This window comes from Salmo salar, chromosome ssa13 (genome assembly GCF_905237065.1).
Source record: "Salmo salar chromosome ssa13, Ssal_v3.1, whole genome shotgun sequence".
Lineage (NCBI taxonomy): Eukaryota > Metazoa > Chordata > Actinopteri > Salmoniformes > Salmonidae > Salmo > Salmo salar.
In genome coordinates, this window is record NC_059454.1 from 45,558,273 (window position 1) to 45,846,630 (window position 288,358).

At 41.8% G+C, this 288,358-nt stretch overlaps 5 protein-coding genes across 8 annotated transcripts; 3 read left to right on the forward strand and 2 right to left on the reverse strand.

Annotated features, from left to right (window-relative positions):
- The first annotated feature begins 2,712 nt into the window (after window positions 1-2,712).
- On the forward strand, window positions 2,713-12,191 carry LOC100194660 (Y-box binding protein-2). Of its 4 annotated transcripts, none has more exons than XM_014135540.2 (8): window positions 2,713-3,005; window positions 6,976-7,039; window positions 7,323-7,356; window positions 7,510-7,599; window positions 7,918-8,256; window positions 9,516-9,613; window positions 10,820-11,100; window positions 11,852-12,191. In XM_014135540.2, the coding sequence occupies exons 1-7, from the start codon at window positions 2,897-2,899 to the stop codon at window positions 11,064-11,066; spliced, it is 981 nt and encodes a 326-aa protein (XP_013991015.1). In that variant the 5' UTR covers window positions 2,713-2,896; the 3' UTR covers window positions 11,067-11,100; window positions 11,852-12,191.
- A 15,598-nt stretch (window positions 12,192-27,789) lies between these two features.
- On the reverse strand, window positions 27,790-181,903 carry LOC106566959 (espin). The gene is given in 15 exon segments (XM_045692758.1): window positions 27,790-28,721; window positions 35,107-35,118; window positions 35,475-35,554; window positions 68,791-69,145; window positions 76,698-76,869; window positions 96,873-97,089; window positions 101,106-101,267; window positions 106,584-106,855; window positions 107,653-107,962; window positions 112,062-112,193; window positions 115,190-115,372; window positions 127,799-127,888; window positions 127,890-127,986; window positions 179,797-179,990; window positions 181,889-181,903. Coding segments are annotated over 15 exon segments (2,439 nt in total). The 3' UTR covers window positions 27,790-28,573.
- A 36,468-nt stretch (window positions 181,904-218,371) lies between these two features.
- On the forward strand, window positions 218,372-219,811 carry LOC106567320 (transcription factor HES-2). Its single transcript, XM_014136457.2, has 3 exons — window positions 218,372-218,640; window positions 218,752-218,935; window positions 219,055-219,811. Exons 1-3 carry the CDS (start codon window positions 218,416-218,418, stop codon window positions 219,369-219,371), a joined length of 726 nt encoding a protein of 241 aa, XP_013991932.1. The 5' UTR covers window positions 218,372-218,415; the 3' UTR covers window positions 219,372-219,811.
- Window positions 219,812-233,058: 13,247 nt separating this feature from the next.
- On the forward strand, window positions 233,059-234,455 carry LOC106567319 (transcription factor HES-2). The gene is made up of 3 exons (XM_014136456.2): window positions 233,059-233,195; window positions 233,303-233,398; window positions 233,534-234,455. The coding sequence occupies exons 1-3, from the start codon at window positions 233,100-233,102 to the stop codon at window positions 233,936-233,938; spliced, it is 597 nt and encodes a 198-aa protein (XP_013991931.2). The 5' UTR covers window positions 233,059-233,099; the 3' UTR covers window positions 233,939-234,455.
- Window positions 234,456-270,704: 36,249 nt separating this feature from the next.
- On the reverse strand, window positions 270,705-286,112 carry LOC106566958 (protein RER1). The gene is made up of 7 exons (XM_014135656.2): window positions 285,934-286,112; window positions 282,955-283,040; window positions 282,592-282,696; window positions 281,778-281,874; window positions 273,668-273,746; window positions 272,789-272,924; window positions 270,705-272,592 (listed from the first exon to the last, which is right to left on the reverse strand). The coding sequence occupies exons 2-7, from the start codon at window positions 283,033-283,035 to the stop codon at window positions 272,503-272,505; spliced, it is 588 nt and encodes a 195-aa protein (XP_013991131.1). The 5' UTR covers window positions 283,036-283,040; window positions 285,934-286,112; the 3' UTR covers window positions 270,705-272,502.
- Between the last annotated feature and the right edge of the window lie 2,246 nt (window positions 286,113-288,358).

Consider the following 288,358-nt stretch of genomic DNA (forward strand, 5'->3'; position numbering starts at 1 on the left):
TTCCAGGTTGGTTAAATCAAAACAGGAAGTGGCTGCACCACTCCAGATCCAGGGTTGCCTACCCCTGCCATAGAGGTATTAGTCAGTGCTTATGAACTGAATATTGTATGCGAATTTCAATATATCAATGACACTAACAAAAGGGTTGAATTGTTCAGCAACGTGCAGTAAATGCTAACACGGCTTTGGTGATGAAAAGTACATAATGCATGTCATCTCCCAATCAGACAACTGCATGCTATGACATGGGCCTGGATGGTGACATTTCTTCAAGCTGCCTGCCTGATGACTGTGGCCTTCAGTGGTACCAGAAGCAAGGGCCTTACCTGGAAGTAAAGCCATTCAGTCAACATGTATTGTATGTAACCACTCAAATTCATAAAAACTGCTACGGACACAATTACTGACTTATATTCACTTTACTTGTTCCATTCTTCAATCTTGTCTGAGATATATTTTTTTGTTGAGACCTGTGTGATATACATTAATAAAATGTATTCACCCTTTACATGAGACGTTCATATACTTTAGACCTTTTGAATCATAAGCTCCAAGTGTTGAGTTTAAGTTACCACAGAAATAAGTAAAAGTTAGTGACAAACATGCTATGAAAAAGTTGCTTTGTAATCTAATAAAATTAGTTTATACAAAACTATATTGCATTTGGTCATCCCCAAAATGTGGCCTTTAAGCCTTGATAGTGGCATCCTTCTTCAGGGAACTGTCTGCATATACCTGACAACAGGGTGGCAGGTTTTTTGATGTGCTGCTCTTAAGTTCCATAGTCCAACAGACTCACCTGGGGATAAGGGGATGGACACATTAGTTTTGATAAAAGTGTGGGAGACATTTACAGGGAGGAGAGAGCATGATTTATGGTGTGAGTTCAGTAAATCCAATCCAACAAGTGGCTCTAGATAATATACTATGTCATCACACTGGCGGACTGCCACAGTGAAGGAGGTTTACATGATACATTAGGTACACTATGAGTGTAGCTTACTTCTCTGTAGTCTGAAGAGAACGCAGGTAATTGGTCAGAAGGCTCTGGAGGTCCTTGGCCCATTCTGTCTCTGTAGCAGCTGGAGAGAGATGGATAGAGGTAGTGGGTCAGAAGGCTCTGGAGGTCCTTGGCCCAGTCTGTCTCTGTAGCAGCTGGAGAGAGATGGATAGAGGTAGTGAGTGCTAGAAAGAGAGAGAACCCTAACCCTGACTGGCCCAGGGCCTCCTGCCTAGTACCATGCAATGTAAAACAAAAATATCATGACTTACTGACAGAGTGCTCCATATTCCCGCTGGTAGCAATCCTCAACTTGGATGCAGCGAAATGTCCTGCCTTGTAGTATGGTTGCATCCTTCTCCACCAGGCTCAAAGAAATCAGATGACAAACCTGCAGAGATTAACAAGAAAATGGCACATGTATTTAGGAATCATGTATCAGTATGTCAATTTTCACATTCCTGTCTGTAAATGACAATAGATCTAATTAAAATTATGCATGCCATTGTGTGATAACAGCTATTACAAATTACAGTACATGGCATACATGTGAATTTATAACTTGCTAAGATATTATTTATTTTATGACACCATGTCTCATCTCACTAACAATTGCTAAGGCAAACAGTAAAGTACACTATTGTGGCTAGCTTCACATAGGTGATTTATTCCATCGTGACAGCATGCTCCTCCTTACTTGACTGCAGTTTAGTTCATTATCTAGCTAGCTAGCGAAGTGTAAAACTGAGTTAGATTACCATGCTTTTATGGACAACTGGACATTCCTCTCGCCCATCCCGGTAGACTACTTGCCTACTCTCGTCTCTTGGTCTGCTTCTAGGTTGAAAACTATACGGCGTAGTCCGGTGCCTTATTGTGAAAGGCAACCCACGCGTAACACAGACCTGGTACAGTTATTGGCTCAGTGTTCCAAAACTGTTCACCTGTTTCTCCGTCAAGCAAGGAAAATGTACCGTGTGTTATTTCTGGGAGTTTTTATTGTGCACGTGCGACAAAGCAACAAAATGTTAATTTATTATATATTATTGTGAAACATGACCTTTAAGCTTTGGACACTTTGTCATACAGTTGGCCAGGTCGCAGTTGTAAATGAGAACTTGTTCTCAACTTGCCTACCTGGTTAAATAAAGGTGAAATAAATTAAATACAGAACGCAGCCCAGGCAAATGCAATCGATCATCGCTCTGTGGCATTGATCAACCAATGGTGTGTTAGACACCACCCACATACCTTTGCTTGACACCCCCTCATTATCATATTGGAGGAAGAAATACAGAAATAGAGAAATTATATAAATGAATAAAATAAGTGGGATTAATTATTTAAATATTGATATATTTGTATGCAATCATTCATCCGTTTATCTATTTATGTATACATTTATATGGATGTATTAATGTATGTATCTATTTGTATGAATGCATTTATTCATTTAATTCTAATTACGGCAGTTTTGTTCCTCCATAATCTAGGCGTACTGTACAATGTAACAAAATGGGTTAGCTAGCTACAATGTGTCGTGATCGTGTAGCCGGTGTTGGTTTTCGACATTTCTCTTCTACCAATATTCACGGAATATTTTTGTTGTTGAATAACTGGCAACCAATATAACCAATAGTAACGAAAATGATTCGTTACGTTTATAGAGAAGAAAGAATTGACCAATTATATTACAGCGTGGGAGGGACTATGGCTAGGGATATTCCTTCGCGTCTTTTCTCATTCCTCCCAGTTCGATCGGCAACGGGAGCGGAGAGAGGAAAGTTGAGAGCCCGAAGGCAGCAGCCCCCACCACCGCCGGCCCAGGTTACCATCTAGAACCGGGAAACACACTAGAGAGCCACCGCCGGCAAAAGCCATAACCAACCAGAAAACATGAGCAGCGAGGCCGAGACACAACCGCCGGAGCCTGCTGTCGTCGACGCGGAGAGCCCATCCAGCCCGGCGGAAGCAGCCGTTTCCGCGGGGGATAAGAAGGTCATCGGTAAGCAAGCTGGCCAGGTGAACCATTAAATGCAAATGTGGGTTTATTGGCACGGTAACGTTACTCCCAAAAGCTTACTAACTTGCCTACAATTCGCTTAACTAAAAACTATGTCCGTTGGCTAACTGACGTTAGTTCACAACGTCAGCTGATTATTAAAACGGTTAACGTTAGTTACCTAACTAGCTGTCTAAATCTAGATATTGTTATTGGCTAACTAGTTAGATAACAACCGCTAAGTAGTGTTCCGTTTCTTTATTTAGTTTGCTAGTTTGAAATCGTTTAACGTTATATCGTTGATAGTTAGTCTCAACTGTAACGGTACATTGGCCAATGTGCCAATTCAAAATGTCAGTTGGTCTACAACTGTTTTCTACCTAGCCTAACGGGTAACGCATCAATCCGTCTGACCACACACCTGACCTGTGAGACAAGTTTACAGGTAACGTTGGCTAGCTAATACTGTAATGCATGTGGTTTGGCCTCTGGTTTGTCACATGTTGTAACTGTAACCAACGTTAGTTAGATTGACCGTAAAGAACACTGTTTCCAATACATTGGTAGTGTATACGACAGTTTTGCTTGCATTTTATTTTCTAAAGTTATAATGGGGACTTGTAACAAACAATTCATTGAGGCCCATGATTGACTGCACTGCAGAGGCTCGATTGCATTCGTATCCCTTTGTTCGCAGCTATGCACATACTAATTAACTTGCTTGCTAGCGATCATGCTAACAACCTCGCTAATACATTGCTAACGTTAGATAACTATATAACCAAGTGTACGATGAAAAAACATAGCCCCCAAATGATTATTAAAATTAAAATTGCAGATGGCCAAGCTAGTCAGCTAGCTAGCTTTCCGTTCGGGTGAGTTGATAGCTATAGGGGCCCCCAAAATGTCCGCCTTGATATTCGGATTCTACGAATTTCTTTTGTCCCGCTTTAGCTGACAATTGTACTTTTATTAAGCATGAAACCGTACCCAACACTATATTTCTAACTCGGTGCACATGAGTATTAATTTGACGTTATGAACGACATCCTGGCTCATGTCCAACCACATGGTTGAGACCAAATTATAATATGCTAACGTTAGCTAGCAAAATAGCAAGCCATCATCATGGGGCGCGACGCCACGTGCGAAGATTCAAGCCTTGCTCTGTTGAACTGGGTAAATGGTTGTCTAGCTAGTTACCTAGTATTCATTAATGATGCGCGGAAAATAATTAGCAGTCCAGCTAACACGTAGCATGGGCGTTTTTGGAGCTAATGATGTAGGGGTGCAACTTTGGTTTTAGCCAGCCACCTGCACGCCTGACCCCCACCAGTCTAGTCAATAACTCAACTCTATCAATTTCCTTCCCATTTTTAAAATAAAAAATACAAATGTATTCTAAGAGTAATGTTTGGAAACAAGTAATAAAAACTAAAAAGAACACATTTACACAAACAACACAATGAATCAATAATGAATCTCTAATAGTACACTGTAGAGGCATTTTTACTTGCACACTGTAGAGCTGGGTCGTCCTGTCCCTAGAGGTCAACCACCCTGCAGCTCCCCCCACTTTGCTTTAGGATCTTAGTGAAACATTTTATTATTGATTTCAGGTGGGTTAGGCCAAGGCCAGAGTGACAACCCACAGGACAGCAGCCCCCCAGAGCCAGGACTGAGCAGCCCAGCAGCTAAAGATTGCTTAAATAGATATCTCCCCTGATGTGGGCATGTTTTCAATATACTTCTTTTGTCGTACTGTATTCCATGTAAGGCATCCAGACTTTATGAAAGTTGCCCAATATATCCTTAATCTTGTAATCAAATATAGTGATACCTAAATTGACATTTCCTCCATCCTTTGACATTGTGGAAGGATAACCAATGGTTATAGTTTCATGTGATAAGTCTCCAGTATCAACATTTCCAAGCAAACCAAAACAGGGAGAATGGAGAATCTGTAGCCATGCTGAGATAAAAGAACATAATCTTTGCCATAATTCAGCCAGCCTTCACAAGACCATAACATATGCAAATGTACCCTTTATGTTAATTTACCTCCAGCAGAGGAATTACTTTTGATTCCATGTTATTGTTTTGCTGGCATATATTAGTTTCTATGGGTGGTTTTACACGGCAGCAATTTGTCTGAGATTATACGAGCATGACTTGGCATTCAAACATTTGTATCCATTCATCATCAGCGTCTACCAGGTTTTCCTCACATTTTGTTTTGCATGTTTTGTGGCATCGGGAAGAGCCTAAATCAACGTGAGGTTTGTCAGACTGCCTTAAAATAGTTTCAATCTTTGAAGCATCTGGCTTGTCCAGTGCTTACTGCACAGAGAGAATAGTGTTTTATCTGCAAAAACTTACCTCCGCTCTGTCAGACTGGTCTTTCCTGGATGCTTGACCCTGCTGAAACCCTGTCACCATCTGATTCTCCTAAGATGAGGGATGACAAAGAATTACCTTGGTGTCCATTTATACATTATATTAACCAAGAATAGAATCAATGGTTCAATAATTGAAATGACCGTTATTCCCAGATCCCAGACTGTTTCTTTAAACTGCTGTCCTGTAGCTACCGTAGGTCTACCCATCAACTCAAGATAGAACTTTGTATCATTCACCGATATGAATATACTGCAAGATTCACCTGAGCTCCGTAGACTGGTCTTCCCTGGCTGTCTGAACCTGCTGGGACACCTGTCACCATCTGATCCTGTTAAGACTTGATGAGCATAATGTTGTGCACTGACTGTATGATGACAGTAAAGCCTGTAGAGCTGTTTATTACTGTCATTGTGAAAAGTAGGGAATTAGTTAGGGAAACTGACCGATGTTTCACGTTACAATGCTATACCGACTCTAATTATAATTCACATTGCACTGAAAACGTCCGACCATTGACCTTCAATCGTTTGGCCGCTGATTTCATTGTTTGATTCAGGTCTGGTGTGATTGAAGCAAAACAAATAGCTAACGCTAGCCAACTGGAATGGTACATCAACTGGCGAAAGCTAGCCAAGTTCATTTAGTTCTGTTGAAACGGGACAAAGCAAAGGCTACAAAACATTTTCATACAAAAACCTGTTGGATATCGATATGCATTGGCAATTAGCTAGAGCTGGTTGTGGTAGCTACTAGCTAGCTAATTCATTAACCTTAGTCGAGATGAAACATTCGCTAATGTTACATCTGTTACACTACCAGCTCAGCACTGGGAATAACAACCCCCCCCAGTTTAGTTAAACAGCAGTTACCTTGCCAGCTACAGCAGTCAACTAAAGCGTAGCCAGTTTCTGCTCTGCTTTTACAATTTGGCGAAAGAGTGCAACACATACATTGGCTGCCTCTGGCTGGCCTGCACCAAAGACTTGAACAGTCTTTTCTGAAGCTTTGCCTTCAAACAGCCTGTTAGCCCGCTCGGACAGGTCCTAAATCCAGCCGGCTAACCTCCCAACAGCCTACTCGATCGCTCTGAGGTGTCCACATGGTCCTAAAGTACACTTCTGTCGTTTTTTTGTATCACACTGCAATGATAAAACTGGGAGGGACAAAATGTAATTTCAGAATGGGGGTCATGACCACCCTGTCCCCGGTGAAAGTTGTGCCACTGTAATGGTGATATGCATTGGACCATGCCGTGGCAGGTGGAAGCGAACACCAAGGGTTTAGCATCAGAAGCTATAAAAAGCCCAACAGTTGGGGGTTAATTATAGCTTGCTTCCCTAGTATCTTCTCTGGTCCTTGTCTTTATCAGTCTTGCCATTAGAGTGCCAACTTGAAGTGTGCCTCACAATTTCCCCCCCTTTGATGTGCAATATTTAAATGAGGAGAAACTGCTAATGTGCAAATGAGTAAATTATTTTTGGGTGCCAACTTACTCATTTGAATGCCAAAAAATATAGGGGATAAAAACAAGTGAATCACACCTAAATTGTGTGTACATATTTTTCCTTTTCAGCAACTAAGGTCTTGGGTACAGTCAAGTGGTTCAACGTCAGAAATGGCTACGGTTTCATCAACAGGCAAGTTGCCCCACTCTCCCGGGCGTCTCCTAAAGACACTAATATGATGAGGGTGTTTGTGCGGGAACATTCCGAATCCTAATACGGCTTGGATTTGCTTACAAAGCTGGGAAGTGTATTTGGCTGTCCACGGCATGCTCTTGTTGTGTAAAGACTCAATGAATGCATAAATAAGCCAGTTCTGTTAAAATCTGTTAGCCTCAATGTTACAATAGACGTTTTCAATCCAATGGGTTTTATTGTCCTATATTTAACTACACCTTTCTCTCCCTTCACCCACAAGGAATGACACGAAAGAAGACGTCTTTGTCCACCAGGTAAAAAACTTCCCAAATTCTCCAATGGTCGAGTAATTTATTGCCAAACATAGAACCTTTTCCAGTTATCAGAATTGGATTGTAGTTGGCACCACAAAGACAAGTTTGTAATGAAATGTTTTATACACTAAAACAATATATATATTTTTTAAGACGGCCATAAAGAAAAACAACCCAAGGAAATACCTTCGCAGTGTTGGAGATGGAGAAATTGTGGAGTTTGATGTGGTTGAAGGGGAGAAGGTAGTTACACATTTTATTTACACAACAGAGAGCTTTGTTATTAGCTGTCATATCAATTGGCACCACTCTTGCAGTCTCACAAATTATTTCATATGACTTGTTAAATATGATTAGGAATATTTAAGGCAATCACATCTAGACTTTAACTTCACAAGTTATGATTATCAGGGACTCTAATGTGCCCAAATTTTGGATTTGACCAGTCAACACAATATCATGCAATGATACACAGCTAAAACAACTTCATACTCCAGAAGGGTAGTGTACACCCCTGTGGTCCGAGCAGTGTTATGTATGTGTGTATGTATCTCTTCCCAGGGAGCAGAGGCAGCCAATGTCACCGGCCCAGCGGGTGTCCCAGTCCAGGGGAGCAAGTATGCCGCTGACCGGAACCGCTATAGGCGGTACCCCCGCAGGAGGGGCCCAGCCCGTGACGGTGAATACCCAGACAACTACCAGAGCGATGGTGAGGGCGAAGGAGAGCGGCCCCCCCGCAAGAGCCGTGAGGGCGCCGAGAGCGCCCCAGAGGGAGAGATGCAGACCCAGCAGCGCAGGCCCTCCTTCCCTGGGAGACGGCGCTACCCCCCATACTTTGTACGTAGACGCTACGGCCGTCGGCCCCCGTACACCAACGCACCTCGCGGAGAGATGACTGAGGTACGCTGTTACAGGCACTCCTGAAGCAGTCCGGCCCCGTTCCAGTGATGTCATACACACTCTCGTCAAACATGCGTGCCACAATTGGTTATGGCCGGACAAATCAAAACCTCACGTGTATTGGTCAACAGACCAATACAGGTTGACCAAAATAGGTCTACATAGAGGTCTAAATATTGACAGTACTTAAAGTTGGCTCCAAACCACTGGTCAACAGACCAAAATCGAACCTCGGGTTGACCAAAATAGGTCTATTAATCAAAATTTCACACAAATCCAAGATGTTACACCTACTGCTGATCGCGCAGTGCTGCAATCTATTTATAGCAATGTTTTCCACAATCACATGGCGTAGCCAGCCAACTAGGCTCTCCTGGTCTGGGGTCCGGAGTGGCTTGTCCCCCAGAGTTGAGCCATTTTTGCAGGTAAATGTTGAACTGGAATGCAAAAATGCGCTGAAAATTTACCGACAAGATCCACTGGGTCGGCACATGTTTTTACTCTTCCCGGGCCAGCGGGCCAGCTTTAATGTCGGACCCTGCATGCGAAAGGATATGAATGTGCCAGAAAACAATAGGCTAATTGGATTTCGACTTACCACATATGGGATGTGCAAATTCATGCTCTCACTCTCCGTGTAAAGAAATGTGGCTGCAACCACAGCGCACACAACACACCCAGGTAATGAGAGGTGGGACGGACAGCAGACTGTCAAACCAGCACTGTTTCCCTGTCATCGCTGACTTTGTGACTGTCCTATCAATAGATCGCTAGAAGATGAATACTGTTCATTCTAACAGAAGGGGGCTCAGCAGAATTATTTTATGACTAGCTAATTAGTAGCCTTGTTAATTTAAGTGGAAAAAGTGTCCGGCTGAAAAATGAGTAGTCGGCGCTAGTGGAATATACTTAGGTTCATATAATATACTGACAGCACCTGAAGTTGGCTGCAAACAGACAAATACTGATTTTGAAGAACCCGGTCACTGATTTCCTCAGTGAATCAGTGGCTGGTAATTACTGAAGGTAAAATGCAAAACAGGAAAAAGTATCTGCACAGCTGCGCATTTTAAGATTTTATTTTATATATATATATTTTTTTTTAATAGTAACTAAACTTTCGGTCAGTTGACCTTCATCAGAGTATATCTTTTCCTGTTTTTCAAGACTCGTTCTATGCAAAAGGTGAGTTTCAGACCTGGATCTAGGGTATTGAGTCAGTGATTGTATGGGTGTGACTAACTCTTGTTTGTTTTTAGGGTGGCGAAGGTGACGAGAACCAGGGAGGTCCAGACCAGGGCAACAAACCAATGAGGCAGAACTACTACAGAGGCTTCCGACCAAGGTTCAGACCAAGGTTTGCGTGTTGAGTTCATTGACACAAGGCTGCAAAAGGGGGTTATATAACAGCAGAAAGCCATATCTAATTTGTCTGTCAACTAAAGGTTAGGTGAATTTGTCACAAAGGTACGTGATTCGGAATCTATTTATCTGCGACATTACCATGGGGCAGTTTACTGACTGCATGTTCCCCTTATTGCAGCCTAACATTGAATGGCAACTGCTTCCGAAATTTTATTTGACTTTGCATTTAAATGTACTCTATGGGTACTCCTTCAGCAATAACAACGGCTTCATGTCTCTTTAGTCCTGATTTGTTTTTATTAGTGGAAGTATTATGAAATGTATGAACATGGTGATTTGGCCAAACTATCTATGGACTATTATCTTGAATAATTCCTGAACTAAACAATCTATATGACTATCAATGCTGTTGAAGTGATGAGTTTCTAATGTCTCTTCTCTGACAATAATAATGGCGAGAGCATAAATACTTCTGATCTCAGCTTATACATAGTTAATGTCTACTCTCATTCCCCCTCAACCACCCTGTATATGGTCCATTACTTTCTCAGGTTATTCCTGTTCCCATTTTGGCTGTGTTATGGCCCGTCAAACCTGTGGTCGTTGTTATGGCACTGCTTTTACTCTCTTCCGGTATGCACCAATGAGCTTGTATGGGGGCGTGGTATTTAAATTGGTACTTGATCAGAATTAGAGGGCACAGACACAGGTTCATACACATGACAGGAGTGAGCTCCACCACTTGTTTTATAAGCTCAAACACATGGTGGCACTTTTAGGCCATGGTCAATTCTTAGCTTGTTTGAGTATATGGCAGAATTGACAGAAGCCCATTCATGAAATATAAGGACAAGGCAGCACATTGCATACTGTACGTGGCTCATATTACACACACAGTGCAAAATATGCTTGGGCCATGTAATGCACAACCACCCCTAAGCCCATTAGAAGGCTGGGTGGATCAAATCCCCATAATTGCTTTTGGACACCTCCAATGCCATCAAATCTGCAAGCCCCAGGGTTTGGGTCAATTCCATTTCAATTTAGGTAATCATCTGAAATTTGACTCAATGTTTCTGAGTTGGGATTTCAGTAAGATTTTTTAAAGTGGAATTCACAATCATAATTTGAAGTTGTATGGGTGCTAGGGGCTGTTTTAAGGTTAGTCAGGTGTTAAAGTGTGTGTCCCACCCTACAGCAGAGGTGGTGGTCCACCCCGTCCCAGACCGGTACGGGATGGCGAGGGGGAAAACAAGGAGAACCAGGGTGGTGACGGCGAGAACCAGGAGCCCCGCCAGCGCCGCTACCGCCGAAACTTCAACTACCGCCGCAGACGCCCACAGACCGGTGGCAAGCCCCAGGATGGCAAGGAGGCCAAGGCCGATGGCGAACCATCCCTTGAGAAAACATCCGCTCCCGCAGCCGAGCAGGGCGGGGCTGAGTAGAAACTACCGGCATACCATCTCTACCACCGTCCGGGTGAGTCCCCAACACACACAAATATTGCTACTTGGTGCTCTAATCAAATCTGCATACCTGATTTCTGGGATATGGGTAAACAATTATTTGTTTCCTTGTTAGAAAACATGCTGGATTGAATTTCCATAGAGTCAAGCTTAGTTTTTGTTCATAGTGGACTGTGCTGGCTTATTCATGGTTAATGTAAAAAATATTATTCTCAAATACAACTTGGAACTTGGCCAAATGATAACTTATCCCAGAAATCTGGTTAAATAGGGTTTGGTTGAGTCATCAGTATGCATTGTATGATCAGTTGATTAGCTGTAGTCATTCACAGCACTTCTCGACATACAATCTACATCTTCGACCACGGGCCGCATTAAATCTGCTAGCAGGATGCATCTGGCCCGTATGCCCCCAGTTTGAGATCGCCAATTTACAACATATCAGTGGGAAAAGTCCATCAGATGGCAGTAGGCCTTGGTGTATGGTCTCGGGCAGTTCACTCTTGAGTTCTAAAGCCAGCATCAGTCTGCACTTTCCATTGATGCTGCGCTCATCACCCAAGGCAGGGGCCATGGTGATGTCATGGATTTGATCAAGCAAACTGGCTGCCTGACTGACTGCAGGCCTCCTGCCATTGTCTGTGCCATGTCTGTTGGTCCTCCTGTCTGTCTTGATGCTGCTGCACAGTCTGAGTTGACTGATACAGTAACGGGATTTGACCAGTCAATGTATCTTCTCTAACAATCTCTTTTCCTCTCTACAGTAATGTCATCAAGAAGAAACATCAAAGATCTGAGCAATAAGAAACAGATTTGACTTGACGATCGTCTTAAGCTTGTACCATGCATTTGACCAGATTACCACCGATTTGCCTGCAGAATCTATGCAGACCTGTTTTGTTCCATTATTTTTACGTGACAGCTATAAAAAAAGTTTTGGAAACGGAAGACGTTTTTTTTCTAAATCGGTCCTCAGTTTTTACACAATGGTTTTTAAAAGAAAAGTAATTTGATATCTGGTCAGTTTGACATTTTTAAAAACTTTTTATGTATTCAAACATGAATTTTAACAAAATGCAAGCTCAAATAAAAGTCAAAGAAGAACTGGCGACTCAAGTTTTTTTGTTTTGCCTGACTAAATGCAATCACCATGATACTGACATAAATTGGCTGATGTATTCTTTTACCCCAAGACACCACTAATGGTCTCTTCTTTCCAGATACATGGCAATAAACTGTTAAAATAACTACAGAAATACCATTCCTTCACTGATTGACAGAGGGACTTATCGGTTGGGTATAAAATTGTAGTTAAGAAAATGTTTACGTTTGAATATTCATTTAATTGTCATAGAGGTCGCCCGATTAATCGGAATGGCCGATTTCAAGTTTTCATAACACTCGGTAATTGGTATTTTTGGACGCCGATTTATTTTTATTATATATATATATATATACACACACACATACCTTTTAACTAGGCAAGTCCGTTAAGAACACATTCTTATTTTCAATGACGGCCTAGAAACGGTGGGTTAACTGCCTTGTTCAGGGGCAGAACGACAGATTTTTACCTTGCCAACTCGGGGATTCAATCTTGCAACCTTACGGTTAACTAGTCCTACACTCTAACCACCTGCTTTACATTGCACTCCACGAGGAGCCTGCCTGTTACGCGAATGCAGTAAGAAGCCAAGGTAAGTTGCTAGCTAGCATTAAACTTAACTTAAAATCAATCAATCATAATCACTAGTTAACTACACATGGTTGATATTACTAGTTTATCTAGCCTGTCCTGTGTTGCATATAATTGATGCGGTGCGCATTTGCGAAAAAGGACTCATTGCTCCAACGTGTACCAAACCATAAACATCAATGTCTTTCTTAAAATCAATACACAAGTATATATTTTTAAACCTGCATATTTAGCTAAAAGAAATCCAGGTTAGCAGGCAATATTATTCAGGTGAAATTGTCACTTCTCTTGCATTCATTGCACGCCGAGTCAGGGTATATGCAACAGTTTGGGCCACCTGGCTCGTTGCGAACTAATTTGCCTGAATTTTACGTAATTATGACATAACATTGAAGGTTGTGCAATGTAACAGGAATATTTAGACTTGGATGCCACCTGTTAGATAAAATACGGAACGGTTCTATATTTCACTGAAAGAAAAAAATGTTTTGTTTTCGAGATGATAGATTCCGGATTTGACCATATTAATGACCTAAGGCTCGTATTTCTGTGTGTTTATTATAATAAAGTCTATGATTTGATAGAGCAGTCTGACTGAGCGGTGGTAGGCACCAGCAGGCTCGCAAGCATTCATTCAAAAAGCACTTTCGTGCGTTTTGCCAGCAGCTCTTCGCAATGCTTCAAGCATTGCGCTGTTTATGACTTCAAGCCTGTCAACGCCCAAGATTAGGCTGGTGTAACCGATGTGAAATGGCTAGCTAGTTAGCGGGTACGCGCTAATAGCATTTCAAACGTCACTCGCTCTGAGACTTGGGAGTAGTTGTTCCCCTTGCTCTGCATGGGTAACGCAGCTTCGAGGGTGGCTGTTGTCGATATGTTCCTGGTTCGAGCCCAGGTAGGAGCGAGGAGAGGGACGGCAGCTATACTGTTACACTGGCAATACTAAAGTGCCTATGAGAACATCCAATAGTCAAAGGTATATGAAATACAAATCGTATAGAGAGTCCTATAACTACAACCTAAAACTTCTTACCTGGGAATATTGAAGACTCGTTAAAAGAAACCACCAGCTTTCATATGTTCTGAGCAAGGCACTTAAACGTTAGCTTTCTTACATGGCACATATTGCACTTTTACTTTCTTCTCCAACACTTTGTTTTTGCAGTATTTAACCCAAATTGAACATGTTTCATTTATTTGAGGCTAAATTGATTTTATTGATGTATTATATTAAGTTAACCTGATATGGATAGGCGGCAGTATTTTCACAGCTGGATGAAAAACGTACCCAAATTAAACTGGTTACTACTCTTGCCCAGAGAATATGCATATTATTAGTAGGTTTGGATAGAAAACACTCTGACGTTTCTAAAACTGTTTGAATGGTGTCTGAGTATAACAGAACTCATATGGCAGGCAAAAACCTGAGAAAAATTCAACCAGGAAGTGAAGGATCTGAGAAATGTAGTTCTTTCTAGTCCCTTTCAAAACTACAGTATCTGTGCTGTCATGTTGCACTTTCTAAGGCTTCCATTGGCTGTCAAAAGCCTTCAGAAAGTGTTTTGAGCATTCCCCTGTCGCTGGGCAGAGTATAGTAGCTCAGTTTCTGAGTGGACTGCCTGGGGACAAAGAGATTGGATATGCGCGTTCCCACGAGCACGCTGTTTTTTATTTTACTCCTTGAATGAATACACTATTGTCCGGTTGCAATATTATCGCTATTTTACGGAAAAAATATAATTGATTTTAAACAGAGTTTGACATGCTTCTGAGTACGGTAATGGAACATTTTGACTTTTTGTGTCTCAATGCGCTCGCGCGTTAGCCTTTTGGATAGTGACCTGAACGCACGAACAAAACGGAGGTATTTGCACATGACTACGGATTATTTCGAACAAAAACTACATTTCTTGTGCAAGTAGCAGTCCTGGGAGTGCATTCTGACGAAGATCAGCAAAGGTAATACAATATTTCTAATACTAATTCTGAGTTTAGTTTTCCCCGAACTTGGCGGGTGTCTGAATAGCTCGCCGTGATGGTGAGCTATGTACTCAGAATATTGAAAAATGTGCTTTCGCCGAAAAGCTATTTTAAAATCTGACACAGCGATTGCATAGAGTTCTGTATCTATAATTCTTAAAATAATTTTTTTTTTGTCAACGTTTGAGTATTTTTGTAAATTCACCAGAAGTTTTTGGTGGGAATACATTTTCTGAACATCACGCGCCAATGTAAAAAGCTGTTTTTGGATATAAATATGAACTTGATTGAACAAAACATACATGTATTGTATAACATAATGTCCTTGGAGTGTCATCTGATGATCATCAAAGGTTAGTGCTGCATTTAGCTGTGTTTTGGGTTTTATTGACACATGCTTGCTTGAAAAATGGCTGTGTGATTATTTGTCTATGTACTCCTAACATAATCGAATGTTTTGCTTTCGCTGTAAAGCCTTTTTGAAATCGGACAACGTGGTTGGATTCAGGAGAGGGTTATCTTTCAAATGGTGTAAAATAGTCGTATGTTTGAAAAATTGAAGTTATTGGATTTTTGAGGTATTTGTATTTCGCGCCATGCGATCCCATTGGCTGTTGGCTAGGGGTTCCGCTGGCGGAACGCCTACATGTAAGAGGTTTTAAAATAAGTGTTCATTCAGTATTGTTGTGTAATTGTCATTATTACAAATAAAAAATTAAAAAAATGTAAGACTAATCGGTATCAGCGGTTTTTGGTCCTCCAATAATCGGTATTGGCGTTGAAAAAAATCATAATCGGTCGACCTCTAATTTGTCACTCTAATGATTAAATTGGCCCATAACATAAGTGTCGATGGGGAAGGCATAACTGACATCAAAGTGTGCTATAGAAATTCTAATAATATCAACATTAGGGCGGCAGGTAGCCTAGTGGTTACAGCGCTGGGCCAGTAACCGAAAGGTTGCTGGATCAAATCCCGAGCTGACAAGGTAAAAAAAAATCTGTCGTTCTGCCCCTGAACAAGGCAGTTAACCCACTGTTCCCCGATAGGCTGTCATTATAAGTAAGAATGTAATTTATTTTTTTATTTCACCTTTTATTTAACCAGGTAGGCCAGTTGAGAACAAGTTCTTATGTACAACTGTGACCTGGCCAAGAAAAAGAAAAGCGATGTGACAAAAACAACAGTTAAACATAAACAAACGTATAGAATAATCTATGTACAGTGAGTGCAAATGTAGAACATTAGGGAGGTAAGGCAGTAAATACGCCATAAAGGTGAAATAATTACAATTTAGCATTAATACTGGAGTGATGAGATGTAGAGATACTGGGGTGAAAAAGAGAAAAGATCATATGGGGATGAGGTAGTTGGGTGTGCTATTTACAGATTGGCTGTGTACAGGTACAGTGATTGGTAAACTGCTCTGACAGCTGATGTTTAAAGTTAGTGAGGGAGATAAGTCTCTAGCTTCAGGGATTTTTGCAATTTGTTCCAGTCATTGGCAGCAGAGAACTGGAAAGAAAGGCGGCCAAAGGACATGTTGGCTTTGGGGATGACCAGTGAAATATACCTGCTGGAGCGCGTGCTACGGGTGGGTGTTGCTATGGTGACCAGTGAGCTGAGATAAGGCGGGGCTTTACCTAGCGAAGACTTATAGATGACCTGGAGACAGTGGGTTTGGCGACGGATGTGTAGTGAGGGCCAGCCAACGAGAGCGTACAGGTCACAGTGGTGGGTAGTATATGGGGCTTTGGTGACAACGGATGGCACTGTGATAGACTGCATCCAATTTGCTGAGCAGCGTGTTGGAGGCTATTTTGTAAATTACATCGTCAAGGATCAGGAGCATAGTCAGCTTTAACGAGGGTATGTTTGGCAGCATGAGTGAAGGATGCTTTGTTGCGAAATAGGAAGCCGATTCTAGATTTAATTTTGGATTGGAGATGCTTAATGTGAGTCTGGAAGGAGAGTTTACAGTCTAACCAGACACCTAGGTATTTGTAGTTGTCCACATGATCTAAGTCAGAACCGCCCAGAGTAGTGATGCTGGTCGGGCGAGCGGGTGCAGGCATCAATCGGTTGAAGAGCATGCATTTAGTTTTACTAGCATTTAAAAGCAGTTTGAGGCCATGGAAGGAGTGTTGTATGGCATTGAAACTCGTCTGGAGGTTTGGTAACATAGTGTCCAAAGAAGGCCCAGATGTATACAGAATGGTGTCTGCGTAGAGGTGGATCAGAGAATCACCAGCAGCAACAGCGACATCATTGATGTATACAGAGAAAAGAGTCGGCCCGAGAATTGAACCCTGTGGCATCCCCATAGAGACTGCCAGAGGTCCGGACAATAGGCCCTCCGATTTGACACACTGAACTCTGTCTGAGAAGTAGTTGGTGAACCAGGCGAGGCAGTCATTTGAGAAGCCATGGCTATTGAGTCTGCAGATAAGAATGCGGTGATTGACAGAGTCGAAAGCCTTGGCCAGGTCGATGAAGACGGCTGCACAGTACTGTCTTTTATCGATGGCGGTTATGATATCGTTTAGGACCTTGAGCGTGGCTGAGATGCACTCATGTCCAGATACAAATTTTGCAGCTCTTTCAGAACATCAGCTGTCTGGATTTTGGTGAAGGAGAAGAGGGGGGGCTTGGGCAAGTTGCTGCAGGGGGTGCAGAACTGTTGGCCGGGGTAGGGGTAGCCAGGTGGAAAGCATGGCCAGCCGTAGAGAGATGCTTATTGAAATAATCGATTATCATAGATTTATCGGTGGTGACAGTGTTTCCGAGCCTCAGTGCAGTGGGCAGCTGGGAGGAGGTGCTCTTATTCTTCATGGACTAGACGGTGTCCCAGAACATTTTGGAATTAGTGTGACAGGATGCAAATTTCTGTTTGAAAAAGATAGCCTTAGCATTCCTAACTGACTGTATACTGGTTCCTGACTTCCCTGAAAAGTTGCATATCGCGGGGGCTATTCAATGCGAATGCAGAACGCCACAGGATGTTTTTGTGCTGGTCAAGGGCAGTCAAGTCTGGGGTGAACCAAGGGCTATATCTGCATGCTTGTTTAAGATGGTGAGGAAAGCACTTTTAAAGCGCAACCAGGCTTCCTCTACTGACGGACTGAGGTCAGTATCCTTCCAGGATACCCGGGCCAGGACTTCACTGACTTGCCTAGTTAATAAAAAAAAAAAAAGAATAACTAGCTATGACAAGTACATAGCTGTACAATTAAATTCATACAACACTATTTTCCACTAATCACCAGTAGATCAATGTTGCTTATTTCAAATGTACAGGGCAACAAACCAGTAACTTCCTCTGACCCCAAAGCAAGTCATCTGTGACTGATATGGAGGCAGGTTATCTTGGTTGGCTGGCAGAAAGTTGTTTAAACATTGGTCTCCTTGCGTAGACGCTTCATTGTTCTCCATGGCGGCGCTGTTGGCAGGGAACCAGCCTCTTTCTCCGTCCCTCATCCTCTCTCCATGGGGGCGCAGGTGGCAGCCTCTTTCTCCGTCCCTCATCCTCTCTCCATGGGGGCGCTGGTGGCAGCCTCTTTCTCCGTCTCTCATCCTCTCTCCATGGGGGTGCAGGTGGCAGCCTCTTTCTCCGTCCCTCATCCTCTCTCCATGGCATCAGTCTACCACAGGATATGTTAACACTTTATAGTGCCTTTGATGGCTTAATGTGATGATCCTAGCATATGCAGTTGATACTTATGAACAAGTCTTGATTCATTATACCTGTTTTCCTTTGAGTTAATGTTTTGACCAGGTCTGCTTGTTTCTATTTAGACTGTCCAGACTTACCATCTATCTGCAAGAGGATGACTACCTCTGCTTGCTGCAGGCCTAGCTCGTCTGGCTCCTTGGACATGTAGCCTTTGGCGGCCTCATACTGCGGCAGGCCTGAAAGGCCCGCTTATTAATACGTTATTACCATATAATTAAAATGGAATAGAGAAGTGTAAGTGAGCCGAATAGCAGATGCATGTATGCCCTGTGTTTCAATTTGAGGAACAAAACGTGCAAGAAAACAAAAGCTTGCACTTGTCTTTTCCTACTAACACTTGACTATTTTATTGAAGAAAAAAATGGACTTACTACAACTGTGATGTGGTTGTCTCACCTTGCTATTTTAATATGAATGCACTGTCACTCTGGATAAGAGCATCTGCTAAATGACAAATGTAATATAGGTGTGTCAAATGTTTAAACATCCAATGATGGGATTTATAAATAAATGATCTGGGTTCCAGAAAGAACTGATCTCAACTATATATACACAACTTTTGGAATGCTCATTCTGAGCTAGTAATGGCTATCTAAGAGAATCTGAACAACTAACCAACAGAATATGGAAAAATATAACCTTGGCGTCCTGTAATCAGAACCATCAATTTTGTTCACATGCTGTCTGAAATATTTTACTATGAAATAAAATGCTTATCAGATCCAGGTGTGCTGCAGTTCAGAAAAGCTTGGAAACTGAGATATACTGCTTATGTTATCTAAATAGCCAAAAGATGGACAATATCATGCTTCACTGCAATCAAGATAGATTGCATCTAATAATCCCAGACCTTCCAACATGCACGCATTTTGCATACCAACTACGAAATTCTCTGTCCATGTACGCAGATACGAGATCCGAGTTAAAAATACGCAGCAATGAATAGGGCCTGATTCATTTTTATTTTTACATTTTAATAAAAATAAATCCACTGAGTAAATCTAACATCCCGATTCTCGAGCTGCAACACACAGACATGTACGGAATTTGTGTCAACAGACATGGAGATTAATACATCGTTACTCGATGTAGCTACCTGGTGTCTGCCCTATGGAACGTCGTTTGGGTCTTAAAGCACGTGGTCAAAACGCTATCTTTTTAATGCTACGTGTGTAAAGTAAACAGGTGCAGGCGTTAAATTAACATCTTCATGCGCTAAATCAGAGCCTACACGCGTCAAATAAGCGTGTTCAACATGTGCTAAATAAACGACTGTAAGCGGTCCTGCACACATCAATTAACGCCCACAGCTGTTCTTTAATATGCTAATTTTACCAGCCAATTTCCCTAGCTCCTCCTTTCATTAAATCGGTGTACAGTCAGTTTGATGCAACAACATTACAATTGAAGATGGCGAGAAGGAACTTCCATATCCGCTGCAAACAGACCCTAAATGGCTGCATTCGGCTTCTGCTCGCCGATAATCCTGGACTTGATGCCCTTCGGTCCACGTTAACAAGTTTGACTCTTTTTAAATACTATTATTTCTTAATCATTAAGTTGATCTGCTAGCTAACACAGAGGACGGATCTGTGTTTGGCTATGCAGCTATGTTGGAGGCTCAGACACTGAGACAGCAGTGCAAGTAACTTAGGCCTATGTGTCGCTAATATTGTAAATCTGATTAGGCCAAGGGAGTATTTTATATTTAGCTAGTATATGTAGAATATATATATATATATATATTGTTGTAATGAATGCTGGTATGTAAATGGCTGGATTGCTAAATGAGTTACTAGTTCACTTGATAACGTTCCTTAGCCACCCACCCCGGCCATAGCCACAGTGAACGGCGCCGTCTTGTAATATTTTTACAGGCCTGATAGTTACATAAAGGTTACTAATTATCGAGGAGTACTGACGTCAAACATGTTTTTGTATTTTTAGGCAAAACAACAACTGAAGGTTTAAAACTTCAGCCAGGCTGGCTGGCTAGCTATAATTTCAATGCTACCTAGCCTTAGCCGCACTAGCTCGCGATTAGCATGAAAACATTTGCAAAGCTCATTTGACCTCGGACAACTTAGTAAAACTTTGCTAATATCTACAACATATTGCAACTTAGTTTCAACGTTTCATCAAGTTATGTAAATACATGTTACCGTGGAACATTAAAAAAACTGGAAACATATGAACAAGAATGCACCCATTCGCTGTTAGCGAGAACAGAGAAAATCTGTTTTATTTTTTTAATCTAAAATAATTACACATAGGAATCTTTTTCCTATTTTGCATAACAAATTCCTCACCTTTTCTGTCCGTGATGGGTTCATATTAGAGGTCGACCGATCATGATTTTTCAACGCCGATACCGATTATTGGAGGACCAAAAAAAGCCGATACCGATTAATGGGACGATTTTATATAAATATATTTGTAATAATGACAATTACAACAATACTGAATGAATACTTATTTTAATTTAATACATGAATAAAATCAATTTAGTCTTAAATAAATAATGAAACATGTTCAATTTGGTTTAAATAATGCGAGAAGAAAGTAAAAGTGCAGTATGTGCAATGTAAAAAAGCTATTTCAGTTCCTTGCTCAGAACGTATGAAAGCTGGTGGTTCCTTTTAACATGAGTCTTCGATATTCCCAGGTAAGAAGTTTTAGGTTGTAGTTATTATAGGAGTATTTGTATTTCATATACCTTTGACTATTGGATGTATTCTAATAGGTACTTTAGTATTGCCAGCCTAATCTCGGGAGTTGATAGGCTTGAAGTCATAAACAGCACAATGCTTGAAGCACAGCGAAGAGCTGCTGGCAAATGCACGAAAGTGCTGCTTGAATGAATGCTTACGAGCCTGCTGCTGCCTACCATCGCTCAGTCAGACTGCTCTATCAAATCATAGACTTAATTATAATATAATAACACACAGAAATACGAGCCTTAGGTCATTAATATGGCCAAATCCGGAAACTGTCATTTCGAAAACAAAACGTTTATTCTTTCAGTGAAATACGGAACCGTTGTGTATTTTATCTAACGGGTCGCATCCCTAAGTCTAAATATTGCTGTTACATTGCACAACCTTCAATGTTATGTCATATTTATGTACAATTCTGGCAAATGAATTACGGTCTTTATTTGGAAGAAATGGTCTTCACACAGTTCGCAACGAGCCAGGCGACCCCGACTCTGCTTACACTGAACGCAAGAGAAGTGACACAATTTCCCTAGTTAAAAGAAATTCAGCAGGCAATATTAACTAAATATGCAGGTTTAAAAATATATACTTGTGTATTGATTTTAAGAAAGGCATTGATGTTTATGGTTAGGTACACATTGCTTTTTTTCGCGAATGCGCTTGTTAAATCACCCATTTGGTGAAGTAGGCGGTGATTCAATGATAAATTAACAGGCACTGCATCGATTATATGCAACGCAGGACAAGCTAGATAAACTAGTAATATCATCAACCATGTGTAGTTAACTAGTGATTATGTTAAGATTGTTTTTTTATAAGTTTAATGCTAGCTAGCACCTTACCGTGGCTTCTTGCTGCACTTGCATAACAGGTAGTCAGCCACGCAGTCTCCTCATGGAGCGCAATGTAATCGGCCATAATCGGTGTCCAAAATGGCAATTACCGATTATGAAAACATGAAATCGGCCCTAATTAATCGGTCGACCTCTAGTTCATATTCCCGAAGGAGCCATACAATAACTGACAGTCCTTTTCATACAGGAGTAATAAAGGCCCAGTGCACTAATTTTGTGATATTTTGCTGTACAATGTAGTGAATACGGAACAATTCAAGAGGGTAAAATTTGTCAACTTCTCTTTGCCCTATGTCATAAATTACATCGAATTCAGTGGCGGTTGGTGCCGTTTAAGATGAGGGAGGACAATACATTTTTTTATGAGCATGTCAGTTCATGCTGCAAGAGTTCTGATCGGTTGGAGGATGTCCTCCGTAAGTTGTCATAATTACTGTGTAAGTCTATGGAAGGGGGTGAGAACCATGAGCCTCCTAGGTTTTGTATTGAAGTCAATGTACCCAGAGGAGGACGGAAGCTACCTTATCGAGTGCTGTTGAGGTTACTGTAGACCTTCACTGCAAAACTGTGTATTTTAATACATTAATTGGTGACGTGAATATATTTAACATAGTTTTATCTAAAAAGGATACCTTTAATGTTTCACTATTTAGATTTTTTCAGAAATTCACTGATGGTCCTCCTCTGAAGAGCCTCCACTGATAGAATTATTCATTAGATTGTTCTCCACAATATTATAACCTTAATATACTTGTACTTGATGAAATAAGAATGTTAAATTGCTGTGATCGTTGCTAGTTTAGACTGTGCTGCTCTTGGTTGTATCTCTTCCATATTTGGCTTCGTGAGGTGGTACATGATACCAGATCCTTGCCTTTCATTACCTATATTGGAGATCAATATGTGTTGAGGGGCCGTTTCTATGGCGGCACAAATACTCAATGAATACAGGAACAGATTGTCTTCCTGGAGGGTGGATATTGAAATTCAGTCTCCTAGCTTTGTAAATAAATATATGGATGAACAACCTTAAAAAAAGCTTATTCTGATTTATCAGAGGCTGTTGCAGCACCCCGTACTTCCTGCAGCTATTGTCCTTTTCCAGATACAGCATAAATTACTGCTAAAGATTTAAACATCCTGCCAACAAAATAGACCGGTAGTTTATGTGAAATGTTTGACAGTATTGGTGTGAGATAGGAGCGTGACATAATTGCATATTTAATCTGAGCCTATACCAAACCAGGGTATAGAAACCCAATAATCTATTGATAAACTAAATATTAAACAACAATTGGTCTTCTGCATGCCTTGGCCTAATGCCAATAGTTCCACATTAGATAGCAAATAAGGGCGTTATTGTCACCATGAAAAGTGAATGGAAGACGTTCTAAAGCTCCTTCAGGCAGTTTCATGACAAGGTCTGATTTTTATAACAGGAAACGTGCACTTGTATGGCGTGGGCAGACTTTCAGAAATGGCACAGGCAGAAATTGTGAAATGTATTCAAGGTTTATAAAGGAGGCCCCAGGAAATACATGTATGAATTTTGCAACACCACTTTTGAACCAGTGGTGCCGCCTCTAAACAAAACAATTGCGTATACCCATGCTGAAAACTCCACCATTAAATCGATTAGAAAGGGACGTGAGTGTAGCGCCCCACGGTTGACGACTGCTGTGTTATTCCCTCTTAAAACGTAATTAAAAACTATTCATAAAACTACTGTACCTGTCCAACTCGAAGAGATCCTCTTGCAAACAACTTAGTGTGACATAACGTCCAGTTGTTCGGCAATTGTCCAGCAGAATTTCAGAGAAATTTTAGGCTCACAGGCTGACCACACCGCTCGCGAGCAAAATAAATGTAGAAATCTGTTATTCAAATATTGCACCCACACTACACCATTCGCGTGCACGAGCGTTGCAAAATAAATTTAGAAATCTGTTATTCAATCATTGCACCCACACTGCTCACAAGCGTCTGCGTTGCCAAGGGTTAAAATAGAAATCAGTTCTATTTCTGACACAGATCGCTCTGCAAGTCCTGCCTCTCCCATCTCCTCATTGGTTTATAGAAGCAGGCACCCACGTGCCATCTCCTCATTGGTTATACCCACGTAGGTGACTGAAAGATGAACGAGGTCAGTGGCGGTAATGCACCTAATTTATGAAAGTTGCCCATCGCAATATAAAGTCAAGAGAAGAAAAAGCCTGGAAGGAAGAGAGATGACTAGAAATGATTCGGTTGACCGTTTTATGTATGGATTAATTGGCGGAGTAAAGGATCTTGTGCATTTCAGGTAAAATAACTCAATGTTTATATCCCAGGACAAATTAGCTAGCAACAGCAAGCTAGCTAAATAGGGCGAATTAGCTAGCAAGTGCAAGCTAACTAGCTAAATTGCCATAAATGTTTAATGCTTTTCGAACCTGTCCCCAAATTAATAGAATTGGTTCAGAGTTTGTTTTGATATTTTAACCTGCGTGTCATGATCACGTTTGGTGTGGGGGGACAAAATTAATTAATGCATGATGGCGCACGCACGCAGACGGTTTAGGTTCCATAACACGGAACTAGCTGTTGCTAGCTCCAACGCATTCAGAAGGAAACAAATTCCACAAATTAACTTTTAAGAAGGCACACCTGTTAATTTAAATGCATTCCAGGTGACTACCTCCATGAAGCTGGTTGAGAGAATGCCAAGTGTGCAAAGCTGTCATAAAGGCAAAGGGTGGCTATTTGAAGCTGAAATATAAAATATTTTGATTTGTTTAACACATTACATTGTAATGGTTTTAAAATTGTATAGCTGCCTTAATTTTGCAAGACCCGATAAGTAGCTGCTGCCGGGGATACATAATAAATACAAAGGCAGTAGTAGATAAATCAATTTACAAAGGTCAAAGATTCCATTTGACAATCTGAAAATATAGTTTTAAATTCATGAACCAACAATCTATGTAAGCAAGGCTGAGAACTGGAATATGGGAACAATGAAACAAAGTATTTAGGGTTACTATATACAGTATTACATGTATAGAAAATCTTCTAATAGTTTTAAATTTTCACATCAATATGCCATCCAATTAATTGAATATTTACAAATAGTTTCTCAACAAGGACCATGCATTTCATAATATATTATGTATGTAACACATGTTTGATACACTTGCAAAAATGTACACCCAATACATATGAAGTGAACCTGTAGCACATTTTCTGACATTGGGGGATGCCCATATACTGTATGTTTTATATACACATTCAGAAAGACATGTCTGGCACATTTGAGGTCCAACAACTCCAGACACAGCATTAGTGCACATCATCCTATGAAACCAACAATGTGTCAATGGTCATTTCTAAAAAAGATCATGCCCGAGTTACCTATAGTTTGGTCCCCTGACAGAAAAACATTTACCTAGATAAAAACCAGTAGGTGGAAGGAAAATATAGTAAGTGAGAGAGAGCGAAAAAGAGAGAACTCTCCTCTAGTAAAAGGATCTGCTCATAAAATATTACATTCCGAGGTTTACTGGTGAAAGCCAGATAAAGGACACAGGAGTCACTGATGTATTTGTGGGACTTTTGCAATATTCAGTGTGCTGATGAGACTTCTGTTACGATTGTGCTCCTAATATTTTATACATCGATAAAAGAAAACATGTTTGCTTGTTGAACTCATAGGGATTTGCTAAATATTATTGTGTTTTTTAATTAGCATGGTTGTGGAGTGTTCAATCCTCTTGGATAACAAGAGATGTGCTTTTGGTTGGACAACACAGTCAATTATGACATCCATAAGACACAATATGCAAGACACAAACAATTCACCATGATCACAATAAGGACATTCATTGAAAAGTAAAGGGTTATATGCTCAAGCTGAACAGAAATATAAAAGCAACATGTAGTGTTTGTCCCATGTTTCATGAGCTGAAATAAAAGATCCCAGACATTTTCCATACGCACAAAAAGCTTGTTTCTCTTAAATGTTGTGCACACGTGTTTACAAAGTTAACTCGTTTTCCTAGTTAAATAAAGTTTTAACATTTTTTTTATTTAACCAATTTACATCTCTGTTAGTGAGCATTTTTCCTTTGCCAAGACAATCCATCCACCTGACAGGTGTGGCATATCAAGAAGCTGATTAAACAGCATGATCATTACACAGGTGCACATTGTGCTGGGGGAAAAAGGCCATTCTAAAATGTGCTGTTTTGTCACACAACACCAGAGTGTGCAATTGGCATGCTGACTGCAGGAATGTCCATAGCTGTAGCCAGATACATTAAATGATCTACCATAAGCCTCCTCCGACATCGTTTTAGAGAATTTGGCAGTACATCCAACTGACCTCACAACCACAGACCACATGTAACCATGCCAGCCCAGGACCTGCACATCTGGCTGCTTTACCTGCAAGATCAAAGAATTTCTACAAACTGTCAGAAAGCGTTTTGGGGAAACTCATCTGCGTGCTCGAAGGCCTCACCAGGGTCTTGACCTGACTGCAGTTCGACGTTGTAAACCGACTTCAGAGGGCAAATGCTCACCTTCACTGGCACGCTGGAGAAGTGTGCTCTTCACAGATTAATCCGGGTTTCAACTGTACCGGGAAGACGTCAGACAGTGTATATGGTGTCGTGTGGGTGAACGTTTTGCTGATGTCAACGTTGTGAACAGAGCGCCCCATGGTGGCGGTGGGGTTATGGTATAGGCAGGCATAAGCTACGGACAATGAACACAATTGCATTTTATCGATGGCAATTTCAATGCACAGAGATACCGTGACGAGATCCTGAGGCCCATTGTCGTGCCATTCATCTGCCACCATCACCTCATGTTTCAGCATGATAATACACGGCCACATGTCGCAAGGATCTATACACAATTCCTGGAAGCTGAAAATGTCCCAGTTCTTCCATGGCCTGCATACTCCCCCGACATGTCACCCATTGAGCAAGTTTGGGATGCTCTGGATTGACGTGTACGACGGTTTGTTTCCGCCAATATCCAGTAACTTCGCACAGCCATTGAAGAGGAGTGGGACATTCCACAGGCCACAATCAACAGCGTGAAGGAGATGTCACAATGCATTAAGGCAAATGGTGGTCACACCAGATATAGACAGCTTTTCTGATCCACTACTTAAAAAAAAAAAAAGGTATCTGTGACCAACAGAAGCATATCTATTCCCAGTCATGTGAAATCCATAGATTAGGGCCTAATGAATTCATTTCAATTGACTGATTTCCTTAAATTAACTGTAACTCTGTAAAATCGTTGAAATTGTTCCATGTTGCTTTTATATTTTTGTCCAGTGTTATTTTTTACTTTAATTACGTTATCCACAACTAACAATATTAATAAACCCATTTTAAATTACTGTTATGGTTGCAGTTAGCCATATGATATTAATTAACTGAAAAAATAACAGGTACAGGAGGGACTTTATCAATTTCCCATTTGGTTCAATAATATCTCTGGAAGTTCAGATGGGCTCAATGAAAAATAGCATAGTAGAATGGTCTGATTCTATATAGGTCTTCGTGCAATACATGGAGATGATCTATACAGTATCAAAATGCCATTGCTTATTATGTTAACCAGGACATTTTCCATCCTAAAAGCAAACCTACAGTAGAATACAGCAGTCTAGTTTTAGAGCTCAATTATCAATGTAAGTGTGGGTGAATCAAATGCAGAGAAAACAGATCGTGGACAGTTTTTCTATTTATGAAAAACTGCTGAACCTATAGCAATGACCACTTTCCCCACAATGCCCAACAAGACAGACCAACAGATCAACACTGAGAAAGGTTGTTCGAGTGTATGGAATTGTGGGAAATTCCTACAGAGTCATGTTAAATAATGTGAAGTAAAGCTAGTGTATATGATTCAAGACTAAGGGTCTTCATACAGTTGGGATATGTAGTTTTTAGCCAAATGTTTTGACAGGACAAAAAGGGGTAGGAGCATCTATTCAATGTGGTCATGTAGTCCTTTTGAATCAGACACCGCTAACGTTGCGATACGTACAGTTTCTGTCCACGGGACTTTGGTGCGGCCACACCATTTCAGGATGGCAGAGCTGCAAAGCAAGTTGGGAGGTGGCATGGTCCTGTTTGCTGGGTCGTCACTAGTTAACACAGCCACAAAGTCATAATTATGGCTAAACTCTGCCCATTTCTCTAATTAAACGTTTATTTTAAACCTAACCCTAATAACCTTAAATTAAGGCCAAAACGCATTTTTTTTTTGCTAATTTTGCCTTTGTGGCTCTGGAATCTGACTTTGTGGCTGTGTTATCTAGTGGAAACCTGGTTGGGGTGGGGTGCGATGAGGGTTGGGTATGGGAGGGGATTTTGGTAGTAGTTGGGTTGAGGGTTGGTTGACATTAAAGGGGAAGAGGGTTGGGTATGGGAGGGGATTTTGGTAGTAGTTGGGTTGAGGGTTGGTTGACATTAAAGGGGAAGAGGGTTGGACGGGGAGGTGCTATCTACTGTTTCGCTTTGTCTCCTTTCTTCAGGATGATCTGCCGTTGCCATGGCGCCAACTTGTTCTCGTTGTAACCCATGGTCCGTAGTCGCTCCTGCTCGTTCTTCTCCTCGCTCTCCTTTGCCTTGTTTGCAAGCTCCTCCTCTTTTCTGAGTGCACCAATAAGAGGGAAGGTGAATACACGGTGTCAGTGTGATTCAATGTGTGACTGTTTCAGCTGGTATTAAGAAACAATTGCCTGATTCTGGGCCAACCCGAACTCTACTGTGCTGTCTCTGATATGTTATTTTTACATGGTAATTTTCAGCCTATGGTGCATGCGTTACCAGAATAGCCCAGTACAGCTCGCTCGGTTTGGCCCTGTTGTGTAAATAAAAAGGTCAGAATTACCCTGGGCACCACTCTGTTTATCTCACCTCTCCTTGTCTTGTCTGGTATGACACAGAGTGGAATGTAAGCACAAAACAGATTCTGGATTTTAGGCTAGGTCACCACAGTCAAATGTAAATATTTAAGATGTGCTTGAATTAGCTGGGAGTTTAAACTTTTGGAACTAATCTATTGGTTCTATTGTACCAGGCAAACCAAAGCTCAAGTATTTGATCCTGGTCAGGTAATAATGAATACTTTTGGTACCTCCTATAACTGGTTACTACCTGGTAAACATACATTACAGTGTCATTTCTTCTGCCTTATGGATGATTTAACTCAGTTTTAAACATGTCGTGTTACAATGAGCAGGATCAATGAGTTAGTCACCTAACGCTGATTGTTAATGACTGCGTCCTATTGTATCAAAAAGGCAGCAACATTTCAGAGCTGATAAGTCAATATAATGCCATGCTTGCCTCTAGTTGATCCATTTTATATGATGTCTTAAGAATATTTATTATATGAGAGTTTGACTGCTTCATTCAGTCCATGTGAAACCAAAAATCAAAACGCTATATGGCATCACTACTAACCAGGTTTCCATGCAACCTTTTTATGCGAGTAAAGTACATGTCGGATAAAGAATGTCACAACAGGGATAATGGAAAACATGCTAGACAATGTGGGATCTTTTTGTATCGGTAAAATGTATTATGTGAGAAATGGTGGTGTAAATGCGCAAATATTGATATAATAACAATCATATAGAAGTAAACATGGAGTCACGCAATGATATGTTGTGTGGTCCTCCCACTACAACTTGGGAAAGCATGCAGTTTATTGGGCTACGGATTAAATCATTTGTATTTTATTATTTAACCTTTATTTTGCCAGGGAAGACATATTGAAACCTAGGTCTCCTTTCCAAATGCGCTCTGTATAATACAACATAAATAAACATTATATATACACATACACGGTGCCTTTGGAAAGTATTCAGACCCCTTCACTTTTCCCACTTTTTTTCGTTACAGCCGTATTTCTAAAATTGATTAAATTAAAATTCAGCAATCTACACACAATACCGCATAATGACAAAGCGAAAACAGGTTTAGACATTTTTGCAAATTTATATATAAAAAAAACACTTATAAGTATTCAGACCCTTTGCTCTGAGACTTGAAATTTATCTCAGGTGCATCCTGTTTCCATTGATCATCCTTGAGATGTTTCTACAACTTGATTGGCATTCACCTGTGGTAAATTCAATTGATTGTACATGATTTGGAAAGGCACACACCTGTCTATATAAGGTTCCACAGTTGACAGAGCATGTCAGAGCAAAAACCAAGCCACGAGGTTGAAGGAATTGTCTGTAGAGCTCCGAAACAGGATTGTGTCGAGTCACAGATCTGTGGAAGGGTACCAAAACATTTCTGCAGCATTGAAGGTCCCCAAGAACACAGTTGCCTCCATCATTCTTAAATGGAAGAAGTTTGGAACCACCAAGACTCTTCCTAGAGTTGGCCGCCTGGCCAAACTGAACAAACGGGGGAGAAGGGCCTTGGTCAGGGAGGTGACCAAGAACCCGATGGTCACTCTGACAGAGCTCTTCTGTGGAGATGGGAGAACCTTCCAGAAGGACCACCATCTCTGCAGCAATCCACCAAATCAGGCTTTTATAGTAGAGTGGACAGACGGAAGCCACTCAGTAAAAGGCACGACAGCCCGCTTTAAGTTTGCCAAAAGGCACCTAAAGACTCTCAGACCATGAGAAACAAGATTCGTTGGTCTGATGAAACCAAGATTGAACTCTTTGGCCTGAATGCAATGTGTCACATCTGGAGGAAGCCTGGCACCATCCCTACGGTGAAGTATGGTGGTGGCGTTTTTCAGCAGCAGGGACTGGGAGACTAGTCAGGATCGAGGGAAATATGAACGGAGCAAAGTACAGAGAGATCCTTGATGAAAACCTGCTCCAAACCACTCGGGACCTCAGACTGGTGTGAAGATTGATCTTCCAACAGGACAATGACCCTAAGCACATAGTCAAGACAACGCAGGAGTGTCTTTGGGACAAGTCTCTGAATGTGCTTGAGTGGACCAGCCGGAGCCTGGACTTGAACCCGATCTAACATCTCTAGAGAGACCTGGAAATAGCTGTGCAGTGACACTCCCCATCCAACCTGACAGAGTTTGAGAGGATCTGCAGAGAAGAATGAGAGAAATTCCCCAAATACAGGTGTGCCAAGCTTGTAGCGTCACAGCCAAGCGGATTCGAGGCTGTAATCACTGCCAAAGGTGCTTCAACAAAGTACTGAGTAAAGGGTCTGAATACTAAATGTGATATTTCAGTAAAAATTGGAAAATTGAAAAAATCTGAAATTTCAAAAAATGTCTCATGTGGTATTGTGCAGAGATTGATGAGAGAATTAAACAATTTTATCAATTTTAGAATAAGGCTGTAATGTAAAAAAAAAAAAAAAGTCAAGCGGTCTGAATATTTTCTAATGCACTGTTCTCACACACATACAGTACCAGTCAAAACTTTGGACACCTACTCATTCCAGGGATGTTATTTTTACAATTTTTTACATTGTAGAATAACAGTGAAGATGTCAAAACTATGAAATAACACATGGAATCATGTAGTAACCCAAAAAGTGTTATATTTATGACAGCTTTGCACATTCTTGGCATTCTCTCAACCAGCTTCAGCTGGAATGCTTTTCCAACAGTCTTGAAGGTGTTCCCACATATGCTTTTCCTTCACTCTGTGGTCCAACTCATCCCAAACCATCTCAGTTGGGTTGAGGTCGGGTGATTGTGGAGGCCAGGTCATCTGATGCAGCACTCCATCACTCTCCTTCTTGGTAAAATAGCCCTTACACAGCCTGGAGATGTGTTGGGTCATTGTCCTGTTGAAAAACAAATGATAGTCCCACTAACCCCAAACCAGATGCGATGGCGTATCTTTGTAGAAAGCTGTGGTAGCCATGCTGGTTAAGTGTACCTTGAATTTGAAATAAATCACTGACTGTGTCACCAGCAAAGCATCACCACACCAACACACAACCTCCTCCATGCTTCACGGTGGGAACCACACATGCTGAGATCATTCGATCACTTACTCTGCTTCTCACGAAGACACAGTGGTTGGAACCAGAAATCTCAAATTTGGACTCATCAGACCAAAGGACAGATTTCCAACAGTCTAATGTCCATTGCTCGTGTTTCTTGGCCCAAGCAAGTCTCTTCTTCTTCTTATTGGTGTCCTTTAGAAGTGGTTTCTTTACAGCAATTCGACCATGAAGGCCTGACTCATGCAGTCTCCTCTGAACAGTTGAGATGTGTCTGTTGCTTTAACTCTGTGACCTTATCCTCTGCAGCAGAGGTAATTCTGGGTCTTCCTTTCCTGTGGCAGTCCTCATGAAAGCCAGGTTCATCATAAACCATCAAGTACTAAGTGACTGCAATTGAAGAAACTTTCGAAGTTCTTGAAATGTTCCATATTCACTGACTGTCATGTCTTAAAGTAGTGATGGACTGTCATTTCTCTTTGCTTATTTGACCTGTTCTTACCATAATATGGACTTGGTCTTTTATCAAATAGGGCCATCTTCTGTATGCCACCCCTAACCTTGTCACAACACAACTGATGGGCTCAAACGCATTAAGAAGGAAATAAATTCCACAAATTAACTTTTTAACAAGGCACACCTGTTAATTGAAATGCATTCCAGGTGATTACCTCATGAAGCTGGTTGAGAGAATACCAAGCATGAGCAAAGCTGTTATCAAGGCAAAGGGTGGCTACTTTAAAGAATCTAAAATATATTTAGATTTGTTTAACGCTTATTTGGTTACTTCATGATTCCATATTTGTTATTTCATAGTTTAGATGTAGAAAATAGTACAAATAAAGACAAACCCTTGAATGAGTTTGTGTGTCCAAACTTTTGACTCGTATGTATGTGTGTGTGTGTGTGTGTGTGTGTGTGTGTGTGTATACAGTGAGGTAAAAAGTATTTGATCCCCTGCTGATTTTGTACGTTTGCCCACCGACAAAGAAATGATCAGTCTATAATTTTAATGGTAGGTTTATTTGAACAGTGAGAGACATAACAGCAAAAAAATCCAGAAAAACGCATGTCAAAAATTTTATCAATTGATTTGCATTTTAACGAGGGAAATAGGTATTTGACCCCCTCAATCAGAAAGATTTCTGGCTCCCAGGTGTCTTTTATACAGGTAACGAGCTGAGATTAGGAGCACACTCTTAAAAGGGAGTGCTCCTAATCTCAGTTTGTTACCTGTATAAAAGACACCTGTCCACAGAAGCAATCAATCAATCAGATTCCAAACTCCCCACCATGGCCAAGACCAAAGAGCTCTCCAAGGATGTCAGAGACAAGATTGTAGACCTACACAAGGCTGGAATGGGCTACAAGACCATGGCCAAGCAGCTTGGTGAGAAGGTGACAACAGTTGCGATTATTCGCAAATGGAAGAAACACAAAAGAACTGTCAATCTCCTTCGGCCTGGGGCTCCATGCAAGATCTCACCTCATGGAGTTGCAATGATCATGAGAACGGTGAGGAATCAGCCCAGAACTACACGGGAGGATCTTGTCAATGATCTCAAGGCAGCTGGGACCATAGTCACCAAGAAAACAATTGGTAACACACTACGTCGTGAAGGACTGAAATCCTGCAGCGCCCGCAAGGTCCCCCTGCTCAAGAAAGCACATATACATGCCCGTCTGAAGTTTGCCAATGAACATCTGAATGATTCAGAGGACAGCTGGGTGAAAGTGTTGTGGTCAGATGAGACCAAAATGGAGCTCTTTGGCATCAACTCAACTCGCCGTGTTTGGAGGAGGAGGAATGCTGCCTATCACCCCAAGAACACCATCCCCACCGTCAAACATGGAGGTGGAAACATTATGCTTAGGGGGTGTTTTCCTGCTAAGGGGACAGGACAACTTCACCGCATCAAAGGGACGATGGACGGGGCCATGTACCGTCAAATCTTGGGTGAGAACCTCCTTCCCTCAGCCAGGGCATTGAAAATGGGTCGTGGATGGGTATTCCAGCATGACAATGACCCAAAACACACGGCCAAGGCAACAAAGGAGTGGCTCAAGAAGAAACACATTAAGGTCCTGGAGTGGCCTAGCCAGTCTCCAGACCTTAATCCCATAGAAAATCTGTGGAGGGAGCTGAAGGTTCGAGTTGCCAAACGTCAGCCTCGAAACCTTAATGACTTGGAGAAGATCTGCAAAGAGGAGTGGGACAAAATCCCTCCTGAGATGTGTGCAAACCTGGTGGCCAACTACAAGAAACGTCTGACCTCTGTGATTGCCAACAAGGGTTTTGCCACCAAGTACTAAGTCATGTTTTGCAGAGGGGTCAAATACTTATTTCCCTCATTAAAATGCAAATCATTTTATAACATTTGACATGCATTTTTCTGGATTCTTTTGTTGTTATTCTGGCTCTCACTGTTCAAATAAACCTACCATTAAAATTATAGACTGATAATTTCTTTGTCAGTGGGCAAACGTACAAAATCAGCAGGGGATCAAATACTTTTTTTCCCTCACTGTGTGTGTGTGTGTGTGTGTATATATACACACACACACATACAGTGAGGGGAAAAAAGTATTTGATCCCCTGCTGATGTTGTACGTTTGCCCACTGACAAAGAAATTATCAGTCTATAATTTTAATGGTAGGTTTATTTGAAACACCGTCTGGGAAGCACAAATAAACCTTAAAAATCACACAGAAAAACAGTTGCATTACTCCACAAAAAAAGCAATACTATAAATTGCCCAAACGGCATCAGAACATCCAGATGAAATGTATTGTGATCCAACAACATGGTGCATGATGGCACATTCTCTATATAACACAACATTGCTATTCGGTACGTTGGAATTTAACTGCAAAAGTTGTAGTTTTTTCCTCCAATACACAACCTTTTGTACGCAACAATTCAGTTTGATGGAAACCCCTTTGGTGGGGAAATGCACATTGTTTTTATGTGGATTTTATAATATTTGCATTTAAAATCTGTTGCAAATTGGATGGAAACCAAGATCATGATAATAGTTTGTGGCATATTATAAATGAACATTTTATAGAATGTTTTCTTACCTTTTTTGCTCCCTGCCCGACCCGGAGAAGTTAGGCACAAAAGGGAATTTAAGGAAATACAGTATTAATGCATGGCATTCAAAATGTTACATCACTTAACGACTACAGGATGTGTATTGTGGTTATACAGTAGGTATATGCTCTAAATATTTCAGGATCTACATGACTTGCAATTTTTTTTATCAACCCACCCAACACAACTTGAGGGAAAAGACAGAAAAAAAAGAAAAAACATTAACCAAGGCAAAGAAACAACCGGAGAAATTGACAGAAGGGAGGACAAATCAGAGACCATTGAAGAGATAATGGAGTAACAGTGGAGGCTCCTGATTGGAGGAATGGGATGGGTAGCACCGCCTCTCACTCACTTCTCTTCATCAAGCTTTTTCTTGATGATGTCCCTCCGCCATCCTGGCATGGACACCAGGCGCGCCACCTCCTCATCCACCTGCAGAGGACCAAACACACAAGAGCCAACACCGTCACAATGGGGCCCACACTTAACACTGTCCCTGCCCAACTCCACTACTACAGTCATCCCATTAGCCTCCAAGGAACTGAGACTTTTCCCATCCTTTGTTGTTTCTCCAATGATGTTGCTCAAAGGTGAAGCACCTGATTTTGGACCCTTTATAATGCTTACATATTATGGCTGAAACATACACTGTAAAGAGCTGTCCTGGCATCGAATACCATTTAAAAACATTTCAAAAACATTATCTGTTGCTTTGTTGAGCTTGCCTGGCGCAAGGTATCAAATAGACTAGTCACAAAACTGCAAACCTCACCCATCTGGCATTCCAGCCAAGCTAAAGAAATTTCTAATAAAATTTGAACCCAGGTCTAGACCTTATCAGCTGACTCTGGGCCCAAGAAAGTAAAGGTAACCTGCCTAAATGACTACCACCCTCGGTAGCCATGAAGTGCTTTGAAAGGCTGGTCATGGGTCACATCAACACCAGACCCACTCCAATTTGCATTCCACCCCAACAGATCCACAGATGATGCAATCTCAATCGCACTCCACACAGCCCTTTCACACCTGGACAAAAGGAACACCTATGTGAGAATGCTGTTCATTGACTACAGCGCAGCATTCAACATCATAGTGCCCACAAAGTTCATCACTAAGCTAAAGACCCTGGGACTAAACACCTCCCTCTGCAACTGGATCGTAGACTTCCTGACGGGAAGCTCGCAGGTGGTAAGGGTAGGCAACAACACATCTTCCACGCTGATCCTCAACACGGGGACCCTTCAGGGGTGTGTCTCCTCCTGTACTCCCTGTTTACGCCAACACCACCATTAAGTTTGCTGATGACGCAACAGTGGTAGGCCTGATCAACGATGAGACAGCCTATAGGGGAGAGGTCAGAGACCTGACCGTGTGGTGCCAGGACAACAACCTCTCCCTCAATGTAAACAAGACAAAGGAGCTGATCGTGGACTAAAGGAAAAGGCGGGCCTGTAGTGGAGCGGGTTGAGAGTTTCAAGATCTTTGGCGTCCACATCACCAACTAACTATCATGGTCCAAACACACCAAGACAGTAGTGAAGAGGGTACGACTTTTCCCCATCGGGAGATTGAAAAGATTTGGCATGGGTCCCCAGATCCTCAAAAAGTTCTACAGCTGCACCATTGAGAGCATCCTGACCGGTTGCATCACCACCTGGTATGGCAACTACTCAGCATCTGACTGTAAGGCGCTACAGAGGGTAGTGCGTACGGCCCAGTACATCACTGGGGCCAAGCTTCCTGCCATCCAGGACCTATATACCAGGCGGGGTCAGAGGAAGGCCCATAAAATTGTCAGAGTCCAGTCACCCAATTCATAGACTGTTCTCTCTGCTACCGCACGGCAAGCGATACCGGAGCGCCAAGTCTAGGTCCAAAAGACTCCTTAACAGATTCTATCCCCAAGCCATAAGACTGCTGAACAATTAAACAAATGGCTACCCAGACTATTTATATTGACCCCCCCCCTTTGTTTTTACACTGCTGCTACTTGTTGTTTATGATCTATGCAGTCACTTTACCCTTACCTCAACTAACCTGAACCCCCTGTATATAGCCTCGTTATTGTCATTTTATTGTGTTACTTTTTATTTTTGACTTCAGTTTATTCAGTAAATATTTTAACTCCATTTCTTGAACTGCATTGTTGGTTAAGATCTCGTAAGTAAGCATTACACAGTAAGGTCTATACCTGTTGTATTCGGCGCATGTGACAAATAAAATGAGATTTGGAGAGCCATTTTTAATTGACTGAAACCCAGCTCATTGCAGACAGATTGTGGACAGTGCACACACACTGCCTGAAACCCGTCTCTTTCAGGTCCTAATTAGAGGATGGGAGCCATTTTGGATTTCTCATCTTCACCTGGCTACAGATCCATTATCCCCCTCGCATCCCTCACCCCACAGCGTTTCACTGGCCCTAGCCAACAGTATCCGTGTCAGCTTAGCTCTCTACACATTGCATTTTTTATGGTTCCCCTGGGAACTCTAGAATGGGAGTAAAAATATGTGATGTAATTTGATAGACATGCAAGGAAAGTGAGACAAAGCCAGTTTAATGCTACCTATACAACAGCAGAGCATCCATTCTAGATTTACATGGTTGTATGCTAATTGCATCATATAAAAGGCGTCGGAAGGAATCCATACATACCTGGATGAGTAATAAGAACGGTTGCTGTTTAGGGAATGCATGGAAATTCCTTGAAGTCTTCATGTTGCGAGGCAGTTCTCTTGAGCTAATACTATGAACTGATTGGCAAAGACCAATACTGTGTCTTATTGTATACATATGTGAGCTGAACTTGGTAAGAAATTGAAATATGGATTGTTAAATGGTCCTTTGAACATGGTGTCCTTTCTTGTCGTGATAAAATATGGACATTTATATTAGAGGTGACACAAAAACCCAATTGATCAAATCCACTCAGAGGGAGAATCTCTCGTGTCAGCTCTCTTAAGACTCCTTCTCAAACCCATTGGATGAGAAAGCCAGAGGTCCCGCCCCTGTGACCTTCTCCTCCAATGGGCTTTATTGGCATGGAAAACATGTTTACATTGCCAAAACCAGTGAAATGAACAGTAAATATTACACACAGTTCCAAAAGAATAAAGACATTTCAAATGTCATGTGTATATATACAGTGTTGTAACGTTGTGCAAATAGTTAAAGGAAAAAAGTAAATATGGGTTGTATTTACAATGGTGTTTGTTCTTCACTGGTTGACTTTTTCTTGTGGCAACAGGTCACAAATATTGCTGCTGTGATGGCACACTGGTATTTCACCCAGTAGATATGGGAGTTATCAAAATTGGGTTTGTTTTCGAATTCTTTGTGGATCTGGGTAGACTGAGGGAAATATGGGTCTCTAATAGGGTCAAACATCTGGCAGGAGGTTAGGAAGTGCAGCCCAGTTTCCACCTCATTTTGTGGGCAGTGTGCACATAGCCTGTCCGCTCGAGAGCCAGGTCTGCCAACGGCGAACTTTCTGAATAGCAAGGCTATGCATAGTCAAAGCTTTCTTTAATTTTGGGTCAGTCACAGTGGTTCTGCCAATGTGTATTCTCTGTTGAGGGCCAAATAGCATTTTAGTTTGCTCAGTTTTTTTGTTAATTCTTTCCAGGGGGTCAAGTAATTATACACTGCTCAAAAAAATAAAGGGAACACTTAAACAACACAATGTAACTCCAAGTCAATCACACTTCTGTGAAATCAAACTGTCCACTTAGGAAGCAACACTGATTGACAATACATTTCACATGCTGTTGTGCAAATGGAATAGACAACAGGTGGAAATTATAGGCAATTAGCAAGACACCCCCAATAAAGGAGTGGTTCTGCAGGTGGGGACCACAGACCACTTCTAATTTCCTATGCTTCCTGGCTGATGTTTTGGTCACTTTTGAATGCTGGCGGTGCTTTCACTCTAGTGGTAGCATGAGACGGAGTCTACAACCCTCACAAGTGGCTCAGGTAGTGCAGCTCATCCAGGATAGCACATCAATGCGAGCTGGGGCAAGAAGGTTTGTTGTGTCTGTCAGCGTAGTGTCCAGAGCATGGAGGCGCTACCAGGAGACAGGCCAGTACATCCTGCCTGCAACATCCTCCAGCATGACCGGTTTGGCGGTGGGTCAGTCATGGTGTAGGGTGACATTTCTTTGGGGGGCCGCACAGCCCTCCATGTGCTCGCCAGAGGTAGCCTGACTGCCAGTAGGTACCGAGATGAGATCTTCAGACCCCTTGTGAGACCATATGCTGGTGCGGTTGGCCCTGTGTTCCTCCTAATGCAAGACAATGCTAGACCTCATGTGGCTGGAGTGTGTCAGCAGTTCCTGCAAGAGGAAGGCATTGATGCTATGGACTGGCCCGCCCGTTCCCCAGACCTGAATCCAATTGAGCACATCTGGGACATCATGTCTCGCTCCATCCACCAACGCCACGTTGCACCACAGACTGTCCAGGAGTTGGCGGATGCTTTAGTCCAGGTCTGGGAGGAGATCCCTCAGGAGACCATCCGCCACCTCATCAGGAGCATGCCCAGGCGTTGTAGGGAGGTCATACAGGCACATGGAGGCCACACACACTACTGAGCCTCATTTTGACTTGTTTTAGGGACTTTACATCAAAGTTGGATCAGCCTGTAGTGTGTTTTTCCACTTTCATTTTGAGTGTGACTCCAAATCCAGACCTCCATGGGTTGATAAATTGGATTTCCATTGATTATTTTTGTGTGATTTTTGTTGTCTGCACATTCAACTATGTAAAGAAAAAAGTATTTAATAAGATTATTTCTTTCATTCAGATCTAGGATGTGTTGTTTAAGTGTTCCCTTTATTTTTTGAGCAGTATATTTTTGTTTCCCCATCATTTGGCTGAGTCTATTCACTACATATAATTTTCCTCCCCTTGAATCTCTGGGTTGGTAAAGATATAGCAGATGGACTCGATTTAGCTCACCCAGCACACCAGGTGGGCGGGATTCCCATATGGAAAAGATATAAGAATTCTGTTAAATGATTCTATGTTCTACCTGGAACTTGTAATTAATACATATGGCAGCAGAAACTCATAAAATATTCTTGTAATATCTGACTTGTATGGGTGGGTAACATTTAGTATAAAAAAACATACGAAACATGTAAGCTAAGCCTTCTAAGGTCTCATATACATGGGACATACACTGTCTGACATTGACACACAAAACATCACACTTATTGAAAAAAGAAGCAAAGTGAGGAATGCCGAAGGAGGGAGAACAGGTGAGAGGGCGGAGCAGCAGGAGGAGGAAGGGGGAAAGGAGGGAGAACGGGGGAGAACAGGGGAGAGGGCGGAGCAGCAGGAGGAGGAAGGGGGAAAGGAGGGAGAACAGGGGAGAGGGCGGAGCAGCAGGAGGAGGAAGGGGAAAAGGAGGGAGAACAGGGGAGAGGGCGGAGCAGCAGGAGGAGGAAGGGGAAAAGGAGGGAGAGGGAAGAGCAGGTGAAGGAAGGGGAAAAGCAGAAGGAGCAGGAAGGGGAAAAGCAGGAGGGGAGGGTCAGGGGGATGAAGAGGAAAGCAGGAGGGGAGGCGAGGAGGAGGAGGAGGAGAAGAGGAGGAGCAAGAGGAAGGGGGAAAGCAGGAGGTGAAGAAGAGGGAAGGAAAGCAGTCTTGTCCGTACAGGAGTTGCAGCGATGGGACTCGGGAGAGGCAAAGGTTGAGAGCCGTGCGGCCCCTGAAACACAACCCAGACAAGCTGCACAGCTTCTTGACACAATGCCCACTTAACCCGGAATCCAGCCGCACCAATGTGTTGGAGGAAACACCGTACGCCTGGCGATAGTGTCGACATGCATTGTGCCCAGCCCGCCACAGGAGTCGCTAGTGCGCAATGGGACAAGAACATCCCTGCCAGCCAAACCCTCCCCTAAACCGGAAGACGCTGGGCCAATTGTGCGCAACCCCATGGGTCTCCTGGTCGCGGCCGGCTGCGGCAGAGCCTGGAACCAGGATCTTTAGTGGCACATGTAGCACTGCGATGCAGTGCCTTAGACCACAGCGGCATTTGGGAGGCCCTATATATTGAATGTGAAACTTATAAAGGAAAGCATTTATTTTGTATAGGTTATATTGTCAGAACATATACTTTTTCTGTAATATTTATAGATGATATATTTTGTCTCCATGTCATACCATATCTATGTAGGAAATTCAATCATGTATGTCATTTATGGCAAATAAGTTAACACATATGCCACTGACATAAGGAAAAACTTACCAGATACTTAGATTACTTAATCGATTTTTGTACAAATAATCTTCTGCCATACAAGATTCTTATCAGATTTTCATAATTCTTTACCATACGGGTTGGTACATTAGGACTGATGGAACGGTCCCAAAAGTGAAAACCATGGCCAAACGATGCACTGGGTGAGTTAAATTGAGAAAACCTAGTCATGCTAGCATTGAAAAGTCGTACTCTACGGATGTCGTAGAGCATGAACCTGCAGGAGCGAGTCCCTGCTTTGATGTTTGCAAATAACAACAAAGTATTGTCCAGGGTCACGACAAGATTCTTTGCAATCTGGGAGGGGACCACCGTGGAGTTGTCAACCATGATGAAGAGGTCTTGGAGCAGACATGCCTTCCACGGGAGGCAGAGCAGCTGTTTGGTCGAGGTTGCGCGCCGATATCCAAGCCGAGATGTCTGCCAGGCACGCAGAGTTGCATGTTGCCACCTTGTGTGTCAGAAGGGGGGGAAGGAGAAGAATAGTTGAGTGTCATCCAAATAGTAATGATACGAGAGACCATGTGAGGATATGACAGAGGAGAGTGACTTGGTGTGAAGAGAAAAGGGCCTAGAACCAAGCCCTGGTGGACACCAGTAGTGAGAGCACATGATGAAGACACAGATCCTCTCCACACCACCTGTTAGGAGCAACCTGCCAGGTAGTGTGCAATCCTGGAGTTTGCAGAGCGTGAGACTCCCAACCCTGCGAGGGTGGAGAGTAGGATCTAATTGTTCACGGTGTCGAAGGCAGCGGAAAGATGTCGGAGGATGAGAACAGAGGAGAGAGAGTCAGCTTTGGCAGAGCATCTGTGACACAGAGGAGAGCGGTCTCAGTTGAGTGATCCTCCCTGAAGCCTGACTGGTTAGGGTCAAGAATATCGTTATTAGAGAGATAATGAGAGTTGGTCAGAGACAACACGCTAAAGTGTTTTGGAAACAAAAGAAAGGGACCCGGGTCTGTAGTTTAACGTCAGAGGAGTCGAGTATTGGTTTCTTAAGGAGGGGAGCGACTGGCCATCTTGAAGTCAGAGGGGACGCAGCCAGTGGTCAGTGATCAGTTGATGAGGGAAGTGAGGTCTCCAGAGATGGTCTGGAGAAGGGGATAGGGTCAAGTTGGCAGGTTGTTGGGCGGCCGAACATCACTAGTACCAGGATTTCATCTGGAGAGAGGGGGGAGAAAGAGGTGTAGGGTAGTTCTGTTTGAGTTGGATCAGTGGGCTCAGCAGGCAGAGTGAATGAGGTCGTCAACCTTTTTTCCAAAGTGGTTAACAAAGTCGTCAACAGAGAGGGAGGTGGTGGATGGTTAATGAGTTATGGGAAAGTGGAGAATGGTTTCCCAGGGATGGAGGTTAGAGTGATAGAAAGCGCCTTTAGCAGCAGATACAGATGAAGAGAAGGTGGAGAGGGAGTGGAAGGATAATAGGCCCTCCAGAAGTGAAGTTTTCCTCTATTTTGCCTCAGCTGCCCGCAGCCCTACTGTTAGCACGCAGTCGATCAGCCACGGAGTGGGAGGGGAAGGTCGCGGATGAAAGCGGACCGTGAGAATCAAAGGATGCGGAAAGTGAAGAGAGTACGGTTGAAGAGTCGGAGTCAGGAGACAGAAGGATTTAGCAGACGGGAGAGGGGATAGGATAGAGTACTGGAGGAGAGAAAGCAAAGATTGTGACGGCGCATGACCATCTGGGTAGGGGCTGAGTGGATAGGGTTGGAGGAAAGGGAGAGGAAAGGAAGCAAAGTAGTGATCAGAGACCTGGAGGGGGGTTGCAGTGAGATTAGTAGAGGAACACCCTCTAGTAAAGAATATATCAAGCGTACTGCCTGCCTTGTGAGTAGGAGGTAGGGCTGACCCCAATTAGTCGACAACCGACATTGTTTTAGTCGAGCAGTAACAAAAATATATACAGTACCAATCAAAAGTTTGGACACACCTACTCATTCCAGGGTTTTTCTTTATTTTTACTATTTTCTACATTGTATAATAATAGTGAAGACATCAAAACTATGAAATAACACATATGGAATCATGTAGTAACCACAAGTGTTAAACAAATCAAAATATGTTTTATATTTGAGCAACCCTTTGTCTTGACAGATTTGCACACTTTTGGCATTCTCTCAACCAGCTTCATGAGGAAGTCACCTGGAATGCATTTCAATTAACAGGTGTGCCTTGTTAAGTTAATTTGTGGAATTTCTTTCCTTCTTAATGAGTTTGAGCCAATCAGTTTTGTTGTGACAACGTAGGGGTGGTATACAGAAGATGGCCCTATTTGGTAAAAGACCAAGTCCATATGTGACCCGTTTCAGGAAACTAGGCGTATGTCGCAAGTCACGACATCACAGGAGAGCCATTTTAACATTACCATTTTTTAAATTTGATCAAAATGCATTTTTTGGAAGAAATTCCTTCTGGAACATGTGAACTTTCATAATAACAAACATGTACACCATCTGTAAATACAAATACAATTGTTAAATTACAAGCCTAGTTGGTTTAGCCACAGAGAAAGAAGCAACCTTCCCACTAGCCATGATTGGCTGAGATAATGAGTGGGCTGGACATGCCGAGAGAGTTCAGATTGGTCTGCCATATAGAAGGCTTCTGGCTATTTGAGCTCGTCAGTCTGTTTGTAATCCTGTCGAACGCGGCTTTAAAAAAAAAAATATTGTGTAGTGGAGCTGCATAAGTGTTGCTCTCCACTTTCTGGAGGATCAAGTTTTGAAATCAGTGGAATTAGAGTATGATAGCTAAAGAGATGGAGAAAACACCTGTCTCCAGATTACATCTTCAAACTAAGGGCAACCGTGGCATGGTATCTGTGACAGGGAGATGTGTCCATCATGCATGATGTATATGGGTAAGATAGATATTACACGTTTCTAATTTTGACAAAGGGGTTTCATTTCAAGCTAAAGTGTATGGTTAGCTAGCTAGCTAACGTTACTGGCTGGCTCCCTAGCCAACATTACATGTATTATTTGTATCCCAGAACTGCTTGCTTCGCTAGTTAGATCTTAATTGTTAGCCAGTTAATGTTGAACCTGGTTGGTTAGCTCCCAGCAGATTCACACAGAGTAGTAAGAACATGATTTGGCATTATGTTCATTGTTGTTTAGCTAGCTAATGTTAGCTGGCTGGCTCATTAGCTAACGTTACGTGTATGACGTTATTATTCGTATCCTAGAGCTGTTTGCTTTGCTAGTTAGAGCCTAATGTTAGCTAGCTAACATTGAACCTGGTTGGTTAGCTCCTAGCAGATTCATGCAGGGTAGTAACGACATGATTTGGCACTATGTTCATTGTTGTTTAACTAGCTAACATTAGCTGGCTGGCTTGCTAGCTAACTTCACATGATGTGTACAACACCAACTCTTACATGTTGTTTACTTAGCTAGCTACATGTGTTAAGCTATGGTGTAAAACACCTGTTGAATATGGCCCGTGTCAGTAAATGTCGGCAAAAAAGCGTACTGAAATTGTTGCCAGTAGAGCAGGTTAGGCTGTTTTCATGTTATCCAGGGGTAAACAAATCATTGGCCAGAGCGTCAAGCATGCGCTCTAAACTCTCCAAGAGCAAAACGAGATGGGTGAGGGTAAAGCTTAAGAGGGTGTGAACGATGCTGAATGGGTGCAGACAAAAAATAGCTCTTCACTAAAGGCCATTTTCTCAAAAGTGAGTTTACATGTTTATCAACTTTCAAAGCAGAATTTCTTTCCCATTGTTTCTCAAAAATGCAGTGCATTTCGTAGCTCTGAGTCTCTACTTTTATCGAATGTAAAAAAACACAATTTCAAAGGTTGGTACATAAGACCAGATCCAGATGGCAAGAACAGCTCAAATAAGTAAAGAGACACAACAGTCCATCATTACTTTAAGACATGAAGATCAGTCAATCCAGAACATTTCAAGAACTTTGAAAGTTTCTTCAAGTGCAGTCGCAAAAAACATCAAGCGCTATGATGAAACTGGCTCTCATGAGGACCGCCACAGGAAAGGAAGACCCAGAGTTACCTCTGCTGCAGAGGATAGGTTCATTAGAGTTACCAGCCTCAGAAATTGCAGCCCAGATAAATGCTTCAGAGTTCAAGTAACAGACACATCTCAACATCAACTGTTCAGAGGTGACTGCGTCAATCAGGCCTTCATGGTTGAATTGATAAAATAAATAAAAAACACTACTAAAGGACACCAATAAGAAGGGACTTGCTTGGAACAAGAAACACGAGCAATGGACATTAGACAGGTGGAAATCTCTCCTTTTGTCAGATGAATCCAAATGTGAGATTTTTGGTTCTAACTGCTGTGTCTTTGAGACGCAGAGTAGGTGAACGGATAATCTCTGCATGTGTGGTACCCACCGTGAAGCATGGAGGAGGTGGTGTGATGGTGTTTTGCTGGTGACACTGTCAGTGATTTATTTAGAATTCAAGGAACACTTAGCATTCTACAGCGATACGTCATCCCATCTGGTTTGCGCTTAGGACTATCATTTGTTTTTCAACAGGACAATGACCCAACACACATCCAGGCTGTGTAAAGTCTATTTGACCAAGAAGGAGAGTGAGAGTGCTGCATCAGGTGACCTGGCCTCCACAATCACACCAACATCAACCCAATTGAGATGGTTTGGGATGAGTTGGACCGCAGAGTGAAGGAAAAGCAGACAAGTGCTCAGAATTTCTGGGAACTCCTTCAAGACTGTTGGAAAAGCATTCCTCATGAAGCTGGTTGAGAGAATGCCAAGAGTGTGCAAAGCTGTCATCAAGGCAAAGGGTGGCTACTTTGAAGAATCTAAAATATATTTCCATATGTCTTAATTCATAGTCTTCAATATTATTCTACAATGTAGAAATAAAGAAAAACCCTGGAATGAGTAGGTGTGTCCAAAGTACTGTGTATGTGTGTGTGTGTGTCTATATATGTGCGCATCTCAGTGAACTAATCCATTGTGGAGGCCTAGACTAAAAGTAAATTTATGCTTGAATCCAAAATGTGGTCGGAGGCTCCATATGGAGGGTGTGGACACAACTGTACCGCATCGCCATGCTTCCTCCCAAGGGTTTGCATAGCTTGACATGACTGGTTGGCGGTAGGTGGGGGCGGTACACCCTGTATAAACACAAACTCATTTCCTTGGTAACAGCTCCGCGAAGCGCAAGAAGTATGAATGCCCTGACTTCTGCTGAGGCCATATCACCGTAAATGTTGCATGGACAACGAAAACGTCGGATTGACCATTCACCCAGATGCACTGCTCTCTCCTGACAATTTGTGCACATTCATTGTTTCATAATTTCATTGTGCGAATGATTTGCGTTTGATTGTTTAGTATATATAAATTCACCATTACATATCACCAGTAATTCATGTACTGTTAATTCCTAATCTACAATGTTTGTTACTTTGGTTAGTCATTTATTTTAATGCATTATTACTCCAGTCTTTTGTCACTGTGTGCAGAGTGCACAACCTGTTACACTTGGTTGATTTAATTCCATTTACGAGTTCTGTCAATTTAGTCATTGTCTTTTGTTTGGAGCGCTCCCTGTCAATGTTGAGTAAGGACGCATGTGACCTTCTTGGTCCCGTCCCTCAAGTCCGTGAGTCAACACAGGAAGGAGTAATGGATGGATAGTTATTTTATTTTTAAAGCTGCAATCATGGGACACACAGTATGGATGAATGATTAGTAGTAGACGGGATATAACAGCACTCCCACAGCAGCTCTCCATAAATCTGCTGTATAATATACTGACAAAAGAACAATTTAAATGTCGTTCATGGTCATTGTGATCGTATAGTGGATTTAATCATTCCTAATTTACTATAATAGATATATTGTTTCCATGTAATCTCATTCACAACAGAATAAACTATCATCCATTTTAGTTTTCAAAAGATATCAAATTTAACTGAAATGACTCAATGTCACACTCTTGTGGCGAAGAAATATAAGACACCTATAAAGTACCACATTTTCCTAAGCTAACAAAATCAGGCTAGCTGGTGCTCATAAATTTATACATGTCAAAATACCTGCAATCATGGCCCACACACAGTATGGATGAGTGGTGAGTAGTAGACGGGATATAAACAGCACCCCTAAAGATGCATTCTCCAGTTAGCTACCAACTTCAGAGGGAACTTTAGCTAGCATAAAACCCACATGGCAAATAACATATAAAGAGTGGCTTATTTGACGCCAAACCAACAACATTAGTTACTAATAACATAAATTGCTAATTTACGATGTAAAATGTGGATTTTATGATGTAATGTCAACTTTATACATTTCTATCCAGGGACCATTCAATTTTCAACTCACCCACAATACATCTGCAGTGCATTACCCAGAATCCCATAGTTTTATCACTGAGTGTATTAGACAATGTAAACACACTAATCCACCACCAGGTGGCATAATACCCATTTTATAACACCGTTAACACGCACGCATAGACGTAGGCCTATAGGCTACCTGGCCTGTGCGCAAATGTAGGCATGATAGTATTTCTGATCGGTTTAACTCATCACCACTAATGCCCTGTGGAGCTTCTCAAAATGTTTTATTCACCTCAAACAGCAAGCAAACAAGGTCTGTTTTTACATCCATTGAGAATGATAATAGTTCTTCAATGTATTTAAAAAAACTTTCAATAACCACTCAGCGTGAAAGGGAAAAATGTCATGCTCCGATACAGTGGATACGTCATAAAATAGGCTTCTTATCAGTGCTTGACCTGGACTGAAATAGGTTCCGGAACTCATTTTGGGTGCTGGTACTGTTTATATATAGGTGCAGGACCTCCACAATACTTTTGAGATAGTATTCTATAAGAGGAACAGGAGCTGAAGCAGTAGAACATTTGAGGTACCGGTACTCTGCTCCGGTGAGCTCCTGCCCAAGTCAACCACTGATTCTCATCGCTTGTGTAAATAGCCTCCAGTTGTGTCTGTCCCGAGCTCACTGGAGCAGAATATTTTATACAATGTTGCAAGTTTGCTAGCGCAAGCTTCAGGCCGGAGTCAGGTTAATAGTTGATTATAATATTTCAAGTTCGTTGCAGACAGGCCATGTGTAGCCAATATGATTTATAGGATATTTATTTTTATCTAGATATTTTCAGCCTGCAGGCTGCAATGTTTTTTGGGGGCTTTATATAGGCTATTTTTACATAAACTCAACAAAAAAAAGACATCCCTTTTTCAGGACCCTGTCTTTCAAAGAATTCGTAAAAATCCAAATAACTTCACAGATCTTCATTGTAAAGGGTTTAAACACTGTTTCCCATGCTTGTTCAATGAACCATAAACAATTAATGAACATGCACCTGTGGAAATGTCGTTAAGACACTAACAGCTTACAGACGGTAGGCAATTAAGGTCACAGTTATGAAAACTCAGGACACTAAAGAGGCCTTTCTGCTGACTTTGAAAAACACCAAAAGAAAGATGCCCAGGGTCCCTGCTCATCTGCGTGAACATGCCTTAGGCATGCTGCAAGGAGGCATGAGGACTGCAGATGTGGCCAGGGAAATAAATTGCAATGTCCGTCCTGTGAGACGCCTAAAACGGCGCTACAGGGAGACAGGATGGACAGCTGATCGTCCTCGCAGTGGCAGACCACGTGTAACACCTGCACAGGATCAGTACATCTGAACATCACACCTGCGGGACAGGTACAGGATGGCAACAACAACTGCCCGAGTTACACCAGGAACGCACAATCCCTCCATCAGTGCTCAGACTGTCCACAATAGGCTGAGAGAGGCTGGACTGAGGGCTTGTAGGCCTGTTGTAAGGCAGGTCCTCACCAGACATCACCGGCAACAACGTCGCCTATGGGCACAAACCCAGTGTCGCTGGACCAGACAGGACTGGCAAAAAGTGCTCTTCACTTACGAGTCGCAGTTTTGTCTCACCAGGGGTGATGGTCGGATTCGCGTTTATCGTCGACGGAATGAGCGTTACACTGAAGCCTGTACTCTGGAGCGGGATCGATTTGGAGGTGGAGGGTCCGTCATGGTCTGGGGCGGTGTGTCAGCGCATCATCGGACTGAGCTTGTTGTCATTGCAGGAAATCTCAACGCTGTGCGTTACAGGGAAGAAATCCTCCCCCCTCATGTGGCACCCTTCCTACAGGCTCATCCTGACATGACCCTGCAGCATGACAATGCCACCAGCCATACTGCTCGTTCTGTGCGTGATTTCCTGCAAGACAGGAATGTCAGTGTTCTGCCATGGCCAGCGAAGAGCCTGGATCTCAATCCCATTGAGCACGTCTGGGACCTGTTGGATTGGAGGGTGAGGGCTAGGGCCATTCCCCCCAGAAATGTCTGGGAACTTGCAGGTGCTTTGGTGGAAGAGTGGGGTAACATCTCACAGCAAGAACTGACAAATCTGGTGCAGTCCATGAGGAGGAGATGCACTGCAGTACTTAATGCAGCTGGTGGTCACACCAGATACTGACTGTTACTTTTGATTTTGACCCCCCTTTGTTTAGGGACACATTATTCCATTTCTGTTAGTCACATGTCTGTGGACCTTGTTTAGTTTGTCTCAGTTGTTGAATCTTATGATCATACAAATATTTACACATGTTAAATTTACTGAAAATAAACGCAGTTGACAGTGAGAGGACGTTTTTTGCTGAGTTTAGTTGGCAATAGAAGTTACATTTTTAGGTTTGTTTAATTTTCATTCAGATTTGGATAGAATTTTTAGACATCAAGAAGTTATTATAAATTACACTTTCACGAAAATGTGCATATGAAAACCATAACTGGCACGGAGATCGGTAGAAATGGTAAGATAAATTGGCATTCCACATGAGTCAGGTTGCCCACTCCTCGTATAGCCTATTACCGGCAACTTCAGGAGAGTAATTGCAGAATCTGTGAAATCCAGCAGGAGTGAGGACAATAGTTGTGTCAGGTAATTTATTTTCATATTTTCGTTATCTAGATCTGGCGCCCTCTTGAGGCATCAAACTGTAAGCTTATAGCATCAGACAAGCTCAGTGCATATAGTTGACTTCATTAAAACACATATGGTGTTGTCTATATATGGAAAAATACACGTTTAAAAATGACTAGCAATCGATAGGTCGAAAGAACATACGACTTTCGGTCGACCAAGATTTTTTGTTGTTGTCAGGGACAGCCCTAGTGGGAGGTGACTGGGAAAGGGTGAGGTCAAAAGAGGAAAAGTCTGGAAAGAAATTAATTGAAGTCAGGCGTCAGGAGGTTAACCTGTTAGGGCTAGGGGGCAGCATTGACACGGCTGGATAAAAAACATACCCGATTTAATCTGGTTACCACTCCTACTCAGTAACTAGAATATGCATATACTTATTACATATGGATAGAAAACACCCTAAATTTTCTAAAACTGTTTGAATGGTGTCTGTGAGTATAACAGAACTCAAATGGCAGGTCAAAACCTGAGAGATTCCTTTACAGGAAGTGGCCTGTCTGACCATTTGTTGAACTTGTTTTCCATCTCTATCATTTACTAAGGATCTCTGCTCTAACGTGACACTTCCCACGTCTTCCATAGGCTCTCAGAGCCCGGGAAAAAACAGAATGTCGTCATTCCAGCCCCAGGCTGAAACACATTATCGCCTTTCTCAAGTGGCCCATCAAGAGACACTAGCTTATGCGCGTGACCCCGACCGCCCCCGCCTTTGGGATTTTTTTCCTCTGTTTGCCGAAAAGGAGATTCCCTGTCGGAATATTATCGCTTTTCTACGAGAAAAATGACGTAAAAATTGATTTTAAACAGCGGTTGACATGCTTCGACGTACGGTAATGGAATACTTTGAATTTTATTGTCAGGAATTGCGCCAAGCGCGTGACACTTCTTTACTATTTCGGATAGTGTCTGGAACGCATCGAACAAAACGCCGCTATTCGGATATAACGATGGATTATTTTGGACCAAACCAACATTTGTTATTGAAGTAGCTGTCCTGGGTGTGCATTCTGACGAAGACAACAAAAGGTAATGACATTTTTATAATAGTAAATATGATTATGGTGAGTGCTAAACTTGCCGGGTGTCTAAATAGCGAGCCCGTGATGCCTGGGCTATGTACTTAGAATATTGCAAAATGTGCTTTCACCAAAAAGCTATTTTAAAATCGGACATATCGAGTGCATAGAGGAGGTCTGTATCTATAATTCTTAAAATAATTGTTATGCTTTTTGTGAACGTTTATCGTGAGTAATTTAGTAAAATGTTAGCGAATTCCCCGGAAGTTTGCGGGGGTATGCTAGTTCTGAACGTCACATGCTAATGTAAAAGCTGGTTTTTGATATAAATATGAACTTGATTGAACAAAACATGCATGTATTGTATAACATAATGTCCTAGGGTTGTCATCTGATGAAGATCATCAAAGGTGAGTGCTGCATTTAGCTGTCTTCTGGGTTTTGGTGACATTATATGCTGGCTTGAAAAATGGGTGTCTGATTATTTCTGGCTTGGTACTCTGCTGACATAATCTAATGTTTTGCTTTCGTTGTAAAGCCTTTTTGAAATCGGACAGTGTGGTTAGATTAACGAGAGTCTTATCTTTAAATGGCTGTAAAATAGTCATATGTTTGAGAAATTGAAGTAATAGGATTTTTAAGGTTTTGAAAATCGCGCCACAGGCTGGCAGTGGCTGTTACGTAGGTGGGACGAATTCGTCCCGCCTAGCCTAGAGAGGTTAAAGTCGCCCAGTACGATGAGTGGTGAGCAAATGAGCTCATCAAGGTGTCAAGCTCATTGAGGAACTCTCCAAGGGCACCTGGTGGGTGATAGATGACAACAATGTTAAGCTTGAGTGGACTGCATGGTATTCAAACCATAAGACTGCTGTTAATCAAATGGCTACACAGACTATTTTGATTCATAGGTTCGATCTACACTCGCTGGACTCTAACCACATACTACACTGACACTTCAACACACACACACACATATTGACACCACACACACATTCCTTCACACACGCTGCTGCTACTCTGTTATTATCTATGCATAGTCACTTTACCCCCACCTACATGTACATATTACCTCCACTACACACACTGCTGCTACTCTGTTATTATCTATGCATGGTCACTTTACCTACATGTACATATTACCTCCACTACACACGCTGCTGCTACTCTGTTATTATCTATGCATGGTCACTTTACCTACATGTACATATTACCTCCACTACACACGCTACTGCTACTCTGTTTGTAATATCACTTTACCCCCACCTACATGTACATATTACCTCCACTACCTGGACTAACCTGTACCCCTGCACATACTTGGTACCAGTGCCCCTTGTACTGTACATAGCCTCGTTATTTTATTGTGTTACTATTTTTCCTTTAGTTTAGCAAACTTTTTTTAAGCATTTCGACCAATTAGTCTACTCCCTACACTCAGTAAGATATTGGAGGGTATTGTGAGTAGACAAATATGGGAGTACATGGAAAAGAATGATCTGATTACAGCCAATCAGCATGCTTATCGCAAAAACCATTCCACTACCACTGCATTGGTTGACATGACTGACCAGTGGCTCAATGCTATGGATAATGGCAAGTTTGTGGGTGTACTATTTTTAGATTTCAGTGCAGCATTTGATTTAGTGGATCATGAAATAATTTTGACAAAATTAATGCATTATGGTTTTAAGGAAGTAGCATTGAATTGGGTACAGTCCGCCTATATCAATGGTTCATTTTCTTCCTCTCATGTGTTAAACTGTGGAATACCGCAGGGCAGCTGCCTTGGGTCACTTCTTTATTTAATATATACCAACGACCTTCCCTATGCCTTAGCTGAAACTCAAGCTACTATATTTGCAGATGATACTACAATTTATGCAGCAAGACAATCGGTTCAACAGGTACAGCAAGCTTTACAAGGAGATTTGGAGAATATCAGGGAGTGGGTTTGCCAAAACAAACTTGTTTTAAACACCAAGAAAACCAGAGTTATGTCTGTTCCACTAGGAAAAGGCCAAAACAGCATGGGATACAATTAAGTATGGGAGGAGTACTAATTGAAGTGCCAGAAACCAAACTATTGGGAGTGCAGTTGACAACTGCTTATCATGGTCGTCTCAAATAACTAATCTATGTAAAAAAAAATATTGAAACAGCATGCATAATCAGAAGGATAGCTAAATATTTACCAGAAACAATTATTCAGCAAATAACACAAGCATTAATTGAGAGTCAGGTGAACTACTGTTCTGTGGTCTGGGGAAATGCATCATCAAGTGAAGTTAGGAGGCTGCAGATTGCACAGAACAAAGCAGCAAGGATTGTTTTAAGGTGGAGATATGGTTCTTCTGTTGCAGTCATGCGCAATGTTCTTGGTTGGTCATCAATCGACAAGATAATTGAAAAAAACATGCTTATTTTATTTCATAATATACATAATTTAAAACGGCCAAGTTCTATTCACAATGGTATTCAGTTGGTAAGAGACAGACATTCCGTAAATACTAGGAGTAGATTGTCCACCATCTATACGTTATCCAGACAGAAAAGAGAAATAGGCAAAAAAATACATTTCAATTTAGAGCAATAAAGAAATTGAATAAATTAACTGTGCAAACCAGAAACCTTTCAAAATATACATTTAAACATTATTTTAAAACAATTTAAATATAATATATAGAAATGTTGTGGGACTACAGTAGATGAAGAATCAATATTTTTTAGATTGAGTATTTATTGGGTCATTATGTTAGTATATTATGTATGTTTGTAATAGTGTGTTATATGTGAAAATGTGTTGAATTGTTGTTTTTTTATTTTAATGTTTAAGGACTCTTGGAAGATTAGTCCAAATGGGGACTAAAAGAGATCCAAATCAAATCACGGTAAGATTTGATTTGACTAAGGGGCGCTTATAGGCTGAGTTCATCTTATTGACCGCAGATCGGCAGTTCCGAACACTGCCGGAGACTATGAATTCAACCTGGGTTGTGAGAACACACTAAATTATAAGGGTTGCAGCCACACTTTTTTTTAACATGGTGGGGTCACAAAAACTTTGATATTAAGATGGTGTCTCGGGCCAAAAAGGTTTGGGAACCCCTGACTTAGCTACTTGAATTGTTATCTAATCCAAATCCTTTTTTCATGATATTTTTTACAGAAGTTAAAACCACTGGACTGGACAGGGTTATTTTTATGTAATTTGACATTTGGTTATCTCCTCCATCTCATTCATTTAAGTTGACAATCATTCTCTCTAAATTAATAATTAATATTTGTCTGGGTGGCCGGTGATTTCATTGATAAATTGCCTCAGATAACTGTCTATTGGGTTTCCGAATATCTAGATAGTACCCTCAGTCTCAACCATGTATCCAGTCTACAATCTTGCCTCCAACCTGTATGAGAGCGGATCCCAGCTCGAACCAACTGGCTGAAAGTAGATCGGAAGTCGTCCACTGTAAGAGTAATCTCCTTATGTCTTCAGTATAAGTCACCGTTCCACATTCGCTAGCATGACAGTAAGAGGGTTAATAGTCCAGGGGGGAAAAATGTAATCTGGACATGAGGGAAGAAGAGAAAACGCTATGACAAAATGTATCTTTGCTGTCATGGGTGTCTGTTGCAGTAGAGGAATGTTGGTTGACGAATGTTAAAATACCCACATCGACTGACTGGCTTTTTGTGGTGTGGTACTTTAGTAGTGCAACAAAGCAACAAAAAAAAGAAAAGAAAAGTGTACTATACTCCTACTCGATTTAGTCTTACTGCATGGATCAAATTATGCTGTAGCTTGAATTAAAGGGCTAATTGGGTATGGGGAGCCTTGCATGACCTTTGACCTTTTACAAAACAGTAGAGCGCCAATCATGAACAGTAGTGATCTGGGAAAAAAATATTATTTTGGACGATATATTGTATAGTATCGTTTTGACAATATCACATTATTATTTATGCAGTAGTTGGCTGTATCTGCACCAAAACTCCAGTATTTTTCCTTCATAGTCTGTTCTCCATCTTTTTAAATAGGAAGCCAATTTGTTTTCGGCACTTATTTCCATGACTGATCTAAACTAGTTTTCTCATGGCTTTCTCGTCCCTTTGCAGACAAACTATCCACAGACAGCGCTAACTCTGGCTCCTCTACCAACGGTGAGCGTTTTTTCTACAACAGAGGGCGGGGACACCGGGGACAATGTCGAGGACAACACCCCCAGCACGTAAGAGGGTTCGACCCATACGTCGGTGGAAGGAGAAATCCACTACCACCCAGCGACACCGACCAATTGAGATCCAGGACGGGCCCCCAGTCCAACAGGAACTAAATGTATTCAACTTATCAAGTAAGACCCTGACATCAGCTCACCTCAGTGTTCTCAACAAGGGGTTATGACCCTGACGTCAGCTCACCTCAGTGTTCTCAACAAGGGGTTATGACCCTGACATCAGCTCACCTCAGTGTTCTCAACAAGGGGTTATGACCCTGACGTCAGCTCACCTCAGTGTTCTCAACAAGGGGTTATGACCCTGACGTGTTCTCAACAAGGGGTTATGACCCTGACATCAGCTCACCTCAGTGTTCTCAACAAGGGGTTATGACCCTGACGTCAGCTCACCTCAGTGTTCTCAACAAGGGGTTATGACCCTGACATCAGCTCACCTCAGTGTTCTCAACAAGGGGTTATGACCCTGACATCAGCTCACCTCAGTGTTCTCAACAAGGGGTTATGACCCTGACATCAGCTCACCTCAGTGTTCTCAACAAGGGGTTATCATTTGTACCCACTGAATACATTAATGACTTTGAAGTCCAGATATATCTATTCAAGTTTTTCCGTAATCTGAGATTGCATGAGTTCTTTGATAAGAGTGAAACTTACATGACTCCACTTGAAATGTTATCCTCAGTGAGATGTAAACATAGGTCTACCACGCTAATCAGTATACTTACCTGTCCTACCGTGAATCAAGGAGGAGATGGAGCCATTAACCCAGCTGAGGGACCTGAGAACTCTGAGAGAACTACATTTAGAGCAAGAAGTTCATTCATACCTCCCCCCAAATGCAATGCATCCATAGAAACCTTCTGAAGGATTGTTGAAAATGATGTAGGTGACCTACTGAAAGACAGAAACACAAACCCTATGAAACCCGAGTAGAGACGAGAGAATGGCTTTTAAGGACTTAGTCAGATCCTTCGATTATCATTACAAAAAAATGTGACAAAGGAGGAATTTGTATACAAAACAAAATGTGACTATGTGAATGAATATTGCCGGCAACTATCTAAAGGTGACTTCTATCGCAAACTGAATTGTGACCCTACCCTGGAATCCCAGCATAATATCTCATCCACAGAATCAAGACAAATCACCAAAAAAAGGATGTGACATTTCTTAAGATACCAACTTTCTATACAGTCGCTAAATTACACAAGTGTCTCCTCCTCCAGGTAGACCCATTGTAGCGGCAAGACTGACATCCAACATTTCTAAGTTTCTACAGTTAACTGGTTAAACACACTAGACTAAGATTAATACATTCTAATGTAAAAAGACACAAAAACAAGACTCAAATTGTCCACATTACAAAAACCTAAACATCTTGGGGTCAAGCTGCACCACATTTTCAACTTTACCATCTGGCAAACCAATTCCACTACATAGTAAAATAAATGTATCCCAATCAACAACAAACCTCTGGCTAGAAATAGAACAAAGAATGCAAATCACTCTATAAGTGACCTACCATTCCTCAACCAGACTATAAAGAACCCAAACTGCTTCAAAAACCAGGTTATCATCTCGACAACTCTGACAGCTTGGTGGAAAATCAATAAGATCACAAATTACACCCCAGCACTAAATTAATTCACCCCAATCTGGAACAACCCAGGGTTTCAAATCAACAAGAAACCGCTGATGTTCAACTCATGGAAACTGAGAAATCACCCATCTACAACACATATTTGCAACTGGCTCACTAATACCACTCCCCGAACTAATCCAGAAATATGAAAACCTCTAGTGAAAGCTTCCTACAAGATCTCCAATTTAAAAAATCTATCTATTAAAAACTTTCCTTCAAACACCACCACTACTACTAGAACAGCTGGCAGGCATAGCCAATTCAAAATAAACAATTCTCCATATTATACAGACTACTATAAAAAACATTTTTGCATTTTAATCATTTAGTATATGCTCTCTCCAGAGCGACTTACAGTAGCAATTAGTGTCAAGTGCCTTGCTCAAGGGCATATCAACAGATTTTTCACCTAGTCGACTCAGATTTAAACCAGCAACTCTTCGGTTCCTGGCCCAATGCTCTTAACCGCTAGGCTACCTGCCACCAGATACCAATCTCTCTCTACCGGTCACAGAATGCAATCACTACCGATATGAATTTCTGGAAACCAATCTGCAATAACATCTTCAGTTATGACTAACAACCCTAAAACACAACTTATACAGTACAAGATCATGCACATAGCCCTCAACACAAAATGCACAGAGCACATAACCCCAACACAAAATTCACAGAGCACATAACCCTCAACACAAAATGCACAGAGCACATAACCCCAACACAAAATGTACACAATTGGATGCATTGACACAGACATCTGTTCACACTAGTCACAACACTCCAGAGAACTACTTTCCTGGCTCTGTCCAACCACCCTTCAGTTCTGGAAAGAAATAACACCCTTTCGGGTCACAGCATTCCCCTCACCCCATCCCTCTGCCTTCTTGGAGATGTCTCATCATCTGACCTACCTCCCAAACATCATCAGTCCATTTTAATCGCCTTAACAATCAGCAAAAAAACACCACTACACACACTATTACTCAACTGGAAAAACAGAAACCAATTTTCTGTTTTTCAATGGCCACGTCATAAAGGGAAAAATTACAGCATCCACCAAAGACAAAATTAAAATCATTCAACGTAAACTGCACCCCAGTACTCAACTCCCGATGAGCTGATCCCCACCTTTAGTGTTTCCTCTAACGCCCAACTTGCTATTATTATAATTATTATAAAACAATGGTATCTGTGTCTAATCAGGTTGACATAGCCAATTAAGATTCACCCCATACAACAACCTTTTCCTACAATGTGGTTACTTCCCCCAAAGACAAATGTCCTGTCCGCTTGTCCCTACCAGTACCTGTTGAATGTTGGTCTTCTGTGTCATGTTTGCTTGTTATTGTTGTTTTGGACTCACATCAGGTGAATAGGTTAAGCAAGTGTGGTGGGTAGGCAGGTCTGTAGATGTGTTGGCAAGTGGGTGGGTATGTTGGAGGGATGGGGACGGTGAAGAGAACAGAGGGTTGTTGTTTTTGGTTGGGGTATTCGGAGCGGCTTCACTTTTATAAAAATGGATGCACAATTAAAAAGAAAAATAACCCTTGAACTCACGTCAGGCTCTAAAGGAGATTCTTGAAAAGCAAGTTTTATGCTACAGGCAAAAAGTTAACACTGTTGATCTCTAATGACAAAAGCAATCCAATGTCAAGATTGGCAACATCTGGGGGTAATTCAGGAGGGTGCCACATGTTTACACATTGTTCAAACAATGCAATCTCCATAGAAAAACATTGGGTAGTAGAATGGCCTTACTGAAGAGCTCAGTGACTTTCAACGTGGCACTGTTATAGGATGCCACCTTTCCAACAAGTCATTTCGTAAAATTTTGGCACTGCTAGAGCTGCCCCGGTCAACTATAAGTGCTGTTATTGTGAAGTAGAAATGTCTAGGGGCAGTTTTTCCTGATTCGGGCTAAGCCCCTTCGTTCCAGTGAAGGGAAATGTCAACGCTACAGCATACAATGACATTTTAAATGATTCTGTGCTTCCAACTTTGTGACAACAGTTTGTGAAAGGCCCTTTCCTGTTTCAGCATGACAATGCCCCCGTGCACAAAGCGAGGTCCATACAGAAATGGTTTGTTGAAATCGGTGTAGAAGAACTTGACTGGCCTGCACAGAGCCCTGACCTCAACCCCATCTAACACCTTTGGGATGAAATGGAACGCCAACTGCGAGCTAGGCCTAATCGCCCAACATCAGTGCCTGACCTCACTAATGCTCTTGTGGCTGAATGGAAGTAACAAAATCATAATTCATTTCCATTGAATACAAACCCCGCTATCATTATTCGACAAGCTCCTAATCTGTTCTGAAAGGTGCGCATTGTTTATATCCTGATAAGGTCACAGACTGGGTAAAAATGATAGCATGTAAGCCATTGCGTAACCCTAAACACTTGAAACGAACACTGGAGACCTACTTTCCTCATCTTAGAGCTCATGCAACAGCCAGCACCATGTGAGACTAAGGACGAGGAATATATGGCTCTGATCTGGCTATCAACTTGTAGACGCCAAAGTGACCATCATTCTTGATAATAAAGCCGTCTTCATAGTCAAGAATTGTATATGTAAGGAGTAATTGGTTTGATAGTCCATTGTGAGTGTCAGGGGAATATTTGTCAAACCTATATGATGACGTCAAGTACTGTATGCATCTCTGACTAATGACAGCACAGTGTATCTCATGTAGAAGTTTAACTCATACGAAGGTGAAACAGCCTAAAAATACACTAGTATAAATGTCATTGGCATGCTGGAGTAACATTGTAAGGGTGCAGTTTCTTGGGGGGTCAGGCGTAGTGCGAGGATGATATCAGTATTGCGATACTTGTTAGTATCGTATCAAGGAAACAAAACACAAAGCAGATTTTAACTTCAGGAAAACAGCCCTAATGTTGGAAACAAACATTTTGTTGTCATCCAGAGTCACATTTATTTATTTTCCAAGTTATAGCACAGAACAGGTTTCTAAAGGACCCAAGACTTTTGGTCTGCTTAACATTTTCATTTTTGCCATGGAAAAAATATTGCGATACTGGTATGTTCCCAGCCCTAGTCAGCGCCCAACTGTTCTCTACAGTATTTGACATTTTCAAAGTTTAAACATTTTCAGCAATACTCCGGTTTGATCAAATTATGTTATATAATTTTTTTATGACAAACCACCTCTTACACTACATTCTCCAACATTAGGGTCGGTCTTTGGATTTCAAATAACTACTTTATCAAACCAATGACACATAAGAAACTTAACCTCTCTAGGGTAGGGGGCAGTATTTTCACGGCCGGATGAAAAACATACCCAAATTAAACGGCCTACTACTCAGGCCCAGGAACTAGAATATGCATATTATTAGTAGATTTGGATAGGAAACACTCTGAAGTTTCTAAAACTGTTTGAATGATGTCTGTCAGTATAACAGAACTCATATGGCAGGCAAAAACCTAAGAAAAATCTAACCAGGAAGTGAGAATTCTAGTGCTTGTAGTCCTTTCAAGTCATTGCCAATTGAACACACAGTGACTTAGGGTTCATTTTTCACTTCCTAAGGCATCCACTAGATGTAAGTTGTTTGAGGCGTCTATGATGAACAGAGAGCGAACAAGAAGGTGGGGAAGTTGGTGACCCAGGGAAGGACATCAGTTCATTGGCGCGCTTTCACGTGAGAGGTAGCTGTGTTCCAAAATGTTTTTCAAGACAATGGAATCGTCCGGTTGGAATTTTATTGAAGTTCCAAGTGATAAAGGCCCTAAAGATTGATGCTTTACAATGTTTGACATGTTTGAACGAACGTAAATATAACTTTTTTTACTTTTCGTCGTGACATTTTCCGCGCGCTTCCTACACTTGGAGTAGCTAACTGAACGCGCTAACAACAAGGAGCTATTTGGGCATAAATTATGGACTTTATCGAACAAAGCAACATTTATTGCAGACCTGGGATTCCTGGAAGTGCCTTCTGATGAAGATGATCAAAGGTATGGGAATATTTCTAATGCAATGTATGATTTTAGATGACTCCAAGATGGCGGCTATCTATATAGCCTAGTGTATTTTTCTGAGCACAGTACTCAGATTATTGCAAAGTGTGCTTTCTTCTTGAAGCTTTTTTGAAATCTGTCACAGCGTTAGCATAAAGGAGATGTTCATCTATAATTCTTTGAATGACAGTTTAATATTTTATCAACGTTTATGACGAGTATTTTTGTAAATTGTTGTGCTGATTCACCGGCTGTATTGGAGGCAAAATATTTTCTGAACGTCACGCGCCAATGTAAAATGGGGTTTATGGATATAAATATGAACTTGATCGAACAAAAAATGCATGTATTGTGTAACATGATGTCCTAGGAGTGTCATCTGATGAAGATCGTCAAAGGTTAGTGCTTCATTTAGCTGTGTTTTGGGTATTTGTGATGCATCTAGTTGCTTGGAAAATGGCTGTGTGGTTATGTGTCTATGTACTCTCCTAACATAATCTAATGTTTTGCTTTCGCTGTAAAGCCTTTTTGAAATCGGACAACGTGGTTCGATACAGGAGAAGTGTATCTATAAAATGGTGTAAAATTGTCCTATGTTTGAGAACTATGACATTTTGTGGTTTTGAATTTGGTGCTCTGATTTTTCACTGGCTGTTGAATAGTGTGAACCGTGGTTGGGACAGAGAGGTTAAACAAAGCGGTCAACCGGCCACTTGCTTTGGTAAACAGCTGAGGGATGGGGCTTGAGAAATATAACCACTCAAATTCATAGACGACAGCTATGGATGCAAGGACTGACCATCATGTTATGAAGCCACAGTATCGTGTTTGTTTGAATTTACTTTGTTTACAAACATTGGAGTAAAAACAAGCTGACATTTTGGGTTCTGATATTTAATATTTATAAGCTATATTCTTCAAGAATCAATGGAAATAACATTTATTTAACAGCCCAACAATTCATGTAGCAACTGCAGGAATATATACTGCTCAAAAAAATAAAGGGAACACTTAAACAACACATCCTAGATCTGAATGAAAGAAATAATCTTATTAAATACTTTTTTCTTTACATAGTTGAATGTGCTGACAGCAAAATCACACAAAAATAATCAATGGAAATCCAATTTATCAACCCATGGAGGTCTGGATTTGGAGTCACACTCAAAATTAAAGTGGAAAACCACACTACAGGCTGATCCAACATTGATGTAATGTCCTTAAAACAAGTCAAAATGAGGCTCAGTAGTGTGTGTGGCCTCCACGTGCCTGTATGACCTCCCTACAACACCTGGGCATGCTCCTGATGAGGTGGCGGATGGTCTCCTGAGGGATCTCCTGCCAGACCTGGACTAAAGCATCCGCCAACTCCTGGACAGTCTGTGGTGCAACATGGCGTTGGTGGATGGAGCGAGACATGATGTCCCAGGTGTGCTCAATTGGATTCAGGTCTGGGGAACGGGCGGGCCAGTCCATAGCATCAATGCCTTCCTCTTGCAGGAACTGCTGACACACTCCAGCCACATGAGGTCTAGCATTGTCTTGCATTAGGAGGAACCCAGGGCCAACCACACCAGCATATGGTCTCACAGGGGGTCTGAGGATCTCATCTCGGTACCTAATGGCAGTCAGGCTACCTCTGGCGAGCACATGGAGGGCTGTGCGGCCCCCCAAAGAAATGCCACCCCACACCATGACTGACCCACCGCCAAACCGGTCATGCTGGAGGATGTTGCAGGCAGCAGAACGTTCTCCACGGCGTCTCCAGACTCTGTCACGTGCTCAGTGTGAACCTGCTTTCATCTGTGAAGAGCACAGGGTGCCAGTGGCGAATTTGCCAATCTTGGTGTTCTCTGGCAAATGCCAAACGTCCTGCACGGTGTTGGGCTGTAAGCACAACCCCCACCTGTGGACGTCGGGCCCTCATACCACCCTCATGGAGTCTGTTTCTGACCATTTGAGCAGACACATGCACATTTGTGGCCTGCTGGAGGTCATTTTGCAGGGCTCTGGCAGTGCTCCTCCTGCTCCTCCTTGCACAAAGGCGGAGGTAGCGGTCCTGCTGCTGGGTTGTTGCCCTCTACGACCTCCTCCACGTCTCCTGATGTACTGGCCTGTCTCCTGGTAGCGCCTCCATGCTCTGGACACGACGCTGACAGACACAGCAAACCTTCTTGCCACAGCTCGCATCGATGTGCCATCCTGGATGAGCTGCACTACCTGAGCCACTTGTGTGGGTTGTAGACTCCGTCTCATGCTACCACTAGAGTGAAAGCACCGCCAGCATTCAAAAGTGACCAAAACATCAGCCAGGAAGCATAGGAACTGAGAAGTGGTCTGTGGTCCCCACCTGCAGAACCACTCCTTTATTGGGGGTGTCTTGCTAATTGCCTATAATTTCCACCTGTTGTCTATTCCATTTGCACAACAGCATGTGACATTTATTGTCAATCAGTGTTGCTTCCTAAGTGGACAGTTTGATTTCACAGAAGTGTGATTGACTTGGAGTTACATTGTGTTGTTTAAGTGTTCCCTTTATTTTTTTGAGCAGTGTATATATTTTTTCAGAATTCAGGGAATCATTGCTGGCAGCACATTTTAGAGCATTCCCTCTTCTATCATTACATCAGATTGTCTTGTCGACCACTGATATGCAAATAATAAAGTGCATTGACAGCCGCACATCCAATCACATGCTGGATGCTCCTTTCCATACTAAAACCACATGTTACCTGAGGCCTCAAAGCTACAACCTTCGTGGCATTGCTGCCTGCTTTTAGCCTAATACCTTTGTGTAAAGAGTATTCCACATATCTTTTGCTTATCCAACTCTGATGGATGCGCTTAATGTATCTGTTGATCTCCTCATTGATTAACTTTTTCAATTCATAGATCAGTTTGATTGAGTATTCATTGGGCTCTTCTCTGGGTGAAAATTCATGTACTGGTGTGACTATGTTGAATTGAACTGGAGCAATGTCCTGCATCACACCCTTTCCTACACTCTACTGTGATCTCCGCTTTCACAGCCTGGACTACTGAGTCTTGCACAGCTTCATGAACAGTATCCTGCCCAATGATCTGCGCCGAATCCTGCACAGAAGGCTGAACTGTGTCTTTGGGAACACTCTCCTGTGCTACACTTTCAGCTTTCACAGGATCCTGCACAGGCCCATTTGTTAGACTCGAATAGGCCTGTTCCCGGCCGGGGTGAGAAGGGGGTGTGAGGGGGGTGCTGTGTGATTATTTAAGATACTCTTTGAAGAGGTAGGGTTTCAGATGTTTTTGGAAGATGGGCAGCAGGGACTCTGCTGTCCTAGCTTCAGGGGGAAGCTGGTTCCACCATTGGTGTGCCAAGACAGAGAAGAGCTTTGACTGGAAACCAATGGAGTGTGCGGAGGAGCGGGGTGACATGGGAGAAAGTGGCTAGGTTGAACACCAGGCGTCCTGCAGCGTTCTGAATAAGTTGCAGGGTTTTGATGGCACAAGTGGGGAGTCCAGCCAACAGTGTTGCAGTAGAGATGACAAATGCCTGGATTAGGACCTGCGTCGCTTCCTGTGTGAGGTAGGGTTGTACTCTACAGATGTTGTAGAACATGAACCTGCAGGAGCGACTCACTGCTTTGATGTTTGCAGAGAACAGGGTGTTGTCAGGGTCACGCCAAGGTTCTTTGGACACCGTGGTGTTGCCAACCATGATGGAGAGGTCTTTGAGCGGGCAGGCCTTACCCTGGAGGAAGAGCTAGTAGTTGAGTGTCATCAGCATAGCAATGGTAGGAGAGACTGTGTGAGGATATGACAGTGTCGAGTGACTTGGTGTATAGAGACGAGGAGAGGGCCTAGAACCGAGCACTGGGGGACACGATTCGTAAGATACGTGCTGCAGACACAGATCCTCTCCATATCACCAGAGATTGTCTGGAGAAGGGAGGGGGACCACTGGACAGAGACTAGCAGTCACAGCAACTGATGCCAACTGCAACGTGGGATCCAAACTAAAAAGTTAGCTAGCTACTAAGCAACTTTCCAATACACTTTCTAAACAACAAACCGAGCTCTCCCTCGTGTCGCGTTCAACAGGAAGTGACTCTCAGTTCATAGATCAGTTTCACTTGAGTCCTCATTGGGCTCTTCTCTGGGTAGACATTAATGTGACTATGGTGACTTGAACTGGAGCAGGTGCAATGTCCTGCGTCACACCCTGCCCTACACTCTGTATTGTTGTCTCAACTGTCACGATCTGGACTACTGAGTCTTGCACAGCTTTATGAACAGTATTTTGCTTAATGTCTTCGAAGCTGTCCACCCAGTCCCGCTTCCCTCACTCAATCTCCAGGACCTCGCGGTGGAACTGGCATTTCAGCTCCCAGCTGTAGCTGTCCAAGGTGGTCGAACATCTTGTAGCACAGCAGGTGTCGGAACTTGCGCTCGCTGCGTGACATGGTCATCTCTAGGAGCTGGAAGTAAACCAGCATAAAGAGGTCTAGGGTCAGGGTTTCGTAACTGACCGATGCTCTTTTCATGTGTGGAAGGAAGTGCTCTGACCAGTAGATCATCTGGGACTGGCTGAGCTGGCAGATCTGGTGTGTGGGCACCTGGCTCATGATTGTCCTCCAGTGGCCAATCTGGACTTCATGAAGAGGAGTGTTTTGTCATCCTCTCTCTGCATGTCTCCGTCCATCTCAGCGGTAAACCGGTTATCGTCATCCAGACCCACCCCTAGACTTCCCCGTCTGTGTACTTTGGCCTGTAGGACTCTGAGAGGGTGTACTTTCTCCAGTGTTCCAGCAACAGGAAGACGATAAGCTCATTCTTCATCTCTATGCACTCCTGGACGTAGCTCATGTCCGTCTGCACCTCCAGGCTCCGGATCATTTGCTCGTTGGTCAGTATAAGGTCTGTAGACAGAACCTGGTAGAACTGATCTGACTGAGGGATCACTTTGTAAGACTGGTATGTAAGAGGAGCATGAGATGGTGTGATTACAGGTTCCTCCACTAGAGGAAGAGATTCCTGGACTGGAGGAAGGAGACTGGACGGCTTTGTCGTGGGAGCACAGGATCCAGTCCTTCTGAATGGGCTCGGGGTGATAACTGGACTTGCTCACCACCGGGAGGGACCTCTTGCGCATGTATACCCGGGTTTGTTTTGTCGTAGGCAAACTAGGACAGTTTCTGAATCTCATAGTTGGCCTTCATTTCTTTCACAGAGACATCACACTGCTTGATCTCCTTCTCCACCTCCTCTCTGGTGGAGAACGACTGGGATTGACCAATGACCCCAGCGGCAATGGACCCTCTGGCCCATCCTATTATTGCTCACTTCCTCCTGAGCTTATCTGGGAGATATAAAATCCAAGAGGTCTATTGTCTTTTCTCTGAGAGTGGATAGGCGGATAGCCATGCTCTTGAGCAGCGTTGAGATTTTGCTGCACCAGGCTGGTAGATCTTCCACCTGCTTGTGGACTTAGGGGTTGACGGAGAAGTGCTCCTGGTTGAGGGCGGCAGACACGGGAAGGAGTGTTGAAGCTCTCGCTCCAGCTCTTCCAGCTCCTTCTCCCCCTCGGTCATCTTGTGCATGACCTGCAGGTTCTCAATTTGCTTCTCAATGCGGATGAGGTTGTCCTCCATCATCAGCTCTCCAACAGGTCCAGGATGGCATTGTGGACGTGAGAGTAGTGCCACTCCTGAGGCTGGCAATGTACACTGGCCGCAAACTAGAACAGAGGTCAAGGGACAGCAAAGAATAACATAAAAGAGGAGGGAAGGGGAAGGTTCCTTCAGATTGCACTTCCTGGTGTACTGTACACACACAGAGCATGGTCAAACTTCATCACATATGATTTACATGGATTTAGTGGTGCAATGGCACTGCCTCAGTACAAGCTTCATAACTCCTAGATTAGCTGAGATTCAGGGCACAGCCTTCTCCTTTATGAAAGCAGGGTGGCAAAATCACCAGCACACAACTGTGGTTGAGTATATGGGTTTATGGGATACACTTTTTTGGAGGTCTGCTTATAAACTGCTAATAAATTACTATTTATCAATATTAGTAAATACACGTGTATGTATAAATCAATTACGGCAAGAACATCAGGCTTATACATGTATCTACTTAATTTAAAAGGTTAACAAACCATGTAATTAATGGTTATAAACAGTTTACAAATCAGACCTACAAAATATAATGTTTATGTCATGATAAAGTTTCTCTGTTTTGATTTTTGAAGCAAATTAAATCTACTCTGCTATTCCTACTTAAGTTCTTAATATAATTGTGTGTGAATAATGTTTTATAAATCCCTATTGGGTTTCTGTAGGAAAGGTTAACAGGTTAGTCAGAGCATATAAGGAAAACGACAGAAGCATCTTCAATGAAGTAGATAAAATGGTGTATGGATGGACATTGAGCTGTAGTGTGAATAGGCCTTGCGTCACATCTATGAATTAGCATGTAATGACGTAGAGCTGCACCACTCCATCGCTAAGGGGTTGGAATTATTTCAGGGAACAGAACCAAAACCCGGAAAAGAACAAAACATTTTCTAGGAACAGAATCGGGAAGTGATCTATATTGCTCCGGAACAGAACCGTTTTTTAAAAAGCTTGGGAACCGATTAATAACATTATTTTACGTTTCTGGCATTTTTTCCCCAATCTAACAAAAAACGCAACAAAGCACCTATGCAAAGCCCTCACTATGTCACTCAGAAACGTATTCCAGTGTCTGCCTGCCAGCTGAAAATCTTTGACTGTGTGACGCCGGGCTATCTACTGAGAATATTGCAAAATGTGCTTTCACCGAAAAGGTATTTTAAAATCGGACATATCGAGTGCATAGAGGAGTTCTGTATCTATAATTCTTAAAATAATTGTTATGCTTTTTGTGAACGTTTATCGTGAGTAATTTAGTAAATTCACCGGCAGTGTTCGGTGGGAATGCTAGTCACATGCTAGTCACATGCTAATGTAAAAAGCTGGTTTTTGATATAAATATGAACTTGATTGAACAAAACATGCATGTATTGTATAACATAATGTCCTAGGGTTGTCATCTGATGAAGATCATCAAAGGTTAGTGCTACATTTAGCTGTGGTTTGGGTTTATGTGACATTATATGCTAGCTTGAAAAATGGGTATCTGATTATTTCTGGCTGGGTACTCTGCTGACATAATCTAATGTTTTGCTTTCGCTGTAAAGCCTTTTTGAAATCGGACAGTGTGGTTAGATTAACGAGAGTCTTGTCTTTAAAATGGTGTAAAATAGTCATATGTTTGAAAAATTGAAGTTTTTGCATTTTTGAGGAATTTGAATAACGCGCCACGGGATTACACTGGCTGTTGAGTAGCCCATAGAGGTTAAACACAAAACAAACCCACCAACCCACATTTCAGCCCAACCCTTTTAACCATTTCACCCTTGTTTTCCCCTCAGTGCCTGTTCTGTGACAGCAGCACAAAAAAAAAGAGCTGAAATTGTAAATGTTTATCATCATACTCACACTCCTTTCTCTCACACCTTCTCTGTTCACGCCTACCTTGCGCTTGTGTTCATCCTCCTCCTGCATCTTCACCTGGAGCTTGCGCACCATCACCTGCCTTTTCCATTCAGGGATGGCTCGGCCCTGCTCGTCGTGTGTGGGCACCAGGGCCTCCACGTCCACCAGGCTACCCTTCCGGGTCTGTCCCATCAGGCTAGCTGCCCCGCTGCCGTTCCCATTGAGGTGCTGCTCGCTGCTCTTGGAGGTGGAGAGGGTCCGGGGGCGTGCTGGTGCCCACAGGGCTGGGGGCGGTGGGTGGGGAGGTGGCGCTGGCGGCGGAGGGCGGAGACGTGGGCTTGGCTGAGGACGGGCTGACCGTGTGGGTCTGGGGCGGTGACATGGGGCTTTCTCCCTGGGGGTGGCAGAAAGAGGGGAATAAAGTTCAAAAGCTTCATTGTTCATTAAGGTCAAACAGGAATGTCTTTGGCTTTAACTAAATAGGCTCAGTTGCGATATACATGAACTACATAGGATGTGCAACATTGAGGAATGACAGAAACCAAGACACACTATATATACATAAGTATGTGGATTCAGCTATTTCAGCCACACTCGTTGCGGACGGATTATAAAATCGAGCACACAGCCATACAATCTCCACAGACAAACATTGACAGTAGAATGGCCTTACTGAAGAGCTCAGTGGCTTTCAACATGGCACTCTCATAGGAGGCCATCCAACAAGTCAGTTTGTCAAATCAACGGTAAGTGCTGTAATTATGAAGTGGAAACCTCTAGGCGCAACAACGGCTCAGCTGTGAAGTGGTAGGCCACACAATCTCACAGAACGGGACCGCCGAGTGCTGAAGCACGTAGCGCGTAAAACTCGCCTTTCCTCGGTTGCAACACTCACTACCGAGTTCCAAACTGCCTGTGGAAGCAACTTCAGCACAATAACTGTCCATCTCAAGCTTTATGAAATGGGTGTCCATGACCGAGCAGCCGCACACAAACCTAAGATCACAATGCCAAGTGTCAGTTGGAGTGGTGTAAAGCTCGCCGCCATTGGACTCTGGAAACGCCTGAATCATGCTTCACTATCTGGCTGCCAGGAGAACGCGACCTGTCCCAAATGTATAGTGTCAACTGTAAAGTTTGGTGGAGGAGGAATAATGATCTGGGGCTGTTTTTCATGGTTCGAGTGCGAGCCAGGTCTAATTGTCCAACATCAGTGCCCGACCTCACTAATGCTCGTGGCTGAATGGAAGCAAGTCTCTGCAGCAATTTTCCACCAGTTGAAAGCCTTCCCAGAGTGGAGGCTGTTATAGCAGCAAAGGATGGACCAACTCCTTATTAATGCCCATGATTTTCAAATGAGATGTTTTACGAGAAGGTGTCCATGTACTTTTGGTTATGTACGTATGTGTTTGAAACAAGACTGACTGCCAACAGAATAAAAGGAGAACCTACCGAGTTGCTTCGGTGTGTCACACAGCAAATAACACCCACACAAAGCACCACTCATATTGAATTGCTTACTCATTGCGTTCACTGAGTGGACGCTTTGGGCTAATTCAGTGTAATGCAACCAAGCGTGGCGGTGAAGGCCATGCCAGCTCTGATACTAGGGGGAGAACAATGGGTTGAGTCACCAAGTTAGCACTCCTCACTTGTTCTCCACGGTGACAGAGTGAACAGTCAAAAGCATTAAAAACCACCATGGAGTGACATGTTTGTTCAGCCATCAGTGAGTCACCATTTGACCAACTGTTAAATGGTCATATTGTGATAAGTGCAAATGGTTGTGCAAAGCTTTTGTACTTTTAAATGTTTTTCTTTGTTGGGCATAAAATACTGTAAAAACACCAGGAAATCAGCTCCAAGTGATTTTAATTTAAGAAAATCTGTTCCCGAGTATTCTTCCACATAATAGACACGTGATCATATACAAAATGTAAGCTTGGTTTTATTTAAAAAATATATATATTCCAACATTATATCTGTTTGGGTTTCTTGTGGTGAATTTACAGTCTACAAATTATTTGTAATTGTGTTCCCAGATTGAGAACATAATGACCCCCTCAAGAAGAAAAATCAGCCCGGGGCTGAATCTAGTTGATGATCCCTGACATACAGTGTATGTTGACCATGTGGGATGAAAGCTGGTCTCATGTTGCAGAGTGTGTCTAGTCACTTCAATGAGGTTTCACGGGTAAGTTCACTGTTAGCACTCAATCTGGGATACTTCTGATGCCTGAAAAACCCTTTGTTCCAGAATAATATCTGCTTATCAAAGGCCACTGACTGACATTACGTAATAGCAATATAAAACTCATCGCCACAGAAGCAATGAACGATATCATAGGGGTATTGTTTCTCATTGAAACCCAGAAGGGGATACAAATATTTGCCAACACAGCAGCCTTTACAATTGGACACAGTTTCAGATGAGGCACCTTTGTGGTCATTGACTACCACTAACCTCTAGTCTTAGTTGTACAGTGGCTTGCAAAAGTATTCACCACCTTGGCATTTTTCCTATTTTGTTGCCTTACAACCTGGAATTAAAATATTTGGGGGGGGGGGGTTGTATCATTTTATTTACACAACATGCCTACCACTTTGAAGATGCAAAATGTTTTTTATTGTGAAACAAGCAAGAAATAAGACCAACCCCCCCCCACTAAAGTCAATACTTTGTAGAGCCAGCTTTTGCAGCAATTACAGCTGCAAGTCTCTTGGGGTTTGTCTCTATAAGCTTGGCACATCTAACCACTGGGATTTTTTCCCATTCTTCAAGGCAAAACTGCTCCAGCTCCTTCAAGTTGGATGGGTTCTGCTGGTGTACAGCAATCTTTAAGTCATACCACAGATTCTCAATTGGATTGAGGTCTGGGCTTTCACTAGGCCATTCCAAGACATTTAAATGTTTCCCCTTAAACCACTTGAGTGTTGCTTTAGCGGTATGCTTAGGGTCATTGTCCTGCTGGAAGGTGAACCTCCGTCCCAGTCTCAAATCTCTGGAAGAATGAAACAGATTTCCCTCAAAAATGTCCCTGTATTTTGCGCCATCCATCATTCCTTCAATTCTGACCAGTTTCCCATTCCCTGCCAATGAAAAACATCTCCACAGCATGATGCTGCCACCACCATGTGGGGATCACATGGGGACGATGTTCTCGGGGTGCTGAGGGGGGTTAGGTTTGTGCCACATATAGCGTTTTCCTTGATGGCCAAAAAGCTCAATTTTAGTTTCATCTGACCAGAGTACCTTCTTCCATATGTTTAGTGAGTCTCCCACATGACTTTTGGCGAACACCAAACGTGTTTGCTTATTTTTTTTCTTTAAGCAATGGCTTTTTTCTGACCACTCTTCCATAAAGCCCAGCTCTGTGGAGTGTACGGCTTAAAGTGGTCCTATGGACATATACTCCAATCTCCACTGTGGAGCTTTGCAGCTCCTTCAGCATCATCTTTGCTGCCCCTCTGATTATTTTTATTTAACCTTTATTTAACTAGGCAGGTCAGTTAAGAACAAATTCTTATTTTCAATGACAGTGGGTTAATTGCCTTGTTCAGGGGCAGAACGACAGATTTGTACCTTGTCAGCTCTGTGATTTGAACTTGCAATTCAACTTTCGATTGCTAGTCCAACGCTCTAACCACTAGGCTACCCTGCCGGCTATTAATGCCCTCCTTGCCAGGTGTGTGAGTTTTGGTGGGTGGCCCTCAGTTGGCAGTTTTGTTGTGGTGCCATATTCTTTCCATTTTTTAATAATGGATTTAATGGTGCTCAGTGGGATGTTCAAAGTTTTGGATATTTCTTTATAACCCAACCCTGATCTGTACTTCTCCAGAACTTTGTCCCTGACCTGTCTGGAGAGCTCCTTGGTCTTCATGGTGCCACTTGCTTGGTGGTGCCCCTTGCTTAATGGTGTTGCAGACTCTGGGACCTTTCAGAACAGGTGTATATATACTGAGATCATGTGACACTTAAATAAAGTCCACCTGTGTGCAATCTAACTAATTATGTGACTTCTGAAGGTAATTGGTTCCACCAGATCTTATTTAGGGGCTTCATAGCAAAGGGGGTGAATACATATGCACGCACCACTTTTCCGTTATATATTTTTTAGAATTTATTGAAATAAGTTATTTTTTTCATTTCACTTCACATATTTGGACTATTTTGTGTATGTCCATTACATGAAATCCAGATAAAAATCCATTCAGATTACAGGTTGTAATGCAACAAAATAGGAAAAAACGCCAAGGGGGATGAATACTTTTGCAAGGCACTGTACATCCTGGTTATAATGACAACCCTTTCCCTCAGCTACCTGCAAACAATTACTATTTGTTGGTAGTCTACAAATGTATACAAAAAGTTAGTCTCTCCTCATACTCAGGTCTGACTACTTCTACTACTGTCTAGGAGGTGAAATGTCACTGATATGAATATTTCTGTGGTTTGGCTCTTGTCCTCTGCCATGGATTCCCACAGTCAGTAGTAAGAGGAGAACTATTTGGCAATGTCAAAGGGGGTGTGTACCACTGTTCTACATCTGCTAACTCCTGCTTTGGAAAGTAGATACAGTAGGATGGCACAGTTTGTTTGAAAATGTCTTATGGTCAACAGACCAAATTATAGAATGTTGTTGTAATGTCTCTTTAAGAAGGACCAGTAATCCCATATTACCTCCAACACATATTACTGAATGAGTCAAACTGCTTTGCTAATACTACAGTATCCTCAGCAACATATATATATATTAAAAACACTTCTCTATATCACCAACCAAAACAGGGTACCATCTACAACCTAAAAGGGTTCTTTAGATGTCCCCATAGGCAAACTCTTTGAAGAACCCTTTGAAGGACCCTTTTTGGTTCCAGGTAGAATCCTTTTTACATTGAACCAGGGTCCTACCTGGAACCAAAAATGGTTCTACTATGGTGATAGCAGAAGAACCCTTTTTTTCAAAGTGTGTATGGCTCTGATGGCTGGAGCTGTTGGTTGAAGCCTGCTGGAGCTTATAACAGCACCAGTTTTCCTTGAATATGTACTCCAGTGGAAGTTATGATTCGCCACTAAGTCAAATTTTCACTTAGTCATGCTTTGGTGTCAATAGGAGACAAAGTGAAAATTTGACTTAAATTGGAGTTAGGATTTGACCCATACAATATGATTAGCATATTCTGTAAGTCGCTGTGGTGTGTGGATAAAAGTGTCTGCTACAATGACCATATCTATTTATCTATCCAATGTTGGTGTTGTCATGACTGCCCTTGGGGGAGGATCATAGGTTCCCCCCTCCCTCTCTCTCTCCACAGTTTTATGACTTAACGACAGGTCGTAAATTCTTTGAAGAGACCCTCTCCCCCTTTGGATATGCAGTATGGGGAGAGAGGATTTCACAGTGGAACAGAGAAGCTGTTCCCATCAAAACTTCTATTTTTGAGAATGTGGAACTGTTCGGTGGGGAAGCAAAGAATGACCATGTTGAATTTGTTTCATTTGTTGACCTCATAAAAGACAGGAGACCCACATTAATGTATCTTTGTTTGTATACACTTCTCAATTATGGGGTTTGCATCTGAATGTTGTATAAAATAAATGATTAAGCATAAGAATACTTCTGGAAAGATAACAATGTGATCTTAGTCTTCTAAATGAGAGTTGTTTTTCATAGTAACATATGATCAGTCAGTGGGCACGCCCCTGTGAGCACAGACATTATACCCAAACGTCATGGAACGCCCCTTTCCACAGAGTTAATAAAAGGACTTGTGACAAAAATGTACATTTAGTCAAGAGAACGCCAGGGACGGGGTCCCCGCGTTGAAATGGCTACCACTCTATTGACCAAGCAGACTAAGGCATGAGCCGGATGTTGCAAAATGGTTTGTCACAAGTCCTTTTATTAACTCTGTGGAAAGGGGCGTTCCATGACGTTTGGGTATAATGTCTGTGCTCACAGGGGCGTGCCCACTGACTGATCATACTGTAAGTCGCTCTGGATAAGAGCGTCTGCTAAATGACGTAAATGTTTAAACTACAACTCTACCTAAGGACAAGACCAGAGAACAAGGGGATCATCCCCATGCTGAAATCTACAAACTAAAGACCAATTATTCAGTCTGCAGCTGTTTAAGTACTTTAGTCAGGTAAACGCAACCGATCGAACGACCGAATGGTACGCCTGACGTATCCATTATAACAAGCTACAACTACGAAAGACTGATCTCTGATGGACAAACCAGAGACTTTCTATCTACTGACTATCCAGCAGATGGACCGGCGATTAAAGAGAGGGACAACAAAGGCATACACTCGTAAATATGTAAATTGCCATTTATTTTCGAATGAGTGGCTGTGCATGTTCAAAGTATTAGCGAGTGTAGTTATCAACTGTATGTTCGTGGGTCCACTGAGTTTCCCGCTCTTGAGCTGTCCCCACCCCTTTCCTTTGTCTACCAAGCTGTCATATCGGTTTCCTCTCCTAGGGACTTTTCTTTGTATCATGTTAGTAAACAACGTGTGACCTATTGTGTGTGTGTTTATTTAGTTAGTAAATAAATAATTAAGCCAATTTGTATATCGCTGATTTATGCTAGGGTTCGTGCAGACACCCAAGGGTTTGCGACATTCAGAATATGACTGAGGTAATAATACATTAATAAGTGACTAATCGATAGATATGAAAATCTTTAAACATTTTCCCGTGGTGCCCCGACTTCCTAGTTAATAACTATTCCATGATTAAACAACTCACGGAATAATTACACAGAGAATTGATAATTTAACCTCTTGAGGATACCGTAGGATAGGGGGCGCCACAGCGCATTTTGAAAAAAAATCGTTCCCATTTTCAACGGCCTACTAATCAAACTCAGACGATAGGGCATGCATATACTTATTATATATGGATAGAAAACACTCTAAAGTTTCTAAAACTGTTTGAATGGTGTCTGTGAGTATAACAGAACTCAAATGGCAGTCAAAACCCCGAGACCGAATCTTATTGGCTCTCTTGGTGTTAGAGGCCCTGAAGATTTATTTTATACAACGTTTGACATGTTTGAACGAACCTACATGCGCGAGCATTGCATTTATTCTGAACTTCAGAGCTGCGCTTCGAGAGAGCCATAGGACGCGCTACCAACATCAGGCTAATGGAACGTGAAGTATGGACTTTTTGACCGAAAATACATCTGTTGTGGACCTGGGATGCTTTCTGATGAAGACAACTAAAGGTAGGCGATTATTGACAATATTATACAAGATGAGATGGTTCATGCTATTGCGTCCAAGATGGCGCCGAGCTCTGTATATTAGCTCATTTTCTGAGTATCGCATCTCCTTTTATTGCAAAGTGTGATTACCCAGTAAAGTTAATTTAAAATCTGGTATGACAGGTGTTCTCAAGAGATATTCATCTATAAATGTTAGATTGACAATATACATTTAAAAAATCGTTATAGTATAGTAATTTAGGGAATTGTAGCATTGTTTACCGGGACGCTTTTGAGGGGAAATGATGTAGTCAACATCAGACAGAGATGTAAAATGCTGTTTTTATATATAAATATGACCTTTATTGAACAAAAGAATGCATGCATTGTATAACATGATGTCCTAGGGGTGCCATCTGATGAAGTTTGTAAAAGGTTAGTGCTGCATTTAGCTGTTTTTTGATTATATGTGATGCAAGTGGTTGGTCGGAAAATGGCTATGAAGCTGCTTTTTACGATGGACTCATCTAATATAATCTAATGATTTGCTTTTCCTGTAAAACCTTTTTGAAATCGGACGACGTGGGTCGATTCAGGAGAGGTGTATTTTTTTAAATTATGACTTTTTTTTATGCTAATTGGCGATATGATTTTTCGCTGGATTTTGATCACGCTAACGGGATCAGACGCTGAAGAGGATAACAGTCTTCACATTTAATAATAGTCACGTTATGACAGTGTAGAAGCCACATACATTATTGCCCGGCAGGCCGCTGTTGGAGAAGACTGTTGTGTAGCCTTTACTGTGTAGGGTGGGCTTCAGGTTCTTCCCCGCTTTTATTTCAGCCAGCAGCTCCGTGTTGTCTCCGGTGGGGGACATCATGTTGAAGGATTTGTTGCCTGGGGAGGACAAAAGAACGGAGGGAAAAGTGTGAGAGAGAGCGAGCGAGAAATACATTCATTAGATTTATCATAAAGCAGCCACAAAAGCACATTTATGCAATAGACAAATAAACAATTCTAATTGGAAACCTCAAAAAGAGAATTGGTTGGATGGTAATTGTAAGCTCAAAGAAAAAATGTTAGATAATTATCCAAGACAAAACATTACCAACCACAAGATACAGATGTTGGGCAAGAATAATTGTGAGACACATTGAAAGAATACAAACATAACCTAATATGAAAGAAATGGAAACATTTTGAAAACACTGAAACTCTGATGGAAACCAGTTCTGGGAGAAATGGAATGGTCTGAATGGAGAACAGAAGAATGATCTAGCCATTCAAAATGGCAACATTTGGAAAGATCAAGTCTCTATGGAATAATAACATCTGAAGACCTTATTTAAACCAAAGAAATATCCAAGTAAAACTCAACTCCCTAGAACACACAATTAAAAACATTCAATTGACTATCAAATTACACATTATTACCGACTCTCTTCTCTGTATATATCAATGATGTCGCTCTTGCTGCTGTTGAGTCTCTGATCCACCTCTACGCAGACGACACCATTCTGTATACTTCTGGCCCATCTTTGGATAACTGTTATTAACAACCCTCCAGACGAGCTTCAATGCCATACAACTCTCCTTCCGTGGCCTACAACTGCTCTTAAATACAAGTAAAACTAAATGCATGCTCTTCAACCGATCGCTGCCTGCACCTGCCCGCCCGTCCAGCATCACTACTCTGGACGGTTCTAACTTAGAATATGTGGACAACTACAAATACCTAGGTGTCTGGCTAGACTGTAAACTCTCCTTCCAGACTCACATAAAACATTTCCAATCCAAAGTTAAATCTAGAATTGGCTTCCTATTTCGCAACAAAGCATCCTTCACTCATGCTGCCAAACATACCCTCGTAAAACTGACCATCTTACCGATCCTCGACTTTGACGATGTCATTTACAAAATAGCCGCCAACACCCTACTCAACAAATTGGATGCAGTCTATCACAGTGCCATCCGTTTTGTCACCAAAGCCCCATATACTACCCACCACTGCGACCTGTACGCTCTCGTTGGCTGGCCCTCGCTTCATACTCATCGCCAAACCCACTGGCTCCAGGTCATCTACAAGACCCTGCTATGTAAAGTCCCGCCTTATCTCTGCTCGCTGGTCACCATAGCTGCACCCACCCGTAGCACGAGCTCCAGCAGGTATATCTCACTTGTCACCCCAAAAGCCAATTCCTCCTTTGGCTGCCTCTCCTTCCAGTTCTCTGCTGCCAATGACTGGAACGAACTACAAAAATATCTGAAACTGGAAACACTTATCTCCCTCACCAGCTGTCAGAGTAGCTCACAGATCACTGCACCTGTACACAGCCCATCTATAAATAGCCCAAACAACTACCTCTTCCCCTGCGGTATTTATTTATTTAGCTCCTTTGCACCCCAGTATTTCTACTTTGCACACTCATCTACTGTCAAATCTACTATTCCAATGTTTTAATTGCTATATTGTACTTACTTCGCCACCATGGCCTATTTATTGCCTTTACCTCCCTTATCTCACACCTCATTTGCTCACATTGTATTTTGACTTATTTTTCTACTGTATTATTGACTGTATGTTTGTTTTACTCTATGTGTAACTCTGTGTTGTTATGTGTTGAACTGCTTTGCTTTATCTTGGCCAGGTCGCAGTTGTAAATGAGAACTTGTTCTCAACTTACCTACCTGGTTAAATAAAGGTGAAATAAAATAAATAAAACAAGCTGAATTTTCAAATAAATTACAAAGCCTTAGGGTGGATTTACATGAGTAAAATATGTCTAGTGAGCTCTAATTCTCTTCAACATCAAATGTTCTACTTTTCTGTTTACACTAGCCTTGGAAGTTGTGTGGCCAAAGCCACATCCTTGCTTCATGTGAGTGCAGCTATTAGCATACCGTAAATAACATAGACAAACAAAATAAGGATAGCAATTCAAACTATACAGGAGCTTCTCATTGAAACCATATTGTACATAGCGTTACACACGTGATTAATGTAATGATTCACAAATGTGTGGATATTTTAAAAGCCTTTCATTTTGGCTAACAGAGCAAAAATGCTGTCTACTGGTATTAAGGTTGTTTTTGCAGGGACATGTGGTGTGGGAGAGCCTTTTCCTTTACACTAACACTCAGGGGGTAGTGTGGGAGACGTCTCAGAGTTTTTAAGGTCGGTGCTGCAGTGGATAGCAGTAGTTTTATGGGCTTCTGACCAATTCTACTATCTTGTGTGATTTTTTTTTAAAATCTTGATCTTAACTATTTTTGTACATAATGTCTCTGGCATCATTTCCTATGACGGAAAACAGCTTCTCGAAATCAGAACAGCAATCACTAACCTCGGTTTGAGCACTGGCTTCATTAATAAGAGCATCAACAAAGTCATCCCCACAGTGATAGTACGTACATATCCCAACCAGAAGATGTGGATTACAGGCAGCATCCGCACTGATCTAAAGGCTAAGGCAGCGTCTTTCACGGAGCGGGACACCAATTGGGACTCTTAAGGAAACAACCTACGTCAAGTCATCAAACATCTAAGATCGACTCCTATTACGCAGGCTCTGACGCTCGTCGGATGTGGCAGGGCTTGCAAACTATCACAGGTTACAAAGGGAAACCCAAAAGCCTTCATGCCTTCTATGCTTGCTTCAAGACAAGCAACACTGAACAATGCATGAGAGCACCAGCTGTTCTGGACATCTGTAATCTCGCTCTTAAATGGCCGATTTGAGTAAAACCTTTAAACAGGTTAACATTCACAAGGCGGGGCCAGATGGATTACATGGCTCACAACACCATCATCCCAGACACCCTGGAACACCAAATGTTTTCCACATTTGTGACCCGATTCAGGAAACTAGGCATATGTCACAAGTCACGACTTCACAAAAGAGACGTTTGAACGTAAACATTTTTTTTTGCAAAATTCGTTTTTTGGCAGAAATACCTTCTCGAACATGTGAACTTTCATGTGGCTTAATAACAAACTTGTATGCCATCTGTAAATACGAATACAATTGTTACATTACGAGCCTTGTTGGTTAAGCCACAGAAAAAGGGGCGAATCTTCCCACTAGCCATGATTGGCTGAGATAATGAGTGGGCTGGACATACCAAGAGAGAAGTTCAGATTGGTCAGCCATATTGAAGGTGTCTGTCTATTTGAGCTCGTCGGTCTGTTGGTAATCCTGTTAAACGTGGCTTTATAAAAAAAAATATTGTGTAGTGGAGCTGCATAAGTGTTGCTCTCCACTTTCTGGAGGATCGTGTTTTTTGAAATCAGTGGAATTAGAGTATGATAGCTAAAGAGATGGAGAAAACACTTGTCTCTGGATTACATCTTCAAAAATGAAGGGCAACTGTGGAATGGGATTCCTGACAGGGCGACGCGTCCATGATGCATGTTGATGTAAACAGGTAAGATAGTCTAGCTACATTTTCAGATATTACACGTTTCTAAATTTGACAAAAAAAGTGGTTTCATTTCAAGCTAGTGTACTGTTAGCTAACATTAGCTGGCTGGCTCCCTAGCTGATGTTATTATAGGTTTCCCAGAGCCGTTTGCTTTTCTAGTTAGAGCCTAATGTTAGCTAGCCTATTGTTTTATATTAATTTGTAAAAATTACACTGACATTGTGGTATTGTGTGTAGACCAGTGACAACATTTTTTTAAATCGCAATTTAATACATTTTATTTTAACTTTATTTTACTAGGCAAGTCAGTTAAGAACAAATTCTTATTTACGATGACGGTCTAACCTCCTTGTTCAGGGGCAGAACGACAGGGGCAGATTTTTACCTTGTCAGCTCGGGGATTCGATCTAGCAACCTTTCGGTTACTGGCCCAACGGTCTAACCACTAGGCTACCTGCCGCCCCAATTCAGGCTGTAACAACAAAATGTGAAAAAGTCAAAGGGTGTGAATACTTTCTGAAGGCACTGTATGTGAGAATGTTGTTCATTCACTACAGCTCAGTACTCAACACCATAGTGCCCTCCAAGCTCATCACTAAGCTCAGGACCCTGGGACTGAACACATGCCTCTGTAACTGGATCCTGGACTTCCTGATGGCCTCCTCCAGGTGGCCACACTGATCCTCAACATGGGAGACCCTCAGGGGTGTGGGCTTAGTCCCCACCTGTACTCCCTGTTCACCCATGACTGCGTGGCCTCGCACGACTCCAACATCATCATTAAGTTTGCTGATGTCACGATGGTGGAAGGCCTGATCACTGATGAGACAGCCTATAGAGAGGTCAGTGACCTGGCAGTGTGATGCCAGGACAACAATCTTTCCCTCAATGTCAGCAAGACAAAGGAGCTGATCATGGACTGCAGGATATGGAAGGCTGAGTACACCCCCATCCACATCAACAGGGCTGTAGTGGAACGGGTCGAGAGCATCAAGTTTCTCTGTGTCCACATCACTAAGGAATTAACATGGTCCACATAGACCAACACAATCGTGAAGAAGGCAAGACAACGCCTCTTCCCCCTCAGGAGGCTGAAAAGATTTAGTATGGGCCCTCAGATCCTAAAAATTGTCTACAGCTGCACCATTGGTATCAGGCTGCGTCACCGCTTGGTATGGCAACTGCTTGGCATCCAATCGCAAGGTGCTACAGATGGTACTGCGTATGGCCCAGTACATCACTGCGGCCAACCTCCCTGCTATCCAGGACCTCTATACCAGGCAGTGTCAGAAGAAGGCCCTAAAAATTGTCAAAGGCTCCAGCCACCCAATTCATAAACTGTTCTCTCTGCTACCGCACGGCAAGCGGTACCTACGCACCAAGTCTGGTACCAATAGGATGCTGAACAGCTTCTACCACCAAGCCACAAGACTGCTAAATAGTTAACCAAATAGCTACCTGGACTATCTGCACTAACCCTTCTGACTCGTCACATACGCTGCGGCTTTTTCTCATTATCATCACCTTACCCCTACCTATCTGTACATATCTATCTCAATTACCTCATACCCCTGCACATGGACTCGGTACTGGTTCCCCGGTGTATATAGCCACATTATCATTGTGTATTTATTCCTTTTGTTATCTATTATATTATTTTATTTCTGTCTGCATTGTTTGCTCCAACCCTAATCTAGCGCACCTGATTGTAATAATTAGCTAGCTGATAAACTGAAACAGGTTAGTTACAACTGGAGTTGGAGTGAAAAACTACAGGAGGGTAGCTCTCCACGAACAGGGTTGGAGAGCCCTGGTTTAGCTGAAAGGCGCTCTTAGGCTTACACTAGCTACCATATTAAAGTTACCCTAGAACAAACCAGGCTTCCTTTTATCAATATCATGGAAGTCATATGAGGTAAAAGCAAATTGCGACTGAATTAATAATTCTGTTTACACTGCCCAGATTAGAGGCGGGCAACTGTCTGTCGGGCGAGTGTCGGAGGTAGCGGTCGAGATGTGACAAGTTTATATTGCAGTATATGTGTAGCAGAGGGTATTTCTGTGAAGTGTAAAGACCCTCTTATCAAGTGGATGCTTCCCTAATACTTGGAACCAGGCGCTCATAACCCCAATATACAAAAAAGGTGACAAATCAGACCCTAAAAATTATAGGTGAATGTGTCGCGAGTAACATGGGAAAAATTGTTATACTGTATTCTCAATGACCGACTTCAGACCCTCCTCACAAAACAGAACGCTCTAAGCAAAAAATGTGTTGTCTTTCTACCCAAACACAGAACATTCCACATACACACGCTAATAAACCAGCATGTTCATCAGAACAACAGAGGGAAAGTATTTGCATGTTTTGTTGATATTAAGAATGCTTTTGATTCCATTTGGCATGATGGATTATATTACAAAACCCTAAAAAGCATCATTGGGGGTAGACTATACGACATCATTAAATCCATTTATGTGAATAACAAATGTTGCATTAAACTACACTATAAGAGAACAGAGTTTTTTGCAGGGGTGTGGGTGAGACAACGGTGCAGTCCAACCCTGTTCAACATCTACATCAACAAACTAGCCTTGTTGGACTGATCTGCAGCCCCTGGACTCACCTTCAAAGACGAGGATGTCAGATACTTGCTCTACACAGATGACGTTGTCCTGCTGTCACCAACAGAGCAAGGTCTACAGGAGCAACTAGACATTCTATGGGAATACTGCATCAACTGGGCAATAAACAGCAATATATGCCATTTAACAGACGCTTTTAGCCAAAGCGACTTAGTCATGCGTGCATACATTTTATGTAAGGGTGGTCCCAGGAATCGAATCCACTATGCTGGCGTAGCAAGCGCCATGCTCTACCACCTGAGCTACAGAGGACCACTAGGCCAGCAACCAGACACTCCTTCATAGGAAAAAACATAATTGAACATGCCCAATGGTACAACTACCAGGGACTAAAGATCTGTGCCTGTGGTGGCTTTGGTCTGTCAAAACATTTTACTCCATAAAAATACAATTCTCCAAAATAAATATCCAATCTAAATCTGGTGCAAAATACTCAATTGTGTCATTTTACCAATTTCACTATATTGAAGTGAGGTTTAGGGTCCAACTTGCAATTATGATTATAAGCATTGGGAGGGAAAGAAAACAATAGAGAAAGAAAGTCCCAAATAATGTGTGCAGAGCGGAACACGGAATATTTGCTCTAATTGATAATATAAAGAAAAGGACACTAACATTTTGGCACTATTTAAAATGAAGCCCCAAAACATCCTTTCAATTCACAGGAACATCTAATTAGATTGTTACAGAAATTAAAACCTCCTATTTGACAAATTGGGAAAATGAAACAAAAACACAAATGTGCTATTTGGCTCTAAATAGATCATACAAATTGGCAGAATCTCTCTACTCTGTCAGAGATACAAAACAGAGACAGATCCTGACCAAATACAGGCTCAGTCACCACCAATTGGCTATAGAAAAGGTAGACAAAAAATAGTGCACTTCCTAATCCATTGCAAAAAATATTATTCAGCAAGAGTAATTCTAAGAAATTACAAAAATGACTGTCCCAATGCGCTCTAGTGACTCATTGTGGCGGGCTGGGTGCATACACGCCGACTCGTGTCGCCAGTTGTTTCCTCTGACACATTGGTGCGGCTGGCTTCCGGGTAGTGAGCAGTATGTCAAAAAGCTGTGCGGCTTGGCAGGGTCGTGTTTTGAAAGATGCATGGCTCTCAACCTTTGCCTTTCCCGAGTCCGTACGGGAGTTGCAGCAATGGCACAAGACTAACTACCAATTGGATATCAAGAAATTGTGGAGAAAAAAAAGGGTAAAAAGCACACAAAAAAATGTATTGCAAAATGCAAATTTTAACATGGAGGTCTATTGTGAACAAAATCTGCACATTTTGGAACACTGCTGTACACCTTCTAAGATACACACTCCAAACCAACTTTAAATTAAACACTCCAACTTTTTAACTCCAATAACTCCCATTTGTTAACATGGTGTTTCAACCAGAGTGACTTAGAAAAGCAATTGAGGATGATTAAGTCCCTTGCTCAAGGGCACAGAGACTTTTCACCTGTAAACTTCTTCCACTAACATTAATAATTATAATACTTTCAGGCAGCTGAGACTTCCTTTTCTAGTTATCAATATAATTATTGTTATTACTGACAGGAATACACCAACTACATTTTAACTGTGGGACAAAGTAAAAACACACCATTTCGCTTGGTGCTGTCTAAATCCGCCATTTTAGACTGCCAACATTCAAATCTCCATGACTTAATGTTAATGACTTCCACATCTACTGACCACAACTACTGAACAAGTCCATACTATAGGGCCCAAAGGACCTGCAACACAACCACACAACTACTGACCACAACTACTGAACAATTCCATACTATAGGGCCCAAAGAACCTGCAACACAACCACACAACTACTGACCACAACTACTGAACAAGTCCATACTATAGGGCCCAAAGAACCTGCAACACAACCACACAAGTACTGACCACAACCACTGAACAAGTCCATACTATAGGGCCCAAAGAACCTGCAACACAACCACACAAGTACTGACCACAACCACTGAACAAATCCATACTATAGGGCCCAAAGAACCTGCAACACAACCACACAAGTACTGACCACAACTACTGAACAAGTCCATACTATAGGGCCCAAAGAACCTGCAACACAACCACACAAGTACTGACCACAACCACTGAACAAATCCATACTATAGGGCCCAAAGAACCTGCAACACAACCACACAAGTACTGACCACAACCACACAACTACTGACCATAACTACTGACCACAACCACACAACTACTGACCCTAACTAGGCTACTGACCACACAAAGACTTTCTTATTTCTCTAGCTAGCTAGCACTGTCTTATTAACAAATATAGACTAACTTGCTAGCATGCCATCCTTCAATCTAATCTGGAAATGTAGCTAGCAAGGTAACTAGCAAGCCAGGAATAATCAACTACGTTTTCACTGTGGGACAATGTAAAAACACACCATTTCGCCTGTTGCTGTCTAAATCCACCATTTTAGACTGTCAACAATCAAGTCTCTGTGGTTTAATGGTAACGACAATGGCTTCCACTCCTATATACCAGGGTTTCAATCTTGCCTGTGGCAAAATAATGATCATACCTTTTTAAGTATATAAATTACAATTACTGTTGGGTTAAGGTTTATTTACATATAGTAGATTGAAGACTACTCTCATTCCACTAATACCGCAGGCTCTTTGCAATTCTTAGAACCCCACTGCTCTTACACTGGTACAGATAGGAACACCAACTTCCTGATAGGTCTAATGTTCAGAATACTCTCAGTTAAGGACCCTGAGGAAAGCCTTTTCCTACTTAATATACTTTTTAAACTACAGTATAATTGAGCTGAGCAAGAGAGCCTGGGTGGCGAGGGACACTGGGCACCGGTAGACATCTGGCTGTTGAATATTTTCTCTCTTTGTCAGTCGGTGGCAGACAATACTGACCTAAGGCATGTGTGAAACGCAAAAGGGGAGACGAGTGCAGAGAGGAGTCTTTTGATGCTGTTTTTATTGTCTTCTTTTTAGAGTACCTGCCTGGCTGCACTTGTAGTAAAATGACACTCTCGTGAAAGGACTATAATGGGGCCTCCACTTTCCATTTAACTAATCACCATTCATCATATGGTCTGGAAACGAAAACCAAACAATTTTGGGCAGAGGGGTCATGTGCAGCGAATTATATATTTCAGCAAATCTGCAAATAATCTGTGAGTGCAGCATCAAGGAAAAAAACAGGACTTTGCACCACTCTAGAACCAATGGAGCGATATATTGACACACTGCCAATTTGCTGCTATTGAGAGAAAGGGGCAACAAATTATTTCACATGACCGATTCGAAACACAATCAAAATGGACAGGTTAGGGATGCTCCGGCACAGTGTCCATAACAGCTCATTGTGTAAAACTAAGTTTCAGACTTAAAACTAGAATCTTAGTTAAAACAAAAGGCTGCCACGAGCCCTAATCCCTTTACAACAGAATTGTGCCCTAAAATAGGGTCTGCTATTAATTGCGGTCTTTATTGTTAAATCCGGGGAACAAAAGCACTTTGTTCGGAAATTGTAACGGTGTAAAGGACAGTAGAGAAACAATAGGGGGTTTCCATCTGGTAAAGTAATGAATAGGCTACACAACCTGCGATGCCAACAGGTGATTTGTCTGAACTGTCATAATGCATCAAGTGACAATGGTGACTATTACCGCAATAACAGTTATTAAACAATTGTTATGTTACCTGAGAAACATACTTATGCAATGCCTGCCATATTGAACAGCTAAAGTGATTTATAAAAATGGAAAATACACTTCGTAAAGTCAATGTAAAGAAATGAAGCGCAAACAACTCAATTTGATCAGATACCACAAACGTATTCAAATAACATTAACAATTAAAAGGTACATTCAACAGGGCTGCCTGAACCCTCACAACAAAATCACCTGCTAAATGCCTCAGACTGACAGCTCAATCAGCAGGTAAAACACTTAACTATATGATAAAATTAACACTAGCAAATAACTACAGACTCATCATACCAAAAGGTAAAATCTTTAACATCCCAATGACAGACAAAGCATAAGTCTTGACACAAATAAATAAAAGAGTAGGATAGATACCTGAATTCATGTATGGAACTCCTTTGAATTTGACGACCCAGTTCACTTTAGATCATTCATTCGTTCCTGCCCGACTGAGGCAAAAACCCGACTTGCTGCGAAGCAACAGAAACAGGAGGCAACGGCAACAGGCTGACTGAGCAACCACCCACCCCTTCTTACTCCCTCTCCTCCCCCCTCGCTCTCTCTCCCTCCTGCGCTCTCTCCATCTCTATCCTCAGAGAAAAGAGAGCAGCCATCTATAAAGGACCCATCAGAGTTGGGGAGAAATATAAAGGAATCAGCGGTAATTGGCGCTGACAGCGAGCGGCTTGCCAAACTGGGCCTGGATTTAAGGTCCAGCCTCACCCCCCCCCCCTTCCCCTTCTCCCGTTTGCCTTACCCTGCCTCGTCCAGCACCACCCTATGCTCACAGAGGCTCTGAGGGTGGATTAGTGGGAGGGAGAGAGCGATCTTAGCCAGTCAAGCTAATGAGCAACCTGACCAACCGCCCACCCCGGCACACGCGCACAGAGCCAGCCTGACCATTGATATAAGGCGAGATCAAGAAGCAGGCACCTTTCAGCTCTTAGACACCATCCCGGACCATCATCCATTCAAAAACTAAAAGGTACACGTCACATTCACCGAATTCCTTTAAATTGGACTGATTAACTATGTTTCATACATATATTTAGATATAAATCCTCACAAAGACCATACACAAAATATTCATAAAATAGAAACCCCTGACAACTGATGGTATTACTCTCCAGTGGGCCTACTTTCGTCTAATTGGCCCTAGTAAATCTTCATTGAGGAGCACAAGCTAAACTTTAGCAGTTCAGAGTCCACAAATGCAGACAGGCTTAGGTTTGCGTGGTGTGGTATTTTCTCTAGAGGCAAAGACGACGGGTGTGGATTGGTGTGTGTGTGCGAACACTATGTGTGCATGGTTGTGTTTAGGCTGAGGGTGTGGACATAGGACGTTTGCCAGAAAGGCAATAAGTAGGTGAAAGCTACTGACAGGTGCACTACTCAGTAAATAGCCGTCCACAATGGAACGCTAATGGGACCACAATGTAACAGCAATAGGATCAGAATGGGACGGCAATGGGGACCAATGGCACCAGGTTTAGGGTTAATTTCTAAGGGTTATTGCTGCAGATTTCATTTGGGGGTGATGATTTAATAGTCTTTAGTCCCTTTGACCCCCCCCCCACCCCACATTAAAGGGGAATTTCATCCTGGCTCTGCCACAGCATATAGTCATTACTATATTACTTCCTGACGGGCCACCCTCAGGTGGTGAAGGTAGGAAACATCACCTCCACTCCGCTGATCCTCAACACTGGGGCCCCACAAGGGTACGTGCTCAGCCCCCTCCTACACTCCCTGTTCACCCACGACTGCGTGGCCCAGCACGCCTCCAAGTCAATCATCAAGTTTGCAGACGACAACAGAAGTAGGCTTGATTACCAACAATGACGAGACAGCCTACAGGGAGGAGGTGAGGGCTCTAGGAGTGTGGTGCCTGGAAAACAACCTCTCACTCAATGCCAACAAAACAAAGGAGATGATCGTGGACTTCAGGAAACAGCAGAGGGTGCACTCCCCTATCTACATCGACGGGACCGCAGTGGAGAAGGTGGAAAGCTTCAAGTTCCTTGGCGTACACATCACTGACAAAATGAAATGGACCACCCACACAGACAGTATGGTGAAGAAGGCGCAACAGAGCCAAATTTAACCTCTGGAGGCTAAAGAAATTTGACTTGTCACCTAAAATCTTCACACATTTTTACAGATACACAATTGAAAACATCCTGTCGGGCTGTTTCACTGCCTGGTACGGCAACTGCACCGCCCACAACCGCAAGGCTCTCCAGAGGGAAATGCGGTCTGCCCAATACATTACCGGGGACAAACTACACACCCTCCAGGACACCTACAGCACCCGATGTCACAGAAAGGCCAAAAAGATCATCAAGGACATCAACCACCCGGGCCACTGCCTGTTCACCCCGCTATCATCCAGAAGGCGAGGTCAGTACAGCTGCATCAAAGCTGAGACCGAGAGACTGAAAAATAACTTTTATCGCAAGGCCATCAGACTGTTAAACAGCCATCACTAGCACATTAGAGGCTGCTGCCTATAGGCATAGACAAGGAATCACTGGCCACTTTAAGGAATGAAACACTAGTCACTTTAATAATGTTTACATATTTGGCATTACTCATCTCATTCATCGACCTGGCCAAGGCTTTCGACTCTGTCAATCACCGTATTCTTATCGGCAGACTCAATAGCCTTGGTTTCTCAAATGACTGCCTCGCCTGGTTCACCAACTACTTCGCAGACAGAGTTCAGTGTGTCAAATCGGAGGGCCTGTTGTCCGGACCTCTGGCAGTCTCTATGGGGGTACCAAAGGGTTCAATTCTCGGGCCGACTCTTTTCTCTGTATATATCAACGATGTCACTCTTGCTGCGGGTGATTCCCTGATCCACCTCATTGCAGATGACACCATTCTGTATACATCTGGCCCTTCTTTGGACACTGTTAACTAACCTCCAAACGAGCTTCAATGCCATACAACACTCCTTCCGTGGCCTCCAACTGCTCTTAAACGCTAGTAAAACCAAATGCATGCTTTTCAACCGTTCGCTGCCCGCACCCGCCCGCCTGACTAGCATCACTACCCTGGACGGCTCTGACCTAGAATATGTGGACAACTACAAAAACCTAGGTGTCTGGCTAGACTGTAAACTCTCCTTTCAGACTCATTAAACATTTCCAAAACAAAATTAAATCTAGAATCGGCTTTCTATTTTGCAACAAAGCCTCCTTCACTCACGCCGCCAAACTTACCCTAGTAAAACTGACTATCCTACCGATCCTCGACTTCGGCGATGTCATCTACAAAATAGCTTCCAACACTCTACTCATCAAACTGGATGCAGTCTATCACAGTGCCATCTGTTTTGTTACCAAAGCCCCTTATACCACCCACCACTGCGACCTGTATGCTCTAGTCGGCTGGATCCTCGCTACATATTCGTCGCCAAACCCACTGGCTCCAGGTCATCTATAAGTCTATGCTAGGTAAAGCTCCGCCTTATCTCAGCTCACTGGTCACGATAGCAACACCCACCCGTAGCACGCGCTCCAGCAGGTATATCTCACTGTTCATCCCCTAAGCCAACACTTCCTTTGGCCACCTTTCCTTACAGTTCTCTGCTGCAAGTGACTGTAATGAATTGCAAAAATCGCTGAAGCTGGAGACTTATATTTCCCTCACTAACTTTAAACATCAGCTATCTGAGAAGCTATCTGAGCAGCTAACCGATCGCTGCAGCTGTACATAGTCCATCTGTAAATAGCCCACCCAATCTAACTACCTCATCCCCATAATGTTTTTATTTACTTTTCTGCTCTTGCACACCAGTATTTCTACTTGCACATCATCATCTGCTCATTTATCACTCCAGTGTTAATCTGATAAATTGTAATTACTTCGCTACTATGGCCTATTTATTGCCTACCTCCTCACGACATTTGCACACACTGTATATAGACTTTCTTTTTTTCTATTGTGTTATTGACTGTACACTTGTTTATTCCATGTGTAACTCTGTGTTGTTTGTGTCACACTGCTTTGCTTTATCTTGGCCAGGTCGCAGTTGTAAATGAGAACTTGTTCTCAACTAGGTTACCTGGTTAAATAAAGGTGAAATAAATAAAAATATGTACACTACCGTTCAAAAGTTTGAACTGTCCTTGATGTTGAAAGAAAAACACGTTTTTTGTCCATTAAAATAACACCAAATTGATCAGAAATACAGTGTAGACATTGTTAATGTTGTAAATGACTATTGTAGTTGGAAATGGCAGATTTTTTATGGAATATCTACATAGGCGTCCAGAGGCTCATTATCAGCAACCATCACTCCTGTGTTCCAATGGCACGTTGTGTTAGCTAATCCAAGTTTATCATTTTATAAGGCTAATTGATAATTGGAAAACCCTTTTGCAATTATGTTAGCACTGCTCAAAACTGCTGTCCTGATTAAAGAAGCAATAAAACTGGTCTTCTTGAGACTAGTTGAGTATCTGGAGCACCAGCATTTGTGGGTTCGATTACAGGCTCAAAATGGCCAGAAACAAAGAACTTTCTTCTGAAACGCATCAATCCATTCTTGTTCTGAGAAATTAAGGTTATTCCATGTGAGAAATTGCTAAGAAACTGAAGATCTCGTACAACGCTGTGTACTACTCCATTCACAGAATAGCGCAAACAGACTCTAACCAGAATAGAAAGAGGAGTGGGAGGCCCCGGTGCACAACTGAGCAAGAGGACAAGTACATAACTGTCTAGTTTGAGAAACAGACGCCTCACAAATCCTCAGCTGGCAGCTTCATTAAATAGTACCCGCAAAACACCAGTCTCAACGTCAACAGTGAAGAGGCGACTTCGGAATGCTGGTCTTCTAGGCAGTTCTTCTGTCCAGTGTCTGTTATTTTGCCCAACTTAATCTTTTCTTTTTATTGGCCAGTCTGAGATATGGCTTCTTCTTTGCAACTCTATCTAGAAGGCCAGCATCCCGGAGTCGCCTCTTCACTGTTGACGTTGAGATTGGTGTTTTTTACACAACAATTCATACTGTTTAAGAACAGCCTTTCTTAGACTTTTCACACCTTCTTTAGCCCATTCACTTTGTTGACTGATCTTTCCTCTCAAAAGCAGCTCCCACTGTCCTCTCATTGTCCCTTAACAATACGCTAGCCAGTCCCATTTGATTGATATTTACCAACAAAGGCGTGTTGCCCTTCCACAAAAAAGTGTAAAATGCTAAAACCACCACAACCAGTACCAGCAAATGTTCTACAAGAGGACCAAACTGTTGGTGGTTAAGAAGCCCTAAACCACTTTCAACAGAGTCTTATCCAGTTGGCTGTTCACCACAGACAGGACAAGCCCATTGCCATAAGAACAAAGAGTCTCCGCTTCCTCAGCCCACCATGCCAAACACAATTGCCAATGTACCGAAGCCGGATAAAGGACTATGGTTGCATTTACACAGGCAGCCCAATTCTGATCTTTTTTTTCACTAATTGGTCTTTTGACCAATCATATCAGTTCTGAAAAAAGATCTGATGTGATTAAGACCAATTAGTTGAAAAAAATATCAGAACTGGGCTGCCTGTGTAAACGCAGCCAGTGTGGTTCAAGATGATAAAACCATGTAGAACAGGGTTGGAGAATCCTGTTCACGGAGAGCTACCCTGTAGTTCTGGGCTGATTCCTCACCATTCTCATGATCATTGCAACTCCACGATTTGAGATCTTGCATGGAGCCCCAGGCTGAGGGAGATTGACAGTTCTTTTGTGTTTCTTCCATTTGCGAATAATCGCACCAACTGTTGTCACCTTCTCACCAAGCTGCTTGGCGATGGTCTTGTAGCCCATTCCAGCATTGTGTAGGTCTACAATCTTGTCCCTGACATCCTTGGAGAGCTCTTTGGTCTTGGCCATGGTGGAGAGTTTGGAATCTGATTTGATTGATTGCCTCTGTGGACAGGTGTCTTTTATACAGTAACAAGCTGAGATTAGGAGCACTCTGCTAATTTTCCTGACACCACACTCCGAGGGCCCTCAGCTCCTCCCTGTAGGCCGTCTCGTCGTTGTTGGTAATCAAGCCTACCACTGTAGTCGTCTGCAAACTTGATGATTGCGTTGGAGGCGTACATGGCCACGCAGTCGTGGGTGAACAAGGAGTACAGGAGAGGGCTGAGAACGCACCCTTGTGGGGCCCCAGTGTTGAGGATCAGCGGGGTGGAGATGTTACCTACCCTCACCACTTGGGGGCGGCCCGTCAGGAAGTCCAGTACCCAGTTGCACAGGGCGGGGTTGAGACCCAGGGTCTCGAGCTTGATGACAAGTTTGGAGGGTACTATGGTGTTAAATGCTGAGCTGTAGTCGATGAACAGCATTCTCACATAGGTATTTCTCTTGTACAGATGGGTTAGGGCAGTGTGCAGTGTGGTTGCGATTGCGTCGTCTGTGGACCTATCGGGGCGGTAAGCAAATTGGAGTGGGTCTAGGGTGTCAGGTAGGGTGGAGGTGATATGGTCCTCGACTAGTCTCTCCAAAGCACTTCATGATGACGGAAGTTAGCTTTCTTGGGAACAGGAACAATGGTGGCCCTCTTGAAGCATGTGGGAACAGCAGACTGGGATAAGGATTGATTGAATATGTCCGTAAACACAGCCAGTTGGTCTGCGCATGCTCTGAGGACACGGCTGGGGATGCCGTCTGGGCCTGCAGCCTTGCGAGGGTTAACACGTTTAAATGTTTTACTTACGTCGGCTGCAGTGAAGGAGAGTCCGCAGGTTTTGGTAGCGGGCCGTGTCAGTGGCACTGTATTGTCCTCAAAGTGAGCAAAGAAATTGTTTAGTCTGTCTAGGAGCAAGACATCCTGGTCCACGACGGGGGTGCGCAATCGATATGCTGATAGAATTTAGGGAGTCTTGTTTTCATATTAGCCTTGTTAAAATCCCCAGCTACAATGAATGCAGCCTCGGGATATGTGGTTTCCATTTTACATAGAGTCAAATGAAGTTCGTTCAGGGCCATCGACGTGTCTGCTTTGGGGGGGAATATACACGACTGTGATTATAATCAAAGAGAATTCTCTTGGTAGATAATGCGGTTGACATTTGATTATGAGGAATTCTAAGTCAGGTGAACAGATGGACTTGAGTTCCTGTATGTTGTTATGATCACACCACGTCTCGTTAATCATAAGGCATACACCCCCGCCCTTCTTCTTACCAGAGAGATGCTTGTTTCTGTCGGTGCGATGCGTGAAGAAACCAGGTGGCTGTACCGACTCCGATAGCGTGTCTCGAGTGAGCCATGTTACCGTGAAGCAAAGAACGTTACAGTCTCTTATGTCTCTCTGGAATGCTACCCTTGCTCAGATTTCATCTACCTTGTTGTCAAGAGACTGGACATTGGTGAGCAGTATGCTCGGGAGCGGTGCGCGATGTGCCCGTCTCCGGAGCCTGAACAGAAGACCGGTCCGTCTGCCCCTTCTTCTGCGGCGCCGTTGTTTTGGCTCGCCGGCTGGGATCCGATCCATTGTCCTGGGTGGTGGGCAAAACAGAGGATCCGCTTTGGGAAAGTCGTATTCCTGGTCGTAATGTTGGTGAGTTGACGTTGCTCTTATATCCAATAGTTCCTCCCGACTGTATGTAATAAAACCTAAGATTACCTGATTACCTAAACAATGTAATAAATAACACGTAAAAAAAAAAATACTGTGCTAATGTTTGCTAGTAAACCAAGCTTTAGATGGCTGGTTGTAACGTTGTAGTTTGCTATTTAGTAGCTAGCAATATTTATGACTAAAAAGAGAATAGGTTACATTCTATGGCTACCGGTAGTTGTTTAGCTAACTTAGTTAGCTAGCTACCTAGCTAGCGAAGTTAGCAAACAGAAAAATAATTTGATTTCCCTTCCACAATAACACAGTAGTAAGTTAGCCAGCAATACACAATATGGGCTTCAGTAAATAAACTAAAGTTAGCTAGATAGCTAGCTAGGTGGCTTGCAGGAAAAATATTTTACTTAGCTAGAAATCGTATTTTGTCATCTGCCCTCATGGTGCTGGCATCGGCCATAGTTGAGCTTCTAAAGTTTGCTAAATCCAACCCTTTGTTTCAAATCATCTTTGCTATATTCTGGTTGGAACATGTATGGTTGAATGTCACCATGGAGCTAACTGAGGCTCCATCGTCGAATTCGTGTTGATGAGAGGAATCACTTGAAGCAATTGCGTCAGGTCAGTTCTTTCAGTTTTGCCCAAAGGATTGTTGTTAAGTGTCCGCCTCTTCTTCGAAAAAGCCCATCTTGGGAGAGGGACAGTGGCCAGAGCATGAAGCACCACCCAACACAAGTTGTAGTCTTTCAGAGACTGAAAAAAATAAATGTCTGCTCGTATATTTAACAATGAATCTGCTGACAGGAACATCGCTGAAAGACATTCAATGTCTCTATCGAACAAGGACAACTATATCTGAACCCACAAACAGTATAACAGCCTTCGCCAAATGCCACAGAGCTGGACTACATCAATACACCGCAAGCCGTCAAAGGGTGCATCATTCTGTGGGGGAAGCCCTGACCTGCCTTTCTCCTGGGCAATTATATGTGAAACATCTCACGGTCCTAGAAATGCCTCAGACATTATGAAAACAAGTCCAGATTTCCCCAGGGTGAAATTCCCCTTTAACTCCCTCTTGTCAGGAGGAAATGTGTCTTGCTGGTCTTATTGGGACTACTTATTTTGGAAGATTCAGATAGAAATGTGTTGTGCAGAAAGGGTATGTTCAATGCTTCTCTGCCATGTTATTGACCAGAATCATGTCTGCTCTATTTGTATGTCTTTCTGTGACGCTCTAAACTTTGCACACACCTAATTTGAATAAGCTTTCTGGGCTCTTTGTTCCACACCCATCTATAATTACAGCTTTAATTCACTCTTATTACCTCTTTATAACCCATGTATTGCCCATTTATTACATGCATCAACCAACCAGGATACAGCCTCTGACCACTTATTTGTTTTGTAGTTTTCTGCCTAATCGACTGTGTCGTCAATGACAACCAGTCTCCAGCAGGCAGACGGTAAGACAAGCACCATGGCAGGTGGATGTGAAAGAAAGGAGAGGAAGAAAATAAAGGAAATGGTTTGTATGGGTTAAAAGAGAGGTCTTCTGCCCAGAGGGAGGACAAGGATGTTGATTTGAGACGCACCTTAATTGCCCATGAGGGGATAAATAAAGTTCAATTGAAGTTACTAGTACTTACTCTTTATCACCCTAAGTGGGCCGCCTTCAGGCTGAGGAGAGGGGGACAAAAACTCCGCACCTTTAGATAGGCAGCAGTGGAGAGAGAGAAGAGGAGAAGAGCGAGAAGGGGTAGACACATGCAGACAGACAGCATGTGTTCCGGAGGGGGGGAGAGGAGAGAGGGATAGGACCATTGACACAATTGAAGGAGGAAGAAGAGAGCTTGTTAGTAGAAGACCTTAATAGGAGACAGATGAGTGTCAAATTCAACAGGACAAATCAAATATGAGAAAGTTCTCCCTCTATGGTTTCGACTATAGAGAGGCTGACATGGTGCTGACGCAGCGCCCCAATGCTCTGGAATGGAACAATTCAACACAATTCCCCCAACCATGGAAAACAACCACGATTTGTGTAACTAGAAAACAGGAGCAGACAGGGTAAAGAGCAACCATGTCAGGTAGTGCCAGTCAGTCACGAGGGGGGGGGGGGGGGATTAAGGAAACTGCTGAACACTAAACCGGTTCTCAGGGTAACGATAGCCCTGAGTGAAGGCATACATTTGTAATCAGTTATCTGGGACGGTAAATCCAGACTCATCTCTCGGGCTACAGAATGAGATAACATTGTTCCAGTTTTGCGCCTGCCGCAACTCAGCTTTCCAGGAATTATTGCACTATCAGGGGGAGTGGAGAAGGAGTCTATTGACACTTCACACTGGTTTTGCCATCTGTGAAACTAGCAAATGTAACAAGAAGAAAAAACATGTTCAGAATGGACTTTAGTTACAAGAGGAGAGAAGCACCATGCCAGAAAGGAAGGAAGTGGTAGTGAAAATAGAGAGAAAGTGAAAGCGAGGAAAGAAAAATTAAGAAAAAGAGAAAGCGAAAGATAGCAGGAGTGATGACTCACTTCCTGAAGAGGACGGGCGTCGCTGGTTGGTGCTTGAGGAAGGGCTGTACTGGCAGGTGGGCATTTCTGAGGGCAATGGCGGGGGAGGAGGGGGTGCCGGGGTGGGATTGCTGATGGGGAGGGGGGGCAGGGGAGGAGGGAGGGGCAACTCTTCGGTGGTGCCGTTCTGTGGGCTGGGGGCGGGGCTGTCGGCTGACTCCTCCAATAACAGAGAACCCTGATTGGATCATAAAGAATGGAAAATGGTTAGTTCATATCCCACCAGCCAAAACATATAACATGAGGAAAATGATAAGGGTTGCCTGTCCATCTTAAATATAAAGGGCCCCATTTTGACAGAGATAAAATGCAGAGATTTCAAATACTATGTACAGCACTTGATCGAAAGCACATTTTTCATTGAATTGCATACACGGTACAGTTACCTTTGAACCCAAATCAATCTCTTGCCATGGACATTGTGAAAAGAAGAAATGCAGATCAAATTGTGAATCTATGTTTTTTGGTAGCATCTCCCCATTTTGCCACAACCAAAACATCACCCATCCAGATCTTACTGTTATCTCATTCATTGACAGCTAAGAGGAAGTTGTAATAATGGTAGGAGCCAATGAACCATATCACTCCTGTCTTCGCAGAAATACCTGCCAAGACAGTCTACAGTAGCTGGGCTGTGCTGGGCCAATAACATTGTTGTAGTGGGAGGAGAGAGGGGGAGTAATACTGTGACAGATGTATGGTACTGTAGTTGACTCTGAAATGACGGCTCAATTAAACATTTGCGGTCTTAAATCTACACATAAAGACATTACACCCAGTGGGAATAATAATGGAGTTAATCTAGTGTCCTTCTGGGGCGTGGGGGGCATCTGTTGCTGTGAGTAATAGAGTAACAGCCCCCCACCCCTGCGCACCACCCCCCACTACAGGCTGACAGTGACACCAACACAGCTGTTACAGAGTTAATGGACCGTGACATTTAACCCCTTTCCTCCTCCTCTTTTTACACGCGTGCCTGTCATTATGCCCCTCTTCCCCTATAATGAGGAGATGAGGTCGTCCAGAGGGGGGGTCTCGAGGGGGTCCCTCTCCAGCACGTGCCGGGCCCCAGCTGGCGATAATGATTAGCCGGGGGCGATGTGGGGCGCCATCTGTCTGGTCCTCGGGGACGCCCCACGGAGGTCCTAATTGGCTCAGTGTAGAAACACCAAACTGATACCCAGGAGATTTTGGGCCGCTCCCTGGGGGGCCTGTTGACTGTGCGTGCAAGACCTGATTGATCCGTGTCTGTGGAAATATTTGTCCGCTCAATTGTTTCTTCTGTGTTGACCACAAAAATTGACATTTAGCTTATTTTATTTTATTTGAGACAATATTCTTTAGGTTTAGTGAGTACAACAAAACCATAAAGCCAACATAGATTAGACCTGAAACAAGACATTACCTTTAAAAAGATAAAGCACTGGTTTATACAAATTCAAGTCTGCATTTAAAGCATTTAATTTCCCTGGTAGTGCAGTCAGCGCAGTCAGTCCTGGTTAGCTTCACTTTGTAAGATATGGAATTCTACTCAGTTTTTGGGGGTCTGTGTTCTGCAGGTGACTTTGCACAACAGGACGTAGACTCGGGCGGTGATGGAAATGAGAGTGCAGCAGTTAGTAAGTTGTCAACGGATGGCAAACAGGGGTACACAGAGTGAGACACAGGCAAACACTGCTGTCTGTGGTGACCATAGAAATAACATTACTTTCTATAACAATTATATTTCTATGGTGGTGACCCAAGGCTAACGCAACAAGTTGGCCACAGACAAAATACACCTAACTCCGTCTCGCCCTACGTAGTCACACATAGCCCCAGGTGCACAACTCCAGTCCTTGATGGCCAAAGCGTACAGTGCTTTTCCTCCTTGCCTTTTCAAATCAGAGACTAAATTATACCCCTGGCCTATCAATGACATGAAGGCATCCATTAAATGCCAGGGAACAATTCAAACTAGGGATGCACGATATATCGGTGAGCATGTCATAATAAAATTGAAGACAATTTCAGCGAGAAAAGTCAAAGGCGAAATCCATTAACGCCACGATAATGGAATTCATTACGCTACTTGCAATGGGCGTCACGATGACATTTGGACCAGCGATATCAGCCCCATCAGCATGCTGAGTCTGACAGCACAGTGGGTCGACAAGGATTCCCTACTGAGGAAGATCGTATTGCATGCTCAAGAATGTGCTGGTTCTCATACCGCTGCTGCCATTTCAATGGCATTTGAGAACATGTTTGAAACATGAACACACTCCTAGCTCCTTTCGAACAACTGACTGGAGAAATAAGCTCATCAACTGCGTCTGCAGCAGACGTGGTACCCTCTGTCATGACATTGAAACGCCTGCTCAACAACACTGCCAACAGGCCGTGGGGGTAAAACCTACAAAAGTACCCGAGGATGTGAACAAGCGATTCGGTGGTATTCTCTCTGAGCCTCTTTACTGTCGCCACCATGCTCGATGCTAGGTACAAGGACCGCTAATTTGATGCAGACAAGAAACAGGTTTTACGTGAAGTGTTACATAGACGGCAGGACAAGCTGGAAACGGACACGGTGACAGTGCGCACCGAGGAAGAGAGGCCACGGACAGACAGAGCTGAAACTTGACTACTTGACATGTGTGATGAAATCCTGGTTGAGAATGAAATGACTGAACAAATTAATGAAACAGCACAGCAAGTAAGTGAAAGAAATAGGTTTTGATTATGATTTACTGGTAATGGGGAGATACGTAAACGCCAACATAAGAACTTTTTGGTCAGTGTGGTGTGTGTAACCTTTATTTAACTAGGCAAGTCAGTTATGAACAAATTCTTATTTACAATGACGGCCTACCCCGGCCAAACCAGTACGACGCTGGGCCAATTGTGCGCTGCCCTAAGGGACTCCCAATCACGGCCGGATGTGATACAGCCTGGATTCGAACCAGGGACTGTAGTGATGCCTCTTGCACTGAGATGCAGTGCTTTAGACCGCTGTGTCCGTGTGTGTGTGTGTGTGTTAACTATTTAACTGTGGCCTCCTGAGTGGTGCAGTGCTAGCTGTACCACTAGAGATTCTGGGTTCGAGTCCAGGCTCTGTCGCAGCCGGCCGGGACCGGGAGATCCATGGGGCGGCGCACAATTGGGCCAGCGTCATCCGGGTTAGGGAGGGTTTGGCCGGCAGGGTTGTCCTTGTCCCATTGCGCACTAGCGACTCCTGTGGTGGGCGGGCGCAGTGCACGCTGACACCGTTGCCAGGTGTATGGTGTTTCCTCCGACACATTGGTGTGGCTGGCTTCCGGGTTAAGTGGGCATTGTGTCAAGAGGCAGTGGTTGGGTTGTGTTTCGGAGGATACACGGCTCTCGACCTTCACCACTCCTGAGTCTGTACAGGAGTTGTCAGCGATGAGACAAGACTGTAACTACCAATTGGATCCACGAAATTGGGGCGAAAAAGGGGTAAAAAAAATTTTTTTAAAGAACTGTACAAGAATACTTAAAAGGCCGCAAAAATGTAAAATATCGGTATCGGGTTTTTTTTGGCAAGGAAAATATTAGATATTGGTATCGAGCAAAAAAGTCATATACCTAATTCAAAGCATAGCAATACTGCAACCCTTAAGGACAGTAGTCTATTTTCTCTTTGTGTTAATCTTTATACAACAGAGATGTGATCTTAATGTTTTCTACAAGGGAGACCCTGCCTCGCCACAGAGAGGTGGGCCAGCAAGCCCTGGGTTGAGGTGATGATTAAGGCCTGGGAGGGACAGACTTCTGCTAGACTAGAGGGCAGTCACTGGGGAGCCAGTCCTGTTGGTGCCAGCCAGTTGACTGTAGGGGGGCACGGTACGGTAGCCATCATGATGCTGTGCCGCTGACTTGACTATTACAGAACTGGTCTTGTGTATGTCACAGAACATCCAGACAATATATTTAAAAAGTTGAGAGGAATAGCCCATGAACCCCCCCCCCAAAAACAAATGTCTCCCTCTTCTACAGTGAATACACTACGGTCCTGGAGAGGCTTGTGTTCCAGCCCAGTACTATCACACCTGTTGATCAACTAATCACGGTCTTAGGTATGGACCACGATTAGTTGAATCAGGTCTATAGTGCTGGCCTGGAACAAAAGCCTGCACATCCAGTTTCCTCTGAAAGACTGAAGTTGGAGAAGCCTGGTTGTCTGGTCCTGTTTACCTCCTTGTTAGGCACCATGGTTCGGATCCCACGGTCGTCGACCGTGTCGCTACCCAGGGCTTTGTAGTAGTCCCCCATGCTGTGCTGCTTGTTGAAGTTTCGAGACTTTCTGTTGGAGTCCACCCGGTGCAGCCTATCGTGGTTCTCTTCTGGAGTCAGTTGCTGGGTAGAAACAAGGGAGGGGCCAATGAGCAGTGAGTAAATAAATATGTTAGGGTTTGCGTGTTGTTTTTTTGGCTTGCCATTTGGGTCTTTTGAAATACCGACAGTGTGGCCAAATGTGGGGTTTAGTAGCTGTGTGGAAGGATGACTGAGCTATAAAAGCTACTGTAGTTCAAAAGTAGGAGTAAGATTTTTTAAGTGATCAGATCGTCTTTTGTTCTATATGATATATGTTTAGGCAAACAGTTGCAAAGCGTAGCCCACAGAATATTCACAAAATAAAAATAAGTCTTCATCGCCTAACATTAAACCTATCTACACAAAAAGGACATTTGTGTTTTGTCGACATTTGAGGGTAAAACATGTAAGATATTTTGTCACCTCTGGAGGATTTAGAGCAGAAGCAGCTTTAACAGCACCAGGAACAAAAAGTATTTTCTTCTTTGCCTCTGGGTTAAAGCATCACCATTAATATTGCACAAAAGCCTTTGGGATCAAAGAAAATAAGAATTCACAGTTCCTGTTCGAAGTAAGAGAGCCCCCCCCTCCCTCGTGACCTCACAGGAGGGGTCAGAGATCAGTAACATGGCCCTCTACTGCATCTCCGGGCTGCTCACTTTCCCATTCCTCGCTCTCTAGGCCACCTGTTGAGAAGAAAGCTCAGACACCTGACAACAGTTTATCTGAAAGGACCCATGTTTCAAAGATAGCTAGGCCTTTTCATGATATTATGGTAGTCCAGGGTTGGGGACAATTACTTTCCATTCAATCAGTTCGGGAAGTAAAAATGTAGTGCTTTTCCACCTATGTCTTTTTGAAAGGTAGAGTATTTACCTAATGCAAAGTATTGCATTAAAACTATATACATTGCAAGTTTGACTCTAGCAAAAGCTTGGATGCGTCTGACTTTTCTTTCCATCTCCTCAACTCAGTTAAGTATTGCCACTTTTGGCCAGGCTTACTCAGTGTGGGTGAACAGCCTAAGGGTGATTGCTGAAGTTATGCTCACAAAAACATGGGAAAAAAATGTTGCACTGTACAAAACAACACACGGCACCCAAGCAGAAGTTTGAGGTAAAAACTATTTCTTCTTATGGGCTCTGTACTTATCACTATAGACAATTATATAGTGTTTTACAAGTGTACAGAGTATAACCAACCAGATACAGGATTATGCTATATTACTAAGTGATATGCACATCATCATCTGCACATCTATCACTTCAGTGTTAATGCTAAATTGTCATTATTTCACCTCTATGGCCTATTTACTGCCTTACCTCCCTACTCTTCTACATTTGCACACAGTGTACATAGATTTTTCTATTGTGTTATTGACTGTACGTTTGTTTATGTGTAACTCTGTGTTGTTGTATGTGTCGAACTGCTTTGCTTTATCTTGGCCAGGTCGCAGTTGCAAATGAGAACTTGTTCTCAACTGGCCTACCTGGTTAAATAAAGGTGAAATAAATACATATAAAAAAAATGGCTGTTGAGTATATCACTGTAGAAGCCATGGGGTCAACTTCCTCAATTCAGACACCCACTTTTCCTGTCAAAACTCACCAAAACAAGAGCATCACAAATGCTGTCGCCATTTACATTTTCAATGCATTCATTTAGTTTTCAAAAGGAACCGTGGCAAAAGCTAGAGAGACATTGAACAGATCAATAAATTGTCAAATCTAAGACCGGCAGAAATAATTGACCGATATCTCCAACGTCATTGACCTCTCTCTTCCCCTTTGTATTGTCCTGTTTTTTCTTTTCTCTTGTCCTTTGTGGCTTCATGGGTGTATTTGTATTGTTGGCTCACGTCTGCTGTCAAAGACAAGGTCCCCAAGCAGCACTTTGTGAAGTGTGTGTGTGCCCGTGCATACACACAGTGGGTAATGCATTTTTGGTCATGAATCTTGTTCTGGAGGCAGCTCAGCAGAGTGGTCACTAGCTGGCACAGCCACAAAGTCATAAAACCTGATTTTAAACATAACACTAACCACACTGCAAACCCTAATGCCTAACCCCAACAAAGCCTAAGACCAAAAAGCTCATTTTTGTTTAGACATTTTTACAACATAGCCAATTTGGACTTTGCAGCTGGTCTATCTAAAGGGGAAATTGCTCAGTTCTGCCTCCAGGACAAGACCATAACCACCCCCAACCCCTCCCACCACACGGACAGACACAGTTATCTGTGTTCATTTAGCTGTTTCAGTCTTTTGTTTTTACTTTACTGTGGTCAGCGTGGTCATGATGTGGCATACATCCAGTTTGCATGGGCAACTACTAGATTAGATCTACGGTTGGCTTCTCATGGTTGCAGAAGCAATGAGCATTTAAGTGTCCCATCATACATTGTAATATTAAAGATATGAGCAAGTATATTTTTTATACTGAACAAAAATATAAATGCAACATGTAAAGTGTTGGTCCCATGTTTCATGAGCTAAAATAAAAGGTTCCAAGAAATGTTCCATACTCACAAAAAGCTTATTTTCTCAAACTTTGGCCACAAATTTGTTTACATCCCTGTTAGTGAGCATTTCTACTTTGTCAAGATAATACATCCATCTGACAGGTGTGGCATATCAAGAAGCGGATTAAACAGCATGATCATTACACAGGTGCACCTTGTGCTGGGGACAATAAAAGGCCACTAAAATATGCCGTTGTCACACAACACAATGCCACAGATGTCTCAAGTTGAGGGAGTGTGCAATTGGCATGCTGTCTGCAGGAATGTCCACCAAAGCTGTTGCCAGATAATTTTGTTAATTTCTCTACCATAAAACGGCTCTAACGTCGTTATTGAGAATTTGGCAGTATGTCCAACTGGCCTCACCACAGCAGACCACGTGTAACCACGCCAGCCCAGGACCTCCACATCCAGCTTCTTCACCTGCGGGATCGTCTGAGACCTGCCACTCGGACAGCTGATTAAACTGTGGGTTTGCACAACCAACGAATTTCTGAACAATCTGTCAGAAACAGTCTCAGGGAAACTCATCTGCGTGTTCATTGTCCTCACCAGGGTCTTGACCCGACTGAAGTTCGGTGTCATAACCAACTTCAGTGGGAAAATGCTCACCTTCAATGGCCACTGGCATGCTGGAGAAGTGTGTGCTTCACACACATCCAAACCTATCACGAGACAGCCATTTCCAAGTCTTGCCATAGATTTTCTAGACGATATAAGTCAACTTTAACTAGGCCACTCAGGAACATTACATGTTGTCTTGGTAAGCAACTCCATTGTAGATTTGGCCTTGTGTTTTAGGTTATTGTACTGCTGAAAGGTGAATTCGTCTCCCAGTGTCTGTTGGAAAGCAGACTGAACCAAGGGTTCCTCTAGGATTTTGCCTGTGCTTATATTATTCAGCCATATTCTGTTTATTTTTATCCCAAAAAACTCCCTAGTCCTTGCTGAAGACAAGCATACCCATAACATGATGCAGCCACCACCATGGTTTAAAATTTGAAGAGTGGTACTCAGTGATATGTAGTGTTAGATTTGCCCCAAAGCTAATGCTTTGTATTCAGGACAAAAAGTTAATTTCTTTGCCACATTTTTTGCAGTATTACTTTAGTGGCTTGTTGCAAACAGGATGCATGTTTTAGAATATTTTTATTCTGTACAGTCTTCCTTCTTTTCACTGTCATTTAGGTTAGTATTGTGGAGTAACTACAATGTTGTTGACCCATCTTCAGTTCTCATATTACAACCATTAAACTCTTTAAAATCACCATTGGCGTCATGGTGAAATCCCTGAGCAGTTTCCTTCCTCTCCGGCAACTGAGTTAGGAAGGACGCCTGTATCTTTGTAGTGACGGTGTATTGATAAGCTATCCAAAGCCTAATTAATAACTACACCATGCTCAAAGGGATATTCAGTATCTTCTTTTAAAATGTTTACACTTCTACCAATCGGTGCCCTACTTCGCGAGGCAAAAAACCTCCCTGTTCTTTGCGGTTGAATCTGTGCTTGAATTTCACTACTCGATTGAGGGACCTTAGAGATAATTGTATGTGTGGGATACAGAGATGGGGTAGTCATGTAAAAATCCAGTTAACCACTAACTTATGTGATTTGTTAAGACCTGTGATCAAGCAGATACAAGAGATGAACTGATTTTGTACAGCCATGCATACACAATTTCCTTTGTACAGCCATGAAAACCTGCATTCACAATTGCCTTTTTCAACTGAAGGCTCTGAGTGTTCCATCTCCTAATATGGAGTGGGGTAAGCTGGTCCTAGATCTGTATCTGAATTGTAGCTGAATTGTATCTGATCTTCAGCTGTTTCAGCTTTTTGTTCTCATGGCGGGCTAATGGTGGGGTCTGTTTGATCAGCTTACTGCACTGTGCTAGGATATTATCTTAGTGTGGCATCAAAAGGCAACCCTCTGTGAGGACTTGGCAATTTGTCACCAGCACCCAGAGAATAAAAAAAAAAGTTATTTATTTATATTTTTACCCCTTTTTCGTGGTATCCAATTGGTAGTTACAGTCTTGTCTCATCGCTGCAACTCCTGTACGGACTCGGGAAAGGCGAAGATCGAGAGCCGTGTGTCCTCCGAAACACAACCCAACCAAGCCACACTGCTTCTTGACACGATGCCCACTTAACCCGGAAGCCAGCCGCACCAATGTGTCGGAGAAAACTATACACCTGGAGACAGTGTCAGCGTGCACTGCACCTGGGCCCGCCACAGGAGTCGCTAGTGCGCAATGGGACAAGGACATCCCTGCCGGCCAAACCCTCCCCTAACCCGGACGACGCTGGGCCAATTGTGCGCCGCCCCATGGGTCTCCCGGTCGCAGCCGGCTGCGACAGAGCCTGGACTCAAACCCAGAATCTCTAGTGGCACAGCTAGCACTGCCTTGGACCACTGCGCCACTCGGGAGGCCTGGACAGCCATTTTTAGACTGGGGGCTCAATGGCATCGAATGGTTAGGTTGAGAGGAAATTGATCTCCTTAATTCCTGGTTACGGCATGTTTTCAGAACGGACAAAGAAGTCTTCAAAAAGGCTTCTTAATTAATAGGACTGCATGTACAAGTGATTTAATAGTGTGTGTGTGTGTGTGTGTGTGTGTGTGTGTGTGTGTGTGTGTGTGTGAGAGAGAGATTAGGGTTAGTGTGTGAGACAGCATGAAGCCTTGTGTGTGTGCAAGTGAGAGCTTGACAGTGTGTGCGCGTGTGTGTTTTAATCTCTACACAAGGGATTGGTTACCAAAAACAGGACTGTGTACCTTGAGGAACCTGAGTTGTGCCCTTCTGCTTTTCACCAGTAAAGGAAGAGCGAAAGCTCACCTCCTTCACGTGCCTCAGGTTGCTCTTCACCTTCAGATAGATATCGGCTGAGTCCGCTGGGGGCTGTGGCAGAGGGTATCCGGGGGGAGGCAGGAGCGGTTGGGAGGGGGAGTCAGGGGGAGGGGGCGTTGGCAAGGCCAGCAGGGGTGGGGGAGGCGGCTGAGAGGTGGCGGCGAGCTCCTTGCTCTTGGGAGCTCCAGCCTCCACGTCAGGGTTGAACATGTCCGTGTAAGTCTGCATGTCATTTATGGCCGACTCCGCTGGGCCTCCGCCTGCGACAAGGACACAATGGGTCAAGGGTCAGATGGATGAGGTGGCTATAGAAATAGCTAGAATTCCTTGAACAGACATCAACATTCAAGTCAATGGGTGGGTGATGGGAGGACTAACGGCTGTTCTAGGAATTCTATTTCTTAGGACATAGAAACACCCAGGATGGGTATTGCACATTATAGCTGTTGGATGATTTTGTTTCATCCACATAATTATGTAAAGTGCTTTGCGCACCTGGAAAAGCACTATAAAATCCATTACCTTTTTCAAATAATAGTGCAGGTGTGGAACAAAAGCCTGCACACCCAGTAGCTCTCCAGGATTGCATTTGGAGACACTTGGTTTGGAGAGCATGCAGTGGTTGATTCACAGACAGATTATTTATCCTACCTGCCACTAGAGGGAAGCACTAGTATGGAGCGCTGCTGTGCCATCATACAAAGGAATGCAAATTGTTACATAGGATTTGTTCCAGTCAGATGAGTGGTGGTAGTTCCCACAATTGTTATGATAATAGTGTACACATTACCAAATCAAAGATGTCATGTCATGTTTGGGGTCACACACACACTCTAAAATTGGCTAAAGCGCAAACTGTTTTTCATACTAGGCTAGGAAAATCATACAAATAGTGTATTCATTGATCCTGGCACCGATTGCCTCACCATAGCATGAACATGACTATTTTTCCCCTGTGTAATCTTTAACTATTGTCCTTAGTTCAATTGTCCTATAGTTCAATCCAGCCAGTTCAGGAAGTTAATTAAAATAGTGTGTGTGCACGAGTGTGGGGTGCATGTGTGTGAAAGCTGCGGTGGGGTGCACGTGTGTATGTGAAAGCTTGTGTGTGACTGACCGGCGGGGACTCGTGATGAAGGGGGTGAGCCGCTCCGCTTTTCTCCTGTGCTACACTGGCTGGAGCTGGCTGAGTCATAGTTGGACAGGGTGCTGGAGGGCGAGGCCATGTCGAAGTGGGCCGGTTGCTGGGCCTGCCACGACCCCGCCGGGGGCATCGTGTTGTTGGGGGACGACAGGCCCAAGTCGGGCTGCTTGCTGTACTCCAGGTCGGCCGATGGGTCCCTGGAAAGCACGCGGTGCGCCACACTCTGGATAAGACAACCACAACGAGGGGTTAACAAAACAAGGTCAACCAGGAACCTGGGGGAGAGCAACCTAGCTTAGCCTGGGAGTGGGACTGAAAATGTACATTTCCTGAAGAAAATGAGTGTGCTTGCTTGTCTTGGGGTATGTTCATTGACGTCAAACATTTCAAATGTTATATATCGAAATGTAACAAACTGTAACAAACAGACTTCCTATTCTACACAACGGACAATCATATCTCTCTTACACATGAAACATTTCTATCTTGCTCTACATACGCAAGTTGTACAACTTACTGTACAGTGGTTCCTCCTTTAAAAGTTGTGTCATACTGCGGCACACCTTGTGTCATACTGCGGCATTCTGTGGCACGTCATTTAATTCTCAGACTTTTTTTCTGTTACTGCAAGTTATTGCTAGTTTGACCACCAGAGGGCATCTTTGAGAAGCATTTGATAGTATTCCGTATTGGCATTACCAGAGCATTTAAAACCTTTTTTGTAAAAACTGATAATTGATTTTAAGAAATTTGGCTTAATTAATTTGATTAATATTATGGTGTTTCTATTCAGAGAAAAACGAAAAACGAAACCCTCAGGGTTTATATGTTTATTAGGCTACTGTTCAGTCTACAATTCATACTGTAGTAAACATGGTAAAGTGCCTAATTCCTTACATAAGGGAGAGCAGGCCATGTCTGTACTACAGAATGCAGGGCACACGGGAGACCGGTGTTATTTCATAGTTGTGATCCTGAAATTAGTAGGTGTGTCCAAACTTTTGACTGGTACTTACTTAATTAATTTGATTAATATTATGGTGTTTCAATTCCATGATAATTGAAAAGCCCTCTGGGTTTCTGTTAGGATGGAACAGAAAATATGGCGCTGCACAACGTGACGCTCATAAATTCAGAGCATTATCAGATTGTCAGTTTGTAAATTCAGACAGTTTTGCTCTCAGAGCGCACACTAGACGTTCGGGCCGAGGAGTAGGGTTGATTTGAGCTTTCTGGCCTTACAACGGCAGTCAAGCACCCAAGCTAACGTTGGCTAGCTACTTCCAGACACAAATGAGACCACTCTGACCATTTTACTCGCCCTAGCAGAGCTGGTAAGGCAGTTTTCCTGTTAACCGTTGGTGACTGTGCTGCTGGAAACAATTTAATTACGCTTTTTGCCGACGTTTACTGACCCCGGCCATATTCAACCTGTGTTGAGCGCTTGTAAATTAATTATTCTGTGCTCTGGTACACTCAGACGAGTGCACTCTGAAATCGGTGTAGATAGCTAGAGAGCGAATTTACGAAAGCACCAGAATGTCCATTGGGAAAGCACACGACTACACCATTTAGCTAAGCTAAGAATGACGGGAATAATCAAGTCAATAAACGTTGGGTAGTTAGATAGCCTATAGTTAATGGCAAGATTGATGTATAACTACTAACGTTAGGTAGCTAGCTAACATACCGGTACATACTGCTGTAATGATATGCTATGTGGTTCGTAAGGACAGCGTAGCTAACAAATTGTCAGCCAACATAACGTGTAAGGTAACTTATTTGAAAAGTCATTACTTTATTACATTGTGTAGCAAGCTACCCCTTGGTCGTTAGGACAAATCTGGTCTGTGATAGGAGGTTTTTTTTTCACACCTAGCTCGGCTATTAGACAATTCTTTAGTAAAGGTTGAATAGTCTATTGTTCAGCTATTAGCCCCCCTCCCCAACTTGTAACAAATTCTTGTTGTTCCAATCTCGTTCTTTTCCCTCGTCCACGCGTCATCATTCTCGTTATGACATTATAACTACTTACATTAGGTTCCACTGTAATGTTTTGTCAGCCATCTTCACCCAGGGACGGGTGGCTCGCGTCAAATTCGTCATTGGAACCACTCAATATGATTGGTCATATAAAAACCTTGGGACCCAAATGCATAATGAGTGCTCTAACTCCCCCTTGTGGTTGTCTGGTGCAATTACGCCATGACACTGGGTACCTCAAAGTCTCGTGGTGTAAGCTCGCAACTTTTAAAGGAGGAACCACTGTATCTACAATGCACAAAGGTTGTTATGCAACAGAGAGTTTGTCTTCACAAAAGTAATTACACAACCCTATGGAGACACCGCATGATGGTTGTGTAAACATTTTTGTGCAGACAAACACTCTTCAATATCAGACGTATCACAACCATTGTGTCAAATGCGTTGTACAACCTGTGTCTGTATGGGGTCTAACATCTTGTAACATTGCACCCTCCTGAACAGGTCCCAGGGCAGTAGTCAAAACACCACAATAACAAATTACAGACAATAATATGCATGCCTACTCCCAGCTGGCATGAGCCACACAACTTAGAATGTAGCCACGGGACCCAGTATGTGTCCCAACTGACACCTGTCGCTCCACTAATGACAATTACTGCCATTTACCCTCTCCTCTGCCTGGCCCTCCTGGGCAAAACTCCACGGGGTGGCATGAGAAATAACAACACTTCCACCGGGACTCCCTAAAGTATGTGGGAAACATGTCCCGCCCCTTAACCATTTAAGGGTTAAGGGGTCTCTCACCATTTAAGAGTCTCTCACTCCTAGGAAAATACATTCACTGCCGGCTGGAAGAGGAGGCTGTTGATCAAGCGTTGAGTTAAGCAATTAAAGGGGAACTTCTGTGAGAAAAAAAAAAATATAAAAGTGGAAGACTGACACAGACCACATATTATCTTTACATTCAAGCTGGAATCAGGGCTCCCCAGTGTGACTAAAAATGTTGCTGTGCGACCAATATCTTTTATTTTGGGAGCACTGTGCGAGGAAAACATTATCCAATAATTTATTTTTGTCATTGCATAACAATATTACACCGCAAAACTCTTCTCTTCACTGCTTAAACAAGACAGGCTGATACATTGTGTACAAATCATAACCAATCATAATGCTACAAATATTTCAATGTAGCTAATCAAATCAAATCACATGCCAGGCACACAACCAATCCCTTTTCGCGCAAACCTTCCCTCAGAATTGTGCAACCCCTTTCTGTCAGCTAAGTAATGGCATTTGCTAGCAAGCTAGCTAGCAAGAGCAACAACGAAATGCGGCAGATTTGAAGCTTTCCTTAGCAAAAAACAAATGATGAAATGATCAACCACAACCAGAAGATGGACAATGTCGGATATGCTGCTACCAATCCACCTCAGAAAACTTCAAAGATCTACATGTTTCGAGAGGGGTGACTTCGCGAATTCAAGTGGCTAAGGAGGGATAAAACTAAGAACACAAAGTTCTGTCGTAAGTGTGGCGTAAAAGCAGCAGGGAAAACTTATTTTGCTTCTGGGTCCAGCAACCTAAAACACAAGTCATTGCTAAAACATAACTTAAGCCAAAAGCACATCAATTTCTGGGACAAGTGCATTGGGGGAAGGGGGCAGGAACAACATCACTACGTCTACTACCAGGCAGCCGTATTTGACAGGGAACAAGCCGGTCAACAGGCAGCTAACTCAGCTACAGATTAAATTGAACACCACTTACTGCAATGCCAAAGAAGAGATGGCTTTTACCAAATTCAGACCCATGTTACTCATGCAGAAGAATTTTGGATTACAAATCAACCCAACATATGGAAATTAGGTATCCTGTGCAAACAGTTTGCAGTTGTACTTTTAAATACAATGGTTATTTCATTCACCTATATAAAATTGTTTGATGTTGCACTTTTGAATACAATGATTAAAAAGTTGTTTTTATTCTAATGTCTTGCACACTCTAGTGAGTTCTACATCAAGGTAACAGCTGATGACAATTAAGAATGATAGGACAGTCATTTGCAGTAAAAAAAAATATTCTACATTTTGACTGGTGCTCCTTACTTTTTGAAGTTCGGCCAACAGTGCTACCAATGAAAAAAGTGAATTTTAGTGCCCTGGCTGGAATAGACTTAATCTTCCTCTCATCTAGATATCCCCCTGAATGATGTCTACCTACAAATTTCACCTGGGTTGTATTCATTATGTACCAGTGGAAGAAAACGGACTACATTTCATTTTCCGTTGAAACAATTTCACTACAGTGTGTCCTGTCAAATGCATCCTGTGTCTCACCATGTTCTCAACAGTGCACAGGTACTTGGCACACTGGACGTGCCCATTGTACTCTGCCAGGTCGGCCGACGAGAAGCCGTCCTGGTCCCGTATGCCCAGGTCCACCCCATTCACCACCAGGATCTGACAGCACTGGGAGAGAGAAAGAGAGAGGGGAGGGAGAGAGAGCGAAAAAACTAAAAAACTTTGTCCGTTCTTTTTAGGAGGAAGCCAAATGTCATCGGTTGGTTTGGCCGTTATCCAGATTGTCAAACCTTCATTCCGACATTTTGCTAACCAAGGATATTTGGTAATACCGGCACTGAATCCGAAGGTTAGCAATGCTAACAAGTACATGTAAAATCCCACAGTGAATGCTAGCTAAATGCTGACAAACACATTGCAAACATTTTATACAGTCTCTGACAAACTACTTGCAGGACAGACATCCCAGCTCAAAGTTATACAAGTAACTAAAAAAAATGCTACTCACACAAAATAAATGTTTGACAGCAAGGTTCTTGATCCAGGAGGGGATTCTCTGCTGTCACCTAGAGAAGCTTGATTTTGCAAGAAGCTAACCACTTAGCTAGATAATTAGCTACTAAATTTGCAAACCAAATGCACAACTGCAGAGCATTTAGCACATTTTAGACCGTTAACTTAATAGTCATAAGATATCTGGCTGGCAAACCTTTAGTTGTGAATTCCATACTGTAACTAGATGTCCTGGAGTGCTGCAACAGTGAGCGACTCACAAGGATCCGGTTTGTGACAGGTGAAATGAAGAATCTGCTTTATCTCCTAACGCAGGTGTTCCCAAACTGGGATACGCGCAATGCCGTTGGGGGTACTCCAAATAAAATTTCGATTTGTAGTTTTTTTTCACATTTTCAAACAGTCCATTTATATTTTACAACGGGGCTATACATTTGGGTGAGTTTTTTTTCTCACCTGAGTAGCCTCATTTCACTGCCAAAAATAAAATTAAACCATCTAGTGTTCAGCAAAATAACAACAATGTCAAATACTGGTAGCCTAGTCAAATAATTAACATCCAATCACATTAACTATTACTGTCTCGTGGGAATTCTTCTAATGGTCCGTATGTAGCCAAACGTAGCTGCTGCTCATTCTGTTTGCTCGAAAATTAATTAATGGTTAAACAAAATAAGGCATAGAGACACATAGCAGCTCTACTGGTAGTACTGCTAATACCAGCAGTACTACACCTGCACCTGTCAACGACACAAGTTGCTTCCACAAGCGCATCCAATGCTAGCATCAGTAATTCTACATTTGTTGTTAACCCAGCTAGCATGGACACTGACAGTTGTGAATCTAATGCAGCCGAAGAGCTACTGCCCCCTTACCCAGGAAAGCACTGAACAACAGACAGGGATGTTGGACCATCGAAGAGGCGCACATATGATGATAACTACATTGATTAGGGGTTTAGTTATATTGGGAGTAGTGCCTTTCCTCAGCCACAGTGTGTTATATGTGCAAAAGTACTATCTCACAACTTGATGAAACTCTTGCACAGATACTTAGAAACAAAACATGCCAATTTGAAAAATAAGCCACGGGAGTTTTTTGAGAGATAATTAAGATTACTTTTGAGTAGTAAGACATGTATAAAAGCAACAGATACCATTAATAAGAAGGGGCTAGAAGCGTCTTATATGGTAAACTACCGAGTGGCTAGGACAGGCAAGCCCCATTCTATTGTGGAGGACTTAATTCTTCCTGCTGCCGCAGATATGGCTGGGACAACACTGGGGGAAAAGGCAAAAAAAAAACTATACAGACAATATCTTCATCATACAACACTGTTCACAACGCATTAGTGACATGGCAGATGTTTTGAAACAATTACTGCTTTGCATACAAGCCAGCTGGATGAGTCAACAGACGTGGCTAGCCTGGCACAGCTCCTGGTATATGTCCATTACATTTATGGGGGGGTCAATAAACCAGGAGAGGATATTTGTAAAGTACTGGACAGCTTTGTGACATCATATGGACTTTGGTGGTCAAGATGTGTTGGTATCTGTACTAATTGCACAAAAGCCATGACAGGGAGACAGAGTGGAGTGGTAACGCGCATCCAAGCAGTTGCTCCTGACGCCACTTGGGTCCACTGCAGCATCCACCGAGAGGCTCTTGCTACCAAGGGAATGCCTGACAGCTTGAAAGACGTTTTGGACACTACAGTGAAAATGGTTAACTTTGTGAAAGCAAGGCCCCTGAACTCTCGTGTATTTTCTGAATTATGCAATGATATGGGCAGCGACGATGTAACGCTTTTACAACATACAGAAGTGCGCTGGTTATCAAGCAGAAAAGTATTGACAGGCGCACAGTATTACGTAGAGCCATGTTTACATGGAACTCTATTCCATATCAGTTAACAGCAGTATAAAAATACATCTTATAGAACAGCAGGGACTGTGAAGAGACACACACGCTTCACATACACATGATAAGACACGCAATCTACACACACGTACACATGGATTTTGTATTGTAGATATGTGGTAGTAGAGTAGTGGCCTGAGGGCACACACATAATGTGTTGTAAAAAGTGTTTTGAAATGTAATGTAATATTTTAAATTGTATAGAACTGCCTTAATGTTGCTGGACCCCATGAAGAGTAACTGCTGCCTTGGCAGCAGCTAATGGGGATCCTTAATGAATAGAAATAGAATACAAATATAGGCATGCGGCTCATACTCATAGCAAACATACAGACAACATAAAAACAGTAGGCGAGCATACTAACATCGTCAATGAGATGGAGAGAGAGGGGGAGAAGGAGAGAGTCAGAAACAACTGCAAGAGACAGATAGCGGAAGAGAGAGACAGTGACAAAGACAGCAACACAGACGAATGTCAGCTCATTAAAAAAAAGAACTGCGCGTCTAACCTTAGGGAGACAATATCAACTTTCCACTCTCTCTCAAATGCATGGTGTAATGGGCCCCCTTGGCTATTTCTGGATTTGTATGAAGTTACCTGTTCGTAATTCCCAGCTGTCTTGACTAGCCTCACACACAGCCCTATACAGTGTCTAAACCCATTGAACCATTGTCATGTGTTCTCCTACAGATCCATCCCTATGTACGCCCCCCCCCAACACACACACCTCCAGCTCCCCGTTCTCGGCGGCATCGTGTAGCGGCGTTCCACCCCAGCTATCGGTGATGATCTCGCCACCGTGCAGTAGCAACCAGCTGAGCACCTTGGCATGGCCACGGCTGGCAGCGAAGTGCATGGCCGTGGCACCGTCACCGTCCCGGTCTGACAGGCTGATCTCTGTGAAGCTCATCTGCAACGGACAATAGTAGAGGTTGAACAGTATGTAGCGCCAGCTGCCATTTGGTTTGGTAACACTTTGCTAGTTGGCTCCCCTTAGTTTACAGAAGTCCAACTTCCCACCAACAAATTGGTATCCATTAACCCTAACATTAAGCATTCTCTATCAACCATTGGTAGTGGATGGGTGTTGTTCTGTAGACTAAAGCTCTTTAAGCACTTAGATGGAAGGGGATTATGTAAATCAAATGTGTTATTGTTATGTATGTATGTATGTATGTATGTATGTATGTATGTATGTATGTATGTATGTATGTAACTGGTGGTGAGCTGCTAATGAATAACTAAAATGCAAGGCATATATTTTTTATCCTGAAAAACCACCCAGTCCTTAACGATTACAAGCATACCCATAACATGATGCAGCCATGCCTATGCTTGAAATATGAAGAGTGAGACTCAACTCAGTGTTGTTGGATTTGCCCCAAACCCAACGCTTTGTATTCAAGACAAAAAGTTAACAAAAAGGTGACATCCCCGAGCAATTTCCTTCCTCTTTGGCAACTGACTTAGGAAGGACACCTGTAAATACCCATTTGTATTTTTCACTATTTGATTTCAGACCCACCGGGAAGGGGTGACTTGCCTAGTTAAATAAAGGTATGGGGAGGGTTTCATCATTTGGTCTTCTGGGGGAGGAGGGGGGAGTGACTGACAAGCAACTCTAATTGCTAAGGGGGGTGGGGGGAGGGGTGGAAAACATTGGGGGTGGGGCTGGAGGAATTGGATGGTAGGATGGAGGCCCACTTCTTTTTTGTTTTTTCTTTTCCTGTATGTAAAATATGATACATAATTTGTAGCTTCTGTAATGTAAAAAATATATATAATTTGGAGTTGCAGCCCATAGGTACAATGTGTGAAATAATGAACTGAAAATATTGTACCGGTAACCCCCCCATCCCCAATTAAAAAAATAAAATGTGCTAAAAAAAGTAGGATGTTGGAGCGTTTGGTAGTTATTTGATATCAGTGATTTCACTACGATTTTCCTCCTCTATATCAAACTGATTGAATCTATCTAACCTAGGGCTTTAAAAAGACAGTTTGAGTACATTCAGAGACAATTCTAACAGTGATTTTGATAAAATCATTAAGCTTACAGATGATTTGATGGTAAAAACTGAAATCCACAACTGGGATGTTAGCTACCAGTTCCCAAAACAGAAAATTGACAGCAAGGTTTAAGGACATGCATGTTACATCTACAGTGGGGAAAGCAGCCTGTTAGGAGCAACTCAGATTTACAGGCATTATGGAACGAGATATTGGACAGACAACTAATGGAACTCAATCGTTTTCAGAACGATTCATACAGGATAATGAAGAAGGCAGCAGCTGCCTCCCTGCTCCAATCGGAATCGTTTGGTCAAATGATAGCGATACAGCCACCCATTATGGCATTTCTGTGAATGACACAGAAGTAACTGTTTTTGTGCAACAGCTTAAAATGAAATGCACAAGAGGGTCTGCAGCCCAGCCAATCAGGCTGGCTAGTATACATATTTTTAGTAGCCTATTCGCAAATAAAGGGATAGGTGCACTTGATTCAGCTGCCCTGCATGCCAAGTAGCAAAGTGTTCCCATTTTGAACCATTTTATTTGGGCCCACCTACCTGGCGGGCCCAGAGAGCTAAATCAGGCGCACCTGTAGGCATAACACTGGCCAATCGGATAGCTTAGATCGCCTTGTCTACAGCAGGTTCCACGAGCCCACATAAAAGTTGATACTGACTGTAGAGCAGGCTACTTTAAGATTTCAAAACCAAGCCTAGAGAGAGATTGTCAAAGAATACAGCAAAGGGGTGCTGTTTTTATGAGTTCAAGAATTTATTTATCAGCACTACAATGCTGTTTTTATTCCATCCTTTTGGAACTCATGAAACCCCTTTCCCCCCTTCGACTCGCACGCTTTCCCCCCCTCTGCTGAGACTGACCATCAGTCCAGTGAAATAAAATCTAAAATTATTTCAATTTATGCTCTGATGTGCCTCGCAAGTAATAGGCTTGCCCTACTACCAGTGTTATCATATAGCCTGGCTTGAGACTTGAGTTTTCAAATATAAGGGACTCCACGTTATTTATAATAAAGGGGTTGGCCTACATGGATCAAACCTGACCACTTGTTATATGAAAATAGGCAAATGCGTGATTTTTTTTGATTCCAGTCAATAGCCTATCGATTTAGGAAGTTAAACTTCATTGGAAATGTACATTTGCCCTGTGCTGTATTAGTAATAAACTGTTGTTTCTTCGACACTGTCTGCATCTGGGTCTTAAATGAAACTTGATAACACAATACATTGTAGGGGGAACTTCTAGCCTAGAGATGTTAAATTCTTCTCTGCAGATCCTCTCAAGCTCTGTCAGGTTGGATGGGGAGCGTTGCTGCACAGCTATTTTCAGGTCTCTCCAGAGATGTTCGATCGGGTTCAAGTCTGGGCTCTGGCTGGGCTACTCAAGGACATTCAGAGACTTGTCCCAAAGCCACTCCTGTGTTGTCTTGGCTGTGTTCTTAGGGTCATTGGAAGGTGAACCTTCACCCCAGTCTGAGGTCCTGAGCGCTCTGGAGCAGGTTTTCATCAAGGAACTCTGTACTTTGCTCCATTGATCTTTGCCTCGATCTTGACTAGTCTCCCAGTCCTTGCTGCTGAAAAACATCCCAACAGCATGATCTTGGTTTTGTCAAACCAGAGAGTCTTGTTTCTCATGGTCAAACTCCAAGCTGGCTGTCTTCTGCTTTTTTACTGAGGAGTGCCTTTCGTCTGGCCACACTACCATAAAGGCCTGATTGGTGGAGTGCTGCAGAGATCTTTGTCCTTCAGGAAGGTTCTCCAATCTCCACAGAGGAACTGGATCTGTGACAAAGGCCCTTCTCACCCCATTGCTCAGTTTGACTGGGCGGACAGCTCTAGGAAGAGTCTGGGTGGTTCTAAACTTCTTCCATCTAAGAATGATGGAGGCCACTGTGTTCTTGGGGACCTTCAACAATGCAGAAATGTGCTGGTGCCCTTCCCCAGATCTGTGCTTAGACACAATCCTGTCTCGGAACTCTACGGACAATTCCTTCAACCTCATGGCTTGGTTTTTCCTCTGACATGCACTGTTAACTGTGGGACCTTTATACAGTTGGAGTCAGAAGTTTACATACACCTTAGCCAAATACATTTAAACTCAGTTTTTAACAATTCCTGACATTTAATCCTAGTAAAAATTCCCTGTCTTAGGTCAGTTGGGATCACCACTTTATTTTAAGAATGTGAAATATCAGAATAATAGTAGAGATTTATTTCAGGTTTTATTTCTTTCATCACATTCCCAGTGGTGAAGTTTACATACACTCAATTAGTATTTGGTAGCATTGCCTTTAAATTGTTTAACTTGGGTCAAACGTTTTGGGTAGCCTTCCACAGGCTGTTAGGTGAATTTTGGCCATTCCTCCTGACAGAGCTGGTGTAACTGAGTCAGGTTTGTAGGCCTCCATGCTTCGGATTGATTTGCACATTTGCACCAAAGTACATTTTAATTAAAAATATATATTTCACCTTTATTTAACCAGGTAGGCTAGTTGAGAACAAGTTCTCATTTACAACTGTGACCTGGCCAAGTTAAAGCAAAGCAGTGCGACACAAACAACATTACAGAGTTACACATGGGGTAAACAAACGTACAGTCAATAACACAATAGAAAAAAAAGTTTATATACAGTGCGTGCAAATTAGGTAAGATAAGGGAGGTAAGGCAATAAATAGGCCATAGTGGCGAAATAATTACAATTTAGCAATTAAACACTGGAGTGATAGATGTACAGAAGATAAATGGGATGAGGTTGTTGGATTGGCTATTTACAGATGGGCTATGTACAGGTGCAGTGATCTGTGAGCTGCTCTGACAGCTGGTACTTAAAGTTAGTGAGGGAGATATGAGTCTCCAGCTTCAGTGATTTTTGCAATTCGTTCCAGTCATTGGCAGCAGAGAACTGGAAGGAAAGGCAGCCAAAGGAGGAATTGGCTTTGGGGGTGACCTGTGAAATATTCCTGCTGGAGCACGTGCTACGGGTGTGTGCTGCTATGGTGCTGCTATCGCCAAGTCAAGGATCGGCAGGACTGTCAGTTTTACAAGGGTATGTTTGGCAGTAGAGTGAAGGATGCTTTGTTGCAAAATAGGAAACCGATTCTAGACTTAATTTTGGATTGGAGATGCTTAATGTGAGTCTGGAAGGAGAGTTTACAGTCTAACCAGACACCTAGGTATTTGAAGTTGTCCACATATTCTAAGTCATAACCGTCCGGAGTAGTGATGCTGGACGGGCGGGCAGGTTCGGGCAGCGATCGTTTGAAGAGCAGACATTTAGTTTTACTTGCATTTAAGAGCAGTTGGAGGCCATGGAAGGAGAGTTGTATGGCATTGAAGCTTGTCTGGAGGTTAGTTAACACAGTGTCCAAAGAAGTGCCAGAAGTATACAGAATGGTGTCGTCTGCGTAGAGGTGGATCAGAGAATCACCAGCAGCAAGAGCGACATCATTGATGTATACAGAGAAAAGAGTCGGCCCGAGAATTGAACCCTGTGGCACCCCCATAGAGACTGCCAGAGGTCCGGACAACAGGCCCTCCGATTTGACACACTGAAATCTGTCTGAGAAGCAGTTGGTGAACCAGGCGAGGCAATCATTTGAGAAACCAAGGCTGTTAAGTCTGCCGATAAGAATGTGGTGATTGACAGAGTCGAAAGCCTTGGCCAGGTCGCTGAATACAGCTGCACAGTATTGTCTCTCATCGATGGCGGTTATGATATCGTTTAGGACCTTGAGCGTGGCTGAGGTGCACCCATGACCAGCTCGGAAACCAGATTGCATAGTGGAGAAGGTACGGTTGGATTCGAAATGGTCCGCGATCTGTTTGTTAACTTGGCTTTCGAAGACCTTAGAAAGGCAGGGTAGGATAGATATTGGTCTGTAGCAGTTTGGGTCAAGAGTGTGTCTACCCCTTTGAAGAGGAGGATGTCCGAGGCAGCTTTCCAAACTTTGGGGATCTCAGACGATACGAAAGAGAGGTTGAACATGCTAGTAATAGGGGTTGCAACAATTTCAGCTGATCATTTTATAAAGAGAGGCTCCAGATTGTCTGGGAGGCTTGGGCAAGTTGCTGTGGGGTGTGCAGGGCTGTTGACCAGGGTAGGGGTGGCCATTTGGAAAGCATGGCCAGCTGTAGAAAAATGCTTATTGAAATTCTCAATTATTGTGGATTTATCGGTGGTGACAGTGTTTCCTAGCCTCAGTGCAGTGGGCAGCTGGGAGGAAGTGCTCTTATTCTCCATGGACTTTAGTGTCCCAGAACATTTTGGAGTTTGTGCTGCAGGATGCAAAAATCTGTTTGAAAAAGCTAGCCTTTGCTTTCCTAACTGCCTGTGTAGTTGCATATCGCAGGGGCTAGTCGATGCTAACGTTAATCTCTAGGAGACAGAACGCATCTCCATCCTGAGCGGTATGACGGCTGCGTTGTCCCATAGTGTTTATACTTGTGTACTATTGTTTGTACAGATGAATGTGGTACCTTCAGGCGTTTGGAAATTGCTCCCAAGGATGAATCAGACTTGTGGAGGTCTACAATTTCTTTTTGGAGGTCTTGGCTGATTTCTTTTGATTTTCCCATGATGTCAAGCAAAGAGGCACTGAGTTTGAAGGTAGGCCTTGAAATACATCCACAGGTACACCTCCAATTGACTCAAATGATGTCAATTAGCCTATCAGAAGCTTCTTAAGCTGTGGATGTTCTGGAATTTTCTTCAATTTTCCAAGCTGTTTAAAAGCACAGTCAACTTAGTGTATGTAAACTTGTGACTCACTGGAATTGTGATACAGTGAATTATAAGTGAAATAATCTGTAAACAATTGTTGGAAAAATTACTTGTGTCATGCACCGACTTGTCATAACCGACTTGCCAAAACTATAGTTTGTTAACAAGAAACCTGTGGAGTGGTTGAAAAACTAGTTTTAATGACTCCAACCTAAGTGCATGCAAACTTCCGACTTCAACTGTATATACAGGTGTGTGCCTTTCCAAATCATGTTCAATCAATTGAATTTACCACAGGTGGACTACAATCTAGTTGTAGAAACATCTCAAGGATGATCAATGGAAACAGGATGCACCTGAGCTCAATTTCGAGTCTCATAGCAAATGGTCTGCGTACTTATGTAAATAAGGTATTTCTGTTTCTTTATATACATTTGCAAAAATGTATACAAACCTGTTTTTGCTTTGTCATTATGGGGTGTTGTGTGTAGATTGATGAGAAATATTTTATCATTTTTAGAATAAGGCTGTAATGTAACAAAATGTGGAAAAAGTTGAGGGGTCTGAATACTTTCTGAATGGTCACCAACCTTTTGTTAGTCGAGATCACTTTGAGTCAAAATGAAAGCCGAGTGCAATTCTTTCCTGGGCGCGGGGCTAGCGTCCCAACTGGCCAACATCCAGTGAAATTGCAGAGCGCCAAATTCAAAAACAGAAATACTCATAATAAACATTCATAAAATGTACACTGCGTGCACAATTATTAGGTCAATTGTATTCCTCGGGATTCATTTTATTGTTGAACAAACACAATGCTCTCAGTCAATCCAAAATGTTATTGAACCTCAAACCTGAATGTTTACCAAAGGAAAAGTGAGTTTTGTCTTTCTCAGGGAAATATATAAGTGTGCACAATTATTAGGCAACTATTAGTGTGCACAATTATTAGGCAACTAAATTACAAAAATAATTTCTCTCAACTCACTTGTTAATTCTCTATTTTTAGAGTAAGTGTAACAGATAAGTAACACAAAATGACAATTATATAACATTTTTGGCCTTTCAAAAATATTCAGGGACCAATATAGCCACCCTTATTTTCAATAACTGCCATGAGCCTTCCATCCATGGAGTCTGTCAGTTTCTTGATCTGTTCACGATCAATTTTCACTGAAGCAGCAACCACAGCCTCCCAAATGCTGTTCAAAAAAGTGTATTGTCTTCCATCACTGTAAATCTCACGTTTGAGAAGGGCCCACAAATTCTCAATAGGATTTAAGTCAGGTGAGGAAGGGGGCCAGGTCATTATACAGGCATCTTTGAGGCCCTTGCTGGCTAGCCAAGCAGTGGAGTACTTGGATGCATGTGATGGAGCATTGTCCTGCATAAAGATCATGGCCTTCTAGAATGCTGAGGACTTCTTCCTGTACCACTGTTTGACGAAAGAATCTTCCAGAAACTGGCAGTAGGTTTGAGAGTTGAGTTTCAGTCCATCTTCAACCCGAAAAGGTCCAACTACCTCATCCTCAATGATAGCAGCCCATACCAGTACCCCTCCTTCACCTTGCTGGCACCTGACTCAAAGTGGTGCCCTGTGTCCATTACTGATCCAGCCACGGGCCCATCCATTTGGTCCATCAAGAGTCACTTTCATTTCATCTGTCCATAAAACCTTTGAAAAATCTGTCTTCAGGTATTTCTTTGCCCAATCTTGACGCTTCAACTTGTTAATCTTATTCAGTGGTGGTCTTGTTTCAGTCTTCTTGACCTTGGCCATGTCTCTGAGCACTTGACACCTTGTACTTTCTGAACACTCCAGGTAGGTTGCAGTTCTCTAATACGTTGGCACTGGAGGATAATGGGTTCCTGGTAGTTTGACATTTAATTCTTCTCAAGTCTTTTGCAGTTAATTTGCGCCTTTTCTTCCCCATGCGTTTTTTGCGCCCCAGTTGACTATTTGCAAGAAAACGTTTGAATGTCCGGTGGGCACACCTCAATAGTTTAGCTATTTAAAGAGTGTCGCATCCGTCTGAAAGGCATTTTACATTTTTGTTTTTTTAGTGTCAGTTAAATTTATTTTTTGGCCCATTTTACCTGAGGTAATGAGGCTGCCTAATAATTATGATATAAGGTGTTATTCACTTTTGCCACACCCTCCCTCATTACACAAATATATATAACCTGAAAATGATTAAATCCAATAAGCATTCAAGTTTATATGGTTTGGAGTTCGAAAATGTGGATAGAAACAATGATAAGATCAGAATACTCACTTGCCTAATAATTGTGCACGCAGTGTACAAGTGTTTACATCGGCTTAAAGATGAACTTCTTGTTAATCCAGAAATCTGTGTCAGATTTCAAAAAGGCTTTACGGCGAAAGCATACCATGCGATTATCTGAGAACAGCGCCCAGCAGACAAATCATTACAAACAGTTACCAGCCAAGCACAGGAGTTACACAAGTCAGAAATAGCGATAAAATTAATCACTTACCTTTGATGATCTTCATATAGTTGCACTCAGGAGACTCCCATTTACTCAATAAATGTTTGTTTTGTTCGATAAAGTCCCTCTTTATATCCAAAAACCTCAGTTTTGTTGGCGCGTTTTGTTCAGTAATCCACAGGCTCAGAGGCAGTCACAATAGGCAGACGAAAAATCCGAAAAGTACAGGTAGAGTTCGTCAAAACATGTCAAACGATGTTTATAATCAATCCTCAGTATGTCTTTTCTCTAAATAATCAATAATATTTCAACCGGACAAAAGCGTCTTCAATAGAAAGGAAAAACAACAAGCGGCGCGCTCGTGAGATCGAGCGAAACCAGCACTGTATACTTCCGTGGTCCTCTGACTAAAATGGCTTTTTAATCGTCGTTTTTCAAGATAAAAGCCTGAAATCATGTCTAAAGACTGTTGACATCTAGTGGAAGCCATAGGTACTGCAATCTGATTCCTAACCCATTGGAATCTCTATAGGCATTGATTTTGAAGTACAGCCAGATGAAAATAATTCCACTTCCTGGATGGATTTTTTCTCAGGTTTTCGCCTGCCATATCAGTTCTGTTATACTCACAGATATTATTTTAAAGTGTTTTCTATCCAATACTACCAATTATATGCATACCCTAGCTTCTGGGCCTGAGTAGCAGGCAGTTTACTTTGGGCACGCTTTTCATCCGGAATTGAAAATACTATCCCCTACCCCAGAGAGGTTAAGGAACTCACCAAATACAAGTATGCCAAGCTTGTAGCATCCTACCCAAGAAGACTCGAGGCTGTAATTGCTGCCAAATGTGCTTCAACAAAGTACTGAGTAAAGGGTCTGAATACTTATGTAAATGTGATCAGTTTTTATGTTATTTATTTTTTAATTAGAAACAATTTCTAAAAAAGTGTTTTTGCCTTGTCATTTTTTTATTTAATTTTTTTATTTCACCTTTATTTAACCAGGTAGGCAAGTTGAGAACAAGTTCTCATTTACAATTGCGACCTGGACAAGATAAAGCAAAGCAGTTCGACAACATACAAAAACACAGAGTTACACATGGAGTAAAACAACATACAATCAATGATACAGTAGAAAAAAATAAGACTATATACAATGTGAGCAAATGATATGAGATAAGGGAGGTAAAGGCAAAAAAGGCCATGGTGGCAAAGTAAATAAAGTATAGCAAGTAAAACACTGGAATGGTAGATTTGTTATTTGAAGAAAGTTCAAAGTTAAAATATAAATAATATGGTGCAAAGGAGCAAAATAAATAAAATAAATAAATACAGTAGGGGAAGAGGTAGTATTTTGGGCTATATTATAGATGGGCTATGTACAGGTGCAGTGATCTGGGAGCTGCTCTGTCATTATGGGATATTGTGCTGTCATTATGGGGTATTGTGATGTCATTATGGGGTATTGTGTGTAGGTTGCTGAGGGGGAAAAAAACAATTTAATCCATTTTAGAATAAGGCTGTAACGTAACAAAATGTGTAAAAAGTCAAGGGGTCTGAATACTTTCTGAAGGCACTGTATCTCTTTAATTTGACTAATAAGTAGACAATAGGCTGTTATGTAATGTGTAAAAAGTCAAGGGGTCTGAATACTTTCTGAAGCACTTTATGGTTAAATGGATACTAAAGTACATGTAGGTCTGTGGCGTCATGACAATTTGTCAGCTGGTTATTGTCATGCAAAAAACTGCTAATCTCACGGTAATTGACACTTAATTAACATAAACATGTTTAGCATCTCCAAGCCTCCACTCATACAAGCCGCTGATGTGCCTTTGTAACATCTACATTAAAAAAATAAAAAGTATAAAAAAATCTATTTCATACACCATTACAATAAACCCATTATTTTAGGCAGGTCTAAAGAAACATGACATAAATGTATTTCTGAAGAACAGAATATGAGCAGGCCAACTCTATGTTATCTGGCTATGGGCCATAGGCTGTAGGCTTATTCAATTAGCAGACAAGATATGCAACCAGTCCTGTGCCATTATTTTATAGTAAAAATAATATAATTGAACTGAATAAAATAGAAAAGGACATTTTTTCCCGTTCTGGAGTGAGTGCGCATATGAAGTGGCTATGTTGAGCGTAAAAGTGATAATTTAAAACAACTCTAAATCTAACATATAGATCCTATTTGGAAACTTTAATTGTGAATGATACAAACCTTAAAATGCCTTAGAAATCAAAAGACTTATGGGCTGCATGATGCAAATATAAGCTATTGATGATTTGAGAAAGTTGCAGAAAATGCTTTCCTCAGGCTGCACATGCTCTTTCATCAAGTGATCATACCTTCACCCATCAGACTATTCTCAATTTAAATGTTGTCTTTACTAATATATAAAATGAGTTGCGATTTAGAATGGCCCATTATCAAAGGGTCAGGGGCAAAAGGACATGTCATCTGTATGCAGTCAATAGCGAATGGAGGCCGCTTTCCTACCAATTCATTTTTCGATCATGTTGGATAGTCTACTTCGGTTGTTTCACTCCATGCATCAAGCACTGTTTGAGGAGCATGCAGCCTCTGCCGACGTGACAGGTGATATTCCTCCCAAACTCATGGTCGTGAGGTATGATGTAGCTAAAAGGTAAACGTGTCGGCCTATAAATTATGAAAATATAAAAAAAGCCCTTTTACTAGGTTTTTTAAAATCACATTCACTATAATGGTAGGCTAACTCTGTAAGCCACCCTGCACAATCAACGAACCAACAGCATTGCCTAGGCCTATAGGAGAGATCTACATCATACCTCACGACCATGAGTTTGGGAGGAATATCACCTGTCACGTCGGCAGAGGCTGCATGCTCCTCAAACAGTGCTTGATGCATGGAGTGAAACAACCGAAGTAGACTCATGAATAGAAAGTTTGGAGCAGAGCATAATGTAACCAGTCCATCCAGTATAGGACTATCTATAGGACCTCTCCCAGACTCATGAATAGAAAGTTTGGAGCAGAGCATAATGTAACCAGTCCATCCAGTATAGGACTATCTATAGGACCTCTCCCAGACTCATGAATAGAAAGTTTGGAGCATAGCATAATGTAAGCAGTCCATCCAGTATAGGACTATCTATAGGATCTCTCCCAGACTCATGAATAGAAAGTTTGGAGCATAGCATAATGTAACCAGTCCATCCAGTATGCATAATAACACAGTCCACACTCTAATGTGATTACTAAAATGTGTTCATTTTAGAATATAGGCTAGACCAATTATGTACCAAAGATATCTTAAAATATAATGTAATGTTTTTCTGCCATGAATAGGATATGTATTGTAGAACTGCACAATTATTATTTTAATTCACCTTCTTCAGCTCATACATAGGCCTGTGTGTAGGCATTAGCTCTAACATGCATAAGGGTGTTTTGAATTAATCACCACTTTAGAAGGCGCTGTCCATTTCTTTGTGTTAAGCTTTGAAACAACATCCACAATGTTAACCACTCAGTTTCAACCTGTTGTTGAACATCTTCAAATTGATCATCACAGTGAGGTGAGTTTTAAAAGCACATACTGTTTTGATGTGTTTGATGTAATTTTCTATTGCATTTGCATTGATGTCAGTGGTTAGAGGAACAATAGAGCCCTGAGTACCAGGCCATTAGGACCTGATAAAGGGACAATAGAGCCCGAATACCAGGCCATTAGGACCTGATGGAGGGACAATAGAGCCCTGTGTACCAGGCCATTAGGACCTGATGGAGGGACAATAGAATCCTGAGTACCAGGCCATTAGGACCTGATGGAGGGACAGTAGAGCCCTGAGTACCAGGCCATTAGGACCTGATGGTATTTAGAAAGTTTGGGACTACCAGCGTATGTTCAGAGTGCATAAAAGGAGATTACCATGACTCAACGGTCACGTGGATTTTGACTGTGGTCGTGACTCATGACTGCCGTTGTGGCGGTAATACGGTCACCGCAGCAGCCCTATGTACACCCACAGTGGATTTATTTAGTGCTTGTCTAGGACCCAAATACACAATACAATAGTACAACAAATACAGTAGAAGAAATGACAAAAGCAGACAGTATGAATCAGGACAATGACCTACCAGCCAGACAATGACAGTGTTATGGCCCATTTGGGCGGCAGCATGCAGAGGTGTCATCCCGTCATTGGCTCTGATGCTTGGCTCCGCCCCCGCAGTCCTTCACCAGGTATTGGACGACCTCCAGGTGACCCTCCTGGCAGGCCAGGTAGAGGGGTGTGGCACCATTCTTTGTTTGGGAATCGACAACGCTAAAAGAGGATTAACAGACCTGTATTCAACTTTATTTAATGAATTACCATGTAAAATTACATTGTGATTCTTGGACAACACAACTATTTTGGGTAAGACAAGAAGTGTATAAACATGTATCCGGTTGCCAACACTTGGGCATTAATGCTATTTGTGGGGGGGGGGGTTCTGAATACCCAAACTAATCTAATCACTGACAGGTCAACAATAACTTCATAACACCCTCAAATTGAGTTTGGCCAAGTTGGAACCCTAAGTATCCTTTCCATGAGGCTCCAGTCCAAGTCACCATGACTGGGGGGAGGTATTCTGATTAGCACATCGAGCCAACTCCACCCCCTGGAGCCAAACTCCACCCTCAATGTTCTCTCTGTTCCCCAAAGGCCAACAGGGTAGACCATAAAATGACAATTCCCACACTTGCCACAGATCTCCTAGTCACAGCGGGAGGTCAAGGAGTGAACAAGTGCTTCCCCTCTAAATCCCATAAAGCCTTTCTTTATTTGGACACTGACTGACAAGCAGGCAATGAGCCCCTTAAGAGGCTTACTGCCCCGCTGGTTCTGATCCTCACTACTCCAGGGTTAACCAGGCGGCAGTGTGGTGACAGGCCAGAAATGGAGGGGGGGGGGGGGGACAGGTGGAGTGGGTAAGAGGGGGAGGTGTAAAGGAGGAGGAGTTTCTCCCCTCAAACCAAACAACTCCACCCCGTTTCACCTCACCGGACAGAGACAACATAGTTAGAACCCAAGCCAACAACTTACTCGACCGAGTAAGCCTCCCCCTTTGTTTTGTGTCTCAAAAACATGAAAAACTCCAAACAGTAGGTGTGACTGACAGGGCATCCTTGGGAGTGCATTTGGGGTGATGCTCCAGGTCAAAACAAGCACCCTTTAAATATTTCACCACAGGAAAGGGACCTTATCTGCAGTTCTGTCAACAGGAAGTGGGCAGACAACTGCATTATTCAGGAGTGTAACTAAAGTGGGACGGAGCTCTCCTGCATCCCGGGGTCTGGAGAGGGAGAACAACATAGGTTTATGGAAAGGGGCTGGTGCTTATATACTAACATTCACGCAACACACAACCCCCCTCAAATACTACTGGAGAGAAAATACACCAAGATGTCTATGTGCTCTTATGAGATGCCTCATGACAAGGGGGACTACTGAGTTCTAGCCTATACAGATTCAGGCACTCCTATAAAGGAAGCGTTTTTGTACAGGTGTAGATTTCAAAGGGCTTGTCCTTGTGAGAGGGTAGCAATACAAAGTGCAACAATAGATGACACCGTCCCACAAACGCACACACCCAATATTTTTTTTCTCCAAGCTATAAGGTTTGTCTGCAATTAGTCAACTTGAAATTGCCTCCACTATTACTTGATGTACAGTGTACAATACACACCCTTCTCCCCTACCCCATGTAAGGCCAATCTTATCATCATTATTTCTCACACACAGGTTGATCTGTGTGTGAGTAAGATCGCTTTACATGGTCATGCTAATGCAAAAATCACTTACATTTTTGACATGCTCAACAATTATTTAGGCGCTACTATTTCAGTTCTCGCTTGCTGTGGCCTGCACCCTTAGTCTCAACAGGTAAAGTTGCGGCCAAATATATTGACACCTGTGTACTTTTCGTAAATAAAAAAGTAGAAATTAAAAAAAAAACTGTCTCCACACCTGATTAGATTTTCGACATATCAGAACCAATTTTATTTTTGTAAACTTAAGTTTCCAAAAACATTTTTAGAAATGAAAGACAAATGGAATTTACAAAATGATTGGCACCCCAGAGATAGTATTTGTATTTATTAAGGATCCCCCACTCTTCCTGGGGTCCAGCAACATTAAGGCAGCTATATACAATTTAAAATATTACATGATATTACATTACATTTCATACTACATTACATTTTATAAAACTACATGGAACTCTATTTCACATCAAGCAGAATCAGATTTCAAAAGCAGATAAAAATACACTATGGAACAGAGGGGACTGTGAAGAGACGCACAGATACACGCTTACACATTATTTATTTTATTTAACCTTTATTTAACTAGGCAAGTCAGTGAAGAACAAATCCTTATTTACAATGATGGCCTACCCAGGCCAAACCTTAACCCGGATGACGCTAGGCCAATTGTGCGCCGCTCTATGGGACTCCCAATCACGGCCGGTTGTGATACAGCCTGGAATCAAACCAGGGTCTGCAGTGACACCTCTAACACTGAGATTTAGTTTCTTAGACCGCTGCGGCACTCTGGAGAACAAGATTGTGGGGAAAAAATTGTAAAGTAATTGGTAAAATTAGTAATGACTGAGAAAAATAAAAGGCATAGACAACTGCCCTGGGGAATTCCTGATTCTACCTAGATTATGTTGGAGAGGCTTCCATTAAAGAACGCCCTCTGTGTTCTGTTAGACAGGTAACTCTTATCTCCAATATACATGGGATGTAAAGCCATAACACATACGTTTTTCTAGCAACAGACTATGATCGATAATGTCGAAAGCCGCACTGAAGTTTAACAAAACAGCTCCCACAATTTCTCTCAGCCAATCAGTAATTTGTGTAAGTGCCATCCTTGTTGAATGTCCTTCCCTATAAGTGTGTTGAAAGTCTGTTGTATAGCACTGTATCCGGTCAAACACAATTTTTTCTAAAAGTTTACTAAGGGTTGGTAACAGGCTGATTGGTCGACTATTTGAGTCAGTAAAGAGGGCTTTACTGTTTTTGGGTAGCGGAATTACTTTTGCTTCCCTCCAGTCCTAAGGGCACACACTTTCTAGTAGGCTTATATTGAAGATATGGCAAATAGGAGTGGCAATATCATCCGCTATTATTCGCAGTTGTCAGATCCTGGTGGCTTGTCATTGTTGATAGACAACAATAATTCTCACCTCTTTCACACTCACAATTATGGAATTCAAAATTACAATGCCTGTCTTTCATAGTTTGATCAGTTATACTTGGATGTGTAGTGTCAGCATTTGTTGCTGGCATTTCAAGCCTAAGGTTGCTAGTCTTGCCTATTTGTATTTATTATGGATCCCCATTAGCTGCTGCCAAAGTCAGCCATTTATGCTAATGCAAGTTAGAGCTAGTTTGACCATCAGAGGGCATTGTTGAGAAGCATTTGATACTATTCTGAATTGGCATTACCAGATAATTTAAAACCTTTTTTCTAATAACATAGCATATGGGATTGATTTTAAGAAATTTGTCTTAATTAATTTGATTAATATTATGGTGTTTCTATTCAGAGAAAAACGAAACCCTCAGTTTCCGTTAGGATGGAATGGAAAAAATGGCGCTGTACAACGAGACAGTCGGGAGCAGTTTACAGGATTGGAGGATTCTAAATTAGTTGCCTTCATTAGACAACTTTGTTCCAATATTTATGGAAATTAGTGATATTTATTCCCATAGTAATTCGTTATGGATCCATAACTAAATCAACATCTGCATTTTGAAAGAGTATTTCTTATAATTATTTTATTAATGAAATGTGATTTTGTTTATTAGGCTACTGTGCAGTCTACAATACATACTGCAGGAAACATGGGAAAGTGCCTAATTACTTACATAAGGGAGAGCAGGCCATGTCTGTACTACAGAATGCAGGGCACGCGGGAGACCGGTGTGATTTCATAGTTGTGATGTCTTCACTATTATTCTACAATGTAGAAAATAGTAAAAATAAAGAAAAATCCTGGAATGAGTAGGTGTGTCCAAACTTTTGACAGGTACTTTCTTAATTAATTTGATTAATATTATGGTGTTTCAATTCCATGAAAAATAAAAAACCCTCTGGGTTTCCGTTAGGATGGAAAAGAAAATATGGCGCTGTACAACGTGACGCTCATATATTCAGAACGTTGTCAGTTTGTAAATTCTGACCGTTTCGCTCTTGGAGCTCACACTGGATGTTTGGGCCAAGGAGTAGGGTTGATTTGAGCATTCTGGCCTTGCAACGGCAGTCAAGCACCCAAGCTAACGTTGGCTAGCTGGCAAGCTACTTCCAGACACAAATGAGACTACTCTGACCATTTTACTCGCCCTAGCAGAGCTGGTAAAGCAGTTTTCATGTTAACCAGAAAGTTGGTGACTAACTGTGCTGCTGGAAAGCACCGGAATGTCCATTGAGAATGCACAACGACTATACCATTTTGCTAAGCTAAGAATGACGGGAATAATCAAGTCATTAAACGTTGGGTAGTTAGATAACCTATAGTTAATATACTGGCAAGTTTGATGTATAACTACTAACGTTAGGTAGTTAGCTAACATCCCGGTACATACTGCTGTAATGATATGCTATGTGGTTCGTAAGGACAGCGTAGCTAACAAATTGTCAGCCAATATAACGTGTAAGGTAACTTATTTGAAAAGTCATTACTTTATTACAATGAGTAGTAAGCTACCCTTTGGTTGTTAGGGCAAATCTGGTCTGTGATAGGAGGGGAAGTTTTCACACCTAGCTCGGTTATTAGACTATTCTTTAGTAAAGGTTGAATAGTCTATTGTTCAGCTATTAGCCCCCCTCCCCAACTTGCAACAAATTCTTGTTGTTCCCATCTCGTTCCTTTCCCTCTTCCACGTGTCATCATTCTGCACCTGAGTGGCTCGCTTGTGGGCGTGCTGGCAGGATATGGCAGCATCTTCGGTTATGCGTCAAGAATTCTGCATACATTTGTATGAATGTTTGTATGAAGGTGTGGTTATACACAGGCAAATTGTTATATGCTATGGAGGTACATTTGTCTTTTTGTCGAGAGCAAAACTTTTTAGTTCCAATCAAAAATAATTGTTCTGAAAGCAACTTTTTTCCGACACAAAGGAAGTCATAGCGGACCCCTACGAAGAAGGACTGTGTGATGATGGCATCTCAGGTAAGCAGCGCTGGGAGTTCCTCAATAGAATGATAAATCATGCAATTATTATTCTCAAGCTAACCAAAAGCATTTAGCTACGAACGCCTGTTCTCGCCATTTTCAGTTGAATTCATCTAACTTTCTTTCATGGCAACTCATAAGCAGGCCATGTCCTATTTGTTTCATAGTCAATATATAATCATATTTCATGACAGTGTAACGGTTAGCTTTGTTTACAGAAGGATGAAAGAACAGGGATGAAAGGATGAAACAAGGATGAAAGTTTCCGGTTTCCTTTTTCCGGTCACAACTTGCAGACTTGTTTACGCTGCTGTGCGTTTTGTTGCCGATCTCACTTTGCTACCTGACGGTTTTTACTTTTTCATTACCGTATATTTTTACTTTTTCTCTCACTCAACTTTTTTCATTCAACTTTTTCACCCCGGAGGTTTTATCTGGACATGGTTCGTCAGGACTTCAAACAGCCGAAGCTAAGTAACATTAACATGATGCCTTCTAATTGCAGTCGTTGTACTTATAATATACAGGAGAACGATCGCCTTACGGCAAGGATAGCTGTGCTGCAAGCCCAGCTTCAGACGCAATCGTTAGGCAAGGGCAATTTCAGTGTAGGAAAGGATGAAACAGCGTCTGTGCCACCAGTAAGTACAGATAGTAACGTTAGTATAAACCCCCTCGCACGGTCCCCGCAGCCGGACAACTTTCTCATGGCTTCTGGAGGGAAACGCTGTAGGAATGCTCAACCGGTGTCGCTTATTCAGCCGACAGAAACTTTCAACCGGTTCTCCCCATTAAGCGAGTCGGAGTCGGAGGCCGAGACTTCTATGGTCTCTACTCCTCCCGTTGTGGGGTCTGAGACGTCGACGGCTCCCACCATTAGCTCTGACAAATTGAAAACCCTAGTCATTGGCGACTCCATTACCTGCAGTATTAGACTTAAAACTAATCATCCAGCGATCATACACTGTTTACTAGGGGGCAGGGCTACCGACGTTAAGGCTAATCTAAAGACGGTGCTGGCTAAAGCTAAAACTGGCGAGTGTAGAGAGTATAGAGATATTGTTATCCACGTCGGCACCAACGATGTTAGGATGAAACAGTCAGAGGTCACCAAGCGCAACATAGCTTCAGCGTGTAAATCAGCTAGAAAGATGTGTCGGCATCGATTAATTGTCTCTGGCCCCCTCCCAGTTAGGGGGAGTGATGAGCTCTACAGCAGAGTCTCACAACTCAATCGCTGGTTGAAAACTGTTTTCTGCCCCTCCCAAAAGATAGAATTTGTAGATAATTGGCCCTCTTTCTGGGACTCACCCACAAACAGGACCAAGCCTGGCCTGTTGAGGAGTGACGGACTCCATCCTAGCTGGAGGGGTGCTCTCATCTTATCTACGAACATAGACAGGGCTCTAACTCCTCTAGCTCCACAATGAAATAGGGTGCAGGCCAGGCAACAGGCTGTTAGCCAGCCTGCCAGCTTAGTGGAGTCTGCCACTAGCACAGTCAGCGTAGTCAGCTCAGCTTTCCCCATTGAGACTGTGTCTGTGCCTCGATCAAGGTTGGGCAAAATTAAAAATGGCGGTGTTCGCTTTAGCAATCTCACTAGTATAAAGACCTCCTCCATTCCTGCCATTATTGAAAGAGATTGTGATACCTCACATCTCTAAATTGGGTTACTTAATGTTAGATCCCTCACTTCCAAGGCAGTTATAGTCAATGAACTAATCACTGATCATAATCTTGATGTGATTGGCCTGACTGAAACATGGCTTAAGCCTGATGAATTTACTGTGTTAAATGAGGCCTCACCCCCTGGTTACACTAGTGACCATACCCCCCGTGCATCTGGCAAAGGCGGAGGTGTTGCTAACATTTACGATAGCAAATTTCAATTTACAAAAAAAAAAACAATGACGTTTTCGTCTTTTGAGCTTCTAGTCATGAAATCTATGCAGCCTACTCACTCACTTTTTATAGCTACTGTTTACAGGCCTCCTGGGCCATATGCAGTGTTCCTCACTGAGTTCCCTGAATTCCGATCGGATCTTGTAGTCATAGCAGATAATATTCTAATTTTTGGTGACTTTAACATTCACATGGAAAAGTCCACAGACCCACTCCAAAAGGCTTTCGGAGCCATCATCGACTCAGTGGGTTTTGTCCAACATGTCTCTGGAGCTACTCACTGCCACAGTCATACTCTGGACCTAGTTTTGTCCCATGGAATAAATGTTGTGGATCTTAATGTTTTTCCTCATAATCCTGGATTATCGGACCACCATTTTATTGCGTTTGCAATCGCAACAAATAATCTGCTCAGACCCCAACCAAGGAGCATTAAAAGTCTTGCTATAAATTCTCAGACAACCCAAAGATTCCTTGATGCCCTTCCAGACTCCCTCTGCCTACCCAAGGACGTCAGAGGACAAAAATCAGTTAACCACCTAACCGAGGAACTCAATTTAACCTTGCACAATACCCTAGATGCAGTTGCACCCCTAAAAATTAAAAACATCTGTCATAAGAAACTAGCTCCCTGGTATACAGAAAATACACGAGCGCTGAAGCAAGCTTCCAGAAAATTGGAACGGAAATGGCGCCACACCAAACTGGAAGTCTTCCGACTAGCTTGGAAAGACAGTACCGTGCAGTATCGAAGAGCCCTCACTGCTGCTCGATCATCCTATTTTTCCAACTTAATTGAGGAAAATAAGAACAATCCGAAATTTCTTTTTGATACTGTCGCAAAGCTAACTAAAAAGCAGCCTTCGCAAATGGAGGATGGCTTTCAATTCAGCAGTAATACATTTATGAACTTCTTTGAGGAAAATATCATGATCATTAGAAAGCAAATTACGGACTCCTCTTTAAATCTGGGTATTCCTCCAAAGCTCCATTGTCCTGAGTCTACACAACTCTGCCAGGACCTAGGATCAAGGGAGATACTAAAGTGTTTTAGTACTATATCTCTTGACACAATGATGAAAATAATCATGGCCTCCAAACCCTCAAGCTGCATACTGGACCCTATTCCAACTAAACTACTGAAAGAGCTGCTTCCTGTGCTTGGCCCTCCTATGTTGAACATAATAAACGGCTCTCTATCCACCGGATGTGTACCAAGCTCACTAAAAGTGGCAGTAATAAAGCCTCTCTTGAAAAAGCCGAATCTTGACCCAGAAATTATAAAAAACTATCGGCCTATCTCGAATCTTCCATTCCTCTCAAAAATTTTAGAAAAAGCTGTTGCACAGCAACTCACTGCCTTCCTGAAGACAAACAATGTATACGAAACGCTTCAGTCTGGTTTTAGACCCCATCATAGCACTGAGACTGCACTTGTGAAGGTGGTAAATTACCTTTTAACCTGTTAGGGCTAGGGGGCAGTATTGACACGGCCGGATAAAAAACGTACCCGATTTAATCTGGTTACTACTCCTGCCTAGTAACTAGAATATGCATATAATTATTGGCTTTGGATAGAAAACACCCTAATGTTTCTAAAACTGTAGGAATGGTGTCTTGTGAGTATAACAGAACTCATATGGCAGGCCAAAACCTGAGAAGATTCCATGCAGGAAGTGGCCTGTCTGACAAATTGTGTTTCATCTTGGCTCTTTTTATTGAAGACTGAGGATCTTTGCTCTAACGTGAACTTCCTACGGCTCCCATAGGCTCTCAGAGCCCGGGAAAAAGCTGAACGATATCGAGGCAGGCTCTGGCTGAAACACATTATCGCTTTTGGCAAGTGGCCGATCAGAGGACAATGGGCTTAGGCGCGTGCCCGAGTCGACCGAATGCTTTATTTTCTTTCGTCTGTTTACCTAAACGCAGATTCCCGGTCGGAATATTATCGCTTTTTTATGAGAAAAATGGCATAAAAATTGATTTTAAACAGCGGTTGACATGCTTCGAAGTACGGTAATGGAATATTTTGAATTTTTTTGTCACGAATTGCGCCATGCTCGTCACCCTTATTTACCCTTTCGGATAGTGTCTTGAACGCACGAACAAAACGCCGCTGTTTGGATATAACTATGGATTATTTTGAACCAAACCAACATTTGTTATTGAAGTAGAAGTCCTGGGAGTGCATTCTGACGAAGACAGCAAAGGTAATAACATTTTTCTTATAGTAAATCTGACTTTGATGAGTACTAAACTTGCTGGGTGTCTAAATAGCTAGCCCTGTGATGCCGGGCTATCTACTGAGAATATTGCAAAATGTGCTTTCACCGAAAAGCTATTTTAAAATCGGACATATCGAGTGCATAGAGGAGTTCTGTATCTATAATTCTTAAAATAATTGTTATGCTTTTTGTGAACGTTTATCATGAGTAATTTAGTAAATTCACAGGCAGTGTTCGGTGGGAATGCTAGTCACATGCTAGTCACATGCTAATGTAAAAAGCTGGTTTTTGATATAAATATGAACTTGATTGAACAAAACATGCATGTATTGTATAACATAATGTCCTAGGATTGTCATCTGATGAAGATCATCAAAGGTTAGTGCTACATTTAGCTGTGGTTTGGGTTTATGTGACATTATATGCTAGCTTGAAAAATGGGTGTCTGATTATTTCTGGCTGGGTACTCTGCTGACATAATCTAATGTTTTGCTTTCGCTGTAAAGCCTTTTTGAAATTGGACAGTGTGGTTAGATTAACGAGAGTCTTATCTTTAAAATGGTGTAAAATAGTCATATGTTTGAAAAATTGAAGTTTTTGCATTTTTGAGGTTTTTGAATAACGCGCCACGGAATTACACTGGCTGTTACGTAGGTGGGACGATTTGGTGACACCTACCCTAGAAAGGTTAATGACGTCAGACCGAGGCTCTGCATCTGTCCTCGTGCTCCTAGATCTTAGTGCCGCTTTTGATACCATCGATCACCACATTCTTTTTGGAGAGATTGGAAACCCAAATTGGTCTACATGGACAAGTTCTGGCCTGGTTTAGATCTTATCTGTCGGAAAGATATCAGTTTGTCTCTGTGAATGGTTTGTCCTCTGACAAATCAATTGTACATTTCGGTGTTCCTCAAGGTTCCGTTTTAGGACCACTATTGTTTTCACTATATATTTTACCTCTTGGGGATGTCATTCGAAAACATAATGTTAAATTTCACTGCTATGCGGACGACACACAGTTGTACATTTCAATGAAACATGGTGAAGCACCAAAATTGCCCTCGCTAGAAGCCTGTGTTTCAGACATAAAGAAGTGGATGGCTGCAAACTTTCTACTTTTAAACTCAGACAAAACAGAGATGCTTGTTCTAGGTCCCAAGAAACAAAGAGATCTTCTGTTGAATCTGACAATTAATCTGGATGGTTGTACAGTCGTCTCAAATAAAACTGTGAAGGACCTCGGCGTTACTCTGGACCCTGATCTCTCTTTTGAAGAACATATCAAGACTGTTTCAAGGACAGCTTTTTTCCATCTACGTAACATTGCAAAAATCAGAAACTTTCTGTCCAAAAATGACGCAGAAAAATTAATCCATGCTTTTGTTACTTCTAGGCTGGACTACTGCAATGCTCTACTTTCCGGCTACCCGGATAAAGCACTAAACAAACTTCAGTTAGTGCTAAATACGGCTGCTAGAATCCTGACTAGAACCAAAAAATGTGATCATATTACTCCAGTGCTAGCCTCCCTACACTGGCTTCCTGTTAAGGCAAGGGCTGATTTCAAGGTTTTACTGCTAACCTACAAAGCATTACATGGGCTTGCTCCTACCTATCTTTCCGATTTGGTCCTGCCGTACATACCTACACGTACGCTACGGTCACAAGACGCAGGCCTCCTAATTGTCCCTAGAATTTCTAAGCAAACGGCTGGAGGTAGGGCTTTCTCCTATAGAGCTCCATTTTTATAGAATGGTCTGCCTACCAATGTGAGAGACGCAGACTCAGTCTCAACCTTTAACCTCTTGGGGCTAGGTGGGACGCTAGCGTGCCACCCGTGGTGCACTCCATCAACAGCAGGTGCATTTCAAGAGCGGCAAATTTGAATCCAAATAAATGTCAAAATTCAAATTTTTCAAAAATACAACTATGTTACACCATTTGAAAGATAAACATCTCCTTAATCTAACCACGTTTTACGATTTCAAAAAGGTTTTACGGCGAAAGCATAAATTTAGAGTATGTTAGGACAGTACATTTACAAGAGTTGTGTGTAATGTTTTGTCAAGTCAAAGACAGGGTCACCAAAACCATAAAACCAGCTAAAATGATGCACTAACCTTTTACAATCTCCATCAGATGACACTCCTAGGACATTATGTTAGACAATGCATGCATTTTTAGTTCTATCAAGTTCATATTTATATCCAAAAACAGCGTTTTACTATGGCATTGATGTTGAGGAAATCGTTTCCCTCCAATAACCGGCAGTCAAGTCAGCGTAACAAATTAAATAATTAAAATTAGAAAACATTGGTAAAATATTATATTGTCATTTAAAGAATTATAGATTTACATCTCTTGAACGCAATCAACTTGCCAGATTTAAAAATAACCTTACTGGGAAATCACACTTTGCAATAATCTGAGCACTGCGCCCAGAAAAATACGCGTTGCGATACAGACTAGACGTCATGTTGGGGAGATCTAAAATCGAAAATACTATGTAAATAATCCATTACCTTTGATTCTCTTCATCAGATGTCACTTCCAGGTATCACAGGTCCATAACGAATGTAGTTTTGTTCAAAAAAGCTCATCATTTATGTCCAAAAATCTCCGTCTCGTTAGCACATGATGTAAGCCAGCCGGACTTCTCGTCATGAACGAGGGGAAAAAATATATTTCCGTTCGTTCAAACATGTCAAACGTTGTATAGCATAAATCATTAGGGCCTTTTTAACCAGAACATGAATAATATTCAAGGTGGACGAATGCATACTCTTTTATAACGTATTGGAACGAGGGTACCCAACATGAACTAGCGCGCCAGGTGTCTAATGGGCCATCATCGTTCCATGGCTCTTGTTCGGTCAGATCTCCCTCCAGAAGACTCAAAACACTTTGTAAAGGCTGGTGACATCTAGTGGAAGCAATAGGAAGTGCCAGAATATTCCTAAACCCCTGTGTTTTTCAATGGGATAGGTTTAAAGTCAATACAACACATCAGGTATCCACTTCCTGTCAGAAAATGTCTCAGGGTTTTGCCTGCCAAATGAGTTCTGTTATACTCACAGACACCATTCAAACAGTTTTGGAAACTTTAGAGTGTTTTCTATCCATATATAATAAGTATATGCATATTCTAGTTACTGGGTAGGATTAGTAACCAGATTAAATCGGGTACATTTTTTTTATCCAGACGTGCAAATGCTGCCCCCTAGACCCAACAGGTTAAGTCTTTACTGAAGACTTATCTCTTCAGTAGGTCCTATGATTAAGTATAGTCTGGCCCAGGAGTGTGAAGGTGAACGGAAAGGCTGGAGCAACGAACCGCCCTTGCTGTCTCTGCCTTGCCGGTTCCCCTCTTTCCACTGGGATTCTCTGCCTCTAACCCTTTTACAGGGGCTGAGTCACTGGCTTACTGGTGTTCTTCCATGCCGTCCATGGGAGGGGTGCGTCACTTGAGTGGGTTGAGTCACTGACGTGGTCTTCCTGTCTGGGTTGGCGCCCCCCCCTTGGGTTGTGCCATGGCGGAGATCGTTGTGGGCTATACTCGGCCTTGTCTTAGGACGGTAAGTTGGTGGTTGGAGACATCCCTCTAGTGGTGTGGCGGCTGTGCTTTGGCAAAGTGGGTGGGGTTATATCCTGCCTGTTTGGCCCTGTCCGGGGGTATCATCGGATGGGGCCACAGTGTCTTCTGATCCCTCCTGTCTCAGCCTCCAGTATTTATGCTGCAGTAGTTTATGTGTCGGGGGGCTAGGGTCAGTTACATCTGGAGTATTTCTCTTGTCTTATCCGGTGTCCTGTGTGAATTTAAATATGCTCTCTCTAATTCTCTCTTTCTTTCTCTCTTTCTGTCTTTCTCTCGGAGGACCTGAGCCCTAGGACCATGCCTCAGGACTACCTGGTATGATGACTCCTTGCTGTCCCCAGTCCACCTGGCCGTGCTGCTGCTCCAGTTTCAACTGGTCTGCCTGCGGCTATGGAACCCTGACCTGTTCACCGGACGTGCTTGTTGCACCCTCGACAACTACTATGATTATTATTATTTGACCATGCTGGTCATTTATGAACATTTTAACATCTTGACCATGTTCTGTTATAATATCCACCCTGCACAGCCAGAAGAGGACTGGCCACCCCTCATAGCCTGGTTCCTCTCTAGGTTTCTTCCTAGGTTTTTGGCCTTTCTAGGGAGTTTTTCCTAGGGAGTTTTTCCTAGCCACCGTGCTTCTTTCACATGCATTGCTTGCTGTTTGGGGTTTTAGGCTGGGTTTCTGTACAGCACTTTGAGATATCAGCTGATGTACGAAGGGCTATATAAATAAATTTGATTTGATTTGATTTGAACACTATGTCTGTCAGGGAATGCTATTCTGATATGTCAGATGAAGAGTTAGACCAGAAAGTCAGGGCCATTAAGGCAAGGATGCCCCATGTGGGCTTTAGAATGGTCAAAGGAAGTCTCAGAGCAAAGGGCCATCGTCAATGGAGAAGAGTTAGGGAGTCTTTGCAGCGTGTAGATGGAGAATATGCAATGATACCTGCACCATCACCTGATGAACAACCACAATACCAGTCTGGTGTTAAGCTTTCTGTGCTGTATTGACGTATCCTGAAAATGACATCTGCTGCTTTAGATTGAACGGTCATATCTCAGTTATTGTTTTCATATCTACAAAAAATAATCTATTTTCTTTACTTTCAGAGAGCGAGCTGATCAAGGGGTCTAAAATGTAGATATTGCCAGATGTTCACTGTCAAAGGAACAGGCCGTGGAAGCTTTATTCCTGGCAAGTGTCCATAACCAGAGGTCATTTAACTGTTCTGTGTTCTTTTTCTTGCTCCCTCTCCGCCTGTCTTGTTGTACATGGAACCTGTCTCACATGCATTAATTAAAAAACCCTTAAGATGTCAGCTGCTAATTTTCAGATTTACACCACATAAACACAGCCATTTTCACTGGACTATCTGTTGCTGCCAAGTCATGATTTCCCTGGGGGTTAGCCTTGCAATAACCAAGTGGTGAGACACATAGCCCTCTATATTGAAATGTTTCAGGTACACTCCGATAGGTGTCTGCGTCACATACAGTATCTTCTATTGTTTGTCCTCATGTGGCTCAGTTGGTAGAGCATGGTGTTTGCAATGCCAGGGTTGTGGGTTCGTTTCCCACGGGGGGCCAGTACAAAAAAAAAATGCATGAAATGAATTATATGAAATGTATGCATGCACTACTGTAAGTCGCTCTGGATAAGAGCTTCTGCTAAATGACTAAAATGTAAATGTAAAAAAATGTCTGTTTTTCAGCATAAAGTACTGTGTAGCCACTTAGTGCGGAGACCACACACACACACACACACAACAGTCTCTCTTCTTCACTTCATCCCTCTCCCCCTTCTCCCTAAATCCTCTAGGTTATATGAGCTGTGTTGGTGAACCCCTCCCGCCTCTGAACTGGCTGACACAGAGGGCACAGCATAATCATAGGTGAGAGGTCACTTGGTCGGGTCAACAGGAAGTATTATTAAAGAGATGCTTTACACTGAAATACAGATAGAGATGTAGTAGTCCCAGAGTTAATGATCCAAGGTCAGTTTTGCATTTCACCTCCTGATGATTATGATGACTGACCATGTTAGAATAAAAGAAACAAGGTTTAATCATGCTCTCTCTCTATCCATCTGTCTCTCGTCTTCAGGTATGTTTTGATGTGAGAGGAAGCCAGTCCCATCAATGCCACCTCACCCGCTCTTAAGATAACCTTTGGGCCAACTGGGGGCCCAAGGCTGGTTAGGAGACACTAATTGTGATGAACTGGTTAAGAGACACTAATTGTGATGAACTGAAAGAATATTAGGGTAGCACTGTAATTCATTAATCATATGCTGTCTGCCTCTGTTCTTACCTCTCTCCCTTTGTCTTCTACACCTCTCCCCACCTCGTCTTTCTTCCTCGCTTTATAATGCACACCATATGTGCATTGAAGTACAGATTGAACTTGTATCTATCTATAATATAATATTACAATTATCATATTTATAATCCATGTATTATGTATTTATAACATCTGGATAATGAACTTCTTTCAATAAAGCGTTTCACATTCTCCACTGGTTGAAATGAAGTATCTCATTGAAATACTATCCTGTGTCCTCAGAATAATGCAGATGAAAGGAGTTAGATATGCATAGGTTTTTTATTCTGTATATATGAATTACAAAATCAGCCTTTACTTAAATCATATTTCTAGTCTATTGCATAGTTACAATGTGTAATCACTTATGTCCCATGAGCAGGAGTGGTAAACACTTTCGATGTTTTCTAATTGTAATACATACATGCAGACACCGCATCATTCAAAGAATGGAGTTTGATATGACTGAAAAAGAATGTCTCAGAGATTCATACCTGAACCGCACCTTTATTTGCCAAGGAAGCGTACATGATCAGTGAATATATTCAATGTACAGGCTGCTTGTGTGGTAATAAATACAGTACATGTATATAGGACTTGCATCCTTGGCACAATAAAGTTATTATATTCTACTCTATCCATAGGCTACATTTATACCATTCAGACTTGAAGTTGATACAACAACTATGATAGGTGAGGTTCATAGATAGGTTCTGAACTAATATTCATACCAAACGTTTTAGGGTCCATACACAGATCGGCTACATACTGTAGCTAGCTACACATCCATAGGCATACAGTTATTTTTTATCCTCCACTACACAATAAGCAAATAAATAGTTAGCTAGCTATGTTACTTCAGCTGCACTGCAAGGCAAGCTTACACAATTGTACATTCAATTTGCAGTAAATGCTTTAACCTCTTGGGGCTAGGTGGGACGCTAGCGTGCCACCCGTGGTGCACTCCATCAACAGCAGGTGCATTTCAAGAGCGGCAAATTTGAATCCAAATAAATGTCAAAATTCAAATTTTTCAAAAATACAACTATGTTACACCATTTGAAAGATAAACATCTCCTTAATCTAACCACGTTTTACGATTTCAAAAAGGTTTTACGGCGAAAGCATAAATTTAGAGTATGTTAGGACAGTACATTTACAAGAGTTGTGTGTAATGTTTTGTCAAGTCAAAGACAGGGTCACCAAAACCATAAAACCAGCTAAAATGATACACTAACCTTTTACAATCTCCATCAGATGACACTCCTAGGACATTATGTTAGACAATGCATGCATTTTTAGTTCTATCAAGTTGATATTTATATCCAAAAACAGCGTTTTACTATGGCATTGATGTTGAGGAAATCGTTTCCCTCCAATAACCGGCAGTCAAGTCAGCGTCACAAATTAAATAATTAAAATTAGAAAACATTGGTAAAATATTATATTGTCATTTAAAGAATTATAGATTTACATCTTTTGAACGCAATCAACTTGCCAGATTTAAAAATAACCTTACTGGGAAATCACACTTTGCAATAATCTGAGCACTGTGCCCAGAAAAATACGCGTTGCGATACAGACTAGACGTCATGTTGGGGAGATCTAAAATCGAAAATACTATGTAAATAATCCATTACCTTTGATTCTCTTCATCAGATGTCACTTCCAGGTATCACAGGTCCATAACGAATGTAGTTTTGTTCAAAAAAGCTCATCATTTATGTCCAAAAATCTCCGTCTCGTTAGCACATGATGTAAGCCAGCCGGACTTCTCGTCATGAACGAGGGGAAAAAATATATTTCCGTTCGTTCAAACATGTCAAACGTTGTATAGCATAAATCATTAGGGCCTTTTTTAACCAGAACATGAATAATATTCAAGGTGGACGAATGCATACTCTTTTCTAACGTATTGGAACGAGGGTACCCAACATGAAGTAGCGCGCCAGGTGTCTAATGGGACATCACCGTTCCATGGCTCTTGTTCGGTCAGATCTCCCTCCAGAAGACTCAAAACACTTTGTAAAGGCTGGTGACATCTAGTGGAAGCAATAGGAAGTGCCAAAATATTCCTAAACCCCTGTGTTTTTCAATGGGATAGGTTTAAAGTCAATACAACACATCAGGTATCCACTTCCTGTCAGAAAATGTCTCAGGGTTTTGCCTGCCAAATGAGTTCTGTTATACTCACAGACACCATTCAAACAGTTTTGGAAACTTTAGAGTGTTTTCTATCCATATATAATAAGTATATGCATATTCTAGTTACTGGGTAGGATTAGTAACCAGATTAAATCGGGTACATTTTTTTTATCCAGACGTGCAAATGCTGCCCCCTAGACCCAACAGGTTAACTAGGTAGATTCTTTACATCCACTGTTTTCCAAGACGACAGCCTGGTTTGCTGGTTCTCAGGAGTCCCTGAAACATTAAACAACACAAATTACAAATTCATTCTCATGTCAGTCAGACAACTTGGTAAATCGTGATTTTCGTAAATTAACTTTATGACCAAAAAATATGCACAAACCTTTGTCTCTACATTAACTAACATATTCCTATCAATTGTAAAATTTTTGCTTGACTCATTATGACGTTATAACTACTTACATTTGGTTCCACCGTAATGTTTTGTCAGCCATATTCACGCAGGGACGTGTGGCTCACGTCAAATTCGTCATTGGAACCACTCGATATGATTGGTCATATAAAAACCTTGGGACCCAAATGTCACGACTTCTACCGAAGGTGGCTCCTCTCCCTGTTCGGGCGGCGTTCAGCATCGCTGTTCTACTAGCTGCCACCGATCCCTTTTCCTTTTCGTTTGGTTTTGTCTGTCTTGTGTTTCACCTGTTTTGAGTTTAAGTTCATTAGTGGGTTATTTATTCTCACCCTACCAGTTTGGGTTTGTGCTGGATTGTTTTGTTTTACCTGTCGTGGTTTTGGGTTGCGTTGTATTTTCTTTGTCTTTAGTGGACAGGCGTACTTGCTGGACTGCATTCCGGACCTTTTTGGTGGACTACTTATTCTGGTCCTGTGCCTGTTCATGTTGTTTGGACTCAGGAATAAATGCTCTTCTCTTGCATATTTGGTCTCCTGCGCCTGACTTCACCCCCCCCCCACCTCTCCTAGGGAGAACTGACTCCAAATGCATAATGAGTGCACTAACTCCCCCTTGCTGTGGTCTGGAGCAATGAAGCTGTGACGCTGGGTACCTCTAAGTCCCTCGGTTTTAAGCTCGCAACTTTTAAAGGAGGAACACCTGTAAAAACAAATTCTTATTTACAATGAAGGACTAAACCGGCCAAACCCGGATGACACTGGGCCAATTGTGCGCCGCCATATGGCACTCCCAATCATGGTCCCAACCCTATGGCACTCCCATAATTGGCCCCAGCCACAATTAATACATTTGGGCACAGTCGATAGCATGCTGGACTTCGGGATACAATGTTGAGGGTTTGAAACCTGCTCCATGCTTGTTTCATTACATTATTATGCCGGTGTCAGAGCAAATAGCTTGGATTGTTACTCTCGTTCCTCGCTCTCTTCCACGGGTCATTCAGCACGCTTGTGGGCATGCAGGCAGGATGTACTGTTTTTTTCTGTATATATGAATTACAAATCAGCCTTTACTTAAATCATGTTTCTAGTCCATTGCATAGTTACAATGTGTAATCATTGATGTCCCAGGAGCGGTAAACACTGTTGAAGTGTATAATTGTAATACATACATGCAGACACAGCATCATTCAAATAATGGAGTTTGATACACCTGGTATTGGATATGAAATAGGGTTTTTGTAAATTAACTTTATGACAAAAAAATATGCACAATCGTTTGTCTCTACATTAACTAACATATTCCTCAATTGTAAATGTTTTGCTTGACTCATTATGACGTTATAATTACTTAAATTAGCTTCCACCATAATGTTTTGTCAACCATCTTTGCTGAAGAAAGTCACCAGGGACGTGTGGCTCGCGTCAAATTTGTCAAATTCGTCATTGGAACCACTTGATATGATTGGGCATATAAAAACCTTGGGACCCAAATGCGTAAGGAGTGCTCTAACCCCCCCGCGGTGGTCTGGAGCAATGAAGCTCGCAACTTTTAAAGAAGGAACCACATTTTTTTTTTTTAACACCTTTATTTAACCAGGCAAGTCAGTTAAGAACAAATTCTTATTTTCAATGACAACCTACTGTTCCTAGGCTAACTGCCTTGTTCAGGGGCAGAACAACCGATTTTTACCTGGTCGGCTCGGGGATTCAATCTTGCAACCCCTCGGTTACTAGTCCAAATGCTCTAACCACTAGGCTACCTGCCGGTGTGCCCTAGTAGGAAGACCACTGTGTGCAGCTCACCCCGCACTAACATAAATAACATGAGCATGTCTACTTCTGCGTCTTTTACTAGCAAGTTAGTGATTTCATGGACCTTGTTTCTTATGCTACATATGTTAACATGGGCTATTTTTAGTACTTTTCTGGGATGTTTGATTGTTTTCATTGCTTTACTGGGAAGCTTAGAAGATAACATAACAATATAACATGCTCATGTTATTTTTTTAGTGCAGGGTGAGCTGCACACAGTGGTCTTCCTACTAGGGCACACCGCCTCAGTGCTAACAGTATAATGCTGGTTCATAGGCACATGATAACTGCATACAATAGCTGTATGACCAGCAGAGGCATTCAGGGCAGTTAGATGGACATAAAATTAGGTTACTTTGTGTCTACCAACACCCCTGGCATAATGTACATTTGCTGAAGCATTATGACAATTCAGCGACACAATGGTAGGGATTAACTGAGCTGGGCTTTGAAAAGTCAGTGTCTCAACCCATATAATGCTGTGAAAGGATCCAGAAACCCAAAATATTTGGGTGGATCCCATCCTCCCAGTATTTGGTTGCATAGCCTTTTGCCAAGATACAGTTGAAGTCAGAAGTTTACATACACCTTAGCCAAATACATTTAAACTCAGTTTTTCACCATACCTTACATTTGATCCTAGTAAAAATTCCCTGTCTTTGGTCAGTTAGGATTTCAGCTTTTATTTCTTTCATCACATTCCCAGTGGGTCAGAAGTTTACATACACTCAATTAGTATTTGGTAGCATTGCCTTTAAATTGTTTAACTAGGGTCAAACTTTTCGGGTAGCCTTCCACAAGCTTCCCACAGTAAGTTGGGTAAATTTTGGCCCATTCCTCCTGACAGACCTGGTGTAACTGAGTCAGGTTTGTAGGCCTCCTTGCACACACACACTTTTTCAGTTTTGCCCACAAATTTTCTATAGGTTTGAGGTCAGGGCTTTGTGATGGCCACTCTAATACCTTGACTTTGTTGTCCTTACGCCATTTTACCACAACTTTGGAAGTATACTTGGGGTCATTGTCCATTTGGAAGACCCATTTGCGACCAAGCTTTAACTTCCTGACTGATGTCTTGAGATGTTGCTTCAATATATCCACATAATTTTCCTTTCCTCATGATGCCATCTATTTTGTGAAGTGCACCAGTCCCTCCTGCAGCAAAGCACCCCCACAACATGATGCTGCCACCCTGTGCTTCACGGTTGCAATGGTGTTCTTCGGCTTGCAAGCATCCCCCTTTTTCATCCAAACATAACGATGATCATTATGGCCAAACAGTTCTATTTTTGTTTCATCAGACCAAAGGACATTTCTCCAAAAAGTCAGATCTTTGTCCCCATGTGCAGTTACATACCGTAGTCTGGCTTTTTATGGCGGTTTTGGAGCAGTGGCTTCCTCCTTGCTGAGCGGCGTTTCAGGTTAAGTCGATATAGGACTCATTTTGCTGTGGATATAGATACTTTGTACCCGTTTCCTCCAGCATCTTCACAAGGTCCTTTGCTGTTGTTCTAGGATTGACTTGCACTTTTCGCACCAAAGTACTTTCATCTCTTGGAGACAGAACGCGTCTCCTTCCTGAGCGGTATGACGGCTGCGTGGTCCCATGGCATTTATACTTGCGTACTATTTTTTGTACAGATGAACGTGGTACCTTCAGGCGTTTGGAAATTGCTCCCAAGGATGAACCAGACTTGCGGAGGTCTCCAATTTTTTTTTCTGAAGTCTTGGCTGATTTCTCTTGATTTTCCAATGATGTCAAGCAAATTGACACTGAGTTTGAAGGTGGGCCTTGAAATACATCCACAGGTACACCTACAATTGACTCAAATGATGTCAATTAGCCTATCAGAAGCTTCTAAAGCCATGATGACATTTTCTGGAATTTTCCAAGCGGTTTAAAGGCACAGTCAACTTAGTGTATGTAAACTTCTGACCAACTGCAATTGTGATACAGTGGATTATAAGTGAAATAATCTGTCTGCAAACAACTGTTGGAAAAATTACTTGTGTCATGCACAAAGTAGATGTCCTAACCAACTTGCCAAAACTATAGTTTGTTAACAAGAAATTTGTGGAGTGGTTGAAAAACGAGTTAATGACTAACCTACAGTGGGGGAAAAAGTATTTGATCCCCTGCTGATTTTGTACGTTTGCCCACTGATAAAGAAAGGATCAGTCTATAATTTTAATGGTAGGTTTATTTGAACAGTGAGAGACAGAATAACAACAAAATATCCAGAAAAACCCATGTCAAAAATGTTATACATTTATTTGCATTTTAATGAGGGAAATAAGTATTTGACCCCCTCTCAATCAGAAAGATTTCTGGCTCCCAGGTGTCTTTTATACAGGTAACGAGCTGAGATTAGGAGCACACTCGTAAAGGGAGTGCTCCTAACCGCAGCTTGTTACCTGTAAAAAAGACACATGTCTACAGAAGCAATCAATCAATCCGATTCCAAACTCTCCACCATGGCCAAGACCAAAGAGCTCTCCAAGGATGTCAGAGACAAGATTGTAGACCTACACAAGGCTGGAATGGGCTACAAGACCATCGCCAAGCAGCTTGGTGAGAAGGTGACAACATTTGGTGCGATTATTCGCAAATGGAAGAAACACAAAAGAACTGTCAATATCCCTCGGCCTGGGGCTCCATGCAAGATCTCACCTCGTGGGGTTGCAATGATCATGAGAACGGTGAGGAATCAGCCCAGAACTACATGGGAGGATCTTGTCAATGATCTCAAGGCAGCTGGGACCATTGTCACCAAGAAAACAATTGGTAACACACTACGCCGTGAAGGACTGAAATCCTGCAGCGCCCGCAAGGTCCCCCTGCTCAAGAATACATATACATGCCCGTCTGAAGTTTGCCAATGAACATCTGAATGATTCAGAGGACAACTGGTGAAAGTGTTGGTTAGATGAGACCAAAATGGAGCTCTTTGGCATCAACTCAACTCGCCGTGTTTGGAGGAGGAATGCTGCCTATGACCCCAAGAATACCATCTCCACCGTCAAACATGGAGGTGGAAACATTATGCTTTGGGGGTGTTTTTCTGCTAAGGGGACAGGACAACTTCACCGCATCATTTGACGGGGCCATGTACTGTCAAATCCTGGGTGAGAACCTCCTTCCCTCAGCCAGGGCATTGAAAATTGGTCGTGGATGGGTATTCCAGCATGACAATGACCCAAAACACACAGCCAAGGCAACAAAGGAGTAGCTCAAGAAGAAGCACATTAAGGTCCTGGAGTGGCCTAGCCAGTCTCCAGACCTTAATCCCATAGAAAATCTATGGCGGGAGCTGAAGGTTCGAGTTGCCAAACGTCAGCCTCGAAACCTTAATGACTTGGAGAAGATCTGCAAAGAGGAGTGGGACAAAATCTCTCCTGAGATGTGTGCAAACCTGGTGGCCAACTACAAGAAACGTCTGACCTCTGTGATTGCCAACAAGGGTTTTGCCACCAAGTACTACGTCATGTTTTGCAGAGGGGTCAAATACCTATTTCCCTCATTAAAATGCTAATCATTTTATAACATTTTTTACATGCGTTTTTCTGGATTTTTTTGTTGTTATTCTGTCTCTCACTGTTCATATAAACCTACCATTAAAATTATAGACTGATCATTTCTTTGTAAGTGGGCAAACGTACAAAATCAGCAGGGGATCAAATACTTTTTCCCCCCACCTTATGTGTAATCAACCGACTTCAACTGTAACTGCCAACAAATTCTTCTTGTAGCGATCAATGAGCTTGCTGCAATGTTCTACTTGCAATTTGAACCACTCGTCAGCAGTAAACTGCTCTAATTCGATGTCGATGTCACAGGCGTCGTAGAGAAGAGACCAAGGCACAGCATGTTGGGTGCTCATCTTTTACTTTTAATGAAAACACTTCACAAGAAAAAACAAACGACAGCCAAACAGTTCTGTCAGGTACACTAACAAACTAAACAGAAAGCAACCACCCACAAAACCCAAAGGAAAACAGGCTGCCTAAGTATGGCTTCCAATCAGAGACAACAAAAGACATCTGCCTCTGATTGGAAACCATACTCGGCCAAACATGGAAAAAGAAACATAGAAATAGAAAACTAGAACAAATTCCCCTAGAACCAAAAACCCCAAAACAGCCCCCCGGCCACGCCCTGACCATTCTACTATGGCAAGTGACCCTTTTCACTGGTCAGGACGTGACAGTCGAGAGTGCCCTCCACAAACTGCTGTTTTCAGCTCGCGCCATAGGTTATGGATGTGACTCAAATCTGGACACTTCACTGTTCAATCCAGCATTTTTACTTGAACCATTCCAGGGTGCTTTTTATGTCTGTTAGGGGTTGTTGTCCTATTGGAATATCCACAACCTTCAACAGAGACAGTTTTTGGACACTGGGTTGAAAATTGCACTACAAAACACCTTAATAATCTTCTGATTTCATTATGTCTTGCACACATTCAAGGCCCCCAGTAACAGAGACAGCAGAGCAACCCCACAGCATTATCGAACCTCCCCCATATTTGATTGTAGGGAGGGTGTTCTTTTCTTTGAACACTTCATTTGGGCATTGGTAAACATAGGAAGATCCCACTGCTGAAGGAGACACTCAAAATTCCACCTACAGTAAACAAGCCTACATTTTGGGGGGAAATGTTCAGTGGACCATTGAAAAAATTTGAGCTCTTTGGCAATACAGATCAGCGGTATGTTTAATGACAACCAAATTAAGCATTCCATAAAAAGAAGACCCTACAATCAAAGATGGGGGAGGTTCGATAAAGTTGTGGTGTTGGTTTGCTGCCTCTGGTACTGGGGGCCTTGAACATGTGCAGGGCATGAAATCAGCACATTATCATGTGTTTTGTAGTTCAATGTTCAACCCAGTGTCTAAAAATGGGGCTCCATTGAAGGTTGTGGGTCTTCCAGCAGGCCAACGACCCCAAACACACATCAAAAAGCACCCAGGAAGGGTTAAAAGATGCTGAACTGTTCTGGAGTGGCCAGCAAAGAGTTGAGATCTGAATCACATCCAAAACCTATGTCGAGATCTGAAAACAGCAGTTGGTGGAGGGCACCCCTCAAATGTTGAAGAATTAGAGCAGTTTGCTGCTGAAAAGTGGGACAAATTGTCAGTAGAAAGGTGCAGCAAGCTCATTTATGGCTACAAGATGCATTTTGTCTAGTTATCTTGGCCAAAGGCTGTGTAACCAGGTACTAGCACCAGAATGCCAATCATTTTGTCTTAATTTTTTTATTAAAATTGTAAACTTATGTTTACAAAATAAAATCTGTTCTGCAATGTAGAAAATCCAATAAGGTGTGGTGACCAAAAGTTTTCAATTTCAAAAGATTTTAGAAGAAATAGGGAATTATTTAAGAAAACTGCAAGGGTGCCAATATATTTGTCAGAAACTGTATATTACATTTCAGTCATTTAGCAGACAATCTTATCCAGAGCAATTGAAAGGTAAATAAATAAACATCAATAGTGGTTTACAGACTTGCATAAACCCAGACAACAATACATCTTAGAAAGTTGAAGTTCTAACAAAAAGAGTGGCAATACAGAAAAGTGGGAGTGCATTGGGCTAATCCAAATCCTACACTTTAGACCCAGAGAGAGCGAGAGACTGTTGAAAGTTCACCCACTGTCGCTTAGGCTTTTAGAAAGTCTAAAAGGTTTATTTTATGGCCCTGTCGCTGTGCCTCCCTTGACCACATTCTGCAATTAAGCTCTGGCAAAGCTCTTAATCTGCTCTAATTGATTGTGAAACATGTTCACTCTGTGTGTGACCGTCTCGCAGAGGTTTATTGCCAGTTTTCCCCGTCTTTTATGTTCCAGTAGCACTATCAGCAGAGACTTATCCAGTTAGCTCTGTGGAGAGACAGGATGACAGTAGAGGACAAATTCACCAATTCAGCCCTATGAGCCCAGGCCCATAAAAAGTAAATAAACATTTTAAAAAGATAATACAATCAATACATCAATCGACATCTGTGTAGCCAAGCACTAAAATAGAATGTGGTTCCATTTAAGACGCTTGACGTGCTCCCATCAACGCATTGGTTTATACGAGCATATAACCACGTGGGTGATTGAAAGATGAATGCACTTTAAAGTTGGTTGCCAACCACCATATATAATATCCACAGAAGAATGAACGAGGAGAGATTAAATCAAAGAAAACAAACTGTTTCCCCTTTCGTCTGTAGATTAATTGTCGGAGTAGAGAACACACGATTTTGTGTGCTCAAAAAATTGGTAAATTCTACAACAAAAAAAAAGGACCATATGCATGTCAGATAAAATAACAACCCATGTTTATCTCCCAGGACAAATTAGCTTGCAAAGCATGCTAGCTAAATGTACATGAATGTTTCAAATGTGTTTCGACCTGTCCCCAAATTAATATAGTTGGTTCACAATTGGTTTTGGTATTTTAACCTGCGTGTCATGAACGCGTCTGGTGGGGATAGACAAAATCAGCATGTGCACAATGGCGGACGCACATGCGGAGCCGGTTTGGTTATCATGTAAGTATCGTAATGATATTGTATCATGATGTCCCTGGCAATTCCCAGCCCTAATTGCTGACAGCAGAACACTTAGCAATGTTGACTAGATCAATTCTCGGCATTACTGGCTTCACTTCATTAGGTGATGCTGCAGCCGGAACCCTGACTGAACTGACCAGACATATTATCCAGACAAATAGTTTACAGCAAATGTAGTTACCGCAATTAAATGATTAAGCATTTAACACAGTTTTAGAACTTCAGTAATCCTTCTTATGCAAACACTGTAAAATAGTTAGTCTACACCAGGGATGGGTAACTGATGGGGGTTGGGGGCCACAATATATCTGAACTCATCATGAGGGGCCGCAGTGGCTCGCAGGTCTGCATACCCACAGTCAGAGCTGGCCCTAGCCCAGTCAGTTTAGATAGCTGGCTGCTAGACTAACATACTAATCTAAAACATTTTGGCTGGGCTAATTGATTTACATAACAAGAGAACAACCTCTGATGCACAACCACATTTTGCCCTAAGCAATTTCAATGTTTAGTCCTAAATGTGGTCCTTGGTAATAATGCCCATTTTACACTAGTGGGAATTTATCACCCTCCATCTGCCTCAACATATGCTCTTAGCCAATTGTCTGACTTGCTATCCAACTATGCCAAATCTGGATTATTAATTGTGGGTGATCTTAAATCTGGATTGGTTGATGCCAGCTTCTGATAGATATCTGCATCAAGCTAAATATTTCAGCCTAACTCGGTGGATGACTGAACCAACCCACCCCAACTTTAAACACACTGAACAATCTACTCTTAGATTCATTTTTTTGACAAATGCCCCTCTTAAGTATACATCCAATGGAATTTTTGCTAATGAGTTCTTTGACAATTGTCCCATTGCCTGCATAAGAGATGCAAAGCTACCTAAATCTCACCCTCGCATTATTACAAAGAGAAATTGGAGAATTATGAACCTATATTTTTTACTTGACTATTGTTTCTGGGGTTATCCTTGAGATCCCCCTACACAAAAGGTGGACATCCTTCTGACTTGGATAACTACCATCCAATTTAAGCTATCTTGCCTTGCCAAAGTTTTAGAGTCCCTTCTCCAACTCTCAGTTTAGAACTTCTCATTCTATTCTTAATCCGGTATTAGACCAAGATATAGCACTGTTTCAGCAGATACACTTGTCTTAGATGATGTGCTATTTTGTTAAACCATAATCTTTGTGCTGCCTTATTTATTGACCTGCCAAAGGCATTTGATACGCTTGACAATACTTGTACAAAGGGTCTGTTAAAACCTGTAACATTCATGTCTACGCGAATGATAGTTACTTACCCCTGTGCGCAGTGCAGCAGGCCATTCATGACCTTCAGCATGGTTTTGACTCAATTAAAAAATCGGTTACTTATCTTAAACTAGTGTTAATGCCAAAAAAAGCAAGTTTGTTGTTCTCTCGGTCTCGTAATATTGACCCCGAGGACCTGCATATTTGCACATTGAAGGGAGCCCAAATTTATCATGTTCCCCATTAGAAGAACTTGGGTATTTGGACAGACGATAAGCTTGCTTTTAAAAACACACACTGAAAAACAAGTTGAGAATTAAGATTTCTTATATATATATATATATATATATATATATATATATATATATATTATTATACTTTTTTTTCTTCTTTTTTTTTTTATATAGAAATAAATTCTGCCTCACTTTGGAAAGTAGGAGGAAGAGTGTTCAAGCAACACTTCTCCAAGACAAGCGGCCCTAATTAACTAAGCGAATGGAAAAAGATGGCGGACTGAACACAGCAGTGTAGAGCACCTCAAGATAAAAACGTAATATTCAATATCGGTAAATTAGACTAAATATTAGCACTTCACAAACGGGTGGGTTATAACCTTAAACCTGGATAACACAAAGCAAATCATAAGGCTACAGAAATGTATTGACAAATATTGTGAAAACAAGCAACACCCAAGAATGACGGAGAATAAAACAGGGGAACCATTTCAGAAAATACATTTTGACTCTGATCTCCATAATTATGTGACTTCTGAAGGTAAGTGGATGCACCAGATCTTATTTAGGGGCTTCATAGCAATGGGGGTGAATACATATGCACGCACCACTTCTCCGTTTTGTATTTTTTTGAAACAAAGTAACTTTTTTTTAATTTCACTTCACCAATTTGGACAATTGTGTTTGCCCATTACATCCAAATAAAAATCTATTTAAAATGACAGGTTGTAACGTGGAAAAATGCCAAGGGGAATGAATACTTTTGCAAGGCACTGTATACCAAACTTGTTTTGATATACTCAGAGGACCGTTATTAGCACCACTCCTATATGAATGGTAGATTATCAGAACCTCAAGAGGGTCTGATTTCATTATTACTAAAACAGGATCCAAGTGGCTCCTTCAACACTTCAGTGTTGTGATGCAAAAATTCTAGCTAAATGCTTAGCACATAGAATTAAAAAGGAAAGGAAGGAAAATACCTATCAATTTGTGGAAAAATCACCCTGATTAATTCTTTAGTCATATCACAGTTTACCTATTTGCTTATGGTCTTGCCTACACCAACCGACTTGTTTTTTAAATTATATGAACAAAATATATTAAATTTGATTTGGAATGGCAAGCCAGACAATATTAAATGGGCCTATTTATATAATTAATATGAATTTGGAGGGCAGAAATGATTAAATATTAAAGCATTAGACCTCTCACTAAAGGCATCAGTCATACAAAAGTTATACTTAAATTCAAACTGGTTCCCTAGCAAATTAGTAAGAATGTCTCACCCCATTTTCAAGAATGGCCTTTTTCCCTTAATTCAGATTACAACTGCTCACTTTCGGTTATTTGAAAACGAAATCTCCAAAATAGTGTCATTTTTTAAACAAGCCTTAGAAAGTTGGTTGCATTTTCAGTTTAATCCACCAGAAAAGACAGAACAAATAATACAATACATCTTTGTAAATTATATCATAAATAGGACTGGTGGAGTTGTCACACATGCAGCTAACACAAATATATGGAAATGTCTGCCCTAACCAAAATTACATCCAACTAATTGCAGCATTACCGCAAAAAATGGAAGTGGCAAGTGGAAGGGGGAAAAAATAAGGAACTTTAAAGACCAAAATTGGTTAAAGAAAATTGTGATAAATAAAAATATATACCAGTTTCATTTAAGGACCCTAATTTTTTTACAGCTGTGCCATATAGATTGCAAAATAGTTGTAAAGAGATTTTCGATGTAGCGATTCCATGGCACATGGTTTATGAATTGACACGCAAAACGACACCGGATTCAAAACATAGAATTTTTCTATTTAGATTATTATACAAAATTCTAGCAACTGATAGAATGATATATCATTCTATAGGCTATACAACCTTCCCAGCTCTGCAGATTTTGCTGCGAGGAGGCAGAGTCATTAGATCATTTATTTTGGTACAGTCCACATGTACATGTGACCTTTTTGGTCACAGGTCCAGGAATGGCTGAAGAATTGCAACATTCACCTGGAGCTAACGCTGCAGATAGCAATACTGGGTGATTTGAAAAGTTAGTCAATCGATCAATAATATAATAATTATTTTAGCAAAAAATGTTATTTCATTTACAATCTGTAGAAATTGTTACGGATACAGGTAGTGTGTATCCTGTATTTCTTCTCTCCTTCTCCTCCTCACAGGTGACAATCATCACTCCCCAATCAGTCATCAATCAGTAGATGCCTGTTCCTTTTCCCTCAATCAGTTGTTTTCTCCCCAGATCAATCTTTGCTCTCTCTCTCTCTCTCTCTCTCTCTCTCTCTCTCTCTCTCTCTCTCTCTCTCTCTCTCTCTCTCTCTCTCTCTCTCTCTCTCTCTCTCTCTCTCTCTCTCTCTCTCTCTCTCTCTCTCTCTCTCTCTCTCTCTCTCTCTCTCTCTCTCTCTCTCTCTCTCTCTCTCTCTCTCTCTCTCTCTCTCTCTCTCTCTCTCTCTCTCTCTCTCTCTCTCTCTCTCTCTCTCTCTCTCTCTCTCTCTCTCTCTCTCTCTCTCTCTCTCTCTCTCTCTCTCTCTCTCTCTCTCTCTCTCTCTCTCTCTCTCTCTCTCTCTCTCTCTCTCTCTCTCTCTCTCTCTCTCTCTCTCTCTCTCTCTCTCTCTCTCTCTCTCTCTCTCTCTCTCTCTCTCTCTCTCTCTCTCTCTCTCTCTCTCTCTCTCTCTCTCTCTCTCTCTCTCTCTCTCCTACATGTCACATTTGTCCGGTAATCCTGTGAGTTTTGTTGTTTGGTGGGAAAAGGGGGTACCAAGACAAGTCGCCCATGGGCATACATTACCCGTAGGAATACTGTGTCTAAGTACCCTAGTTAGAACTGGGCGGACCACCCTCTGTATTTTTGGTTAGTTAGCTAGCTGTTGTGGAAATAGGCTAGTCTAGCTTAGGGGTGTTTTTGATTATTGTTTCTTTGCTTGGGTCCAGCTCAGCCCCTTTTCTCACACCCCTTTACTGTGTGTTTAAAATAAACCTTATGAGTTTGACGGTAGATTTCAGTTGTCTGTGGTTTTTGGTTCTCACTGTTACATGTCACGATTATAATTTGCATGATTTATGTTACGGGTCTCGTATCCATTCCCCCTAGACCGCTGGGCCAAAGGGATTCGTAACAAAACTATGAAAATATAAAGGTTCAGAACTTTTGTGAAGCATCACAGCACAGTTGAAAAATATGGCGAATATAAATCCAATATGGATGGTGTTAAGAGATAGAAGGGAGGGGTTGAATGAAACTGAAGGGTGGGACTAATAACAACATGATAACAAATGTAAAACATACATTCGTAGCCAAAGGTTTTGAGAATGACACAAATATTAATTTCCACAAAGTCTGCTGCTTCAGGGTCTTTAGATATTTTTGGCAGATGTTACTATGGAATACTGGAGTTTGATTACAAGTATTTCATAAGTGTCAAAGGCTTTTATTGACAATTATATGAAGTTGATGCAGATAGTCAATATTCACAGTGTTGACCCTTCTTTTTCAAGACCTCTGCAATCTGCCCTGGCATGCTGTTAATTAACTTCTGGGCCACATCCTGACTGATGGCACCCCATTCTTGCATAATCAATGCTTGGAGTTTGTTCACCCACCTCTTGAGGGTTGACCACAAGTTCTCAATGGGATTAAGGTCTGGGGAGTTTCCTGGCCATGGACCCAAAATATCGATGTTTTGTTCCCCGAGCCACTTAGTTATCCCTTTTGCCTTATGGCAAGGTGCTCCATCATGCTGGAAAAGGCATTGTTCGTCACCATACTGTTCCTGGATGGTTGGGAGAAGTTGCTCTCGGAGGATGTGTTGGTACCATTCTTTATTCATCTCTGTGTTCTTGGGCAAAATTGTGAGTGAGCCCACTCCCTTGGCTGAGAAACAACCCCACACATGAATGGTCTCAGGATGCTTTACCGTTGGCATGACACAGGACTGATGGTAGCGCTCACCTTGTCTTCTCCGGACAAGCTTTTTTCTGGATACCCCAAACAATCGGAAAGGGGATTCAGAGAAATTGACTTTACCCCAGTCCTCAGCAGTCCAATCCCTGTACCTTTTGCAGAATATCAGTCGGTCCTTGATGTTTTTCCTGGAGAGAAGTGGCTTCTTTGCTGCCCTTCTTGACACCAGGCCATCCTCCAAAAGTCTTTGCCTCACTGTCCGTGCAGATGCACTCACACCTGCCTGCTTCCATTCCTGAGCAAGCTCTGTACTGGTGGTCCCGCAGCTGATCCCGCAGCTGAATCAACTTTAGGAGACGGTCCTGGCACTTGTTGGACTTTCTTGGGCGCCCTGAAGCCTTCTTCACAACAATTGAACCGCTCTCCTTGAAGTTCTTGATGATCCGATAAATGGTTGATTTAGGTGCAATCTTACTGGCAGCAATATCCTTGCCTGTGAAGCCCTTTTTGTGCAAAGCAATGATGACGGCACGTGTTTCCTTGCAGGTAACCATGGTTGACAGAGGAAGAACAATGATTCCAAGCACCACCCTCCTTTTGAAGCTTCCAGTCTGTTATTCGAACTCAATCAGCATGACAGAGTGATCTCCAGCCTTGTCCTCGTCAACACTCACACCTGTGTTAACGAGAGAATCACTGACATGTCAGCTGGTCCTTTTGTGGCAGGGCTGAAATGCAGTGTAAATGTTTTTGGGGTATTCAGTTCATTTGCATGGCAAAGAGGGACTTTGCAATTAATTGCAATTCATCTGATCACTCTTCATAACATTCTTGAGTATATGCAAATTGCCATCATACAAACTGAGGCAGCAGACTTTGTGAAAATTAATATTTGTGCCATTCTCAAAACTTTTGGCCACAACTGTATTGGGTCTGTAAAATGTATATAGGTTCAGAACTTTTGTGAAATAGCATAGTTACAAAAATATGGCAAATATAAATCAAACTGGATGGACATTAGAAATAGAGGAAGGCCAGGACTAAAAACAAACAAAATATAACTATTGTAAAAGTGATTGTGTCTGTACACACACACATATTTACCCCAAAAGATATGGGGGATTGAAAATGATGCAGACAATTACAGTGATGGAAGCTACAATCTGCAATATTCAAGCTGATCCACCTCCTAGAAAAATCAACAAATAAAATAAGAACTCTTCTCCCAGTACTTGATTATGGGGATATAATCTACATGCAACAGCCTCTGTTTTAAAACCTTTAGATTCAGTCTGTCATTCAGCACTGTGTTTTATCACTGGGGACAATTTTCATACACGTCACTGCATTTCGTATAGTTCTGCTGGCTGGGAGTCTGACTACCAGAACGGCCCAGCATAAGCTACTTTTTGTATCGTTGAATACAGACTTGAGCCTGTTTCAATATAATTGTATAATTAGTCTAAAAGTGGTAATTATTGTGTTGTGTTAGATGGAATGGTCTATGTGCATTGTATTTGGGCAGAGGGAAAGTACAAAAGTGGGCCTGTCTCTAAGGGCAAGAATGATTCCATAACACAGAACCCAAACCGGCTGCATGCTTGCGCCATCGTGCATAAATGTATTTTGTCCCCCCACACTAAACGCGATCACGACATGCAGGTTAAAATGTCAAAACAAACTCTGAACCAATGACATTAATTTGGGGACAGGTCAAAAAGCATTAAACATTTATGGCATTTTAGCTAGCTAGCTTGCACTTGCTAGCTAATTTGTCCTATTTAGCTAGCTTGCTGTTGCTAACTAATTTGTCCTGGGATATAAACATTGAGTTGTTATTTCACCTGAAATGCACAAGGTCCTCTACTCCGACAATTAATCCACACATGAAACTGTCAACCGAATCGTTTCTAGTCATCTCTCCTCCTTCTAGGCTTTTTCTTCTCTGGACTTTATATTGCAACATGTCTCTGGACCTACTCACTGCCACAGTCATACTCTGGACCTAGTTTTGTCCCATGGAATAAATGTTGTGGATCTTAATGTTTTTCCTCATAATCCTGGACTATCGGACCACCATTTTATTATGTTCGCAATCGCAACAAATAATCTGCTCAGACCCCAACCAAGAAGCATTAAAAGTCGTGCTATAAATTCTCAGACAACACAAAGATTCCTTGATGCCCTTCCAGACTCCCTCTGCCTACCCAAGGACGTCAGAGGACAAAAATCAGTTAACCTGTTAGGGCTAGGGGGCAGTATTTGCACGGCTGGATAAAAAAATGTACCCGATTTAATCTGGTTACTAATCCTACCCAGTAACTAGAATATGCATATACTTATTATATATGGATAGAAAACACTCTAAAGTTTCTAAAACTGTTTGAATGGTGTCTGTGAGTATAACAGAACTCATTTGGCAGGCAAAACCCTGAGACATTTTCTGACAGGAAGTGGATACCTGATGTGTTGTATTACCTTTAAACCTATGCCATTGAAAAACACAGGGGCTGAGGAATATTTTGGCACTTCCTATTGCTTCCACTAGATGTCACCAGCCTTTACAAAGTGTTTTGAGTCTTCTGGAGGGAGATCTGACCGAACAAGAGCCATGGAACGATGATGGCCCATTAGACACCTGGCGCGCGAGTTCATGTTGGGTACCCTCGTTCCAATACGTTATAAAAGAGTATGCATTCGTCCACCTTGAATATTATTCATGTTCTGGTTAAAAAAGGCCCTAATGATTTATGCTATACAACGTTTGACATGTTTGAACGAACGTAAATATATTTTTTCCCCTCGTTCATGAAGTGAAGTCCGGCGGGCTTAGATCATGTGCTAACAAGACGGAGATTTTTGGACATAAATGATGAGCTTTTTTGAACAAAACTACATTCGTTATGGACCTGTGATACCTGGAAGTGACATCTGATGAAGAGAATCAAAGGTAATGGATTATTTACATAGTATTTTCGATTTTAGATCTCCCCAACATGACGACTAGTCTGTATCGCAACGCGTATTTTTCTGGGCGCAGTGCTCAGATTATTGCAAAGTGTGATTTCCCAGTAAGGTTATTTTTAAATCTGGCAAGTTGATTGCGTTCAAGAGATGTAAATCTATAATTCTTTAAATGACAATATAATATTTTACCAATGTTTTCTAATTTTAATTATTTAATTTGTGATGCTGACTTGACTGCCGGTTATTGGAGGGAAACGATTTCCTCAACATCAATGCCATAGTAAAACGCTGTTTTTGGATATAAATATGAACTTGATAGAACTAAAAATGCATGCATTGTCTAACATAATGTCCTAGGAGTGTCATCTGATGGAGATTGTAAAAGGTTAGTGCATCATTTTAGCTGGTTTTATGGTTTTGGTGACCCTGTCTTTGAATTGACAAAACATTACACACAACTCTTGTAAATGTACTGTCCTAACATACTCTAAATTTATGCTTTCGCCGTAAAACCTTTTTGAAATCGTAAAACGTGGTTAGATTAAGGAGATGTTTATCTTTCAAAGGGTGTAAAATAGTTGTATGTTTGAAAAATTTGAATTTTGACATTTATTTGGATTCAAATTTGCCGCTCTTGAAATGCACCTGCTGTTGATGGAGTGCACCACGGGTGGGACGCCTGCGTCCCACCTAGCCCATAGAGGATAACCACCTAACCGAGGAACTCAATTTAACCTTGCGCAATACCCTAGATGCAGTTGCACCCCTAAAAACTAAAAACATTTGTCATAAGAAACTAGCTCCCTGGTATACAGAAAATACACGAGCTCTGAAGCAAGCTTCCAGAAAATTGGAACGGAAATGGCGCCACACCAAACTGGAAGTCTTCCGACTAGCTTGGAAAGACAGTACCGTGCAGTATCGAAGAGCCCTCACTGCTGCTCGATCATCCTATTTTCCAACTTAATTGAGGAAAATAAGAACAATCCGAAATTTCTTTTTGATACTGTCGCAAAGTTAACTAAAAAGCAGCATTCCCCAAGAGAGGATGGCTCTCACTTCAGCAGTGATGAATTCATGAACTTCTTTGAGGAAAAGATCATGATCATTAGAAAGCAAATTACGGACTCCTCTTTAAATCTGCGTATTCCTCCAAAGCTCCGTTGTCCTGAGTCTGCACAACCCTGCCAGGACCTAGGATCAAGGGAGACACTCAAGTGTTTTAGTACTATATTTCTTGACACAATGATGAAAATAATCATGGCCTCTAAACCTTCAAGCTGCATACTGGACCCTATTCCAACTAAACTACTGAAAGAGCTGCTTTCTGTGCTTGGCCCTCCTATGTTGAACATAATAAACGGCTCTCTATCCACTGGATGTGTACCAAACTCACTTAAAGTGGCAGTAATAAAACCTCTCTTGAAAAAGCCAAATCTTGACCCAGAAATTATAAAAAACTATCGGCCTATATCGAATCTTCCATTCCTCTCAAAACATTTTGAAAAAGCTGTTGCGCAGCAACTCACTGCCTTCCTGAAGACAAACAATGAACACGAAACGCTTCAGTCTGGTTTTAGACCCCATCATAGCACTGAGACTGCACTTGTGAAGGTGGTAAATGACCTTTCAATGACGTCAGACCGAGGTTCTGCGTCTGTCCTCGTGCTCCTAGATCTTAGTGCCGCTTTTGATACCATCGATCACCACATTCTTTTGGAGAGATTGGAAACCCAAATTGGTCTACATGGACAAGTTCTGGCCTGGTTTAGGTCTTATCTGTCGGAAAGATATCAGTTTGTCTCTGTGAATGGTTTGTCCTCTGACAAATCAACTGTAAATTTCGGTGTTCCTCAAGGTTCCGTTTTAGGACCACTATTGTTTTCACTACATATTTTACCTCTTGGGGATGTCATTCGAAAACATAATGTTAAATTTCACTGCTATGCGGATGACACACAGCTGTACATTACAATGAAACATGGTGAAGCCCCAAAATTGCCCTCGCTAGAAGCCTGTGTCTCAGACATAAGGAAGTGGATGGCTGCAAACTTTCTACTCTTAAACTCGGACAAAACAGAGATGCTTGTTCTAGGTCCCAAAAAACAAAGAGATCTTCTGTTGAATCTGACAATTAATCTGGATGGTTGTACAGTCGTCTCAAATAAAACTGTGAAGGACCTCGGCGTTACTCTGGACCCTGATCTCTCTTTTGAAGAACATATCAAGACTGTTTCAAGGACAGCTTTTTTCCATCTACGTAACATTGCAAAAATCAGAAACTTTCTGTCCAAAAATGACGCAGAAAAATGTATCCATGCCTTTGTTACTTCTAGGTTGGACTACTGCAATGCTCTACTTTCCGGCTACCCGGATAAAGCACTAAATAAACTTCAGTTAGTGCTAAATACGGCTGCTAGAATCCTGACTAGAACCAAATAATTTGATCATATTACTCCAGTGCTAGCGTCCCTACACTGGCTTCCTGTTAAGGCAAGGGCTGATTTCAAGGTTTTACTGCTAACCTACAAAGCATTACATGGGCTTGCTCCTACCTATCTTTCCGATTTGGTCCTGCCGTACATACCTACACGTACGCTACGGTCACAAGACGCGGGCCTCCTAATTGTTCCTAGAATTTGTAAGCAAACAGCTGGAGGCAGGGCTTTCTCCTATAGATCTCCATTTTTATGGAATAGTCTGCCTACCCATGTGAGAGACGCAGACTCAGTCTCAACCTTTAAGTCTTTACTGAAGACACATCTCTTCAGTAGGTCCTATGATTAAGTGTAGACTGGCCCAGGGGTGTGAAGGTGAATGGAAAGGCTGGAGCAACGAACCGCCCTTGCTGTCTCTGCCTGGCCGGTTTCCCCTCTTTCCACTGGGATTCTCTGCCTCTACCCCTATTATGGGGGCTGAGTCACTGGCTTACTGGTGTTCTTCCATGCCGTCCCTGGGAGGGGTGCGTCACTTGAGTGGGTTGAGTCACTGACGTGGTCTTCCTGTCTGGGTTGGCGCCCCCCCTTGGGCTGTGCCGTGGCGGAGATCTTTGTGGGCTATACTCTGCCTTGTCCCGGGATGGTATGTTGGTGGTTGGAGATATCCCTCCAGTGGTGTGGAGGCTGTGCTTTGGCAAAGTGGGTGGGGTTATATCCTACCTGTTTGGCCCTGTCCGGGGGTTTCATCGGATGGGGCCACAGTGTCTCCTCACCCCTCCTGTCTCAGCCTCCAGTATTTATGCTGCAGTAGTTTATGTGTCGGGGGGCTAGGGTCAGTCTGTCACATCTGGAGTATTTCTCTTGTCTTTTCCGGTGTTCTATGTGAATTTTAAATATGCTATCTCTAATTCTCTCTTTCTTTCTCTCTCTCGGAGGACCTGAGCCCTAGGACCATGCCTCAGGACTAAATGGCTTGATGACTCCTTGCTGTCCCCAGTTCACCTGGCCGTGCTGCTGCTCCAGTTCCAACTGTTCTGCCTGCAGCTATGGAACCCTGACCTGTTCACAGGACGTGCTACCTGTCCCAGACCTGCTGTTTTCAACTCTCTAGAGACAGCAGGAGCAGTAGAGATACTCTCAAAGATCGGCTATGAAAAAGCCAACTGACACTTACTCTTGTGTTACTGACTTGTTGCACCCTCGACAACTACTATGATTATTATTATTTGACAATGCTGGTCATTTATGAACATTTGAACATCTAGGCATTGTGCTGTTATAATCTCCACCCGGCACAGCCTGAAGAGGACTGGCCACCCCTCATAGCCTGGTTCCTCTCTAGGTTTCTTCCTAGGTTTTGGCCTTTCTAGGGAGTTTTTCCTAGCCACCGTGCTTCTACACCTGCATTGCTTGCTGTTTGGGGTTTTAGGCTGGGTTTCTGTACAGCACTTTGAGATATCAGCTGATGTAAGAAGGGCTATATAAATAAATTTGATTTGATTTTGCGATTGGCAACTTTCATAAATTAGGTGCATTACCACCACTGACCTCGTTCGTCTTTCAGTCATCCACATGTGTATAACCAATGAGGAGATGGCACGTGGGTACCTGCTACTATAAACCAATGAGGAGACGGGAGATGCAGGACTTGCAGCGCGATCTGCGTCACAAATAGAACTGACTTCTATTTTTGCGCTTGGCAACGCAGACACTCGTTGGCGCGCGCGAGCAGTGTGGGTGCAATCATTAAATAATATAGATTTCTAAATTTATCTTGCAACGTTTGCGCATGCGACGCGAGCGGTGTAGTCAGCCTGTAAGGGTTGAATAGGAGCCTTAGCACTGTGTCTGGAGTTAGATCGTAATTACTGTTCTATAAAACTGTCATATCTTCACTGTTTTATACCATTACATACTCTCGTAATATGAAGATACATTCTTAGGGATGGAAAGTGGTGTTAGGTTTAAGCTCTTTGTGTATGAGAATTATCTAGTGGACCGCGGTAGACTGCAAGAATGTGTACTACCTGTAACTTAAGGCTTCTCCTGACTGATAAGACCTGTGAGAGATGTGGAGGAGTACCAGACTCAAGCTGGGACGATAACTCCCCCTACCCAGCCACAGAGATTGATTGTTCATCCTAGACACAGAAGGGGGGCCTAGTCAGAGATTATAAATATATGTGTTTGTGACTTTATGTCATGTCTTGAAGCTATAACACCCAGTGTGGTGAATAAATCTAGCCTGAGCTTCCTTTGGCATCTGTCTGGATTATTGAATCAGAATTTAACAGTATAGAACAGTTATTCAGAGACTCACTACCTCAGCTCACATATTATCTGGAGATCCAGTAATTTTCAGACCCGCTCTCTTGTCTGGCTGGTTCTGGAGGTCCCACACTGACCTGGGGAAAAAAGCTTTTAGTTGTTATGCCCCCAACTCATGGAATAGCCTTCAGGCCACCTTGAAATTAGATTTGCTTGTTACCATTGAACAGTTTAGATCGAGTTTAAGGGAGGTGATATGAGAGAGTTGTGTTTGGTTTAATAAATGTTGATGTATTGATATTAGTTATTGTATGTTCATGTTCACAGCGGTCCCTTGCAAACGAAAACCTGGTCTCAATGGTGATACACCCTGTATATAAAAAAATGAAATTGCACCTTGTGTACTCTACTATTCTAATCCTCAACAGTAAGTTAAGACCCTGATGGAGTTCCAAACCCTTTTTGGGGGGAGAAGCTGATTCACGGGCCTATAAAAGTGGAACAGTATGTTGTGCTGTCAGAACTGTGAATTAGATGGATGATGTCAACTTACAAGTTTTATAGTGGTTAGCTTAACTCAATTGTGTACAAATTAAAAACAAAATAACAAAATGTGAGCACTATTGCACATGAATGTCTTGCCTTGACGTCAATTGTCAAAAAACTTGGTGATCTGTGGAATGGATTTCAGTGGGAATATAGGGCCTTACATTTTTCCTGCACTGTAAATTGAGCAAATGTTTAGCATGTAGATTTCCAAGGCCTTGAAACCATCGGTCTGTAAATAACATGCTTTAGACAAATCCAATCCTCACCACGTACTGTGCAGCTAGCTAAGTCTGATTACTAATCATCAGGAAAGGGAAACTATAAGGAGCAAAATCATGATGCTGAATGCAAAGCTTTTTACATTTCGCTAACTAGTGCTCAATAAAACAAATGAAGGAACGGTGTTCCATGATAAAAAAGACATGCTCTCTTGTAAGGGGTTGGTTGCCTCCCTTGTGATTTCGGTCAAACAGGCCAATTACCCTTCGAAATCCATGAGATAACATTCTGTTCTACAGTATGTTGCATCATAAACCCTGACATAAGAAAACTATCTCCCCACAGAAAAAAGCTTTGGTTAAACAATGCCAGAGACAACTATAAAGCAGTCCAGTTCTTCATGCCCATATTTGTTTCCCTCATTAGCTTATCGCTAGTTCGCTACTAGTCTCATCCAAGATGGCGTAGCAGTCAGACGTCTTTGTCCTTCATCTTGTCGTGTCCCATGTATATATCTTTTTATATATTTTTCTTCGCATATCTTTTTTATATTTTTCTAAACCTCAACTTCAAAATACTCTCCTGCAACCCGCCTCACCCAATGTGGTGTGGATCTGTTTTTTCTAACGTATGTTGATTTACCTCGGAACCGGAATCCCCCAACAGAAGTTAGCCAGCTCACTAGCTACTAGTTAACAGTCAGCTAACCACTGCTAACGGGCATCAGCTAACCTTTAGTTCGGGAAAGCTCTCGCCAGTTTGCACAACACGACTCAAACCAGAGCATACCGGACCTATTTTCTCTCCAAATCCCCGGATTCCAACTGCAAGCTCTGAACCTTTTCACCGGATCATCGCAGCTAGCTAGCTGCAACTCGAGTGACTACTCCTGGCTAACGTCTGTCCCGGAACAAGCACCAATTAGCCTGGAGCCCATTCTCCCGGCTAGCTGAAGAGGCCCATCAGCCACTCCTGGGCTACAATACCCGGACCCCTTCTACTGCCGGTTCGGGGCACGGAACCCTGCCGATCCTTCACGACTGGACTACTGACGTAACCTGCTCGAGGGGGTACTCAACTGGCCCCTACGCCATGACGTTCCCTGAATGCCCATCTGCTAGCCTGCTAGCCGCGCCCCGCTAGCTGTCTAGAGCATATTGGACTGTTAGCTGAATAGATCCATCGGCCAATTTCTTGGGCCACTATACCCATTTTACCAATTGGACTTGGACCCCTCTGCTGCTCGGAACCCAACTAATTCATCATGACTGGTCTATCGACGTCAGCGCACGCGGAGGCTAAAACAGACTTTCCTCCGTCGCGACATCCTTCTAAGGCCCTTCTGCTAGCTTGCTAGCCCCGGCCTGCTAGCTGTCTGAATCGCCGTGTCTCCAGCCAGCCCAACCACTCACTGGACCCCTATGATCAGTTGGCTATGCATGCCTCTCCCTAATATCAATATGCCTTGTCCATTACTGTCCTGGTTAGTGATTACTGTCTTATTTCACTGTAGAGCCTCTAGCCCTGCTCAATATGCCTTAACCTGTTTAGGATAGGGGGCAGTATTGACACGGCTGGATAAAAAACACACCCGATTTAATCTGGTTACCACTCCTACCCAGTAACTAGAATATGCATATACTTATTACATATGGATAGAAAACACCCTAAATTTTCTAAAACTGTTTGAATGGTGTCTGTGAGTATAACAGAACTCAAATGGCAGGTCAAAACCTGAGAGATTCCTTTACAGGAAGTGGCCTGTCTGACCATTTCTTGAACTTGTTTTCCATCTCTATCATTTACTAAGGATCTCTGCTCTAACGTGACACTTCCCACGTCTTCCATAGGCTCTCAGAGCCCGGGAAAAAACAGAATGTCGTCATTCCAGCCCCAGGCTGAAACACATTATCGCCTTTCTCAAGTGGCCAATCAAGGGACACTGGCTTATGCGTGTGACCCCGACCGCCCCCGCCTTTGGGATTTTTTCCTCTGTTTGCCGAAAAGGAGATTCCCTGTCGGAATATTATCGCTTTTCTACGAGAAAAATGTCGTAAAAATTGATTTTAAACAGCGGTTGACATGCTTCGAAGTACGGTAATGGAATACTTAGAATTTTATTGTCACGAATTGCGCCATGCGCGCGACACTTCTTTACTATTTCGGATAGTGTCTGGACGCATACGAACAAAACGCCGCTATTCGGATATAACGATGGATTATTTTGGACCAAACCAACATTTGTTATTGAAGTAGCAGTCCTGGGTGTGTATTCTGACGAAGACAACAAAAGGTAATCAAACTTTTATAATAGTAAATATGATTATGGTGAGTGCTAAACTTGCCGGGTGTCTAAATAGCGAGCCCGTGATGCCTGGGCTATGTACTTAGAATATTGCAAAATGTGCTTTCACCAAAAAGCTATTTTAAAATCGGACATATCGAGTGCATAGAGGAGGTCTGTATCTATAATTCTTAAAATAATTGTTATGCTTTTTGTGAACGTTTATCGTGAGTAATTTAGTAAAATGTTAGCGAATTCCCCGGAAGTTTGCGGGGGTATGCTAGTTCTGAACGTCACATGCTAATGTAAAAAGCTGGTTTTTGATATAAATATGAACTTGATTGAACAAAACATGCATGTATTGTATAACATAATGTCCTAGGGTTGTCATCTGATGAAGATCATCAAAGGTGAGTGCTGCATTTAGCTGTCTTCTGGGTTTTGGTGACATTATATGCTGGCTTGAAAAATGGGTGTCTGATTATTTCTGGCTTGGTACTCTGCTGACATAATCTAATGTTTTGCTTTCGTTGTAAAGCCTTTTTGAAATCGGACAGTGTGGTTAGATTAACGAGAGTCTTGTCTTTAAATGGCTGTAAAATAGTCATATGTTTGAGAAATTGAAGTAATAGGATTTTTAAGGTTTTGAAAATCGCGCCACAGGATAGCAGTGGCTGTTACGTAGGTGGGACGAATTCGTCCCGCCTAGCCTAGAGAGGTTTTTAAGCAAACATTTAGTTCCACCTCCTACATATGCGGTGACATTACCTGCTTTATACGTCGCTAGAGACAATATCTCGCTCATCATTACTCACTGCCTAGGTTTACCTCCAATGTACTCACATCCTACCATAACTTTGTCTGTACATTTAGCCTTGAACCTATTTTATCACGCCCAGAAACCTGCTCCTTTTACTCTCTGTTCCGAACGTACTAGACGACCAGTTCTGTTAGCCTTTAGCCGTACCCTTATCCTAGTCCTCCTCTGTTCCTCTGGTGATGTAGAGGTTAATCCAGGCCCTGCAGTGCCTAGCTCCACTCCTACTCCCCAGGTGCTCTCATTTGATGACTTCTGTAACCGTAAAAGCCTTGGTCTCATGCATGTTAACATTAGAAGCCTCCTCCCTGAGTTTGTTTTATTCACTGCTTTAGCACACTCTGCCAACCCGGATGTCCTAGCCGTGTCTGAATCCTGGCTTAGGAAGACCACCAAAAACCCTGAAATGTCCATCCCTAACTACAACATCTTCCGACAAGATAAAACTGCCAAAGGGGGCAGTGTTGCAATCTACTGCAGATATAGCCTGCAGAGTTCTGTCTTACTAAACAGGTCTGTACCTAAACAATTCGAGCTTCTACTTTTAAAATCCACCTTTCCAGAAACAAGTCTCTCACCGTTGCCGCTTGCTATAGACCACCCTCTGCCCCCAGCTGTGCCCTGGATACCATATGTGAATTGATTTCCCCCCCATCTATCTTCAGAGCTCGTGCTGCTAGGTGACCTAAACTGGGACCTGCTTAACACCTCAGCCATCCTACAATCTAAGCTTGATGCCCTCAATCTCACAAATTATCAGTGAACCCACCAGGTACAACCCCAAATCCGTAAACACGGGAACCCTGATAGATATCATCCTAACCAACTTGCCCTCCAAATACACCTCTGCTGTTTTCAACCAAGATCTTAGCGATCACTGCCTGCATCCGTAATGGGTCTGCAGTCAAACGACCACCCCTCATCACTGTCAAATGCTCCCTAAAACAATTCAGCGAGCAGGCCTTTCTAATCGACCTGTCCCAGGTATCCTGGAAGGATATTGACCTCCTCCCGTCAGTAGAGAATGCCTGGTTATTCTTTAAAAAGTGCCTTCCTCCCCATCTTAAATAAGCATGCCTCATTCAAAAAATGTAGAACCAGGAACAGATATAGCCCTTGGTTCTCTCCAAACCTGACTGCCCTTGACCAGCACAAAAACATCCTGTGGCGTTCTGCATTAGCATCGAATAGCCCCTGTGATGTGCAACTTTTCAGGGAAGTTAGGAACCAATATACGCAGGCAGTTAGGAAAGCTAAGGCTAGCTTTTTCTAGCAGAAATTTTCATCCTGTAACAAACTCAAAAAAGTTCTGGGACACTGTAAAGTCCATGGAGAATAAGAACACCTCCTCCCAGCTACCCACTGCACTAAGGATAGGAAACTCTGTCACCTCCGATAAATCCACTATAATTGAGAATTTCAATAAGGATTTTTCTACGGCTGGCCATGCTTTCCACCTGGCTACCCCTACCGCGGTCAACAGCACTGCACCCCCCACAGCTACTCGCCCAAGCCTTCCCCATTTCTCCTTCTCCCAAATCCAGTCAGCTGATGTTGTGAAAGAGCTGCAAAATCTGGACCCCTACAAATCAGCCGGGCTAGACAATCTGGACCCTTTCTTTCTAAAATGATCTGCCGAAATTGTTGCGACCCCTATTACTAGCCTGTTCAACCTCTCTTTCGTATCATCTGATTCCCAATGATTGGAAAGCTTCCACGGTCATCCCCCTCTTCAAAGGGGTAGACACTCTAGACCCAAACTGCTATAGACCTATATCTATCCTACCCTGCCTTTCTAAGGTCTTTGAAAGCCAAGTTAACAAACAGATTACCGACCATTTTGAATCCCACCGTACCTTCTCCACTATGCAATCTGGTTTCCGAGCTGGTCATGGGTACACCTCAGCCACGCTCAAGGTCCTAAACGATATCATAACCGCCATCGATAAAAGACATTACTGTGCAGCTGTATTCATCGACCTGGCCAAGGCTTTCGACTCTGTCAATCCCCACATTCTTATCGGCAGACTCAACAGCCTTGGTTTCTCAAATGATTGCCTCGCCTGGTTCACCAACTACTTCTCTGATAAAGTTCAGTGTGTCAAATCGGAGGGCCTGTTGTCCGGACCTCTGGCAGTCTCTATGGGGGTGCCACAGGGTTCAATTCTCGGGCCGACTCTCTTCTCTGTATACATCAATGATGTCGCTCTTGCTGCTGGTGATTCTCTGATCCACCTCTACGCAGACGACACCATTCTGTATACCTCTGGCCCTTCTTTGGACACTTAACTAACCTCCAGACGAGCTTCAATGCCATACAACTCTCCTTCCGTGGCCTCCAACTGCTCTTAAATGCAAGTAAAACCAAATGCATGCTCTTTAACCGTTCGCTGCCCGCACCTGCCCGCCCGTCCAGCATCACTACTCTGGACGGTTCTGACTTATGAATATGTGGACAACTACAAATACCTAGGTGTCTGGTTAGACTGTAAACTCTCCTTCCAGACTCACATTAAGCATCTCCAATCGAAAATTAAAATCTAGAATCGGCTTCCTATTTCACAACAAAGCATCCTTCACTCATGCTGCCAAACATACCCTCGTAAAACTGACCATCCTACCGATCCTCGACTTTGGCGATGTAATTTACAAAATATCCTCCAACACTCTACTCAACAAATTGGATGCAGTCTATCACAGTGCCATCCGTTTTGTCACCAATGCCCCATATACTACCCACCACTGCGACCTGTACGCTCTCGTTGGCTGGCCCTCGCTACGTACTCGCCGCCAAACCCACTGGCTCGCCCCGCCTTATCTCAACTCACTGGTCACCATAGCAGCACCCACCCGTAGCACGCACTCCAGCAGAAATATCTCACTGGTTACCCCCAAAGCCAATTCTTCCTTTGGCCGCCTTTCCTTCCAGGTCTCTGCTGCCAATGACTGGAACGAACTGCAAAAATCACTGAAGCTGGAGACTCATATCTCTGTCACTAGCTTTAAGCACCAGCTGTCAGAGCAGCTCACAGATCACTGCACCTGTACATAGCCCATCTGTAAATAGCCCATCCAACTACCTCATCCCCATACTGTATTTATTTATTTATCTTGCTCCTTTTCACCCCAGTATCTCTACTTGCACATTCATCTTCTGTACATCTACCATTCCAGTGTTTAATTGCTATATTGCAATTACTTCGCCACCATGGCCTATTTATTGCCTTACCTCCCTAATCCTACCTCATTTGCATATACTGTATATAGACTTTTCTACTGTATGTTTGTTTATTCCATGTGTAACTCTGTCGTTGTATGTGTCGAACTGCTTTGCTTTATCTTGGCCAGGTCGCAGTTGTAAATGAGAACTCGTTCTCAACTAGCCTACCTGGTTAAATAAAGGTGAAATAAAAAAATAAATAAAAAACTACAGTGCCTTCATAAAATATTCAGACCCCTTGACTTTTTTGAGTCTGAATTTAAAACGGATTAAATTGAGATTTTGTATCACTGGCCTATACAAAATACCCCCATAATGTCAAAGTGGATTTATGTTTTTAGACATTTTTACAAATGAATTAAAACTGAAAAGCTGAAATGTCTTGAGTTAATAAGTATTCAACCGCTTTGTAACGGCTTTTTTTTTCATTGTTATGTCAAGCCTAAATAAGTTCAGGAGTAACAATGTGCTAAAGTTATATAATAAGTTGCATGGACTCACCGTGTGCTTTACTAGTGTTTAACGTGATTTTTTAAATGACTACCTCATCTCTGTACCCCACACATACAATTATCTGTAAGGTCCTTTAATCGAACAGTGAATTTCAAACACAGATTCAACCCCAAAGACCAGGAAGGTTTTCCAATTCCCTACCTATTGGTAGATGGGTAACAATAAAAAAAAAGCAGACACTGAAAATCCCTTTGAGCATAGTGAAGTTATTAATACCACTACACCCAGTCACTACAAAGATACAGGTGTTCTTCCTAACTCAGTTGCCGGAGAGGAAGGAAACTGCTAATTCACTGCTCATTAGGCCAATGGTGACTTTAAAGCAGTTAGAGCTAAATGGCTGTGATAGGACAAAACTGAGGATGGGTCAACAACATTGTAGTTACTCCACAATACTAACCTAAATGTCAGAGTGAAAAGGAGGAAGCCTATACAGAACAAAAATATTCCAAAACATGCATCCTGTTTGCAACAAGGCACTAAAGTAAAACTGCTAAAAATTTGGCAAAGAAATTAACTTTATCTCCTGAATTTCAAACAGTTATGTTTGGGGCAAATCCAACACAACATCACTGGTAGATTAAAAACATCTCCCAGCCACTCAGATTTTTTACAAGCAAAAATTATTTTTGCCCCTTAATTACAAAAAATGTAATAAAAAAGAATGGATGAGCATGCTTTCGGTTTTTCTAAAACAAGGAATGTATATACTAGTAAGAAGGAAATGGGGCACATTTTTGTGACCTATGTTTTTTAACCAATGTACGATAAAATAAATAATGTAGATCTAATAGTAAAAACAGATAAACAGTTCTACAACTGAACAAAGTGCCTACTGTCACGACTTCCGCTGAAGTCGGCTCCTCTCCTTGTTCGGGCGGGGTTCAGCGGTCGACGTCACCGGTCTTCTAGCCATTGCCGATCCATTTTTCATTGTTCCATTTGTTTTGTGTTGTTTCCCCGCACACCTGGTTTACATTCCCTAATCACATTACATATATATTCCCTCTGTTCCCCCCATGTCTTCGTGTGGAATTGTTTTTGTTACGTGTTTTGTGTGACGCGCCAGGCTGGTTTTTCCCCCAGGTAACTTGTTATACCCGAAGTATGTTTATTGTTAAACATTTGCATTAATGTGAATGTTGTCGTGCTTTTCATGTTTGCTATTTGGCTGAAGGTTGAATGTGGCTAGTGAAATAGACATTCTTACCCGTCAATGACTAAATCTACCTGCATTTGGCAGGTGGCTGGTGCTCATTTCCAACCCTGGAGCTAAGCACAGGCCAAATCCTAGAGGAAAACCTGGTTCAGTCTGATTTCCAACAGACACTGGGAGACAGAAATGTAACTTTCAGCAGGACAATACCGTAAAACTTCAATTAATAGCCCCGGCGTTTATTAACTTAAATTTAACAAAACAGGTGCTTAGAGACGCTTCTATTTTAGCCAGGCGTCTATTTCTCTAATGCACACAGCTTTTGCTCATTTGTTTAATTCCAGCATTCACTTCCAGAATGTATCAATTTCTTCATTTTCTGCACTAATGTGTTATCATTTACACAATGTGTCATGTTTGTCTTAGTGAAATAATTAGAAAAACTTTTCCTTGACAGAATAATTATTCTCTAACTACATTTTCAGCAGTTCTTACTTTCACCACTAGAGGGTGATTTATGGAGGTCTGTACTCCCGAAGTTGACTCTTTTTGTGCTTGCTAGATAGCTAGCAGTTCTCAACTGTTAACAGCCAATGTCTAGCAGTTTCTTACTGCCGATAAAAACGGATGATTGCCATCATTTTTCAAGCCATTACTGAATTACTTAATGTAATAAAACATTAAACCTCGTAAACATTCATGGTAATCTCGTAAGCAATTCATTTAGACCTGGCATTTATTTGAAAAAGCCGTTTATTTGCGGAAATGTGTGCCGTTGCCCGGCTATTAAAAAGGGACAATTTGAGATTCGCCGTTGAATTCAAGTTTTACGGTAACCTAAAACACAAGGCCAAATACACTAGAGTTGCTTACCAAGACGACATTGAATGTTCCAGAGTGGCCTAGTTACAGTTGACTTAAATCTGCTTGAAAATGGCTTTTTAGCCATGATCAACGACCAACTTGACAAAACTTAAAGAATTTTTTTAAAGAATAATCTGCAAATATTGTACAATCCAGGTGAGACTTACCCAGAAAGACTCACAGCTGTAGTCACTGCCAAAGGTGTTTCTAACATGTATTGACTCAGGGGTGTGAATATTTTTCTAAATTAGATTTCTGTATTTCAGATTTGCAAACGTTTCTTAAAACATGTTTTCACTTTGTCATTATTGGGTATTGTGTGTAGATGGGTGAGAGGAAAAAATATATTTAATCCATTTTGAATTCAGGCTGTAACAGAATTTTGGGGGGAATAAGTAATGGGGTATGAATACTTTCTGAAGGCAGTGTATGTGTCATCATGACTGCAGCGGTAAACAGCAAGACGGGTGGGGAGGGGGAGGAGTGAGCAATGCCATCAAGCACAGCCACGTCTCTGGGGCCAATTAAAGATTCAGGAGCAAAGCACCTGTCTGGGTTGTACCTAGACAACACTGGAGTTCCTGTTCCCTATCATCTTTTATTCCTTTACGATTCCCAGGAGGTGTTTTCACACTGTAGATCCCATTCAGGGGCTTCATGCACCCATTATTTTAGAAGGCGCACAAAGTATGTGATGGAGGGGTGGTTGGAGATTTTAGAATTTTTCAAAACACCAGAAATAGCTTTTTTACTGCAATCATTATGCCTATGTAAAACATGTATTATTTTCTGCATAGGTTATCTAAGCATACTTCTTTACATTTTAATGAGGGTGTCATTCTTACTGTTGTAAATCACACATCTCAATATGCTGCACTAACATGTCATTTTAATGTAATATCCTAGACAACACAGTACATGGATCATAAAACACATCAATACAGGCACATATCACAGAATCAAAATTAATACAAATAGCTTACCATAAAGTGCCCAATTACATTTAAACTAAGTAAGGAAATGTGAGTCTTATTCAGTACATTTAGTAATTGCTTGCTTCTCTGAATTAGAGCAACCATGCCAGCAGGCAAGCTACTACTGACTGATAGCCTGAAATGTTTTGGTAGCAAGTTATGAGGTTTGGGAGATTGGGAACCTACAGTGCCTTCAAAGTATTTATACCCCTTAACTTATTCCACATTGTGTTGTGTTACAGCCTGAATTCAAAATGGATTACATTTATTTGATTTCTCACCCATCTACACACAATACCCCATAAAGACAAAGTGAAAACGTTTCTTTTTTTTAGCAAATGTATTGAAAATGAATTACCTGAAATATCTCATTTACATCATAAGTATTCACACCCATGAGTCAATACGTTCTAGAAGCACCTTTGGCAGCGATTACAGCTGGGAGTCTTTCTCTGCAAGTCTCTAAGAGCTTTCCACACCTGGATTGTGCAACATTTGTCCATTATTCTTTTCAAAATTCTTCAAGTTCTGTCAAATTGGTTGTTAGTCATTGCTAGACAACCATTTTTAGGTCTTGCCATAGAATTTTCAAGTAGATTTGAGTAAAAAAACTCAGCCACATTCACTGTCTTAATGTTAACCAACTCCAGTGTAGATTTGGCCTTGTGTTTCAGGTTATTGTCCTGCTGAAGGGTGAATTCACCTCCCAGTGACTGGTGGAAAGCAGACTGAACCAGGTCTTCCTATCACTGTTACATTGAACTGGGGAAATGGAATATGAACGACAATCATCCAATATGCTGTAATAGAAATAAGGCCATGCTCATGAAAAACATGTTTGTCTTCTCTCATCTTAAAACGGCACTGACCGCCACTGATAGATAGGATGTATATACAGTACCAGTGAAAAGTTTGGACACACCTAGTTATTCCAGGGTTTTTATTTATTTTTACAATTTTCTACATTGTATAATAATTGTGAAGACATCAAAACTATGAAATAACACATGTGGAATCGTGGTAACCAAAAAAAGTGTTAAATCAAAATATATTTGATATTCTTCAAAGTAGAATCTAAAACTACTACTGTACGTATAAGTATGTGTTTTTGTTTAATTACAGAAAACTGAGTCAAGGCAGATGATTTTCTGCATGTAATACCCCCAAAAATAGTAAGGTATCTGCCAAAGTATTCTGTGGCAGGCCTGCACACTGGGCAAAAACTGGTTGAAATCAATCATTGCTGAAAATGGTTAACACTTTTTTTTTAAATGTGATGACATTGAACCAATGAAGAAAACTGATTGGATTTGAAAAAAGTCAATGTAAGAGAATTTTGTATTTTCTTTCCACCCAAATTGCAAACTAAATCCAATGACATTGTGACTTTTGTTGATTTCATGTTGAATTCACATTAGTTGACGACAACCAAATGTAAATCAAAACTGGACTTTTAACTGACGTCTGTGCCCTGTAGGTGGTGACTTATAGGCTACCAAGAAAATGAAAAATATGGCTGCCATGTCTTAGTGTGCACTTTAGGTCTAGGTAGTGTTAGGTGTTAGGTTAAATAGAGCCTTATGGAAAAGTAGAGGCTTGAGTTAGGAGTAGGTCAATTGTAAACAATAGGATAACAAACAAAGTTCAAGGGGATAGGTTAAGGACGAGTATTGGGTTGTGAAGTAAAGCTCGGCACAATGGTTGAAGGCCCAGTGCAGTCAAAATACAGTTTTCCTATGTTTTATATCATATTGTACAACAGCTGATAAAACTAACACTGTACAAGTATGCCATTTTTAAAGGCTTATTTCCTGATAGTTGCTGGTTGGAAATACAATCCACACAGGACCTTCTAAATCAGTAGGTTTGCATGGGTGGGAGTTTCGGCTTTCCATGGTGATATCACCATGCGGTAAAATGTGTTAATTGACAGAGTTAAAAACCTCTGCCAATAACATCTAGGTTATCTGCTTCCCACTCAGACCAATCTAAGACAGTCCTAGCAAAATTCTTATTTGAGAAATAGTTTTTTGCTAAAAAGCTATTTGTGCATTTTAAAGGAAATATATTATGATAAGGTACTTCATTGTTACCCAGAAATGATTTTTTTTTTTTAATTCAACATCCCAAAATCGTGTCAGGGTTAGCCACATTAGCGCTGTTTGTGGATAATGGCTAGGTAAGTGGGTTAGCTTAGTATTAGCATTGGCGCTCTTACTTTGGGATGTGTCTCAACAGGAGTCGGAGGGAGGGCAGGTCTCCCTTGGCAGCAGCATAGTGGACAGGTAGGGCCCCAGTCTCTGTGGACACCCCGGCATCAGCCTCCCCGCTCTTCAGCAACCAATCAGTGATCTCGTGATGGCTGAACCGGGAGGCGAGGTGGAGAACGGTGGCTCCGGAACTATCCCGGTCCTGAAAAAGACGCAAAACGTGGAAAATATCAGAAATAGGGGTCAGGGCTTATGTGTCGGGTTAGTTCAGTTACATCCTAGTAGTAGCCTAGATCAAGGACACGTGTTACATCCCGTACGTACACAGGACTATTCAATGTCTGGTTTGTGCTAATGTATGCCTTGTATCGGCCAATCAATTCACTGGACTCACTTGACCTTTATGTCAGGAACAAGAGAGTACTTTTTCTAAACAACAAAATAGCTCCATACAGCATTAAAAAAGATGACATCATTATGCTCTGCATTCAAGTCTGCCTGAAACAGATTCAAGTCATTTAAAAACAGATCTGAAACCATTATTAAAAAGAGATGGGGTGAACCTGAAATAATTTGAAAGACGTTCATATATTATCTGAATTGGGTAACACTGTGCCTGAAACCACTCACAAAACAAGGTGTCAATGACACGCTGACATATAGAGTGGAAACGAACAAGGACCACCCACTGTATCAATCTTCATCTAGACTACATTACTAATGGTAAGAGAGGCCATATACGAATGTTTGCCAATTCTTTGTGGTGTCTGTATAGCCTGTGAACCACTTCAGCCTGGCACTGAATGGTGAACATGTAGCGGTCACGAAGGGATCTCTTATCAAGCTGCTCCCGTTACTAGCACTAGTTTATTGAGCAGAAAAAAGGGGCAAAATAATTGTAGTAGTAGTAGTCGTCAGCAGTGTGTATTCATGGACGCAAAGGGAAGCAATGTCTCTGTCTCATCATTTTCCCTTTAAATCGCAAGAGGATGAATGTATCTTGCAGGAGAAAGCATCCAAGCGAGTGAAACAGCGCCCTTCTGTCTCTCTACGTGTAGGCCATTTATCTGATGCTGTCTGGTCCAAACGACTATGACATTGTTGTGGCCCGTAGCATTGAAGGGAAGAGAAGGCACCGAGCATCTGGCCTCCGTTGACAACATTTTTTAAATTTTTTTAAATAGCCAAATCAGCGTTGAGCTAAACTGGGGATGATCCTGGCGCACCAATAAACTAAATGTCAAAAGGAAGCCAGCTTGGATTTCGCATCACGCCTATCAAATCCCATTGAGAGCATACGTCATTGACAGAAAAACTACAATTGTTGCATCTCGTTGGGTTGCCCTCTGGTGGCTAGCTAGCTAAAATTGGCCCTTTCCTAAATTAGCCATGTATGCAGACAGAGATTTGGACTTGTGGTTTTACTTAATTCTCCATACTGGCCAATGATTATGACGGTGATTCTGATCCAACCATTAATTCAGACATTGTTGTGCCCCTGGCCTGAGAGGATGTTAGTTCAATATGTAGCTAGATGTCGAAGGCTAATGTTAACTAGCTAACGTTTCCCATGAATGGAAGTTAGGCTAGCGAGCAGGCATTTTAGGCAGGTAGCCTAGGACAAATAAATAAGAGTGTACTGTATGACGGAGTGATAGACTGTTGTCAACATGAGAGAGGATGGCATTGGCATTGCAACATGTTTTTCTACTTGCACACACACAAATCAGAAGCATGGACAGCCACATCCTATTTAGCTTCCGTTGATTGGACTAAATTGTTTTTGGTATCTTTTAGTTGTCACTGTATTAGACTAAGCGGAGGTGATTTGATTATGTTGAAATGGAAATGGTGCTGGAATAGTGGAGGCAGCTCCTGTTTTCTTTGCGATTTGCGGTAACTCTCTGTGGTTCTAAATCAATAGTTTTTAGTAGTCAGAAAATGTGGGAAACATTAACTTGCTTGACCATGCTGGCGGTCATGTAACTGTCTGTTACATGCAATATGCTTTGTGAACTTCACTGGACAGAGGTTGCTATCCAGTTTTGTGATAAAACAAAAAAAGTTATGGTTGAATTTCTTCTGCCACTGTTTTCTTACTGTCTCAGCCAACATCACGGTCACAAGGCATATGAATTAATGGGTAATAGAACAAACAATGCAATTATCACAGGTTGTAATATGGCTTTTTTTTAGGGGGGTGTTTGGCTTCTCCAGTGATTTTACCCATGCACCGCTACTGGTAGTCAGGCCATTGATTTGGGGAGAGTAACCACTTATTTAACCCCCCCTAATATGTTGGTGGACGGACCATCATGAGAATTTAGCTGCGTTTATTAAAAGGTTGCTTGATGATGCATAGTATTAGTGAGAATGATGGCATACAAGAAGTCACTCATCCCTCTTTCCATGTACCCTCTCTAAAGCCTGAGACACGCATGGGAGAAGAGCCAGAGGAGAGAGAGGCTCCATTACTTCCTTTTCAGACCTTTTCAGACATTTATGCAAATTCAGTACTAGCGTCAATCCCGCCATTCAAATAAAGGAGCATGGGTGTACACCTTAAATAATCATTTGTGGTTCTTCAAAATGGCGACAAGGCATTCTTTGGACCTCCTCCCTGTTTATTTTGTTGTCAACCCTTTGTATCATGTATAGACAAGCTCAGACATGTGGGACTGGGGGCTGCATTAAACACTGAAAGGCTAGTAGAGGTAAGCTCAATGCACACACTGGCACTAGTCGCGCCTCCTCAATTCCATCATAAGTAGCCTGAGACCTATTTATCAATGAGAAAAATGATCCCTAGTGTTTTTGCTGCATTGGTCAGTGAACAAACCAGTGTGAATTACAGTTCTTCATGAACGCAAGTTGAGGTGACTAAACTGCTTGGAGTAACCCTGGATTGTAAACTGTCATGGTCAAAACATATTGATACAACAGTAGCTAAGATGGGGAGAAGTCTGTCCATAATAAAGCGCTGCTCTGCCTTCTTAACAACACTATCAACAAGGCAGGTCCTACAGGCCCTAGTTTGGTCGAACCTGGACTACTGTTCAGTCGTGTGGTCAGGTGCCACAAAGAGGGACTTAGGAAAATTACAACTGTCTCAGAACAAATGTTTCTACTTTTTCAAATCATAGTCGCACACTTCATGTAGCCAAGCCCTTAGGCCTATATGTTTTGATAAGGTTTGTATCACAACTAAAGTGGCCAAATAACTTAAAATGAAGCACATTAATCCGCTTTACAACGGGTTAGGAGCCTATCTGACATACACACGCAGCACGTGAGTTTGAAGTTTGGGGAAGATAATTGTCACCATAAAAATTCCCCTTTATTATAAAAGAAATACATGCATAAATCGCATGTGGTCACTTTTGAGAATGGTGTTTTCCTGCTAATGGAACATTTGCACTTACAGCCGTGTGCGCATTGCTGCGCTTATAATGTGAAGAAATAGCCTCAGTTTGTGTCAGCATGTGTTGCTGGCATGTCATGTCTGAGTTTGCTTATCTTGCCAATTAAAAAAAATCATTAAAGTAGTTGGCAATATCAGTGGGTTTTGTGAATAATGAGCATCTGATTCAATGAATGATGGAGCTGAGTTTGCCTTTTTGCCCAAAATGTCATTTAAAGTGCTCCAAAGCTTATTGCTATCATTCTTTATACAAATTATTTTTGTTTCATAGTATAGTTTATTTGTTATTTTTATTTAGTCACATGATTTCTCAATTAGCAGTGTGTTTGCCAATCGTTTGTGCTTCCAGACTTTTAATACTATGTTTCATAGTATAGTTTATTTGTTATTTTTATTTAGTCACATGATTTCTCAATTAGCAGTGTGTTTGCCAATCGGTTGTGCTTCCAGACTTATTTGCCATACCTTTTGCCTCATCCCTCTTAACCATACAATTTTCCAGTTCCAAATCAATCCAAGGGGATGTAACAGTTTCTACAGTCACTTTCTTAATGGGTGCATGCTTATTAGTAACTGTAATAAGCAATTTCATAACATGTGTCAAGTGCAGCATCTGGTTGCTCCTCATTACACACCACAGACCAGCAAATATTCTTTACGTCATCAACTTAGGAATCACAACAAAACCTAATTGTAGGACCTCTTACACACAATATTAGGTCCAGAATTTGGAACTTTGGTGTTCCTAGATATTCTTTACATCAACATAAGAATCACTACAAAACGTATTGTATTACCTTTTGTACACTATATTAGGACCAGCATTTGGAACTTGGGTTTTGCTAAATATGACTACTATATTGTGATCACTACATCCTACGGATTTGGATACAGCTTTGAAGCAAATTTCTGCAGCATTAGTAAAGATGTGATCAATACATATTTGATGACTTCATTCCTGTTTGTAACTACCCTGGTTAACTGATAACCAGAACCAGGTAGCAGGCACAGGTTAGAGATTGAAGCTTTTTCTGGAGTGGGCAGCTTGATGAAAGCCAGTCAAAATTTAAAATCACCCAGAAAATATACTTCTCTGTTGATATCACATACATTAGAAAGCATTGCAGACATATTATCCAGATACTGACTGTTAGCACTTGGTGGTCTATAGCGGCTTCCCACCAGAATGGGCTTTAGGTGAGGCAGATGAACCTGTAGCCATATTACTTAAACAGTATTTAACATGAGCTCTTCTCTAAGCTTTACAGGAATGTGGTTCTGAATATAGACCGCAACACCGCCCCCGTTGGCATTTCTGTATTCTTCATACTATGGAATAATGCCACAGAATTCTAAGAAAATCTTGCCTGCTAAATGAACTAGTGTAGCCCACTGCCATATGGCATAGCCAGATCAGGACAACTCAGAGTATGCTATTCTGTTCAGAAATAAACTACATTTTATTCATATCAAGTTTCTTTATACCCGTCTAAAACAAATGGATTTATTATGATGGTGTAGGCGAAATTAAATTGATTTATTAAACTTTTTAAAATGTAGATGTTCCAAAGGTCTGCATCAGTGACTTGTAGTCTATGCGTGGAAGCTAAATGTGTTTAATTAACAAACAGAAACCAGCAGTTATTTGCATGACAATCACCGGCTGACAAATGACCGCCGCAGCGCTAGTCCCACCTGTGTGTTTCTGTTTGAATGTGCTACATATATAGGGTTTCCTGTTCAAGTACCAACATGAAGCAGTCTAACAAGGCTACTCAAGGCTCCTAGACAGAGCCAAAATAACTAATATATCAGTGGTTACTTTTCTAACACATAAGAATGTAGGGTGAATTCAGAAGAAGTGACACTTTTTGCATTTCCGTCTCCTGTAAACCTCTTTGGACATCTATCCAACATATTAGCCCAACACATGATACATTTCTGAAATCCAAACAAGATTAAGGCAATTACATACAAAATAAAAATATCACACAACCTACCTACAATACAAAATCCATAATACAGTAATATACGTGTGAGTGTGCGCTCGTGCGCGTCTCCCCACAGTCCGCGCTGTTTCATGAGTTACTTGATGTGGAATAGAGTTCCATGTAGTCATGGTACTGTGCATTTCTCATAGTTTGTTCTGGACTTGGGGACTGTGAAGAGACCTCTGGTGGCATTACTTGTGAGGTATGCATGGGTGTCTGAGCTGTGTGTTTTCAACATGTCAATACCACAAAGACAAGTAGTGATGCAGTCAATCTCTCTTTTACTTTGAGCCAGGAGAGATTGACATGCATGTCATTGATGTTAGCTTGCCATCAGTGGAGGAAGGGAAGGACCATCCTCTGTGAATTTCAGAAAAATGTAAATAGTGAAACATTAAGGCAAACACCATGCATTGCAAACACCATGCTCTACCAACTGAGCTACAGGGACAATGGAGCTAGCTAGTTTATCCTACTCAAAACACCCGCCTCTAACAGAGAGGGGTGCCATGTTAGCTAGCTGGCTATCCAACACTGGAAGTCTTCCAAGTCAAGGTAAGCTTTTGTTTTTATTATTTTATTTCCACTGGGGCCCGCCAGTGTAACTGCTAAACTCCTTGCTGACAGTACTGCATGATTGTTTACTAAAGTGTTAGTTCCAGTAGCTATGTAGACGTTATAAAATGGTGACAACGATGTTGGCTGTGTGTAGCTGTTAAGATGATATGAAGGTTTGGCTTGGAATTATTTTTCCTCCTGGTCACAGACAGCTGACGTGTTGTGCACTGAAGTCCACAAGCGAAGGGAAAAAGGTGAGGAGAGCACGTAGATGTGAGAAGAAATTATACAACGATCAAAGGGATCATGCTGTATGTATGTGGCTGCTATGAAAGTGGACTGTGTTTGCGTGTAGTCAGAAGTGTATTCATTCCACTGATCCTGTTAACTTCACTTAAACGAAAGCCAACGGAACGAAACAGGGATGAACATACCAAAATTTGTCCAATAGAAGAAACTCATTTGCAAACTTTTGCACTAATGATTACACCCTAGATCAGCTAGATGCAGGCAAGGAGTGTACAAGGTGGCATTGAATGCGTCAATGTCGGTCACCTTGATTACTCAAATTTCTATCGACCTGCTAGACAGTTAACTCGCGATCCATGATATAGCAGGAGATGTAAAGCCATAATACAGCAGCAGATTATTATCAATGTAAAAAAATACACTTAAATCTGAAACAAAGCTCCCATAATCTTATCAATTTCAGCCAGTCAGTCAATTGTGTAAGTGCTGTACATGTTGAGTGCCCATCCCCCTATAAGCATGCTGAAAGTCTGTTGTCAGTTTGTTTACTGTGAAATAGCATTGTATCTGGTCAAACACAATATTGGGTTGGTAACAGGCTGATTGTCTTTTATTCTTCTATAAACTGTTTCGACCAAAGTGTCTCACTTCAGGATACTACAAGAACCAGAGCCCTGCCTAACCTAAGTACAGGGGGTCCCTAATGTAAACTGGATCTCTTTCCTAAATTGGAAAAGCTTATAAGACTGTCCCACTTAACCTACTCCATGTTGTCCTACATTAGCTAGCTATGGTTTGGTAAAGCAAAAAAATAAAACATTTAAAGAAAGTGTGATTTACAAAATTGGAACCTAATATTAGCAACTTTTTATTTTATTTTGATGCACCAGTACATCGCATGCACATTTATAACACAATTTGTCACAGTGTATTATTTATGACAGTTTTATAACCTTAACATCCAAAAAAGCTGTCATTGATCTTTAGATATATATATATATTTTTTTTTTACTTTTACCCCTTTTTCTCCCCAATTTCGTGGTATCCAATTGGGAGTTAGTCTTGTCTCATCACTGCAACTCCTGTACAGACTCAGGAGGCATGTGCTTCACTGGGTGAGATTCCTGTTTGAATCTTGCTCTGCCCCCTCTATGATGTCACACCAATGAAGTGATTATGCCGTGTTCAAAACAACTCAGCAATCTCAGACTTCCGACATCAGCGTGTTCAAGACAACTGGGAATTTGGAGAAAAAAAAAGAAAAACTAGCACCGACTGCGAAAATGCGTTTTAACCATCCCACCCTCCGGAGTCCCCAGTTGTCTTGAAAGCACCATTAGTAACAATGGTTTTGATTTTCACTTGTCAGACCAAAAAATAAACTTGTCAGGATTAATATGTCCTGGTTTACATGATGTCCAACTTTTTCTGAATTCACGATAGATAGGATAAGATAGATAAGATAGATAAGATAGATAAGATAGATAAGATAGATAAGATAGATAAGATAGATAAGATAGATAAGATAGATAGATAGATAGATAGATAGATAGATAGATAGATAGATAGATAGATAGATAGATAGATAGATAGATAGATAGATAGATCTGTTTTAGCCAGGGTCCTACTTCCAATGTTAAGGTCACCAGTACTTAACATGGATTTGTTTTCTTAATTTTTTCTTTCGAGTTTTCTGTGGTTTGTCTCTCTTGGAGGTTTCTTGTCACTCGTAGTGTTCACAGGACAAGTCTAACACTTGCTTATACCCTGCAGACCAACCCCGGAAATGACTTATTCATTATACAAGGGGTCACAAGCTCCCTACCCAGCAGCTCCATAAGTACACTACAAAAATGTCCAACTGTTTCACATTTTTCAAACTCAGGCCTCCCCCATTCACTACATAAATTCCCAACTGTTTCACATTTTATTTCAGCTCAACAAGGTCACTACACATCAATCAGGCCATTACTTTTTATTGCAAACATTTGCTTTACTTCGAAGAAACAGCTGCACTATCATGTTACATAAGCACACCCCTTAAAAAGGAAGAACACAGGAATAGCTCAGTCAATCACTTTTTGACACATACCGTCTACTTAATTCTCTCTCATAGGTACCTGGGGTCTGGGGCCGTAACACTTCAAACTCAGAGAAAGGGGTCAGACAAATAACTATTTTTCTCAAGCTGTTGTAAAGCTCATGTACGATTAGTCCAGCAGATATGTGACATTGTTATGCACTATAAGTATGGAACTTAGTACACTGGAGTGCCTGCTGTGGTGAGTAATGATACACTTCCCTTTGAATGGGGCTTGATGATAATTACAGTGTAATCACTAATAACAATCTCAGGTGTTCTCAATTGCAACAGGTGTGCCTTTAGCCATGATACAGTTATTACAATGCACCCATGTGTTGTTCATTGAGACAAAAGCCTGGACAAACATAGTGGTGTAGTATAGACAAAGGTAATCCCTTTAGGCCTATAACAAATGCCAAAGAACTGTCTGAGTGACTAATTGTGTTAGTATGTTGAAGTAGTGTGAAAAAGTGTTGAATGGAATTGTGGCAATATGCTCAATTTTACAGACAAGCTAATAATGACCTGACAGATGGTTAGGGACTATCCAAGATGACTACTCTTGGGTGACACAATACATGTTTTCAGGTCTAGGCTGCAGGACTATTGGATCAGAAATCCCAAACACTGTAGGCCTTGACCTGGCTGCTCTAGACGTTATCATATAGAGATCAGAAGGTCTGAAACTCTTGTTTGAAAGGAGAAAAATAGGCCTGTGATGAATTACGTGATGACTTTAGGAAACTAATCAGACCATTTAAAAAGCTACTGTACTGTAGGCCTGTGAGGCAAGACAATAACGTCACTCACCGCGGCATGACATCCCCCTTGAGTTAATAGCCACTGTAAGCAGGATAGGTTGCCAGTGGCAGCCGCGTCGTGTGCGGGGCTGGCGCCATTATTCGCCAAACAGTTGCCTGGTAAACCCACTTCTTCCACGAGGAAACGTAGGCAAGTCAGTTTTCCAGCACGGGCGGCATGGTGGACAGGCGAGGCTCCCAAAATGTCCTTTACGTCGCTGTTCAGTACTTTCTCCGCTAATTGCACTTTCAGAGTTTGTACATCCCCCTGCCTTGCGGCAATCAGTGTCCTTTCCACCACCATAACTGCGGCTCGACAACTCCTCCGTATTTATAAACGCACCATCTAAATTAGGTTAATCTCTATTTAACTCTAGAACTATTTTCTTCGTAGATAAGTCATTTCAGTCATGTGTTCATTACAGGAACAGAAATGCATGTCCAGTCTTTAGAAGCCTATCCTGCTGAATTGACATATCTAAATGCATCTCTAAGTAAGACTACTTTTTGAGAACGAGAAAAAGCCTATTTCTTTGGACATGTCTTTCAATGCGCATGTATTTGGTCATTTTACTACTTAGAAACACATTGTTTTACTTTATATCCACAGACTTGACCAATTACCAGTCGTGTTCGTATAATTGAGCGAATGAAGTTAAACATCATTATTGCGTACTGGTGATTTGTAATTGCGCACGACTACCTTGTTCTCCGCTGCCTCAACACCATAGCTCAAACACCTGCTGCAGGGATATTCCTTGGTCTTAATATCGCCTTCTTTCTTAGATATTACTCAGTTTCGAGAACGTTATCGAAGTTGTAGCCCATTCAAATAGCTACGAAGAATATTGCGCGCGGCTATTTTAGCTCATGTGTCTGTGTCCGCAGATTGCGACTTGGGACTCAGCACTTGTTAAATAATCCATCAGGGGGAAGATCACTCCTGCAGTGGTATGTTGGTCTCTAGAAATCGGATCAGTAGTTAAAGTGACAGGAGCCTATGTCAGGGGTGGCCAGTCCTCACCGAGAGGATACTTGTTTCGCAAGCTTTTTGCACCAACCTAGCTACCGCCTTATACACCGACACCGCTAATCAAATATTAATCAGCACCTTGATTAGCAGAATCAGGTGTGTTACAGAAAGGGTTGGTACCAAAACCTCCGGACCCCATCTGCTCTGGAGGAGGAGAGTTGACCACTTTTTAGTTTGTGATTGTGCTATTTCAGTGGTCGATAAATAACATTGTAGCAAAATCTATCTACCCTTATAAGCAGTAGCAGTGCTTCGGTAAAATCACTGGAGAAGCCAAGCCCCCCCAAAAAGCCATATTACAACCTATGGTGCATTGATAATTGGATTGTTTGCTGTATAACCTGTTAGTTAATATGCCTTGCGAACGTGATAAGGTCGAGACAATAATGAGACACAGTGGCAGAATACATTCAACCACACCTTCATTTCATCACAAAACCTGAGAGCAACCTCTGTCTGGTGATTGCCACAAAGCATATTGCATGTAATAAACAGTTACATGACCAACAGCATGGTCAAGCAAGTTAATGTTTACGACATTTTCAGGCTACTAATTAACTATTGATTTAGAACCACGGAGAGTTCAAATCAAATGAAATGAAATGGTATTAGTCACATGCGCCAAATACAACAGGTGTAGACCTTAGAGTGAAATGCTTTCTTACAAGCCCTTAACCAACAATGCAGTTTTAAGAAAATACCTAAAAAAGTACAGATAAGAATAACACATTTTTAACAATACCGGGGCTACTGGTACAGAGTCATTGTGTGTGGGCACAAGTGTCGAGGTAATTGAGGTAATATGGACATGTAGGTAGAGTTAAAGAGACTATGCATAGATAATAAAAGAGAGTAGCAGCAGCGTTCGGGGGGCAATAGAAATAGTCTGGGTAGCCATTTGATTAGCTGTTCAGGAGTCTTATGGCTATTTTGGAGCCTCCTGGACCTAGACTTGGCACTCCAGTACCTCTTGCTGTGTGGTAGAAGAGAGAACAGTCTATGACTAGGGTAGCTGGAGTCTTTGACAATTTTTAGGGCCTTCATCTTACACCGCCTGGTATAGAGGTCCGGGATGGCAGGAGGCTTGGCCCTGGTGGTGTACTGGGCCGTACGCACTACCCTCTGTAGTGCTTTGCAGTCGGAGGCCGAGCAGTTGCCATACCAGGCAGTGATGCAACCCGTCAGGATGCTCTCGATGGTGCAGCTGTAAAACCTTTTGAGGATCTGAGGACCCATGCCAAATCACAAGTCACAAAGAAAACAGGAGCTGCCTCCACTATTCCAGCACCATTTCAACGTCATGAAATCACATATGTTTAGTCTAATACAGTGACAACTAAAAGATACCAAAACAGTTTAGTCCAATCAACGTAACCTAAATATGATTTGGCTATCCATGGTTGTGATTTCTGTTTGTGCTTGCGTTCGTGTAATGCCATCCTTTCTTTCATGTTGAGAAAATGATCTATGACTCCGTCATACAGTATGCTTTTAGTTTTTGTTGTCATAGGCTACCTGGCTAAAATGCTTGCTCGATAGCCTAACTTCCTTTCATGGGCTACGCGGACCCAGCTAGTTTACATTAGCCTACTACATTTAGCTACATATTGATCTTCCATCCCCTCAGGCCAGGGGCACAAAGTAGGAATTTATGGTTCGATCAGAATCACCGTTATAATCATTGGCCAGTAAAAATAATTAAGTAAAACCCACAAGTCCAAATCCCTACATCCATCCATGGCTAATTTAGGAAAGGGACACTTTTAGCTAGCTAGCTAGCCACCGGAGGACAACAACACAATGAGATGCAACAGTTACATTTTTTTCTGTCAATTGATGTTTTGCTCCTGATGTGATTGGTGTGAAGCCAAATCCAAACGGGCTTTCCTTGACACTTTTTTTGGGTGCGTCAGGACCATTCACAGTTGAGCTCACTCAGTTTAGCTCAACGCTGATTGGCTATTATTAGCTTCCCTTGCATTCAATACTACGGGTGGCAAAAATGTAATAATATTTTTGATCAGACAGCATCATATAGGCCTAGATAGGATACACATACAGAGACAGAGGGCCGCTGTTTTGCTCACTTGGATGCTTTCTCCAGTGAGATACATTGCCAAAAGTATGCTCTTCGAACATGCTCTTCGAACATGTCATTCCAAAATCATGGGGATTAATATGGAGTTGGTCCCCCCTTTGCTGCTATAACAGCCTCCACTCTTCTGGGAAGGCTTCCACTAGATGTTGGGACATTACTGCTGGGACATTCTTCCATTCAACCACAAAAGCATTAGTGAGGTGTGGCATTGATGTTGGGCCATTAGGCCTGGCTCGCAGTCGGCGTTACAGTTCATCGCAAATGTGTTCGATGGGGTTGATGTCAGGGCTCTGTGCAGTCAAGTTATTCTACACCGATCTGATAAACCATTTCTGTATGGACCTCACTTAATGCTGTTTCATGCTGAAACAGGAAAGAGCCTTCCCCAAACTGCTGCCACAAAGTTTGAAGCACAGAATCGTATAGAATGTCATTGTATGCTGTAGCGTTAAGATTTCCCTTCACTGGAACTAAGGGGCTTAGCCTGAACCTTGAAAAACAGCCCCAGACCATTCCTCCTCCACCAAACTTTACAGTTGCCACTATATTACAAGTATTTCGTTACACTCGCAATAACATCTGCTAACCAAGTGTATGTGACCAATAAAATTTGATTTGATTTTTGCATTCGGGCAAAAAGTATTGTCTGTTGGACTGGCAGATGGTGAAGCGTGATTCATCACTCCAGAGAACGCGTTTCCACTGCTCCAGAGTCCAATGGCGGCAAGCTTTACACCACTCCAGCCGATGCTTGGCATTGCGCATGGTGATCTTAGGCTTGTGTGCGGCTGCTCGGCCATGGAAACTAATTTCATGAAACTCCCGACAAACAGTTATTGTGCTTATGTTGCTTCCAGATGCAGTTTGGAACTCGGTAGTGAGTGTTGCAACCTAGGACAGACGATGTTTACGCGCTATGCACTTCATCACACAGCGGTCCTGTTCTATGATCTTGTGTGTGTAACCAATGTGAAATGGCTAGCTAGTTATCAGGGTGCGCGCTAATAGTGTTTCAATCGGTGACGTCACTCGCTCTGAGACCTTGAAGTAGTTTTTCTCCTTGCTCTGCAAGGGCCGCGGCTTTTGTGGAGCGATGGGTAACGATTCTTTGTGGGTGTCAGTTGTTGATGTGTGCAGAGGGTCCCTGGTTCGAGCCCAGGTAGGGGCAAGGAGAGGGACGGAAGCTGCACTGTTACATGTAGCCTACCACTTCGCGGCTGAGCCGTTGTTGCTCCAAGACGTTTCCACTTCACAATAACAGAACTTACAGTTGACTGGAGCAGATCTAGCAGGCCAGAAATTTTACAAACAGACTTGTTGGAAAGGTGACATCCTATGACGGTGCCACGTTGAAAGTCACTGAGCTCCAATTTTTGTCTATGGAGATTGCATGGCGGTGTGTTTGAATTTATACACCTGTCAGCAATGGGTGTGGCTGAAATAGCCAAATCCACTAATTTGAAGGGGTGTCCACATACGTTTGGCATTGTAGTGTACATTCAGCCAAATTTAATTGAAGGAAAATATGAAACAGAGACACGAAAATGTGATAATTTTCAGTTTTTTTGGGGGTACGACGCCTGGCTTCCCTTGACATCCATCATTACACACCACTGCTTATAAGGGGTTGTAATGTCTTTTAAAGTAGTTAGTCCTATGTATATTTTAATTCCGAAATCCTTTTACATACTCAAGATAGACTTTGCATTACCCAATATAATTAGTGGTTTGCATCAGGGGACACACAATAGCCAGTAGGCCAGGTAGCCCATGCTAAATCAGAAGACGTTTTACATCATTTTTTCTCATATCAAAAACCATATCTTATTGTTGATGTAGTCCAGAAACAAAATGTATGGCTTGCATCATGTAAAGAGACCCTGCAATAATATTTATTGGAAGTAGGCGTTTTCTCATGCATTTGTAGGCCTTTTCAATATAAGGAGATGGTGCTGCAGTGGATAGTGGCTGTTTTACGGGCTCCCGACCAATTCTGAAACTTTGTGTGGGGGGTTTTATTACTTTTTAACATTTTAACTGCTTTGTTAGGAAAACGCTTGTAAGTAAGCATTTCACGGCAAAGTTTACACCTGTTGTATTCGGCGCATCTGACAAATATATATATATATATATATATTTGATTCTCCATAGCATGTATACCTGTGCATATGCCTCTCCATGGTTGATTGTGATAAATTGCAATATGTTTCATCACCAAAGGGTGACAGGAAATCATCATATGTTGGACCACAGCTCACACAAGCAACCTAGCTGGGTATGCATCAATATTGGATAAAACATCAACAATCTGTGAATAAAATATAGCCTTAAAGCCCCAATGCAGTCAAAATGATGTTCCTGTGTTTTATATCATATTGTACAACAGCTGATGAAACTAAGACTGTTAGTTTCAGTGTTAGAAGTGTAAAAGGGAGAAAAAATGTGATCAGTGTTATTTCCTGATAGTTGCTGGTTGAAAATACAATTTTATTTTACCTTTATTTAACTAGGCAAGTCAGTTAAGAACAGATTCTTATTTTCAATGACGGCCTAGGAACAGTGGGTTAGCTGCCTTGTTCAGAGGCAGAACAATAGATTTTTACCTTGTCAGCTCGGGGATTCGATCTTGCAACCTTTCGGTTACTAGTCCAATGCTCTAACCACTAATTAGAGCGTTGGACTAGTAACTGCCCCAATTAACACAGGACCTTATAATCAGCAGGCTTGCATGAGTTTCGTGTTTCCATGGTGACATCGCCATGGGGTAAATTGGCTAATAGACCAATAACAAAGAGTTCCAAACCTCTCTTCCAATAAGAGTTAGTTTTCCGTGTTCCCCTCCCCACTCAGTCTTAGCCCTAGCAAAATTCTTGCTTGAGAGATGTTTTCTTGCTAAAAAGCTAATTTTTACGATTTTAATGGAAATCTATTACAGTAAAGTACTTAACTGTTACCCAGAAAAGATTTGATATTAATATAAAAACCTCTGCATTGGGCCTTTAAGCAAGACTTGCATGTTAGGCTGATATTTACCCCAAAAGCATTATTGAGGTCTTACAGTTCCCAACATTTTTATAGCCTAATATAATATTTGTTGGCTATATATGATATTCTTTCAGAGACTTCAATCCCATTCTATTCGTTTTGCTTAGTTAGACTTGCAAGAATCATGTAATGGCCTTTAATAGAATTCCAGCGCTTAAGATTATTTAACAAACGGTTTTAAGCACAGAAATATCAGCATTGTTGCTGCATCATAAGCACGCATATATGTCTATTTTACTTCTCGTGTTATCTGGTTTATCACTTTCTGCTCAAGCACACTCTGTTGGTAGGGTCTCTATGGGTTGAGCCCCGTGCTTAACTCGTACCTCATGGGACAATCTGTTGCCATAAGCCCAATTGTTATAGACACCTTGCTTGCTAAGAGGAGGTGCTTATTAAATGCCCAGTGCAGTCAAAAACGTGATTTTCCCGTGTTTTATATATATTTCCACACTATGAGTTTGCAATAATACTGTGAGATTGTGAAAATGATTATAATGCCCTTTTAGTGTAAGAGCTGTTTGAAAATACTGCCTGAAGTTTCAGCCTGTTGGATGGAGGCTGTAAATTAGTTAATAGACCAATAAGAAAGAGTTACAAACCTTTCTGCTAATAACAGCTACTTTTCAGTTTTCCCTTCCCCACTCAGACCAATCCCAGACAGTCCTAGCAAAATTATTGCTTGAGAAATTGCTCTTTGTTAAGTAGCTATTTGTGTTCATTTTTGTATATTTTTAATTGAAAACAAACTCGGCAAGGTAGCCTCTTGTTACCCAGAAATTATTTGATATTGAGATAAAAACAGCTGCATTGGACCTTTAAAACCACATAAGGGACTGACAATTAATTGACTGCACAAGTAAGCAACAATTGTTGTATTGCCAGAAATAAATGAATATGTTTTGCGCAATCGTGATTATTAGGCTAAAATGCCTAGAACACATAGGCTATCAAAAAAAGACCTAAGCCTATATGCTTTATTTTATTGTTGTAGAGAACAGTTGCTGTATATAATCTACCATTTATAGCACAAACATTTCGGGTTATAAGGCTATATAGGACCATCTAGAGAAATGAAGCACTATGGAGCTGGGTATTTTTTCCATGGTCATTTTAAACCCCCCTATTACCCCAAATATGTGTAAATCCCGATTGAATTGGAACAGGCTTTCTAACGGTTTTTTCTTGTTCAATTTGAACGTTGAAGCGGAAGTCTGGGAACGCGGGATATTCCGTGCACGCGTCTGACGTGTGACAGTTTGGGTTGTATTCCGTGCACGCGTCTGACGTGTGACAGTTTGGGTTAATAACTGAAGGCCTGTTGTTATGGCCATCTGCTGCTTGCCTGCGCGGCAACAGGCTGCTTCTCCCCGGGGAACTTCAGACGTTTTGGTTTCCAATATAGGCCTACCAATTTGTTTTCAACATTTTAGTAACCTATTGCAAATTGTGAAAATTAACAATGTAGGATATTACAAATAGATTTTAATTGCATGTTAAACCAAAATGATGGGTGGAAATAGCTAAATCTATAAGACAGATCAAATTAAACAAAATAAAAAAGATAACAAAATTGACTCGAATTAAAAACAACGACAACAATAACATGAGCAACAAATCACTGCATATTACACCCTGCAATTAGGCCTAGGCCTATATTGTATGTTTGTGTTTTACCTTAAAATGAAAACACGTATTTACATTTAATGGCTAAATATAAACATGTTATTAAATACATTTTCCAATGTAGGTCTACTGCAGTTACCAAATTCCTTTACTAATGGCAGTGCCTCCACACAGCCTCCGCAGAGAGAGGTTGGCCCATCTGTCCAAATGCTCAGCGGGGTGGCGCGTGCCATGAATTAACCTCGCTTGAGCAAGCAGCACGCGTGCAGTTGGAGGCCTATTCATTGATCCGCTTCTTAAATCAAGAGCCTCTCATATAGCACCTTAAATTCGATTTTGAAATCAAATTACAAATAAAACGGCCACCACATGTTCTTATTTATTTTTTATTCAGAGTTAATTTGGGTGTTTAATGTCGCTTTTTTTCTGGTTCCATTTTCAACACTTTTCTTTTTAAACGTTTGTGACGCTCATTATTATCCCACCTCCAAGACGCCTACCGTTTTACATCATCTAGTCTCTGAGGGATTTATTCTCACAAAAACCGATATGTTGACCAATCGGAATTTTCACATATAAAATGATCTCATGTAAATATGTTCTCACGGAAATCATAACTGAATTTCCTTATATAATTGACAAATAGGATTTATATGCATCCCAACACCATACTTTTCTGTCATCAATAAATGCCGCATTTATTACCCCAACCCATAGCCTACTATACATAAATAACCAGACCACAACAAAAACTTTAATATTTCAGCATGTATGTGTGTATCAGTTTAGAGGAAAAGCTACATCATGTGAAATTGTCACAATTAAATAAGACACAAACGGCAAGAGATCACTTTATTTGGTCGTCCAGTTTGATCCTCCTGAAGACTTTAATGGTGAATTCTCTCTTGACATACAGACGCGTACACACACACGTTGTGAAGCAATACCTAACTGTGTATATCTAACAGGTATACTGGGCACAGACGTCAATTGAACGTCTATTCCACGTTGGTTCAACGTAATTTCATTGAAATGACCCGTAAACAACGTTGATTCAACTAGTGTGTGCCCAGTGGAATTAGTCAACCAGAAACAATGGGTTTTTGTTCTCTATATGGGGTGTAAAATGACACGGTAACACTGCCATCTACATTCATGTGGTCCTCCGTAGCTCAGTTGGTTTGGGTTGGTGCTATGCCAGGATGGTGGGTTTGATTCCTGGGACCGCATGACTGTAAGCCGCTTTGAATAAAATCGTTTGTTAAATGGCATGCATATATATATATATATTCATAAAGACTAGTCAGTTCACTTGAAGATCCATGAAGGGGCAATCTGCTGTTGCTACATCCATTTGTGGACTTGTGAATTAATGATATGTATGTCTACCTATTGATTTTTGAAAAATATTACTTATAAATGCCTCATGAGCTTAGTTCCATCATCAGAACCCAAAATACACGGTTGTTTTACTCCAATGTTTGTAAACAAAGTAAATTTAAACAAACACCATATAGCCTAAAAACATGGTTAAAACTATATGATTGCCGCTTTAATGAAACATTTGATTAACCACTTTTCCAAATAACTATGGGGTTTATAAATGACTGAGATTCTGACAGTTTTCCAATTATTTAAAAACAATGAGTGAGTAAATGATTCATGCATATATATTTTTTTACAGATGATCAATTATAAATATATCTTTTTTATTTATTAAAGGTATCTTCAGTTTTCTTGACCTTGTGGTATGACCGCTGTATTATATGCATATACAAAACTTAAAATAAATGACATGTCAGGATTTACTCATATAGATGAGGTAGTTTTCATTTTCAATCAGTATGCATTTATAAATATGGGAATATACAGATTCCGCATCTTAATGCAATGAAAACAAAAACATGTAGGGATAAAAACATAAACCCATTTTCATAATAAGTACTGATGGAAATGTCCTGACAAACGTCATAGGATTTACGTCTAAGAGTATGCGTATTATTTCTGATATCTAACATGCTGAGAAATATAGTGTTAATAATCTCTTTCAAATTGAAATACTAATGTAAGTGAACGACCTTTGAAATCACTTCCAATTAAATTAATCTGCATAATGGGTTGTAAACTCCTTGTAGATCTAACTCTTATTTCCTCATTTTTTTTGTACTAATAATCCATGTCTTTGACATATTAACATTTCATAAAGCAAAACTATCTGAGCTGTTTATGGAGATACCACATTGATTTTAAGTATTTGCCACGTGTGTTAAAGACAAAACCACTGTTTGACTTAAACACTTTATAGTATGGTCCGTAGCTTAAGGCTAACTATGTAATTCAAAATGCACTTATCGACACTGGATGGATTGAACTACAATTAGGTATTATTGTTACATTAGCAGACAGATGTAGCCTATTTACTGCAGATACAAGCAATTCCAACATCCATATAACCTTGAGACAACACATTCTTTCTTAATGACCACCGACTTACCATTCCTCTGCCACGCCACAGCAATGCAGTCATCCGTGAGTTGCTGGTGAGAATTTACATGGTCGAACTTTCTCACACGCTTGTCCTCAATTTACAATTCATGAATCTCCTTAACAACAGCACTTTATCCATGATTGAATTAACACTAACTTGACATAATTGAGCATTTTGACATGAGTAAATAATAGAAATATGACTAATAACAACAGATATTATGGAACAGACCTTCTACATATAATAGAGTAACAATAAACGCTCTCGATGTGCATGTTACTTAATCATGCACAAGCACAATATTACATTGTATCGCTACAATATACTTTCATACCAATATGATTATGATACTACTTTAATGCATTTACAAATGTACTGATAAATGCTAATGACATTAATGTTTATATGGTACAACATAATGGACTTGCTCTGCCAATTCGAGAGTGCTCCAAATAATATAAACAGTTCACACATTCGTTCAAAGAAAGCGTGTTAGTCTTTCCCAAAACAGACAGACAGCATGTTATGATAATATTATATATGATATTATTGATGATTACATACCAGAAATCGGCCTCCTTGCTTTGATGGAGCAGGAGCGTGGCGTTGCGCGTGGATGGCTGGAACAGTGAATTGCATTGAGCGCCCTTTTAGCGCACTAGGCTGCTGAACAAGTTACAGTGTGGCTGGCGTGCTCTTTGTGGGCGGAGGCGATTGGTCCCCGCCTTCTAAGGCTTCACTAAACCCTCAGCATCAGCATCAAACCTTAATATCTGGAATATAGCCTAACCGTATGCATATTATGATATCAAAACATAAAACATGTTTGGCTTTGGTTGTTGTTTACGAGATTTGTTTAATGTTAAACATCTATAACGTTAATGTTAAACATACATGTGGATTGATTCTTTTACAAAATGAGCTAAATATAGTTTATTAATCCAATTATCTTTCCTTCTCACACTATTTTCAGTAAAATAATGTTATAAGGTAGACCTTGTTTTAAAGATGTGATGGCTACCATTACTATGATCATATCGTTTGATGCCCATAGCATTGAGCATTGTATTTAGTTTCAGTAGCCTATAGGCCAAATATAACAATAATATAATGCAACATTATCAAATAGAAAGATACCTCACCCTTCATGAAATATTTGATGGTCCAATTTCCTTCAAATTCTCCATTATTCATTAGATGGACCGGAGGGCCACCTGTCCTTTTGTTCCTCAGGCTCGTGTCGTTCTCGTGCCCCCCATATCTACAGGGGCCGCACAATGAAGACCCCTCAAAGCCCATATGAAATCGTGCATTCAAAAAACGCGCCATCGAGCCGTCTGTCCAATAACCTCGACTACGTTTGATTGCAGCTTAGCCCACTTGTAATTCTGTATACCGAAAGACAGTGTCCAATACATAGGATTGAAATACGAAATACCGCATGATCTCTTTAATTTCAGTTATAGAGGCATAGGCTATAAAAAGGCCATACGAGTAAAATTGTAGTTATTACTACCTAGAATAATGCAGACTACCGTGATCTCGTGTCTGATACAGGCTGACGCGTCAGACCGACTGCTGTTGGAGGAAATTAGGAATATATTTTGAGTCTCTAATGTGACGCCATAGAGCCATTTGACATGGTTTAAGGGAAAACTAAAGTTGAGGCACCACATGTGTACCTTTTTAGCTTGGATTTTGGCTTGGGTATTTAAATTTCATGTCATTGATGAAGTTCGTATGCGCTTACAATCTGTCCACGCTTGGGGACTAGGGGTGCCTTAGCCTATACTATTAAATGATTTAGAAGTGAACGTTGTTTGACTTGATTTGATGGTGACATGTAAGCCAAACATATTATGCATGAATCCACAATACAATCTTTTGACTTGTTTTTCTACGTCTCGTTAGAATGAATGCTATGCGCCCTACGCACGCTATGTTTTCAGGTAGTTCGGTGGCCTACAAACTACAAAGAATATAAACTTGTTATAAAAAAGGCTAAATGTAAAAAATACTGAGACAGTCTTTTGGGTTTGTTACATTCATCTTGTAGGTTATTGTGTACGTCAAAACCACACTTGTGCAACCAACTGGTGCCCGAGTTACCCGGCTCGTGCAGTTCTCGTGACATCCATTTCGCAGACAATACGACCCTTCATTTGGTGCTCAATCATTCAATCCAGTGAAATATAGTCTATGGACAACTGTAGAATAGATACGAACGAGTTAAATTGGAGTTTTAAAATGGTCCTCACCTACACTGACCATAGATTTCTGAAGAACCTCCGATCAGTTAGACTACTGTCAGTTCAATTCGGAATCGTTGTTTCAGGATGTCACTCGAATTCGTTAATTGTTTTTTCATGGCACAACCCCCAAAAAATATTTAGACAAATTATGATTTGATCACAGTCTATATAGCACAAATTAGATATTACAGAGTCACCCACTCTAGTATCATATTTTATTCAGCATTGCAGTTGATAAAATATATGTTTTATTTTGTTATTAAATAAACATGTCTATACAGTAATACGTTAATAATCACGTGTCGCTTTGTTGTTCCCCTGTTGACTCGAAATTATGCGGAAGCGTTGTGGCCAGGAGACGCGTCACCTAGTGTATTGACTCGAGTCCTTCGCTACAGTGTAAAAATGTTACTATATGTTTACGCTTCTAAGTGGCAGATGCTTCATGAAAATGACGTTGGTTTATGCTTGGCAAGCTGTTTTATAAATTCTTATACCAGTTTCTTGTTTCAAGCTCAAACACCTCCAGAGGCATATTCTGATTGACATGTCACTCACAAAAAAACAGATGGTAAATATATGATGCACCACAAAGAGCAGTGTAACATTGTACACACCAGATCTTGCTTGTTTAGGGTGTCATTTACTTAAATGCTATATAAAATGTACTTGATTGAGATTTATCATCATTTATCAAGCATTTCACTATAAACTACATTATTGTCATTTCTACAATCTAATGAAACACTGATGATAATTATGTTTAAAGAGGAACTAGTTTGTACAGATCCAGAGGACTATACATTTCGATCAAAGCAATGCAGTTATATTGTAAAGTACCCAGATTTACAGAGGATAAATGACTTTCTATGGTTATGTTTGGGTTTAAAGGATTCCGCAATACTGATCATTTATAATAAAACTATTCAATTTTTCCCTATAAAGAGAAAAATATCCCATGTCTCAGTCCATTTGAACTTAGTTTTTTGACCATTGTCTTTCCTAGAGAGGCTACACAGAATAACACATATACTCTTTGGTTTGCAGTGCCATGTGTTGACAATTTCTTGACAGTGACCATTCAAGTTGGCCTGAAATACATTTGAACCATTATGATGCCTAGTATGATAGGGGAGGCTTCTCTCAATGCTTCACCACTAAAACATTTAACAGTAATGAAGTTATGATGCCTAGTATGATAGGGGAGACTTCTCTCAATGCTTCACCACTAAAACATTTAACAGTAATGAAGTTATGATGCCTAGTATGATAGGGGAGACTTCTCTCAATGCTTCACCACTAAAACATTTAACAGTAATGAAGTTATGATGCCTAGTATGATGGGGGAGACTTCTCTCAATGCTTCACCACTAAAACATTTAACAGTAATGAAGTTTGGTACTTCATTTCTTCTGCACCTGGACCTATAGGAGTTGTACTTTTTTAAACCACTGTAAGATGATATGGAACATTTACTAAATCAAAATGCATATGTCTCATTAAGAAATACCCACTGTCCCACTGGGCACAGAAGTCATTTCAACATCTAGTTTTGATTCACATGTGGTTGAATTGTCAGCTAACATGAATTCAATATAAAATCAACAAAACATTTCACCATGACATTGGATTTAGGTAAAAAGATGAAATCCCCTTAGGTTGATGACTTTCTGGAAATCCAAACAGCTTTCCACGTTAATTAATTAATTAATTAATTAATTTCACCTTTATTTAACCAGGTAGGCTATTTGAGAACAAGTTCTCATTTACAACTGCGGCCTGGTCAAGATAAAGCAAAGCAGTGCGACACAAACAACAACACAGAGTTACACATGGAATAAACAAACATATAGTCAATAACACAAAAGAAAAAAGTATATATATATATGAGGTAAGATAAGGGAGGTAGGCAATAAATAGGCCATAGTGCCGAAATAATTACAATTTAGCAATTAAAAACTGGAGTGATAGATGTGCAAAATATGAATGTGCAAGTAGAGATACTGGGGTGCAAAGGAGCAAAAAATAATAAATAACAGTATGGGGATGAGGTTGATGGATGGGCTATTTACAGATGGGCTATGTACAGGTGCAGTGGTCTTTGAGCTGCTCTGACAGCTGGTGCTTAAAGTTAGTGAGGGAGATATGGGTCTCCAGCTTCAGAGATTTTTGCAATTCGTTCCAGTCATTGGCAGCAGAGAACCTGGAGCCAGTGGGTTTGGCGACGAATATGAAGCGAGGACCAGCCAACGAGAGCATACAGGTTGCAGTGGTGGGTAGTATATGGGGCTTTGGTGACAAAACGGATGGCACTGTGATAGACTGCATCCAATTTTCTGAGTAGAGTGTTGGAGGCTATTTTGTAAATGACCTCGCCGAAGTCAAGGTTTGGCAGGATAGTCAGTTTTACGAGGGTATGTTTGGCAGCATGAGTGAAGGATGCTTTGTTGTGAAATAGGAAGCCGATTCTAGATTTAATTTTGGATTGGAGATGCTTATTGCGAGTCTGGAATGAGAGTTTACAGTCTAGCCAGACACCTAGGTATTTGTAGTTGTCCACATATTCATAAGTCAGAACCGTCCAGAGTAGTGATGCTGCAATGGCGGGTAGGTGCAGGCAGCGATCGGTTGAAGAGCATGCATTTAGTTTTACTTGCATTTAAGAGCAGTTGTAGGCCACGGAAGGAGAGTTGTATGGCATTGAAGCTCGTCTGGAGATTAGTTAATAACACAGTGTCCAAAGAATGGCCAGAAGTATACAGAATGGTGTCGTCTGCGTAGAGGTGAATCAGAGAATCACCAGCAGCAAGAGCGACATCATTGATGTATACAGAGAAAAGAGTCGACCTGAGAATTGAACCCTGTTGCACCCCCATAGAGACTGCCAGAGGTCCGGACAACAGGCCCTCTGATTTGACACACTGAACTCTGTCTGAGAAGTAGTTGGTGAACCAGGCGAGGCAGTTAAATGTCATCACACTGAATTCTTTTGTCAAAATGATGTGGAAACAATGTCGATTCAACCAGTTTTTGCCAAGTGGGTGGGCACAGATCATTAGGCTTCGTGGCACCTTGGTTTAGTTAATATAGCACCATATTTCTCTTGTTGCAGCGTGTTACATGTTTTTAGATTTAAGAAAATATTCCACCTCCCCACTACTACTATGTAGATCCTTGTGTGATGCGTAACCTTCCTGGGACCTGGTGACAAAACATTCTCTAAGACCAAACCTAAACTGGAGTTGTGCATAAAGGGAGTGACCATTGAACAAGTTGACGAAGCTGAACTCCTAGTAGGAACATTGGATGGTCAGTTCTCATGGTCAGATCATATTGACAAAGTTGTTGTGAGGATGGGGAGAGGTATGTCTGTTTTAAAAATATGTTTTTGACTCAAGCTCAACTGTACTAGTTGTTCAGGCTTTGGTCTTTTCCCATCTTGATTACTGCCTAGTGATATAGTTAGGTTTAGCAAAGAAAGACCTAGCAAAGCTGCAACTGGCTCAACACAGAACTAACAACATGCATGATAGTCTTTCCTGGTTGAGGGTTGAGGAGATATTGACTACTTATTTTCTAGTGTTATGAAAACATTAGCGTTTTGAAAATTCCTAACCACTTGTAAATGTATTGGCATACCCCTCAACACGGTACCCAAATCAAAAACGGATTTAGTGCGTCGCTCAGTTATGTATGTAGCTATGTCATCATGGAATGCGCTGCCAACAGAGGTTACTCAGGCAAAAGCAAGTTAAGCTTTAAAAAACAGATAAAACATTTTCTTGTATCACAACGCCTCTCCTCTTTCTAAAGATCTAATTTAAAGTGATGCTCCAGAGCTTTTGTATAATTTCAGCCAGAAGTTTAGACTTGCCTCAAATTAATATTAACGATGTACATCGAATTGTTAAATCAACCTCCAGCTAGCAAGAATGAAAAGGGGTTCAAGATGTATATAGGAAGCTACATAGACAACTATGAAGGTGAGTACCAAGTCAGTGATAGATATAATGTTAGCTAGCTACAATCATATTAGCTAGCTAATTTAACTATAGCTAGCTAGTTACTTCGTAAAATGATGTAACATTGACAGAATCTACCTGAGAATGTGTGTATTTTCGTTAGCTTGGTTAAGTTATGCTTGCTAGCTATATTTGCTAGCTAAAAATAATTGTTATTCATGTCGTCTACACAGTATCTAACAAAGATACATTGACGGGAGATCACCGTGAGGGCTGCCTGTCACAGGTCCATGAGGAAGAGTGAAAAGCCGCACAGCATGAGAGTAGGGGAAGGTTATAGATAGCTACTAGGGACCTTGTTAAACATCTCCTGTGAGACACTGTCATCATGGTCAAAATGTGTTGGAGACAGTGTCAACGTTTAATCTTATCAGTAGATTTTAATGATGGGTCCCAATCCCAATTTAGAATTGCCCACTTAACAGGTTATTTGGTAAAGATCTGTTGATGAAGTGTTTGGTAATTGTGTTACTGAGACACAATCTATTCCTGTATAGTTAAATGGTCCCCTAGTTAAGAAGACTAGACACTATTATGTTTATTATTATTTATGGGGTGCATCATTCTTGTTTCTCACTTCAGTCTTTCATCACACGTATCTTCACAGATGGTGTTAAAGCACTCCGTACCAGTGATAGTGGTTCAAAGCCACTGCTCCTGTGTTGCAGGAAGTGCTCTGTGCAATCATCTGGTGTCCTTTCTTTACCAGACAGCGCACTACTCTCAGCTAAACATTCCTGCTTCACCACCACTTCACAGCTGCACAGACACAGAACAGCGTTGGCACAAGCCAAGAACACTTGTGAGTCTATCAATATCCATAAAGAAATGCACCTGAAAAGTATTCAGCCTGTGTAACAGTAAATCCTTGTTAATTAGGGTGTGAAACCAGGTCAGGTTGATGGGATAGAGTTCTGTAAACCTACTAACTCGTGTACTGATGAAATAAGGTAAGTTGGAGGTTCCTAGAATGGAAACATTTTAGAAAACATTTTCTGGTGATTGTTTTTGTATCCAGATGATAAGCCTAAACAGTGGTGTCTTTATGATGTAATGACACATTTTTGGGACAAAGACTGGGGGGAAATATAGAATCTATAAATCTGATATTTTTATCCATTTTATTTGAACTTTCTGGTTTGTGCTGTTTCTGGAAAAGTTACACGAGTTTTTGTCATAGTAATCTCTCCAACCTGATGTTAAGCTTTTAAAATGTTTTGCAGAAGTTCTCTCTACAAAGCACTCAATGGATACATGTTTGACATGGATCTTCTCCACGTCTCAGAAACGTATGCCAACTCTACTCCACTTACTGCCCCTCGTGACACCAATGGAAATGTCAGCTGACGTGCCCCTGGTTGAGTCCACCTTCGGGCCAGTGAAAGCTGGCAGTGTGCTGTCCTATCAACTTCCACAGCCAAAGACCCTTGAAATTGTTAAAATTGCCGATGCCCCTTCTCCACCAATACTTCCATTAGATGGCTACAGGCTTCAGTCTTCCCAGTGTGCTTACATCCTTAGCCATCAGGAGCAGTTCCACGTCAAGGCATTAGAGAGAACCTACGAGATGTCACACAAAGTCGAGGTTGCTACAAGGGATCACAGCGGCAGCCCAGAATGGCGTCAGCTCAGGAAAATGAGAATAACATCCTCTCGTTTCTGAGAGGTTTTCCATGTCCGGGGAGAGACCTCAGCTGACCACCTAGCTGAGCGGATGTTCAAGGGATCTGGTATGCAGACCGTGGAGATGAAGAGGAGGCTAGCCATGGAGCCAGTGGCTGTACAGGAGTACTGCACACTGAAGAATGTTAACTTGCACCCAGAATGTTAACTTGCACCCAGATGCTCCGTGGTTAGGATCCTCTCCAGATGGCATCATATTTGATCCCAGTGTGAGACCACACTTTAGACTCTTAGAGGTCAAGTGCCCAAATGTACCAAGTTATGTTGACTGCCCTTATTCAGGTCTCTCGCACCTGAATGGATCCCCTGCATGGGTGCCAAGTTTAGTGGTTTCATGAAAAATAAGTATTGATGTTCTTGTGAAGAAAACTACAGTAGAATAGATTTGTTTAAACAAATGTATTTCAGCAAATGTTCAACAGTTCAGTTAATCAATTACACATCTCCAACATTGTATTCAATCTTGCATTCTGGCTATTCTGTGTTTACTTGATTTCTTTCCCCCTAAACTCATTGCCCAATTAAAGCCAATACAAGCTCCACACAAACTGATATTCACTACAACACAAATGATTGGTACTTGTCATAGATAAACAAATTATTATTTTGCTGCTAGCAAATAAACACGTACATCTACACTGTCTTGGCCTATGCTCTGACCAAAGGTCCGTTTTGATAGTTGACCAACAGGCACGCCACTGCAAATAATTGGTTGATGCTGCCTGAGATGGTCAGGGGGATGACTGTCAAACAGCTTGTGCTCCTTTACTCTGCGGATCATTCTTTCAACTCTCAGCCTGGCAATGGATTGGGTCTCCCTAACCTCATGCGCTGGCATCTGTGTGCATCTTGACAGAAAGGCTGGCAGGAGACATGAAGTTGTCCGTGACGCACCCAAGGTAGAGGACTTCATGACAAGATGACCTGTGCTCTTTGAAGTCATTGAGGTAAGTAAGCCATGCTTGTCTTATTGTCGATCTATTGGTTATCTGGGACTTGTTGGTGAAGGTAGAAGATTATTTTCCCTCAGCTTGCCACATAGCCTTATTCAGAGTTATCACCATTTGTGCTGACTGCCTAGTTATTTCTCTCCCTATAGAGAACCTTCTAGTTTGCTGCTTGGATGATCACCTCCAGTCTATTCTCATTTCTGCAGTTTTTAATCTAATTTGTTTAACTACTATTTTCAGGTCAATGCTGACTTTAAGAGAATCACCACAACCCCACTCCAGTCCAAATGTCTTTCTCAGACATACACTCAGATAACCTGCTGAAGTTGTTCCAAAGAAGAGGAGGACAGCTGGGCAGAAGACTCATATCAATCATGGCACCTATGGCTGATGTAATAATTCATTATGCTTCAAAATACACATTCATATGTGGTTCTACACCAAAAGTTGACTTCAATATAAGGCATAAATTAAAAAATCCTTCTCTTTTCTTAGAATAGCAACATGGATGTCGGACAAGAGTGCATCATAAAGGGTATATTTGGGTGAAGACCCAGAAAACCTTGTTCAGGAATATGTGGTATGTAATAGATTGAAGTGTTTCCTTCTTCCTTCCTTTTTCTTTATCTGTTCCGTGCCACCACCATATTATATCTCCTCTGTCTTCCATCTTATTTCATTAGCTGTGATCAGATGCACACATTTTTTTCCCCCAGAATTGTATCATTCAGATTAAAGACTCCACGTCTTTTTTTGTTTGCATGAATGCTGAATACAGTCTTAAATGTTTATCTGAATAGAATGTAAATCTTGGTTAGAACCACTTAATTTTAGCATTGTAATAGGCAGTGTTCAAATATTACCAGCAGTTCTTGATTTAATTGACACTTAAAAGGACTCCAGTCTTGATTTATTTATGTCTGTATCATGCTGTTGCAATGCTGTTCGGCCTCATGTATGCCAAGATTGGAGATGTTGGTTAGAATTGCTCTGCCCTATAAAAAACACTCACAAAATTGGAGTTTGCTATTCACAAGAAGCATTGCCTGATGTGAACCATGCCTTGGACAAAAGAGATCTCAGAAGACCTAAGATTAAGAATTGCTGACTTGCATAGCAAGCTGGAAAGGGTTAAAAAAGTATCTCTAAAAGCCTTGATGTTTATCAGTCCACGGTAACAGGCTGACTACATTACGTCGCTTGCGCGAGCAGTGCAAAATAAATGTAGAAATCTATATTATTCAATTATTGCACGCACACTGCTCGCGTGCCCCAACGAGCGTCTGCGTTGCCAAGGGCTAAAATAGAAGTCAGTTCTATTTGTGACGCAGATCGCGCTGCAAGTCCTGCCTCTCCCATCTCCTCATTGGTTTATAAAAGCAGGTACCCATGTGCCATCTCATTGGTTATACCCACGTGGGTGACTGAAAGACGAACTAGGTCAGTGGCGGTAATGCACCTAATTTATGAAAGTTGCCAATCGCAATATAAAGTCCAGAGAAGAAAAAGCCTAGAAGGAGGAGAGATGACAGAGAGATGACTAGAAACGATTCGGTTGACAGTTTTATGTGTGGATTAATTGTCGCAGTAGAGGACCTTGTGCACTTCAGGTAAAATAACTCAATGTTTTATATCCCAGGACAAATTAGCTAGCAACAGCAAGCTAGCTAAATAGGACAAATTAGCTAGCAAGTGCAAGCTAGCTAGCTAAATTGCCATAAATGTTTAATGCTTTTCGACCTGTCCCCAAATTAATCTAATTGGTTCAGAGTTTGTTTTGATATTTTAACCTGCGTGTCGTGATCGCATTTGGTGTGAGGGGACAAAATACATTTATGCACAATGTGCGGGGGCACCGGTTAGTCGAGGTAATTGAGGTAATATATACATGTAGGTAGAGTTGTTAAAGTGACTATGCATAGATAATAACAGACAGCAGCAGGGTAAAAGAGGGGGGCAATGCAGATAGTTTGGGTAGCCATTTAATTAGATGTTCAGGAGTCTTATGGCTTGTGGTAGAAGCTGTTTAGAATCCTCTTGGACCTAGACTTGGCGCTCCTGTACCGCTTGCCGTGCAGTAGCAGAGAGAACAGTCTATGACTAGGGTGGCTGGAGACATTTTTAGGGCCTTCCTCTGACACCGCCTGATATAGAGGTCCTGGATGGCAGGAAGCTTGGCTCCAGTGATGTACTGGGCCATACGCACTACCCTCTGTAGTGCCTTGCAGTCGGAGGAAGAGCTGTCGCCATACCAGGCAGTGATGCAACCAGTCAGGATGCTCTCGATGGTGCAGCTGTAGAACTTTTTGAGGGTCTGAGGACCCATGCCAAATCTTTTCAGTCTGCTGAGGGGGAATAGGTGTTGTCAGGCCCTCTTCACGACTGTCTTGGTGTGCTTGGTCCATGTTAGTTTGTTGGTGATGTGGACACCAAGGAACTTGAAGCACTCAACCTGCTCTGCTAAAGCCCCTTTGATGAGATTGGGGGCATGCTCGGTCCTCCTTTTCCTGTAGTCCACAATCATCTCCCTAGTCTTGATCACGTTGAGGGAGAGGCTGTTGTCCTGGCACCACACGACCAGGTCTCTGACCTCCTTCCTATATGCTGTCTCATCATTGTCGGTGATCAGACCTACCACCGTTGTGCCGTCAACAAACTTATTGATGGTGTTTGACTACGCAGTCGTGGGTGAACAAGGAGTACAGGAGGGGACTAAGCATGCAGCCCTGAGGGGGCCCCGTATTGAGTATCAGCAGGCAGATTATGCAAAAGTCATGTTAACACCTTACTCTACTTATCTGAATCGGCGTAAGGTCAAAATCGGAGTAAGCATATGCCGATTAAAACATCTGGTTTTCTGAGCAATCTTTAGAATTATTAGGATATGTAAACACCTTAATCGGCGTTTCAGCAATGTATTTGATCTGCGCATGTGCTAGCACCAGCCAAGTGAGCCTCCCTCTTTAGGGCGAGTGAAGTAAGTTCAGAACAACTGAATGTATGTGTCTTAGAAGTAGTTTACATGAAAACGTTATATGTCCCAACTCAGAATCAAATAGGCTTCCCAAAAGTAACATGTTTATTAGAACGTTCATTTTGAGTGGCGGTTTTCTGCACTTATCAGAGTGCCATCAGGTTGTCCGGTTTCAGATGTGTCCATGTAAATAGGATTATTAGTGAATTTATTATTCTTGTAAAGCATGCTTTACAAGCATGTAAAGCTTGTAAAGCATTATTGTGTGCATGTAACAGTACTCATTGGCTGGTCATCACGAGGGTGTTGGATATAGATAAGCACTCCATCGTTCTGCTATAGATCTATAGGGAGGGTAGCCTATGACTCTATATACCACTAGAATGGCAATCAATATCCGTTATGGACAACAATGAATCCATCATAGCACTATAGTTAACTTATGCTAGCAAATACAGTTTTGATGTAGGCCTATACATATTTAACATCTGGATCCATTTAATTTTGGAACATTTACATTTCATGATGGCAAATCCATGGCATTCTTATAATATTCAAATAACTGTTCCAACAAGGCAAGTCTACCCCAAATAGAAGCTTGATGTTCCACTTTATGCTTCACTGAATTTTCATTTGACCCCCATCTGTCTTGAGATGTTGGCTCGTGTCAGTCTCATGCCGTTTTCATAACGAGTTCAATGAGGGGGTGCACTGCGTCTGCGAACCCGTTCAAGCCCAGATTCTCACCATTTATGATGCATAGCATGATCTTATTTACAACATAATAGGCCAGTAGAACAATAATTCTAAGATTTTCATAGTGTAATCCTGTACCACATTGACGTGAATTAGATAATGAAAATATGCCAATTGCATAAATATTGAATATGGTTAAATTAAATAGTTTAGATCTTCAATGTGCAAAATAGTCATTGGATGCTCTTAACTGGAAAATAATCTGGCAATGAAATGGTTTATTGCACTGGGAGTACTGCCACACTGAAATAGATGCATTAGCCTACATCTCGTTGACAAACATGGATGTCTCATGTAGCCTATATCCTGATGCACACAGACATTATCCCAGCTGTTCTATAGCTGCTGTGTGACCCCTCATACAGCGCACCCATGATGCACAGCATCTCCGATACACAGCATCTCCGATACACAGCATCTCCGATACAGTGGCCAACAAAAACATTATAATTTCCTTCACATTTCGAGGTATTCCACAACAAAGGATCACTGTCCATTCAGCTTGCACAGATGGGATACCCACGCCAAATTATGGACAAAGAGGGCCCTAACAGAAAGCCCTCCAGGATTTTGTGTGTGATCTCGAAAGCCCTGTTCCCAAACTGGACTTCGCGGCAGTTAATTTGGGTAAAAGGGCGAGTGCAAAAAAAAAAATGCCTATCCATTTCTGGCAATTTTTTTAATTTAACCTTTATTTAACTAGGCAAGTTAGTTAAGATCAAATTCTTATTTACCATGATGGCCTACGGGTGCTGGGTTTAAAATATAAATATATATACACTACTGGTCAAAAGTTTTAGAACACCTACTCATTCAAGGCTTTTCTTTATTTTTACGATTTTCTACATTGTAGAATAACAGTGAAGACATCAGAACTATGAAATAACACATATGGAATCATGTAGTAACAAAAAAGTGGTAAACAAATCAAAATATATTTTATATTTGAGAATCTTCAAATAGCCACCCTTTACCTTTGACAGCTTTGCACACTCTTGGCATTCTCTCAACCAGCTTCATGAGGTAGTCACTTGGAATGCATTTCAATTAACAGGTGTGCCTTGTTAAAAGTTAATTTGTGGAATTTCTTTCCTTCTTAATGTATTTGAGCCAGTCAGTTGTGTTGTGACAAGGTATGGGGGGTATACAGAAGATACCAAGTCCATATTATGGCAAGAACAGCTCAAACAAGCAAAGAGAAATGACAGTTCATCATTACTTTAAGACATCAAGGTCCGTCAATACGGAATGTTTCAAGAGCGCTATGATGAAACTGGCTCTCATGAGGATCGCTATAGGAATGGAAGACCCAGAGTTTCCTCTGCTGCAGAGGATCAGTTCATTAGAGTTACTAGCCTCAGAAACGTCAGTCCAAATAAATGCTTCACAGAGTTCAAGTAACAGACACATCAACATCAACTGTTCAGAGGAGACTGTGGGAATCAGGCCGTCATGGTCAAATAGCTGAAGAAAAAAACACTACTAAAAGGACACCAATAGGAAGAAGAGACTTGCTTGGGCCAAGAAACACGAGCAAAGGACATTGGACCTGGTGGACATTTGTCCTTTGGTCTGGAGTCCAAATTGGAGATTTTTGGTTCCAACCGCCATGTCTTTGTCAGAGACGCGGTGTTGGTGAACGAATGATCTCTGCATGTGTATTTCCCACCATAAAGCATAGAGGAGGTGTTATGGTGTGGGGGTGCTTTTCTGGTGACACTTTCTGTGATTTATTTTGAAATCAAGGCACATTTAACCAGTATGGCTACCACAGCATTCTGCAGTGATACGCCATCCCATCTGGTTTGGGCTTAATAGGACTATCAATTGTTTTTCAAAAGGACAATGACCCAACACACCTCCAGGCTGTGTAAGGGCTATTTTACCAAGAAGGAGAGTGATGGAGTGCTGCATCAGATGACATACCTCCACAATCCCCCGACCTCAACCAAATTGAGATGGTTTGGGATGAGTTGGACCGTAGAGTGAAGGAAAAGCAGCTAACAAGTGCTCAGCATATGTGGGAACTCCTTCAAGACTGTTGGAAAAGCATTCCAGGTGAAGCTGGTTGAGAGAATGCCAAGAGTGTGCAGAGCTGTCATCAAGGCAAAGGGTGGCTATTTGAGAATCTCAAATATAAAATATATTTTGATTTGTTTAACACTTTTTTGGTTACTACATGATTCCATGTGTTATTTCATAGTGTTGACGTACTCACTATTATTCTACAATGTAGAAAATCGTAAAAGTAAAGAAAAACCCTTGAATGAGTAGGTGTTCTAAAACTTTTGACCGGTAGTGTGTGTGTGTGTGTGTGTGTGTGTGTGTGTGTGTGTGTGTGTGTGTGTGTGTGTGTGTGTGTTGTGTATGTATATATATATATATATATAAACACTACTAAAAGGACACCAATAGGAAGAAGAGACTTGCTTGGGCCAAGAAACACGAGCAAAGGACATTAGACCTGGTGGACATTTGTCCTTTGGTCTGGAGTCCAAATTTGAGATTTTTGGTTCCAACCGCCATGTCTTTGTGAGACGCGGTGTTGGTGAACGAATGATCTCTGCATGTGTATTTCCCACCATAAAGCATAGAGGAGGTGTATATATATACACACTGCTCAAAAAATAAAGGGAACACTTAAACAACACAATGTAACTCCAAGTCAATCACACTTCTGGGAAATCAAACTGTCCACTTAGGAAGCAACACTGATTGACAATAAATTTCACATGCTGTTGTGCAAATGGAATAGACAACAGGTGGAAATTATAGGCAATAAGCAAGACACCCCCAATAAAGGAGTGGTTCAGCAGGTGGTGACCACAGACCACTTCTATGCTTCCTGGCTGATGTTTTGGTCACTTTTGAATGCTGGCGGTGCTTTCACTCTAGTGGTAGCATGAGACGGAGTCTACAACCCACACAAGTGGCTCAGGTAGTGCAGCTCATCCAGGATGGCACATCAATGCGAGCTTTGGCAAGAAGGTTTGCTGTGTCTGTCAGCGTAGTGTCCAGAGCATGGAGGCGCTACCAGGAGACAGGCCAGTACATCAGGAGACATGGAGGAGGCCGTAGGAGGGCAACAACCCAGCAGCAGGACCGCTACCTCCGCCTTTGTGCAAGGAGGAACAGGAGGAGCACTGCCAGAGCCCTGCAAAATGACCTCCAGCAGGCCACAAATGTGCATGTGTCTGCTCAAACGGTCAGAAACAGACTCCATGAGGGTGGTATGAGGGCCCGACATCCACAGATGGGGGTTGTGCTTACAGCCCAACACCGTGCAGGACGTTTGGCATTTGCCAGAGAACACCAAGATTGGCAAATTCGCCACTGGCGCCCTGTGCTCTTCACAGATGAAAGCAGGTTCACACTGAGCATGTGACAGACGTGACAGAGTCTGGAGACGGCGTGGAGAACGTTCTGCTGCCTGCAACATCCTCCAGCATGACCGGTTTGGCGGTGGGTCAGTCATGGTGTGGGGTGGCATTTCTTTGGGGGGGCCGCACAGCCCTCCATGTGCTCGCCAGAGGTAGCCTGACTGCCATTAGGTACCGAGATGAGATCCTCAGACCCCTTGTGAGACCATATGCTGGTGCGGTTGGCCCTGGGTTCCTCCTAATGCAAGACAATGCTAGACCTCATGTGGCTGGAGTGTGTCAGCAGTTCCTGCAAGAGGAAGGCATTGATGCTATGGACTGGCCCGCCCGTTCCCCAGACCTGAATCCAATTGAGCACATCTGGGACATCATGTCTCGCTCCATCCACCAACGCCACGTTGCACCACAGACTGTCCAGGAGTTGGCGGATGCTTTAGTCCAGGTCTGGGAGGAGATCCCTCAGGAGACCATCCGCCACCTCATCAGGAGCATGCCCAGGCGTTGTAGGGAGGTCATACAGGCACGTGGAGGCCACACACACTACTGAGCCTCATTTTGACTTGTTTTAAGGACATTACATCAAAGTTGGATCAGCCTGTAGTGTGGTTTTCCACTTTAATTTTGAGTGTGACTCCAAATCCAGACCTCCATGGGTTGATAAATTGGATTTCCATTGATTATTTTTGTGTGATTTTGTTGTCAGCACATTCAACTGTGTAAAGAAAAAAGTATTTAATAAGATTATTTCTTTCATTCAGATCTAGGATGTGTTGTTTAAGTGTTCCCTTTATTTTTTGGAGCAGTGTATATATATAAATAATTATAGGACAAAACACACATTTCAACAAGAGAGACAGCACAACACTACATAAGGAGAGACCTAAGACAACAACATAGCAAGGCAGCAACACATGACAACACAGCATGGTAGAAATACAACATGACAACAACATGGTAGCAACACAACATGGTAGCAGCACAAAGCATGGTACAAATATTATTGGGTACAGACAACCAGCACAAAGACAAGAAGGAAGAGACAACAGTGCATCACGCGAAGCTGCCACAACAGTCAGTAAGAGACGGGTATACAGAGATGACCAGTTTACAGAGGAGTATAGAGTGCAGTGATGTGTCCTATAAGGAGCATTGGTGGCAAATCTAATGGCTGAATGGTAAAGAACATCCAGCCGCTCAAGAGAACCCTTACCTGCCGATCTATAAATTATGTCTCCGTAATCTAGCATGGGTAGTAGGATGGTCGTCTGAATCAGGGTTAATTTGGCAGCTGGGGTGAAAGAGGAGCGAATACGACAGAGGAAACCAAGTCTAGATTTAACTTTAGCCTGCAGCTTTGATGTCTGCTGAGAGAAGGACAGTGTTCCATCTGGCCATACAGTGTACCGTCTAGTGCCCTAGCTGTCTCACAAAGAGACTACAAGCAATGGCAGCTTGCAACAGCGTAAGCCTATCTGATAACTTCCATCTCCCTTACACTATAAATGTAGCTAAGGATGCAAAATATATTTACAAAGCACATGGATGGTGCAAGGTCACCTCCATAAGCAATATTGAATAACCAATGCATAAATTGTTTGGAGAGACTTTGTATTTTCATTTAGCCTAATAAATTGTGCAGCTTAATGTAATCTAGAAGTAATGGACAAAGTATAGGACATATACTTTTCTATACTTTGGCACAGTACATTGTAGCATACAGGCTGCAATTGACTGTTAAGAAGCCTTCACAAGCCTGTTCAGAAGATTTGACAAGCCAATACAGTGTCACCAGCATTTAACAATCCAAAACCAGGTGTATTGTGTCACATATTGACTGTCAGAGTTAATGCATCAATTGTTTTTCATTCCTTAAGAACTTGGAATGAATGCCTGCACTTAACCCTAACCTTAAAAATTGGGAGTTAATGCCTAAACTTAACAAACACATGAAATTTGACGTTTGAACTTCTAAGTCTGGTGCAAAACTGTTACAGATGGTATTGTAAACCACTGTCCCTACCCCCACTCACCATCATGCAGATGGAATATAGGCTACTGACGCCAAATATGTTTGAAAAAACACGCAGATAGGTGACGGGAGCACAAATCAAGAACATGGGTAGGCAATGGGACACCGTACAAGTGCAGCGCAATGGCAGAGACGTGGGGGATGGGCGTGCAACAGACGCCCATCTGTTGCGCATCCATGGCGCGTGCCGAGCGCGTGAGTTTAACAGCAACTCATAGCTGCACAGAGCAAATGAGAGCACTCTATTGACAAAGACTTTCATAAAATACAAAATGTATAAATACAACTTCTGCATTTTGGTTCATATAGTGATACATGAAAAGTCCATCTGAGCAGGCTAACACAACGGTGTTTATTTGGAAATAAATCTCCTGTCATGCATTGAAATATCAACAGAAAGTTAGAATTATTTATGTCAAATAGCCTACAATCTACATTTCATTATTTTATAAACATCTATGGTTCCACTGCATTGTCCCCCCATTGAAAAAGGGTCTTGGCCACAGGTGAATGTCCTTGTTCAGATAGACTGCATTGAAAACATGTTGATTAGGACAAGCAAATGTTAATCCATACATAGCGTGGCTTGGGGATCTGTTTTTTCAATGTTTTGGAATAGCTTACTATTTTAGAACGTTTGTCTGGCTACATTTGCCTGAGTCCTAACTCTGAATCAAGACTGAAGAAAACAAACCTAGACCCATAATCTACATTTGAATAGAAGCATGATTATAACAACTATAAATACAACTTGTTTGGTTGTAAGACTTCCTTCCCCCCAAGTTCATTACGTTCCAGTAGCCCACTGTGCAAATAAAGCAATTTACAATGTGTCAATAAGCAAGTTGTAGGCTATCTAAAAAATGCAACCGAATAAACCTTAATGCTGTTTATTAAACATGATGTTATCATATTTTACAGTTTTACTTTTAAAATTGGATTTCAGGATAGTTTAGGATCCCACGTGTTCTATAAGCATTTAGGTTATACGCAAGGATGGAGATGGTGCACATGAATGAATGAAACTTTAAATATCTTTATAGCTACCACAAAATGCAATACCACCAGTGAGACATGCCAGTTGTGGAAGCCAAATTTCAACCCTATATCCCCACAGGCCAGATGGTCAAGTCGAGTGCATGTGTTGCTGTCCCAAAGGCATAGTCCCCTGCGTCAAGACTCCAAGACAATGGATGGAGGTCTCCCACCGACGCGCGAGACTCGCATAAATAGAGCGCTCTCCCTCTGCTCAGCACACAGCAGCTCACCGCCTCGCAAAGAGCACATCGCCTCTCTCCTAAAAGCACAACTTCTAGCTAAAGACATGACTCCAAGAATCACTCCTGAGACTACCCAGCTTTCCCCCTCAAGGTCCACGGTGGCCCAGAGGAAAGAAGCGAACGAACTGAGAAAGGTAAGCGAAACTAACAGTAAAATGTGTTTATCATCAACTCGCTATACTGGAGCTTTCGTTCAATGCTATACCCTTTTGGAGTTACTAATGGCTTTTTATCGCTTCTTCCAGACTCTAAAGCCTTTGTTGGAAAAGAAAAGGCGCGCACGCATCAACGACAGCCTCGGTCACTTGAAGACTCTCATCCTCCCTCTGGTCGGCAAAGACAACGCTCCATACTCGAAGCTTGAGAAAGCCAATATTCTGGAGATGACCGTCCGATTCCTCCGAGATCTCCCTTCATCTCCAGTCAAAAGTGAGTATTGTTTCAGAAAGCTTATTATGTCATGTTGTATATGTGTACTGTATTGTATGTATAAGTTGTACATTTGTCATTGGGTCATTAAACTAAACTTTCGCCTATTTTATTTCCAGGTTCATCAGACAGCTTCAAAGAAGGGTACAAAGCCTGCCTGCAGCGGGTCACCGCTCTGATCCCCAAAACGAACCTGGACAAAGAGTCGTGCCAGCGGGTGAACGACTTCATCCAACAGTCCATGTCTGCGTCCGTCGACCCAGCCTGTCAGAACTGTTGTGCCCAGAGCTCCAGGGCTTTCCCCCAGATTCAGCAGAGACTCCTGAGCCTCAAAGCCAACGTTGGCTCCAGAATCGAGAACCACTCAAACTCGCTTCCCAACCGGCCCCAGCCAGTGCCACAAGCTGTCAATACGAACATGTGGAGACCCTGGTAGATTAGACAGACGCTCCCTTAGCGAGCATTGTTTTGTGATATATATCTATATAAACGCTGTTAATGTAGATATTAACTGGAAGAGATGAGGGAGTTAGTACACGTTTGACTAGTAATGTATTTATTCATTCACAGACAAATCAGATGAGCACTGATTTTATGAGCAGACAAATTCTATGATCTTTGTTAGGCTAAATGCAATCCTCTTTGGGGTTTCCAAGATTTGGGTTGTAGACAACACAATTGTAAAACCCCAAGGGTTATTTTGTTTGAGGTTTGCGCTATTGACTTAAGTATTTTTTGGTCTGTGCAAAGGAGTAGACTGTAAACACTGTGTGTTATAGTAATGTATTATTTATTTGATGAAAACACAATTTAGTGTTTAAACGATTTTGTCATTGATCATATACTTTCAATAAAAGCTCATTATAAAAAAAGAAACTTTTGTTGTATTTTCTCAGTATTGGTAACATTACTCCAACAACATGAAACATTGGATTGAACATGTGTTTATAATCTAAATGACCAATATTTACATGCACCATCAACATGACATTTTCCAGAAAATGTTTCTGGATAAAGACATGCTACATTTAGGAGATGCTTTTGCCTTCTGCTTGATGTGAAGCCAATGAATGGGTTGTTCTGTCTCTGGACACATCCGTTTATGAGACCAGATTGCTCTTACTGTCCTGTATTTCAATGTCTCTTTAGGGGTCAGTATAGATTCCAAAAATTGTATTAACAAAATCTGTATTTGTTATTCAAGTTAAAAGGCACATCAGCCTGAGCCTGCCAGTTGTCTATCCTAAGCTGAGGGATGGGGCTAGAGAAATGTAACCAAATGTAACCAAATTCAGTCAAGGAGCAATAGTTGCAAGGAGTGACAGTCTATGAGATCTAGATAATAGTTCTAAACAACATATATAGTCTGGTACATTATATATAGCACATTAGAGGCTGCTGATTAGCACTTTAGAGTCTGCTGCCCTATATACATGGACTTGGAACCACTGGCCACTTTAATAATGGAAAACTAGTCACTTTAATAATGTTTACATATTTTGCATTACTCACCTCATATGTATATACTGTATTCTATCATATTCTACTATATCTTAGTCTATGCCGCTCTGACATTGCTTGCCCAAATATTAACTTACATCTAGATGTTCCGCTAGCGGAACACCTGCTCCAATATCCAATGATAGGCGTGGCGCGAATTACAAATTCCTCAAAAATCCCAAAACTTCCATTTTTCAAACATATGACTATTTTACTCCATTTTAAAGACAAGACTCTCCTTTATCTAACCACACTGTCCGATTTCAAAAAGGCTTTACAGCGAAAGCAAAACATTAGATTATGTCAGCAGAGTACCCAGCCAGAAATAATCAGACACCCATTTTTCAAGCTAGCATATAATGTCACAAAAACCAAAACCACAGCTAAATGCAGCACTAACCTTTGATGATCTTCATCAGATGACACTCCTAGGACATTATGTTATACAAAACATGCATGTTTTGTTCAATCAAGTTCATATTTATATCAAAAACCAGCTTTTTACATTAGCATGTGACGTTCAGAACTAGCATTCCCACCGAACACTTCCGGTGAATTTACTAAATTACTCACGATAAACGTTCACAAAAAACATAACAATTATTTAAAGAATTATAGATACAGAACTCCTTTATGCAATCGCGGTGTCCGATTTTAAAATAGCTTTTCGGTGAAAGCACATTTTGCAATATTCTGAGTAGATAGCCCGGCCATCATGGCTAGCTATTTTGACACCCACCAAGTTTGGTACTAACCAAACTCAGATTTACTATAAGAAAAATTGGATTACCTTTGCTGTTCTTCGTCAGAATGCACTCCCAGGACTTCTACTTCAATAACAAATGTTGGTTTGGTTCCAAATAATCCATAGTTATATCCAAATAGCGGAGTTTTGTTCGTGCGTTCAAGACACTATCCGAAGGGTAAAGAAGGGTGACGCGCCCGACGCGTTTCGTGACAAAAAAATCGAAATATTCCATTACCGTACTTCGAAGCATGTCAAACGCTGTTTAAAATAATTTTTTATGCGATTTTTCTCGTAAAAAAGCGATAATATTCCAACCGGGAAACCCTGTTTTCGTTCAAAGACGAAAAAATAAAAACATGGTGTCGGCTCGTGCACGCGCCCCCAGTCTCATTCTTCTCAGATCGACCACTATCCAAATGCGCTACTGTTTTTCAGCCATGGCCTGCAAAGTCACCATTCAACGTTCTGGCGCCTTCTGAGAGCCTATGGGAGCGTTAGAAAAATGTCACGTTATGCCAGAGATCCCCTGTTTTGGATAGAGATGATCAAGAAGGCCAAGAAATAGTCAGAGAGGGCGCTTCCTGTTTGGAATCTTCTCAGGTTTTGGCCTGCCAAATGAGTTCTGTTATACTCACAGACACCATTCAAACAGTTTTAGAAACTTTGGAGTGTTTTCTATCCAAAGTTACTAATTATATGCATATTCTAGTTTCTGGTCAGGAGTAATAATCAGATAAAATCGGGTACGTTTTTTATCCGGCCGTGAAAATACTGCCCCCTATCCATAACAAGTTAATATATTCTTAATTCCATTCCTTTACTTTAGATTTGGGTGTATTGTTGTGAAATTGTTAGATATTACTGTTAGATATTACTGCACTGTTAGAGCTAGGAATACAAGCATTTTGCTACACCCGCAATAACATCTGCTAAACACGTGTATGTGACAAATAAAATATGATTTGAGTAAAATGACAACAAAACATATTGGCTTCACAACAGATAGCACCCCTAATACATCCCGTGGCTTGGAATTAACTCTTCACTGAGCAAACTCACTGTGAACATATTTCCTTGACATTTTCATGCATTGTGTCAGTTTCATACTAAGTACATGAGACCCCATTGCGCCAAAATATGTAACCTACATCCTGTGATGCCATAAAGCTCTCTTCCCTACGTGGCAGATGGCCCTTTATCTACTTCCCCAGAGTCAGATGAACTTGCGGATACCATTTTTATTCGTGTCCAGTAGGGAGTTAGAGGTAGCAGATACCATAGACTTCCAGCCATTACGCTAACGCTTGTTAGCAACTTCCTTCAAACTGCACGCAGAGACATAAAAATGGTATCCACGGTTCATCTGACTCTGGGGAAGTAGACAACATATTCCTTTTGGTAAAGGGATGGAGAATCTGAAATGTGAAATATTTAACCAACCATGCTATTTTGTTTGTTTTTTCGCGTTGTTCGTAACTTGTTTTGTACATAATGTTGCTGCTACCATCTTTCATGACTGAAAAGAGCTTCTGGACATCAGAACTGGGATTACTCACCTCAAAATGGATGAGGAGTTCTTCTTCAATGAGTCGGACTCGAGGGATATACTACGGAAACCCGACCAGGCCCAGATCCCCGTGATTCGCTGGAAAAGTAAACGAAGGTTTCGCGGAAGGTGATCAGGATGCCTTGTGAGGATGAGGCGCGAGTGGCTAATTTGCCCGTGCCTTCCGTTCTGCTAGCTAACGTTCAATCGCTGGAAAATAAATGGGACGAACTGAAAGCACATATATCCTACCAACGGGACATTTTAAACTGTAATATCTAATATCAGAAGTCGAAATTAATTTACTAATAGCTAACAAAGGTCCTTATTCTTCTGACTCAGTTCATACATTTCTCAATTGTAGGTCAGCAGAAAAATCCCTGCAGAGTTTGTTTTATTAATCTGAACGACGACATTAAGAACATACAGCTGGCGGGTTATACACATGCTATCGGCAGGACAGAACAGCAGCCTCTGGTAAGACACGGGGTGGGGGCATTTGCATATTTCTAAACAATAGCTGGTGCACGATATCTAAGGATGTCTCATGGTTTTGCTCACCTGAGGTAGAGTATCTAATGATAAGCTGTAGACCACACTATCTACAGTGGAAGTCAGAAGTTTACATACACCTTAACGAAATACATTTAAACTCAGTTTTTCACAATTCCTGACATTTAATCCTAGTAAAAATTCCTTGTCTTAGGTCAGTTAGGATCACCACTTTATTTTTAGAATGTGAAATGTCAGAATAATAGTAGAGAGAATGGTTTATTTCAGCTTTTATTCTTTCATCACATTCCCAGAAGTTTACATACACTCAATTAGTATTTGGTAGCATTGCCTTTAAATTGTTTAACTTGGGTCAAATATTTCGGGTAGCCTTCCACAAGCTTCCCACAATAAGTTGGGTGAATTTTGGCCCATTCCTCCTGACAGAGCTGGTGTAACTGAGTCAGGTTTGTAGGCCTCCTTGCTTGCACACGCTTTTTCAGTTCTGCCCACAAATGTTCTATAGGAAGGAGGTCAGGGCTTTGTGATGGCCACACAAATTCCTTGACTTTGTTGTTCTTAAGTCTTTTGCCACAACCTTGGAAGTAAACTTGGGGTCATTGTCCATTTGGAAGACCCATTTGCGACCAAGCGTTAACTTCCTGACTGAAGCCTTGAGATGTTGCGTCAATATATCCACATCATTTTGTTCCTCATGATGCCATCTATTTTGTGAAGTGCACCAGTCACAGCAAAGCACCCCCAGAACATGATGCTGCCACCCTGTGCTTCACGGTTGGGATGGTGTTCTTCGACTTGCAAGCCTCCCCCTTTTTCCTCCAAACATAATGATGGTCATTATGGCCAAACAGTTCTATTTTTGTTTCATCAGACCAGAGGAAATTTCTCCAAAAGGTATGATCATTGTCCCCATGTGCAGTTGCAAACCGTAGTCTGACTTTTTATGGCGGTTTTGGAGCAGTGGCTTCTTCCTTGCTGAGCGGTCTTTCAGGTTATGTCGATATAGGACTCGTTTTACTGTGGATATAGATACTTTTGTACCTGTTTCCTCCAGCATCTTCACAAGGTCCTTTGCTGTTTGTTCTGGGATTGATTTGCACTTTTGGCACCAAAGTACATTCATCTCTTGGAGATAGAACACATCTCCTTCCTGAGCAGTATGATGGCTGCGTTGTCCCATGGTGTTTATACTTGCATACTATTGTTTGTACAGATGAACGTGGTACCTTCAGGAGTTTGGAAATTGCTCCCAAGGATGAACCAGACTTCTGGAGGTCTAAACATTTTTTTTCTAGGGTCTTGGCTGATTTCTTTTGATTTTCCCATGATGTCAAGCAAAGGTAGGCCTTGAAATACATCCACAGGTACGCCTCCAATTTACTCAGATGATGTCAATTAGCCTATCAGAAGCTTTTAAAGCCATGACATCATTTTCTGGAATTTTACAAGCTGTTTAAAGGCACAGTCAACTTAGTGTATGTAAACATCTGACCAACTGGAATTGTGATACAGTGAATTATAAGTGAAATAATCTGTCTGTAAACAATTGTTGGAAAAATTACTTATGTCATGCACAAAGTAGATGTCTTAACCGACTTGCCAAAACTATAGTTTGTTAACAAGACATTTGTGGAGTGGTTGAAAAACGAGTTTTAATGACTCCAACCTAAGTGTATGTAAACTTCCGACTTCAACTGTAAGTATCAAAGTAAATGTGGTTGCTAAAATATGCTTAAACCTGTCTGGGCTAGGGGGCAGAATTTTCATGGCCGGATGAAAAACGTACCCAATTTAAACAGGTTACTACTCTGGCACAGAAACTAGAATATGCATATTATTAGTAGATTTGTATAGAAAACACTCTGAATTTTCTAAAACAGTTTGATTGTGCCTGTGAGTATAACAGAACTCATATGGCAGGCAAAAACCTGAGAAAAATCCAAGCAGGAAGTGAAAAGTGGGAATTGCATTTCTTTTGATTATCTATCGAAGCTCAGGTGTCTGTGGGGTGACGTTGCACTTCCTAAGGCTTCCATTGGCTGTCTAAAGCCTTCAGAAAGTGGTTTGAGCATTTTCCTGTTACTGGGCAGAGTATAGGAGCTCAGTTACTGAGTGGTCTGCCTGGCAACAAAGGGATTGGATATGCTCGGTCCCGCGAGCGCGCCCCTCCTTCTTTTTCTTCTTGAATGAATATGCTATTGTCCGGTTGGAATATTATCGCAATTCTACGTTAAAAATACCATAAAGATTGATTTTAAACAGCATTTGACATGCTTCTATGTACGGTAATGGAACATTTTGATTTTTCGTCTCTTGTTCCGCACTCGCGTGTTACCCTTTGGATGGTGACCTGAACGCACAAACAAAACTGAGGTATTTGGACATAAATATGGATTATTTGGAACAAAAACAACATTTCTTGTGGAAGTAGCAGTCCTGGGAGTGCATTCTGACGAAGATCAGCGAAGGTAATACAATATTTCTAATACTAATTCTGAGTTTAGGTTGCCCCGAATTTGGCGGGTGTCTGAATAGCTCGCCGTGATGGCTAAGCTATGTATTCAGAATATTGAAAAATGTGCTTTCTCCATAAAGCTATTTTAAAATCTGACACAGCGGTTGCATAAAGGAGTAGTCTATCTATAATTCTTAAAATTATTGTTATGTATTTTGTCAACGTTTATGATGAGTATTTTTGTAAATTGATGTGCACATTCACCAGACGTTTTGATGGGAATACATTTTCTGAACATCACGCGCCAATGTAAAATGCTGTTTTTGGATATAAATATGAACTTTATCGAACAAAACATACATGTATTGTGTAACATAATGTCCTAGGAGTGTCATCTGATGAAGATCGTCAAAGGTTAGTGCTTCATTTCGCTGTGTTTTGGGTTTTATTGACACATGTCCTTGCTTGGAAAATGGCTGTGTGATTATTTTTGTCTATGTACTCTCCTAACATAATCTAATGTTTTGCTTTCGCTGTAAAGCCTTTTTGAAATCGGACAATGTGGTTAGATTAACGAGAAGTGTATCTTTAAAATGGTGTAAAATAGTCGTATGTTTGAGAAAGTTGAATTATGACATTGTTGTTTTTGAATTTTTCACCCTGATATTTCACTGGCTGTGTCGCTGGCGTCCCACCTAGCCCATAGAAGTTAAGTATCAAAAGTAAAAGTATGAATAATAAAAAATTCCTTATATTAAGCAAACCAGACGGCACAATATTCTTGTTTTTTAATTTACGGATAGCCAGGGTAACACTCCAACACTCAGACATAATTTACAAACAAAGCATTTGTGTTTAGTGAGTCCGCCTGATCAGAGGCAGTAGGGATGACCAGGCATGTTCTCTTGATAAGTGAGCGAATTGAAGGTACCACGTTCATCTGTATAAACAATAGTACGCATGTATAAACACCAAGGGGCCACGCAGCCGTCATTCCGCTCAGGAAGGAGACGCGTTCTTTTGTACACGTTTCCTCCAGCATCTTCACAAGGACCTTTACTGTTGACAGCATTTACAAACAAAGCATTTGTGCTTAGTGAGTCCGCCTGATCAGAGGCAGTAGGGATGACCAGTGTGATAAGTGTGCGAATTGGACCATTTCTGTCCTGCTAAGCATTCAAAATGTAACCAGTACCTTTGGGTGTCAGTGAAAATGTACGGAGTAAAAAGTACATAATTTTCTTTAGGAATGTAGTGAAGTAAAGTTGTCAAAAATAGAAATAGTAAAGTACAGATTCCCAAAAAAACTTACGCAGTACTTTACACCAATGATTTAAATGAGCTCCCAATGCATGTCTATGGCAATAAAAGGGCCATAGACTTACATGGTGAAAATGTTGGCATGCACCTCCTCTTACACCATTTAACCTCTCAACACCAAACCAACGTTGAGATGTTCAGACTGACCCAACTTACATTCATTGCTTTCAGAATTGTTATATCATTTACACTTTTTGAACTACAGTCTATAACCATGTTAAATGTTCATAAACGCTCCATAGAATTGAACAGGAAGTATTTGGATGTGCCACTGCTCTTACACCGTTTAAGCTATCAATACAAAAGCAACTTTGAGATGTTCAGACTGACCTGAATTAGATTACTTCCAATTTTTTATACTATTTATACTTTTTCAACTATAACCATTTAAAAATGTGCAGGGCTCCGGGCAGCCGAGCGGAAATGGAGGAAAACTCGCCTCCCTGCGGACCTGGCATCCTTTCACTCCATCCTCTCTACATTTTCCTCTTCTGTCTCTGCTGCTAAAGCCACTTTCTACCACTCTAAACTCCAAGCACCTGCCTCTAACCCTAGGAAGCTCTTTGCTACCTTCTCCTCCCTCCTGAATCCTCCTCCCCCCCCCCCCCTCCTCCCTCTCTGCGGATGACTTCGTCAACCATTTTGAAAAGAAGGTTGACGACATCCGATCCTCGTTTGCTAAGTCAAACGATACCGCTGGTCCTGCTCACACTGCCCTACCCTGTGCTTTGACCTCTTTCTCCCCTCTCTCTCCAGATGAAATCTCGCGTCTTGTGACGGCCGGCCACCCAACAACCTGCCCACTTGACCCTATCCCCTCCTCTCTTCTCCAGACCATTTCCGGAGACCTTCTCCCCTACCTCACCTCGCTCATCAACTCATCCTTGACCGCTGGCTACGTCCCTTCCGTCTTCAAGAGAGCGAGAGTTGCACCCCTTCTGAAAAAACCTACACTCGATCCCTCCGATGTCAACAACTACAGACCAGTATCCCTTCTCTCCTTTCTCTCCAAAACTCTTGAACGTGCCGTCCTTGGCCAGCTCTCTTGCTATCTCTCTCAGAATGACCTTCTTGATCCTAATCAGTCAGGTTTCAAGACTGGGCATTCAACTGAGACTGCTCTTCTCTGTGTCACGGAGGCTCTCCGCTGCTAAAGCTAACTCTCTCTCCTCTGCTCTCATCCTTCTAGACCTATCTGCTGCCTTTGATACCGTGAACCATCAGATCCTCCTCTCCACCCTCTCCGAGCTGGGCATCTCCGGCGCGGCCCACGCTTGGATTGCGTCCTACCTGACAGGTCGCTCCTACCAGGTGGCGTGGCGAGAATCTGTCTCCGCACCACGTGCTCTCACCACTGGTGTCCCCCAGGGCTCTGTTCTAGGCCCACTCCTATTCTCGCTATACACCAAGTCACTTGGCTCTGTCATATCCTCACATGGTCTCTCATATCATTGCTATGCAGATGACACACAATTAATCTTCTCCTTTCCCCCTTCTGACAACCAGGTGGCGAATCGCATCTCTGCATGTCTGGCAGACATATCAGTGTGGATGACGGATCACCACCTCAAGCTGAAACTCGGCAAGACGGAGCTGCTCTTCCTCCCGGGGAAGGACTGCCCGTTCCATGATCTCGCCATCACGGTTGACAACTCCCTTGTGTCCTCCTCCCAGAGTGCTAAGAGCCTCGGCGTGACCCTGGACAACACCCTGTCGTTCTCCACTAACATCAAGGCGGTGACCCGATCCTGTAGGTTCATGCTCTACAACATTCGCAGAGTACGACCCTGCCTCACACAGGAAGCGGCGCAGGTCCTAATCCAGGCACTTGTCATCTCCCGTCTGGATTACTGCCTGTGCCATTAAACCCCTACAACTCATCCAGAACGCCGCAGCCCATCTGGTGTTCAACCTTCCCAAGGTCTCTCACGTCACCCCGCTCCTCCGCTCTCTCCACTGGCTTCCAGTCGAAGCTCGCATCCGCTACAAGACCATGGTGCTTGCCTACGGAGCTGTGAGGGGAACGGCACCTCCGTACCTTCAGGCTCTGATCAGGCCCTACACCCAAACAAGGGCACTGCGTTCATCCACCTCTGGCCTGCTCGCCTCCCTACCTCTGAGGAAGCACAGTTCCCGCTCAGCCCAGTCAAAACTGTTCGCTGCTCTGGCACCCCAATGGTGGAACAAGCTCCCTCACGACGCCAGGACAGCGGAGTCAATCACCTCCTTCCGGAGACACCTGAAACCCCACCTCTTTAAGGAATACCTGGGATAGGATAAAGTAATCCTTCTAACCCCCCCGTAAAAGATTTAGATGCACTATTGTAAAGTGGTTGTTCCACTGGATATTATAAGGTGAATGCACCAATTTGTAAGTCGCTCTGGATAAGAGCGTCTGCTAAATGACTTAAATGTAAATGTAAATTAATAACATGGGTTTGAATGAGAACCATGGGAATACAGAGGTAGCTATTCAAAATGGTCCTGCTCCTTTGCCAATTAAGCTATAAAAAACATATAGGGTATCCTAACTTCAAATTATTTAAAACCTTTATGAACTAGAGTTATATAAATGTGCACACATTTGCATAAAATAACTCACCAACAGTAACTATTGAACTGTTTAAGCAAAAGACACGAAAACAACTTTCACATGTTCAGGCTATCCTAACTTCAAATTCATTCAAAATCTTTATCAACCATGACTATTTTTGCTTAAAATAACCCACCAACAATAACCCACCAATAACCCACCAACTTTCACATGTTTAGGCAATTCCATCGTATCATATCCTATCAAATCAATATCTTTCCATCTACCTAATTTTTCAACTATAATATTATCCAGTCACACCATTACTACTGCAGTCCTTACTACTACTATTATAACTTATTTCACAACCATACATACTTTAAAACAAGCTAGCAAACACACCACATTTTCTTCAAGAAATGTTATTTTTTATATTCCCCATCCATCCCTCAACCACTCACTTATTTTAACTGCTTCAACTTTTCTTCCATCTTGAATTACAATTGAAACCTCTTCCACTTCCATAAAAGTACTGGGATTTCTTAAGTGTTCGCATTAGGTGCGAAGTCTACCTGGTAACCCCTGGATAAATAAACCCATCAAAATAAGGTGCGAAGTCTACCTGGTAACCCCTGGATAAATAAACCCATCAAAACAAATGTAGAATATGAATCTGTTTTCACATACACTTAATCACAAAATATCTGCTGCAACTATATTAAGTGAGTGCTGGCCCCTTTTCCCAGCTTCCATCCCTAAAAGTTCAGATTCTGCACCTGTCAGATATACTTTACCGATGTTTTATATCTTACTGTATTTTATGACATGACATGTTTTGGATGGATCCCAACAAATGTTATAAGGTGCACATTGTATAAAGGAGCTTCCAAACTCAGTTGATGTACAATAGCCATTATGTGAGTTACACACACACACACACACACACACACACACACACACACACACACACACACACACACACACACACACACACACACACACACACAAACTATTGTATTCAACCAAATGACAATACTACTTTACCATCTAATTGGTTTGGTTTAGATACAATAGATCCACTATTGGGTATATGCTAGATTGGATCTCACACAAGTATACCAGACATGACCTGAGAGTTTTTTTTTTTCATTCCCATTTGTCTGGCTAAAGAGACGCTGGTCATGCCATAACAAAAGAAGTGTAGAGCCCAACTCAAGCTACGCAGCTCCTCGTCATGGGCAATCGTGGTGCGGCTGACATCCTCCCCCATCCCAAAAGCTGAATTTTTCATTCTCACGTATCAGAACATTCTTAGACAATAGGTCACTGTCCATTCAGCTTGCACAGATGGGTTACCCACGCCGAATTTGCTGGGAAGACAAAGGGGACCCTAACCGTAAGCTCTAGATGGAAAAGTTCTGGATTCATACAGCCGAAATGTTAATTGAAGGCCCCGCGGGGGTGATAGGGGCGCATGCAGCAAATGCGCGTATCAATTTCAGGGCTTCGTTTTGTTCCAAGCCAAGCGTCCGCTCAACTGCATCGTTAGAAGGTCCTGTCCCCACAGAATTAGAACGATGGTTATCTTGGAAGTATTTATATTATTTATCTTATTGAAAATGTTTTGAAACATGCAGACCTCACAGGTCAAGTACACATGGTAATTAAAAATGATTTGTGATAGCAAATATCCTGTTTCGAAAAATCTGTAAGTTACTTGAAAATATACAAGGCTTATAATGAAAGGCTATGTGATTTGTTTGATTCAACATCGATGCAGCCCGTCTCTGAACTAGGGCATTGTCCATCATCAATTCGTTACACTCAAACAGGCTTTTACGCACAAACATTGAAAAACACACTTGCGAAAATATAGCTTGGACGCTATAAAGTACGTAAAAGTCAAGCCAACCGGACTATTGCAATATGGAGAGAGCATCTATAGAAAGGGGGGTGTGGGGGAAATCTATTTTGGCATCCTAGTTTTTAATCATGGATACCATGGAGACCATAACCCAATCGCATGCAGATTTTGTAGGCTACCGACGCCAAAATTGTTAGCAAAACATGCTTCGTAGACAAACTTAATGCAGAAATAGTTTAGAACAAGTAGGGTGGGGGCTTCTTCCCTTATGGTAGGGTGACACGGGCTGGTGGTAGGGGGATGGTAGTGGGGAGGAGGGGGACATGGGAGAGGTGGGTTGGGTTAGGGGTCGGTAACATACGCCCATCTGGTCTCCATGGCGCGTGCTGCACGCGTGATTCCCATGAGAACCGTCGAGTTTGATAGGTCGTTAACACTGGAGTAGTGATTGTTAGAAACTGGTAGCCTATGGAAGACATGCTAAAGGCATTTCTGAGTAGAATAAACGGTAAATGGTTTGTAGGCTATGCCACATGGAATGTATACATCATGACTCGAATCAACAATGGTTTGTCTACTAAATGTGTCTCAGGATATAGGCCGAATGCTAAACATTTCTACATTTGCTTTGTTCATGTAGGAACTTAAACGAATTTCAGTTCATACCCATCATCTGTCGTGCAACTTCCCGCAGTCACCCCCCTTCCCAGGCAACACAAGTAGGCTACAGGTAAAGACAGCTCCCATCAGAAATGTAAGAGGCCTAGACATCACACACTAAGAAAATTGTTGATCACAATTTACAAGCAGATGTTATTTGAAGTTAGCTTGGCTTGGGTATCTGTCGGTGTAAATGTAAATAATGCATAAAGCCCAGTGCCCCCTCCATCGTCCATCCATCCATAGCCCCTCCACCAATGTTAGACTACGATACAGAATGGATATCAAACAACATCTGTGCAAAATATGTTTAATGCTATCTACAAAACGTGAGAGGCTGAACGGTATATTTGAAAAATGTGTATTGAATTGAACCATATCCATCTACTATAACCTGCATCTACTTATCGAATTGAACGTGAAATTGCATACACGTTTAATATTTATTCAAATAACATGTAGACCTAATGTGTGGTTGATATGTTTCTAAATCACTAACCATGAAAGGTCTTACAATGCAATATGCTTTCCATGAAACATTGGTTATGCGTAATTACGCATGGGTATCGAGTCATTTAACTTATTTAAGAACGTAAATAATAAGCTGTACATAAAAAACAATGCAATTCAGAATAATCAGAGAATAATGAGAAATCTTTGAAGTTAAAGACTGCTTGTATACAATAGCATTTGATGTTCAAATCACTTTTACCAAAAAGCAACGCTTATTTACGCAGACGTTTTGCAAGCTTTGTATCATCAAATTTAGCTTGCACAAACCATAGTTGTTATGCTTGGATTAAATGGGGAGACAGATGGTTATTATTGCACATTTGGTGCTCGTGTTGTTTCAAATGCAAAGGTCCTCAGTCAAAATTATTTGACGGTAGCTTGGGGGCGTACCCGTGACGCACAGAACCGACGCTCGGGACCTCCATATAAACTGCGGCCCGAGGTCGTTGGAAACATATCCTCTCCAATCTCAAAGATTCCTTCTTGAAAATAGTGCTCTTCCACATACGAGAATGAAAATGATTCCAAATATGACCTCCGAATCTATCCAATCCTTTGCTCCAAGGCTAACTGTGGCCAGGAGAAAAGAGGCGCTTGAATTGAGAAAGGTAAGGGTCTAAATCGATACAATAGAATATAAAATACTTTGTGTCTCTAAATTCTCGTGATAAATGGTTTTGCAATGGATTCTAAATTGTGTGTTACCCTTTTTCAGACAATGAAACCTTTGTTGGAAAAAAGAAGGCGCGCTCGTATCAATGACAGCATCAACCATCTGAAGACTCTGATCCTTCCACTCACAGGAAAAGATGTAAGTTCCAAATAACCAACAAATAGGCTATGCTTTATACGTGTCTAGAATACACAGCTGTAAACATTTCATCATCGAAGTTATGCGTATAGATAGATAGTGGTCTAACCATCGCTCTGTTCTCTTTTTGTGCAGAATTCTCGGTACTCGAAGCTTGAGAAAGCTGACATCCTTGAGATGACCGTAAGATTCCTCAGTGATATTCCTGCTGCTCAGAAAAAAAGTACATCAGACAGCTTCAAAGAAGGGTACAAAGCCTGCCTGCAGCGCGTCACCGCGCTGATCCCCAAAATAAACTTGGACAAAGACTCGTGCCAGCGGTTGAACGACTTCATCCAACAGTCCATGTCTGCTTCCGTCGCCCCAGCTTGTCAGAACTGTTGCGCCCAGAGCTCCAGGGCTTTCCCCCAGATTCAGCAGAGACTCCTGAGCCTCAAAGCCAACGTTGGCTCCAGAATCGAGAACCACTCAAACTCGCTTCCCAACCGGCCCCAGCCAGTGCCACAAGCTGTCAATGCGAACATGTGGAGACCCTGGTAGATTCAAGAAGCCATAACGCCAAAGTAAATTGTATGATATGTACATGTCGGGGAAAAGTCTCTTGTACATATGTATTTATCAATACTAGGCTATAGAGATGCATGCATTGTCATATTCTCTTGATGAAAAGCTACACTTCATCGTTAAATCATGTTAGTTAAGTATTATATACTGAAGTAATTACACACGTCTTCTGTCCTGTAAATGGACAAGTTTGAAAAAATGCTCATTATTTAAGATCTGCATGGATTTTATTTAGCTATATTTAGTCCTCTTTGGGGGTTAAATGATAAAAGGGCCACAGAAAACGCCTCTGTAAACCCAAAGGGTTATTATATGTGTAATTTGCACTTTAGACTTCAGTATCCTGGGGCTGTGCAGATAAACGATATGTAAGCACGTTGTGTTATGTTACTTAAAAACGTAAAATGTCTCTTTTAGGGATGTATTTGTATATGTATTACCATTACGTATTGTACATGTATTTAACTTTAATAAAAACCACGATACCGTTGTATATTCCTCTTCATTTCAAATTTTCTTAGTTGTCTTTGTTGGTATGACTAGGATATATTTAGCCATAACGTAGGTCTAGACTGAGACAAAATACTATTTCATTTTAGTTAGTAAGGAAACGTATCATTACGCACAGAAGTGCGTGTAATCAAGACGCACCCACCAACTGTTACCCAAACGTTTAAACATATGGCCTTAAATGGTTAGTAAAATAGTAAACATGCCATTTTAAGGAACACAGTTTTAGTCAAATAGAAAGCAGTTTGGCAGTTGAGCCAGTGTAGCACATGGGGAGCTGTGAAACTTACACCTCTGCCTGAAGTGTCCCCAGCGGATAGCTAGCTTTTTCACGAGGCGCCGACTGGTAAGACACTTCAGGAGAGTGGTCACCGTGTGCGAGCGAGGCACAGATTCGCGCCAGGTATTGGCCGAATAGTATGAAGAACAGGGAGGAAGTGGTACTCGCTTAGCAAACAGCCTGAAGTCCTTCACACAACAAGCACAGTGTCATTTTGATAGTCGCTTGGACTGACAGGTGTTGTGCAGGCGACAAAATCCATTGCGAGCTATGAGGGGTGATCATCGAAGCAAAGCGAGCTATCCTCTCCCTGTGCTTGTGTTGAGCTAGCATTTGCGTGTGGATAAACCTGTGTACTTTGCGTCTGGATAAGCAGTCTGACGAACGCCGTCCCCGCACAATGTTTTTTTATTGCTACTTTTTTTTAATGATGCCCAATACATAGGTCAGGCAAATGTACAATACGAACAACCACCTTACACATAAATAAAAATAGAAGCTCTAATACTGACAGTGATTTGTTAACAAAGATTGATAACTTACAAAAATAAACAATTCAACTGTTGCAGCTTGGTCTTTAAGGTTGACATCAGGTCCTTCCAAATGGGCCTTCAGCTGTTAAATAGATTTGCATAGAAGTATTATTACACACACACACACACACACACACACACACACACACACACACACACACACACACACACACACACACACACACACACACACACACACACACACACACACACACACACACACACACACACACACACACACACACACACACTTTATTATTGCACTGTTCACCATCATCCTCTGTGTCTGGCAATATATTTCCCTGTGTGTGTGTGTGTGTGTGTTATAGTGAGGTTACCTTACCTCTCTAACCACCTATCAGTGGTAACAGACTGGAAGAGGAAGGACCTTCCAAATAATGCTTGTTTTATGTTCTTTATGTAATGACAGATGAACGTTAATAAGCAAAACCAGTGATATGGGGATTTTAAAGTTGGTCTTAAAATAAAAATCGCTGCACATACCTCTGACTGAAAAGACAGTGTGATAAGAGAGAAGCAGAGTCTTACTCCAGAGCTCTTGGAAATGTTTTGTTAAATGTCTTGTAAAATGTGGGATATCACCCATGTTTTTTACATGCATTAATGAGGTAATGATGACACCATGCCATCTAGTGGTAGAGTTGCACTATTTCAGAAAGAAACAAGGCATTTTAGCAAAATTCATGTATTTGTTTTTATATCTTTCTGATTTTAGATCAATTGAAAAAGCACAATTCACATCAACACATTTCTACAAACATTCTGGAGACCTGTCCCTACCATTTAGTCAAACAAAATAACATTTACTGAAATGATTGTAGGGAAATAGTATGAATGTACTCCCAAGTCATTTGAGTCTACAACTGTTGGACTGACATTTCTTTTGAACTTTTGAACTGACCAGGCATGTTTAACACAACTCTCAGAATGTTTTATTCATCAAAAATAATACATTACATAAATGAATGCTATATAGGAACACCAGCATGCATATTGAGGTTTGAATGGAGTGCCTAACTTTAGCCATTTCTGAAAAGGAAGTTACCAGAAGAATTGTGCAGAAAAGGAAGAATGCTACTATCCTTTAATAAATACTAAGCGTTATTTTTAGGGAACACAATACGGTACCAGCCAATCTACATTTAAACCTTTACATATACAGTGCCTTCAGAAAGTTTTTAGACCCCTTGGCTTTTTCCACGTTTTTGTTAAGTTTCAGCCTTATTCTAAAACGGATTAAATTAAATAATTTCCACATCAATCTACACACAATACCCCATAACGATGAAGCAAAAACAGGTTTTTAGAATTCTTTGCAAATTTATTAAAAACAAAAAACATTTACATAAGTATTCAGACCCATTGCTATGAGACTCGAAATTGAGCTCAGGTGCATCCTGTTTCCATACTTTGTAGAAGCACTGTATATGTAAAGATGTTCCTTTAACTTGATTGGAGGCCACCTGTGGTAAATTAAATTGATTGGACATGATTTGGAAAGGTACACACCTGTCTATATAAGGTCCCACAGTTGACAGTGCATGTCACAGCAAAAACCAAGCCATGAGGTTGAAGGAATTGTCCGTAGAGCGCCAAAACAGGATTGTGTCGAGGCACAGATCTGGGGAAGGATAGCAAAACATTTCTGCAGCATTGAAGGTCCCCAAGAACACATTGGCCTCCATCATTCTTAAATGGAAGAAGTTTGGAACCACCAAGACTCTTCCTAGAGCTGGCCGCCCAGCCATACTGAGCAGTCTTGGGAGAAGGGCCTTGGTCAGGGAGGTGAGCAAGAACCCGGTGGTCACTCTGACAGAGTTCTAGAGTTCCTCTGCGGAGATGGGAGAACCTTCCAGAAGGACAACCATCTCTGCAGCATTCCACCAATCAGGCCTTTATGGTAGAGTGGCCAGACGGAAGCCACTCCTCAGTAAAAGGCACCTAAAAACTCTCAGACCACGAGAAACAAGATTCTCTGGTCTGATGAAACCAAGATTGAACTCTTTGGCCTGAATGCCAAATGCCACGTCTGGAGGAAACCTGGCACCATCCCTACTGTGATGCATGGTGGTGGTGGCAGCATCATCAAACTGTGAGGATGTTTTTCAGCAGCGGGACTGGGAGACTAGTCAGAATCGAGGCAAAGATCAACGGAGCAAAGTACAGAAAGATCCTTGATGAATACCTGCTTCAGAGCGCTCAGGACCTCAGACTGGGCAACAGGACAATGACCCTAAGCACACAGCCAAGAAAATGCAGGAGTGGCTTTGGGACAAGTCTCTGAATGTCCTTGTGTGGCCCAGCCAGAGCACGGACTTGAACCTGATCTAACATCTCTGGAGAGACCTGAAAATAGCTGTGCAGCAATGCTCCCCATCCAACCTGACAGAGCTTGAGAGGATCTGCAGAGAAGAATGGGAGAAACTCTCCAAATACAGGTGTGCCAAGCTTGTAGCGTCATACCAAAGAAGACCCGAGGCTGTAATCTCTGCCAAAAGGTACTTCAACAAAGTGCTGAGTAAAGGGTCTGAATACTTATGTAAATGTGATATTTCATTTTTAATAAATTAGCAAATATATATATATCTATATATATGAGAGAGATTTTTTCTTTGTCATGGGGTATTGTGTGTAGATTGAGGTGGGGGGGGGGGACTATTTAACTGGTTAGGACAGCTCATGAGGCTATTACCCAGATACCTGCTGGTACCTCTTAACTGGTTAGGACAGCTGATGAGGATATTATCCAGACACCTGCTGGTACCTCTTAATTAACTTGTTAGGACAGCTGATGAGGCTATTATCCAGATACCTGCTGGTACCTCTTAATTAACTGGTTAGGACAGCTGATGAGGCTATTATCCAGATACCTGCTGGTACCTCTTAATTAACTAGTTAGGACAGCTGATGAGGCTATTATCCAGATACCTGCTGGTACCTCTTAATTAACTGGTTAGGACAGCTGATGAGGCTATTATCCAGACACCTGCTGGTACCTCTTAAAACGTCTTCGGGCTAGGGGGCGGTATTTTCACGTCCGGATGAAAAGCATGCCCAAATTAAACTGCCTGCTACTCAAGCCCAGAAGCTAGGATATGCATATAATTGGTAGATTTGGATAGAAAATACTCTAAAGTTTCTAAAACTGTTAAAATAATGTCTGAGTATAACAGAACATATCTGGCAGGCGAAACCCCGAGGACAAACCATCCAGGATTTCTTTTTTTTGTTGTTGAGGTGACTGTGTTTTCAATTGGGTTTCTATGTGAATCTAGATTTCTGAGGCATCTGGTTGCAGTTCATATGGCTTCCACTAGATGTCAACAGTCTTTAGAAATTCGTTGATGTTTTTCCTTTGAGAAATGAAGAAGTAGCCCTGTTATTTTCATGTGTCACTCCAGGTGTACTCTAATGTTTTGGTGTGCGCGACCTGGAACGTGCTTCACTTTGTTTTCATCCGGTATTGAGCACAGTATTTCCCGTCTTTAATTTTATTGATTATTTACATTTAATATCTAAAGTTGGATTAGGAAAGTTGTTTGAAATGTTTGGACAAAGTTTACAGGTAACTTATTAGATATTTTGTAGTCATGTTGGGTGAGTTGGAACAGGTGTTTTTCTGAATCAAACGCACCAAATAAATGGACATTTTGGAGATATAACGATGGAATTAATTGAACAAAAGGACCATTTGTGATGTTTATGGGACATATTGGAGTGCCAACAGAAGAAGCTCTTCAAAGGTAAGGTATGAATTATATTGTTATTTCTGAGTTTTGTGTCGCGCCTGGTGGGTTGAAATATGATTGTCATGTGTTTGTTTGATGGGGTGCTGTCCTCAGATAATTGCGTGGTTTGCTTTCGCCGTAAAGCCTTTTTGAAATCTGACACGGTGCCTAGATTAACAAGAAGTTAAGCTTTAATTTGGTGTACTGCACTTGTGAATGTATGAAAGTTAAATATTTCAAATATTTTGGGGGGAATTTCTCGCTCTGCCATTTCAACAGATGTTGTGGAAACGTTCCGCTAGAGGAACCCCCAGCCGTAACAGGTTTTAACCTTTTCTTGCCCAGGGACCCCCTCCCAGGCAAACCGGTGACCCGGGGACCCCCTCCCAGGTAAACAGGTGACCCAGGGACCCCCTCCCAGGCAAACAGTCAAGCCAGGGACCCCCTCCCAGGCAAACCAGCGACCCAGGGACCCCCTCCCAGGCAAACAGGCAAGCCAGGGACCCCCTCCCAGGCAAACAGGCGACCCAGGGACCCCCTCCCAGGTGACCCAGGGACCCCCATCATACGTTAGAAAAATAATGTGCTTACACAGGTCTTGTCTTATCAGGTGAACGTTAATGGCAAGGAAAAGTCATCAACATTTTTTAATTATTAGATTTGATATAGTTTTTATTATTTTTACCTTGGAAGAGGAAGTATAAGCTCTAACATAGCCTATTAGCTCCAAACACATTTTCACTAAGCGGCAGCTGTTTAGCTGGTTAAACAAAGGTTGGCAAAAATCTCCAAGTCAAGAAAACTTACCAGCATGTTATGTCACGAAACGGCTCGTAGCCCGTAACAAAGAGGGAGACAACGTGGAGATAAGGAATAACAAAAATATATTTATTAACTAAAGTAAACTATATACAATTAACAATGGTGTGTGTGTAGTCAGGAATCAGTAGTGTAAGTGAGTGGCGTGCATAGATGGTGATAATGAGGGGTGTTTTTGAGGTGCCAAAACGAACAAACCAAAAAAATAAGTGTCTGCGTGGAGAGACTCTCCTCAATTAATGGGGGAAAGTTGTATTTATCCCCGGGACACACCGAAACCCAGGTGTGTACCATTTTGCTGCCTGCCCTCCCGGCTCCGCCCACCGACATCCTATTAAGGAAAACAAGAGCAAAGAGAGAGAATTCGGCAGAGTGGGAGGGTCGTCACACTTAGATACTCCTGTTGCAATGGCATAAACATTGGGAGATATTGCTGGAAAAGCACATACTTTCCCCTCAGCATTTGACTTTGTTTCACTTGAAAGCATTCAAATTGTGAAGTCTTCCCTGGTCTAGAACACCCTGGCACAAGACGCAGAGATAAAGAGAGAGGATTTATGAAGATTACAACCAAACCGATGCTGGAGGAATATACCTAGAGCCATTTCAGCACTATGGTCATATTTCCAATCCTTTGAGATGCTTGTAAATTTAGACAGACATCAAGGCATGATTTACGCAGAAATACAAGCTCCTCAACGAACAACTATCTCAAGTTAGGATTTGGCCCAATGTACGTGTATGAGTGGAAACAAATGATGTATAGTCTTTTATAAATGCACAAAACTGTTCCTGTCCATATAGGCAGTAGGCGTACGTAGTGACAATAAGCAGTGACACCACAACCAATCCCTTTCACACTATTCCCTCAAATTATGCAAATTAGGTACTTTTGACAAACCAAATCTCTGAGTGATCCAAAGGATACATTTTAACTGATGAACTTTAAAGTAAGGTCTCATGATAAACGTAATCGCCCCTATAGATTGTTAATGGTGGATTCGGTTAACATGGACCAGAAAACACATTTATATTGATGTGAAATATTTTGTATTGCTATGATATCAGAATAATAATAAGTAACAGAAAAATCTTCAATGTTACAAACATGCTAATTGAAATGAACCCTGTGAAATAACTTGCCTTTTCTTACAATGTAACTGTTTAAACTCAACTTGATATCTCCCCTCTCCACTCTTTCTAACCCCCAAACCTATTGATATCTCCCCTCTCCACTCTTTCTAACCCCCAAACCTATTGATATCTTCCCTTTCTAACCCCCAAACCTATTGATATTTCCCCTCTCCACTCTTTCTAACCCCCAAACCTATTGATATCTTCCCTCTCCACTCTTTCTAACCCCCAAACCTATTGATATCTCCCCTCTCCACTCTTTCTAACCCCCAAACCTATTGATATCTTCCCTCTCCACTCTTTCTAACCCCCAAACCTATTGATATCTCCCCTCTCCACTCTTTCTAACCCCCAAACCTATTGATATCTCCCCTCTCCAATCTTTCTATCCCCCAAACCTATTGATATCTTCCCTTTCTAACCCCCAAACCTATTGATATCTTCCCTTTCTAACCCCCAAACCTATTGATATCTTCCCTTTCTAACCCCCAAACATATTGATATCTTCCCCTTCTAACCCCCAAACCTATTGATATCTTCCCTTTCTATACGTCCATCCCTGTTGATTGTTAAGCATGAGGCAAAAAAATAAACAAAACCGTAGGACAGTATTTTTTGTGTGATTTTAATGTTGCCAGTTCTCCTCTCTTTTTCTAGAGAGCTTGCCTTGTATATCATAATACAGTTTTATGTACAGAATGAGGCTCGTTTCTTGTTTCTCAAGCTACTGATTTGCATGCTACGCTGCCTGTGCAAATAGCCTCCATCCTACCAGCCAACATTTGCCTCAAGATCAGCATTTTACACCGATCTCCAATTGAATCTAATTCAAATTCTTGTTTTCATCCTGAATCTGCTTGACAAGTTATACATTATGTCAAATGATTACTCAAAAACACTCCTTTGATTTGTTGTGTTATGGTTCTCACGATAAGCCCCAGTGCTTAAATGATTAATAGCACTTTCTAGACAGGGTCTCTGAATTTGGAAGCAGTTGTTTTATGTTTTTCTAATTGAGAAAGGCCCACAGTCATGATTTTCAGTCTGTGATTATTTTCAAATGCACTGTTCAGCATTAGGGAATTTTTGCCATCTTGCTGCTGTCACGTCCTGACCATAGTAAGATGTTATTTTCTATGGTAGAGTAGGTCAGGGCGTGACAGGGGGTGTTTTGTGTTTTTCTATGTTTTGTATATCTATGTTTAGGTTCTAGTTTTCTATTTCTATGTTGTTGTTTTTTGGGATGATCTCCAATTAGAGGCAGCTGGTCCTCGTTGTCTCTAATTGGAGATCATACTTAAGTAGGGTTTTTTTTTCCCACCTGTGTTTGTGGGTAGTTGTCTTCTGTTTAGTTTATGTACCTGACAGAACTGTGCACGTTCGTGTTGTTATTTTTTCTTTAGTGTTCTGAGTTAAAATAAATATTCATCATGAGCAATCAACACGCTGTGCTTTGGTCCCCTCTCTACTACAGCCATTACAGCTGCAGAGATAATTTAGTCACAATCTAGACCATAATGAACCACTGAATGTTAAGTTCCCTGTTATTCACAACACTTCAGACTATTACAAGTTCAGAACAATATCTGACAAACTTGAACAAAAGTAGAGATTCATGATTGCCACAAAGACAAATAAAGTTAACCAGGAGAGTTGTGCAGTTTGTGGCAATAATAAACCTATAATATATTTTGTACATATTCTGTGATATAGTCTGAAGCGATCTGAATAAAAAAAATATATAACACTTAATGGTTCATACTGGAATTATTATTTTATAAAAATAAATAAATAAATAACGTACAAATAGCTTTAAGGCTCCAAGTGCAAGAAAGTCTCGAGGGCTTGAGGGCTACAGCGACTCCTTTTTGAATGGGAACTCCACATTTCCCTGTGGACCCCCCCAAAAATCGGGGAAAAAACTAGCGAAAGATAAATTCTCTTATTTATTCGTCCTGTCTGTCTGTATTTTGAGTACGTTCTTTAATGCTGACGCTTATGCTTTTCTGCGTTTTGCAGAAAACAGCCAAGATGGAGGAATTCATGCAGACTTAATATATGACAGACCATATGACTATAGCTCCACGGCTGATATCATGACGGTAGACCGTATTGTCAAGTTCCAATTCTCAACCTTAGAAAGGGGGGTCCTACAAGGGTATCCATTGCAACTACAGGAAGATAAAATGCACTATTTGCAAGTATATTTCCATAGATTTTTATTATTTCATCAATTTATTTTAACTTCAAATACAGATAACAATGTGCATGGTGACAGAGGCCCTTAGGCCAATAATATCTATCTGTCTTGTTTGATCTTGCTGGAACCATTTACATTTTGCAAGATGATATCTTCTATCCAGACATGACATTTTAAAAGTAAAAAAGCATACATCTGGCTGACTGTTTGGTAAATATGACCCTCAGTAGTTTTCACCTTCATTGTAGATAAGTCTCTCAAATATTTATAGGTGGGTCTTCCTCAGACCTGCAACCTCTTAATCATAGTGTAACAAGTTAAATATATATATATATATATATATATATATATATATATATATATATATATATATATATATATATATATTATATATATATTATATATATATATTATTATTATATATATATACCAGAATACAGTAAAACTTCAATTAATAGCCCAGGCTTAAATCACTGAACACAACAGGTGCTTATTAGAGACAGGCTTCTGAGGAATAATGTACTTAGATTTTGCTCATTTACATTTATTTTGTCTTAGTATGCCTCTATTTCGGGAAAAAAAGACTTCCTTGACAGAATCATTATTCTCCAGTGACAGTGCATTTTTGGCAGTTCTTACTTTTGCCACTAGAGGACGAACGGCCGATTTCTGGGGGTCTGTACTCCCGAAGTTGTTGACTGTTTTTGTGCTTGCCAGTTATAGCTAGCAGTTCTCTGTTTTTAGCAGCCAATGGCTAGCAGTTTCTTACTGCCTAAAAAAACCCAATGATTTCCATAATTTTTCGTGAATTATTTAATGTAACAAATTAAACCTTGTAAACAATTCATGGTAACCTCGTAAAAAGTTAATTTAGACCTGGCGTTTATTTGAAACAGGCGTTTATTTGCTGAAATGTGTTCCGTTGCCTGGCTATTAAAAGCGACTATTTGAGCCTCAGCGATTAATTGAAGTTTTACGGTAGTATGATGCTGATTTCCAATATCCTTGACTGAACATCTCTGCTAAAACAATGCAAATAGTTGCTCATGTTACTTAGACCGTTTGACTATTGAGTCCTTTTTGACTCCTATTGAGTCCTTTTTGACTCCTATTGAGTCCTTTTTGACTCCTATTGAGTCCTTTTGACTCCTATTGACTCCCTTTTGACTCCTATTGAGCCCTATTGACTCCAGACTCAAAGCAAGTCAGTTATAGAGCTGTGAAATGCTCCTCTTTGACATATTATTATTAACCCCAATGCTGCTCTCCCAACATGCAGTCTTCAAGAGCTCACAAACAACCAAACGACAACTCTCTGTGTGTGTGTGTGTGAGTGAGAGTGCTTGCAGGCATGTGGCCCAAATGAAAATAAACTAAAAGAGCATAATTATAGTATTGTGGAGAAAATGAAGGCTCTTGAAGGCTGGATTTGGAGACTTAACCTAAGAATGGCCATGCCCCTTTTACCTGACACAACCCACACTTACGGTCAACCCTGCAAGACATCTACCATTGTGTCATCTTTGTCCCATTCTTTTGCTAAACAATTACCCAATTGGGCTCTCGACTACCTCGTGTAGCACAAATAGCTGCTAGAAAGAACACATGTAACACAGCACAGTGTAATGCTAACAAGAATGTAGAGCACAGGTGTACTGAAGCTCTTAAGAGTTATCCACAAAAATATGAATGCTCTTTTAGAAATGGTTTATGATGGCTGGCTGCATTATATCAAGCTGTCCATTGGCGGAGTATCAGGCAACTTGGACAATAAGTCAGTAGGCCTAGCAATAAAATCTATAGGCCTATGATATAATATATAGACTCAAATTCCATCTCCTGATTTTGTCTCTTATTGATAGTTACACTACTTCTGTTCTCTTGTAGGATCTAGTAGGATGGAGTCTATTCTAATTTTGTACAGTTATTGAAACAGAGATGTATACAGTAGCTGTTATTTCACCACATTCACTCATGAATCCATTGTTGCTGTTTTGTTTAAATTGTGTATCTTATATAGCTATTCACATTGGAAAAGCATACTACTCTTCAATTGGTTAAGATAAAGTCTGTGTTTTAGCGGTCATTACATACTGTATACAATTTGTCAATACAATTCAAGAAATCAATTACAAAAAAAGTTCATAATTGAGGATGCTATTCTCAAGTGGCTTATATTTACAGAATCAGAATTTTTCATTTGCCATGTTGCATCTTGTTGGGAATACATTCCTCATCCTCCCCCTGCCATTCAACATTTTCAACTACTGTCCAAACCTCTCACTCAATGCTACTGTATAGTCTGCTGTCTCATTTCCGTATTTACCAAAAGACACCATATAGTGGCATTCTGATACTAGTTTTGTGCTGTGTATCTTCTCATTGACAAACCCATACTAAAAGCTGACGTTACGTCTCTCCTACTTAGTTCTCAGAACAATGTGGAACGTGAGTATCAATTTGGGGAGAATGCCATTTAACCCAACAAGTTGTTTGTTACAATAGTGTTGTATTAGTGCCATAATAGTTTAAAAAACAAATGAGTTAAGTGACTGCCTATATCTCAAAGGAGTTGCATTAATGACAACATTTGATTAGTAGCCTGTAGATAAGAAAATAGCCTAATATTCAAATCAAATTGTATTTGTCACATGCGCCGAATACAACAACCTTAGAGTGAAATGCTTACTTACCAACAATGCAGTTATGAAAATACAAAAAAAAGAGATAATATATAATACCAAAAAAATTAAGAGATAAGAATAACAAATAATTAAAGAGCAGCAGTAAAATAACAGTAGCGGGGCTATATACAGGGGTGCCGGTACACACATGCTTTGTTTTAGTAGTAAGAGAAACAAAATATAGTTCTGTTATTTTTTCATGGAGGATGTATGAATGTACAGCCATTATCATATGCACATTATACATGCCAGGTGCCCCCTACAAGAAGATTCTCCCACGGCGAAACCTACATGTGGACCAGCGGCCAGATCCCCTCCTGCCTGCACCGCTGGGGCTCCACCGAGGACGTGATGGGGATTGCCCACTACAGCTCCAGCTTGCCGCGCCACGAGCGGCACAGGAGCAGCCCGGTGTCCTACCATGAGGAGAGCCACCCACACCGCAAGCGCTGGTGCTCCGAGGTTACCGGGCACATGCTCAAGCAGCTGCCGCGTGGGAGTGGCCGCGTCGAGGTCATCAACTTTATTGACGAGACCCCGCTGCCCAGCCCATGAAGAGCCCTCGCTGCACCTCCACCATCTCCCTAATCCCGGACGTCTATGAGCAGCACATCATCTTGTACCCGCATTTCCAGCTCACCGACTTTGACCATGAGCCCCAGGCCCTGCGGCGCCTCTCGGAGCATGGCAGGAGCTGTAGCCGGGCAGGGTCGCTGGACGGCTCCCACAGGATGGGCAGCGGTGGTGGGGAAAGCTCCGGGATGTGCCGTTCAGGTAAAGGTTCTCTCCGTGAACACCGGCAGGAAAGGAAGCGCCAAGGCAAACTGGTCCCCCCTACGGACTGGGGAGCACTCGGCTGGGGGGGACCACAAACACCTGACTATGGGAGAGAATAAAGGAAACACAAATAGTTTTATAAACTCACCTTCTGCATCGCCCTCTGGATATTTCACATTTCACTCAAATAGGAGTGGAGAAAGTTAATATTATTATTATTATTATTATTATTATTATTATTATTATTACACAACCATGGCATTGGGGTGGTTGAAAGATTTCATACTGGTATATCCTAAATAATTGTTGTTTTTATTCAACCACCCTATAATCCCAAAGCTAGGACTTTGATATTATTGGCTTTGTACACGTCATGACTTGCCTACCTTTGCTTTAGAACCTGGTAGGCTAGACAACATAGCAACTTTGAAAGAGGCTGTGCAATTCCTGGGAGACACATTGGTTTTTACTACACCCGTACTAACATCTCCTTCATATTCCACTCTTTTGTTTTACATTTACATTCAATTATGTCCTTTTCTATTGAAATTGGTATTCTGTAACTTTTTTGCACTTCTCAACATTTCAGATATTGTATAAGATGTTATCTCGTGGGTGCATGTCTTTTTTTTCACTTTTCGGAGACATTTGAAAAGAGATGAGAAGTAAAGGCCTAAACTGCCCATGTTCATTTTGGTTATGGTTATGACAAGTCTCTTTGATGGATGATCATTTGCTAGATTTTTGGTTACAATTAACAAAGAGAGGGAATGTTTTCAGGAAATATACAAGATGTTATTCATTAAGGAAACACTCCGACATTGTATTGTGGCCTGCCTACCATTAAATATCCTATACTGACAAACAAAGAGATTGCCTCACAAATTTTCTACGTGTAAGACGAATTTCTACCATGACGTCCCTTAGACACTTTGGAAAAGCTAACTCGGCATGGAGTGAATGTGACGTGTACATAATGAAAGTTACAGGTACAGAGCATTCGGAAAGTATTCAGACCCTTTCCCTTTTTCCACATTTTGTTACATTACAGCCTTATTCTAAAATGTATTAAATAAATACAAATCCTCAATCTACACACAATACCCCATAATGACAAAATTAAAAGGTTTTTTGAAATGTATATAAAATAAATAACAGTATTCAGACCTCTCTCTTTTAGACTCGAAATTGAGCCCAGGTGCATCCTGTTTCCATTGATCATCCTTGAGATGTTTCTACAACTTGATTAGAGTCCACCTGTGGTAAATTCAATTGATTGGACATGATTTGGAAAGGCACACACCTGTCTATATAAGTTCCCACAGTTGACAGTGCATGTCAGAGCGAAAACCAAGACATGAGGTCGAAGGAATTGTCCGTAGAGCTCCGACACAGGATTGTGTCGAGGCACAGATCTGGGGAAGGGTACCAAAAAGTGTCTGCAGCATTGAAGGTCCCCAATAAGTCAGTGGCCTCCATCATTCTTAAATGAAGAAGTTTAGAACCACCAAGACTCTTCCAAGAGCTGTCCACTTGGCCAAACAGAGCAATCGAGGGAGAAGGTCCTTGGTCAAGGAGGTGACCAAAGGCCCGATGGTCACTCTGACAGAGCTCCAGAGTTCTTCTGTGGAGATGGACCGCAGCACTACCTTTATGGTACAGTGGCCAGACGAATGCCACTCCACAGCCAGCTTGGAGTTTGCCAAAAGGCACCTAAAGGACTCTCAGACCATGAGAAAGAAGATTGAACTCTTTGGCCTGAATGCCAAGCGGCACGTCTGGAGGAAACCTGGCACCATCCCTACGGTGAAGCAAGGTGGTGGCAGCATCATGCTGTGGGGATGTTTTTCAGCGGCAGGGACTGGGAGACTACTTAGAATTAAGGGAAAGTGGATCAGGGCGCTCAGGACCTCAGACTGGGACAAAGTTTTACCTTCCAACAGGACAACAACCCTAAGCACACAGCCAAGAAAACGCAGGACTGGCTTCGAGTCTCTGAATGTCTTTGAGTGGCCCAGCCAAAGCCCGGGCTTGAAGCCGATCAAACATCTCTGGAGACACCTGAAAATAGCTGTGCAGCGATGCTCCCCATCCAACCTGACAGAGTTGAGAGGGATGGGAGAAACTCCCCAAATACAGGTGTACCAAGCTTGTAGCGTCATACCCAAGAAGACTCGAGGCTGTAATTGCTGCCAAAGGTGATTCAACAAAATACTGAGTAAAAGGTCTGAATACTTATGTAAATGTAATTCAGTTTATTTTTCATAAATTTGCCTACATTTCTAAAAACCTGTATTTGCTTTGTCATTATGGGATATTATGTGTAGATTGAGGGAGATTTAAAAAAAATCCATTTTATAGCACGGCTGTAACATAACAAAATGAGGAATAAGCCAAGTGGTCTGAATAATTTCCGAATCCACTGTATTGCACAGCTGACCTACATCAGGAAACAAACATTTTATGCATGGCGTATCTCATTGCAAAGTTAGGTTTCAGTTTATCTAAAAACTCAGACATCATGGGAGTGAACTTTGCTGATGACTGAATATACAGTGGCAAGAAAAGGTATGTGAACCCTTTAGAATTACCTGGATTTCTGCATAACTTGGTCATTACATTTTATCTGATCTTCATCTAAGTCACAACAATAGACAAACACAGTCTGCTTAAACTAATAAGACACAAACAATTATAATTTTTCATGTCTTTATTGAACACACCGTGTAAACATTCACAGTGCAGGTTGGAAAAAGTATGTGAACCCTTGGATATAATAACAGGTTGACCCTCCTTTGGCAGCAATAACCTCAACCAAACGTGTTCTGTAGTTGTGGATGAAACCTGTACAACGGTCAGGAGGAATTGTGGACCATTCCTCTTTACAAAACTGTTTCAGTTCCACAATATTCTTGGGATGTCTGGTGTGAACGGCTCTCTTGAGGTCATGCCACAGCTTCTAAAATCGGGTTGAGGTCAGGACTGACTGGGCCACTCCAGAAGGCGTATTTTCTTCTGTTCAAGCCATTCTCTGGTTGATTTACTTCTATCTTTTGGGTTGTTGTCCTGTTGCATCACCTAACTTCTGTTGACCTTCAATTGACAGATAGCCTTACAAAATGTCTTGATAAACTTGGGAATTCATTTTTCCGTTGATGATAGCAAGCTGTCCAGGCCCTGAGGCAGCAAAGCAGCCCCAAACCACCATAGTTTATAGTTTGGATGAAGTTTTGATGTTGGTGTGCTGTGAATATTTTGCCAGTAGGTGCTCTTTTGCGAACTTCAGACGTGCAGCAATGTTTTTTATGGACAGTGTTTTACGTATTGTAGACTCGTCAACAGAGATGTTAGCATCTTCCAGAGATTTCTGTAAGTCTTTAGCTGACACTCTGGGATTCTTCTTAACCTCATTGAGCCTTCTGCGCTGTGCTTTTGCAATCATCTTTGCAGGATGGCCACTCCTAGGGAAAGTAGCAACAGTGCTGAAATATCTCCATTTATAGACAATTTGTCTTACCCATGGACTGACTTTTAGAGATACTTTTGTAACCCTTTCCAGCTTTATGCAAGGCAACAATTCTTAATCTTAGGTCTTCTGAGATCTCTTTTGTTCGAGGCATGATTCACATCAGGCAATGCTTCTTGTGAATAGCAAACTCAAATTTTGTGAGTTTTTTTTAATGGGGCAGGGCAGCTCTAACCAAAATCTCCAATCTCGTCTCATTGATTCGACTCCAGGTTAGTTGACTCCTGACTCCAATTAGGTTTTGGAGAAGTCATTAGCCTAGGAGTTCACATACTTTTCCCAACCTAAACTGTGAATGTTTAAATTATGTATTCAATATAGACAAGAAAAATACAATCATTTGTGTGTTATTAGTTTAAGCACACTGTCTATTGTTTTGACTTAGATGAAGATCAGATCAAATTGTATGTCAAAATTATGCAGAAATCCAGGTAATTCCAAAGGGTTCACATACTTTTTTTTGCCACTGTAGTTGAGCAGTATAAGGAAATTGAGCATTATGTTTGGCCTTTATCCCTCCTCTGTAGTCCCAAATTATCTCCATTCAATTGATTTGAAAAAACGAACATCTAATACGAACTCCTCATCAGGCATTTTTGCTAGATATGTGTTGGCTTTCTTGTGGCAGAGAAAAGCAACTATCTCCTCTGTAAGCTCACATAGGCTGTTCTCTTTTTTTTGTTCAGTACCTGTACAGGATGCAATTTAGGAAACGTATTTTTGCAACATTGGTTCTCACAGGGTTAAGGGCTCGAGTTCAATCCGTAGCGTTGAAGATCCGCGCTATTGCACGATTGAAATTTAAAGGCAATGTTCCCGCGTTCTCGGAGACTGCATTCATGTTAAAAGCTGCATATGTTGGCTTAATCGGAAATGACCTTTAAATTTCAATTGCGCTATGCGGAGGATCTTCAGCGCTACAGATTGAATCAAGCCCTTTAGTAACATTAAACAAATACTTGGGTTGATTGCATTTGGTCCCTATCCCTGACACTGATTTTTAGCAGTGGTTAAAGTTTGCTGAAGTTGTAGTGGCTGTTTTAAAGAACAGAACATTGGATTACAGTTACTCCTGCCCCATAGACTACTACCAGAGTGACGAACCACCTCATAGCATATAAAATACTGAACTTCCCCTTTAACAAAGTAAGTGGACAAATAAGTTGAAACAAACTGCAGTGTTAAGTGATGAAACATTTCAAATTGCATATGCCAGTAGTCACACCAGGGAACATCTACTAAATTGCTGTATACCTCTTTCCACAGACAGTCATTTACCCTGTCAAGTTATCGGATATTTCAGGTGATGAGGTTTGCTGTTCATGCGATCAATAACTCAAGCCTCCTCCTGCCAAATGTATCGCTTGGTTACGAGATAGTCAACCACAGCTCAGACGTCTTCAACTTTCAGGCAATCTTGAAATTGATCTATTCAATTTCGAGGGGCATCAACGAGTATCTGTCCAAAGTAATAGCTGTGGCCGCTCCGTTTGGAAGCATGGAATCCGTGACTGTTGCTCCCTTGTTCACGATGAATCTCATTCCCACGGTAATACCTTACATTAGGGCATTTTGATCACTTTTTAGGGTATTAGGGCTGGTGTGGCCAACCCTCCTCCTGTAGAGCTAGTGGGTGTGCAGGCATTTGATGCAAAACAGTGGCTAGGGTGTACAGATCCTTGCGACATGAGGCCGTGCTGAAACATGAAGTGATGGCAGCGGATGAATGGCATGACAATGTGCCTCAGGATCTCGTCACAATGCATTCAATTGCCATCGATAAAATTAAGCTGTCTTCGTTGTCCTTAGTTAGAAAAGTGGACCGTCTTAAACAGCTAAATCAAATGGAAAGTCTTGGGATTTACAAAATACAGGCCAGTAAGTACCCTGGTTTAAATGAAAATATGGATTTCTCACCATTCCTGTAGGGTCGTGAGAGGTCCCTTTGCTGTCATCTAGTGGACATATTGCTCACTTTATTGCCCTCAGCTATATTTAGACCGCTGTAGTCCATGTTTTCTGTGATCTAGTGTAGTATAAACTAGATGGCTCTCCTATTCTTATCACTTTTCCCAGTCATATTCAAGATTGGAACTACTTTTCTAGGGGGTCTGATGCTTCTAGGCTTGATTTGCATTTTGATAACATATCTATTTAACTTTTTAATGTGTATAGTATGGCGTACTAGGTGTTGTCCAATGAATTCTGTAACCACTTCCTCTTCAAATCAGGGTTGATTGGAAAATGCTGTTCAGAAGAGGACATTTTATTACCATATCTTTCTACTCTCTGATGAAGGTTCTGCAGCCGAAACACGTGAGTTTTTAACAATTTGTTTCCATTGAACATGTCATGAAGGCATTTTAATTCATTATATGAAGAGTGCCTTGGTCCTCCTTTCTTTTTGATGACCAACTTACTGCTTTTACCAAAGAGCACCTTCTGTCTACAAAAACCTACTATGGTGTACATTAGCAGCGCTTCCCTTCCTTCTAAATTTCTAAGTTGGTTGTCTGTAGTATATTCCTCCCCATACCATAACCCCACCGCCACCATGGGGCACTCTGTTCACGTTGACATCAGCAAACCGCTCACTCACACAATGCCCTACATGTGGTCTGTGGTTTTGAGGCCAGTTGGAGGTACTGCCATATTCACTAAAAGGACGTTGGAGGCGGCTTATGGTAGAGAAATTAGCATTAAATGATCTGTCAACAGCTCTGGTAGACATTCCTGCAGTCAGTATACCAATTGCATGCTCCCTCAAAACTTGACACATCTGAGCATATTTTAGTGGCCTTTTATTTTCTCCAGCACAAGGTGCACCTGTGTACTGATTGTGTAACCACGCCAGCCCATGACCTCCACATCCGGTTTCTTCACCTGCGGGATGGTCTGAGACCAGCCTCCTGGACAGCTGATAAAGCTGTGGCTTTGCACAACTGAATAAGAGTCAGAAACAGTCTCAAGAAAGCTCATCTGCATGCTCATCATTCTCACCAGGGTCTTTACCTGACTGCAGATCGGCGTAGTAACCGACTTCAGTGGGCAAATGCTCACCTTCAATTGCCACTTACATTCTGGAGAAGTGTACTCTTCACAGATGAATCCCGGTTTCAACTGTACTGGGCAGATGGCAGACAACATGTATGACGTCGTGTGGGCGAGCAGTTTGCTGATGCCAACATTGTTAACAGAGTGCCCCATGATGGCGGTGAGGCTATGGTATGGGCAGTGTGGTAAACCGTGGGGTGTTGGGTTGAGCGTGCAGAGATTGACACAGAGACAGGGAGGTTTTAGTCTGCAAAAACAACTTTACTAAGACAGAAAATAAACATAACAAAGAAAATCACTGAGGTTTGGCTCGGTCCTTCTCTCCTTTCGCTTGGCCTCTCCCGGTTCTCTCCCGCGGTGTGCCACCGTGTTCCTTTTATTTGGCCTCCATGGCTGGTTGGCACTTTCCTCTAATTACCTCCACTTAGAGCTGTCTGTGTCGGGGTGCCCAGCTCACTTATTCCCAGCAGAGGGAGCCAACGTCGCCTCACGTACCTCCCCACTATTACCATCTCCCGGGGTAGACCTCCTGGGATACCACAGCAGGCATCAGCTACGGACAACGAACACAATGGCATTTTATTGATGGCAATGTGAATGCAGAGATACTGTGACGAGCTCCTGAGTTCCATTCTCCTGCCATTCATCTGCCACCATCATCTCATGTTTCAGCATTATAATGCACGGCCCCATGTTGCAAGAATCTGTACACTATTCCAGGAAACTGAAAATGTCCCAGTTCTTCCATGGCCTGCATACTCACCAGACATGTCACAAGTTGAGCATGTTTGGGATGCTCTGGTTCGACCTGTGTATGACAGCATGCTCCAGATCCCGCTAATATCTAGCAACATCACACAGCCATTGAAGTGGAGTGGGACATCATTCCAAAGTTTACATACACTCAATTAGTATTTGGTAGCATTGCCTTCAAATTGCTTAACTTGGGTCAAACATTTTGGGCAGCCTTCCACAAGCTTCCCACAATAAGTTGGGTGAATGTTGGCCCATTTCTCCTGACAGAGCTGGTGTAACTGAGTCAGGTTTGTAGGCCTCCTTGCTCGCACACATTTTTTCAGTTCTGCCCACTAATTTTCTATAGGATTGAGGTCAGGGCTTTGTGGATGGCCACTCCAATACCTTGACTTTGTTGTCCTTAAGCCATTTTGCCACAACTTTGGAAGTATGCTTGGGGTCATTGTCCATTTGGAAGACCCATTTGCGACCAAGCTTTAACTTCCTGACTGATGTCCTGAGATGTTGCTTCAATATATCCACATAATTGTCCTGCCTCATGATGCCATCTATTTTGTGAAGTGCACCAGTCCCTCCTGCAGCAAAGCACCCCCACAACATGATGCTGCCACCCCCGTGCTTCATGGTTGGGATGGTGTTCTTCGGCTTGCAAGTCTCCCCCCTTTTCCTCCAAACATAACAATGATCTTTATAGCGAAACAGTTCTATTTTTGTTTTAATCAGACCAGAGGACATTTCTCCAAAAAGTACGATCTTTGTCCCCATGTGCAAATGTAAAATGGCGCCGGAGGAAATGGCAGCAGTTTTACGTGCGTCCAACCAATTGTGCTATTATGTGTTTTGTTTTGCGTTATTTGTAACTTATTTTGTACATAATGTTTCTGCAACCGTATCTTACGGCAGAAAAGAGCTTCTGGATATCAGGACAGCGATCACTCACCTCGGATTAGACAAAGATTTTTTAAACAAGAAGCAAGACTCACATGATATTCTCCAAACACCCGGCAGGGCCAATATCACGGTTATTAGCAAGAGGAAAAGACGCAGGTACAGAGAACGAAAAGCCGGAGGCCTTGTCAGGACCCACAGAAGGCGAGTAGGAAAGCTGCCGTTACCGTCAATATTACTCGCCAATGTGCAATCATTGGACAATAAATTAGACGAGGTACAATCACGAATATTCTACCAACGGGACATCAAAAACTGTAATATCCTATGTTTCATGGAATCGTGGCTGAATGACGACATGGATATTCAGCTAGCGGGATATACGCTGCACCAGCAGGATAGAACAGCACACTCCGGTAAGATGAGGGGGGGGGTCTGTGCAAATTTGTAAACAACAGCTGGTGCACGAAATCTAAGGAAATCTCTAGATTTTGCTCGCCTGAATTAGAGTATATTGTGTGAGCGGACCAAGTCATTTGGTGTCACTCTAAAGTGGAAAGGTGGAATAAACGAGTCCAGAGTAGGTTTTCTTGAATCAACACAGTTCTCTATTGAGGGATTTCTGACAATACAAACACTCCAACACTGTCAATGGGAATCTCCAACGGAACAACATACATCTTCTTTAGATGACACAGGATCACGTTACCATTATCTTCAAACTATAACAACAATCCCATATTCGTCACCGTCTTAATGGATCTTCTTGGATAGCATCTCTCTCTCTCTCCGTAGCCATTCTCCAGAGATAGTTTATCTTCCTCCCTTCTTGCTGGTTCTATCCTCTCTCTTGTAGGGGAAAGAGAATATCTCATTAGTACCGTCAGCTGTGCTTAATTGACTCTGGTTACCTTGTCTCACATGCCTTGTTGGGCTACTATCCGTGAGCCCAGCCTGCCCTCTGGTGGTCCTTCCACAATTGTGATAAATTGCACGCCACACTACTTGCCTAGAGAGTTCTCAGCTATACTTTTCGTGGCTGTTTATTTACCACCACAAACAGATGCTGGCACTAAGACCGCACTCAGTCAGCTGTATATGGAAATAAGCAAACAGGAAACCACTCACCAAGAGGCGGCACTCCTAGTGGCCGGAGACTTTAATGCAGGGAAACTTAAATCAGTTCTACCAAATCTCTATCAACATGTTAAATGTGCAACCAGAGGGAAAGAAATTCTAGATCACCTGTACTCCACACACAGAGACGTGTACAAAGCTCTCCCTCGCCCTCCATTTGGTAAATCCGACCACAACTCTATCCTCCTGATTCCTGCTTACAAGCAAAAATTAAAGCAGGAAGCACCAGTGACTCGGTCTATAAAAAAGTGGTCAGATGAAGCAGATGATAAACTACAGGACTGCTTTGCTATCACAGACTGGAACATGTTCCGGGATTCTTCCGATGATATTGAGGAATACACCACAGTCACTGGCTTTATCAATAAGTGCATCAAGGATGTCGTCCCCACAGTGACTGTACGTACATACCCCAACCAGAAGCCATGGATTACAGGCAACATTCGCACTGAGCTAAAGGGTAGAGCTGCCGCTTTCAAGGTGTGGGACTCTAACCCGGAAGCTTACAAGAAATCCCGCTATGCCCTGCGACGAACCATCAAACATGCAAAGCGTCAATACAGGGGTAAGATTGAATCATACTACACTGGCTCCAATGCTCATCGGATGAGGCAGGGCTTGCAAACTATTACAGACTACAAAGCGAAGCACAGCTGCGAGCTAAATGACACGAGTGACACGAGTCTACCAGACGAACTAAATCACTTCAATGCTCGCTTCGAGGCAAGCAACACTGAGGCATGCATGAGAGCATCAGCTGTTCCGGACAACTGTGTGATCACGCTCTCTGTAGCCGACGTGAGTAAGACCTTTAAACAGGTCAACATACACAAGGCTGCGGGGACAGATGGATTACCAGGACGTGTGCTCCGGGCATGTGCTGACCAACTGGCAGGTGTCTTCACTGACATTTTCAACATGTTCCTGATTGAGTCTGTAATACCAACATGTTTCAAGCAGACCACCATAGTCCCTGTGCCCAAGAACACAAAGGCAACCTGCCTAAATAGCTACATATCCGTAGCACTCACGTCCGTAGCCATGAAGTGCTTTGAAAGGCTGGTAATGGCTCACATCAACACCATCATCCCAGACACCCTAGACCCACTCCAATGTGCATACTGCCCAAACAGATCCACAGATGATGCAATCTCTATTGCACTCCACACTGCCCTTTCCCAGCTGGACAAAAGGAACACCTAGGTGAGAATGCTATTCATTGACTACAGCTCAGCGTTCAACACCATAGTACCCTTAAAGCTCATCACTAAGCTAAGGAACCTGGGACTAAACACCTCCCTCTGCAACTGGATCCTGGACTTCCTGACGGGCCGCCCCCAGGTGGTGAGGGTAGGTAGCAACACATCTGCCACGCTGATCCTCAACACTGGAGCTCCCCAGGGGTGCGTGCTCAGTCCCCTCCTGTACTCCCTGTTCACCCACGACTGCATGGCCAGGCACGACTCCAACACCATCATTAAGTTTGCAGATGACACAACAGTGGTAGGCCTGATCACCGACAGCCTATAGGGAGGAGGTCAGAGACCTGGCCGGGTGGTGCCAGAATAACAACCTCTCCCTCAACGTAACCAAGACTAAGGAGATGATTGTGCACTACAGGAAAAGGAGCACCGAGCACGCCCCCATTCTCATCGACGGGGCTATAGTGGAGCAGGTTGAGAGCTTCAAGTTCCTTGGTGTCCATATCAACAACAAACTAGAATGGTCCAAACACACCAAGACAGTCGTGAAGAGGGCACAACAAAGCCTATTCCCCCTCAGGAAACGGGGTCCTGAGATCCTCAAAAGGTTCTACAGCTGCAACATCGAGAGCATCCTGACCAGTTACATCACTGCCTGGTTCGGCAATTGCCTTGCCTCCGACCGCGAGGCACTTCAGAGGGTAGTGCGTACGGCCCAGTACATCACTGGGGCAAAGCTGCCTGCCATCCAGGACCTCTACACCAGGCGGTGTCAGAGGAAGGCCCTAAAAATTGTCAAAGACCCCAGCCATAGACTGTTCTCTCTACTACTGCATGGCAAGTGGTACTGGAGTGCCAAGTCTAGGACAAAAAGGCTTCTCAACAGTTTTTAGGCCCATGCCATAAGACTCCTGAACAGGTAACCAAATGGTTACCCAGACTATTTGCATTGTGTGCCCCCCCAACCCCTCTTTTACGCTGCTGCTACTCTCTGTTTATCTTATATGCATAGACACTTTAACTACACATTCATGTACATACTACCTCAATTGGGCCGACCAACCAGTGCACCCGCACATTGGCTAACCGGGCTATCTGCATTGTGTCCCACCCACCACCCGCCAACCCCTCTTTTACGCTACTGCTACTCTCTGTTCATCATATATGCATAGTCACTTTAACCATACCTTCATGTACATACTACCTCAATAAGCCTGACTAACCCGTGTCTGTAGATAGCCTTGCTACTGTTATTTTCAAATGTCTTTTTACTGTTGTTTTATTTCTTTACCCCCCCCCACTCACACACACACACACACACACACACACACACACACACACACACACACACACACACACACACACACACACACACACCTTTTTTTTCGCACTATTGGTTAGAGCCTGTAAGTAAGCATTTCACTGTAAGGTCTACACCTGTTGTATTCGGCACACGTGACAAATAAACTTTGATTTGATTTGAAACCGTAGTCTGGCTTTTTTATGGCGGTTTTGGAGCAGTGGCTTCTTCCTTGCTGAGCGGCCTTTCAGGTTATGTCGATATAGGACTCGTTTTGATATGGATATATATACTTTTGTACCTGTTTCCTCCAGCATCTTCACAAGATCCTTTGCTGTTTTCTGGGATTGATTTGCACTTTTTGCACCAAAGTACGTTCATCTCTAGGAGACAGAACGCGTCTCCTTCCTGAACGTTATGACGGCTGCGTGGTCCCATGGTGTTTATACTTGCGTACTATTGTTTGTACAGATGAACGTGGTACCTTCAGGTGTTCGGAAATTGCTCCCAAGGATGAACCAGACTTGTGGAGGTCTACAATTTTTTTCTGAGGTCTTGGCTGATTTCTTTTGATTTTCCCATGATGTCAAGCGAAGAGGCACTGAGTTTGAAGGTAGGCCTTGAAGTACATCCACAGCATACACACCTCCAATTGACTCAAATGATGTCAATTAGCCTATCAGAAGCTTCTAAAGCCATGACATAATTTTCTGGAATTTTCCAAGCTGTTTAAAGGCACATTCAACTTAGTGTATGTAAACTTCTGACTTCAACTGTATACTGAGATCATGTGACAGATCATATGGCACTTAGATTGCACACAGGTGGACTTTATGTAACAAATTATGTGACCTCTGAAGGTAATTGGTTGCTCCAGATCTTGTTTAGGGGCTTCATTGTAAAGGGGGTGAATACATTTGCAGACACCACTTTTCCGTTTACATTCTTTTAGAATTTTAAGTAATTTTTTTCATTTCACTTCACCAATTTGGACTATTTCGTGTATGTCCATTTCATGAAATCCAAATACAAATCCATTTAAATTACAGGTTGTAATGCAACAAAATATGAAAAAAACGCCAAGGGGGATGAATACTTTTGCAAGGCACTGTATATATACACAACTTATACGTCTGAAGGTTAACAATGAGGTAAAGTATGGCGGAAGTTTATACAAGAGGGCTTTAGAGACAAAAAGAGAGCAATGCATCAACTTTCTACCCCTACTTTCTGATACAAAATGCAAAAATGTGTACTGAACCCGTGACAAATCACAATGCGCTATGATAAACTGCGTCCAATGGCTTCAGTACAGTGGCAGCTGCATTCATATAGACGCTATCGCCATAGTCAATAACCAGAATAAATGTTGACTGAATGGTTTGTTTTCTGCTGTTTAATGAAGACAGGACTAGTTCCTATAGAAGAAGCCGATTTTAATTCTTAATTTCTTAACTAGCTCATCAACATGCTTTTTGAAAGATAGCTTTTTGCCAATACAGAAGACCAGATATTTAGAAGCGGGGTCACGGTCAATGAGGGCACCATTCAAAGTACATATGCATAAATGTTTACGTGATTGGGAAATCAACATGTACTTGGTTTCACCTGCACAGAGTACTAATTTCAGTTCAACAAAGGCTTTCTGCTGGGCAATAAAGGCAGATTGAATCTCTGACAGAGCCTGTTCAGCTGTGGCGGCAACAGCATACACCACAGTGTCATCCTCATACAGGTGAAAGTATTTCCTTACAGATAAACCAGTATGTTTTATGTAAATAGTGAAAGGAACAGTGTCAAAGGCTTTAGACAGTCAATAAAAAGGTCTGCACAGTGTTGCTTCTTATCCAAACAATTAAGAACATCCTTAAAACCAAAGAAGTATCAGAGATGGTGCTATGACCTGGTCTGGAACCTGACTGGTGTACATTTAGAATACATTTTGTAGATTAAAAGGATCTAAGTTGAGTATTTACCAAGGATTCTGTCATTTTTGCTAGGCAAGAGAGAAATGGGGCAATAATTATTTAGGTCACACGGGTCACCACCTTTTGAAGGGGGATATATGGGCCACCTTCCAGACATGGGATGATACCAGAAATGCGATATTGCCATTCCTATTGGCCATCTCTTCAATCTAAGCCAACAGGAAAGTGTGTGCCCTCAGGCCTGGAGGGAAGCAAACGTAATTCCACTACACAAGAATAGCAAAGCACCCTTTGCTGGCTCAAACAGCCTACCAATCAAACTGTTACCAACCCTTAGTAAACTTTTTGGGAAAAGTTATTTTTGACCAGATACAATGCTATTTCAAATTAAACAAATTAACAACACATTTTTAGCATGCTTATAGGGAAGGGCATTCAACATGGACTTCTTGTACTGTACACAAATTACTGATGATTAGCTCAGAGAAATTGATAAATAAATGATTGTGGGAGCTGTTTTGTTAGACTTCAGTGCTGCTTTTGACATTATTGATCATAATCTGCTGCTGAAAAAACATGTGGGGTCTGTCCATAATAAAACTTCTTAACAACACTATCCACAAGACTACTGTCCAGTCGTGTGGTCGTGCCACAAACAGGGACTTAGGAAAATTGCAATTGGCCCAGAACATGGCAGCACGGCTAACATTAATAATATGCATGTCAATCTCTCCTGGCTCAAAGTAGAGGAGAGTTTGACTTCATCACTACGTGTATTTGTGAGAAGTATTGACGTGTTGAATGCACCGAGCTGTCTGTTTCAACTATTAGCACACAGCTCAGACACCCATACATACCCCACAAGACATGCCACCAGAGGTCTCTTCACAGTCCCCAAGTCCAGAACAGACTATGGGAGGCTCACAGTACTAAATAGAGCCATGACTACATGGAACTCTATTCCACATCAGGTAACTGATGCAGCAGTAGAATCAGATTTTAAAAGCAGGTAAAAATACACCTTATGGAACAGCGGGCACTGTCGAGCAACACAAACACACAGGCACAGACACATGCATACACATGATAACATATGCACTATACAAACACGTACACATGGATGTTGTGTTGTAGATACAGTATGCAGTTGTAGAGTAGTGGCCTGAGGGCACACACTTAATGTGTTGTAAAATGAAATGTATTGTTTTTAAATGTGTATATCTTCCTTCATTTTGCTGGACCCAGGAAGAGTAGCTGCTACCACAGCTGATGTGGATACATAATAAACACAAATACAAATGTGGTTTAGTGTTTAAAAGTGAGGGACATCTTTGATAGGGCCCACTTTTTGTGGACACAAAACAGACAGAAGAAAAGATCAATGGCCCCCCAGTATATACTCGGTTCTTTTGAGGGGCACCTTGCACCTGAACTGGATACAGTGAGATGTTAATGCACAAACCCTCTCCCTTTCCCCTCCATTTGTTCCCGCGTGCTCAATTGTCAGCTGAACACCTCCATTGTGTCTGGAATCAAACTTTATAGGACTTGAGCAACTTTGAAAGTTGTCTAGAATCTCCATTCAGCCTGTTGCGTGTCCGTTTCACTTGACCTTTTTCACTTTTGCTCTTATCAAGAAATTACACCACCATTTATAGGCTACAGGATATACAGCCTACTCCTGCAATAATGCCACTGCCACTTTGTTTAGATCACTAGAAGTAAAAACCTTTTGATTTTTAGAAGAAAAAAAGCTAAAGATTGAAATGTTGTGGCTATAGCCTATATATTTCTTAAGAGTTGGCTGTACTTCAAGGAAAAGTCTCTGATTCTCCAGAAGGTCTCCCTATATGTCAATGTCTGTTATGCACAAAGTAGGGCAGTTGGGCTAGTTCAGGCGGTTCAGCAGCTATGACTTTCCCAAAGGTTGTGCCTTTTGAGGGTACAGTGTGGAGAATCAGGAGGCAAGGGCCTCAAGACAGGGGGTGGCCAACTGATTCTCCTCGCTGCCTGTGAAAACAAATGTTTCTGAAGAAAACAAAAACATTGGGAACACGTGATGGTAGATGTCTTTGAGATAGGTCTCGATATATGGGCTCCCGGTCTAAGGCACTACATCTCAGTGTATGAGGCGCCACTACAGTCCCTTGTTCGAATCCAGGCTGTATCACATCCGCCCGTGATTGAGAGTCCCATAGGGCGGCGCATAATTGGCCCAGCGTCGTCCGGGTTTGGCTGGGGTAGGCCGTCATTGTAAATAAGAATTTGTTCTTAGCTGACTTGCCTAGTTAAATAAAGGTACAATTTTAAATATGCTTTATGGTTGCAGGACGATTGGGTGTGTGGACAGGCTTTTGCAACAGGTTTCTCGGATTCTTGTATCACCAGAAAATCTAAATGTTGTGGAGACATGGAGAGAATTTCCACGTTGCCTTCGACCTCGTTGTTGTGAAACTCCGATATAAAATAAGTGCTCAAACCGAGCAAAAACCTATTAACATCAACACATTATGCTGGGATTTTCTTTCTCTAAAATCTCACACATTGTATGTTTCCTCTAATATTGATGCCTAATGATATGTCTATAGGCGTATAGGTATAGATTGACATTTAGTCTATGGAAATGTAATCAAAATTGAATGAAAACGTAGTCATTTTCAATTATTTAATTGACAGAACATTGACTTGAGCTCACCACGCACTAATTGAAGGCTAAGATGGTAAGGCTGTATTGAGTGGGTTGTTAGCCTACTTTCCCAAAAATGTAATAGGCATGTTTAAAAAAATCTGTATTCCAATTTCCAGATATGGAAGGCTATAATATAGCTTTATTTGTTGATATAGTTAAAGCCTATAGGATAGTAGTTGTTTTTTGGAGACATTCATGTACTTTTTGCAATGCCTGTGTTTCTTTCCATAAATAGCCTAACCTTATAATAATATCTTAAGCTTCAGACAGCAATATTTGGGGATATAGGTCCAAGATATGCCACTTTTGGAGATGATGAGTGTTCATTAGATTATTCGATGAGAGCTCTTAGCTGATTGGTTGTTGGGGGCTGTCAAAGCAGCGCTGTTCATCTTGGCATGCGCGATCCACAGGGCTCTTGTCGCATTGAGGTGCACGAAACACAGGGCACTTGTTGCATTGACATGTTACGTGGGGACGCTATTAATTGGCTAGTGAAGCAGAATGCCTTCACTCGTGCGCCAGGGAGTGTTCAGGCAACAACTGTAAACAGACCAGAACTACCTACAGAATGGTGTCGGCAATCGATTGTGTAGTCAAGACCACAGACCACATTCATAAATGGTAAAACGGTGTGTAGCCTGTTACTTACGTGCATGCATAATAATTGGCAAGTAATAACTTGCAAACAAATGAATGTCAACAACAAAGATTTTTTAAATGACAAATGGATTGTTTGTTAATGCCTTTTCTCTTTTTTTTGTCAGGTATCCAAACCATTGATGGAGAAGTAAAGAGGAGCATACATAAATAAATGCTTGGACATGCTGGAGAATTATTACACAAAACAATGTAAGTTATGCTATTAGTAAGTAAGTTATGCTATGAATCTATTAGTCCAATTGACATGATAGTGGCTCAATTAAGATTCTATTCAGATTCAAAAACACAAGCTGGAGAAAGCAGACATCTTGGAACCAACTAAAACATCTGATAAATCTTCAGAAGATCCAGAGTGATTCACTATTTGTTATCTCATTTTAAACCTGGTTTATGGTAGGCTGACATACCACTATTAGTTATGCTTCTACAACAATTTTTTGGTCTACTGTCAAGTGAAATGATCAATATGCATGGTATTTACGCATGGTGCCAAATGTCCCTCTCATTTTTTATAGGCTCTTTTAATGAACTATTAAATGCTTTGTGGTGTAGTATTTCCACAGTGTAGATTTGTATTTTATAAATACTATATGAACGAACTGAAGAATCCTCTTCTCATTGTATTAGGCATTAGCGGGCTGGGAGAGGGAATGGAAGGGATATTCACACACAAATACATGTTACGTGGGGACGCAAGCTGGAGAAAGTGAAATGATCTTTATCAATGTAATGATTCATTAACCAACTTCTATAATACAGAATAAAATGAAATAGGAACAGTTTGGTTTGTCATAGTAGTTGAGATATAATCTATAGCCTTATAGGCTTAGGCCTACCTCACCATGTCCAGCTTTAACCTCTTAAGCAGCCGTTGTCTTGCAGGTAGCTGGCTTCATTAGGGGTATAAAGTAAATAACATCAATGCCAAGGACATCTCATTTCAGAGAGCTCTGTAAGTTGTTTCACATAAAGGGCATAAAAAAACTAAAAGCAGCTTTACCCAACTCTGTGGAGACCGAAGGGGCCTCCAGTGCTATCCAAAGGCATCTCAATCACACCGCAACGCGTATAGGAGGTGGAACGGGAAGCTGTGCCACACAGGTGCTTGCCCCCATTCTTCATTCCTCTTTACATGGGAATAGCCTACAGGTTTAGAGAGTATACTTTACGACACCTCACCAGCCTATTTGTTTTAGTGAGAAATCTGCGTTGTCAATAAGGCCAGTCCAGGGGATTAGGTTACTTCACTACTGTTTCTTTGAATAGCTCTATGGACATTCCTCCATACTCTTTTCTTTGTTCTTCTTTATTTTGACTGCAGGTAGGTAGAGGTGGCTGTTGGCTGTTATTGAAACGATGGGCATCAAGTAAGCTTGGCATTTGGTTCCCTGTGTGTGCACCATGTGACACTTGTTCACAGTGATCGATCCATGCATCAAAGCTCCCTATAGCTTATGATCAGTTCCTTCCTACATTAACAATGTTAAGACATAACCAGTGAGGAACCAACAGTCAGGGGGGTTGTCTTGGGCACATGCCATGACGCCCATTCATCACATTCTTGTCCAGTTTTACACATAACTACCGAAACAGCGGCTCGCAAATTAGGTTCTTTTTGAACAGCACAGCACTTTTCTGCTACTAATTATTTACATGCAGGCTCTCAGTACTCTCTGTATCAGAGGCCCCATGTTATCTTAAACGGTTGGGAATCCACATAGGCGTAGGGCTATTCTGCATACGCATACATTCAATATGGAGGTTTAGGATTAATTGTGGACCAGGCAGTGGTTTTGGAAGGTCATAGAAGAATTGTCATGAACTTTCATTTAGTGAGTTTGGGTAGACCTGTATCTATAAAGATGATATAAAGATGATTCGATGTAGCCTACACAGCTGTACATAGTCCATCTGTAAATAGCCCACCCAATCTACCTACCTCATCCCCATATTGTTTTTATTTACTTTTCTGCTCTTTCGCACACCAGTATCACTACTTGCACATCATCATCTGCTCATCTATCACTCCAATGTTTAATTGCTAAATTGTCATAACTTCGCTACTATGGCCTATTTATTGCCTATCTCCTCACGCCATTTGCACACACTGTATATAGACTTTATTTTTTTCTATTGTATTATTGACTGTATGTTTGTTTATTCCACGTGTAACTCTGTGTTGTTGTATGTGTCGAACTGCTTTGCTTTATCTTGGCCAGGTCGCAGTTGTAAATGAGAACTTGTTCTCAACTAGCCTACCTGGTTAAATAAAGGTGAAATAAAAAAATAAAAAATAATAATAAAAATAGCCTACTCAAACAGACCCACAATACTCAGGATTTCCCCTTAGAGCTGGATAAAGAGCTGTGTTGAGGCTCACTGGCTGTGGGTAACTGGTGAACAAAGTGCAGACGTTCTTCGCAGAAACAATGGTGAGGGGCTAGACGTAATTGAATCTGCAGAGTCAAGCGTTTTAAAACACCTGCTGAAAAAAAGTAATGATTGTGCAAATTTACATGAGTTTCTAACATGCTGGCTCATCGCGTGTGCATGTTCATTTTGTCTATCCCCCACCAATGGGTAGATGGGAGAGGCCAGACTTGCAGCGCGTCTGAGCAGTCGCGATCGAGCAGTTTGGATGAAATGATTGAATAACATGTATGTGTACATTTATTTTGCAGAGCTCGCACACGCAACATGGGCGGTTTGGTAACATGTAAGGAGGTATGTTATACCTACTAAGATGTACAGTGCCTTCGGAAAGTATTCAGACCCCTTCACTTTTTACACATTTTGTTAGGTTACAGCCGTATTCTAAAATGTATTAAATAGTTTTTTTCCATTAATCTACACACAATACTCAATAATGACAAAGCAAACACAGGTTTAGACATTTTTGCTAATAAATAAAAATAAATCTGAAATATCACATTTACATAAGTAATGTGGATTAGTTAACCCTTTATTCAGTACTTTGTTGAAGCACCTTTGGCAGCGATGACAGTCTTCTTGGGTATGACGTTACAAGCTTGGCACACCTGTATTTGGGGAGTTTTTCCCCCCATTCTTCTATACAGATCCTCAAGCTGTCAGGTTGGATGGGGAGCGTTGCTGCACAGCTATTTTCAGGTCTCTCCAGAGATGTTTGATCGGCTTCAAGTCCGGGCTTTGGCTGGGCCACTCAAGGACATTCAGAGACTTGTCCCGAAGCCATTCCTGGGTTATCTTGGCTGTGTGCTTAGGGTTGTTGTCCTGTTGGAAGTTGAACCTTTGCCCCAGTCTGAGGTCCTGAGCACTCTGGAGCAGGTTTACATCTTTGCCTCGATCCTGACTAGTCTCCCAGTCCCTGTCACTGAAAAACAGCATGATGCTGCCACCACCATGCTTCACCATAGGGATGGTGCCAGGTTTCCTCTAGACTTGACATTCAGGCCAAGAAGTTCAATCTTGGTTACATCAGACAAGAGAATCTTGTTTCTCATGGTCTGAGAGTCTTTAGGTGCCCTTTGGCAAACCTCAAGCGGGCTGTCGTTTGCCTTTTACTGAGGAGTCGCTTCTGTCTGGCAACTCTACCATAAAGGCCTGATTGTTGGGGTGCTGCAGAGAAGGTTCTCCCATCTCCATAAAATATATATATATATACACTGTTCAAAAAATAAAGGGAACACTTAAACAACACAATGTAACTCCAAGTCAATCACACTTCTGTGAAATCAAACTGACCACTTAGGAAGCAACACTGATTGACAATAAATTTCACATGCTGTTGTGCAAATGGAATAGACAACAGGTGGAAATTATAGGCAATTAGCGAGACACCCCCAATAAAGGAGTGGTTCAGCAGGTGGTGACCACAGACCACTTCTCAGTTCCTATGCTTCCTGGCTGATGTTTTGGTCACTTTTGAATGCTGGCGGTGCTTTCACTCTAGTGGTAGCATGAGACGGAGTCTACAACCCACACAAGTGGCTCAGGTAGTGCAGCTCATCCAGGATGGCACATCAATGCGAGCTGTGACAAGAAGGTTTGCTGTGTCGGTCAGCGTAGTGTCAAGAGCATGGAGGCGCTATCAGGAGACAGGCCAGTACATCAGGAGACGTGGAGGAGGCCGTAGGAGGGCAACAATCCAGCAGCAGGACCGCTACCTCCGCCTTTGTGCAAGGAGGAGCAGGAGAAGCACTGCCAGAGCCCTGCAAAATGACCTCCAGCAGGCCACAAATGTGCATGTGTCAGAAACAGACTCCATGAGGGTGGTATGAGGGCCCGACGTCCACAGGTGGGGGTTGTGCTTACAGCCCAACACCGTGCAGGACGTTTGCCATTTGCCAGAGAACACCAAGATGAAAGCAGGTTCACACTGAGCACATGTGACAGACGTGACAGAGTCTGGAGACGCCGTGGAGAACGTTCTGTTGCCTGCAACATCCTCCAGCATGACCGGTTTGGCGGTGGGTCAGTCATGGTGTGGGGTGGCATTTCTTTGGGGAGCCACACAGCCCTCCATGTGCTCACCAGAAGTAGCCTGACTGCCATTAGGTACCGAGATGAGATCCTCAGACCCCTTGTGAGACCATATGCTGGTGCGGTTGGCCCTGGGTTCCTCCTAATGCAAGACAATGCTAGATCTCATGTGGCTGGAGTGTGTCAACAGTTCCTGCAAGAGGAAGGCATTGATGCTATGGACTGGCCCGCCCGTTCCCCAGACCTGAATCCAATTGAGCACATCTGGGACATCATGTCTCGCTCCATCCACCAACGCCACGTTGCACCACAGACTGTCCAGGAGTTGGCGGATGCTTTAGTCCAGGTCTGGGAGGAGATCCCTCAGGAGACCATCCGCCACCTCATCAGGAGCATGCCCAGGCGTTGTAGGGAGGTCATACAGGCACGTGGAGGCCACACACACTACTGAGCCTCATTTTGCCTTGTTTTAAGGACATTACATCAAAGTTGGATCAGCCTGTAGTGTGGTTTTCCACTTTAATTTTGAGTGTGACTCCAAATCCAGACCTCCATGGGTTGATCAATTGGATTTCCATTGATTATTTTTGTGTGATTTTGTTGTCTGCACATTCAACTATGTAAAGAAAAAAGTATTTAATAAGATTATTATTTCATTCATTCAGATCTAGGAAGTGTTATTTTAGTGTTCCCTTTATTTTTTTGAGCAGTATATATATATATATAAAATTTTTTAAAAAAAATCGCTGGAGCTCTGTCAGTTACAATTGATTTCTTGGTCACCTCCCTGACCAAGGCCCTTCTCCCCCGATTGCTCAGGCGGCCAGCTCTAGGAAGAGTCTTGGTGGTTCAACACTTCTTCCATTTAAGAATGATGGAGGCCACTGTGTTCTTGGGGACCTTTAATGCTGCAGACATTTTTTGACACCCTTCCCCAGATCTGTGCCTCGACACAATCCTGTCTAGGTGCGCTACGGACAGTTCCTTCGACCTCATGGCTTGGTTTTTGCTCTGACATGCACTATCAACTGTGGGACCTTATATAGACAGGCTTGTGCCTTCCAAATCATGTCCAATCAATTGAATTTACCACAGGTGGACTCCAAGTTGTAGAAACATCTCAAGGATGATCAATGGAAACAGGATGCACCTGCGCTCAATTTCGGGTCTCATAGTAAAGGGTCTGAATACTTATGTAAATAAGGAATTTATGTTTTTTCTTCATAATAAATGTGCAAAAATTTCTACCTGTTTTCACTTTGTCATTATGGGGTATTGCATGTAGATAAAGATTTGTTTTAATTGATCCATTTTAGAATAAGGCTGTAATGTAACAAAATGTGAAAAAAGTTAAGGGGTCTGAATACTTTCCGAATGCACTGTAAATACAAATGTGTTCCATTATTTCAACAATTTAATGCACTGAATTAGGCTAATATTAAAGCACTTAAAATGAACTTTTAGCCATATTTAATATTAATAAAAGGGCTTGATAAGATTATAATTATGTTTCTGCATTGTTCTTTATACCAGTTTTAGGAAGAGTAATCCCATGTAAAAAATGTCTGCCACCCCTGTAAATAAGTTTTTTCAAATCTGGCCCCTGTAAGAACATAGTTGAATAGCCCCGGTATAATACATTTACAGTACTATGAAAGACATTTCATTTCACTTTACTTAAATGTAAGTGTTCTTGTTTAACTCAGGGGTCTCCAACTCCAACTGAGTATGCAGGCTTTTATTCCAAACTAACACTAACAGAACAGTTTACAATAATCACCTTGGTATTCAGTACAAGCATTGCTTAATTAAATTGGGCTGTAAAAAACCAACCCTGCACACCCAGTGTCTCTCCAGGTCTAGAGTTGGGAGTTCCCTGAATGTGGAAAGGTTGTGCTACAGTACTCAGAGAGCAATCCAGTCTCCGGTCTGATGTAAAGAACTGAGCTGCTGGCATGATGAATGTCAAAGTCCTCCCAGTATATATTCTCCATCCAGTTTAAACTCAGAGGCTGGGCAAGAAAATTATTCAGGTAGTGCATTACCTGCAGGGCTAGGAGATGCTACATCATTGTTTTCTTCAGATAATAAATGTGAAGGCAGAGTGCCTGTGTCCACACCAACTGTTCAGGTGCTGCTGATGATCGTTCCCCCATAGACATCACATACAGTTGAGACGAGCAGCTCCCCTGGATGGAGAGCAAGTTGTGGGGTTAATGGCCTTGTTCAAGGGCCCAACAGTAGGGGAAGGTCTTTAAGATGTGAACCCAGCAGCCCTCCAGTTGCCAGATCAATTCCCCCTATTTTTCCAGTGCCTGGCCCGGGAATCGAACTGTCCATCTCCGCTGGTCTACCTACCGCCCTAATGGTTACTTCTAAAAGCAGGAACGGATTCAAGTTAACAGACAAATGTCAGTGAGATCCAAAAACATGAAGCAGAAACAGCCACACCTAAATTGAAGGGACACAGTCTCTTTAATAGCATTTGGAGTGAAAAAAATGACACTTAAAAGTTATTAAAATCTTTTTTTTGTTTATAATTGCAGCACAAGAGCAACCAAGAACATGCAATCTCTTTCATGAGAAAGTTTATAAATCTAGAAATCAATTTTACTCGTTTATTTTTTTTTTTTTTTAAATGACATACGATGACTTGGAACACTTGTTTAACAGTTGTTTGAAAAAAAAAAAAAAAGTTAAATAAATCTCAAAACAAATGTAATCTTTAAAATAGATATAAACCCTTAGAAACACTATGTACTTTGACAGGATTTTTTATTTTTATAATTTTTTTCCTTCCCTATTGCTGATCAAAGGTTTTCCAAAATGTCTCTGGTTACCAAAAATACTACCGCCACTTTTCATAAGATCCCCGGCATACCCCCTTCATTCATTTGTTACATTAAAAGCTCTCAATCTCACTTTTCTTATGTGTCCTCTGCAAAACAAGATAAAATATTTTTGTTTGGAATGATTATAGACCATTACCACATTTGTCAAAAGAAAAATACAGAATGTGAGTATCAAGCTACTAGATTTGAATGGAATATACCCCAGTTTGTAAACAGTTGCCTAAACTGCTTGTTCAAAGGATATGGTCTTTCAGGGAATAACGTTTTTGTAAGGAAAGAATAATTTGAATACGGGTATGATACTGATGTACATTTTAAGAAATCTGAACCCCCAAAAAATATATTCACAGGGGGCGCAAAGCATAAATCTGAAGTAGTGCTGAATGAGTTACTGTCCTCTTCAACTGTACAACAAATCGTATTTTTGACATGACGGGAAAGCAGAGGGAATAAACACAAAAAGGATTCTATGGCTACGGAGGGAAAAACAGTAACAAATTAATAATACTTTTTTCTTTTTAGCAGCCACACAACTTGAACTGGGCTTTCTTAAACCTCTCTGTACATAATGTTGTACAAAACATGACATTTCATATTTCTCCATGATGATATTCTCTGGAAAGTACACCAACTCTGTCCTAGCCATGCAGTGATTTTCACTCTTCGCTAACTTGTTATCGAACCAATCTCCTATACCTAAATCACTGCTTGTGCCATCAATAGATGGTTGGATTATGGTTCTGAATAGGTATTGTATGTAGTGAATTCGTGTTCAACTGAAGGGTAACCAGTCACTAAAAATGAACTGCTTTACATAAAGGAACATTTCTGGTGTGAGTCTCAAGACAGTGCAGAAGTACACTTGATCATAGACCCACATCAATTTAAATCTTTCATATTTACGTCAATAAAATAAAAAAGTACATCTAATCAGGTTATTTCATTCTAAACCTAAGGACTTCCCACAATTACACGTTATAAACGAGTAGGTACCATGTCTTTAATCAAAAGTAGTTGTATTTCACTTGAAGACAGAGCAGTTAGAAATGGAGCGTCATTAAGAATCCACAACTGAATTTTTCCTGCAATCCGTCCAGTGGCGCCCCCTCTAGCAGAGTTCATACTTACCCCATGGGGTTACAAGGCAAAGGGCGGCACTGCGTTTCATCCCGCGGCTGAGAGATGACTCCCCATAATAACCAAAGGCAGCGTGTTCTCTTGTGATTATGTCAATCCTCAGCACTACTACCATCCAATACTGTCAACATTTTGGATCAAAACTATTTATTGTATCTTTTTTCCCCCCCTCAGACAATCACTGACCCCTTTTACCCACATATACTATTTTTCCATAACTTTTAATTCTCAATGGGGGGGGTTAAGGGGGAGGGTTTGATTTTAACTAGCAAAAGGTTTCCCGGTTTCTTCCTTGCCTCTGTAAGTCCTCTTCCCATGTGTGAAGGGGAGGTATCTGTACTTGACCATATGCTGAAAGTAGAAGAAAAATAAAATTAGCCACATTTACATGATGTTCTTATTCACTGAATTCTAAGTGAAGATTGACGTGCATGATTAATTCCAGATACATATCAAAAGCAGAGGAATTCATTAGGATTGAATGGTCTGATATGACTATATATATCATGCAGAGTCAGCTGCAGCAGTGTCACTGGGTTTCCCATACCTTGATCTGCCTCTTCATGGTGATACAGAAAAGCATGATGAAGTACATTACAAGTATGGGCCAGAACACTGGCACATTGAAGGCTTCAAAGAACGTGCAAATCATGGCGATGACGATGCCTTTTGTTGCCGAATGCCTGAAGACATAAAAGAAAAAGAAATGCACAACAACAACAAAAAGTCAGCGTTAATGATAGCAAGTTCCTTTCCTGTAGACAGTGGTAAAAAAAAGCACAAGTAAACTACAAAAGGTAAGCACGAGAGATTTCTGTTTCCTACCATCAAAATAAGTATGGGCAACAACATACTTGTCAGTGCCACCTCCAGTACATATTAGCATTGTTGTTATAGGTTCAGGTTGAGAATGAAATGGCATTGATAGGCTTCAGGAAAGCATGTACAACAACACAGCTTTGCACTGGAAAGCTAGGCTACATTGTAAAAGTCCATAGAGCAATCCTAGTGCAGTGTCCTATTGGAAATATACTTTCACAGGCCAAGAATATCTTGACATTGGTGGGTGAGCTGGCTACTTGGTGAGTAAACAGAATAAAATGAAAGAATTTGCAAGGGACAGTGTGCAGGAGGTATTTTCTGTGAACCAGGCTATTGAATAGTGGGACATAGAACACAACAACCATTACATGGCTGGACAGTATTGTACTATGTTAATATGCGTGTTCTCACTTTCCATGGATTGTATTTTCTGTATGACATTGAATCATTCACTCAAAGATTCGTGGAATATTCTGACAGGACACTGAAATAGTGGGCACAAATGATGCACAAGCCTGTAACTCAGTCCAGTTCAGTGAAAGGCCAAGCTGGGTAGATGACAACTAGAGATGGTGTGGGTGTGGGGTGGGGTGGGGGCTCTCACCAGAATTTGAACTCAGGCAACCTCCTGATGAACGGACGGAACTCCTCGTTCTGCTTGGTGGGGAGCGCCGGGCCCTCATCTACAGGTGAATGGAGGGGGAGCAAAGTTACAGCGAGGATCACGTTGATAGCCAATCAAATGGACTCAAAACAAGAACAGTGACTACAAAGTTTCAAAACTGATGTAAATAGCATCCCGACAAGAGCACTGGTGTAGACACTTTGCATTCTGTTTTAAATACCAAAATGTCACGGAAGGCATTTTAAATAGTATTTACATAGTAACCCAAGAGCTTCCAAAGAAATACCTTTCTAAGTTACTCTCATCACATCGAAAGGAAAGGAGCTCTCCAATATCTTGTTTCTCTAGTGCAGGGGTTCTTAAACTTTTTCAGCCTGGGAACCAAATTAGAAATTCTGTTTTCCTGGGACCCAAGCTTATGAAAACATGCAACTATACGTAATTATCGGTACATTTAATTTCCCACATGTCTAAAAGAAATGCAATATAGACAAAACAAATAACAATGAAATTAAATACCAATATAAATTCATGTTTATTTTCCCCATTAAAAACCTCTTACATATGTCTAGATTGGAACTGTTGCTGTTAAAATACAATAAATAATTTTCATTCTGAACTGGAATAAAACAGATTGATCACATCACACAGATGTACAACAGAACACACAGCTGGAAAGCTAGGCTACATTGTAAAAGTCCATAGAGCAATCCTAGTGCAGTGTCCTATTGGAAACAGGCTCAGTTTGATAATACAACCCTAAGTAACAATACAGATGAAAAACTGCCTGTAGCTCAGGCCCTGAAGCAAGGATATGCATATTTTTGGTAACATTTGAAAGGAAACACTTTGAAGTGTGTGGAAACATGAAATGAATGTAGGAGACTATAACACATTAGATCTGGTAAAAGATAATACAAAAAATATATATATAATTTTGTACCATCATCTTTGAAATGCAAGAGAAAGGCCATAATGTATTATTCCAGCTCAGGTGCAATTTAGATTTTGGCCACTAGATGACAGCAGTGTATGTACAAGTTTAAGACTGATCCAATGGACCATTGCATTTCTGTTCAAAATGGTGTATCAAGACTGCCCAAATGTGCCTAATTTGTTTATTTATATCTTTTCATGTTCAAAACTGTGCACTCTCCTCAAACAATAGCATGGTATTTCACTGTAATAGCTACTGTAAATTGGACAGTGCAGTTAGATTAAAAACAACGTAAGCTTTCTGCCAATATCAGATGTGTCTATGTCCTGGGAAATGTTCTTGTTACTTACAACCTCATGTTAATCGCATTAGCCTATGTTAGCTCAACCGTCCCGCAGGGGACCCACCAATCCTGAAGAAGTTTTAAACTTGACCCCCAAAAAACATCTGGGTCAGATTCTTTCTTTAAGGTTGCAGCCCTTATCGTCGCCAAGCCTGTCTCTCCTCTTTGGGAAGGTTCCCATTGCTTGGAAGGCAGCCACGGTGCATCCTTTATTTAAAGGGGGAGATAAAGCTGATCCTAACTGTTATAGGCCAATTTCTATTTTGCCCTGTTTATCAAAAGTGTTGGGAAAACTTGTCAATCAACTAACTGGCTTTCTTGATGTCTGTAGTATTCTCTCTGGTATGCATTCTGGTTTCCGCTCAGGTTATGGATGTGTCACTGCAACCTTAAAGGTCCTCAATGATGTCACTATTGCCCGTGATTCTAAGCAATGTTGTGCTGCTATTTGTATAAAGTCAGAACATCTGCAGTCTCAGCCACTGCACATCACCAAGGGAGTACCCCAAGGGTCGATCCTAGGCCCCACGATCTTCTCAATTTACATCAACATAGCTCAGGCAGTAGGAAGCTCTCTCTCATCCATTTATATGCAGATGATAGTCATAGTCAGCTGGCCCTTATCCGGATTGTGTTAAACCCTCTACAACAAAGCTTTCTAAGTGTCCAACAAGCTTTCTCTGCCATTAGCCTAGTTCTGAACACCTCCAACACAAAGGTAATGTGGTTTGGTAAGAAGAATGCCCCTCTCCCCACAGGTGTGATTACTACCTTGGAGGGTTTAGAGCTTGAGGTAGTCACCTCATACAAGTACTTGAGAGTATGGCTAGACAGTACACTGTCCTTCTCTCAGCACATATCAAAGCTGCAGGCTAAAGTTAAATCTAGAATTAGATTCCTCGATCGTAAATCGCTCCTTTCACCCCAGCTGCAAAACTAACCCTGATTCAGATGGCCATCCTACCCATGCTAGATTACGGAGACATAATTTATAGATCGGCAGGTAAGGGTTCTCTCGAGCGGCTAGATGTTCTTTACCATTCAGCCATTAGATTTCATCACTGCACTCTATACTCTTCTGTAAACTGGTCATCTCTGTATAACCGTCGCAAGACACATTGGTTGATGCTTATTTATAAAACCCTCTTAGGCCTCACTCCCCCCTGTCTGAGATATCTACTGCAGCTCTCATCGTTCACATACAACACCCATTCTGCCAGTCGCATTCTGTTAAAAGGCCCCAAATCACACACATCCCTGGGTCGCTCCTCTTTTCAGTTCGCTGCAGCTAGCGACTGGAACGAGCTACAACAAACACTCAAACTGGACAGTTTTATCTCCTGCTCTTCATTCAAAGACTCAATCATGGACACTCTTACTGACAGTTGTGGCTGCTTCGCGTGATGCACTGGTGTCTCTTCCTCCTTGTGCTGGTTGTCTGTACCCAATAATATTTGTACCATGTTTTGTGCTGCTATCATGTTGTGTTGCTGCCATGCTGTGTTGCTGTCATGCTGTTGTCGCCTTAGGTCTCTCTTTATGTAGTGTTGTTCTGTCTCATCGTTATGTGTGTTTTGTCCAATATTTATTTTTAATCCCAGCCTCCGTCCCCGCAGGAGGCCTTCTGGTAGGCCATCATTGCAAAAAAACTGACTTCGCTAGTTAATTATTACATTTACATTTAAGTCATTTAGCAGACGCTCTTATCCAGAGCGACTTACAAAATGGTGCATTCACCTTATGATATCCAGTGGAACAACCACTTTACAATAGTGCATCTAAATATTTTAAGGGGGGGGGTTAGAAGGATTACTTTATCCTATCCTAGGTATTCCTTAAAGAGGTGGGGTTTCAGGTGTCTCCGGATTATTATTATTTTTTTTTTTTTAAGTACAGTAGCTAACTTGCTTTTGCTAACATTAGCTAGCTCTTAGTTGTGTACAAGAGGATTGTTTGAAAGAGAAATTCACATTTACTACTATGAGAGTTAGTACTTCCTTATTTCCGCTTATTATACCTGTTATAAAATGACAACAGTGCCTTGCTAGCTGACTTACTTTTCCACTGTCGAAGCACTGTCTCCTGAAGCATTGTGCCCTGTTCTGAAAAAACTCCCTGGGTTTATCATCATGCTGTGGATGTTTGGTCAGGATGTGTCGTTTTAATTTGTTTGTTTTGAGAGACTCATTACTAAGCACTTCCTGCATAAAACATACTGTGGGTGCTCCTCACCATTTCTCAAAGTTTGCATGAGAGAGAAACTCATCGCTGTATTTGCGCTGTATGAGCTAAGTCAGAACTTGTGGCTAGCTTGAGTCCATTTGATGACAGCGGTGAGTGATGGCGAGTGAGAATAACAAATCAGTGGCTGTCGCGGAATGATCTTCAATAAAACTGCAGAAACAAGATCAAACTGCAAAGCACACAGGTGTCTCTCCCTCCCACTCGCGCAGATACCAAAATGAGCAGAGACACCCCTGCTAAGCAGAGAGAGCACTGACCATAGAGCGCAATTGCACTTGGCCAAATCAATTCCGGTAATGAATTAAATAATTATACATTTACTGTGACACGTCGCAACCCACCATTAACAGGTGGGTTGCAAACCATACTTAAAGAAAGGCTGCTTTAGTGTACAGAGTAGGGGTTTAACTATTCACCAATACTTTGAGAACTGGTATGAGACGACCCCCGAGTCGGTCACAATCCTAGCCATAAAATAACCTTGCACAATAGACGCCACTTACCAAACGCATCCCCAATTTTAAATGAGTAAGTTTGGTGAGGGCAAGGTAAACCAACCGTTATCCAAAATATTGCATGTAGGTGAACTGAACTGTAATAAATATCTGAATTTTGTGATCTAATTTTGGCATTAGCCTATAGCTCAATGGCAATGTTTTCAGAAATGAGTAATTCTCATGATATCAGTTTGACAGTTGCAAATGGACTTAGAAAACCATGTTGCATCTGCAATCATTCTGAAGACTAAGGTGCCTAGTTTAGGCAGTGTCTAATTTCAAATAAATATGAGCCTGAATTTCGTACATTTTCATCCCATATTCTCATTAACAAAATGCATCCATAAATTCAGTTCCTTTTATACAATTTTACTTTCGAAAAACCTAATGTATTCAAATAAAACACGGTTGCTGTAGTTTGGATATTACTGCATGGTCGGAACTAGAAGCACAAGCCTTTAGTTGGATATTACTGCATGGTCGGAACTAGAAGCACAAGCATTTAACTACACTCGCATTAACATCTGCTAACCATGTATGTGACGAATAAAATTTGATTTATCATAAATTGTATACCATTTGAAGTTCACATTAAACAAAATATGTAGTAAGTAAAAACACTGTCTGTGGACATGTTTGTCATTACCTTAAGACTTTTTCAAGTTTCTGTAAAAACACTTTTTTTAAATAAAGTTTTATTCACCCATGATACAGTACATGACCAAAAGTACGTGGACACCTGCTCGTCAAACATCCCATTCCAAAATCATGGGCATTAATATGGAGTTGGTCCCACTTTGCTGCTATAACAGCCTCCACTCTTCTGGGAAGGCTTACCACTAGATGTTGGAACATTGCTGCTGGGACTTGCTTCCATTCAGCCACAAGAGCATTAGTGAGGTCGGGCACTGAGGTTGAGCAATTAGGCCTGGCTCACAGTCGGCATTCCAATTCATCCCAAAGCTGTTTGATGGGGTTTAGGTCAGGGCTCTGTGTAGGCCAGTGAAGTTCTTCCACACCGATCTCGACAAACATTTCTGTATGGACCTTGCTTTGTGCACAGGGGCATTGTCATGCTGAAACAGGAAAGGTTCTTCCCCAAACTGAAGCATAGAATTGTCTAGAATGTCATTGTATGCTGTAGCGTTAAGATTTCCCTTCACTGGAACTAAGGGGCATGGCCCGAACCCTGAAAAACAGCCCCAGACCTTTATTCCTCCACCAAACTTTACCGTTGGCACTATGCAATGGGGCAGGTAATGTTCTCCTGGCATCTGCCAAACCCAGATTCGGCCGTTGGACTGCTAGATGGTGAAGCGTGATTCATCACTCCAGAGAACGCGTTTCCACTGCTCCAGAGTCCAATGGCAGCGAGCCTTACACCACTCCAGCCAACGCTTGGCATTGCGCATGGTGATCTTAGGCTTGCGTGTGGCTGTTCAGCCATGGAAACCATTTCATGAAGCTCCCAACGAACTGTTATTCTGCGGACGTTGCTTCCAGAGCCAGTTTGGAACTCGGTAAGGAGTGTTGCAACCAAGGACAGACGATTTTTACACGCTTCGGCGGTCCCATTCTGTGAGCTTGTATGGCCTACCACTTCGTGGCTGAGCCGTTGATGCTCCTAGATGTTTCCACCTCCCAATAACAGCACTTAAAGTTGACCGGTGCAGCTCTAGCAGTGCAGAACTTTGACGAACTGACTTGTTGGAAAGGTGGCATCCTATGACTGTGCCGCGTTGAAAGTCACTGAGTTCTTCAGTAAGGCCAGTCTTCTGCCAGTGTTTGTCTATGGTGATTGCAGGGCTGTGAGTTCAATTGTATACACCTGTCAGCAACGGGTGTAGCTGAAATAGCTAAATCCACTAATTTGAAGGGGTGTACACATACAGTTGAAGTCGGAAGTTTATATACACTTAGGTTGGAGTCATTAAAACTCGTTTTTCAACCACTCCACAAATTTCTTGTTAACAAACTATAGTTTTGGCACTTTGGTTAGGACATCTACTTTCTGTATGACAAGTAATTTTTCCAACAATTGTTTACAGACAGATTATTTCACTGTATCACAATTCCAGTGGGTCAGAAGTTCACATACACTAAATTGACTGTGCCTTTAAACAGTTTGGAAAATTCCAGAAAATGATGTCATGGCTTTAGAAGCTTCTGATAGGCTAATTGACCTAATTTGAGTCAATTGGAGGCGTACCTGTGGATGTATTTCAAGGCCTACCTTCAAACTCAGTGCCTCTTTGCTTGACATCATGGGAAAATCAAAAGAAATCAGCCAAGACCTAAGAAATTTTTTTTTGTAGACTTCCACAAGTCTGGTTCATCCTCCAAACGCCTGAAGGTACCACATTCATCTGTACAAACAATAGTACGCAAGTATACATGGGACCACGCAGCCGTCATACCGCTCAGGAAGGAGACACATTCTGTCTCCTAGAGATGAACGTACTTTGGTGCAAATCAATCCCAGAACTACAGCAAAGGACCTTGTGAAGATGCTGGAGGAAACAGGTACAAAAGTATCTATATCCACAGCAAAATGATCCTATATCGACATAACCTGAAAGGCCACACAGCAAGGAAGAAGCCACTGCCATAAAAAAGCCAGACTACAGTTTGCAATTGCACATGGGGACAAAGATCGTACTTTTTGGAGAAATGTCCTCTGATCTGATTAAAACAAAAATAGAACCGTTTGGCTATAATGACCATCGTTATGTTTGGAGGAAAAAGGGGGAGGCTTGCAAGCCGAAGAACACCATCCCAACCGTGAAGCACGGGGGTGGCAGCATCATGTTGTGGGGGTGCTTTGCTGCAGGAGGGTCTGGTGCACTTCACAAAATAGATGGCATCATGAGGACGGAAAATTGTGGATATTTTGAAGCAACATCTCAAGACATCAGTCAGGAAGTTAAAGCTTGGTCGCAAATGGGTCTTCCAAATGGGCAATGACCCCAAGAATACTTCCAAAGTTGTGGCAAAATGGCTTAAGGACAACAAAGTCAAGGTATTATTCTGACATTACACATTCTTAAAATAAAGTGGTGATCCTAACTGACCTAAGACAGGGAATTTTTACTAGGATTAAATGTCAGGAATTGTGAAAAACTGAGTTTAAATGTAGTTGGCTAAGGTGCATGTAAACTTCCGACTTCAACTGTACACTATATATACAAAAGTATATCTAATCTCTAATAGAGCTCAGTATAATTTTTAAATCGCCAACTATCAAACACGCATTCTCATCTCTCAAACCTGCTCATCATTACCGTAATGCACCAACATTTAAAACTATTACAACAAATAAAATGTACTCTTTAGTTATTTGGGCTTAATCTGATACTATGCTTTTATCTAAATGTGTACCATATATACACAAGATTCAGAAAAGGTTGTGTTGCGGTAATGAGAAGTTACATTTTAAATATTTGTTTTCCGTGTCATGTTTAACTCAGGCCTTTTCATTAAGTCAGGAATGCTAAAACAAATATTAGAAATGTATTTGTTATTACTACCTTGGACTTCTAAAACTGTTGCAGTAATGATAATTTTTGCATTGGTAGATGTGGAAATTGTTGTAAATTACATAATCTCATTAATAAACATAATTATGAAATAGATGAATACAGATCTAATCTTAGTGATCCAAGAGGAATTTTTGTGAAGTGCCAGTTTCTTGAGAATCACCCAATTAGAAAATGTAATTTAATAGTCTGTTTAGTCATAAGGATGAAAACGTATCCAGATTCACTGAAAATAAATATTTATCTGCATTGGACTGAAACATAATATTGAATCGTACCAAACTATAATGTATCTTTCCTGAATCATATGCACACCAGTGTATCAAGATGCGTAGTCGGCCAAAGACACACACCCCTAGTCAAAGTTTTTTTTAAATATAGTCTCTAGCCACAGTCCTACATGGAGAGTGCTTTGAGGGTATCTTCATGAAGAGTGAGTGCTAGAAGACATAGTTTTATGTGAGAAAGTAAACATCTTAAACATGACTGCAACCCAAAGGAATGTCGTATGTTACAGTGAACTCCAACTTGCCTTCGTCAAGCATTGATGGATCCACTTTTGGTGATAGAAAAGCGATGAACAGGTTGAGATGGTAGATTCCCAGAGCGTATGTTACAATATACCAACCCTGGAGGGAGCAGAGAAAACCTATATTAGTGTTCATTTGAATTTCATACATTACATTTTAAAATGTTACTCATTTAGCAGACGCTCTTATCCAAACTGGAAATTAAATAAGCGTAAACATGTGTATTCCCTCACATAATTCACAAATGTATCACATTGACTGATTTGACAATATCTGGGGCAATACTAGTCTAAAGGGAAAACAGTACTCTACATTTTTACACAGACGTTCCCAAAGTGATCTTCTACTCCTTGGATGTGTGCAAGTGCATATTACGCCTAAAGGCACATTGCAGAACCCTAGGAGAGCCCTAAAAGATATTAACGTTCAAACTCAGAAATGTAACATGATCAGTCATAATAAACACTAGAATTCAAATCTGACAAGCCAGTTACAGGCTCCCTCCATTGAGGCATACCCAAATCTTGGCAGATTTGACTTTCGTTGTTGTTTGTCAAAGGAGGAAGTTGTCGCCCTGTATGTGATGCCAGATTACAGAGTCTACCTTCAAAATACGTCAGGTGCATATTCAGTAGGGCAAAATGTTGTGGAACGCTAAGATAGAAATATATTGTGCAGAACAGACATACCTCTTCGTCATGCTGAGAAAGGAAAAACGTCAGCTCTACTCATGGCATTTCTATCTGTAGCGTTCAGTACGTTGCAACCTCCTGAACGCGACCCAGCATAAGCCCTGAGTGTGGTGTGTTTCTCTACCTGTAATATGTACACTCTGATCATGTAGATGGCCGTTAGCGAAAGAGTGACTCCCCATCGCCCTATGGAGAACGGCGTCGACCTGTCTAGCCATGACTGATAGATCTGGAAAAGACACCAACCAGAAAGACAGTGCACAACCATTACCAGGAGAGCAACAGTAAACATTAGATATAGTGTCACATTTTCACATCGTCTTATCTGAAGTGCTATTTCTAGCTTTTCAATGCAGCACCACCGTGACAGTGGGTCGAATGGTTGTCTTCATCAAAACAGTGCTGGCAGAGTTTCCCTTGGTTTAGCCTAGTTTTCTTTCCTCTTGACATTTGATGAGAGAACAACTAAAGGCCCTGGCAGCAGTACCTGTCCAACCCGTGTGAAGAAGCTTCCGATTGTGGATGGTTTCCCATGGATTGATTCACCAACACTGTCCCCTTCTGACATTCTGTCTGTGGAAGGAGAGAAAAGGGTTGTTAACAGGTATTACTTGAACAGATTTCACCACCACAGGCTTTTTGTTTGCAATGTGAGTGTGGATCTGTAGACAAAGTGTTTATAGTAAGGTGTTATAGACACAATGTGTTGATGTGGTGTGCTATCAAGACAAGACAAGAACGTCTTGCTTGGCTGTGACTCACAAAGCATGGCTACATTTGCTGCATGTAAATAATGTGGGGACAGATGAGCCTGAGGATATTTGGCCTTTAGCTCAGAGCAATTTGGCAAATTGTCTATTGGTATTCAGTACCAACACTGGCAGATCATCCTTACCCAACATGTCGGCTACAGTAATTTTTTATTTGGCTAGCTATATAGCTAGCTAGTTTATTCAGTTAGTCCTTTTCCACATATAATAACATGGCAACAACACTCACATACAGCGACAACAAAGCTTCATCAACCTAACTGACTAAACTCCATGGTATTTATTTATTTATATATTTTTTCACCCCAATTTCGATCTTGTCTCATCACTGCAACTCCCCAACATGCTTAGGAGGCGAAGGTTGAGTCATGCATCCCCCGAAACAAACCGCGCTTCTTAACACCCGCCCACTTAACCCAGAAGTCAGCCGCACCAATGTGTCGGAGGAAACACCGTTCAACTGATGACCGAGGTCAACCTGCAGGCGTCTGGCCCACCACAAGGAGTCGCTAGAGCGCGATGTGCCAAGTAAATCCTTTCTGGCCAAACCCTCCCCTAACCCGGATGATGCTGGGCCAATTATGCGCTGCCCTATGAGACTCCTGATCACGGCCGGTTGTGATACAGCCCGGGGTCAAACCCAGGTCTGTAGTGATGCCTCCAGCTCTGCAATGCAGTGCCTTAGACCGTTGCGCCTTTCAGGAGGTCCGTTAAGGAAGTTTCTGATGAACTCCATGAACAGAGTTGAGCAGAGACCAGGCTTTGTGGAATTCAGCTCTGACTAAATTGATTTGCCCAACGTCAATACTTCAACAACAAAACATGAAACGCTTACCTTGTACCTATGTTTAATCCTCTGTAGTTGAGTGCCTTTGTTTGCTGAAATCCATATTTTTTTATAAAACATGAATCAAGTACAACCGACTGGTTGTTGAGATTCAAAATTGGCACATGCATATGCCATCTAAAAGCAACAAGCAAACAATCTGATTTCTGCAAACAAGGAAAGACATGCAACTAGAGGGCAAACATAGATACATCATGGTAAGTGTTACATAATGTAAATGTTTAAGTATTGACCTTGGGAGCGATTCGATGTAATAGTAGCTGAATTCCACAAAGCCTGGTCCCTGCTCAACTCCATGGAATTGAGTTAAGTCAGCTACATCAACATAGGATAACTGACATGTTATCCTGAACCAGTTCTGCAAACGTTATGTCATAGTACTCACCAAAATAGTTTTGCAGAGAAAGTATTGTCATTATTGCCGTTTGGCATGGTATGTACTGCCAAAAAAGGTCTAAATAAAATAAATTATCTTAAGGAATACTGTACTGCTGCTGGATCAGCCTTCCTGTGCGTGGTAGTAATCAGTTATTATATTGGGAGGTGCCGAAGGTGGATTTGGCTCATGCACTCAACTATTTTTATTTAGAAATCTTTTGCAAGTACATACTGCGCACAACGGCAGTAAAGACGCTGCGAAACTCCATATTTTGGGTGCGTACTGAACTTATTTTGACATCACATTTGCAGAGCTGATTAATGGGACTTTGAAATTTAAGGATAATGGGCATCAGAGGAGATATCTTCTCCTCAAGCCTAAGTACTGGTTTAATGTTATCCCAACTCGGCCCACCCAAAGTCCTTGGCTTGTAATAGGCTAGCCCCCTTGGAAGGTCTACCGGCTCAAACGATAATAGTTTCATTTTAATTACCATTCATGTCAAATGTCACGTTGCTTATCAAACAGCGGTCCAATTATTGTGAGACTTAAGTTAGCTGATAATGACAGACTTGATAGCCGAATTAAACTAAACCCCACGATTTACGAGCTGCGACTAGTGTGGGCAGACTGGAGTTCCGAAGTCACAAAATTAAATTAATCAAAAACGACATATTTCAGCACCCAAAGAATAGCCCTGAAATCGGTAGTTTGTATTAAAAACATAACATAAGCCGCCCACACACTAGTCGGCGCGCAACTCTATTGTAAATCGTGGAGTTGAGTCGCTCACATAGACGGTCTCTTCTCATAATGGCTAGTTAGCTCCCCAACATTGAATCGTTTACTGGTTAGCTAGCGAGCAAGCCAACGAATGCAGTTGCTAGCTACTGTAGCCAGCTAAAACAATTATTTATAGTGTTTGAGATGTTTAGCATTTGTGTTTTTGATTTATAGCACAATTTTGATTAAATGTTTTCCTGTCTCGCAAGCAGGGTGAGTGACGTTAGCTAACATTAGAAAAAGCTAATTAGTGATGCCCGCCTCAAAAAACAACTTCCTGGTTTGTGTAGTTTTTAAACAACCACCTTTCATTAACAGTGTGTGTGAAACACTGATGGATTCACTCTACTTCCCATAATGTGTAGCGGGAATCAAACAGTTCAACCCTGCTACTTTACAGAAGGAAATTGTAGTCTTTAATCTCAATCTTGTCATTTTGATGGCTACAAATCAGCGGAGATTGAACTACACCCACCAGCAGTAACTTCGTGAATTTGACAACTCACTTCCGGTTAGAAACCGAGCCCTTTCTAGCTAGCATAGGCATAGCATCTCGATACCATATTGAGAGAGGAATTCAATTGAAATATGACTTTGGTATTGGTTCCCTTAATTCAACTAAAACTAAAGAACATGTGTTCACACACCTACTGACAGACATACTGCTGCAAGACAGGTTTTTCTTACCTGATTCTGCCGCTGTGTCACTCTCGGCTCTACCTAACTACCTCTCGTGCTGGTTCGGCTAATGTGTACACGTCAGTACTTCCGCGAGGACTCGCTTTAAAGTACGGCAGGCAAGATCAGAAGAGCCAAGAAAACCCTGGACCGTGTGGGAGATGCACAGGGGGTTTGTGGCACTTTGCCTGGCCACTGGAGAAATGAAAATACCTACTTCTTTCAAAAGACAAGGGGAAAATATGAACTACAATTATATATGACACTATTGCAACAACAACAAATAATCCAGCCAAACCTGTACTTTGAATTGCTTTTCACATAGCCTAAAATAATGCTCCTAATTAAATAGCCTACTTATTCTTTCTCTCTAAAAATAATATAATACAGCATATGACAGAGTACACACACCTTTTGACAAGTTGTATGTTTACTCATTAGGACGAGGGTCATTAACTATTTGAAGGAACTTACAATGCATTCGGAAAGTATTCAGACCCCCTGACTTTTTCCACATTTTGTTGCGTTACAGCCTTATTGTAAAATTGATTAAATAAATAAAAATCCTCATTAATCTTCACACAATAACCCATAATGAAAAAGTTAAAATGTTTTCAAATGTATATAAAAAAAACGGAAATATCTTATTTACATAGGTATTCAGACCATTTGCTATAAGACTCGAAATTGAGCTCAGGGGGATCCTCTTTCCATTGATCATCTGCAACTTGATTGGAGTCCAACTGTGGTAAATTCAATTGATTGGACATGATTTGGAAAGGCACACACCTGTCTATATAAGGTCCCACAGTTAACAGTGTATGTCAGGGCAAAAACCAAGCCATGAGGTTGAAGGTCTGTGAGATCTGTGCCGCGACAAGATTGTGTCGAGGCACAGATCATTTATGCAGCATTGAAGGTCCCCAAGAACACAGTGGCCTCCATCATTCTTAAATGGAAGAAGATTGGAACCACCAAGACTCTTCCTAGAGCTGGCCACCCGGCAAAACTGAGCTATAGGGGGAGAAGGTCCTTGATCAGGGAGGTGACCAAGAACCCGATGGTCACTCTGACAGAGCTCAGGAGTTCCCTGTGGAAATGGGAGAACCTTCCAGAAGGACAACCATCTCTGCAGCACTCCATCAATCAGGCCTTTATGGTAGAGTGGCCAGACAGAAGCAACTCCTCAATAAAAGGCACATGACAGCCAGTTTGGAGTTTGCCAAAAGGCAACCAAAGACTCTCAGAACATGAGAAACAAGATACTCTGGTCTGATGTAACCAAGATTTAACTCTTTTGCCTGAATGCCAAGCATCAAGTCTGAAGGAAATATGGCATCATCCCCATGATAAAGCATGGTGGTGGCAGCATCACACTGTGGAGATGTCACCTCGCTCATCAACTCATCCTTGACCGCTGGCTACGTCCCTTCCGTCTTCAAGAGAGCGAGAGTTGCACCCCTTCTGAAAAAACCTACACTCGATCCCTCCGATGTCAACAACTACAGACCAGTATCCCTTCTTTCTTTTCTCTCCAAAACTCTTGAACGTGCCGTCCTTGGCCAGCTCTCCTGCTATCTCTCTCAGAATGACCTTCTTGATCCTAATCAGTCAGGTTTCAAGACTGGGCATTCAACTGAGACTGCTCTTCTCTGTGTCACGGAGGCTCTCCGCACTGCTAAAGCTAACTCTCTCTCCTCTGCTCTCATCCTTATAGACCTATCTGCTGCCTTTGATACTGTGAACCATCAGATCCTCCTCTCCACCCTCTCCGAGTTGGGCATCTCCGGCGCGGCCCACGCTTGGATTGCGTCCTACCTGACAGGTCGCTCCTACCAGGTGGCGTGGCGAGAATCTGTCTCCGCACCACGCGCTCTCACCACTGGTGTCCCCCAGGGCTCTGTTCTAGGCCCTCTCCTATTCTCGCTATACACCAAGTCACTTGGCTCTGTCATATCCTCACATGGTCTCTCCTATCATTGCTATGCAGACGACACACAATTAATCTTCTCCTTTCCCCCTTCTGATAACCAGGCGGCGAATCGCATCTCTGCATGTCTGTCAGACATATCAGTGTGGATGATGGATCACCACCTCAAGCTGAACCTCGGCAAGACGGAGCTGCTCTTCCTCCCGGGGAAGGACTGCCCGTTCCATGATCTCGCCATCACGGTTGACAACTCCCTTGTGTCCTCCTCCCAGAGTGCTAAGAACCTTGGCGTGATCCTGGACAACACCCTGTCGTTCTCCACTAACATCAAGGCGGTGACCCGATCCTGTAGGTTCATGCTCTACAACATTCGCAGAGTACGACCCTGCCTCCCACAGGAAGCGGCGCAGGTCCTAATCCAGGCACTTGTCATCTCCCGTCTGGATTACTGCAACTCACTGTTGGCTGGGCTCCCTGCCTGTGCCATTAAACCCCTACAACTCA

Coding starts and splice junctions, on each gene's coding strand:
- LOC100194660 (XM_014135540.2), top strand. CDS start 2,897: ATGAGCAGCGAGGCCGAGACACAACCGCCGGAGCCTGCTGTCGTCGAC. Junction 7,040..7,322: donor GGCTACGGTTTCATCAACAG/GCAAGTTGCCCC, acceptor TTCACCCACAAG/GAATGACACGAAAGAAGACG. Junction 8,257..9,515: donor CTCGCGGAGAGATGACTGAG/GTACGCTGTTAC, acceptor GTTTGTTTTTAG/GGTGGCGAAGGTGACGAGAA.
- LOC106567320 (XM_014136457.2), top strand. CDS start 218,416: ATGGATGGAGGTCTCCCACCGACGCGCGAGACTCGCATAAATAGAGCG. Junction 218,641..218,751: donor AAGCGAACGAACTGAGAAAG/GTAAGCGAAACT, acceptor CGCTTCTTCCAG/ACTCTAAAGCCTTTGTTGGA. Junction 218,936..219,054: donor CCCTTCATCTCCAGTCAAAA/GTGAGTATTGTT, acceptor TTTTATTTCCAG/GTTCATCAGACAGCTTCAAA.
- LOC106567319 (XM_014136456.2), top strand. CDS start 233,100: ATGAAAATGATTCCAAATATGACCTCCGAATCTATCCAATCCTTTGCT. Junction 233,196..233,302: donor AGGCGCTTGAATTGAGAAAG/GTAAGGGTCTAA, acceptor ACCCTTTTTCAG/ACAATGAAACCTTTGTTGGA. Junction 233,399..233,533: donor TTCCACTCACAGGAAAAGAT/GTAAGTTCCAAA, acceptor CTTTTTGTGCAG/AATTCTCGGTACTCGAAGCT.
- LOC106566958 (XM_014135656.2), bottom strand. CDS start 283,035: ATGTCAGAAGGGGACAGTGTTGGTGAATCAATCCATGGGAAACCATCC. Junction 282,697..282,954: donor TCTTCACACGGGTTGGACAG/GTACTGCTGCCA, acceptor TGTCTTTTCCAG/ATCTATCAGTCATGGCTAGA. Junction 281,875..282,591: donor TCAGAGTGTACATATTACAG/GTAGAGAAACAC, acceptor TGCTCCCTCCAG/GGTTGGTATATTGTAACATA.